We start from the raw sequence: 264,938 nt of genomic DNA, 5'->3' as shown, positions 1-264,938 counted from the left end.
TTGCAAGAGTTCATCAAACAAACTGAATGAAAGGTTATTGTCACCTCAATGGCGACAGCTGCACAGTCTATCAAAAAAAACAACATTCAGTCTGGCTTCCTGGAGTTCAATTTAAAAAACACACAAGGATGGACAAAAAAACACAACCTGAAACAACCTGAAGAAAAGCAACAAAAATAATGTGTTTTTTCCCCCCATAGGAGATCCAAGTAGTTTCTTTGATTTCAGCTCATTGCCACATTCATCATTTTCCAATATCTCCAATTCCTTTTGATTAAGGACGTTTCACATTGCATTTGCCAATTTCCAGCACCACAGAAAGGAGACAAAGAAAAAAAGGCAGAATATCTGTGTCAAAAATCAAACAGAGCCAAATCGACAAAGGAAAAAACAAGGACAGATTTTCCTTTTCTATACTTGAGTGAACGAGGACGAGAAAAAGAAGAAAGAAAATGAACAAAGACTTCTCCCCTGCTCCATGGGGATGACCAAGATCTACAATCAAATAAAGTCAACAGCAGCTCCATGTTGCTGATGGACTCTGAGCTGATAGTGTCCTGTAATTAAACCCCAGTTATTGACCCGAGGGCAACAGTAATAACCCAGAGATTCTCTTTCTATCACAGCTACAATCTATAAAACTACCATTAAACGTTATTTTTGAGGCTCCTTTGCATTTAACAGTGGTTCAAATACAATTTTCTCCCATCGGTACTGTGAGTCATCCTGCCCCACAGGTCTACAGTATACCCAGGTTTGTCTCCTCTCCTGTGAAGATATAACAGCTCAGGCAGTAGCTGATAATAATCTCTCTATATATCCAAGTATGAAGACAGACATTTTTAATATTGCTTAACTGTTTCACCACCTCATTAAAGACGTCCACCTGTTTAAAAAGAACCAAGCGACTCATTTCTCCACATCTCAGATCTTCCATCCGTCATACCCAATAACCTCGAACACCCAGGGGGAGTTATTCTGATCAAACGCAGTATAACTAACTCGTTGACTCATCTTCACGTCTCAGATCCATTCATCCATTGGACGTTCCCTGAAACCACCTCGGCTAAGAAGCCACTCAACACTTAACTGTCTAGCTGTCATTTCAGCTCTTATATCCTCAATCTTTTGGTTCAGTACTTAAATCTCATGACCACAGGTCTGGGTTGTCACATTTTATTCCCCCTCATCAATCATCACACCAGCCTGCCCCGGCCTGTCAGCCCTTTCAAACCTCTCCCTAAAGAGGAAATCTATTCACTTTGTAAATTGAGGCTGCAAATTGCTCATGATGTCAAAAGAAAGGGCAAGACGTCTTGTCTTTTTCTTTTCTTTAAATGAAATTAGGGGACGTAATGACATTTTACAGGATATCTTTGGTCTGCACCGGGGTCTTTCTATGCTCCTGGAAAACCTCCGATGGTGTACAGGAGGTTTAATCAAATCCTGATCAAACCACCTGATCGTGAACACCAAGAACCAAGAACCAAGAACCACGGCCTCGCACTCGGAGGTACAAATCATTCATTGAAAAAGAAAACTGTAAATTTACCTAAGAGACATCTGAAATGTTTTAAAGTCTGATTCCTAAACCCTCTATAGGACTATAATTTTTAGCCAGACGTCAAAAAGGTGTAAAAGCCTTTCTCCGAGATGAAGTCGTTCCTCACAGTGCGAATACTGTATATATCTGTAAGTGGTTTGTGGAAGTCACGTCTGCATAGGAGTTAACTAGATATATGGGGTTTTTTCAGCTCTTAATTTGATAAAACAACCACTTTGAAAACTTTGGCAACTTTGGTCTCTGGGAACTTTTTCACACGTCAAATGACTCATCTATCTATAGAGAAATCAAGATTGATTAATACTGTAGTTATTGCAGCCCTTGTAAAAAGCAGGAAAATTAATATTAATGTCAAAGGGTTAGCAGCCTCTTCTTAAAATAATTTTCCTTTCAATTCCATGTGTGACATTGCTTTTCTTATAACAGTGTCAATTCATCAAGCTCCCTGTCTCCATCGCTCATCTCAAACCCCTTCAAGTCTTTCTAATATCTGCATTGCATTTGTCACATTTCATTCCCTCTCATTAATCATCACACCAGTCAACCCAGGACCGACAGCGCCTTTCAAATGTCTCTGATGGAGAAAATCCATTCAGTTTGTAAATTGAGGTTGCGAACTGCTGCCGGTGTCACACAGCGGGGGAGACTTCCTGGGATCCTTGTCTGTCTTTTTTTTCTTTTCTTTTAATGAAACGACATCTTTCTTCCCAGAACAATCAACTACATAATCTCACATCTGAATCCTTCCAACCAGACAGATCAATGGTGTTGGCTCTGAGTGTAAAAAAAACCTCCCAAAACCAAGCCACCAATACCCACAGGGTAGCTGCAGGTTTCAATTAGTTTCCAAGACCATTAGTAACTAAAATTACACCCGAGCTTTGTTTTAATCTTCTGATGTCTGGGCTGTTTGAGGAACAGATTCATTTGAGGGGCAAGTGGGAATTTTAACTCCATATGTGATGATAACTAATTGTTGATGCACCTGGTGCCACACTAGTTATCAATTTGACCATCTGTTCATCTGAGAGGAAAACTGAAATTATTTTAATAAAAATGTAATAGATTTTTCACAATTTTTTACCTTTTTTAATGGGAGAAAGTGCAGTTTAAACATGCCATGTTAATGAAACCAAACATTCTGTAATTGACGTCTGTTATCGAAAAGCTAACTCAAAGTGTTTGAAGATAGGGTTGGCAGCATGGACACACGTGTAGGTGAGTTGCAGAAGTTCAGTTAGAGCCGTGATGTAGCTACTTGCCGCTTGATCGAACGTACGCATACAACAATGCACCGTGTCTGTGCATACTTGTTGCAGCACTACGCAGCCAAAACGCACAATACTGGCGGTCTCCACTTGGGGCAGACAGAAATATAACCCGGAAATCGTGAAAAGCCCCACCAATGTGTGTTTGTTGCAGTAATAACTAACGACAGTGGACCGGGTTTAACACCCTGTGGTGCACCTTAAGGCTTAGGCTTATTACATTGAGGCTTTGAACTTTCAATTAACTTGATGTGAAATATCTCTAAATCCTGAAGCCAAGTTATTAAGTTTAAATTATCATTGACAACAAAATAATGTCAGAGTAGGAGCTACTTTGGTCATTCAATCATTGTTGGACTAATCAAGCGAACTATAAGCAGCAGCGGCAGCAGCAGCAGGGAATTAACCAGAAGTGCTGTTGTCGAGTGGCTGCAGCTATCAGAGGCACTGAAGGTGAAAGCTGCCTTATCTGCACATGAGCGTGTCACAGTTATTTCTGCTTTCTTGGAAGTGACTTGGAAGAGAGACACAAATTACAACTAAGAACGGGAAGAACTTTTTTTTTCCCACACTGTGTTCTTATCTTACTTAAAATGATTATGCAAACAACGTAATGCTTTTACTATCACACACTAACCATTTACCCCTGCCCTGTTAATAAAGGTCTTTGAATTATTTCTCAATACTGGATTCACATGTGTCGAGAATTGCAAGGAAAAAAGGAACATATCACATAATTGTCATTATACCATATGTGTTGTATTATATGTACCCACACAATTACACCTTAGTCAAATCCCCCCTAAAAGCACAATATATTGAATTAATAATGTGGTGGTTTTGAGGTATTATCTGTTGATTGATGGAATAACATTCAATCCTGCACAATGATGGGCTTTTCACTAGTATCTTGGATCTACTGTTTCTACACTTGGACTAAATGGATTAGCAAATATCAGTCACTAATTATCTAAACTGAAAACATCTGTCCTGATTATTTTCCAATCAATCTCATGGTCCAACACGCCTGTATTTATATTCTGTCGGCATGTGTATTGAACGCTCTCTGCAGTGTCGATCTGAAAAATGTCAACGTCTTTTATCTGAATGAATCCGATCTTATATCCTCACAGTTTCATGAACACGGTTTCTGCAGTGTTTTCATTTGCTGTGATCCAAACCAAGATGAGTGTAAAGTGTAAAGCAATGTGTAAAATTATTTAAAAAATGTGTTACGGGTTGAACAGTACTGGCAAATCTTCTCAGCAGTGTATTCACACACACAGCTGGCTGTGCTGTGGTGTCGGATTGTCCCTGCACCAATTCCCCTTCTCCAGTATTTGCTATTTTTAGAAACAGCTTCAAGATCCAACTAAATCTAATTTATTATCTCTTGTGTGTGTTTTTATGTTAACCACTTTGTAACAATGAGCTCATTGCAACATGAAATGGTAATGGTAATAGGAATGTTAACTCTAACTCTATAATGTGTGACTTTTCTTCATTGTTTACTCTTCAATTTGAAAATAAGAGAAAGAGTTGGTGCTATAAAAACAAATTAAGGTAATGATGAAGGTTATTACTGCTGCCTGAGCTAATGTTAATGCCCATTTAAGCACATGATTAACTGTACTATTACACCTTTTACACCCTATTCTGATCGTGTTGATGGGCTGAAACAAAAAGAGATGAGCAACTGTGTGAATATCACACGGGCTCCACTACAGATCACTGCAGGAGCTGAAATGCCAACATCTCAGCTGTCAAGCGCTGCTGCTGCTGCATCTCTGAGCTGAGCATCCATCACAAAGGTCAGAGTCTGTGACAGGCGCAGAGCTTGAAAGGTTTTTCAGGGAGCTTCATCATCCTGGAACAGGATGCATTCAGGTGCAGAAAGTTTACACAAAGAGGAAAGGTTTAGTGTCAGGAGTGTGTGCATGAAATGTAATGTAAAACGTTTACTCACTGTGCTTAAAAATCATCTTTCCATGCCACTTTACACCTCAGTCGGAGAGAAAGACTGTAATTTCTACAGCACTACAGTATATTTACCTGACAGGTTTAATTACAAGTTATTTTCAGGTCCACAATTCCACTCTTGATTAACTGTCACCGCTCAGACAAAGAGTGTGTCCATGCAGCATTTTTTAATGTGTGCATAACAAGAAATCAAAGTAGAAACGCAGAAAATTCAAGCAATAGGGTTGGTTTGGCTGAGGAGGAAAGGGGTGGTGAGAATCTAACTAAATCATACAGGATGTGTAGAAAATCAGCATCACCCCATGTTTGTCCAATCAACCAACATTTACTTATCCAGATTTACTTGAACTTTAAGCTAAAGTACAAATTTGTAAGATCCAGCTTTTTTTTCCCACAAGAGGTGGTGGAGACCAAAAACTGAACTAAAAGTGAAGAATAACTGTGACAAAAAGGCAATTTTGGCTGGATCTCGTATTTGTACAGACATTAATGTTGCTAATCTAGCTTGGATGAGGACTGACCTTTCCTTGAAAGCAAACCGTTAAGTATTTTCACAACACCTGTCCAAACTGTGAAGCATGTGATCAAGTAAAAACACTATCAAAGCCGCCTAATAGCTTGGCAAGCGCTGCCAAGATGGCAATGGTGCAGCTGCTCAGTCTCAGAAAGCTTCAAAACTGCTCTTTAAATACAGGATATGAGATTTACTTGCTCAGTGGTAATGGGTAATGAAGAGAAAACTGAGTTATGTGATAAAGACAAAAAAATAAAGTGTTGACACTGTGTCTGTGCGATGAAAGATCACAAATGCCCTTCCGCTTTACAAAGCCCGGCCCCGAGGACTGATTAAGTGCTCAGTACTTACAGGACGGAGCAGCGAGAACACAGGTCAGGGTCATGACTAAGGACACATGGCAGAGCTGTTTGAACAGTATATTTGCTTAGTGTTCTTTTGTATTTTCTCCTCTTGAAAGCCGAGAGTGAAATGTGCAGGAGCGGACTAAACAATCGTCCTGAGCAGATGTGAGCGCAGGAGAACAAAAAATTATGATTATGGTTTTACAACTGACTGAGAGTGAAGGTTGTAAGAAAGTGCAGTTAATAAACGAGCTATTTACCACTCGAATAAGAGACATTCTCTATGTTAACCTTGAAGGTAAGACCAGTATGTGCAAAGACATCACTGGATATTTGTTGTACGACCAGTTGAAATTCCTGGAATTACAAGCCTCCTCATTGGCTGGCTGCCGTCCTTCATTTCATTCATTAGCTACACCTCAAACAATACAGGAGCCAACAGGTTAATTAAAGGTGAATTGACCACAGCAGTGACACAGACGCTCTCACTTAAAAATGATAATTAACGCCGCCTTGGTTTTCCTCTTCAGCACGAAAACTGGACTTTAAAAAGGAGACACCACTTTACTTCCACATGGCCCTGTATTTTTTAGACTACAACAACTTGTTTTGTTTTTTTTGGGTGGTGGTCAGTCTTGTTGGGTTGTTTTCTCACCTTCTGGGAGGTTGTTACTTCAGTACACACATACATGTCCTGACCTCTGAATGTATCCAGTATTTTGTTGTTGTGTATCTTAGAGAACACAATGGGATATACAGTATTGGCGTTGAAATAAAACAATATCTCTAGTAATAAAACTTATGAAATCAAGAGTTTTTAATGAAGTTGCTTTGATATCCTGGACTGTAAGCTGCAGGTCCAATAGTCCAATGTGTTGCCATAGTGGAAATCAAAGGTCAATCCTATGAGGTTTGTTTAAATCTGCCTGTAACTTCAGCACCATGGTTTTTTTATCAATACGCAGCCTGAATAATAAAAATACCTGTGATCTAATATAAAAACAGTTGATTTTAGGGAAATCCTCAGAGAAACTAAATCTTGCATGGTTGGATGATCGACATGGGGCATAGCTGATGTTGAAGAACTCCTCGCAGCTCATTTTCAGGCTCAGTTTCTGAATTCAGGCTGTGTGCATTTCTCTGTAGACTGAGGCTTTGATACTTTCACAGTATTAATAATCAAAGAAGATATGGAAATATGCCTTTGTATTATATGGGATCATCTTAAGTGTTACCTCTGACCAACCTCCACAGCAGGAGTGACTTGGTAGCTTCAGATTTAAGATATCAAACTCCACCATTCATACCCCTGTGGTCAGAAAAGAAATACATCATTAAAAGTGAAGCATGTTATGGTTATTTCAAAGCAGACTGCTTGGCATGAGATTGAAATGAAAGGATTAATTAGCTCTCCTTTGTTTTTATATATTACCACCTTAAAGGGATGCTCCTTAACCAATTACTTCCTCTTACAACCTGAAATCATCGATTTGCTTGAAGTTTTATTCAAAGGGATGGAGAGAGGCATCAACAAATCATATGGTCACATTATATCTGGGTGGTGACATGACAATGAACGAACGCACATCGTCATTACATTTTTACTCCTCATTAACTGCACAGCTGCATCATACAGGATCAACATAAAAGCCTCATTTCAAAGAAAAGTCGTGACGGAAGTATTTTTATTTTCCTGAAATGGGATTCTTTTTTTTTTTTACTTTGCTTTCAATAAATGAGCAGAGATAAAAACACTAATTTACCTGAGTGCTGTCAATCTTTTCAGTCTCTTCAAGAAAGCAAATAACAATCCCCCAAACTAAGACTGAGCTCTTCAATGGTATCTTATTTTCTTTGTCTTTTTCCTGTTTAAATTAGTTCTTTTTAAAAACTTTTCGCTGCATATTTATTCATTTAAAGTTGGTACAAAAACCAATACTTGGCAGACCCATCTATATCATGCAGCACGGACAACTTTCTCTGCAGCTGTAGACGCTGTCTCTGCTCCAAATCCCTCCACTGATGTGATAATCAGTTTATCCGGCTGCACCTGTCCCGGTTGATAAAGTCTGCTCCGAGCTGTGCTGCCAACGCGTTTCACACCATGCGTCATCTTTCACACGTCTAAATGAACATAAGCTTAGCAGTGACACACTTTGTCTATCGGTTTGGTACAAAGTTTGGCAACAATGGAGTCACGCAAACAGAAATCAGCCATCAACAACAACTCAGCTTGAGCCACCAGGACACAAAGTCACACTGCCATTGAAACTGTTGACTGTCTACCTGTCACCTATGCAGCCCTGACTCCAACCCTAACCCTATCGGAAAGTGTTCCCTGTGGCTTCATTATGACAGGAAGATATTCATGCAGTTGACTTGTCTACCAATAACAAGATTCAATCAGCCTGTTATTCCGAAATTCACCATCCATCAAAAATGGGAAAAAATTGTGAAATAATGACATCCTAACAGCTGGAAATGTGGCTGCCCCATACTGGTCCCCTGAACTGAATATGACAGGAATCGTGCAAATCTGTCAAAGTCATTATACTGACTTGTCTATATAACAAATTTTGTCCTGTGAATTTAGGATGTATTCACTATTCAGACCTGTGGCTCATTTGCTTTGTTCTGATTCACGGTGCTAGAACAATGCCATGCACGAACCAACTGTTCTCTCATTGGTCAGAAATCTTACCCGATGGAGGAAGAGGTCACTTGGGAAAAACAAAAAAACATGTAATAGAGTTCTTAAAATTAAAACCCAATCCAGCCTGGTCTGAAGTGACCCGATCTGAGTCTTTAGGCCTGAAACCGGCCAAAAAAATGTAATAAAAAGTAAACCTGGGGCCTGACCCAGCCTAAACCAGCATGTCTGGTCAGGCTGGTCTCTGCCCACTTGTTTTATCCCACATCCGAGCGCCAATGCTGTGTTCAGAACTGCTCCAAATGAGCAGGGTCTGAATACACCCTAAGACATAATTCCCCCTGAAGTCTGTTGACAGGAAGATTGGACATGAGTCAAATTCAATCAACTGGTCTGTCCAACTATAACAACTAAACACTGTGAATTTCAGCCTCTTATTTCAAAGTCCATCGTTATAATGGAGAGAACACTTCTTAACAACTCAACCCCTAACCCTACACTACTGTTTCCCCCTGAGTTGGGTATGACAGGAAGATTGGACATCAGTCAAACTCATACTGTTGACTTGTCTCCCTCTACCAAGTGAGCCCCTCTGTATTTCAGCCTGTTATTAAATTCACCATGATGACAGCGGAGGGGACACATCCTGACAGCTGGAAATGTGGCTGTCACACACACACTGTTTCCCTGGAGTTCAGTATGAAAGGGAAGATCACAAATCAGTCAGACTGAAACCCATGACTTGTCTGCCCATGACAACGAAGCCCTGTGAGATAGTTTAAATGCTGATGGCATTCACACTATTGTTATTTCAGACACTTATTCCCCAAATTCGCCATCGCAACAGTAGGGGAAACACATCCTGGCAGGTGGAAATGTGGCACACCGTTACCCCCCGGCTTCAGTCAAATTCAGTCTACTGACTTGTCAGGTATTGGAGCTTGTTTGTGCCAGATTTTAAAAAGTTCCCTGAAGGCATCACTGAGATATTTTGTTATAAGGACAGATGGATGGACAGACAACCCAAAAACATAAGGACAAAATCAGCTGAATACGAAATGATAGCTTCAGCTTTATAGTAGAGGCTTTTGAGGAAGTTTGGGTAGATAATATTAACTTATAAGTCAATAACTCTGGTAATGATCTGGTCCATGAAGTGTCATTGGAGGAAAATGTCTATCACAGTCTGCGCAGATGTTTATTAGATAACAGTTCAAAAAGATTATAAGAAAAGTAAATTCTCACCACAATTCACTAATATACAATATAGTTACAGTTAAATGACTAATTATTACAGCAGTTTCTTCCTCAAACCGTCTCCAGCTGTTCCCATAACAACGTGCACTTCTATGTGTCATACATGTGTGACAACTCGTTCTATATCACTCCGAGAATTTCTTGTCTTAACAAGGGAAAAAAATAAAAAAATAAAAAGTTGTACACACACAGTTTGAGTGATTGTGTGTGTGTTTTGTGTGTGGGCTCGGTGTTGCTGCTGCTGCTGCTGCAGCGGATCACAGGTGCCCCCGACTCTGGTGCTGCCATTATTCAGGATGAATCACCGGGTCCTTGAATAAATTGACCTGTTGATCGATGAATATTTAACATTGACGCCCGTTAATTTCTTTGACCCCCGGACTTAGCAGGAAGCCTGTTGTCCTGAGGGTGCTGCTGATTTAAAATAAATAAATAAATAAATACAAATTTCAGAGGCTGAGGAGGAGCGATGGAGGAAGGCTTCTCCTCGGGGCTCGGTGAGTCACAGCGACTTAATAAACCCAGTGAATTCACACTCAGCCTGCCATCCACCACTTCTGGCTTCAGTTTTAATCTTTGCTGACCTTTTTCTGTCTTGGTGCCAAAGAAAGAACAAAAAAATACACATCAGAGGCTTGAGCGCCCACATCACTGGTCTTGGTCTTTTTCCAGCACCTTCTTCTTTTTTTTTTTTTTTTTAGAAAACAGCTGGAAAACAAAAGCCTCTTTCACAGATGCATCTCTGTGCGTAGATGTGAAGGCAATTTACTGCGTCAATCTCAGGTCTCAGCAAGTGTCTGAGTTACTTTTACTTAAAAGACCATGACTGCAATCTTTTCATCTTGGCACAAGCCTGGATTGAAAGCAATCAGATTAAAGTGAAGGCTGCGACATGAACAGAGTAAGGTCTGCTCATCTAATGAACAGAGACGTAATCAAGAAGATGAATCTGTTAAATAAACTTTGAATGAGTGCGATGAGAAACCAGATGCTTTTAGAGATGTAAATGACGCGAGTTTGATGATTTAAATCTTAAATCTACCAAGTCGTACCTGCTTTGGAGGTATATCATATCTTATAAAGGCAGATTTCCATGTGAAGATTAATTATAAATCAGACCTCCTATAATACTGTGAAAGTGTCAAAGCTTTAATCCACAGAGACAAATACTCAGCCTGTATTTTAGAAAATAAGCCTTAAAACGAGCCATCTGGACTTCTGTATCTTTATGATGTCACAAAAAAGGAGTCATTGCCCTCCCTTAAGCTCCGCCCACCTGTACCCACCATCCAGGATTTTTTATTTCTTTTTTTTTTACCTAAAATCTGCTCTGTTCATTCAAAAAACGTTCAGAAGCCAATCAGAAGAGAGACTCAGACCTCCTTTCCTCTGATTGGCTGATTGATCTGTTCCTTCATATGGACCAACACCTTCAATAACACAGGAAGGGGGGGTAACATGTGTCTTTATAGATCAAGTCCCTTCGCTATTGTCAGCCCACGTCTGTTTGCTGGAAAGTAATTTCTGCTCATTATACATAATTATATACCGTCTCACTTTATCATAATACATGCATGTCCACACACACACATATACACACACACATGATGAGGTTAAGGTGCCAATTAGTTAATTATATTTGACGAAGAGGTGAAATTTGCTCATATGAAAACGTGCATTAGTCCGTCTCATGTTTGTGCAGATACGAGCTCTATTCAAAGAGAAAAGACTCAGATGTGCATTTATTTTTCCTTTTCATGATGCAACGCTCTTTAAAATGCAATAAGGCTACTATATGGGGAATATAAACCCAACTAACACCACTTTAATCTATCTGATCCGGACTTATTTTAAACCCCCTGCTTTCTCTGTTCATTAAAAGGTTTATTATAAGACTAATATGCCTTGTGCTCAAGTAAATAAACAACTAATCTACCACTAACAGACTACGAGTTTTTATTATTGGTTACTGTAATAAATAAGGAATTAGTGTTATGAGATGAAGGATGATCCCATAGAAGCAACAGCACTAAAAACACACAAGACACACAAGATGCATGCTGAATAAAACTGATGCAAAAATAAACACAAAGATGCAAAACAGTTAAATTACCAAGCCAGAGCAAAACCCAGAGAGACAAAAAAAAAAGAGAAAAAAGAAGACAACAATAAAGAGACACAAACACAACCACATGTATGAATAACGTAGAATAACGTAACGTAGAATAACGTAACGTAGAATAATGAAGAAAGATGAAAAACAACGACACAACAACGCACAATACAGTGTGGACAGAACGACAAACAGGTGCAGAAATATCCCCAAATAGAGACACACCATGATCACAAATAGATGTAGACTGTAGAGTATTACTGATGCAAAATGAACACATCAATAGGCAAAGGAACCACACAGAAGCACATAGGAGCTGAAATGAGGCACAAAATAGCAACAATAAGATGCACAAAAACATAAAAATGACACAACTAGAACTTCATAGAACATGTACATGGCTAATGAGACACAAAAAGGAGGAAAAAGTGACACAATGTTCAGGACAAACTGATGTAGGAAAAACCCACAGACACACAAATGGCTAAAACTGGAGCAAGACACAAAGCAACTAAGAGAGAAGCAAAAATGATTGGCATAAATAAACACAAAATGTCCACAAAACAACATTTGTTTAGGTACACTACTGTTTATATAACTGAATATATAGCCTATTGTGTGTTCAGTATCAATTATGCAAATGAGACATTAAACTCCTTTTTACAAACTGTGTCCACCCCCACATCCTAAAGTTTCTCTACACGCCTCTGCTGTAGTTCACACTGAGGGATGTTGTGTTTGCCCTGTTGTTTTCTAAAACGACCTGCACACACACACACACTGCACAGGTGAGCTGAGAGTCACCATCGCTTTGTAGATCACCCTTTGTGGATAGCAAAACACGTGTGCAAACCAAGGAACATTTGTAGATCACCTTCTGTGCGTTTACAGATATTTATGTGACAAAAATAACTCCATAATCGCTCACTTCACTTCACTGTCTCTCAGTCATTTTACCAGTTTAAATTCACAGGGTAAAAAAAAAAAAAATCTCTATATTCACAGATAGAAACGTGCAGCTGTGTCTTCACTCTCTGAACTTACCTTCACTGTCGAGACTCTCACACACCGACTCTCTCTGAGCCACCGCTGACTTTGTAAAAAAAAAAAAAAAAAAAAAATACTAATAATGAACCAAACACGAGAGGAGCTCCTGGTGGTTTATTCCCCCGGTCAGGTAGTGTTTTTAAATCGTCCTCTTCCTCCGCTGCTGCTGTCTCACTCTTCTCGGTGAGTTGGAGCCTCCGTCTGTTCCCGGACCGACTGATGCACCGAGAGTCTCCGGCTGCGCGTTATAACCGAGGCTCCGTCTCTTCCCGGTAACTAGGTAACAGCTCAGCCTGCTGCACCGAGTCAAGTAGGAGGTGTCAGAATCCGATGGTGTGTGTGCGTGTATGTGTGTGCGTCTGTATGTGTGTGTGAGAGCTGAAAGGATCACAATTTCTAGTCATTTAAAGAAAATTAATTATTAAAAAAATCCTTTAAAAAGAAAATTCTATTAGGATTTTATTGAAAGCTGCTTTTGTAATGTTATAATTTCAATGACTTGGTGGAGGTCAGCTCAACTTTTACTTTAGAGAGAGAGACAAAAAACGAGCTGAGACTGTTCAGAAGAGCTAAAGGTTTTAGTAAAGGTTCACAGATTTAGTTTTAATAGGAAGATAAGGAATATATGATACTGAAAGATGAAAATGATAATAACGCTTTAAAAAAAACAAAAATCCCCACCTTTAGGTTATTTGCCTCCGCTAACGAGCCAGTTATCAGGAAACACGGTCACAATCTCGCCTTCCTGAATCACAGTGCTAAATAACAACCAGCAAAGTGGAATAATGTGCTACATTATGATGCCACAGTGAAGTTGACCTTTGACCTTCTGGATATAACATGTCATCACTTTTACTTTTATTATCCTGATAAACGTTTCTGTTGAATTGTGTCGTGATTAGCGTATGAATGTTTAAACATTAAGCATTCTGCGAGGTCACAGCCACGTCTGACCTTTGACCTCAAGTCCAAGTGAACATTAATGTCAAATTGGAAGAGATTCCCTTGAGTAGTTCTTGAAATACACAATTTGAGAGACCATTATCATCTATTGTGACCTCTAATCTGTTCATTCTGGAGTTATGCTCACAAGGCTAAAAAGAAAATGTGTTTTCCAACCTTCACCTTTGACATGTGACCTCTACAGTGTAATCAGTTTGTCCAAAGCTCATCTGGTCAGAAAGTCTTCATGGAACTGTTCTTCTTCTCTGATTTGAAGTTGATTTAAAGGGGAACTACGTAAGTCGCTTTTCCGCTGTTTTGCTATAACCCTCCTCCTGGCCATGTGCATTTGTTTACAACAAAGCCGGCGAGAAAGCAATCAATAGGGCTGCAGATAACATTATACTGTATATTCATATACAAAGTTACGACATGCATATGTGTAGTTCAATCCGTCATAAATAAGAGATCCTGGCTTACGGGGCGCGTTTGTGTGCGCAGAGACGAGAGCGATAGTGGCCCCGATCTTGCAAAGTTGTTTTTCAGCCAAGAGAAGCAATAAGTGACACGTACGAGAGCCTCCATTCTCCCTCGTAACAAGTTAAACCATTTATCAAATCCATCACAATTACTCCAAAGTTGTTTAATTAAGGTAAAAATGGAGCATAGTTAAGCTACAAATCCTGCATAGTTCCTCTTTAACTTAAAAAAAAAACAGAAAAAACATAACTATTACTTATAACTTATGGTTAATATCTGCTTGTTAGGTGTTGGACATTTGGCGGTTTTGACACCAGATGGCTGAAACATCTGAGTGACAGAAGTGAACGATCGTTTTCATCAGAGTTTCGTACGTCCTCGAGCAACATTTCTGCTTCGTAATATCAACAATTCTATAAAAATAACGATAAATCATATTTTTATTGCACCGTTCATAAGTAACTGCAGCTCAAAGTGCTTTACAGATTAAATCAAAAGCAGATATTAGAGGCAATTTAATAAATAAGACCAATAAAACGATACAAACACAAGATTTATCATCAAAAGCAAAGTGTAAAAAAAAGCTTCTTAAAACTGTCAACAGAAGCTGTTTGTCTGACTGTGTAGAAAACCTTGGGTGCATGAAAACAGATGCGTTACCGAACTTCTCAACTCTGCAATGAACAAACCGGATTGTTTCTTTTATCTGTGGTGACAAATCTTCTATCACTGATGTTTTAATGTGTCCATCGGGGCTTTTTTTTTTTTTTTTTTTACAGCCCCTCATAACACACACAGGCTGTGGTTGTGTTGCACTATACAGTAGCTGCTGCTCAGTGGTGTCACGGGTCTCGTCAAGCAGATGTGCTGTCAACACTTCTCTTCTCTCAGATGTATGGCTTGAACAAGAGAGATGAAACGGATCAATAGATTGTAATGTGACACAACATTATCACTTCTTTTTCAGTCCCTTTCACAAACCGACCGGCCTCTCTGCTGTAAAGACCATTATTCTGCCTCTGAGGCGACAAAAGAGGACTTCACTGTCGTTAAAATGGCCATGACAACAGGGATGATCGCTCCATCTGTTGCTGCAACACTTTCTGTGTGTGTGTGGGCTATCAGATGAATATTCAGCTCACTCACATGAAAGAGACACTAGTGCACAGTAATAATAAGAACTTTCCAACAGTTGTCTTGGGCGCTACTGTATCTTTTCTGAAATAAATACAAAGCCAAAAATGCTAATGATTTAATCGAATCATAATGTCACAGCCTGTTGTTGTTGCAGTAAAATCACAGGTTCATTAAGCCGCGACAGTGGGACAGCACAAAACCAAGACCCTGTTTTTTGTTTTGTTTTTTTGACTGTTTTTTAGTGTTATCAGTGTTTTATCTGCTATTTTTTTTTTTTTTTTAAAGTATATTTTTTGGCTTTTTTCATGCCTTTATTAGATAGGACAGTTGAGAGTGTGACAGGAAATGGGAGGCAGAGAGGGGGGAATGACATGCAGGATAGGGCCGTCTGACGCGGGACTCGAACCGGGGCCGCCTGCAGCGAGGACTTCAGCCTCAACACATGGGGCGGATGCTCTACCAACTGAGCTAAACACCATTTCTGCTGTTTTTCCAACCCTCTGATACAACCCATAGCAGTGTCTCCTCTGACAAGCTCGCTGGGCTTTGGTTGTCATGGTTACAATTATAAACGCCATAACAGTGCAGAGCGACCTTTGACACCGGTTATTCTAATAACCATCATGGCTTTGACTTGGAAAAGGATGCTGATTTGGGTTTCGAGGAACAGAGTCTGCCAGTGAACCCACCCGGGACTTCTGGTTCCCTCGTCTAAAAGTCACTACGTTTTTTGAATGGGATTTTGGTAAATACAAACCCTATCGTGGACATTAAACGTCATCACAACAGGCGACAGTGTTCTTATGTATGTTATTTATGGGCCTTCAACAAGTAAAAACAGTCCGATTTCCCCATTATACAATGTTTAGAAAATAAAGGCCGAAATCAGCCAAAAGCTCAGTGGTGACGTCAAAAGTCATGGGACAGTGTAGTAGTCCGTTAAACATTATCTTTTTACTTCTGGCGATCGCATTTAAGCTTCAAATACGGTATAAAATGTGAAGATTATCTCGCTGAATAAAAATTGTAAGTATCATAAATAAAATTTGTGTTAGCCACAGATTTTATTTTCTGACATAATCCAAAACGCAACGCAAAAATCCCATTCACTTGCTTTTCCGGGAACCCGCACGATGCTAAACTTCCCTGGTTTTTAACACTCTGTTGCCCATACTCAACATTAGAGGATGTTTGCCGTCATGGTAACAATGACAACAACCAGATTGTCTTTGCTGAACATCCCTCAGAGAATAGAAACAACATAAACAGTGACTTAAACATGTGTTTTACACACTGTTTTACCTCTTCCTAATCATTACTTTTTTGTGATATATAATATGTTTATTGTATGTGTGTGTGTTTTATCTTTAGTATAGATGTGTTGGTACAGTAAGCACAATTGTCTTTTAATGTAAAATCTTGATCTGAGAAGTCACTGCTTACTCAAGCTGTCAGATAAGTCGATCGGATGAAACTTTATTTTCCACATACCACTTAACAGAACTAAACTCATAAACCTTTTACATTTTGCTTTAATTTAATAGTTTGCGCAAAAGATGAAAAAGAAAACAGAGGCCTTGAAGCATGTCTGCCCAGCTAACAGGGATCTCATTAAGAAGATCCTTTTTCTTTTTTTTTTGTCTTAACGTCCACCACTGACTCATCAAAGTCCAGCAGAGCCAGAACAAATGGTCTCATAGCAGAAAGTCACAGATCCACTCTGATACTTGGTTCTTGTTTTGTCACAGGGATGGTCTCATATGAACTCCCTCAGACAGCTGCTATGAAATTAAACACAACCCAGGATACAAACACCCCGGTTTGCAGACCGCAGACACTTTCAGAGGATGTTTTAATTTGACAGTTTCATTGATTTCTTTTGTTTTTATAGAGCCTCTGTCAACTTTTATTTGAGTCCTACAGGAAACCAGTGTGTGACTCACAGCGATGGTATTTGTAACGGTGAAGACAGGCAGGATGGATGGACGTGGGCGCAGAGCGCGACCTTTCAGACACTGTAGGAGTCTATTCCCTGCAGGCTCTGTACCACACCCACTCCAGACGTGGGTGGTACATGATATGATAAAGACACTGTGATACTGAAGCCACTACTACCGTCTGAAAAAATAAGATCCTGATGGATGGATCATCCCGATTTTATCTGGTAGTGCCGACTGAAAGATGAGGTGGGAGCTCCTCTGATAGATGATGTGAACTGTAAAATCTTCCAATAATATAAGGCAATTTCTGTTTTTATCTTTATGGTATATTTTCTTATCTCTTTTGGTTTCTTGTTTTTGTTTTATTTCTGCAGATTCATTTGTAAATTCATTCAGCATTTACACCAAAAGTAATAATAACATATGAAGAAGAGGATCATTAAGGTCAGCATGTGGTATGACTCTGACGTGACCCATGAGATACCTGATCCACTTAATATGAAGCCGTGGTTTAATTCCCATGACACCAATTTGGCCACATTGGCATCTCCAACAGGCCCCTCCTATTTGTCCAATATTGGATTATATGGGGTTTATTGGCAGAGTCAGGTGCTGCCAAGATGGAGGCATGGAGGCTTTATGTCCACCGTTATCAGCCTCTAGCCTTATCTCAAATATCCAAGCTCAATTATTTTTCTAATTAAAAATCACATCAATCCTTCTGTCGATCTGTTTTAACTTTTTTTTTTTTTTAAATCATTTTTTATCATCTCTCCTGAGTGTGCATGATTGACTGAACTGCAGCACATTACCAACACTATGTTCTTGAAGATAAAATAGAAACACTCAATTGAAATGTGGTGATTCTCAGTGAGTTTATAGTTATGAGGCCCTGAGGACTATATCCTGTCAATCATACACAAATACAAAAACAGAGGCTGCATCTTGTGTGTTTGTGTATTGAGGTGTGGCGGCTGCTTATACGGTGAGAACCTTTCACTTGCTCCTCTAAATAAAATAGTAGCGCAGTTTCCCATGTTCCCTTTATCCGCTCTGACGGGAACCAGCTGCCGCTCCGATTAGATAAGTGCTTTCTTTTCAGACTGTCACCTTCAGATTGCTGCCTCTCAGTTTCATTGAATCCATGATAATTTTTCATGAGGCAGAACTTTTGCTCTTTCTCGTCGGGTTCAAAATGTCAAAAACACAACAAACAGGGTTCAAGAAAGGAAATCAAGATGAGTTTCACTGCAGCAAATCTCTGTCTACTGACTTAATCTCACCATGTGTCGTCATCTATTCAATATCTGTTGATTCAAAGCAGATATGCATACTCCATATCACTTTTCTCTGCATCCATTTACACATTTACATTTCCCCCGGTAATCGGGTGTTTTCATAGTCGCCCATTAATCTGTATTTCCACATGTGTACACCCGTTAAAAGATAACCACTCTAAATGATTGAGACATTCCCTCAACAGTGAGCAGCAGCGCTCCTCTCTTCAGTGTCCTTACAAATTAGCCAGTGTATTGCTTCATAAATGAGATGCTCTGTGTTTGGTTGCATGTTTTGCTCAGATATGGAGACGCTTTCTCATTTGCTGCCAGCAGCGAAGCCGCTTGAAACTCTCCGTGGACCCCGGACCCCTTTTTGTTAAATCTTGTAGAGTGTGTTTACAGCCGAGCTTGTGCATTAATTATGTCCAGTTGTGGCTGAAATGAGTTCTCCCTTTGATGCAGAGATTAGTATGTGTGTTTATTTTCTCATTCACCATGAGGGATTGCATCACCTTCATCTCAACCCAAACTGTCACTTGTACTGAGAAAACAGTCGGGGGACATGTTTTTCTTTTTATGGTCCTGCTGTTGCTCTGCTGGATGCCATGATTGAATTAGCATTGCAAAATATACAGTGATTACCCCTCTCTGACCTGCAAGTAGTACTCCCACCACTTCACTGTACCCTGCTAAACAGTGGGCTCGCTACGAGTGGAGCTAAAACAATTAAATATTAATCAAGAAGTCCACTGATAGAAAATTAATTGGTAGTAGGCTAAGGAGGTTTTCATGTTAAAAAAAACAACTTTTCATTGTTCAAGCTTCTCAAATTCAACAAAATGTTGCTTCTTCTATTCGTTATTTTAATGCATTTTTATTCATTTATTAATAATTTTCAAGCTTAAATTATTACTGGCCCAGTGAAAATGTTAATTTGGCCTCCTGATAAATGTAACAGCATCAACACTTTTTTAAATAATTACAAATGGAATAACAAGAACTGATTAATCCATAATGGATTTAACATCAGCTGGAGCACAAGCAAAAGCAGGCTAAGTAGCATTAGCAGAATCACAGTTACAAGTTCACAAACAACATAAACAAAAAAGATGTTAACTACGCTACTACGTCTGCTGCTAGATTGTGCAAAAGCAGATTCATGATGAGTCTGGGGGTTTAAATATTTGGCTGATGGTGCGTTACATTTATGCTGTGTTCAAGACAAAAGAAAACGAGCTTCAAGTCATGAAAAATGAATTGAACGGCAGAAATTACAGGTCGGAAATTCAGGTAGGACATTATCTTATCATGTTCAGCAATTTTATTACAAACTTCTTTCAGGCATTCATGTTTTTTCTCCTCCGAGTTATTCTGTTGTGTGAATGATATGTTGGAAGTCAAAAATGTCTTCCGTCGAGTTGGAGTTGCAACGTCATGATTTCTTCCGAGTTGTCTGGGAAAAGGTTCGGTTTGAATTCTCTGTCTCAGTTCACTTGTTTGGTCCACACCAGAGCTTGGTGGTTTATATTCACACCTACCCAAAAGGTCAACACCAAGGGAAAAAGTGCGTTTCAAGAGAACTAAACACCCCTGGTGTGAATACGCCCTAAGTTAACTAGTTAGTAACAAGTCAGAGAAGCAACCATTTTGTTGGCTATTGACTGGGAACTCGTAAAATCCGACTTATGAGATGTACTGTCTGCAACACTGCATGAGTCTGTCTGATATTTTCCCCTCTAGCTCTCTTGATACTCTGCTCTTTGACCTGTCCACCTGGCAGAAGCAGGCGGTCTTCAGGGGAAAGGGACTGATCCAGAATTAGGGTTAGAGGTTAGGGAATCAGGGAATAAAAGGTGAATGAGCTCCAAGGCCCAGAGAGGAACTTCAACTAGTAAATCTGAATGCTGCCAGTCGAGTAGCGGAGCCTCCTATGGATCTCTTATATCACCTCTAAAGACAGGTGACATCCACTGAAACCCTCACAGCTTGAGTCATGAGACTGTTATTTTTCTCTATTCACTGCGGACAACATCCTGGACCCTGAACATGTATGTATTTTCAGACTATATATGAAAGGTTGTGTTGTGTTTTCATTCAGAGCTGCAGCACTTTGATAGTGGACCCACACATACTCGAGGGTCCTTCTTTTCTCTCTCATCTTCGAGGCAAAAGCACAATGATGTTTCATACAAACATCCGTATTCATTAATGTAATGATGTTTAAGAGTGTTGTGGCTTTGATGTGTGTACTGTATGAGAGAGTTTGTAAGAGCATGAACTGGCTGGATGTGGGTGGTTGTCCTTGTCCTTCATTTTAGGATTCAGCAGAGCACTCACCAGCTTATTACTGAAATTAATTTGAACTTAGTCGCATTCACAGTCAAGAGTTAAAACCAACAGAGAAAAATACACGTCTCTTTCTCAGGAGTCAACGATGATACCAAGACATGTTAAAGTTTTGCAGAAAACACATTAAAAGATTTATAGGGAGATAATTAACGGCAGTATGTTAAATATGGACAAAACAATGTTGCTATAGCCACAGAGAAAAAAATAAAAGGACTATCCAGTTATATTTATGTTACCTGAAGGTCATAGTGCAGTAAACCTACATGGAGGAACAGCCTGTTGCGAAATTAAAGATGTTTCGCTTCAGACCGACTATCTCTCTTTGTAAGTTACTTTCAGGCTTTTTCCTTTGTGACAATATACTTAGAGAAGAGAGGAAGCCAGACTTGACAGTTTTAAATACAAAGACAAATTAATTAGAAACATACAGTAAGCATGCATTAATTAGATACCTACATTTATTATGCACATGTACAAGTTTCACCATGGGATCTTACATATATCCAGGGTGTGTAGCTACAGTAAGTGATAATGATGTATTCCTTCAAAGGGGTACACATGTACAAAACGTCTCTTTTCAAAAAGCTAAGTATAAAAAACTGGGCAAGTGAAGGACACAGAGCTTAAAGCATTGTCCCTGTTCAAAGACAGAAAGAGTTATTTTTATCATCATGGTCAAGTGATGATTCACATTTTAACTCAAATGAACAGATCACATGTCCCCATTAGTTTGATGAAATTCTAATTGTTACAATAGACATGATTGTTTTAGACCCATCAAACAGCGGCACAGGTGCTCCATCACTTACAAGGACTTTTAAGTTGGACAAGAATTCAACAGGCTTTGAAACATTTATCTCTTGACATAGTTGGCTGCCTATGAAGCTAAAACGCTGCACAAATAGTGTTATGATTCTGCAAACAGTCAGAACTGAGGAGCTGCTTCCAGCATTCAAAACAGCATTTTTAAGAAGAAAACCAGAGATAGTTTATTCTCGAGCGCAGCGAAACCTTGAGTTAATGAATACCTGTGCTAAACAATATTCACTTTGTGGTTTTAGGCCTCGTCTGTCTTTTATGAGCGGGAGAATTAACGGCAGTGAGTCAGCACTTTGCTTTTGTTCACAACTTTCTAAAACATGCATTGTATTGAGCTGTTTGGCACTTTATCGTGAAGGCTCAGTCACCGAAACGACCATTTCTACTACATAAAGTTATACGACGGGTCTGAGAATGAGGAAGGTCAGATTGTTGGTTGAATAAAGTGTGAGTAGCTGCATTGCCATTTCGCCGACTGTCAAGATACAATAAAAATCTAAGAGATGGTAGCGTTCGTCCTTCACAGGAGCCAGTATATGAAGAACTGCAAAGGCCAAACCAAAATAAGACGACATGGCCTGTGAAAGATTTCCATTTTCCATCACCAGCTGCGTCCACCTTTAACAGTATGTCAGAAAGCACGGTTCCTCAAAGGGTTCACCTGCTGGAGCCTTTGTTACCTAAGAAAGAAAGGAACACTTCTTGGCAGAATATGAAGGAGCTCACACAGCCAAGTCTTGCTGCTGTGATTCAGTCAGTTTTAAAATGCAGCTTCTGAAGGATGTGGCCCATGGAATTGGGCTTATACATAGACCACATACTAAGTTGATAAATTCTTCCTCTCGATGTAGATTGTTGAGGTCTGTCGTATCCTAATAAAATTTTCCTGGTTCCTTAACTTTTTAAACTTTTGCTGTTTTGGTCACTTTTTTCCCCCTCTATGGAGCTCCCCCTACAGTTTCACAGTGCTTATTTTCATTGTCGTAAAAACTCACCACACCGATGTCTATGCAGCAACTTTCCGCGTCCAGTCCAGGCACTGACAAAACACATCCAAGTCCGACTGGCAGCACACACATTTAGTTTCAGCGGCCACTGGCAGGCAGTGACCACACTGACCGATTCCCCCAGGTCCAGCACGAGCACATAGACTCCACCGGCAGCTCTCCCTCTTTCAATTTCTCCTTCATTTCCTTCAGCTTGTCTTCAGTAAACTCGGTCTCAGACTGATAGGGGCGCCCATCGAAATGAAACGAGTCGTCGTTGTTCTCAAACTGCATAAACTCAGCCGTGTTGTCCCTTCTGTTAGGCTATGTCTGCTTGTTAGGCTACAGGTAACATTAGTCCGCAGGCGTGGAAGTTATTACCAAGTGAAGTCTAGGAGCTCAAGGATGAAAATGTGTGATTATTACTCCATACAATGCAGTCAAAGTTCCTATGTATCTGGCCTATCAGTTTATAAAAGTTATTATCGAGTGTTCACAAGGAAATGAACGGAATTGGGCATTTCTAACTTTAGATATTTGCGGGAGAAAATCACGTAAACAATCGCGAGATTAGACGCGACGTCCCACGCGAGATGACGTTTGATACCCGGAAGAGACTGCCTGTAACAAGCAGACAGAGGAGGAGAAGCAAAGACGTGAATATCTTTGGCAGAAGGGACAACATGGCTGAGTTTATGCAGTTTGAGAACAATGACAATTGGTTTCATTTCGGTCGGTGGGCGCCCCAAATCAATTTGAGACTGAGTTTACTGAAGACGAGCTGAAGGAAATGGAGGAGAAAAGTGTGGTCACTGCCTGCTAGTGGCCACTGAAACCAGATGTTTGTGCTACCAGTCGGACTCGGTGTGTGTTGTCAGTGCCTGGACTCTGTGCTGGACACGGAAAGTTGCTGCATAACGTACAAGGAGGAGGAGAGTGGGTGAGTTGTTTTCGTCTCTTTTCAATAGAAACCAGGCTAAGCTAACAGATGTTTGATGCCTCGTATTATGTGCTGGGACCCTGTTTGTACTGTTGATGACGTTTGGTGCTGTTCTGAGCATTATTTGTGGCTATGAGTGGCTTTTTGATCGCGGTTTGCGCCTGCAGAAATAGACTGTGCTGTTTGTTATGGTGCGGTCTTTGCTAAAGTTGTTACAACTAACGTTAGAGAAGCTATAGCGGTTAGCAGACTTCATCTCTCCAGGGGGGGTGTAAGGTCTAGTGTCACAGTGCGTTGGACCATGGGCTAAACTTATGCCGAAATATCCCTTTACCGGGCCGTAAAGAAGTCCAAGAGATCTGAGACTTGTGATTGCAGCAAATGGCCTACTTTTTCTCATATATCCAGTATAAGAAAACAAGCTTTCTTCCTCTACAGATCTTGTTGACTCAAGTGACAAGCTAGCCCTGAGTGGGTTTGATTTCCATGTTGACATAGAGCACAACCTGACAGCAACCCCAGTGGCACTCTCAAAATTTCTAGTTACCATAATTGTTTCCCAATTACAGCTCTTTTGTTTGCACAACATGGTGCACTTTTAAAGTGCTTCAATAATGAACATACAACTCCATGCAATTAATCACAACACATGAAGGGGAACATCCACAAGCCTTGGTCCTGATTACACTGAGCATTGGGGAGCAAACACATGTTCTCCACTGGGAATGTGGAAGCTGCTGTTGCTGCTGACTTTCCCATCAGCCGGTAACCAGGCGTCACTTGAGCCAATCAGCAGACTTAACCCAGGTTATCAGCGAACCATTCACCTGCATCCACCTCTTGTGGCTTCTTTTCGCAGGCTGCTGAGAGATGTGGGCAACAAGATAAAAGCGATGAAGACAGATTAAAGTTCTTGAGGTCTCTGATTGCACTTAACACAGATCTCTCCTGTGGTAAATCATGCGTGCTCTCCATGGCTGCTGCTTCTCCGCTGTGAATTTGTGACTTTACAGCAGGTTTTGTAAAGTTTGTCAGACAGGGAACAAGAAACTTCAAACTGAATAACATGTGAACAACTTCTTGGTTCTGTCTGGACTTCAAATGAGACTTTATGCTGGAAAAGTAAAAGCGTTGCATAAAGACCAAAAGTACAGGCAACCTATTTGTAGCTTCGGGCTGAATTAACATCAGAGTCAGAGAATCAAGGCCACGGGCGGATATAAAAAGCTGCATAGAAGTGTGAGCATTTGAAACCTGTATAATAGCCTAACACAAGCCTTGAAGATGAGTATATTTTTTCAATGCAAGAAGGTCAACATAATGAATTATAGAAAAAAGTAGGCTACTTGCTAAAGTTCTACTGAAATCACACTTTGTGTATATTTTTCTATTGATGACTTTTGGTGCTTTTCTGAACAACATCGTTTATTCAGTATTTTACTCCTGACAGGTGTTTCACTCTGTTCTGGATGTATGAATGTATGTGTTGGCTGTAGGGGAGAGTGGGGTAAAGTGAGACACTTTTTACATTTGCTCCCCTCTAAGCAAGCTAAAATGATTTATCAGTAAAATTTACACATTTCCAATTAATTCAGGATGTTTCCTAGCAATGGAAATGATCACAATGTGTTCAGGATGAAGGACAGTGAAAATATGATAGTTTAAAAAAAAGTGGTCTTGTGTCTCACTTTACCCCAGCTCAGGGGTAAACTGAGACAAACCAGAGAAATCAATGGGGTAAACTGATCCACTTACTTTTTCCACTCTGAAACTACCATAACAACACATGTTGTAACAGCTAGAGTCCTGACAGCTAGCTTGACAACCACACTTTCCAGAACTAATGTCAGACTAGTAGCAGAATCATGGGGATTGGTCAATTAAGCACTTTTTTTTCTCAACACAAAGTGACTCATGACCAAAATCAAATACAACACAAAATGTTTTAATTAACATTCAAATGACAGATAGAACCTGTTAGATAGTCTGGGGGTCAGGTTGTAGGCCCCGACAATCGTGACCATTTTGATCAAAAGTCCTCTTTTATGTGGGGGGAGCCGACAAAGTGGAATGTGACTAAAATTGAATGTAACCAATATTAAGCGAGCTGACTGAAGAGCACATCATAACAAAGCAGTGTGGCTACAGATCATGTTTGATCACGCAAGATTTCTGGCTTGGGGGACGAGATTCTAGTGTAAATCTTTGTGTGTGGTGTGCTCACAGTGTCTCACTCATGGATTTATTATAATACATCCATGGTCTCACTTTACCCCGCAGCATTTGTCTCACTTTACCCCAACACCCCCATTTTAGAAAAAACGACCTCTCTTAGAAATTCAGGCTAGTTTTCAGCCAGCATCATCACATGGTTTTATGTGTTGGTAGTTCATCATCATGTATCATAGAAGTTTTTCTACCTGAATCAATTTGCTTTGGCACAACAGTTGATTAAGTTGACAGCAAGAAAATTTACTTTTACATGCAAAAATTACATTTTTGTGAAAAAAACATGCTTTCCACAGCATCATGAGGTCCTCTCCTTCATGACCATGGGGAAATGGAAGGGGCTTGAAAACATAATGGTCAGATGACCAAAAATGTGTTCCGTTTTCTAGATACAAGGGGTGTCTCACATTACCCAGTGTCTCACATTACCCCACTCTCCCCTACTCCCACCATGTGCACGATGTAAGGTCAATAACTGAGAGAAAGTACAAAATGTCATGGCTGTCCATTCAGTTGTCGTATTTGCAGGAGAATTTAGTGTCAGACACAGCGTTACTTTCCATTAATACAAAAGAGGTAAAACGGTTTTGGTCTTTGTTGAGCCCAGACTGAAGTGCATGCTGTGTTCACCGTTAGTTTGGCCAAGCCTGAGGTTGTAGCTCGGTTGGCATGAAAGGAAACGCCAGAGAACTGAGGTTTTATGATGTCGGGGGCCATGACAGTCATAATTTCATGGCAATCTACTTCAGATATTTCAGTCTAGACCCAAATGGAGTGATTGACATCCTTATTGAAGGTCCTCATGGGTTCATTCAGTTCTGAGGAACTGAGAGCTGAGGTCAGATTGAATCCACAGTTTATTGCAGCGGGAGGTTGGTATAGGTTGTTGTTGTTGTTGTTTAATTCTGGGGTCTGTGTGAGAATGAATGAACTCAAATGCACCAGACCAGAAGCAGAATCGTGTCCTTTTGAGAACGATCTTATTTATGTTGCTGTCACAGCTGCTTGTTAGTGGATGAATTCATGAACGGTACATCATGCTGCTTCTGGTGTTTGTGCTCCCCCTCTGTGTTAATGAAATGCCAACTAAATCAATATTAAATAAATGAATAAATATATACACAAGACACACACACACACACACACACACAATTTTATATTTCTATAGACTTTTATTTCCAAATGCCACATTTATTTCCCAGCTTTTATTTATTTATTTCTATCTGTTGGATTCCATTGAGGAGGTGTAGTTAGATTCAGATCCAAACCCCTGAAATAAATGATTAACAGCTGACTTACCTGCTCAGTTATTCATTTATTTCATAGTTTATATAGGATTTATTCATTTATTTATTGACTTGCATATATATTTTTATTTACATTTATTTATATTTCCATCTATTGTCTCTATATTCCAAGGTTTTATCTATTCATTATCAGTTATTATTCAGTATTTATGTATTGAATGCCTTTTGTTCTCAGGTCTGTTTTGAAAAAAGAAGAAGATTTTAATCTCAAAGAAACTGGGTCCTCTGACAAATAACACCTTTGTGCGATGTGCTCTGACTACATTATATATGCACGACAAAACCCACTTACACTTGAATCCTGTCACCTGTGTGATATCTTCACACTGCCTACGTTCTCCTGCTGTAAATAGACCTTCGTTTGGTTTCCTGAAGGTTTCTAATCTGACAAGATGCATTTTTTGCATTATGGCAGACCAGTTACTATGGCAAATGAATAAAGCAGCAGCAGCAGCAGCAGCAGCACCTTGAAAGGTGAGGAATGCTACAAACTGAAGTTTCACAAGAGAGGACATGTCAGGTGCTGCCATGTGCCGCTGAGAAAAGGCGGAGGCAGGTTGCTATTGTTGGAGCCTAATGAGAAATCAAAACACTGAGTGCACGTGTTTGTGCTAGCGGAGAGATTCTAAATGGCGCAAATTGGGATGAATGGTGGCTCAATAATTACCAATATGAAGGACAATCTTCACTCTACTCCATCTCACTTTTGTGCACTTGCGATTTAAGCAGCAAGCCGAGGGGGTTAATTCTTCCTCCATGTGACTTGCTGCCGTCTTGTGGGACTGTCAATGCAGCAGCTGCTTAAGCCCACTTTGGAGGTAATTACATCTGCTTTGATGGATGTGAGGCTTGCAGGGAGTAGAGCAGCAAACTACTGTATTCTGAGTATTTCAAACCTCACCTGTGAGTTCGCCCATGCAGCGTCTCTCCACCAAATATTAGTTTTGTGTGGATGGTGATGAGATGGAGAGATTATGAGACAGCGGGTCAAAGGGCAAAGACATGTTAAAGCCCCCTGCCATCATTGGAGCGAGACACCGAGACAGACATAGGAGGCACAGTGTTGTGTTGCATCTGTTTGCATCAATCTGAGGTTGTGTTTTGTCTCTTTCCTGCCTGTTTGTGTCTCTTTTGATATGTTGAGTCACTTGTATGGTCACTATCTGTCACTTTGGGGTTGATTTGTGTGTCTTTAAGGTCAGTATCTATCTCTTAGCAGTTATTTTAACCATATAGCCCTAACCCAAACTTAAAAGCAGTCAAATGAATAATCCTGACCCTTACCAAATAAAATGGGGCTTCAGGGTTGAGATAAGGGACAGTGGTTAAGATAATCCCAATCCTAGGTCTTTCTGATTATAGCAACAAATTGTAAAAACACTGCTCATGATTAAAAGACTTCACAACGTGGTTTTCATGCCATAGGAAGGCAGTGACCCTAACTCTTGCCCAACCCTTTAACCCTTATCTATACCTCTAATAACTCTCAGCCATCCAATTCTAATGCAACTATATTTGTGTTTAAGGTGTTTTTGAATATATTTATATAGTTTGATTATCTTAATTTGAGCCATTTCTTATACAAGTTCCTGCCTTGAGACCTGTTGAACCTCTGTTGCCTGTATGCAGTAGTCCTATTCATGAACAAAGGGTTAGGGTTAAGATTAAGATTAAGGCCTTTATTGAGTATCACCTCAGTATGTGTGGGAAGTATTTCTTCCCCCAAAAACTAGAGACAGTGTTTCTTATATATTTTAGTTCTTGGTTTGAGTTATTGGAAGAAAATCTTCTTTCGTTTGTGCTTCCGCTGCTGCATAGGCTGGGATCAAATGAGGCGCTAAACTATTTGAGTCCAGACATAATAGAGCAGCCGGCACAAAAAATTCTCCCGGCAGTGCGTTCTCAGTGAGATTGTTCTGAGTTCACTCTTATCAAACCAAGCCCCTTCCTCCTGCTGTCAATCACCAGGAGTATTTATTATTAGATGAGGTAATCTTCAAGCTGCAGCTCCTTTTCAGTCGGGGAAACTTTGATCCTCCTATAATTGAGATGATCATTGTTTTCTTCTGCCCATAATGAGGAGCACACTGATGTTACAGCTCTGTATAGGACGATACTATGATGGTGAGAACATCAAACACAACACGACCTCCGTCCCTTATCCTAATTGCCTCTTCTTATAGGAAAGATGAATGTGTTCACTCATACAGAGGTTATAAATTTGGTTCAGTTTAATTAGCATTAATCTGTATGAAAATGAAGATGCAACTCATTCATTCGATCAATCAATCAGTGATTTATTTTTGAAACCAAGGAACATTCTTTATATTTATAACAGAGCGACTGTTGTTTCACAATAAATTCACATCCTATGCATCTAAAATTAACAATGAGTGAGTCAGAGTTGATAAATGGAACTAAATAAAGGTTAAAGATGAGACGCTGACTAACCGGAGTCTGAAATTACTATATTTGTATAAGTGTATAATCGCTAAAAAATACAATTTGTTTGGTTTTCGTAGCCTTATAATTATTCTTTTATATGTACATATTGCAAGGGTCTTGCTTAGAGAGTGTCACCATCTTGCGCTGCCATGTTCGTACGGCAGAAAGTACTGTATGTATCATTGACAATAGTATTTTGTATTGAAGGACACATAGGACACACAGGATTTGGACATTGACACGTGTAAAATAACAGTAAATACAGAGTATTTTTGTGTGATTCTTTCTCACAGGCATTTTATTGATGCTTCCTATTTCTAACATTTTCATTTCCCCCTTAGAGAGCTATATAAAGATTTATTTACACACATTTTGTATTTTCACACAAACAAACCACTTCTGCTGCTGAAAGCAGCTACTTCACAAATTAATTACTTCTTTATGTGTGTAGTTTCTTAAAGCTGCTGATCCTGCATCTGGAAATCACTGAGGGCTTTTTAAACAAACAAATGATTTTTTACAGTTAGAAAAACACTGACTTTAAGGTAACCATTGCTCATGGTTATGACATCTTACACCTCTTATGTTTTGTTCCTACAATAACAACAATATGATTTATTCTTTGGGCTTAAGTGGTGTTAGGAAATATAAAACCCCACTAGGTGGGGCCTCATATTTAGAAATGAAAGACTCCCTGCTCTGCTCAGGTTTTATTTACTTCCTGCTGAGGTGGAAATGTCTCACAGTGCTTCTCTAAACCCAAATGGCACAGTATTGTTTTGACTGTAATAGTGATACAGTACCAGGAGGCTGTTATAAATACAATTGAGTAAAACTAAGAACTGGTAACAAATACAAGTCCGTCCATTTCAAGCCATGTGCTTTTAATTCTTCATTTACGGTACACAGACATAACATCAGGTTCTTAAATAAAAATGCACTGTAAATTCACTTAATAATGTTCCTCCTTAAACAATTACACAGATAATTATTAATCTGTAATAATCAGTACTTCCAGCCATTGTTCGCCCATGCATGAAAGAGATTTGGTTTCCCGTTTTCCAATAAGACAATTTGATGATGCTTTTATTTCTAATAATATGAATTATCTTGAGGGTTTGGACTACAAAATAACTGTGAGGGTGCATGTCTTTGAGCTAATTAAGATGATTAAGCAGTAGTTGAGTGACTGTGACAGTTTAATCAGTTAATCCTGTAAAATGATCAACAGATTATTTGATGAAAACCAGAATGACACCAAGTGGAACACGTATTTCCACCAATGCAGACAAACTCATGTGAAGATCCCCCAATAAACATTGAATCAAGGCCAAACAGCCTTTGTTGATACTTGAAGATGTATCATCATCAAGAGGCTGCAGAGCAAGATTGACAAAAGTACGAATAAATACGTTTTTGTCCTTCATACAGTAGGAAGCTTCTTCAAACTCTATTATAACAGTTCATACAGCTTGTAGGAACTGTTGAACTGCTATTGTGATTGCTTTTACTTTAATAATATGACGAGTGGAGTCCTTACTTCTCTGAGTAAGTGAATGATCCGAGTTCTTCACTGGTAATTGTTATCATGTTTGTTTCCTTTCCCTTGTGCAGGTTCATGATATCTTCTCATGTAATTGTATTTGTGAAGCACTCTGTCTTGGTGGCATGCCATTAGTGGCTGTTGTGGTTTTTCTGTAGGACTAGTTGTAGCAATAATAGTTGTAATGTTATGTAATGATAGCGGTGCAGGACATGAATGAGATCTCTCTTTCGTAAAGAAATGTCCTCACACACGGTCCACATGTCAACATTTTTGCCGAGCGAGCGCGTCATCTGTGAAATGTTGTAAGAGCGTCTGTTGGGTGAGTTTGGAGTCTCTTCGGTGTCACAGATCTCAGAATGGCAGCGCCGGCCCTTTTTTCACTATGACAGTCTGTTTCCTGTGCAGCCGCTCAGTCGCTCCATCAGCAGCACCAATACGAATTACACACATACAATATGGCTATATGCCGAAAAGACAGCTTCCTATGGGGGAGAGGTAAGCTTTTATTGCTTTTTTTTATTATTATTACCGTTATCATTATTGTTGTTCTACTTTGGACACTGCTTCCCAAGCACATAGCCTATACACCAAGCTTGTTGTGGGAAGATTTTAAGTACTTTCAGCCACATTATCTGTCTGATTAAGTCACATGAAATGCTGCTAATTTTAGATTTTGTGGGTTAAAAATGGTTCTGCGGTTTATTTTGTTGTTCAAAATTTTGTCTAATTTGACCACAAAACCTAAATTTCCACTATTTTCATGCCACAAATATTCACCCTAGAAATAGAACTACTAAAAAGTCAAGATGATCTGTCCTTTTAATGGCAAGACAAATCAATAATCCATTTAAAAGAGTAGGTGACCAGCTATTTCCAGCCTACTTTTCCTCGGTTCATTCATTGCACACTTCTGATCGACCAGTGAAGGATAAAGTTGAGATGCTCTGTGAGAGCGAGTGCACTGCAGGTGTGAGGGAGGTTGTCAAGAGTGTCCACAGGTTTTGAATGTACTGTATGCTTCATCAAATATACAGCATGCCAAAGTGTGACTGTCCCATTGTTGATCCTTTTCTTGTTGCCTCACAGCTCCACCAAAGCTCGTCCCAGCAGAGAGGAGGCCGAGTGAGACCATCAAGACTCACAAGTCTGAGCTGCAGGATGACATCCAGGTACCGTGGTGAATATATATTTCCAAGGTCTTATATTAGAAGCCCATCATTATTTTTTTTTCCATGCACTAACTGTACCCACTCCCGACAGCCTCGGCAAAGTTTTTCATAGCACACAAAGGCATTTCATTTCATTCACCAACCTTCAATAGGATATGAAGGTTACTTTATAAAAAGAAGGGGACAGATGGCCATGGTCACATAACCCTCTGTTGAGTGAATCAGTGTCTGTGATGCAAACCTTGTTCCCAAGCTAACATCGCTGCTTGGATTCTCCACTTAATCTCACAGAAGCTGAGGCTGGAGATAAATCATGTCACGCCAGAAATCCACAGTACCGAACTCAGGGAGCAGAAGTGAGTATGATGAAATCTTTACAGTGGCCCTTCAGTGAGTCAGCATCATCTTCCTCTTTCTCAAGTGACAATGATGCAGCTTAAAGATACCCACATCACAAAATGCTCACTTTGACCAAATCACGCAATTGGCTGTGCTGAAACTTTTCCACAATATTTTCCATTACATGACTGCTTACATTTCATATGTAACCAACAGTATTAAAACTATTTTGCTTGAAAATCCCAGCTGAGAAGCTCCACTGCCATTAGGCTACTTAACACTTTAGGCTACTTCAACCATTGATCCATTGGGCTACTTTTTATGTAAAATGTTATTACTTTTAGCTAATTTAGCTAACCATTCCTCTAATACAGTAAATAGAGTACAACTGTTGCTAGTTACTTCAAGCAAACTGTTGTCGTAAACAGTTACTTTAAGCTTACTGTCACCTTTAATAGCTACATTGCTTTTATCTAACTACTTTTACAGCCACCTGTTTCAACTGTGAAGCTATAACAAGCTAGCTATTAAACTATTACTTTAGCTATCCTAACTTTTATTGCATTCAACTTACTATAAGCTACCGTAAATGATTAGCTGTTAGCTGTGTTGGTATAGGTTTAGCTAAAACGTTCACCAGCAAACTATTTCACATACCTTTAACTCACCTGTTGTTTTTTGACTAAGTCTTTCTTGAAGCTATTACTCTGTTAGCTTTATTAAATTGTTTATCTATTTCCAGGTTTCTTTTACTATTCTACTACTCAACCTGAAGTTCTCTTAAGAAACTGCAAAACATAACTACTGTACTCTCACATCAATAATACCTGTTCATCATTTAGAGATACCTTGGTTACCATTTTACCCCCGACCTCTCCGGGAGGTCAAGTCAGGTCAAGACAATTCTCCGGGCTTCATTATTTTACTTTAAGTACTTATTTTGACTGTTACTAATAATATTATATGTAACTTTATGAAACTTGACAATGTAATAAATACGCCCAATTTGGTTTTAAAAGTAGGTTAATGATCTGTTCATATGTTAAAGCACTGGGTGTAACACAACACATTTACTGTGACAGAGTGAATGTGACAGAGTGGTGGTGTTGTGACATTTAGAGATTGTGTGCATGTGGCTGTCTGCATATTTGGACTTCCTGTTGCTTATGTCACTTCTTTGGTACAGATAGTGGTAACAAATGACACTGGCTTTATTCTGCTCACTGTTTTACTGGCAGTACCACAGTTTCTTAGCTGCACCCCCTCCCCACCAAAACCTAAAACCTCGAACACCCACCACTTGATAGAATACACCCTTCATTATTTAGGGACTGTAGCTACTTCCTTATTTCAGTTGATTTAAATGGTTCATTGACTAGTGGCTGAAACAATGATCGTTAGGTAGTTGATCATGAATCAAGCAATCTAATGACAAAATGTCAAACAATTACAATTGTGAGATTTTTTTTCTTTAAAATACTATCAGTTTGAAACAACTAATCTACATCTAAAATAAACTTAACATGTAAACATGAAAATAAAAAACAAAACTTTGGCTTTAATATGAAAAAATAAAACTGAAACATGTTCAGAAGTTAATGCACGATCAGTTTGATGTGAAGTGTCAGAGGAGGTGCCTGATATATTGTTAAGGAGTATAGTAAATAGATTTGTAAATTTCAATTTCAGTCACTGTATCTCTGTTTCGTATTTGATACGTGTTATTGACTTTTTTTCTTCTTTTTTTCTTTTTTCTTTTCTTTTTTTTTTTTTACTTTTTTGCTTTTTGTAGCAGTAAAAAGGTTGGGAAGAACAGAAGATTCTTACGTGGGAAAAAGAAATTCAACATGGACCCTAAAATGGTGAGTTTTTGTAAACAGAAACATATCTATTTGGTTTTTTGGGTTTTTTTGTTTTTTTTTAACTCTGCAGCCTGATATAATTGTGCAGGGTCTTGAAGCTCAGTTGAACTTAAGTTTTTTAGTTTCTGTCTTTTGACTACGTTTTTACCACGTTTTGTCACTTGATGTTTCACCACAGCTGAATATAACCTGTCTTGCATGTTGAGTGGTGTGGTTTTGTAGCTTCACTTGACCATCAGACAAAATACACCCTATATATTTGTGCATCACACCACCTTTAGCTATGACAGGCCACGTACCATGTAAAACAGTTCATGTGGGAGCACAGTGTTTTTCCAGTTCGCCTGAGTCACAGTGAAGGAACAGGCAGCAATGACACTTTCACTCACTTCGGCGCTACTTTATCTAAAGGTTGAGAGCAAGATGACAGAAAAGATAACTCCACAGCCAGCTGATGTGTGTCGAAATGAGCGCTGTGTGATGTAGAGACGTGCAAACAGTGCACAGTGCACAGGCACAGAGGACGAGCGATAGCGAGAAAAACCACATCCTGTTCCCTGAAGTGGGGCAGAAGCGTCACTTCACCACAGCGACCTCCATCTTTTCAATCCTTCCTGTCTGTGTCCTCTGTAAAAAAAAAAGAAAAGAAAGAAAGAGAGAGCTGAGTCTCTTAGCCTGCAACCGGCCTGTGCTCAGACCCGAGGACTTGTGTGAGTGGGCGGACAAGAAGCTTTAAGTCTTCTTTGGGAGGTCAAGAGGGCCTTTAAGTGGAATTGATTTGAAGAAGCACTTAGCAGGAGTACGCTTTCAGCATAAAGGGTCATGTTTTAACGTTCTGACTTTGAACAACCATTGGAGATTGGGCGATAACAACATGCAATATTCATTCAACCTTTCCTGTCTCTTGGCCTGGTGATTAATGGCAGCAGTGACTCTAAAGGAGAAGAAGAAAACTGATAAGAATTCAAACGCAACTTCCTGCTAAAAAAACAAAATTTTACAACTTAAAATTCAACTTTAAAGATTACTATTCTCTAACAGCCAAACTCAAACTTGACTTATTGTGTAAGCAGCATGCTGATGGTTTCCAAATGGTTCTTCATACAAATCTGACCTCCTGCAGGGCATCAATTACCTGGTTGAAAACGGCCTGCTGGAGTGGCTAGCAGAGTCAGTGGCTGAATTTCTTTACAAAGAGGAGGGGCTGAACAAGACCGCCATTGGAAATTTTCTGGGAGAAAGGTACAACACTCGCCCACTGATCTGGATAATAACATGTAGGCTAGTCAACCAAAGGACGAGTTCATATCCACAGTCCAGTACTCATTCCTTACACTTACATTTACTTTCAATTCTTTGTTGATGACATTATACTGTACATACACTAACATAAACTTATTACGGTAAAGGTGAAGAGTTTTTGAAGATTCAATGACCAAGCAATAAACAAATTCCCAACTACAGTAAATAACTATTTCAACTGCAAATAGCGCTGTCACTTTTAGCTCACTCTTCCACTAGTTTAAGCTATAACTATTAGCCTAGGCTAGATTGCTGCTTGCTAATTTAAACTTTTAGATTACTATTGCTTTTAGCTTACTTTTACTCAATGCATTGTTGTTTCAATTGATAATAGATTTAGCTGCTGTAAAAACATTATCTTATTTCTTGGTAACTACTAGCAGCTTATTAAATGTGAAGGACTTTTTTGGGGGGTCGTATACGTAGCTCAGTGGGTTGTGCAACCGGCCCTGGTTTGAATCCCGAATCATTTCCTGTCTCTTTTAACTATTTTGTCAATTAAAGGCAAAAAAAAAAAAACCTACTTCTTTCAACTACTCTTGCTACATACTGAGTTTACTTCACCTCAAGTATTATTGATAATCCTTTTCTGTTAGATGGCAACTTTGTACACTCCTGTATTGCAAAACATCTGAGTTTTTATGGTTGACTTATGTCCATAACTATATAAACTATACTAATTATGGCTACTGAAATTACGAGAACATTTGATTTAAACAGGAAACTCTGGTACAAGATAGTTTTTATTTAAACCACAGAATGGGAACTTCTTGACTCTGATGTGTGTGTGTGTGTGTGTGTGTGTGTGTGTGTTAATAAGCAGTTAATAAATGTGTTGCGGTCCAAATGGTTTTCATTTCCTATTTTCTTTTCACACAGGGAGGAGATGCACCTGAAGATACTGAAGGCCTTTGTGGACTTGCATGAATTCTCAGACCTTAATCTGGTGCAGGCCCTCAGGTTTGCACCCCTGAATTACTTACTAGCATGTTAGCGAGTGTCAAAGTCTGCATCAGATGTTACAGCAGTTTTGCCTTGAGTTGTGTCTGTCTGATGATGTGTTTTCTTACACCTCTGCTTCTTTTCCTACAGGCAGTTTCTGTGGAGCTTTCGTCTCCCAGGAGAAGCTCAGAAGATTGACAGGATGATGGAGGCGTTTGCAACTCGCTACTGTGACTGTAACCCAGGGGTCTTTCAGTCCACAGGTATGAACACAGTGGGCTTCGTCTCGCCTGGTTGATGATAATAAGAGACAAGTTATCTGCTGTTGAGAAGAATCAATTTAGATTCTTTTCAGTGCAGCATCTCATCTTGTCCAATTGAAGTGTTTTTGCTCATGCAGCATATACAGACACCTATTATTTTTAATGGGTGCAATTTATGCGTCTGAAGCAGTGATAACGATGCACAGCTGAAGGAAACTCTGTCTTTTTCTGTCTTCTCTCTTTCTGTGTGTGTGTGTGTGTGTGTGTGTGTGTGTGTGTGTGTGTGTGTGTGTGCATGGAATAGACACCTGCTACATCCTGTCTTTCGCCATCATTATGCTCAACACGAGTCTTCACAACCCCAACGTGAAGGACAAACCCAATCTACAGAGATTCGTCTATATGAACAGCGGTATCAACAACGGCGAGGATCTGCCCACCGAGCTGCTCACGGTCAGTGGCCTGATGTCTTTCTCATTTTCTTTCTTTGTTTTGTTTTGTTTTCTGTGTCATCACAAACATCTGACCCATTTTACATGGAATCACAAGATGCCAAGAGGTTACAAAACATTTATCTCAAGCATCTCCACCAACCAACCAAGGTGCAAGAGACTTTAACTCTTAACTTGCAAGATACTTTAACTTGAGATTTTAAGATCCAATCAGTTTATTATTGCAAAATATGCTGAAATTCCCCCGAAGTTTTATCTTGAGATATCAGATTTAGGGTGACCATGACCTTTAACTTCTGACCAACCAAATCTAATGAGTTTATCTTTTAGTCCAAATCGATGTTTGTGCCAAATTTGAGGAAGTTCTCTTGAGGCACTATTAAGGTCTTGCATCCCCAAACGACAATGGTAAAACATAACATAACAGTCTATCAAAGGCAAAACAAAATGTCAGATTACATTTTTTGATTAAATATCTTTCCATTGGGGCGCCGTGTGGCTCAGTGGGTTGAGTTGGCACCTCATATGCTGGTGCCACTTTGCTGCATGTCACTCCCCCTTTCTCTGCCTCCCCATTTTCCTGTCTCTCTCAACTATCCTATCAATTAAAGGCAAAAAAGCCCCAAAAATATGTATGAAAGAAAAAAAATCTGTCCATTTACAGTGTATCTCCACTGAAAGTATTTCATTATCTATAATTATCTTGTTTTCATGTTTTTGCTCTGACAGGGACAATTTTGACATTTACTTTTGAGTCTTGACTATGAATGGCAATTAATGTATTTTTTTCCCATCTGAATGTTTTTGTATTTACTGAACCAAATGCTTCCTCCGCCTCAGACTAAATCAGAAACATCTTAGTTTTAAAACAATATTGAAAATTATGTTTTCTTTATTTTTCTTCCAGAAACTGTACCAAAGCATCCGCAGTGAGCCGTTTAAAATCCCAGAGGACGACGGGAACGACCTCACGTTGACATTTTTTAACCCAGACAGAGAGGGCTGGCTTCTTAAAATGGGTGAGACAATTTTTATTATTATTATGTCTGTATCATTGCATTGCACTGTGTCGTGGCTTTCAGGTGAGATTACAACACCTCTGTAAACTGCTGTTTGTCTTTGTGGAAGGTGGTCGTGTCAAAACCTGGAAGAGGAGATGGTTTATTTTGACAGACAGTTGCCTGTACTACTTTGAATACACCACAGTGAGTATCTGTCTCTCCCGCTGCTATGGAAACCGCTCTGAAAACAAAGTATGAAAATGTCAACATCCGTCCTGTGGTTAAAAGGTGGAGTCTGTCTGACTGTCTAATGTCTGTCTCCTCTTCCTGCAGGATAAAGACCCGATCGGGATCATTCCTCTGGAGAATCTGTGTGTCAGGGAGCTGCAGGACACAAGTAAACCGGTACAGTATTATTTACTGTTTGTGAATAAGAGTCATATTTCCTTCTGTCACTGAACTTAATGAATCACACAAGCTGCTGTAAACAGTGAGTCACAGCTAGGGCTATCAGAGGACTGTTAAAGCAAACAGAAAGCATATGCACATACAGTGATGGTGCCACATGTGTGTCTGTGTTTGAACAGTATTGTCTGGAGTTATATAACCCTAAAGGACAAAAGATCAAGGCCTGCAAGACGGAGAACAAAGGCCGGGTTGTGCAGGGTAAACACCAGTCCTATAAGCTGAGCGCTGCCAGTGCAGAAGAACGGGACAACTGGATCGAAGCCATCAGGTGAGAGCTGCTGATGCTGCGGAGGACACGTGGGAGGGACATGTGTCTCTGTGAGTCACACATGAGTTAAAAACCAACAGCGAAGATGCTACAGTCGCATATGAAGCTGCAGCTCGTGTATACAGGATGTTATGAACTGCTGTTTCCTTACTGGGACCAGTTACGTCCTGGAGACACGGCTGGTTTCCTCGCAACAGCTCAGAGTCTCTAGAGGTGATGGTGGCCGGGTTTGTTTACCTTTGGACAGAGGCAGGCTAGGTGTCTGCAGTCTTTATGCTAAGCTAAGCTAAACTAAGCTAAGCTTAAATCCAATGGTTATTCAACAGAATTTTCTATGGAACTGTTTCCAACATCTGTGAATGTTAAAGTCTGTCAGTATAGATAGAAATAATGCTGAAACAATCAGTCAATTCATTAATAAGTTGATCAATAGCAATCTAAATACAAGCTTAATTTATTATAGTTCAATCCAGATGTCACCTTCTGTTTTGGGTGTAAACATCTGGAGAAAAAAAAACAACATCTGAAGGATCCAGTTGAATTCAAACAATTAAAAAAAATTGTGGATATGAAGTTTATAGTTTTATTGACTCAACCATCAGTTGATTACCGGTAGTTTAATATCAATTCTATGCACAATTCACTGCACAAATTGAATGTAAATGGCATGTAACTATTATGGTTTATATGTGGGGTCATTTTTTGATTATATTTGTAAAGGTGAAATTAGGCAGTGAAACAAAACAGCGTCCTGCATGATCTCATTAAGAAAATAAGGAATCAATACTGAAAATAATTATTAGTTGCTGTCATAACTGGAACTATGACTGAGAGTTTCAGTACTATTCTTGATTATGTTTCAGTTTTAAACATTGTCCTAATCTTGTTCCTCAGGACGAGCGTCACCAAGGACCCTTTCTACGACCTGGTGTCTCTACGTAAGAGGAAAGTCATCAGCAACACTTCCTCGTAGGACTGAAACTCCAGACACCAGTGGGACCAACTCATTGGCTCATTTCATGGATTATTTATCAGCCCTCATGTGCTTTTATGACTGACTAAGTCTCTTCAACTTAATCACACTTTGTTTCACATAAATGTTCAAATTAGGAAGTGGCTCTCTTGTGAACTATTTGTGGCCCCACAGTGTGAAGTTTTCACGTTAACTTCTGCAAACCTGCTCGCACTACTGCTCCGGGATCAGGCGCTGACACACATCCACTGCAGAGGCAGAAGCCCGAGGGACGGTCAGGGGCAGGGAGAGCCCCATTGGTGGACTTTTAATGTATAAAAGTGGACTTTCAATGTATAAAAGTCCACCAATGGCTCTAAAAGCGGCAGATATTTATTGGTATTATTTCATACTGTAATATCTAAGGCTGACTGTTTGGTTTTCCTGTCTTATCTGTAGTATGTAGCACTTTGTAAAACCTCCACTGAGTGTTTTTATCTGACACTTCCAGAGAGAACATGAAACTTAAAGAAGCAGCTTCCTGAGGGATTCACGGAGAGTTCCCTCACTGATCAAATCATTCTTGCTTTATTAATTTGATGAAAAGAAAAGCAGTTCTTTAGCAAAAAAACATTGTCAAGCTTTAATTAACTTATGACTAGATGACTGATTGTACAGTGTATTTTGTTTGGATTTACTTTCTGAACACGTATTGTAACTTAATGACTTTATACTGAGGAGGAGGAAGAGGATCCGACTAATAATAAAATAGTTTATTCTGACTCTGTGGCTGTGGATGTTTCTCCAGCAGATGGCGCTGCGTCACCACAACACGTCACCTCTCTAAACCAGGAAGTTTCTGTAGGGTACAAAACATTTACTTTGAATGCGACTCACTCAATCGTGTTGTTCTTCTGTTGTTATCAGATGAAGAGTTGAGTCTTGTCCTAGGAAGTTCCTGTCGTGTGTGTGGCAGTGTGTGATGCTGTGATACACAGACATGTGGTTTCCTGGGAGCTCATAACACACACATGCACACACAAAACAACAAACATATTTGCTTTTCGCACAACATATTTTCTCTGAGTGTATTCCTCAAACAGGCGAAGGAGTGAGTTGTTGACTCACCTGAGAAGAACAAACCTCCTCAGGCGCCTGCAAGGGACAGGACATGGACTCGTGTTGACTCTTCTCTGCCTCTTCGTTGTTTGATGTCCTGCAGACGTCACCTCTGTTCAAGTCAAAGTGATAATCACATATTTTCCTGCCTTTGAAACTGGACCTCTATGTTTCATTGAGGCGACTAAAAGCACAAATTACAAAACCCTGAAAAAGGAAAAAAAATCATGTTGTGCTAAAGATTTGCGCATTTATTTTCAATAACCCCTGAACTAAAACATGTTTTTAGAAACATATCAAAACCAAAAGTAGAGATCTCTCATTAATGAAAGCATTCAGACTTGTAGCTGTGCTCTGGTGTTTCCTGTTTTTCAAAGGTGCACTGGCACTGCACACCTGTGTTTATGAGGATGCATACTGTAATTCACACCTCAGATGAGGACAGTGAACTCCAGTGAACTCTGTGGAGACTTCAGCGATCAGAAGAAAGAGAATGAGAAACCAAGAGTGGTGCCCAGGAGCAGGACTCCACCTGGATCACACTGAGATTTAAACCAAGAGGTAGAAGAGGTCACACTGGTCACAGAGCAGCAGACTGGAACCAAACTGCAGCTCATCAGTTCATCTGCATCCCAAAAAACAATAATCTGTAATCCCCCCTGATTAGCCCACACTGCACTGAGCTCCTGTTTGTTTTCATTCCTTCGTAATCTGAGTGTTGTCGTCAGTGTTTCTGAAGGCAGAGCTCTGGTCTCCAGCTCTGCTCCACCTGCACCAGAGGTCGACACGTTGGTGTAGAGACGGAGGCAAAGTTTGCAGAAGTGAAAACCGTTCAGACAAATTTTTCTCTACTGATATATAACCAGATTTTCAACATATTAATTTTTATGACTTGTGACAATGGGAATATTTCAAGTGGAAAGTCAAACATCTTTTTCATTATGTTTTCATAATTTAATCATCAGACCATGGAAAGTTTCCATCGAGTGTTTTCATACTTACTTACACTTGAACTGGCTGTCATTTAATCACACAAAAACAGTTTTTTAATTATTTTTTCGATATATTTTAATTAAAAATACTTTTTTTAAAATTCAGTTTCTACTACAAAATATGTCATCATTTGTGGATCCACAATAAACAATTCATTTTCTTCCATTTTCTCCTGGATGGGAAACAAAAGGCTGAACACAAAGAACGTCCTCGTCCATGTGAAGCAGTCTGAGTGCGTCGACAGACTCTGCATTATTCACAGCCGGTACGACCCACTCTGAACACTCACTCCGTTACCAAGGGTCCCTGTAAAGTGAAACTCGTGGACGACGGCACGACTGATCACTTTTCCTGTCTCCGTAGCAACCACAGGCTTGACGCAATCCACCCACAACCACCCGGGTGGTGTCATGGCTGCTCGAGCGCACAAATGTAAAAACATGAAAGGTACAATATCAATAATTTAATACAAAGAAAAAAGCAACAACATGATGGCAATGAAATCATCTCTCATTGGATCGTCTTGATCATGATCGTCCTCATGTGCTTCTTTGGTGGAGACTCCCATGATGCACCAGCAAGGGACTTTCACCGGCAACAGGCTGCACTCGCGTCTTGTAAAGGTAACTTGACCTGGTTTCAGTGAGGTCACTGACTTGACTCTTGCATAATGTTTAACTATCAGATCCTCCGGCTGCTCTTTGTCACCGTGACGACGACGACAACGACTCCTGCGTTTGGTCTCACGACTGGATGCAGTTCTTCTTCTGGTGCCCGTGCCGCCGCCGGCTTTTCAGTCCTGTTGAGACAAAGAGACGAGATTCATTGGCAAGGTCCATGATTGACACTTTATCTGTGTTGTAAGTGTTTCATTTGGTTTCTCTGCATTTAATCTTTAATAATATCTCAAGGACAAAATCCCATTTTAATTTATGTCAAGAGCACGGAAACAATAAACAGTTCAAGCAGAGAAACTGTTAATTATAGTTTTAAAACTGGCCCGAAGTGACAATAGTGTTGAGTCTACGTGTCTGTTGAAAATGTTTTAAAAGGTAGAAAATTCAGTGGTAGAGAAATTAAAAGCACATTTTCCACATTCAGTGTTTACAGCTATTAAATAACCACTTGGACAGTACGTGTTGAGTAACTGCTTTGTGACCAGTTTAATGAAGTGCGGGGGTACAACGGCCTTTGAAGGCCGTATACATTTAAAAAAAAAAACTACCAATGCCGATGCAGTGATGGGTGGAGCACATTTCATTAGAAATAAGGCACAGTGATAAAACTGAGTTCAGTGGAAGCAGAAACAAATCTGTAGCTCACCACAACCCAGAACTGATAACTTCTAATCAAGTTCATTATCAGGTTTTTGGAAAATTGAAAATCATTTCCTTCATTTTGTGACATTTACCAGGCAAATTTATAAACAAAAAAATGTAGAGATGAAATGAAATGAAAGAGATGTTTGATGACGTACCGTCCTCGTCTGAGGTGTTGAGGGTCATCATAGACATGCTCCTCTGCATGACCTTGGACGGCTTCTTGGGTTTGAATTTTAGTGGACTTTGTTTTTCATTGATGTCAAACGAGTCCTCCTGCTCACTTTCTGCAATGCCGTTAGACACTGACACATGGGTGGTCAGGACGGGTGTGGGTGTGGATGTGAGTTTGGGTTTGGGAATCGGTGTTGGTGTTGGTGTGGGTGTGGGTGTGGGTGTAGGTGTAGGTGTAGGTGTGGGTTTGGGGGTCGACGTTGGGGTGGGGCTCTGAGGCGTGACCACACCTTCCTCTATAGTCTCATTGCAATGATTGCTTCCTCTGCCCTTGAGGAAGTGCCTGAAGGAACTGCGCTCTTTCTTCGCTCCGAACAGCAAGTTCTTCTTCAAACTTCCCTTCCCGTCCTCATCCGTGTCCTCTGCAGCTGAGCCAGGGCTCCGCAGGGATTCCCGCTCCACCGGCACCCTGCCGTTCTTGCTGGCGTGAACGTTGTTGCTCTGCGGCTCTTTCCGCTCGTTCAGCCCGTTGACCATGGGCGATGACTTGATGCACGACAGGTCCTGCAGAGAACCTGTGAAGCCCGAGCTGTTCCCAAAAACAAGAGAGTACTTGGGATTGTGGTATTTATGAGCCGGCACCTTCATGTCACCCCCCTTGGTTTCCCCGACTGGGACTTGGAAACGAGACTTGGAGACGGGCGGAAGCGAGATTCTCTCCACATTTGGCTTCCTGATTGGCGTATTGATGGGCGGCTTGGTGATGTTGAACTCCCGGTAGAGGTCAACCTCCTCAGAAACGGCGTACATCTCCCTGAAGTCGTTATCGAAGGAGTCCACGACCTGTCCCGACATCACCGTGATCACGTTCCTGTTCATTCGAGAGGAGCTCCATGTGAAGCTGCAAGAGAAGAGACAGGAAACCAACGTAAACCAAACCAAGTTCTTCCTGCATTGCTGAATATTTCAAGTAATGTATTGGTTTCAGTGCACTTTACTGTTTTAATTGTTTAATCTGTATTGTTTTACTTTGAAATCTACAGATTTTATTGATTCTAATGTCGTTGTCTTCATGAAGCAAATTTGACGAACCAGGAAGAGGAGCTTCCGCTACAAACAAGCTTGAAAAATAGACGTATTTAATTTTTTTCGTGACAATTTCGCATTTCGGGGCTTCAATAGAAGACGAACATTACATACGAGCAGCGTGGAGGTATTTGGATGTTTTTTGGTGTGTCTTTTTGTTACGAAGACAGTTGGTATCCATTTGCAACCGTCATATGGACATGCAGTGCTATGCCGAGACCCCCTGTAACTCAGAGAAGCCATGGATAACTCTGAAACTTCTCCCAGCCCTTAGTCGACATGAGGGTGAGTAGTTAATGAGTGAAATTTAAATTTTGGGTGAACTATCCCTTTTTTCAACAAAAGGGTCCTATGTTCCCTGCTGTTGCCGGTCGATGGACTCTTTCTACGTATCTGGACTCTCTCTATCTATCTGGCCTGTCTCGCCTCTACCTGGTCTTTTTTACTAAACTTAACCAACTACTTTCTTCATTACCTAAACCCAACCAATGGGACAATTCCACTTCTTACTCAAAAATAGGCAAAAATCTCCACTTCCAAGGGAACAAAAATTGCATGTTCCCAGGGTCCTTTTGGGGCAACACATACTGTAAGAACCTTTTTCTAAAAAAGGGTCCTACTGTATGTGTGTTGTGCTAACGACTGAATTAGCTCTTTAGCCCGGTAACAGTAAATATGGAAGTAGTGAGGAATAAAGGCCTGGTTCACTCTAACACTAAAGTAAACCAAGGCCACAGGCACTATTTACAGTATAAGGAGTTAATGAGTAATGTTCTGAGGGGGAAGAGAGTTAGAAGTGGATTTAAGGGGCTCATCCCTATGTTCCCCGCTTATTCAAAAAAGGCAGGATAGCTGTAGCATTAATATGTTGGTTAGGGGTTAGGGTTGGTTTAGTTAATTATATGTTTCCTGATCCTGATTTAAGAGCTTGGGACAGAGCTACGCCAGCTGTTTCTCCCAGAAGTTAAGCTTTCTATTTCACTTTAAGAGTGGTATCAATCTTCTCATTTAACCACAGCAAGGAGAAATAAACTGGTTCCCCAACATTCAAAAGTTTAAATGCTTTTCACATCAAGCTCAGGCCTGATAAAAAAAAAAAGTTTATGTTTGTAGAAAATCTACCTTTTGGATGTAAAGATTTAAATGCGAAAATCAAAAACCACACCCAGTAAAACCCCAATAAGCAATGACTGTGTGACCACAGAGCTCTTAATGTACAGTCATTTACAGCATCAGAAAAATTAGTAGGAGAAGGTTTGCACAGAAAACTTGACATTTGAATATAAACTTGACTCATTGCCGCTTCACACCTGTCAAAACACAACTGTGCTTGTTTCGCTCGGCACGAATCAGTCGTTCTGGTTTCGACTGAATCACAACTGAGCTGAAAACTTCCTCGCCCCTGATGTGGTCAGTCGTGTGGTTTACCGCTGGACTCAGACCAGGTAGGACAGATAGGTGAGTCACAGTGAGCTTAACTCTTTATTCTGTATTCAAAACATTTTAAATCTGATTATTATTGCACGCAATGTGGTTCAAGTGAGGATGTGGTCTGATAAATGTCAGATGAAGGATATTTATGATTATGACGTCACCTATTAAGAAATATTTAACATCACTATGACTGTTCTTGTCCGTTTAAACTGCAGCCTGCAGGGTTGTTGACAAAACCACGAGTCAACACTGGTATCTGTTTACAACTCCACATCTCATGTTTATATACCGCTCATAAATTGTGAATACAAGCAACTTTAAGTGATAAAGAGGTTTCCTAAACAATCATTTCTTTGAAACATTTAATGTAATCATTAATAAAATACAGAGACGTAAAACTCAGTAGCAATTTCTTTCATGAATAAGCTCCAAGATGAGAATCAGAGTGAATAAATTGTATTTTGTTTAAGTATCCCTGGTTGATGGATTCACTTAAATATTTATAGGTGTTATCTGAGCTACTTTTGATACTATTTTATTCACTTTTTACTATTATTATTATTATTAAGTTGAGATGAGGTGTAACAACAGTGCTTTTCCATTACTTCCAAAATAACAAAACAAAACTTTATATTGATTACAAGCTTTGTGCATGGTTGACAAATATGTTCCATCAACTTTATTTTTATTTTTTTTACTTATTATTAATTATTTTCTCCACTTCTGAATTAAGCATGTAAATATATGTGAAGCAGCTGTTCCACCCAGCACTTTAAGACACAGGTGACGTTAACTCTGCCACTGTTCATGTTTATAACAACACGCACTGATGTCTGTCTCTCCACACATTCAGGTGTAAGGGTGAAAAGATGAGCTGGAGGTTTTGTAATTATTTCTCTGCACCTGATTTATCACTTCTATAAGCACTTGAAAAGCTTTTTGCCTGGAAGTAATAATCTCACATGGGTTCACACGCCTGTATCTATCAAGAGTTCATAATGACTAGTTGACAAGCGACTTTCTGCTGTGTTGCAGGCGCTGCTGCTTTCAGAGTCGATGTTGCATTTAATTATGAATTATTTGGATCATTATGAGGGAAGCTCTAGAGAAGGAAATGTAAATATCAAAACCAGCCTAAAATTGGTGCAAGATTAGGAATAAATATCTTATATTTTAGGCTCTTAGTCTCTCCTCTGATTGGCTGACTGTTTTCTGAGTAATTTGTTTAGAAATATTGAAGCTTTTCGGCAAAACAATCAGAGAAACTAAATCCTGCCAGGTGAGATGGTGGCTCCAGGTGGGCGGGGCTTGGTGGCTGCTTTGTTGTGACATCACAAAGATACAGAAGAGCTGATGCATTTTAATACTCAGTTTCTGAATACAGGCTGTGTGCATGTCTCTGTGGATTGAAGCTTTGATACCTTTACAGTATTAATATAGAACCTCTTTTTTTTGTCCTTTACATACTTTTTTGTATTATCTTGTGTTGTATGTTGTGATTTGTGACAGTGGAAGGCTGTGATCTTGTGTGTTTCTTAATGAGCTTGTCTTGTTATCACAAAACGAAAATTAAAAAGAAAGTAAAAAAAAAAATACATAGAACCTCGAGCTGCTTTATAATCAAACACATGGACATCTACCTTTATACAATATAGGACCTTTAAAATGTACATTCACTCCTGTCTGTGTGTGTGTGTGTGTGTGTGTGTGTGTGTGTTACCTCACCTGTACGACCCAAACATCACTTTCTCTCCGTCCACCAGCATGTACTTGGAGCACAAAGAGCCAGGCAGCTTTCCAAAGGACAGGGCCAGCCCTGAGCCTTTCACCGTTCGCACTCGGAGATTCTGTAAAGAAACACCCGCTTAATTACACACTTCACCTGGCTTAGCATCACACAGGTGACACAGAGTCAACGCACTCAGGCACAGCTATCGAAACGAGCTCTGATGTAACTAGTTGATTTAAGGCGACGCCAAGGCAAACTGCGCTCAGATACCTTACGACATAAAGTCAACTTTCTCAATAAATACAGGACAAAACCAAAACTCTTTAGCCGCTTCTGTTTACTTAAAAGGAAGGAAAGGTGACGTGAAGCTCAGCTCAGAGTGGACTCACGGGGAGGAGGCTTTCCTCCGCAGCATCAGGTTACAGCCTTTGGATCTGCACTCACCATCTATGAATGTTCATTTGTGAGAAGTAAGAGTAACAGAGCCCGGTGCTCTGAAAAGGTCTTTCACAGCCTTATCAACTGACACCACCGGAGCCAGGTACTCCAGTGCTCCAGTTAAACTAGACTGCAGCTACAAAACTCAGATAAGGCTGGCTATTGTGTCCCAGAGGAGATAGGATGACAGTCTGGGCTCAGTGCGCTGCTGTTCGCTCTTCACCTACACCGCTACAACGCTCGCTGTCGTCCCTCAGGATCTGGAGCTCAGTTTTAAATGTTAATTCATTTTGTAAGACGATGATATGACGAGATACGAACGATGTGAGCTCTTAATGTCACCTGAGTGATGGTGTTCAGGGCTCCAGAGTGCAACTAATAGTTTGTCTAGGTCGCACTGGTGCACCTGACGCTGCCCGGGTGAAAAAACTTATTTCCCAAGCTCTGTGTTCTCCTGTGACTGAACTGGATTTTAATTTTAATTTATTTTAGAGAAGATCCAACCTGCCTTGGTGCTGTTGCTGTCTCATGGGGTCACTACAGACACCGCAAAGCCGTGTGTCTCATGAGTCAAACAGCTGCTTGTCCTCCCGTGTTTTAACCGGGTCGATATAACAGAGCTTTTTTTTTTTTTTTTTTTTTTTAAAAGCTCATTGCGGTGGAGCTGGGAAAAGCCGAGTTCTCCTCTACTACAGCTGAACAACTGACATGTAGTGAAGATGTACGGAGACCTGTTACAGTCTCACAGTACATTTCATTAATATAAACTTCAACCTCAAAACTCTCTGTGTGACAGGTTCTTGAGTTTTATTAATGTTTACATCAGGCTGAGTTCAACAAATCAATACTGTATATACTACTGTGATTTAAGTAGTTAAATATGTAATTCATATCAGAGTTAATATCATCATAATAGTGTAGTGGCAGGAAAGACTAATTCACCTGTATGTATCAAATATTGTGATACCTAGAACAACTTATTGCTTGTGTCTATCTATTGATTTAAAAAGTTGAAATATTTCCATGTATGACCCACTTAAAGTCAGAGGAAAAATGTTTAGGGTGTTTTTACTGTTCAAATGTAAAAATGTGTCACATTGGACCCTCAACAAAACATTTTTTATTGCGCCCCTAAAGTAGGAACTAACAAATGTTAGTGTAGAGCCCTGTATAAGCAATGTTCAGCTTCTTATGTTAGAGACCCCATAACGAAGGAAATTTATGTTCTCAGGAAAATCGCTTATCAAATTAACCGTTAATCGATTGACGGTCAACCAACTAATGAGTAATGAATTAATCCATCATTTGTATCCCTACTCACAACTCAAAGCGATGGTGTAGAGGCGTGCATTTGGTGGGACGCAAACATTTGGGTGCACCTAAATTTTGTGCTAGTTGACCAAAGAAAAAGTTAGGCGCACCAGTGCAACCAATGCAAAAAGTTAGTCTGGAGCCCTGGTGTTGATGGGTGTTAAGCAGTGTTGGGAAAGTCCACTTTCTACATGAACTTTACTACAGTAGTTCAAAGTTCAGTTCACAAATTTTAAAATGAACTAGTTCAGTTCATAGTTCATAATTCAAAATTCTGAACTAAGTTCACGGTTCCAAAACTGAACTAGTTCATAGTTCTTTTTTCTTTTCAATATGGTGCTACAAGCTATTATTTTTCAAAATTATTGACTCAGACCATATCGAACCACAGACAGCAATTATTTTAGCAGTTGTAACCAGTGGTATTAGTTATACTACTTTACTTTCCCCAAAAAGTAACTGAGTTACAACGTGATGAAAGTAATTACCAGGAAAAGTAACTATTGCGTTACTATTTTATAAAATTCTCAAATATGTCAAATTACTTGGATTTCCCTCTCTGACCCCGTTTATCTTTTACTAACCAACTGGGTCAATATTCCTCTACACAGACAGGCTCTGCGACACGCTGTATCACTCCGCCTCTTCCATGCACCGCTGATCCAAACAGCTGATAGGTGTTGCCAGATTGGCTGGTTTTTCCGCTACATATTAACACCTGTTTACAGTGTGTTTTAACTGGGTTTTTGCCCGGAAGGCTCTCTGGAGATCTGGCACACTACTGAGCGAAGTCATACTTTGAGAGAGCGCTGTTCACAAACGCCAGAATGAACGCGGAGGTGGAAATACAGTATACCTTCAGTTCACGTTCATCCAAAATATGGACGAGTTCATGAACGATCGTTCATTGAACGCGTTCAGGCACAACACTGGTGTTAAGTGAGTGTAAGGCCTCGGTTACACTTGTAGGCACCCATGATTGTAGCGGAAAATTATTCTGACATGCACAGTGGTTCATCATCGACATATTGTGCATATTCGAACTACAAATCAAAACAAGTCGAAAACATCCACTGCTCTACTTATCCATGCATGTTGAGTCATAACAGGTTTACTGGATCAAACACGTCTGAGCTCATGCTGCCCCCTCCACCGTTTGCTCAGTCCTCACCCGCACATGCATCGCATTGATCTGCAGCCGAGTGCACATATCCAAGAAGTGGGGCACTCCCTTGGCTTCCAGCACGGCGTAGATGGCCACCCCACGGCGGGCGGCATCCAGCAGGTCCTGGAGGATGAGCAGGTCTGTGAGGTGGTCCATGACGATGGCCAACACCTGGGGAACACAGAGGGGACGGGGGGTTAAAACCAACAGCACCAACACATTGTTAAAAATGAAAAAAAAAAAAACACCAAGGTCTGATTGAGTTGAGCTGCTTCAAGACAAAAAGACCAATGAAACTTTTCACCCTCAAACCCTTTTTCACTACTTCCACTGCCAGGGAAAACAGTGACACCCAACACCAAGGCACGAAGCTGATGAAGCCTCAGTGGAACTCGTTCTACCAGGTGACTAAAACACAAGGTCTCTTCACACAGCTTGAACACAGGCCAGTGAGCAACCGCAATTAACATGCACTGCTTAATTAATTAACCAGCAGTACCAGAAGATATCACAAGACATGAACATGATCTTACCCCTGTCCAACTGTAAAACTGCCCTTGAAACTGAACTGCCCTTCGAACAACGGGCTGGCCACCTCCTACGGGTCTGGTGGCAGCCCAAAGTATGCAAGAATTAACATAATGGAGAGAGGCAAGAGAATTAAAAACTGAAAATGAAATAATAAAATAAAATAATTGCATTAATAATAAACGAGAAAGAATGAAACAAACAAAACAAACCCAATTTTCTTTTAAAGGTGGGGGCAAGCTGGAGGTCTAAAAGTTGGGGATACTGTACTACTACTTATTTTAACTTGTGTATTTTGCTTTTTCCTCTCTCTCATCCATCCCTTGGTCTCTGTTTCTCGCTCATTCTCTCTTTACTTAATACTGACCACTGCACTCTCTCCTGGCCCAAATATCTCACACAAGAAGTCATTCACACACATTCACACACACAAGAAAAAATCTTAACCCCTTTTATTCTATATTTTTGTATTTTATTTTATTTCCTTTTACTTTTTGTCTTGTTTTTGTTTTGTTCTTGTCTCCTCTCTTTTTGCTTATTTGAAGTCTTGTTTGTGCTGTAGCCTACTATTGCACCCCTGCACTACTTAATTGTATGTCTTCACACTATATTGCATTAATAGAAATAGATAAATAAATGAAAAAAATAACCAGCAGTGTCTCAGGGACATCACCATTACAGTACCACTGCAGTAAGCAGCAGCTTTATGACTGTATATCTTTTTAAACACACATGATGACCATGTAGAGTATTTTACAGCCACATGGTTTTATGTATCTAAAGTCACGTGAGGCTTTTTTCCATTTCCTTACTGCAGCTCTGGTTGGACATGTTTGGACCTGATCCACAGGTTTTACAGATACAGACACACGATTCATGTATACATTACATCAAGACAACAGCTATGTTGTGTATTCAGTCGCACGTATAAATGCACAGTGACACATCAGACTTGAGCATTTATGACAAATTTCACACCTCAGATCACGCTGTAATTATATAAGTGGAGTTTTATCAGTTGGGAATGGCTCGCGGTTGAATGATTTCACGTGGTTTTATTTTCCAGATTCCTTCACATTGCTGCCTTCGACATTCACACGTTTATTTTGCTGATTTTCTTCCGATTTTTGACAATTTCACCACATTTGACTAGAAATCTAGCTACTTCCTATGTAATAAGTTGTTTTATTATTTTATCATGACTTCACATTAATGTCATTAATGTTTTTCAGATTGACGTCAATGTTTACAACTAGTTTTAAGGTTCAGTTTTCATCTTTTTGTGTGAATCAATTGGCCTACTGGTAGTAGTAGCAGTATTAGCACTGTACTACATTACACTACATTAACTCTCTTAGTGTTACACCACAGTGGTCACCAGTGCAGAGACTCCTTGTAATGATAGGCGGATTGATAGATATTAATAAAATAAAATAAGATACCATACAGTAAATTAAAATGGAAATTAACCATAGTCTGATTGTCTGGTCGGTTTCTGTTTAAAATCCCCGACACCTCAAAAAGAAAAACAATGTTTTCTCTGTCAGTCAGAACAAACTCCACCTCTTCAGCCTCTGGAGCTAAAAGTCAGGTCAATCACAGGTAGCTAAACGTTCCTCTCACTTTAGCTGTGTTGTTTTTTTTTCTTTCTCTACCCACCTGGCAGCTTTAACCTGTCACTGGGAATCTCAATGAAGACATGAAGAAGAAGCTGTTTGGCTGCAGGACCGTGGGGGAGGATCAATGAGTCTGTATCTTTCTGCTGCTACATGTCCTGATATGCAGTTGACATTTAAAACAGCTTGACTTTCAACATCTGAGCCACGTATGAGTCAGCATGTCAAAACCTGCAGATGGCTCATCGTCACGTTGGGTTCAGATTTTATAACTGATGTCATTGGCCCTTCCCTGGAAAACTCCTCCGCAGGGTTTTATAGGTATTCGGTATCAATAGAAATGATTGCCTGCAGACAGTTCTGTACCTGGACCTGGCTTTACTGCAGAAATCAGTTCATGATCTACATTCAGTTGCCAGTTTATTAGGTACACTTGGTTCATGCTAATTTCTGCCATAAATCCTCCTTCATGTTGAGTTTTACTTGGATTTTTACCAGAGACATGCTGATTCACGTGTTATGAAGAACGTGGTTTATAGCATTGAGTTGTGCTGAGCGTTGCAGAAAGGTGTTTTGAAGTATTTTGTCCATCTAGGTTAAAGAGTTCGGAGCATTGATGATGGAAATTCTTGGTAATAACTCTGTAAACCGTCACTTTTATTTTCACTTCCACATTCATAGTCGATCTGAGTGGATTAGCCCAAACTCGCTGAAACTTGTGTGGGACTCGTGACAGACAGTAAAGACTCTCAGCAAAACTGTGCCCCACTTTTGTTGTACTGCTGCTTTGATAGGTTTTAATCACAGTTGGCGGAGAATCATTGGATCAACAGGATTTTATAAAATGATGACAGGATATATGATCATGAAAAAGCTTTCATTTTTGTTTTTAGTCAAGTTGATTTCCACTGAAGCTGCAACTAACATCACTTCTAATTTCTTTATTTGTTTGTCAGTCACATTTTCATGAAGTAACACTTTAAACTCGATTTGTCTGAAATCCAAAAAAACAAACAAACAGTTCACTAAACTGACTGAAAGTCGGAGGTTCAAAGACGATCACATACCGTCGTAGTTCCGACCATAAACGGCGATTCAGCGGCGTTATTATCATGACCCGCCGGGCAGCGTCCGCGACACCGAAAGTAAGGAAACGCTGGTCGGCTCGCCCAGCGTTTCCACCATTAATTAAAATTAAGATTAAGATTAAGATTAAGATTATACTTTATTATCAGATCACTCTGAAATTTGTCTTGCGTCCCATGACGTCCAAAGTTTCACATAAATAATAACAAAATACAAAAAACATACATTTACAGAAAGCATAAATGTTACCCTCAAAAGTCACATTTAAAGAAAAACACAAACTACCTCCTAACTCCTCACAACATAAATCCAACATTACAAAGTGTCTTTGGTGCAACACCCAGTGCTCAGTCTGTACATGAACCTTAGGGTCTATTTAGAGACCAAACTCTGATTTAGCAGTTTGACAGACTGAGAAAATAACAAAATAACGATAGAGACAAAACGATATATTTATCGAAAATGGAGCCATTAACGTGTGGGTAGCGTAGATTCATCCACATTAATGTGAGACTCTTTTATAACCAAATACAAACTCCTTGTTGTCCCTTTAATAATATAAAGCTATTACTGTATGGTCAAAATAACTTCTCATGAATTTCCTGTTGATCGACTATCAGTCTATTGTTGCTTAATTTGTAGGCTTGTGTTGGTGCTGACATATTTACTACTATCCAATAAGAAAGAACTTAACGAAGTAGAACAAGATGATGCAGAGTGATTATGGTTTGGATGTAAATCAAATCCACAGAATGAATCATAGTGAGCAGAGCTGCTTGGCAACAGAGCCCATCGCCTCCGTATCGATGACAATTACCACAAAGAGACAAAGAGAAACCGTGAAGACACGATCATTGACCACAAAGATACACCAATGACCACAAAGAGACACAAATGACCCAAAAAAAGACAAAGAGAGACCATGAAGAGACAAACAGAGACCACAAAGAGACACTAAAGAGATTAAATGTGACCGGGAAACTCATAGGGACAAAGAGAGACTGGAAAAGAGAGACAAGCAGTGACCACACAGAGACACAAAATGGCCACAAGTAGACATAAAAAGATGTAATTGTGACCGTCAGAAGACACCAAGACACAAGCAATATCCAAAAAAGACACAGTGAAACTATGAAGAGTCCAACAATGTCCACAAAGAGACAAAGAGGGAGCAAAAGAGACATACAGAGAAACAATGTGTCCACAAAGAGACACAAACAGTGGCAAGAAAACGACCATAAAGAGTAAAACGATGTCCACAGAGACCCCAAATGACCACAAGGAGACATACAGAGATGCTATGTGACCAGTAGAAGATAGCCTATAAAGACAAACAATGTCCACAAAGAAGCACAAAATGACCACAAAGAGTCAAACAATGTCCACAAAGTCTTTAAGGAGATGGTGAAGACAAAGAAACACAAAATTACCAGAAAGATGATAAGATAAACGCTGACAACACATGGGGATAAATCTCCTCTGTCTCTTCCTGTCTGCCTCTGTATTGAGGAGCTGTGGGGCCTTGTACGAGTCTCTACCTGGGGACTGTCAATGTTGGACAGGTGTTTTCTCCATTTATTAAATCAGTTTTCATAAATTTAAACTGTTGTTCACTCCAGATTCAGTTTCATGATACCTGACTCACAGGAGTCATGTGGAGTGACAGTAATGACTTTTAGCCTGGGGGGTCTTTGTGTTCTTCTGTGGTAGAGGTGAGCCACAGTCACATGATCACGCGTAGCCAATCATTTTGAATTTGCCACAACTATTACTCACATGCCGGCCAAGTAGGCCAGGGCGGTTTTATTACAAGAGCGGTTATTTTTCAGACAAATGCTTTTGTGTAACACAACCTGGAATCTCCAGGTCGTCACCTCCTTAGAGGAGTTTATACATAAACTCAGACTCTGGGATTAAGACCCAACTTGTTTGACAAACTGGTCATAATCTGCAAATCTACCTGCGTTAATCCCTCAGGTGGATGCCCTTCTGTCTGAGCTTCAGTTCAACAGTGTTAATAGTAAATGATGCTGCGTTTTGACAATGTGTTTGAACTGTCCTGTGGGAAAATCAACAATAAGGAGGGTGGAACCAGGAAATTTGAGCATTTATGTCCTAAATTGGGTTTAAAATCATTCATCAATTATGTGGACGATGCATAAAACTGTTGTTTTTATCAAAGTTCGTATCATTTTGGCTGATGTTTCTATTAAGAATGAACGAATAAAGTGACACTTTAATTTGTTTTTGTCCATTTCTTTCTTTTTTTTATCATTTAGTCATTTAGAAATATAATTAAAAAACATCACGTGTTCACTCTCTGGGTTTTGTAGGCCTAATGATTGCCATGATTGTGCAATACTTAATAACTCTATGGAAAAACTCTACCCACCTAATGTTAACACATAGGGCTATAACTTTCTCTTATAACTTTTTCTTTCTATCAGTTTTCTCTCAAATAATTCAATTATTACTATTATTATCATCTATTAGTCAGAAAATCCAAATATTTTCAGGTTAAAGTTACATCTAATTGTGATTTCAAGATGTTTGATTTTGGATTTGTGTTAGAACTCGTTTATTTTGTTCATTTTTAACTTTGATCATCTATTTTCTAATCAGTGATTAATTGATGATGAGGTGAGTCAGTCCTGCAGTAAAGCTGTAAGTTAGTTACCTTGTGTGATTCCTGTATCAGCCTCCTCACCACCTCCTTGATGTGCGGCCCTGTCTCTTTGGGGGGGTGGGCGTACACGTTGACCCGGGTCACCCCCCGGTACATGCCGCTGCTGCCGGACCAGCCGAGGTCCAGAGACGGCACCGCGACGTCCGACATCTTGGGCCAGTAGGTGGAGTGGACCCCTGAGTCCGCGCTGGGCTGCGACTCCTTGGTCTTCTCCTGCTCCCCGGTCTCCGAGTCGCTGTCCGCGGCCCCGTCCCCCGCCGCGTACTCCTGAAAGTTTTTCCGGATGGACTTCACCTCCCGGGCGGAGAGGAAGTCCTTGACGTTGTCCTCCTTGAGGCGCATCTTGAAGGCTCCGTCGCCGCTCCGCAGCAGCTGCTCCAGCGCCGCGCGCTGCTCCTCGCTGTAGTAAAACTCCGGTTTGGACTCCGGGATCTTGTCGTTGACGTGGTCATCGTCCAGGCACCGCAGCTGGGACTCCGCCATGGCCGACAGACACACACACGGTCCCCCCTCCGGTCGCTCCTGCTGCTTCTCCGCTGCTGGTTGTGGTGGTTGCTGCTGCTGCTGCTGCTGCTGCTCTTCAACCCCCGCTGCTGTAGCTACCTACCTACCTGTGCGGACAGGTACGACAGGTGTTCCGGTGATACCTGCCTACGGCTCGCCTCAGGTGCAAGGAAAGGGGGCGGAGGCACTAACTGCTGCTGCTGCAATTATTATTAGAAAGCTTCCTCTCATAAGTTTCAGAATAAAACTTTTTGAAGTTGGTGGAAACTGCCAGAAACTAATATAAGTGGAAGAGTAGAGTAGAGAATACTTTATTCATTCCTAGGAGGGAGATTCAAATTAGTCCAGTAGCTCACACGACAATGACACACAAAATAAATAAAGATGGAGCAGGGCCGCCGGATGGAAGAAGGTGCAAAACTACTATTAAGCCTACAAATATTGCATTATAAGTAAAGTAAAAGCATCCAGGTTAAATCAGTTGGAGGAAAAATAAAGTTATTCAAAAGAAAAGGTATGGTGGCCCTGAGAGGCCACTCACTGCCATTTAAGAAACCACCTACAAAAACATAATGCACAGCACAAATTCAGGAAACGACTTTTCAGTTTGTCAAAGCACGTGCTGCAAAAACTTGCAACACAACAGAAGTGTTTCTGGGGACACAAAAAAAGTGATAGACCTGACTGGGAAGCGGGTTGTTTCAGTGCTTCTTGACTTTAGAAGTTTTAATGATGGTTACTGGTGAGTGGTGAGTTTTATTCTGTTTATTATACTGTTATTATTGCATGATTCACATATTATTGCAAATGTACTGTTAGCCTTAGTCTTCGGCCAGGTTTGTGTCCCCAGTTTTTGCAGTGTTTGTGTCTTTGCATGAGTTCTCCTCACTCAGTGTGTTGACCTCTCAGGGCCACCACTGTACAAAAAGCTTATTCTTAACTGTTTTATATAATGCAAGTTATTTATCATTAGCCTATTATCTTTTGAGTGCTGTTTAGCACCTGTACAGTATGTGGCGCACGCGAGCCACCTGTTCACCCACAACAGTCAGATCATATGTAAAGTGAACAGAAGTGAAAGTTTATAATTAACCTGCCTGCTGGTAGTGAAGTTGAACTTAGTGACTTCGTAACTGAACTTACTAGATACAAGCAGCAGGTAATATTTAATGAATAAAACTGATTTAATGTCAACTTTAAACCGTGTATTTAAAACTCATATTGTATATGTATAAACACATTGTGGCTGTGGCTCAGGAGGCATTTGAACTCCCAGGAGAAAAACCTCGGACCCCACCTGCTCTACAAAAAGGCAACACCTTGAATGTCAGGGCTGTGGTGTCTGAAGTACTAATTTGCCCTCTAAAGTACATTTTAATTACAGTCCATTTACCATCTGTCACAACCCAGGTATGCAACTATGAGGTTTCCATGGATGACAAACTGGAATGGTAGAGGTGGGACTGACCTTTCAGTCAGGAAATTGCAGTACAGTATATATGTACTAGGCTATGCAATGAGTGTGAGAACCATGACGGAGGTTATAAGAGCTCGTCTCATTTTACAGCTACTTCCAACTAAAACCAACGCTACAGTACGTCTCGTTCCATCCTTCCCACTTTTAGCCACACACTCAGAAATACTCCAGCTCATATACAGTACACCAGGTTGCCATAGAGAACAGGATGCTGCTAACGATGAGACAAAAATTAGGGATTGAAAAAATGACAACTTCTGTAGCTAAGTACTGTTCAGTAAGTGCACATGTTGTCCACTTGACAGCCTTGTGCAATGCAACACAGGTTTTCTGTATTAATACACCATCTATGATGTTTTTGTTGACACTACCATTTGTACTGGGGTTGTGTAAAATGCATACAGTAGGTGTTTATGATATTTTGCCTCCCTCGTGAATGGAAACTCTTTCTAAGAAATTAGACACTCATGAATAATAAAGTATTTATCATTTAACTCCCACTGGATCAACTAGTAGGCCTATATTGGTGTGGCTTTTATTTTGAAGGCCACTGTCTTCATACTTCTTTTATTGTAGGTGCAACTATTGCAGCTGGATGATCCGATTAGTGGTTCCTTCCTTCCCTTCATGAACATATTTAGACTTCCATGGAAAAGTCAGAATAAAAGAATCCACTGAAGCCTGTAGGAAGCAAAAATATTATGGCAAAAAATAAAAACAGGAAGTTCTTCCAAAAGTCCCGGGTGAGACTTCATCCTCCAGAATTAACATAAGATTTTAAACATGAAGTCAGTGATAGAAAGTAATTTTATTTGCATGTCTGTGTGCACATGTCTATGTAAAGCGTTTACATTTTTTGGTAAGTCTACTGATGTTTTTCATACAAAACTTTTTTTTGTGGTATAAAACATAGTATAGTGGGAAAAAAACTGAATAAATCAAAAGTAGAGCAGAAACAGGAGATTAATGAGCAGACTGGCTGAAGACAAGACTTGTAACATCCTAATAAAGACGATAAAACATTCCTCAACTGTTCCCATGTGCCAGTAAAAAAACAAACATGTGGATGTGTCTGATCTGTTGTGAAGAACTGAGACAAAGCGTGTTCAATAAAACCTGAATGAACTCCGTGCTGGCAGCATATATATTTATACATAATATATATATATATATATGGCAAGGCTCAATGACTCACAGTCATTTGGCTCCAGCATGTTGCCAAAGTGCCAACATGCAGAGATTAGATGAGTCACCGACTGCTCAGTGTTTATGTTCAAAAAGACACATCCTGGGCCACTGCACCTGCAGAGCGAGTCTGTGAATGTGTGCAGACATAGTGAGTGCGCCTCCCGCGGTGTTTCCTCACAGCGGTGTTGTGTAGTTGGCAGGAAACAGGCCGTTTTTCCCTCGCAGCTTCCCTCTCCACCACGACGGGTCCGAGCGATCCAGCACCTCGATGACATCTCCCGCGCAGAAACCCAGTTCGTCGTCTTCCTCTGCAATGAAATCGTACATCGCCTTCACCTGCACCATGGACGGCCTCTGTGGAGGAAAACCACAAACACTCATCAATACCTGCCAATATTTACCTTAATCTATCTTAATCTAAAAAAAAACTGCATGATTCATGGTATTCAGGTATTGTCTTTATCAATTTGACTTGTTGATTTATTCATTTTTTCCTCTAATTTCTAATTTGGCCTTTCAAATAACAAAAACATTTATTTTTCCTATACATGCTGTGACAACACGTAAATTCAAAAGTTATTCTGGATTATGTACTGCATGATTCATCATACTGTATAGATTGTATAGGTAATACTTAAGGTATTGTCTATAATTACTCTTATATACAGTATATATTGTCTAAATAATTTACAGTCTTACATATTCAGTATAATATCTACCCGACTAATTTACAGTGTATTATGTATTTCAAATCATCGCCAGTCTGGTTATACGTACAGTAGGTCTACAGTATCTTTCGTCTCTTTTCTTTTCTATACATTATTCTCTGTTATAAATTTCATCAGTGAATCACTGAGGTCGGCCAACAATTTGTATGCTACAGTCTGTGCGTCAACACAATAAAATGTTGGTTTCCAATTTCAAACATGGGAATTTGTTGCCTTTCCCCCATTACATGATGTTACCCTGGTTTTCACTGTCTGACTAATAAACCAAAACTCGAACTAAACACCGATGCCACCTGTGGTTCTGGGAACTTGTGGGAGGTATTTTTCACAGACATCTCGACATTGAGACTTGGCAGACAGTTACAGGCAGTTTGACAACTTCAACCAACACACAGAAGAAGAGACGGTTCAGTTTCCTCCTCAGCGGAGGAGAAGTGGTGGCAGACAGACCTGAGGCAGAGGCATGGTGTCGGATGTGCGACGGGGAGGAAAAGCAGAGCTCACGGGGCTGTTTCTGCCCGTGTGACCGATGGTGTGAGCGCGCTCCTCCAGACCCACTCTCTTACTCTGGAAAAAAACAACAACACAGTTAACAATCTAACTATTACCTCAGTAACAACAGTTGAAATGGGTAGCTAGAAAAACTTGTTTTGAAATTTTAGTTATCAAACAGTTAGGTAAAAGAAATAGTTATTAAAATGTGGACAAAAAGTCATTATAGTTATATGTCAGCTTTAAAGTATTAGTTATTCAATTGTTAAGGTCTTTGCACACCAAGTCCGTTTGTTCATATGTGTTTCTCTAATCCGTCTAAAGTTTTCGTAACACAGAGACACCTTACACACTGAGTCCGCTGTGTTTTAATTTCCTGTTCCAAATTTCGGAAAGGGAGACATAAGTCGTCACGCAGTGTGGATGATTTTGTGGTCCTCTCACTTATCAAACAATAAAAAAAGAAAAAGAAAATATTGTGTCCATCTAATCCTAAGAGGACGTCAAGAGTGAAGGGACCTGCTTGTGAATGAGCTGCAGAATTATCATGATCACTTCCACAGTTTATTTCAAGATGTCATTGGTCCAGTTTGATAAATTATTACCTCTCCTGGCTTTCCGTGATCCAATTTGATCCCGAACAGTGGCTGTATGTCCAGCAGACACACACACACACACACACACACACACTGATCTGAGTGGTCAAAAGCTTTTTACAGATGCGAAAACTGCAGAAAATCGAACCTGCCCTGGAAACTTTGATGAGAAAAGTTTCAGAGTCAGTGTATAAACATGATCAACACAACATTTTTAAATGTGCAGCAATTTCGGGCTTGGTGTGCAAAGGCCTATAGATTTAGCGCCATCTCTTCAGACTGGACAGTGACTCATCGGAAAGTGACAGGACAGACTGGCCAGGCTAGGTGATTAGTGTGCTAACTTTAGTAGAAGAAAAGAAGTTACTGAGAAAGATGTTGGCAAGTAAAGGAAAGATTGGATATGTAATAGCTAACGTTGGATGTAGAAATCGCAAAAACTAATGTATGTGTAGTTACGTTAAATAGCCAGCTAAAAATAATGGATTATAATAGTCAGCTAAAATACTGGATGAATCTTAAGCTCATCCAGTAATGTTAAGTGATAAATAAACAGATGAAAGTATTTAGGCTAGCGGCTGTTTCATGTGTTAGCAGCAGAATACGAACTCAAGTTTCAGGTTTCAAGATCAGTCAAACAAACTACAGGAACATGGGGGTGGTTTCAAAGAGTTTGATCTGACGGGGCAGTGGGGGAACATCGGACAAACCAAAGCTGCACAGCAATGATATGTGTGCAGTACATGTTACATAATGAGAGTTTACCAGTATATTGTTAGGCTGGTCTGAAGCTCTGCGTGGTGTGGCAACAGAGATCGCTGAAGCCGATTGATGTTGTTCAGGCAAACTTCCCCTCTTCACCTTTGGGACGGAAACATACAGGAAGTAGATAACGTTGCAGTGCGACATCAAAACAGGTGCATCAGGAACTACGTAAAATAATTAACAAGACAACTCATTTCTATTTTTATGCCCACGAATCAAAGGATGTGTACAGAGGAAGTGAAAACAAACCCCCAAAGTTCATGTAAATATAATGAGCAAATTATAAATCATTTCAAGAAACGAAATAACTGAAACAATGCAATAAAATAATTTAGATTTATAAGAACTATGTCTGAATGAGAGTTGACTTTGGTTTCCCATTCATTTCAACACCTGTAAGCTCATGTATATGCCGTGCTGCTGAATCCTTGTAGCTTAATACTTTGTACCATTTGAATCAAAGTTGATCTACATGAAAAGGGTTCCTCTGTTTTAATAAAATGTTTCTATACTTGAACAGTAATGCAGTCTCATACCGACTGGGCCACGGAGGTATTCCTGCTGGGTGAGGAGCCGTCGCTGAGGTAGATCTCCCTGGTCTTCGAGATGGAGGTGTTCTTGTAAAACTCCACCAGCTTGTTTAGGGAAGTGAACTTCTCCGACCACAGGAAGTACTGGCCTTTGTTGTCCCGCAACACTTTGAAGTGCTGAACGTCACTCTCATGTCTGGAAGAAAAGATGTTGCAAACGAGGTTAAAAGCAGCTCCGGTAAACGCCAAGAAAACTGAAAGATGACGAGAAACTGACGGAAATGTGGCATTGACGTGTGTTTCATTTATTTGTTTCAAGTTTTGTGTACTTGAACTTTTTGGAGTACTTTAAAAAAAAAAAAAAAAAAAACAAGAACCTTGCTCATACTTGAGTATTTCTTAACTTAACCTTTTTTATTTTTCAAGTTACCGCCCAGTACCTGCTACTTTCTTTCTGTATGTAACTACATCTGGCTTTATTCTGCATTGTTTGATTCATTTAGCCTAATATTGCTACATAAAAAATCTCATGTTTCTATTATTTTGTTACATAATTATCTGTCCATATAATCTGTATACTACTGAACTGCAACACCACCACACACTACTTCCTCAAAATAAATTATCTACCACAATTGATACAAAATGAAATACAAATCAACTGTTGCATAAGACTGTGTTAGTTGTAGCAAAATGTTTCTAATAACCTGATTGCCTAAAGGTGTTCTTTAATTCAGCAGTGTTATCATATGTCATTTTCCCCCCTCTCCTCTTCCCCTTTTTAAAAATGTCCTCTGAACTTTGCACTTGTATTTGAGTACAGAAAGATGGAAGTAAACCTTTTACCTCAACTTCAGTTACATTTATTTTAAGTACCGATAGTCTACTTGAGGAAAATGTTCCAGTTCTCTTTTATATCCACCCCCGGCTGTTCCACAATAGCCAAAGTACAGTACTGCACACATCCGACGGGGTGGTTGGTTGGAGTGGTTCATATTTTATTCCTGAAAAGCACAACTGTGCAGTGTGCACATGCTGCTAGTACAAATTTAAAATATGATGCGACAATAACATGAAACACAATGGAGTTATAACCAACGTACTGTAGCACTGGATTGAACCCAGACCTGGCTGCAGATGTGTGCTGCTGTGTGTGTCCACATCGTGCTGTATTTTCCTTGACAGCCATCTTTTAATTACTCTCTGTCCTTGTGATTAGCTCAGCTGCTTCAGTGGGATGACACCAGTGATCGGACCGACCTTCAGCATATCCATACATCGGACTTACCACTCTGATTTAGGCTTTTAAGTTAAAAAACTATGTCCAAGTGTGAGATGTGAGAGCACAAACTCCTTCACAGCTTGTTTATCAGTTGTGTAACAGAGAACTGGTCGTGACAGCTGGGTGGTTCCTGTTATTTCACATGCACGGTCGATCATCCGATTAAAAGTTTTGATTTGATTGTGATCAGTGAAAGAGCAGAGGAGAAGATGCTCCTTCCTCAAATTCAAGCTCACTGGTTTCCTCAAACTTTATGTTCACAGAACAGGGGGTGGGTGGGGGGTTATCTGTCTCTCTGCACAGCTGCCTGAAGCCCCCCCACCCCCCCCATGCCTGCCCTCCACCAGCTTATTACTGAAGAACCAGTGACTCCCTGTTTCCCTGGACTGTTTCCTCAGCTGGATTGTCCTCTGCTGGTCAGTGCAGAAAACTACAGCATTGGTTTTCAAGAAAGCATTAACTCCTGTCCAGAGGTGGTGATGATTACTGAGGTCAGTTACTGTCAAGACTGGATATAATACATACTGTTGACATTTATGTTATTTCTTTTTTGTCTTGACTACACATTATATACTCTGCAATAACATACAAAATGCCCCAAAAGTGTCAGTAGCAGATGCATTAACATGTTATCAGTATTTAAATACAGTTTTATCATAATCGGTTGGTTGCATAATTTTATTTAACTAAAAATGATCTATTTTGTATGCAAATCTACACTAGTAAACTAAATAAAGCTGCTAGATGAAGGTAGAATTGAACATAAGAGATGTATAAAGTGGCTTAAAATGTAAATATTACAAAACACTTAAAGAAAAAAGTTAAATTAAGACATGATTGTCAATGATAATGCTCTCTGGTGGTCCTCACTGTCACTGAAAGTCCAGTCTGCTGCAGCTGCATAGCTCATTGATATGTGTTTTCCAGCAATAAAGACTGTCCATGTGCGCGCCTTCGTATTTATATGAGAACACCTGAGTGATTGTCTGGTTTTACTGGCTCATGGTGGATCACTTACTTCAGGTCTGGGCTTATTATTAAACCTGAACTCCCTTCGACAGATATCGCAGCTTGCATTTCAAAAATACTTGTTACAAGCAGAGTCGTTTCTGTTCCTGACTGAGGAATTGTCAGCCTCTTCCTGTAGATCATTTCAACCTCTGAGATATTTTTAGATCTAACTACAGCACAGATTTTTTTTTTTTTTTGGCCTGTGTTTTTTCCCCACTGTGACATGTCAAACTGTCCTCTGGGGAAAAAGCCTCTGATTGACCAACCGCAGCTGACAGCGGAGCAAAGAACTCACAAACTCACAGAAACTGCTAAACTTCACGTCATGTTGGACGACACTTCTACAGCCTCTCGTTCACTGCTGCTGCTCTTCCCGCCATCTTTACTCTACCAGTGCAGCTGCAGTTGCCTCTTGGGTGTAAATATGTGAAGTCTTTGCAGAGTTTTGCAGCAGCGCGAACGGAGACCAGAAGACGGCAGCAAGATGATGAGTCACATTTTACATGTATATTGATGTGCGCACAGGGGAAATATTGGTTTACCTTTTCTGGTTAAAACGGATTTCAATCTTACTGAAACTGTCATGTAGATAAGAAATAATACTCGAAATTACATATAAATATGTTTCAATTTCTTGAATTTAGTTACAAAAATTTCCCAGAACCAACCAGAAATCCGTCTGAAAGTCTGTCGCTTTGAGCTGAGATGCTGTCATGCTGAACTGAGATGATAAGCATGGTGGAGATCCGATGAAGTTCTTATACTTTTTTTTGGTTTTGGAGACAGTCTTTTACTCACTTGACAGAGATGGAGAAGTCTCCCGGGGAGCTCTGGGACCCTCGGATCACAAACTCTCCAATGTCTTTGTGCCTCAGCACCTCCTCTGCAACATTGCGAGTGGCGTTCTCCTGAAACCATCTGGAAGCACAAATACTCATGTAAACTTCACATCCATAATAGTCCCATTGTAAATATAAAACTTGTTTTAAATGACCTAAATCTTCTTTATCCTGGACTGTTTTTTATTTTCAACTGCCTGGAGTTTAAGAAAATGAGCCGTTGTTGTCATCTTGACACTGGGATGTTGAAATTGTTTGAACAGTAAGAAACACAAAATCAACTGCATTCAATTTAACAATCTTCTCAAAACAGAAAAAGGTTAACAAACACACTGCCACGCTCACAGTTTATTAATTACCTCGGAGTTTGCATTTCAAGGTAGTTTTGTGGCACGAATCCTTCTTGTCCGTTCATCTCTGCTTTAAACCAATCATCTTGTGGGCTTAAAATCTGTTCAGAAGGAGAAAAACAACAGGATGTTGCACAATGGTAATGAAAATATTCTTGAGGCCAAAGTGAGAAAATAGTCGTTCGATCGACGGAGCCTGACCTTAAGTATATCGCCCTTTTTGAAGGTGAGTTCGTCGTCTGCGGTCGCAGTGAAATCATACTTTCCTCTGGCTTCCATCGGCGCCGGCTGAAGTGTCAGGCAGGTTTACAGAAATGAAGAAAAGGCAAATGTTTCTACACGGAGAGAAAGAGAAACATGGGAATATTTAATTCAGCACAACTTCTGTTTCCGTTTTTTAAACAGCTCAAGCAGCGTGGTGCCTCCGAGTGCACGTCTGTAGGAGCAGAAGTACTTTTTCTCAGTTGGGTGTCAAAATGCTCATGAGATAGCTGCACAGTTTTCAGAATGATATTTACCAGCTGTGGTTTGAGCAGATTATCTCTTTAGGAAGTGATGTCAAAACTCCCCAGAAGGAACATCTATGATTGACATGATCGCATGATAACCTTTCGACACTCGTATTTAAGGTTTAAAAGTTATTTTTGCAGCTTTGTTCTCATAAAAATCACTGACAGTGGCTGTTTACGGAACAGTGAAAGGAATATTTTACCTTCAGAGCCACGAGTCGGCTCCTAATAAAACAAGAATTTATTTCCTAAATTGGAAACTTCAATGAATCAGAACCTAATATAAAGAATGAAAAATCAGCTCAGTGTTTGTAAACGCATTCATTCACAGCTGATGATCAGTTAATCGATTGATTTGTCAGATTTTGATAATCAATTAAGTTATTTTGTTGGGAAATACTACAGAAACTTGTTCTCCGCCTTCTGTGCAAGGGAACTGAACTGTTGGGTTTCAGAGTGACAAAATCTGCACGGCAACTAATGATGATTTAAATGATCAAGTAATGAATCTGCCAATTATTTCTCAATTAACAAATAAATCATTTGAAAATGTATGGTGACCAACCAGACCTAAAAATAAATAAACCAAAAATATATAGCCTAATTTCTTATCATACATGATGAAGATGAGCAGCAAAGTCTCACAGTTAGAAGCTCGAAGCAGCCAAAGTTTCACATAGTGGTCTTGACTGAAATGATTCATTGATTGTCAAAAGTGCTCCCAATTCTCTTTAGTTTGATTTGCATATTGGTTAATTGATCGATCAAAAAAACGAGGCTTGAAAATGTCACCTTGGGCTCTTGAGGCTTGATGATAAAAAGATAGATAGATAGATAGATAGATAGATAGATAGATAGATAGATAGATAGATAGATAGATAGATAGATAGATAGATAGATAGATAGATAGATAGATAGATAGACAGACAGATAGACATTATAATTCCGTTTTTGGATCGACACATGCTGCACATAAACTAATAAATAAAATTTCTTAGCAAGGCATTGTGTGTGGGTATATTACAGGACATAAACAAATGGCTCGCACTTTCCCACCGTGGGTATCAGCAAGATACGAAGAAGAAGATTAGCATTTTATATCATTTTTTTATATCAAAGACTATAAAACATAGAAACAACATAATACACAGACATGAGACCATGGTACGAATATCAACGGTGAAAGTGTGATTGTGAAAGTGAGATTGTACAGACACTGAAATGATTTTAAAACTTTCTGACATGACCGTTTTTACATTTTCAGGCGCCTGTGTGGGACACAATGAAAGGGAACAAGATATAATAGTGTATAAACCTGACACACAAACATCATTAATGTACGTTACACCATTGGACTATTAATACTTCACTTCCTGGTAATTATACAGTACGTAGTCTCGCCTGACTCAGTCAGGTTGCAACCACTGGACATGGATGAAGGACATACAGTAGACATACGGAGGAAAGGAACTGGAAAAAAAATCATTTGTTATCTATTTTTAAATTAGGAAGAGACACATAAGCCACTTCCCCATGTTAGTTTACCCAGAGGTGCACAAACAGGACAGGAATACAGAGGTCAAACCATCCCCGGTGAGTTAATCCTCTAAAACAGGAGTCAAATGTTGAATTATAACCAATGGCAGTACTGTAGGTAGTAACTGTATCTAGGTGTAACTTTTAGTTATTTTCCCACAGATGCGAATAAAACCTTGTGGTTACATAGTGAAGGATGTGGTGAGCTATCTTGAGTACCTTCTGCAGCTGCAAAATTACACCTTTTATCTTTGAACTGAACTGTACCAGGATAAATACCCTGCAGAATCCCTTCCCACCCCCCCATGGGGCAAACAATTATATCAGACTTCAAGTTCTAAGATCAAATCACAAATCATCGTAAAAACAGCTGCTGTCATTCCACATCATGGAGTCATGGAAAACCTTAAATGATGTTAAATTACAGTACTTTAAAGATACAACCCAATCAGTGCCGAAATGAAGTGTTTGGTATCACTGATACTTTGCCACAAAGGTACTTTACAATGCCGACAACTTGGCGAAACCGATCAATTCATCAAACAATAAAGAGTCGACCACACATCACAGGACAATTTATATCATCTCCATGTAGTTGTTCACCAATTACAAGGAAATGAAGCAGCTTCAAAGCGCTGGGCGGTCTGCCTGGTGTGATCGCTGCCATAGATGGAAACGCATGTTGAAATGGTTGAATCATCACAAGACAAGAAGAGGTATTTGAAATCAAGATAAGAAAAAAAAACACCTCATCAAAGCAGGTTGTATTTGATGCTGCCTGTACAGTTGTATGGTCCGGGGTCTATAGACAATTTATACTGTAGGTCTTAATGGAGAGTGTGGTGGTGGAGACAGTGGACATCTTTTCAGACTCAAACCACAGCTACATGACAACAGGACAGACCGGTCTTTCAACAACCAAATTAAAACCCATAAAAATTAACCTCGAAACCTTTGGTGTTACTGAGGAGAAACTCTAAGTGTTATAGGATAAAATACAGGCCCTGATCTTTAATATCTAACTCACACCTCCTGCTTGAGTCAACACCTTATGACTGATGTCATTTGTTGTTATCTACACGGTGAGAACAAGAGGACTCTTTATGAAGTGGGAAAAGCGGCGCTGGATGCCATTGTACATTCATGCATGGACAGCAATTAGCCAGACTGTTTCATATTAAGTCAGAATGAACCCCACTTTCAGTCACAGTGATGGGTTGTAGCAGGTGGTTTGGTTTGGTTTGGTTTGGTTTGGTTTGGTTTGGTTCAGGAAGGAGTTTGACTGACCTTTGAAACAATAGATACTGCTCCAGACATTAGAGACTGTACCGACAGCATCATCCCATGAGTCTATTTCCAGTTGTTCAGACATGTTTCTGGAAGTTTTTTGTACTGAAACAAGAATCAATCATGCGTCTATTTAGCTTTCAATCACAGGTACTAACTTTTGACACGTGCCAAATAAAGCATGGGGACAGTGTGATATTTGATTACGTCTGTAACCTCTTAAAATTTGATGTCAAATGTCTTCAAAGGTTTTCTTTAAGTTTGCACCTTGCTGTAGCACTTCAGGCTTTTGTGACGGTCTAGGTCTCTAGGACAAAACCACAACATTTCCGAAAGCAAGCTGGTCAGCATTTCAGTAGCACAGCGAGTCAGTGGTTTTCCTGCCTTAGTTACCTACAAAACAGCCTCAGCCTTACTGTGTGACAAGTGTTATATTTAATTTACAGAAAAATAGGGCATGTAACATACTGTCAACATACTGTAAAAAAAAAAAGAAAATGTTATTTTTGTCCATCCAAAATGGCCTCAAATGTCACATTTGACCATAAAAACACAATTTTTTTTACTATTTGATCACCGAGAAGGGTGTGAGAAACTGGTTCGCTGTCTTTCTATATATATTTAACTGATTTTGAAGATACTTAATCGGAGGGGAAACAGAAGAAGCTTGTATCAGCTCATATCTTTTTTTCAATAGTGATAACAGCCAACTGCACTCAACAGTTTCAGTTGTAAGAAGTGTTGCTTGCAGGGCTGCATCTGCTCTGTTTTAACTAGAGGGGGGTTTCATCTTTCCGCACCTGCATCATGAACATGACTGTGTGCAGACTTCCATACAGAAGCTGCTCCGACTGTTGATCTAACTCCTTTTTCTGGAACAATTCCCTCCTTTGAAACCATTTTAATTTTTAACCAGCAGTCAAGGAAGTTGTTAGAAATAAAAAATGGAAACACTGCAATGTACACTAACAACTCATTCATAATTTAAACATTTATGATTAGTTTCTTGTTGTAAAATCTGAATTTCCCCCCTGAAATGTGGTAATGTTTGGACAATTAAAGCAGTTTACAATTTCATATCCGTGTAATAGGTAGTTTGTACAGGTGCAACAGAGACTGTCAGTCTGTCAGGTGTGCTATGCAAACAAGATCATCATCTCTGCTGAACGGACAAATTCCTCTTCAAAACATTCACATTTCAGTATTCACACTAACTAAAAACTGAAATACTCCATAACAAGTACACATCCTGCTTTAAGCTCATATAAATACATGTTTTATCAGCTAAATGTACTTTAAGTAGCAGCACTAAAAGTACTAAATGTCCCTGTGACTACTTGTTATCACAAATGACTGTATTAGATCAGTGATCTGTTGTAGATTAAAGTGGAGCAAGTTCCAACCACTTTAATAAAGTAACTTTAACGCTACAGGGTGGATTTAAGGTGATTAATGGGAAAGAGAATTAGCAGAAACAAGTTGTGACACATTAATATGTTTCCGTTCTCTGGGCTATCTGATCTCACACTAAAGTATCTTGTTTTTAACACCAGATATTAGATAATTTGACCTCCTCTGACCTTGAACAGATAAGTTTAGAGGGTGTAAACGTCTCTCCAGTGGACAGCTGACACATGTCCACAACTAATGATGACTTTCTTTGATCAAATTGCAGATTTGTTTCAATTATGTTAATGAAATGTCTGAAAAAAAATCTTTAATTTACTTCCAACCAAAATCTAAAGATATTTGAAAAGCTGGTAACTTCTCTTTATCAGGTCATCTGCATACAGATTAAAAACATGATGTACTAGCTATTTCTGGATCACGCTAATCTGTATTATGAGTACCTTTACTTTTGATATCTACAATAATAATATACATACATTATACATATATTAAACTCATTTCACTAGCAATACTTTCTTTACTTCTTTTACTTGTGCAATATCTTAGCACTCATTCAGCCATTCATAATGTGTCGCAAGCCAAAGATTTTTAATATAGACCTAGACATTCATTTTTAAATTAAATTACGTCTATTTCTGTACATGCTTTTGGTGTAAACTTTGAATCTGAAAAGAAACTGTGAATAAATGCAGAAAAGAAAGTAGAGTTCCCTATGAAGTGTAGTGGAGCAGAAATAGAAACTGTACTTGAATATTTACTTTCCACCACTGGATACGATTCACAGCATTTACATCGATTGTGGCTCCAGCTGCTGTGACCAATCAATTAATCTGAGTTATCAATCATTGATCTTAGGTTCTGTGAGGTAAGGATTTGATATCCTCCAGTAATATTCGACAGTCGACTCATCCCTCAGTGTCTCTTGTCGACATGTTTTCTTCGACCACAGGGTGCAACAGGGCGTGTGACATGTTAGCAGAGGAGGATGTCTCAACACGAGGTCGCTCACTTTCTTGGCATCAGAGACCAAACCATTTGTCATTGACCTCTCAACCTGCAGTCTGGCCAGCCGGTGACAGGCACGCAGAGGGATCTCTAACGCTAAAACTACAGTTATATTATGCAAATACATACTGAACAAATGGAGGTGAAAACACACTTTACAACTTTTGACCTCTGTTAACCTTCTCTCTCCTGCACGAACAACAGTTTTTAAAACCACTTCCCCAAAATTAGGCAGTAAAAAACATGCAACTGAGGAATGAAAGAGACACATTAAGCAGAAAGATACAATGGATAAACATAAAAACAACAAAAAACAGCTTCAGATTCAATTAAGATTTCACCAGTTTTCATTTGTATTTCAGGATAATAGGAGGTATCACTACCCTAACTTATGGAGCAGGCATACTCAATTGGCTTTAACTTATTCAAAAAGATAAATTAATGTAATTTCTAACTTTCTTTATAATGATTTAAATCACTTTTTATAAGTCCCACAAAAAGTGTGTGGCATGAACAAGAAGGATAGAGAAGTGAGAAATAGATGGAAAGAGAAAGAGGAAGAGAAGCCGAGTCAGGCTGAGTAAAATTATTCTTTCTTTCTTTTTTACACCGAAGTTTAGTTAGTGCGTGATTTGGTTTCCTGCAGACAATCTCTCTCTCTCTCTTAGCTTACCTCCTATCCTCCTCCTCCTCCTCTGAGCTCCTGCTGCTGCTGAAGCTGCTGAAGCTGCTGTGTGGACTTCAAGGCTGACCTCTTCTCCCTCCGCGGTGGGAACACAGCGGCATGTTCATCAGTCCACAAAATGACTCCGACAAATAAAAGTCCCGGTTCGAGGAAAATAACTTTTTGTTATTATGCTGTTTTTACTTTGCTGCTCTCTGTAAGACTTGATGAGGGTGTGTGTGAAGACGGAAGATGTGCGCGCCCCGAGTCTCTGCTCCGATGTTGATGCCTGCAGCAGACAGACAGACAAGAGAACCGCCTCTCTTCAAAGTGACAGCTACCGCCGGGTGTGATGAACAGTCACATCCGGTTTTCAAAATAAAACCAAGCAACTAGCTGAAGCACTTCTATCCAATCAAACATCTACTATAGTTTTTTTTTTTTTTTTTGAATGTTTAATGAAATAGTTCTACATTTATGCACTCCATTGCTCTATAATGAAAAGAAAAGATTAATACCATATTCATATTAATTATCAAAAAAAATAAATAATTAAAGGTCTGGAGTTTTTGTTTGTTGCAGTTTGTAAACAAAACATCCTAACTGCGCCCCTCCACTTGGGCAGCCTCCTGCCCCAGACAGCAGCAGTTCAGGACTGCAAAGTAAAGGAAATACAGTCCGAGTGAAGCACTGGAGCCATGGGCTGATAGCCGACCATCACCAACAACAGCAGCCTCCCTGTTATGTTGTTATGCCGCTGTGGTGAGCTGAGAAGACGGTGTTAGCGGCGGATGCTAACCGCTACCGCTAGCCGAAGTTAGTATCGAGCTAGCTCACTACAACAGCCCTAATACTTGTTGCTAGCTCACTACAACGGCCCTGATGCTTGTTGCTAGCTCACTACAACGGCCCTAATACTTGTTGCTAGCTCACTACAACGGCCCTGATACTTGTTGCTAGCTCACTACAGCCCTAATACGTGTTGCTAGCTCACTACAACGGCCCTAATACGTGTTGCTAGCTCACTACAGCGGCCCTGATACTTGTTGTTGACTAGCTCACTACAACGGCCCTGATACTTGTTGCTAGCTCACCACAACGGCCCTGATACTTGTTGTTGACTAGCTCACTACAACGGCCCTGATACTTGTTGCTAGCTCACCACAACGGCCCTGATACTTGTTGTTGACTAGCTCACTACAACGGCCCTAATACTTGTTGCTAGCTCACCACAACGGCCCTGATACTTGTTGCTAGCTCACTACAGCCCTAATACGTGTTGCTAGCTCACTACAACGGCCCTAATACGTGTTGCTAGCTCACTACAGCGGCCCTGATACTTGTTGTTGACTAGCTCACTACAACGGCCCTGATACTTGTTGCTAGCTCACCACAACGGCCCTGATACTTGTTGTTGACTAGCTGGGTCATTCCGCCAAAAGAGTGCCATTTGCTCATTGTAACTCTTAAAAATTAAACTTCATTTTTCATTCCATTTCAGTATAGAATTTTTTAATATACACATTTACTCATTCAAAATGAGTACTGGTCAATCTCAGGCTACTTTATTTAATTTATTGCTGCTTTTATCATTGCATTTTTGAAGAAAAAGTAACAGCAATGAGGGTAACAGCAATGAGTTTTTAGCATAAAATCAGCAATTGTGTGAAATCTAGCCAAATAGCATCTATACTAATAGCTTGAGCACACAGAGCACATTCTTAGGATTTAACTGAATATTTTACTTTTGATATCAACAAACACTGTCTAGAGATAATTTAGGTAACAGGAATGAGTTTTAAGAGTGACGGACCCTGACATAGCTACAATATCATTCAATTTCAGGAAAAATAAATTACAGAATTTAATGTTGGTCTTCCCATGACTTTCAAAAGACCTAAATGATGTCACTTCCAGCAGAACATGTCACTGGTGGAATGTTCCAAAACTTTTAGAGTGTAGAATGTGTTCGGGTAACAGCACTGAGTGAAAACCTGGGGACGGGACTAAAATGTGAATTTTAACCAAAATATAATTAGGTTTTAATTTAAAAAATGTTATATAAGTGTAGATATAATATAAAGTCACACTAATATGCAAAAAAAATGAGATTTTAGAAGGATTTTATTCATAATGCATTGTGGTAAACTATAGCGTTTGGCTCTGGGGACATGCAACAAAGGCTATGTTTCAGTGCTTTGAAAGCCTTTTTATAGTAATTAAAAATTATATATCTTTAATTTCTACAGTGATTCATGTGTATGGTGCTTTGTTTATTAATTAAATGCAATTTATATTATATTATTACATGTTTTTATACATTTAATATGCTGGGGACAGAAATGGCACTCTTTTGGTGGAATCGCCCAGCTCACTACAACGGCCCTGATACTTGTTGCTAGCTCACTACAACGGCCCTAATACTTGTTGCTAGCTCACTACAACGGCCCTAATACTTGTTACCAGCATCGGTGACGGTCTGGAATCGGTCCGCAGCTCCAGCACTTTACTCAGACTGTATTTCTTTTTCTTTGAGCTCCTGACTGCAGCTGCTGAGAAAGAGAGAGAGACTCGGCAGCATCAGAGACAGCTAGTGCGGCTAGCAGCCCTGAACCTCCTACTCTGCTGCACGTAGCTTCACCTGCGCTCCGTCATTGGCTGGAGAAGAAAACACAGATTATCTCGCTCTCCACCCAGAAACAGTTGACCAAAATACAGGCAGGGGGAGGGGGCGCTGAAGACACAGCCTAGATTTCATACCGGTAAGTTTTGGGCACAAAACTCCAAACCCAACCTGCAGAGAAGCTAATGAGAGTTTGTTCTAATGAGTTGACAGCTCACAAAAATGAAAATGAAACCCCATAGAGACATTAAAAAATACTTTAGTTTCTCCAAAAACCATGTCTACCTGATCAGGATCTGATTATGGCAGCATATTAACCAAAACAAGTCACATGGTTGCTGTTGAACAGACATTCACTCACTCCATTGCTAACTTCTTAGACTAACACTAGGCTACTACAACTAGCATAGCTTAGCATAAAAACTTCTAACAGACCTAGGCCTGCAACTTAATTCATGAAAGAAGCAATGTTTGTGCTTCTCATTCCCCAGCTCACAAAAATGTTGATGATAAAACCAAGAGAGACATTTACTGTAAATACTTATCCTAGGCTGCTCCAACATTTACAATTAGCATCTAATTTTGCTAGCAGCTAGTCATACTTTACAACAAACATTAGTGGCTAAATGTGCTTTTAGACACCCTTTTTTGTATGTTTTTGTGGAGTTATTTGAAGATTTATGTTTGTTGTTGGTGGTTGAGAGATTTAAAGGGTTAGAAATATGTGGTTGTACCCAGGATGTTGTGGTGCATTCAGTAGCATACCCATGAGCATACCAGGCAGTTGTATAGTTGTTGACTGGTGTTTGCTTTGCCCCTACAGTATCTGTGGTTGGAGTTGGGCGGTTCAGGCTAGGATGCATTAGACAAAATAGGTAGTTTCCAGTTTCATTTCTCTTTTTAACTTTGTGCAGATTTCTCATCTTTTCCTTCTATTTTTACCAATCCTTCCTCATCTGTGAACTCTTATGAATACTTTTTCAGGCTAATTTTATATTTCGCAGCAGGGGCCACTTGCTACAGCTGAAACTCCTTTAATGGTTCAGCTTTGTACTTGAACTACTTTTATTCTGAAAGGAACAGATGATAAACCAAAGTTTAAAAACCTTTTGAGCTTACATTTCTATCTATCTACTCTTTAAAGAACAAAAATGTGTCATGTTAACTGCAAAATATTATCTCCCCAACATTTAAGTCCAATTCCTCTATCCAGTAGACTACAGCATTAAAGGTGTACAGAAAAGAAAATTGAATTTGAGCCCACTCTGGGTCATAAAATTAGTGTAATAACTCATCTTTTTGAAGATGTAGGCCAAACTTTGTGCAAAATGTTATTTTTGAGTAAATCCGGGATGAAAGTGTGGTATTTTTTTTATCAAATTCAATCAAACGTCTGAGACACACACACACACCACCGAGCTCGGGCTTGCCCCAAGCTTTGAATATCCCGCCCGCTCGATAACGACCAATCAAATTGCAGCTCGTGACAACTCGGCGCGACAAACAGGACAAACGGCTATTTCTGTACACCTTTAAAATCAACCTGCAGAGGTTTGAAACTTATATGAGTGATCTACAGTATGAGAGTACAATTATACTGACAAGCAAAATGAGGTCTGGTATGTTCATTCATTAAATTGTGGTGTAGCAGGTTTGTTCGGGTTGTACTGTAAAGGTGAAAGATGAACATGTTATTACTGCTGCTTGTGGGAAGGATGGTAATAAGATGAAGATACCAGCTGGGTCACAGAAGTAAACGTGTGCTGTTGAAGATCACATTAGGTCACATGTCAAAGACTTTTCATTCATATAATTTATGGCGTTGCTTGCCTTAACATCAACATGGCCGCTGGATAAATTGTAGTTTAAAAAGCAGAACGTCATTATAGTGTTTGCTCAGCACAAGGTGATAATAGTGTTTATTGCTGCATTGTGGTTATGCGTATATTCATGTCAAGCAGTTTGCAGCGTTATTGTAACACATAGCAGCGTTGACATTTTACCACCAGTCAATGAACATTATCTTGATGAAGTGCTATTATATATGATGGAAAACAGATTGCCTTGAGTGCTTGATTGCTTTATGGATACGTTATTAAATCCCAATCAATAGTGTGTTTTGTTGAGACTGTAGCAGTTTACTCTAGTTTCTGGGCTGGTCGCATTTCATAAATGAATCAATAAATTTGAGGAATAGTGTTTAGTCAGGTAGGCTAATGTATAGTTAGCACAAAGCTACAGTTATAATGAACATGCAGCAACTTTTACAGGAAATGAAGGAACCACTTTATCTGTGAGTGATATAACACCTGTTTCTGCATATCTGCGTTTAATGTTTAACAAAATCTACTGGACATCTTCTGTCTGTGAATGAATGAGACTATGTGGACATGTGGGTTGTTTTATGACCATAAAACTGAGCAAAACCAAACCCCATTTAGTTTTTTCTGGTATAAGAAATATAAAGTAATGAAAGTGGGGAAAAAAACAACAACTCTGCTTTATGTTCAGGACAGATAAACTAACTACTGAATGGATACTGAGCACACAGAGTTGGAGTCAGGCAGCAGAAAGAGGCCATTTTTGCAGAAGAGTTTCTGACCTGAATCTTACCATCTCCAAACCACTCGCTGTGCACAGCAGCTGCAGGTGGAGCTCATTCACATCCGCCTCAAACCCTGTAGCTCAATACCACAAGAGACTACGCAACCATATGTGTGTGAGTGTCTGTATGTGTTATAGAGACTATAGTACTGTCTGCAGGTGTTGGTGGTGACCAACAACTCAGTTGTATTCATTGAAGTGTGTAGCATCTTTTGTTTGTTTGTTGGTCTTGCATGGCGGCGATAAATTTACAAGTATTTGGCAGTTCAATCTTTATTAGTTTATCTTCATATGATTTGTATGTTAAATCCTAATCGTAATTCTGTACAAATTTCTCTACAATGTGTCCCTCTGTCGAACCCACAGGGAATAGATATATAAAGTAGCATAACAAAAATTCAAGTAAAGTATTATCACCTCACATTTGCACAGCACTTGTGCCAATACACTTGTTTTTTGTGTTTGTATTTTTGAAATGGAATTAAAATCTGCAACATAATCAGTAACAACAGGAGAAACATCTGTCTTGAATACTCTATATATCCATCAATTAGCTATGTCATTTTATCTTTTAGGATGGTGGTGGCCTGGATCCAAACCCAGGTGACATTATGAAGTCCTCTGTCTTCTTGGGTGCTTTGTAACTTCTTTCGTAAGATTCATATTTCCATATTCCTCATCTGTTATCATAAGCATTAGCACAGTATTGTGTTTCAGCACAATATTAATATAATAGCTTTCAGAAGCATGTCATATCTGTTGCTACATAAATGCTTGTGTGAACCATACACTCAAGACAAAGTTGTAATCTGTTGTTTATATGTTGTAATCCAATGGTGCTGCCACTAGATGGAGCACTTCATACACACATGTAAATGAACTTCATTTGAGGAATCATTATCAGAGCACTAGACGCAGTAAATTCAATAAAGGAAAATAATGTGATAAACCAAAATGAGCCACTTCAAGCGGTTTAACCCTAGAACACTAACGTTACAAAAAGTAACATCATCACTAACGCCGGGTATTTTTTACCCGATATAATATACCCATAAAAAATATTTCTCACCAAAATATATTAAAATACAACAATACATGGCAAATTGAAGTACACTTCCTTAATTTTCCACTATACAATGTTTCACAAAATGAAAAAAAGGTATCATGGTGACCCTATAAAAAAATGTCCAAAATTTGTGATTTTTTTTTGTTTTTTTAACAAAAACTTCCTTAAAAAAAAAACTAATGGAGCTGGGACTTTGTCCTTCAGACCACCCATTTGTGGGACATTTGAGCCTTATTTGGTGGAGTAAAAAGAAAAAAGAAACATTTTCAGCATCACCAGAAATGGTAGCCAGATTTAGATACATAAACACTAACGTCGGGTGAAATCCACCCGTGCCTGCTGAAAAAAGTAGGGATGGCAGCAGGGTAACATGCCGACCTTCATGACGTCAGTGAGCAGTATGAAGCTACCCAGGGACCCATGAAACTCAGACAACAGCAACATAATGAAAATTATGAAACTATAATTTCATGGGTGAAAATCACCCGACGTTAGTGTTCTAGAAATGAGCAACTCATTTTGTGCAACTGTTGAATTAACACTTTTTTCTGTCCCTTGTTCTATAAATATACTTATTATCATATCATCTTTTTTTGGTAATGGGGAACAAGTATAAAACCAAAAGTAACTCAGATCTGCAGTTATACATCTTCTGTTCTGCAACCCTCCTCTTTTGTATGCTGTCCATATTTAGTAATTATAGCTAAACTTCTCTAAACTTGATTCATTCTCAGGCCAAGATGACTGAAGCCGACTTTGTGATGTGCAGCCGCAGGTGTTGTAACTCTAAATGCTGTTTATTATGGCTAAACGTGGGATTTAAAGCAGAGGTGAGGGTGCGCTTGTTGTCGTGCCAATTACGATTACACAATAAAGTCGATTCACTTTTAAGTTTTTGATTCCATCTTTTTGATACAGTTCAGCAGCTGTGGCAAACCTGAAAAAGTGTGTTGAATTCCCCGTCGCTCTGATTCACACCTCTGACTGGTGTCTTCCCCTTAGTAACAGTGGTCAAGACCAAAACAACACAAAGACCATGATTTCTGAGAAACAGTTTCAGTGACTGGGTGATGGGTCTCATGAATAAAAAAGAAGCTGGGCAAAAATGTATTAGTAAAAAAAAGGATTGATGACGTTTTACGTTTTGGTACTATAACATAAACCCATTAGAAATGACAAAAGAGATAAGAAGATTTGAAAGACTTTGATGGTAAATCACTAAATCGCCATCAGTGTAACATAATGTCGAAATACAGACTCTTCAGTTTTGAAAATGTAATTCTGCTTTCAGAAATGTAATTGGTGTTCAAGGTTTCTCATTTTATGGTTTGTAATTTCATAGTCCTACAAGAACAAAATACTGATATGATCACATGTGTTTGCAGATTTACATGTAAATGTCACTTTGATAGGGCCTATGTGGTGTGACTTTTGGTAAATTGTGACATTTACCAAAAGTTCACCTGTTTCACAATGATGAAGGTGAAGCCAAAACTAAAACAAAACGTTATTGCCCCCTGGTGGCAATCTGAAGTTCGGCCCTAAACAAGCCCCCCCCAACAACCCGTTGATTTACAACACAAGTGATCAGCTTAATACTCATTACTTTATCATGAAATTAAGGTTGTTGTTGTTTTTTATCCATTTGAAATAGTAAACTATTTTAGTCTAAATCAGATACAGATCAGATATTTTTGAATTTTACCTGTAAGAAGGGAGCAACACTGCTTAGTTTTTATTTACAAAGCCTTACTCAAAATTTTTATCTGTTTATTTTACCGGATTAATCTCACTTAGAGTTTGTAATTTGCACACTTGCTTACAGGATACCTTGGTTTTACACACTTGTAGTATCAGGACAGAATCAGGGAAGACTGCCTTTCAGTTCTATGTCCCTCAAAATTGGAATAACTTACTAAACTGTCTGAAACTTGATCATCTTATTTATCTTGATAGCTTTAAGAACTTACTAGCCTATCACATGTTCTGTAGTCTGTATGTCATTGTGGATTTTAAATGTATTTGTATATTTGTGTTGTTTTGTAATTCGGGCGTCAGTGAAAAAGAGAGCTAGCTCTCAACTGACCTTCTTCCCTGAATAAACAGGCTAATAGTGAAATGAAAATGAAAATGAAATGAAGAGTAACCTCAGTCTGTGCAGCCAGACAAAAAAAATGGTGTTAGAGCTAATTAGTACTTGTTGTGACTGTCCAAACAAAACTCAGCTTTTTAAACTCATATCTAATGAAATAGCTAGTATCCAAGTTTAGTGAACACTCACACGCGGCCTAACTTTTTCAGCATCTTCATTGGTCATAGACTAATAGCCTACCAGGGCCACAACCAGCTCACATTGGAATCTAAATATTGTAATATTGGCCACATTTTAAAATATTAAGAATAAAAATAAAATATAAAAAGAGAAAAGGAAAAAAAATATGTGATCCAATTATGATCAGACATCACAACATGGTGGTGCTCCTGTCTACAATAATATATAAAACAATAATGCGAAAGAAAAAAAAATCATATCCTGGTTGTGCTTTGAAATTTTAATTTCTAATCGACCCCAGGAAGTCTTGACTCGGCGGCTCTGCGTCTCCTGTGTGTGTGGTGGTAGTGTACAATGTGAGTGAGTGTTGAGGCTGTGTGTGTGTGTGTGTCTGTTGTCCCGCCTCTTCTCTGACCACGCGCGTGCAGCTGCGTGACGTCAGCAGTAGTAGCTCGCGAGCAGCACAGGTTCCCTTTCATTCAGTCCGCTCCGCTCCGCGCTCCGCGACATAACGGGACCACGGATTTCCACCGTGTCTTTTCCAGATTAATTATGGACCGGGCTGTTTCTCCGCTCGATTTTCATGCAGGAATGGACTTAACGTGCGTGAACGTGTCTTCTTTTCTTCCTTTTACGATGCACATTCAATTCAGTTTGGATTTTATCTCCGGGAAAACTAATTTGGGAGTTTAAAATCGACCGACTGACCGGCGTTTACTTGTGTGGGAATGTAAGAGTTATTTAGTTCATCTCAACTCCTCGAAACATTTCGAATAACTCTCAAACTTTTGTTTTAATGGATTTGAAGACACCGCTGGAGTACATCCGCTTCTTTTTGTGATTTTTTTGAAGGGTTTGTTGTTGTTTTGTTGTGTTTTTTTCTGGAAGTGGAGGTGGACTAAAACTGCCCCCCCGAGAAGAAAAGTTTTCATCACCTAACTTTACGCTTGAATAATGCTATTTCCTGCTAATCCCAGCCGTTTTAACAGTTTGGTTGTGTTTATGTGAAGTGGAGAAAAAAACAAAAAACACAATAATGATTTCTGAGGAGAGAAGCAGCCACGTAAATAAACAAGCCCTGAACTTCCCTGTGGGTTTGCTGATCCGCTCTCCGAAGAGGCGACTGGCCAAACTGGGGAGGAAACCCAGCAATGGATCTGTCCAGTAAGTCTTTATTATAACCCTCTATTTACTATTTATATAGCACCATAAAAACACTATAAAAATACAGAAGTGTTTAGCATTGGATTTTACATTCAAACGTGATGATGATGCAGTGACTGCAGAGCTATTACAGTACCAGGAGTCTATTAATCAATTAGTTAATTAGCAGATAACTAATCTGCTACTACTTTTATCAATCAGCTAATCGTTTCAGTCGTTCCCAGGTTCTCCTTTTCAAGTTCAGCTTCTCAGTGTGAGGGTTGGATGCTTTGTTTGGAGCATATGACAATAAACTGGATATATTTTTATTTCACATATCCACCATTTTGAGATGTGGTGCACTACTACATCATGTCTATGTCATGATTTTCTGACATTTCATGAGCAAAACAGGTAATCGATTAGAGGGGAAAATAGTTGAGGGATAGATAAATGACCAAAATAACAGTTGATTGTTACTATAGTTTAGACACCGACATCCACAGTGATTGTTTTTTGTCAATAAAATGGCAGAAACATACTGAATAAATTGTGTTTTAATTGACTTTAACCTTAAACCTAAAGATAGACACTTACGTAACATAGTTTACTGATTATATTTGGGTTTGAACTGTTCCTCAGGCAATGCAAGACAGTTGCTCTGAAGAGTTTTTCACTGGTATTGTCTTTTATGTTTTACAGACCAAACAACTGATTTATTAATCACAATAATAATCAATACTTCGGTTGCAGCCTGAAACTATTGTCTGCTTTGTCAGTTTTCGAAAGATTTTGACTTGTCTGGATGTACAGAAGCAGCACAGTGTGCTATGTGCAGGACTGCTGAGTATTTCTAAAGTTCGCCACTTGACAGTATTCATTATCCTCCAACTCTTTTTCCCTTGCAGGTCCAACAACTCGGACACCACTGTGCGCTCCACAGAGAGCGTGGGTGTTCGGCAGCCAGCCAAGAGCAAAATCCGCCGCCACAACAACAGGCTTTCGACTGTTTTCAACCACAGCCCCAACCTGCGGGACAGTGGACGTCGGGGCCAGGCGCAGGGCAGCAGGACCCTGTCCGGAGACCTCCAAACTGCAGACGACCCGGCCGAGCTGTCCAGCCAAATGTCTGTCCCCGGCATCCTCAAGATCTTCGGCAGCGACATCTGTCAGGGGACCAACTACAAGAGCGTGCTGGCCACCACTCAGTCCAGTGCAAAGGAGCTGGTGAAGGAGGCTTTGGAGAGGTGGGGAAGGGGCTTTCACTATTGAACTCAATGATTTCTTTTTACTTCTATTATCCCATAATCTTCCTGACTTAAATTTCTACTTTTATCATTCAGGTACTGTCTGGAAAAAGAGGACCCCAACGATTATGTGCTCTGCGATGTGATCGGCCAGATGGACAGAGATAACCAGTGGAAGCGGGAGTGTTTTCGGGTGGTGGGAGACAACGAAAAGCCCCTGATGCTGCAGTCGCTGTGGAAACCCAAGGAAGGCTTCTCCAGACGTTTTGAAATCCAGCTCAGGACGAGCGTCGAAGAGCAAAGTTTGAAGGACAGAGACACGGTCACAGCAGGTACACGTCTGAAAACACCTCCTTACTTTTGGTCTGGCACTTATTTAAAAACGTGCATCCGACTATTTTCAGTAACATAGATACAAGTCAGTGAGCCTGACATCCTTACGCTTGGGTAATCAATCACCGAGTCTCTGTTAGGGTGGCATGGGGAGCCTTTATCCTTGTCTCTTATTGCAGGCTATCAGCCCTCATTGTCCAGCTTATCACCAGTTAAAACAGGGGGAGATGGCAGGCATGTGAGAGAGGTCAGGAGGAAACAAAAGCTGCGCTGAGGGATAGAGGAGGTCACCACGGCCCCGCTCTTATCTTTGTTTTATTGCAAGGGCCCATCATGGCCTCGTGAAGCAGCTCTTCCCACCGAGTCCAGCACCGCAGCTGCCAGAAAGTGGACGCTCACTGTTGTGTTATTCTTTCTATCAGAGCTGACTTCCTGCACACTGTGGCCTGAGCAGCCCTGTTGACTTTGGAACAAGTTTGTTGTGGTTCTTCTCTGCATTAGACCAATCTATCGCTGATACCGACTTCGTAAATATTGTTCTTGGTCCTCCTGATGTATAGAAGCTTCCTCCTGATTGCAGCTTTATAGGATGGCCATTATTTGTTCATGTGTTTAAAGAGATGTTTGACAGTCAATCAGCATCTTCAATCGGTTTTTTAAACTTCTCATGTTAAAGTTAATGTCTGGGTATAGACTGGTTAGCATGCCGACTCACTAGAGGAACAGACATGATGGAAATAGCAAATGTAAGAAAAACAAAGTGGTTGCTTTCCACCTCTGCAGATGGCTTTTAGAGAGTTAAAGGGATAGTTCAACATTTTGGCAAATTGGCCCATTGCCATAATCCCTATAGTTTTAAGAGTAGGTTTGTTACCTTTAATTGTCGGTGCAAGCTATTTTTAGAACGGTGGAGCAGAGCCACGAGCTGCTCAGAGCTACGCTACGGAGGCTAATGGGATTTCTTGGTTTCCCTCATCAAACTCACAGAGTTGTTTTCAAGGTAAATTCATGCAAAACCATTGATGCACGTTCCCGTCTGGGGCCGTTTTTCGGCAAGCAGTCTCTGCATTTGCCTTGAAAACAACTCTGTCTCGTAACGTTCTGTTATTATCTCATAGTGTGGTGAATGTGCAGGTCACAACTTGTCCACCAGAGCGTTTTGGAGTTGTTGGATTGTGTATTTGATGAGTTTGATGAGGGAAACCAAGAAATCCCATTAGCCTCCGTAGCGTTGCTCTGAGCAGCTCGCCACTCTGCTCCGCTGTTCTAAAAATAGTTTGCACCAACAATAAAGCTAACGAACCTACTGCCAAAATGTTGACTTATCCCTTTAAGGAATAAAGTTTAATATTAAACTCACAAGGTTTTGTCTAGACTGGTAAGTAAACAGCTGTTAATGCTAATGTTGGCTAACAAAAACTTAGACTCAGCTCCTTTTAGAGTGATATTGATCTTCTCATTTCCCCACCATTAGGGGAACTAAATTGAAAACCAAACACTGACTGTTTAAAACATTAAAACACATAACAATGGAGGAATTAAAGCACATCAGTAATCGTCGGACTGCAGCTGGAAAATATCAGTCTTCAAAAGCGTCGCTCCACCCTCTCTCTCCTGTCACTGACCGGGGGGGCGGGGGGGGCAGAGGGGAGGGGAGGGGGGACTGCCCATTACCTCCACGGGCTTTCTAGGCACCGAGCCCGGTGTGTCACACTGGTGCTGAACAATGTGGAAAACACCCATTTCCACAGCTGATAAGAGCGGCAGAGCTGCGGGTGTGAAGCCGGGCTCTGTGGACATTCCACGGTACTTAGAGGCTCCAAACGAGCTGAATAGTGTTTGTGTTACGTCAGGCCGACAGAGAGGCTGTTGGTATCAGATAGAGGTGGCCACATCTCACTTTCCCCGCACATTTCCTCTCTTTCCCCTGGTTATGTTTCATTTGAGTTGGTGCCAATTGCAAGTGAACTGTTATGTTGTGGAGTTGCTTTAGATTGACCAGAGTGATTTCTGTGGGGATTTTTTTTGTCATTGTTAATGTTTTTTTTTTTTTTTGGTTGGACATTTAGCCAGACATGCTTCACCTATAAAACCACAATCTCACCCTCAATTCAAGTGGTAATCCACAAAAATGTTTATTTTATCTTTATCTTTGGCTTTAAGTGGCTGTCTCTGTGTATGTGTATGTTTGCTTTCTTTTCAGTAGCCAAACATTGTGACCACAGGCGGCCTAAAATAGGTGTTTTCAGCCACCAATTAAAAGGTTTTTGTCTGGATTGTCCGAGGTTTTCATGGCGAAATATCTGTAAAGTCAAAAACATGTTGATTTATAGCATAAAAAAATACAAAGTTTTGTTGGAATAACCATTTTCTACTCTTTGGACCCTGGGAGATGTTAACACATGTGGTTGTTGTGGATTCAGTGTGGTGAGCTGTGGGCCACAGCCTTTTTTTAGCTGATATTTGTTTACATTTCGTGAGACTGGCACCACTAACGATGCTGAATGAGCCATCGGCAGTTCCTGTTTGCAGTTTACTCAAGGATGTGCTGTCACTGGGTACTGATGTAAACTTGAAAACATGATAATAGTCAGGAAAGAGTTTAAAGGACCTTTTTTTGACAGCAGACTGTGTTATTTACCAGGCTGCATCAGTGATAGAAACTACTGTAATCTTTAGATCACCTGCATGCACCTATACTTTTCAACTCTGGTCTCTAATCTTGATTACAGTAATATAAACATGTAATAGATTAGGGCTGAGTATCACTACTGATTTACTGAATTGATTTGATTCTGATTCACAAGATCCCGATTTGATTTAGTATTGATTTATTCAGATATATTTCAGTTTTAATACCAATTTGCTTGGATATGAAAGAGATTTTCACAAAATGAATGTTGCAAATTGTACAAACATGGAACTCTAACCTGGTGTATTATTAGAAATATTAATGTTTACATTAAATTGACTGAAAAGCAGTTACATTAACGTACATTTATTTACAGTAAAATGACCCACTCCAGAAGTAAACAGTGCAACAGTGCAATGGCTACATTAAAAGATCGATCTAAGGATTTTATGAATCGATATCGGATCTTTCAAATGAAGATTGATATGAATCATAAAATCGATTTTTAAAAAAAAGTGGCATGTGTTGTAGATCATGTATATGTAACGAGCACCTCTCAGTTAGGCACATAACACCCTGTCCTCTGGCCAATGCAGGTATCAATGCACAAGCCCGTAAGCTGCAGAAGAGCCGCTCCAGAGTGACCTCTCTGTTCGTGGACGGCAGCGTGGAGGATGTGGACGGACTCGGGATCTGGAGGAGTTTGAGCGAGATGGATCTGTCGGCGATGGGGAAGGAGGCCAGCAGGGCCCAGCAGAGCGCGCTCAGAGAGGATCCGGAGGCCGAGGCCGACAAGGAGGTGCTGCGGCTCGGCATGGAGAAGGAGGAGACGGAGAGCAGCGATGACAACACTACGCAGTACTCCATTCACCCACCCTTTGACTTTCCGTACTTCCTCCTGTTGCAGGGCTACAGCCATAGACAGGTAAGAGACACAGGTGGAATAAGAGCGTAATTACTTATTTAGATATTGAAAATAAAGTCATAAGTAGTTTAAGAATTTAATATATGTATTATTGCATCCATCAGTCACAAGAATAAGAGACAAGACAGGACTTATTATTCCAAACAGATGTTACCACACTACTATACTGAAGACCTCATAAGGCACTTGACAGTCTCCTGGCAGCATGTATCGTAGGCCAGCCGAGGCAAACACAGGCTTATGGGGTCTGAACAGGTGGGTTAAGAACCTCAAGGATAAAATCCCAGAGTCAGAGAGGAGGCTTGTGGCTTTTGAAGTCTGACTACAAGACCTCTAAATCCTACACAGGCCCAGAAGAGAGAGAAAGAGGTGACTCACAGGAGGAAAAAAGTCTGTCATCATGTCCCAATGAAAGGACAAGGAACAGAGTGTTCACCATTCAGTCAGAGGGAAACCTGCTCAGGACGTAAAAAAAAAAAAGAAAAAGAAGAGAGAGAGATAACCCTGATTAAAGACACACTGCAGAGGATAAACTACACAGAAGCTATTCTTAGAGGGTACTGTATACACACAGGCTGATGGGGTTGTGGTGGGGGAGCAGCAGGAGGAGGAGGAGGAGGAGGAGGAGGCATTTAACTGGTTTGCTGTAATCCACATACCAGGATTTTAAACTATGCATCATTTGAAATCTCAAAAAATATCACTCCCAAGTTTTGTAACGCACGTCCCTGTTGATGTGTGCGATGCAGTTTGAATAACTTGCTTGCAATAAAAAACCATAGAGCCAGGCCACAGCTTTTGGTCCGTCCTGTTCCCAGAAACAGGAAGTTTCTCTCTCGCAATGTTGTTCATGGAGATTGCTGACTGTGCAGGATACTGGTAGCTCCACTGCAGGCGTAATCTTGCTCTGCAACAATAGGTCAACGCAGCAAAGGAACGAGGCGCATCTGTGGTGTATCATTGGTCATGTAAGGCAGGAAATGAAAGCTTATTCGTCCGTCCGCATCTTGAACGTTTGAAACCTATCGCAGTTTGACTGATGGAACAAATAAATCTTTTCTTCTCATCGATTTAAGCTGCTTATTTATTTATTTTCCAGGTGGTAGTGATTATGATGAGGATGCAGAATATTAGAGAGCACCTGCGAGTGTAATACAGTCCAGCACAATACCATCACTCGTTACAATCTCAGAGCTAAAGCATTTAATCCTATTAACACCTCTCTGACAGCGTGATCAAAAACTGAACATTACATTACTGGCAACGTAAAAGAAAGAAGAAGTTTATCGCTGCTGGAATGTATTGGAATAGATTAGACTGTGCAAATGAAATAAGAAGTGGACTTACACATAAGTAGCAAACAATGTGGGCAGGCCTACTGTGAGATTTCTCTCGCTCACCGTTGTGTGTTGGGGATTATAACACAGTGTTGCAGCCCTGTGTTCACATTACAGCTGCTGTTATCTGTCTTAGGCTGCTTGGCTCTGGCCAGCACGGTTGATACAGTATCATCATCTGACTAATAGCCTTACCGCGGTGGCCTGGAGGTCACGGACATCACCAGCGTCTCATTCCTAAGCCCTTCCATTCCTGTCTCACCTCCCGTTGCTGCCTGTGCAGGCTGTACTCAACACCAGCTGATCCTGCTGATGTTCACATGCACCCTGCTGGCCCGGCGCCAAAATGTCTCGTCGTCCTACACCGTCATTGTCTAGAAAATGAGTCTGCAGCTGGCTGGCTGCCTTGATCATCGATAAATCTCTAATCCTCATCAAGTGAAATTTGATGTTTTCTAACTTTTCTGCTTTGTTATATAAAAATAAATGTCTCCCACTTTATGACTGTTGGATAAACAACATGAACAGCTGGAGGACATCAGCTGGGCTCTGAGAAATTTGACATTTTTTTTAGACAAAGTGATTGAATTTGAATTTATCGGTCCTATTTTAATAATTGTTCATTCATTTTTTATAATTTTCTCTGAAACATCTCTTAAGTGCTTTTCAATCAAGGCTGAAAAACCTTTTTGTTTGCTGCTGCCTTTCATTGATTTACATTTGATGCTTTGGTATAGTCATACTATAACGGTCTTATTACATTTTTTTTTTTTTTTACTTATTTTTTCATATTTTTAACTTTATTTTCTTGTGTGACTTATCGTGTGATTATGGATTATTTCCTTTACTGTATGCTGATATTTTGCGTGCAGCACTTTGAATGACCCTGGTTCTGAAATATGCCGCTAATTATGTCATAATGTCTAAAAATAGCCTGCAAATAACGGACAATTTCATAGTAATGTCGAGAAATAGAGCCAAGAAATAACTATTGATTGCATAGAAACAGCCCATTTTTTGGCCTTTCCCAAAAAATTCAAAGCATGAAAAGCATGTGTAATCTTTTGCCTTTATGAAAAACATGACATTACTATGAAATTGACCGTTATTTCTAGGCTATTTCTTGACATGACTACGCAATTTATTGTTATTTGTTGGCTATTTCTTGACATTATCACGTAATTAGCGGCCTGTAAATTAAAGAGTTACCAAATGTGCTTTTAAATAAAGTTGCCATTGCCATTGAAAATGAAACACTTACAATGTCTTTGCAGGACTTTGTCATCTACCTGATGAGTGGGACGACCACCATCTTCGGGTGCTGCAGGGAGCACTGTAACGGTGAGGATGAGGAGAGGTTAAAGGTCGACATCCTTCTCTTCGCTCCCGACGTCTTACCTCAACATTGCTGCGTCAGACGCTTGGACCCTCACAACAACCAAAGCTCCACAGGAGGAGGGGGGGAGCACAAAAAGACATTGACAATGCTGAAGCCTCTCCACGGGGCTCCTGTCACCAGAAACGGTTTCCTCCTCAAAGAGGAGGTGGAGCTGAACCCCGGGGACTTGGTGGGTTTGGGGAAACACTACCTGTTCATGTTTAAGGACCCTACCAGCACATCGGGGTCCTCGCAGACGCCTCCTTGGATGACAAGACTCTGCCCAGACTCTGAGACAAAAGCATCGTCCTCTTGTTTATCGTGCGGCTCCTCTGTGAGAAGGATCCAGAGGAAGACTTTACCTCCTCGCTGGAGGGACCTCGAGGGCACCGAGGCGTTGTTAATCTATCGCCTGGAGCAGGAGGAGAGAGTAGTGCAGGAGATTTTGGACACGTTGGACCCCAGCGGAGACGAACCGAAGCTGACGCCAGCTTTCCTGCTGAGCCTCTGCATCCAGCACTCGGCCTCCACCTTCGAGCTGACACACTTCAGACAGCTGCTGCTACGGATAGCCAGCCAGATCCAGCTCGTCATGTGGGTAAGGACGCGTCTCTGCTTCTTTCTTTCTTTCTGCAATCAGATAATTCACCCTTTGTGCAGGTGAATATCAAGTGTTAAACAGTGCGTTTTCAGCTCTGTATTCCCATGAGTGTGAACCAGAATGTAACAGTAATCAAATATGGCATCATGAGTTGAATATATGGTTGATGTTTTGCATGAAATGGATATTTTCTGTATGTGTGTTCTCCTTCTCAGGAGAAGACAAAGGAGCTCGCAGCGATCCAGCCAGAAACGTGAGTAGACAAACATTAAGTGTCCCAGAAATACGTGACAACAAGCACCCACTGCCTGCAATGATATATGACACCTGACACCTGAGGTTGACTCTGTTTGGAATAAAAGAGGAATTAGTCTGATTTACAGTGAGGTTTGGTTTGCTGTTTGTCTTTCTCAGCATGACATGTTTAAATATCCACGGTCATATAACAGGAACTGAAAGCTTTTATTTAGCTATTTAGACCTAAAAAAAATGTTTTTGAGGCAGCATTTCACAGTTTGAAGCAAAACAACATTAAAGTGCCAACTCAGATAATCTTTCTAGCTTTGTCCACAAAATATCAGAAAACTTTAAAGGGATAGTTCAACATTTTGGCAAATTGGCCCATTGTCAAAATCCCTATAGTCATAGCAGTAGGTTCGTTAGAGCCGCGAGCTGCTCAGAGCTACGCTACGGAGGCTCATGTGATTTCTTGGTTTCCCTCATCAAACTCATCAAATACACAATCCAACAACTCCAAAACGCTCTGGTGGACAAGTTGTGACCTGCACATTCACCACACCATGAGATAATAACAGAACGTTACCAGACAGAGTTGTTTTCGAGTTGTTTTTTGCCGAAAAGCTGTCTCTGACGGGAACGCACATCAGCGGTTTTGCATGAATTTACCTCTAAAACAACTCTGTCTCGTAACGTTCTGTTATTATCTCATAGCATGGTGAATGTGCAGGTCACAACTTGTCCACCAGAGCGTTTTGGAGTTGTTGGGTTGTGTATTTGATGAGTTTGATGAGGGAAACCAAGAAACCCCATTAGCCTCTGTAGCGTAGCTCTGAGCAGCTCACGGCTCTGCTCCACCGTTCTAAAAATAGCTTGCACCGACAATTAAAGGTAACAAACCTAAAACTATAGGGATTATGGCAATGGGCCAATTTGACAAAATGTTGAACTATCCCTTTAAGTATACTGTAAGGAGCTGACAACAGGAAATGGAAATGGAAAGACGATTTGTGGATTGTTAATTAGTTTTTTTTTCTTTCTGTATTTTTGCACTATTCAGTTGTACTTTTTTCACATTGCTGTCTTCTCTTCTGGCATCAGGAGCTCTGGTGAGGGGCAGCCGGATCATTTTCAGCTGCTCAGCATGGAGGAGCTGATCCCAGGTCTGCAGCCGCTGGTGCTGTGGATGGCCAACTCCATTGAACTGCTGCACTTCATCCAGCACGAAGTCCCTCAGCTGCTGCCCTGGAGGCAGGACCAGGAGGATGAAGGTGCTTTGTTGTTACGTCCACAAAGCTCTGCAGAGTGTGCGTATCTGTATCTGTTATTTAGACTCGTTTATTTGTTTCGTCAGGTTTGCTGGATTCTGAGATGTCATCCACTCGGACAGCCTGCGAGGAAGCCATGACGGTCCTGGAAGAAGTCATCATGTTCACCTTCCAGCAGTCTGTCTACTACCTAACAAAGGTTAGCTGTCAGAAATGTGTTTTGAAATTGAAAGTAATGAGGATATTTTTTCTGGAAACGAACCAGAGAGAGAATCTGTTAAACACACAAAGACTTACAGCTGCCACAGAGGATGAGCTCAAAAAAGTCAAAAGTGTTCATGTCAGAGTGATTTATTTGGACCGGTCCAGAGCCAAACAGGAGAGTCTGTTTCCTCGGATTAAACCGTATCTCAGTGAAACTTTGCCAACAGGATGAGTGTAAAAGTTTCCCTATCCTTTAGAAAATGTGAGGTTGTGCTCACAGTTGCCTCTCATTCATGCCAATAAGGTACACGTCCAGACATGCTTTCATAAAATGACATCGACATTTTTCACTTCCCTTTGACCTGAGTATTGGTCACATGTGAATCAGGAAACTGGACTGTATAACCAACGCGTTTTTTTTGTTTTCCTGCAGCGGTTTCCAGACAGAAAACACAATAAGAGCATGGAAACACAGACTCTCAATCAGGAAGAGCCTGTGAGATAGTGAGCACGGTGTCTTTTCCACCGGCTGGAATATAAACACAGACAATCTCTTTTCTCTGAAGGCTTTGCTCTGGTTTTCGGAGAATAACAAAAAACCAGAACGCCTGAAATGGTGAGAACCACTGTAATGAACATCTGAAGAGTCTTGCAGTCGCGTCCAGTCGCGTCCAATTTATTTACAGAGCACATGAAGGGGGTCTGGATCCAGAATATGGACCGAGGAGATGAGGGATGTAAACTGATGCCAGTCCTTGAAGAACTTTTTATTAAAACCAAAAGTATGGACATTTTATTTGCTGTTGGCCTGATGTGACAAAAGTTTTTGCTGTTGCCTAAGTTGGATTTTGACAGCATTTTAAACAAGATCAGTTTTCATCATCTGAAAATAATTAAAGTTTGTTTTTGGTTCTTAGTTGTATCTCCTAGATTTATCAACATTAGTGTTCATTTAGCTGTTTACCTATTAGTTAATTCCCACAACCTGTACCTCCAACAAGTAAACAAGCTGGGAAGATGAACACTAAACAACTGGTTATTGATCAGTTGTTGGATACTGTATATGGGTGGATCTTAAAGGGATAGTTCAACATTTTGGCAAATTGGCCCGGAGTTGTTTTCGAGGTAAATTCATGCAAAACCGCTGATGCGCGTTGCCTTCAGTTTTTCAGCAAGTAGTCTCTGTATTTACCTATAAAACAACTCTGTCTGGTAACGTTCTGTTATTATCTCATAGCGTGGTGAATGTGCAGGTCACAACTTGTCCACCAGAGCGTTTTGGAGTTGTTGGATTGTGTATTTGATGAGTTTGATGAGGGAAACCAAGAAATCCCATCAGCCTCTGTAGCGTAGCTCTGAGCAGCTCACGGCTCTGCTCCGCCGTTCTAAAAATAGCTTGCACCGACAATTAAAGGTAACGAACCTACTCCTAAAACTATAGGGATTATGGCAATGGGCCAATTTGCCAAAATGTTGAATTATCCCTTTAAGAATAATCCATCTTTACTTATACTTATCTGTGTTGCAGATGTAATTAATGCTCACTCTTAACATCTGGATGCGCTCATTAGCTCCAGATTTTTGCAAAAGTCTGTCTGGAAATTGAATCTCAGTGTGTCTGGATTCACTTTCTGACACATGCGAACAACAACAGTAAACTCCCCGGGACACTCCCAGGCTCGATTTATGCAGCTCTCCCGTGTTACTAACTTGGCTCATTAAAAAGCTGACGTCAAAGCGCAGCGGCAGAGATTGTGGAAAGACCACCACCCTGCACAGCGAGGGAAGGAAGCAGGAACAGTCTGTGCTGTTGTTTTGAATACTCATATTTCTTTTGCTTGCACCACAGAACAGCTTATATAGAAAGAAAGAAAAAAAAGAGTGGTTTAACTGTACAGTATGTGCTCTTCAGTCTAAGTAAGGGTTTCCCTTTATGTGGCGGTTTGAGATGTAACAGTAAATGTTCATTTGTCCCTTTCAGAGCTTGTTAATTACACAACTCAAGCTCTGTTACATCAGTAACATATGCTGTTATTCCTCCCCTAATTACACATGTGCTGTGTATACATGTGTTTGGTGGCAACTGTCTTTCTGTTGGATAGAAAAACAGGAGAGGGATTTAGGAGCTCTGGGCAGCGGCCTGTTTCCTGCAGAGGAAGACAAACTGTCACCAGAGAAACACCCAACTGGGGGTTAATTTCCTGTGAGCTATGACTGAATGTTGGTAATGCTCATACCATTTTTTTTCTCCACTTCTTCTTTTTTTTTTTCTCTCGCTGAGTCTCTTTAAAATTAGAATATGAATAAAACTGGACCAAAGGACGTTAGTGCAGCTGCAGACGTGTCACTGTGTCCGTAAAGCACCTGTAGATTTGCTGAGTCTCCCTGGAAACTTATCAGCTGATCCGACGCCTCAGGCATGAAGGGTTATTGTCATCTTTATAACCTCTTTCAGTTTGTCTGAGGTCATTATCTTAGTCATGGTGTGTGCGTGGGCATGTGTTTATGTGTTATGTGCACTTATCAGAATGATGTCATGCAAGTGAAACAATGGGTGAACTGTGCCAGAAGGAGAAAAAGGAGAAGAAGAAGTTGAGATAAGAGCCGGATCTGACAAAGAGGTGGTGTTCACAAAGGGGCGTTTCTGCAGCTTTTCAGAGCGCTACTGTTCCTCTTATAGAATATATATAGAACTTACCCTTTCTAAGGTGCTACGCTCAGCAGTTTATTCTTAAAGCTGCATATTTTTCAACACACTCAACAATTTATTTCTGTAAAACACATGATTTAAAGGTACCAGGATGCTGTGTTTTACTTAATTCCCACTTTAAAACTAGACTTTATCATTCTGTAGACTTTCCTGCAGTTGTTAGCATTGATAATGACTCTGACTTTGTAGTGTATAACCTTTTACAGCAAAGTTTCCTTTACAACCCTGAGTCATTACAGTACGTCATGTTTTGTGCATGGCGAGATAAAGTAGGGCAGTGGAGTTGCACACATTCATCAGCCTCATCACTGCTCAGTTTCTATGGTCCATTAACAACTGGTGAAGGTGATGAACATCCAATCCAAATCCAAATCCAATTTATTTATAGAGCACATTTAAAGCAGATATCAGTGGAATGTTTTTGTTAATATAAGTCCTAAATAGTCCTATTTTCCGTCAGCAATCACTTACATGAAGTATTTCAGCCTAAACACGAGTCTCTCCGTCACTCTGCTGTAACCCGAGGAGAAAATTTCCTTGTGGGATACAAGTGTTATCCAATGAGGGGAGAGAACGGCATGAAGGGCTGTGTGTGCAGCCAAGGGATGCGCGTGAATGTGGTGACGTAGCACGAGGACCAATTGATGCCTGACAAGGGCGGGGGCTGCTAACTCATGGTGCGTTCAAGGAAACTCGTACTTTGTGTTTTTCCTTCCTGTGAAGTCGTACCAGTTCGATCTGGTACGAGTTCACGGGTCGGAAGTTACGAGTGGCCGTTATAGGGAACTTTCACAGACAACAGGACGGTAAAAACACGAGCTACGGGTTACCTGGAACGCTACCAAGTCGTAGTTGTGACTTGAAGCTGTAACTTACGGTTTCAAAAGCCTGCCTTGAACACAGCATTAGCCGAAACGGCCGTGCCGCTGTTATCTGCTTTAAAAACAACCAAGTTGACCAAAGTGCTTTATGCAGAAAAAAGTGAACAAAATCAACATTCAGTAAAAAGCACAACAGATAAAAACAGCAAAACAAATAAATAATAAGACCATAGCTGCTAAAATATTTGGATTTCAGACTGTGTTACGTAAAAGCCAGGGAGTAAAAGTGCGTTTTACATTCGGTACATTGTACAAGATGTTAAACTTTTCCCATTTCTGTCCACAGAGTATGTATTCAGCGCTGCCTGGTCTGCTGGATGGGAACCCGTTCTCGGAGAGCGGTCAGCTGCGAGTGCCGGACGGACTCGGTGGGATCCTGGAGGTGCTGAAGGAGGCGCTGAAACTCCTCAAGGCTTTCCAGGTGCATCCGGACATTTCGCTACAGCTCTGTGCCTACCTGTTCTTCTTCATCAACGCATCGCTGTTCAACGCTCTGATGGAGAGAGGTAAAGTCACTGTCCTGATTGAATCAAGAAAGTTTCAGATTTGATGATTTTTTCAGTTCAGACTCAAATATCTCAACAACTATTACATGGATTTAGTAGAAAAGAGTAGAAAAGACATTTTAGTCTGGACCTACTACAAAGCTTAAAAACATCTGTTTTTGTATCCCACGGAGGGATTTTACAAATGAGCATTGTAAACTTGTGTGGAGGACCAAATATTTAAGCATATAAAATGTAACCAAGGATAAAAGCATGACATGCTACATCTGTAACTTGTTATTGTAGCTGTTATTGCTTCTTTTATTATACACTATAACATATGAGTGAATAAAAATAAAAAACTGAATCTTCTCTGATTTCACATTACATTGATAGATAGGTAGATAGATAGATAGATAGATAGATAGATAGATAGATAGATAGATAGATAGATAGATAGATAGATAGATAGATAGATAGATAGATAGATAGATAGATAGATAGATAGATAGATAGATAGATAGATAGATAGATACATAGATACATACATACATACATACATACATACATACATACATACATACATACATACATACATACATACATACATACATACATACATACATATCCTACAATGTCTAAAAGAATAAAATATACACTACAAGTGCAAAGGGAGCAACCTTAGGTAAAATACTGTGCTACATAATTTAATATAATCTAATCTGAGACGTATTTGTTGTTCAGGATCGGTTGCTGGGTTCTACCAGTGGTCCCGAGGCGTCCAGATCCGGGCCAACCTGGACCTGCTGATGGACTGGGTCCAGAGCATCGGACTGGGCGATCTGGCCACCGAGTTTTTCCAGAAGCTTTCGACCGCTGTCAATCTGCTGGCCACACCCAAAGAAACCCTCCTGCAGGTCAGAGGACATCCGCTTCTCTCTTCCCTGTTAGTCAAGTGGTGTTTACACTAGGCTGAATGTTTTCATTGTCTCACAGGTGTCGCTGCGACATTAGTTTCACATGTTTATTTATAAGGTGCAAAACTTTACATCTGTGGGGAATTTGAACTTCGCTTAACCCCTTTCCACGACAGCAACGTCACTGCTCCTGTTTTCATCATCCTCTTCTTTTTGCTACATTACTGTAAAGGCTGACGGATAAAAAGACATAAAATCTTATTACAGTAAGCCGGCGGAAGCATGTTATTAGTTTATGGTTATAACGGCAATGAAAACAGATGAACATAGTGAATATTCATTGATCAAATATGAGGAAATAACCTGCAGGAGTGAGTCAATACGCTGAAATGATCAAATCATAAAGCCATGCTGCTAATGGCCATTACTTATTTAACTTAAACTTATCCAGACCTTAGTATATCCTATTAGTCAGAGTATGTAAGCAAAATATTATCAGCTTAAATCCTATTTATGTTCACAAGTGGAAATATTACCAGCATGTTTATGTTCAGATACATTAGAGTAAAAGTATCTTAAACGGCTTCTGTGTGTTCAGGAGAAACATGAAACAATACTCTACACCAGTAGAACGATGCGTGTCTGTTTGCTTCCACCTGCGTTTAATCTTAACTGTGCCAACATAACACATAATCCTCCTTTCTTAGATACCCATTCAAATCTTGTTTACACTTTGCACCACTGAAGGAAGCTGAGCCCTCACCTGGCTTGTTATCGAACGCTCAGGTATGCAGAGTCATAAAGAGACACTCACACATGAAACTACTGAGCTATGACTCATGAAGAACAAAGGTTGTACAGACCTGCAAAACAATAAACCCATTTCCTCCTCAACAACTTTATGGCACCTGCAAAGGTGACAGTGTTTTTGTGATGAAGTAGCTATTTATAGCCTTCTATAAATAGCAACAGTCTCTTATATAACTTTAACATAACCTTAAATGAATGTACGTATCCTAAATACAGAACAACCTTCAGTGTAATCTTGTCTGATCAAAGCTGGGTTGTAACTCTTGATCCTTTTCACATGGCAACTGCAGTTACTTCTTAGGTTTCACCACTTCTACTGCTCTCACCGCTTGATGTGAGTTACTTATTAAAACAGCGAGGGATCATTGTGAACTGTAAAAAAACAGACAGACGTCAGTTAATGACAGAAAGACAAATTCATTTAATGCAGATGTCGGGGGGGTTCAGGTTTCTGTTGTAGCCTGAGGTCACGAGACTTCTTCAAACACCTTTGGTTTTATTTTTATAGAACAGAGCTTTCCCACCACAGTCTGAGCTCATGTCCCTTCATCTGCACTCAGACATGTTATTCACACACTGTTTTATAAAAGCAACATACGGTTTATTACATTATTTATTTATAACTCTCTATTTGTTATTTGTAGTCAAGTCAAGTAACTGTTGTCCCAATACAGAGAAAATGGGTTTGCAGTCAGAAAGATACGCACAGAGACATTCAATAAGCAGCATAATTCAATAATTATAATTCAATAAGCAGCATTGAGCATAAAGCATACGTGTATCTATTGTAGCCTACATGTACATGTATCTATTTTTTTATTTAAATATTTAGCAATTACAGGTAGTTACTTGTTATTGCTAAGAACTTCTAAACCAATTTAAATAACAACAATAAATTTATGGTAAAAAACAAACGTGTCCATGTAAATAAACAGACAAACAGCAGCTTTGTTAGATTGTAGTCCAATCCAACTGACTAATTTACTCCTTAGGTATCGAAATTTGATCCTCGATATTATCAAACCCAATGTGGTCAGTCTATAAAAGTAAAAAGCTCAGCACCAGCCCGGCTTGTTGTACTATATTTAAACCCGTTCAGCTGCTTATTCATTACTGACTGTTTATTACAGTGTGTCAAAACGTTCCTCTACTTTTAAAAAACGTCACTGCTTTGCCTGTTAACTAAGTTTTAACAGCACGCCAGACTGCAGTTGTTGTTCATGTATCAGATTGAACTATATTTAGAGGAACTGGGTCAAATATGAGGTTTAGTTTTACTCTCTGCGGTCGACACCTGTTCTCACTGCACTCACTGTATGACTCTCAGCCGAGTTACCGGCACGAGACATCTCCGGGGCATTACGCAGCAGCAGCAGCCCACCCATGACACAGCTGTCGACGGCCGTGTCTCATCTGCTTCGTGGGATTGGATGGTTGCTAGGAAGCCGGTGGTTTTTATGTATCCCTGCCTCCCCCCTCTCCCCTGGCATGAGGTCACTTTTGCGGCAGAGCACACACCCTCGACAGATTTTTTTTTTTTTTTTTTTTAAGTTTTCCATCTGGATTTTTCTGGGCTCTTGAGAACTTGAAGTGGCTCGCTCGCTGGCACAGTTGTAAATTACACCAGAGGGATGTGGCGTGGCTTGTTTTGCCAGCAGTTAAGGAGAACACGGCATCTAAAGGGAGTTTATTTTAAGGAGAGCGCAGCCGCCTCCAAACATCAACACTCTCAGACATAACAAACGGAGACATTTAAAGTTTCTAGTTGTTTATAAGCAGCGTTTAAATTTCACCTTCTGCTGAGCCGAGTGTGGCGTGTTTGTGTCTCTGTGTGTGTGTGTTATAAGAGAAGGACAACACTTAACTTATGGTTTCTGTTGTGGCACCAGATTGTCTGGGCAAAAAATCTTGCTTCCACCAATTCAGCTGTAAACAGACCGAATGAACTGCGTAATGTTTGTAATGTTTGTCTTTTAATAATCACATGAATGTGACTCACCTGTTTCCTCGTCCTTGAGCTACTTTCCGCATTCATTAAAAGATCAAATATTGTCTTTCTCAGAGAGGAAATAGGGCATATTTCACGATAAGGACCTTCAGAGCAACCTGAGTGGGGAAGAAAATGCAAAGTGTACATTTCTCACGATGCACAGAACAAGGACAACGGCGTGTGAATTAGCAAACGCTCAATGAAATGCAGCCGTCTCCTTTTATGTGGTGTGCAGAATAAACACAGGATCAGGCTTTAAAGAAAGAAAAAAAAAGCTTCTGCATTCACCAGCTTTAGATTCAAACTGAAATATTTTCCCAAGAGCCTTTGTTACCACATCTGGCCCCAGTGGTGACAGGGACAAAGGCTTTACTAGATCATATAATTGGTATAAAATGCTCTGAATGCAAATGAGAGAGTAGCAAAGACTGTTTTCCTTATATGGAAACAAACATAATGGTTTCTCCCCTGTCATTCTCACGACAACGACAACGACTACAAAAACATCAATGAGATGAGTTTTTACAATCCCGCTGCATTTTATGTTCACGAAGGATGTTGGCGTGAGCTTGTGTTTTTCTTTGCCGTTTCTTTCTGTTGGTTCAGGCGTCCTGGACTTCGCTCAGGACCGAGTTCGCTGCCCTGAACCCGGCCCAGCTTCACCACATGCTGAGGGAATATAACTCCGGTAAACCCTGTCCCAGTGGATGGACGCCATCACCAGATGACGCTCAAGACGCTCTCAGGACAGGTGAGGAACTGACTCTCGGACATAATAATGATAATAACAAAACAAAGTGCGTTGAGAATTGAAGAAAAAGCAACAATAGGAAGCTGGAAAGGCAATAACAGAAGCAGAAAACTGGAAGATATCTATTAAACATCAAGATAAATTACAGCAATTGCAGAGATTAGATGCCAAATATTAAATTGAGCAGTTTATTAACAGAAAAAAAACAGATCCCACTGGGGCTACAGCTAAGGATTGTTTTATTTATCAAATAATGTCCATTAATTTAAGTCTTGTAAGATTGTGTTATTTAGCCAACTGAGAGAAAATCCTTTATTATCGGTGAGTATCTGTTACAGTACATAGTCTAAAAGCTCTACAAGTAACAGAAATAAACCTTGATCCATGCTAATTACAGTGGGATCTTCAATTTGACATAACAGGACTTAAAATGTGGTTGAAAAGTTGATGTACTTGAGGGTGTGAGCCTGATTAAACATTAAAAACAAAGAGCCAAAAGCCATTTAAACTTTGGATTATGACACTGTCTCGTTTTTTCTGTCAGTTACCGGCAGTGTTTACTGAGCTGTTACCTTGTTTACTGTAAACTGAGGTAACCAGACTCCCCTTTCAGCCTGAATCAGAGCAGTCTATTGTGTAGTCTCACATGTTTGAACTTGACTGATGACATGCCTGACTGCACACACGACGTGATGGTAAATAACAGAGAGCACGACAAGTATAATTTGATATGATACTGTAGCACAACATCTGTATAATACAATCTAATACGACATTCCTGGCAGCTGAATGGGCGCTGGGCTCCTGGCTCTCCAACCTTAATATAACATTATTTTATCGTTCTAAGCTTTGAAAGTTTAATATGTTCAAGCCAGTACTACAGTACCTGACTTGTATGGCTTGAAAGACAAACAACAAAAGGCTGTGGATGGTGTTTACAATCCAGGATATCTAATAATCTAGTGTGCTTCTTGTTTCTATACTTTAAATTTGTATTTTACTTTATATTCTACATTATTTCGGGTTTTTGAAATTAGGATTTCTATTGAAATTAAAACCTGAAGCTACTGACGTACTATAACAATGGTAACACAACCTTTCTTTTAAAAAATCGTTTGTTTTCATTGAAATATTGAAATTATTTCTGACTTTATTGCTCCCCTTTAAAAAAAATAGCTCTGCATTTTTCATTTAAATATTGTGTTTTGTTTATACTGAAAGATCTATTTTGCTTCACATTTAGTTTTCTTGGGTTGTCTTTGAAATGTTAACAGTTAAAAAACAGCACAATCTCTCGGCAGATGACAGACAACGGAAGCAGCTGCCAACATCTGGTTAAGGTGGCAGCTTGAATAACAATGTACGGTAATCACAGGGCATAAATTACTACGTGTTTTACCCATCAGTCATTCCCAAGCTGCTTATTTTCTAATCAGGATGTTGTCTGACAAAGTCAACTCAACACATGTTAAAACACAACAGCTGCACTGTGTGTTGTTCGGCCACCATATTCACATTTAAAGCGGCTAATCAGGCGACTAAAGGTTGTCTTAACTTAAATGGAGCCCCCCGACTTCACCGCGACGGCTTAAATTATCAAAACTAGACAGTGTTTTAAGTTTAAACTCACTTTTGAAGTGAGAAAAATATTGTTATAGTCTGGAGGGAGACAAAGATAAGTTTGCAAGTTTAACCAGCTCAGTTTGGACATGCTGTGACTTTCCCTCCGTAGTGAGCTCGTCCTTCACCTCATCACTTTAGGTTGACTGCACCCTGCTGCGAAAAAATACCAGCAACCGATCCAGAAACAGTCCTGTACTTTATATTTCCGGCTCTTAATTAGGTGTTAACCCGGATACAGCAGCTTTAACTTACTCAGGGATTGAATTTCACTAGAAAGCTGAAGTGAAGGTCGGGTCATTTGTGGTGGATGATGATAACGAGCAAAGGCCCCGAATCTCTCTCTCTCTCGTCCTTGCAGGCGACATCCTGGAGAGCTTCGACAGCCACCCGCCGCTCATCCTGCCCAACAGCATGTTTCACCTGGAGCTGGGTAAACCCATCGTGGAGCCGGCTCTGTTCGAGCAGCTCAGCCATCTGCAGGAGTTCATTCGCCAGCTCCCCTGCAGCGAAACCCAAGCTGCACCGGATGTGGAGGAACAGGTAACAAGCTCTCTGACCCCAGACCTCAGCGATATGAGGAGAAACCGGCAGCAGCAGTGAAAGAGAAGAAAGAAAGAAAGAAAACGAGACACTTTGATGTTTCTACATCTGTTATTGATTCAGGGCCTATGTCACCCCCCTATATACAGCTCATCTCTGGTCTTCCTACAGAGTGAAAAGTATGCAGAGGCTAAAAGTGGCTTATAATGACGCCATGAGGTTGTTGCTACGTGTTCCTAGGTGGCACAGGGCCAGCCAGTTATTTGTATCTTCTAATGTACCAACATGTCCGGCATTGTTGCGCAAGCTGATGTTCAACTTCATGTGTCGTTTTGGACCTATCTGATAACTGCATTATCAAGACCTCAACCTGCCCCATGATGGGATATCGGTTCACATCCAGGCTTCGTAAGCACTGGCACAATAGTTTGCACCGTTTCCTTTAAACTAACAGTGACAAATTACTGTATTTTATATTATTTGTTTGGTTGTTTGTCTGCTTGGTTTTGTCTTGTATGTTAAAGGGACAACGAGGAGTTTCTAATTGGTTATAAAAAAAAGTCTCACATTAATGTGGATGAATCTACGCTACCCACACTTGTTAATGGGCCCGTTTTCGATAAATATATTGTTTTGTCTCTATCGTTATTTTGTTATTATTAGTGATGGCGGAAATGCTGGTCGAGCCGACCAGCGTTTTTTACTCTCGGTTTCGCAGCGAGTTATGAGAATAACGCCGCAGAATCGCCGTTTATGGTCAGAACTGCGACGGTATGTGATCGTCTTTGAACCTCTGACTTTAATTCTTGATGAATGAAAACATGAGTCCGTCTTGCGCCGGTCAAAGAATTTCACGGAATGTAAATGTAGTGTGAAAAAGCTTTTCCAAAACTCCTCGTTGTCCCTTTTGTGTATGTGTATGAGAGTGGACCACTTTTTCGAGTCCATAATAAATATTATTATTATTATTATTATTGATGTTATATTCTCTAACTCAGGCTCTCAATGGAACGACCACAGACAGCCAGTCTGCGACCTCGCCCTCTGTCAGAGTCTTCCAGGATCCTGCCCATCAGGGGGTCTCTGACCTGGTTACCTGCCCCTCCCCTGAGGCCGACCTGGACCGCATTGCCCCCGCAGCGCCCGCTCAGGTCAGAGGGTCTCACGGCGACCTGAGCAGCTGCGAGGCGGTCCTGACCCAGAAGCTGAAGAGCCTGGAGCTGCAGAACGCGCTCCCTGGACAAGCCGACATGGGCTACCACAAGAGCATGGCGCTGGACCCGTCCTGCCTGCTCACGCCACCCAACACCCCCCAGGGTATGGAGCTGGCCGAGCTGGAGGCCGATCTGCAGGAGGGCGCCCGTCAGCAAAAGAAAGGTAGCTAAAGGCAAAAGTCAGACTCAAGCAGGAGATCCACACAGACCTGAGAGTACATTTAAAATGAAAGTCTCAGAGCTTTGGACCAGAGTATATTTACATGTACTTGTATGTATGTATAGTAGGGGTCTGAAAGTCTGAGACTGTGTATATTTAGAACTCATATGAGAGAAGATTATCCTGCAATTTTGATAAAGTGATTAAAGTGATAGTTAAACATTTTGGCAAATTGGCCCATTGCCATAATCCCTATAGTTTTAGCAGTAGGTTTGTTACCTCGAAAACAACTCATAACGTTCTGTTATTATCTCATAGTGTGGTGAATGTGCAGGTCACAACTTGTCAGTTGTTGGATTGTGTATTTGATGAGTTTCATGAAGGAAACCAAGAAATCCCATGAGCACTTTGCGGCTCTGCTCCGCCAGCTTGCACCGACAAATAAAGGTAACAAACCTATTCCTAAAACTATAGGGATTATGGTAATGGGCCAATTTGCCAAAATGTTGAACTATCCCTTTAAGACAAATGTGTTATACTGTATAAAGCATCTCAAATATGAGGATTTACTGCTTTTCTGTGACCCACCAAAGAACAGACACGCAAATACGTTCACGAGACAAAAACACAAATGAAAAAAACATCCTCACACATTTTTCAACTCATGTGCAGCGACATGAAAAAAAAAAAAAAACTAATAAAACACAGACCAACTGATGAGCACATTCATCACTTTGACACTGGCAATGCAGACACAACACAACCAAATATGGACTCACAAGCAACAGCACCAAATAATAAAACCTCATTGAAGTTGACTGTTCATAATTGGATTGGACCACACACACGCGTGTTTTCATTTGAGAGAACCACAGTCAACAGATTAATCAATAATGCAATTATAATTGACCCAAACACATACTAATTAAAACATTTTTAATTAAAAGTCATTTTCAACCACATATGGCTTAAAAACCTCTTTAAAGAGACTCCACTAACAGCTGACAGACATGAACTGAAACCTTGACAACAGCAGATGATAATTGGAAAGTACGAGTGTGAAACAAAGAGCAAACCACTCAGGCACCACACATGATGACAAACCGACAGCGTCTGAAAAAAAAAAAACCCATTCATGGCTTCAAATACGCACAGCAGGTTTTGATTCAAATAACACACAGCTCCGTCACTTCAGCTCAAACCTCTAACGTCTTGGAATGAGGTCACCGCCGGCGCTCATTCCTCCCAAAACCTCATTTCCCACCTCCTCCTCCTCCTCCTCTGACTGACTGGATCTATTAAGGAAAGTATTTAGTGACTTGACCTCGTGGACCCTGCTGCATATTTGTCGCCGTGTGGCTGGCTGGCGGGTCGGTCCACATAAAGGTGCCCCCCGACTTGAAAGAGGTGGAGCACTTCATCTTTTTACTGACTGCGGAGGTCAGGAATTTCAAGTGGAAGGCCGTGCAGGGTGGGTTTGCCGTGCAGAGGAAGGAGTGTTTCCTCTCCCACCCCTATTGTTTTTGGACGCCTTCGTCATTAGGTCATCTGTAGGAGTCAGAGGGAGTCAGTGTTTGAGTCAACTGACTTCAATTTTAAAGCAATATACACACTAAAAATGAAACTGCAGCGTTTGAGCACGATTTTTTTTCTTTCTTTTTTTTTTAACACCATTTCTGGACGATCTTGTGGTCGGAGAGTCTAAGCCTCAGGCCTCTGGATGGGTGTTTCCTCTGGCAATACTGTAAGTGCGTGTCTGTGCGACATTTTAAAAAAAACTGACTGTAAACATAAGAAAAATCTGAAAAAACACTTATATAATCCTTAAGTTTGACATTTGAGGGACTCCATTGCTGAGAGATGTTCTGCCAGTTTCTGTGGTTTTACTGACTGCAGCATTTCATGGCCATGTTCATTGGTTTGTTTGCTGTTTTTGCGCTTTTTTCCGGGTTTGTTTCTTAACGTCTGGTTGTTAGTGTTGGCCTCAGCAAATGCAAATTAAACACCACGGTTCTGCTTTTCTGCATTCTGGGAGACGGACCGATCCTAAATGAACATTTCTCAGAAGGATCGTCACCGTCAACAACACGACCAAGTTCACGCTCAGCAAATTCAAATATTTGTTTGAATGTGGGGAAAATTAGATATTTGAACTTAAATGACCTGTTCAAGCTCAAAATTTACAGCTTATAAGTCTTTTAAAAATTCACCACCAGTTTGTCACTTTTATTCATTAGCTTAGTTTACTGAGGGGTCAACAGGTCAGAGGGCATTGGCATCCGCAGGACTTTTTACTAGAGGTTAATAAGGAAGCCGTTCACTGGTCTATAATAAAGATTTATATGCAAAGACATGCGGCGCAGTTTGAGTTTGGACGATTTACGCGCCACTTCAAATTTGTTTAAACTTGAGCTTTTGCACAACAGCAAAAACTGGTCAGTACTGGATGTGAGGCTGCATGATAGACATACGTAAAATACACAGAGTTCAGTTTCATTCATAAAAATAATCCTAATTATTAACTATAAATCTGGAGTTTTCAGCTAACTGCCCTTAATGATGGATTTTAATGACTTAATTAAGAAAAAATAAACATTGCTGAAGATCAAAGATATCTTAAACTTTAAAGTAGCCTACGTAAGTCTAATCAGACATTAATCGGTTCAACAGGTGTGTGGTGGATTCGGGAGGGAGGAGCCTCGAGTCCCGTCGGTCCGGCAGCAGCTGAGCTCAGATCTAAACTTTCAAAACCACTTTTCGTCACATGTGATTATATTTGTATGTTAAGAGGTTCAGCTCGTGTTAATGTGCTCCCTGACAGACCCCCCTCCGGTGTGGCTGCTGCATGCGTTTAAGCTGAAGGCTTTTGTTGATCTTAATCAGATATCTTTACTCTCATTGGTCACTTGTTGCTTTGTGTTTTCTCTGTTAATGCTTTTATCAAAAGTAATTTGCTGAGAGGGTTTTGAGGATTACACTGAAACAAAGCCATCTGGCCTCTATCTACTGTAGGTATGTGCATCAGTCCTAATGGGCTGGATATTATTAGCGAGGGAAGGAGGAGTTTGTGTGTGTGTGTGTGTGTGTGTGTGTGTGTGTGTGTGTGTGTGTGTGTGTGTGTGTGTGTGTGTGTGTGTGTGTGTGTGTGTGTGTGTGTGTGTGTGTATGATGCAACTGTGATTATACGCTATTGTCACCTTGACTTCTGCAAGAGTACAGCTGATTGTCAATCACAGATATCATGATCCATATCAATGTGCACAAATTCTGTAGAAGCACAGCTATAATGGTTTCACTTATTTAGTTTTCAGTATCATTGCCTGCATTAAATGGTCATGTTTAAGATAGTGTAGTTGAAACTAGAGTAAAAAATGTAAATTAATAAATGTATATGTATAGGTTTAATGTTGTTATTTTGAAAATAGCTTCATGTGGTTTAAAACTATAAAGAATTCATGTTTATATTATGGAACCGGCTCAGAGGAGCTTCACCTCCTGATGGGAACTCTGTTATATCACACAGGCCGTACCTTGGCCTGCACTGCGTCTACCTCTGTGGCTTTTGGCAAACGGCTAATGTTATTTTCAAAGTTTGGTAATCCTTTAATCTGGCCCCAAGAGTTACAGAGAGGTGGTGATGTCAGGAGAGAAAAGAGCAGTGGCCGATCCGTCATGGGAATTTACAGTTGGGTTGGTGCGTGGAATCTTAATCGGGGGCGGCATTGTTCGGGTCAGGTCCTGCGTGGGGGGCAGACAGGCTGCATGTTGGGAAAAGGCGGAGGGAAGTGGGGGGTGGGGAGGGGGAGGCGGAGGGGCGGGGGAGGAGGGGAGCAGGAGCTGCATGGGTGGGAACAGGTTGTTTGGGAATGTCACTGTCACTGGAAGTCCGCGCTCCGACTCGAGAGTCCCAGGACGTCCAGGTGCGAGAAGTCAGCTTAGACTCTGTGAAGCTACACCGGTCATTCATTCACATTTTTTATAGAGTAAATGACTATTAATGGGTTAATTATTAAGAATAATGTGCAAATACGGATTAATTGATCTGATTTATTGATAGGCGCCGTCTTTACTCGCTGCTGATTACGTTCAGGAATCTGTTTCAGTTGGATTGTGGTTGGAAAACAGATAAAACAGTGGTTCTTTTTTACACTTTTCAAGGACTCCTAAATTGATACAAATTAGACCACGGACCCCCCATTGGACAAACACCAGAAATGCACAACTATTTGTTCTGAGACTGAATAATGTTACTTTTTTTAGTCAAAGTAAGTTCAAATTACTGCCAGTGGCATGAATTTTTGGAAACATTTCAAGAAATTTCAAAACTTTGATTTATGGGTCCACAGATATATTCATGAAATATAATTAATATAAATATATACATTATATAATATAATATAAAATAAGAGTTTGATTCATTCTCTCCCACATGTTCATCCCTCAAACACAGTCTCTGAGATTGGATGAAGAATATGAGAATATGAAGATGAAACCAGTTCAAGTGAAAACCATGTGTGAAGGTTTCATAAAATGTTTATAGGCCAATGAAAATAAATGGTTAATTGAACTCCAGGGTCAAAAAAAGAGTTTTAATAAAAGCAACGACTGTATTCAGTCTGCAAGGATCTGTATCACTGTCACTTTTGCCTTTAGTTAAATCTTTCTTTACAGCATGTTCGACCAAAAAACAAGTCGTTTCTCTTTGTCATTTCTATGAACATCTGATTGTGTTTATGGTGGAAAGTTGGCGTGTTGATGTTTTTAACTGACCTAGGAGTTTATGTATGACACTTAACATGCTGTTTATCTACTGTAACGCCACTTTGTTTTGACCTGGTCGTGTGTGTCTGTGTTTTTTTCTGTAGCCAGTGGATGTGCAGAAAAGAAGACAGGAAGCGTTGAAGGAGAAGAAGAAGTGGAAGAGAGAGAGGAGGTGTTCACGGTGGAGCTCCACAGAGGACCGCACGGTCTGGGGCTGGCGCTCGTAGATGGAACGGTACGACAACGTCTTCGTCACAGACTTTCGGTGACCGGTCGTTTAACTGTTTAATTACCAACATGCAGCTCCTATGAGGGTCATGCTTCAGATCAGCAGCTACAGGAGTCTTATGTTTTCATTCAACTTAATCCGAACATGTCGCAGACTAGAGAAATCCTTTGGTAGCGGCTCAGATCTCAACGCAACAGACTAATCAGACCCGACTTCAAACTGCAGGGATTTGAACTCCACACACTGAAACTACTTCACACCCAACGACACCACACTGGACGTTCCTACAGTCTCATGAACGGGCGCCAGTGTGATGCAGATACAGAGGGAAGGCAGCTCTTTAACTTTGATTAGCAGAATCTTACAGAAATAATTTCTGTATATTATGTTCTGACTTGATCTAACATACTGTACATATTTCCTGCTTTTCTTAGATCTCTTTGTTAGCAAGGTTTTTTAATATATGGGTTTAGATTAGGGTCAAAAAGCTTTTGACATTGTAAGATATTCTTAAATATTTCCAGAGTTTGTAATTGTATATTGACTTTTGTGCACCTGCAAAATAAATGTAATTAAAGATCAATACACACAAATCCATTAGCAAATAGTATAATATTACATTACCTACAAATTCTTACAGTTTTATTTCTTCTCTCGACTTTAGTCACCACTTTTGTTAGTTTTTTTTCTCATCATCAACGTGAGAAAAAGCCACTGACGAATATATTTTGCCACTGTTTTCATAAACAAAATGAACACTACCCACTGGTCACTGTGAAGCCTCCACAGTTGAAGATAAATTGATTAATCTCTGCTTTTTTTTATCCTCACACAGAAAACCCCGCTGAGAATGAGCGGCATTTTCGTGAAGTCGGTGGTTCCCGACTCTCCTGCTGCTCAGTGTCAGAAACTGAGAACAGGCGATCGCATCCTGGCCGTCAACGGCGTCAGCTTGGTCGGCATGGAGTATAATGTGTAAGTATTATAATAAACAACATTATATCACTTATCATCTCTCTGATGCCGTGTGTTTACAGCTTTTTTTGTGTCTCTGTGTCTGTTCCAGTGGTAGAGAACTGATTCGATCGTCAGGAGACTCGCTCAGACTGCTCGTCGCCAAAATCGACTCAAAAACAAGCAGCAAGTGTTCGACTAAATGCTGAAGGAAACGACACTGAAGACCGACCGGGCACAACTGGGAAAAAAAAACAAAAACTGGAGGACGTGAGCTTCGTCCTTCCTGCTGCATCCAAAGTCAGTATTTCTCACAGGATGGATTCCCCGAACCAAAGGAAAACACACTCCCTACGTTTATTTATCTCACCCTCTCTGTGAGATAGAGCCGTGTGTGTGTGTGTGTAGTAACAAAAAAGAAAAGAAAAGAAAAAGCATCAAGACAATCAACCAAAGCAGCAGGACTGACTCGTTTCTCTCACACCAAACACAGACTGTGGGCAGTTTGGTGGTGAAGACAAGTTTTTTAAAAGCTCATTTTGCTGTCCCAGCTTCTTTCTGGCCTATAAACAAACTGTGTCGGGCTGCGCTCCGCACTCATAAACCAGTGAAAGGTTTGGTGGTGAAGAAAATAGCAGCTGTCTGTGGCTGTTTGCCGTCGTGAAACATCTATTTCACTCTAAGAACAAAGTATTCTGTCTGAAGAGCTGCTGCAGCATCATTTACGTCTGGGTCCGACTGGAATCATCTTTAAATTATAGCTTTAAGGGGCTATTTTAAAAAAAACTGTGAAATAGTGCTAAAGAAATAAAAATCCATCTTTACTCAGTCATCTAGTCCGTGAGCCCCATTCAGACAGGATTAACATCACAGAGGCAGGGAATGAAATTCTCCTTTTTTTATTTCATTGATTGTTCAATATGGGTGTCAGGAAGAAAAAAAAGAATATCTGTAATAGCAGGATGATAAACAACTAAACTCTAAAACACCTCACAAGAGGACAGGACAGAGTTGAAGTTACCTGTCTAGATAAATAAATCCATTCTGAATGGGACTCAAAATCAGATTTCTTTGCAGAAGTAGAGAAAAAACTGTTGTTGTTTTTTTCAGGGTGACATCTTTCCCTCCGTTTTCATTAGAAACAAACCACATTGATAAGAACATTAATATTATTTAAACACATAGAGAAACTGCACAGAGGGGAAAACTGGATTATTACAACTGTGAGATTTTGTTCTTGTTTTCAGAGAAAGAAAATGATGCTGGATGTTAAGTCTGTGTTTTAGTAGCTGGAAGTTTTTGTTGTGGCCTTTAGAGCATCGTTGTGAAAACGAAGCCACTTTTCTGTCACTGTAAGTGACGAGAATCGATCTGCAGGAAACTTTAGATTCGGTTTAACGTCTCTGTGATTTTTTCATGCTTTTAATCTAAGAGCTGAACGATTACATCCTTCAATTAAAAAAAAAGGCTTTAGTTTATATTCGTATCATATCAGTGATAAAATGACTCTAATGTTAAAGAGAGTGAGAATCATCGGATGAATCCTTTGGCTTTGTGAAGCTTCATAGTGAGTTTCAGCTCTTTGTTTATGTCCAGTCAGCGACTTTCAGTGTTGGGTTCACTCTCTCCTCTCGGACAGTGTCGCTTCCTGCAAATAATAATAAAAAGAAAAACAAACAGCTGTAAAAAGACACTGCTCAGCAGCAGCAAACAGACAGATGGATGATACTGTATGTCCCTCAAGAGCCGGTGGAGACCAAACACAGAGCAAAAACCAGAGGGAAAACTGGACTGGACTTTAAAATGGACGATGACGTCGCTCTGTCTTGTGGAAATAAGCGACTGAAAAGTTGATGACACTCGACAACAAAGCCAAAAACGATTCTTCCACAGAACTGAAGCGACACTGTCGTGAGTTTGTCTCTTAGTTCCTGAAAAGTTGAGGTTCGACAGAAGGACAGAGACGCACACTCGTCTACACACACACACCTATGTACATTAGTTATATAGATACTATTCCTTTATATTTCCTTTTTATCCCAAATGTAAACAGTGTTAAAGTTCAAGTATATGGAGACACACAAAAGTATTCAATTTTTTTAATATTTATATTGTGCAGTATTTTTGAACCTAATGAATAAAAGCTATTTTCACTTTGATTGTGTGGTTGTGTCCTGATGCATAGCTCCTCTCCTCCTCCTTCTCCTCCTCCTCCTCCTCCTCCTCCTCCTCCTGCTGTGTGCTGCCTAACAAACGGAGCAGCAGCTGTTGCAGTGAATTATATCTGCAGCTGGGATCTAAAAGCTGTTCTGGGTGGAGCAGCAGCAGCAGCAGAGAAGCTGCTGGGTGTGTCGGCTGCATGGCACGCTTTAGCGGCCGCCACCAGCCACTGTTTATAGCTGCTCTGTGGTTTCCACCAGCCAAGCACTTTCCACTGACTCCGACACAGCACAGCTCAGCCTCTGTGGCCCCCTGAGGCCACAGCTAAAAACACTGCTTTATGTTGGAATAAAGATTTGAACACACTCTGCCTGAAATTACATCCCTGTGAGGACACATCAGAGTGTGTAATTAAAGTGGAAACAGGCCACAGGGTGCTGAGTGTGAAGCTCCCTGCAGCTCTCACACATAAATCCAAACTTTCCTCATTGTTCGCTTCAAGTTTTATGTTTACACGGCAGCTTTTAACGCTCCGATCTGCACAGCTTCTCACGTTGGAATGATTTTACATAATTTATTCACCCATAAAGACGACAGCATGCTGTTTTTGTGATGATTTATATTTAGAGAGAGATATATATAGTATATATTTATAAGATCCTCATGGAGATGAAGCTGAGAGAAGTAACAGAATTGATGCATTTGACATTATGTTATTATGCTACCTTGAAGCATACTCTTAAGTATTTTTCCATGATATAATCATATGGTAACACTTTATAATACCTTTTTAAGCACCTTCTACATTGATACTAATTACTATAAACACAATTACAAATGTTTAACCAACGATTTACAGTATAAGCTCATCTATTAACACACTGATTTTACTACATGGCTAAATCATTACGTGTTGAAATTAATCTAATCTAAATCTAAATTGTATATGTATAATCGGGTCTATGACATCATGCAACCCAATGTCAAGTGATGTCAACGATATATTTTCATAAAAATCTGATTATATACAGGGAAAATAAATCTGGACTCAAATGTTGAATAAACTTAATTCACTTCTTTTCAATGCAACACTATGTTTTTTTTTTTGACGAATTCTACATAATTTGTCACACTTTACTTAGAAAAAAAGTGGTGTTATTTGGATAAGTCCTGCCTGGTGTTGCTAAAATGCATTAAAATTCGAATATAGAAACACAGTATTTCAATGTAATGTTTTGAGAAGAAAGTATACTTATATCCATTGTAGGTGGATAAGATATTTAATATCCATTATTCTTTTGTGGTTACACCCTTTTGACATTTGGCCTCAGTCTTACAATTGTTATTAAAAAAAAAGGTCAAATGTCATTTGGAATTACATAAAACCATGAATACAAAATGAAAATGTACATTTAAACAAATCCAATGCTTTTAAAACAATTATTTATTCTTTTATTTTCATTTTTCTAAATATTTTTTTATTTGTCACTGACCCAATCAATACACATTATAGATACCTTGGTACCTTATGTAGGATATTTGCATAATAAACCACCAAGCAAATCAGAATATTACATTAAATTTGTCAGGAAAAGTTTACAACAAAAACTAAACAGACAAATATCCTGAGGTCGTCTGTGGTGTCTACTATGCATTGTGGGTAATTAAAACACTCGAGGTTCCTGTGGACGTCCTCACTCAGGGACTTCCTCTGCATTTGTCCATTAAGTGTGCGGCTGCTTCGAGTGGACGTTTCCTAAACATCTGAGCAGACAGAGGGAGAGAGGGCGACGGGGATAGAGCTGCTGGCAGACTGAATGAACCCCCCCACCCACCTCCACTGAGAGCCCACTCCTCCACACATTTCTCTGCAGGGAGCTCCACTGCCAAGGAGCAGAGCGCCCACAAGACTGAACCCTGCTCTGGGAGGAATTTCAGCTCCTCCAGCCCCCTCGACTCCACCTCCACCTCCACCTCCACCTCCGCCCATTCGAACATAAAGTAACCTTTTGTTTGAGCTCCATTCCTGCCTCTGAGTCCTCCTACCTCACCTGGCTCAAAGCCCCGCCCCCCAAACATCACAAGGTCATTATCATTGATTCACATATGAAATGAGGTCGACCAACATGAAGCACGAGTACAGAGCAATAAACATGTTAAAAATTGGATTAAAACTAAGAAATTGTCAATTATTAACATCAGGAACGTGGATGTAAACAATGTCTGGTGGCACACAGTCTGATCTAATAATAACAATCAGTTATTTATATGTACAGTTATTTCTTTGTCATATAAACTCCCTGTGTGATTGTTACTGTCTTTCTCATTATAACATTACATGGGTTATTTTTGCATGATGATGTTTCTTCATGTCATTGTTGTATGTCTTGCTCCGGCTATATGTTGAACTGAACTGAACTGAATTGAATTAAACTTAATTTCAGCCTTAAAGGGATAGTTCAACATTTTGGCAAACTGGCCCATTGCCATAACTCCTATAGTCATAGCAGTTGGTTCGTTACCTTTAATTGACGGTGCAAGCTATTTTTTAGAACGGCGGAGCAGAGCCGTGAGCTGCTCAGAGCTACGCTACGGAGGCTAATGGGATTTCTTGGTTTCTCCCATCATACTCATCAAATACACAATCCAACAACTCCAAAATGCTCTGGTGGACAAGTTGTGACCTGCACATTCACCACGCTATGAGATAATAACAGAACGTTACGAGACAGAGTTGTTTTCAAGGTAAGTTCATGCAAAACTGCTGATGCGCGTTCCTGTTGAAGGCAGTTTTTCAGCAAGCAGTCTCTGCATTTGCCTCGAAAACAACTCTGTCTGGTAACGTTCTGTTATTATCTCATAGCGTGGTGAATGTGCAGGTCACAACTTGTCCACGAGAGCGTTTTGAAGTTGTTGGATTGTGTATTTGATGAGTTTGATGAGGGAAACCAAGAAATCCCATTAGCCTCCGTAGCGTAGCTCTGAGCAGCTCGCGGCTCTGCTCCACCGTTCTAAAAGTAGCTTGCACCGACAATTAAATGGACCAATTTGCCAAAACGTTGAACTATCCCGTCAACAGCAATGGCTGAATTCAGCTAGAAATAAGCTAAATGTAGTGGAATGAAGACATGAATGTCTGAGGCACATGTCGTGACCCTCATGGTGGCGTCACATTTAGATTTATCCAGTTGTGTAATTCATTGACAGTGTCCCGTCCCCCAGTCTGGTTTGGACCGGAGGTAGTGGTCACAGTTGAGGACGGGACAGTCTGTGAACACCAGCCTGTAGTCGTAGTACACGGTGTCCTCTGGAGGACTCTCCTCTGGTCCTCCGCCGAGGCCACACTCCTCCAGGGAGCGCTCCGGGGGCAGCCGACTGTCCTCTGTGGGCGCTCGGCCGCGGAAAACCTCCAGTCTGGAGGTCTGGATCCCGACCCGGTCCTGGATGATCCTGATCAGCCTGAACACTCTGGTGCTGCTCGACAAAACCACCTCGAAGTTCCCTGGATGGTTTGGGAAGCAGTCGAAGGGGATCAGTCTGACACCCAGACGGATGAACCTGTTTGTTGGGGACATTCAAAATCTAATTTTAGATCAGGGAGCTCCGGCTTCACGAGGCTGAGGTTTCAAGGTGGTATTTATATTTGTGAAATAAGAGTCCTCTGAGTGTATCTGTAATTATGGGTTATAGAAATCCACCAGACCTGACATGTTTTATAGACCCTGACATATTTTTCATGTCTGTACAGTGAACTCACTTCACTTTGTGCACATTAATGGTGATTTAGGGAAGTCAAGTTTGAACTGCAGAGGCCCTGAACGACGAAACAAAACAGCCCTTAAAGAAATAAATCAATACTTTTGCATACCGCTGAGCAAATGCCACAATGTATTGGAGTGTTTTTTGTCCAAAACAATGAATGAAACATACTGTACAGGTTACAACAACAAATATGAGAAATATATAGTAGCCTATAGCTTTTTTGGCCAGAAAAATGATCCAGATAATTTTTTTTTTACAGAATATAAAAAAAACAAAACAAACAAAACAAAACAAAGCAGATTTCTGTCTCCAGATTTTTTATGAGCATCCTGCAGTGATTATAAAATACAGGCTGATGGAAACATTAAATTGTCATCAATGCTTTGATGTGTTGCATCTTGTTTCCTCGTCTCCGGCTGCAGGTTCAGGTAATTAGTGGGTGGGGCCATCCACTCAAACTGACTGGGAGCACCTGGGCCCACAGTTATTATAAGAGCTGCCTACTTTATGTCTCTGTTGCTTTTCTTTTCTTTTCCTGTCTCAGATTTCCTCACAAAATGTTTTACTTTTCAGCAATTTGACTTACTTTTTGTCAACAAATTGGTTAATTAAAGCACTTTTTGCCATAATCAACAGTAGCAGTACACAGCACTGTGTGGGGCAACTACTGGAGAAACACAGTGTCTCTGCCACACACACACACACACACACACACACACACACACACACACACACACACACAGAGACAGACAGACACACACAAACAAAACAATTATGGCAGCCGGGTCAAAAGAGGCATCAGCACCTGTCTGTAGGTCTGAGTGTGGCCGCGTTTGTTTGCAGAGCTGTTGAGTTTACATGCGTCCTGGAGCTGCAGGTCTGGTGGGTGGGAGTGGGAGTGGGGGTGGGGGGGTCTGAGTGCTGGAGGGGGAGTCACAGTGATTTACTGCTGATCGCTGGGGGTCAGAAATAACTGAGTGGTTGACCTCAGACCTCCATGAGGTTCAGTCGCTGCAGTTTGTGGCCGAACGCCAACGCAGAAGCTGCTGAAACTGTTTTTCTTTGGGGACACATTTGATGCCTTGTCCGGCCCCTGTGGCTTTATCTTATTTTACATGATGTTAAAACAAGCTACTGCTGCTGCTGCTTCTTCCATTTCCTCTAAATACAAGTGACTTTACGTCTGTTTTTTCCAGTGGTGGATGCACCACATTGTTGACATCTCAATCATTGCAGTTTAAAACACGTCTGGAGAAGAACTTTAAAATGAAAACATTCAAAAACAAGTGATTTAAACTTGTGTGTAGGTTTGGTACTTGACTGAATGCAAATGTAGCTGCTAGGAAATCTTGTTTTTACTCTTATGAGTGTTAATGAACAGTGATACCTGTCTTTGTCAGGCTTGAACAGCCGATCATCAGCAGATCTTTGCAAACCACAGTCGTCCTGATATCCCTTCACCTCTGTGCTGCTCCAAGAAAAATACAGAAAACCCCCATGTTATTTAATAAATGGAGGAGAAACCAGCCAAACAAAAACAAAAAAAGGATACATTTTTACCTTAACCTCTGTATTTGTCTGTTCAAGTCTTGATAACTGATGGTATTGTTGTTGGTTTTCAGCAGCTCAGACAGTGTGTGGAGCTGAAGCTGCTGAGCAGGGACACCCAGATTCATCAGACCTGCAACAACAGACACATGAAGTTTTAGACCACAACACACAACTTCACAACTACACATCTGTCTAAATCTGACGAGACCTCCCTGATCTTGAAGCAGGATCTTGCATCTTGCACCTTTTTGTTTTGGCAGTGTGAAAGATGATGCAAAAATGTTGTGAACAAATTATGATTTCTTTTTTTTTGTAAAGACTATTTTTGAAGATCCAGATAGATAAAAGATAAATGAATAGCAGAACTGTGGCCCTTTCTTTTAACCTTTCATCCATAACTGCCTATAGTTGTATATAAATGTAAATACAGATAATGTAACAGAATAGCATTAAAACGTAACTCTTTATTTGGAAGGGTTATTGCATTCCAGCTAATGTTGAGAAAAAACATATTCCCTCGTTTTTAATTATGAGGCGGTACTGATTAAGCGAGAGCTAGACAGGACATTTCCCTGTTCTTTCCCTCCATGTTTTTCTTATTATTGTTTGGTTATCACTTGTTCTCTATATTTGAAAAGGAACTCATTAGCTCTGTGGAAAAGTGGGCCACCAGATGTCTCTCAGCGTCTCCAGTGTCATGATCTGTTTTGATTTTGTGTCTCTGCAGAAAGAAATATGACTAATTCATGGATAAAATGGTGTTGCGGAGAAAACAGATATTCTAGGGATCTGGTGTGGGTGGTGTCTGCAGCATAGATACATCTACATACATGTTTGTCTTCACCCTTTCCTGGTATTTGACCCTGAAGTTCTTGATAAAATATTCCTGTGGCTAAGTAGTAACTGGATACAACCTTTTATATATCTGTCACTGTGTTGCTCACTCTGTGGTTTTTGAAAATGCAACACGAGGACTTTTGTCTCTCTCACAGTTTCTTGTCTTTCTTGCTCTTTGAAAAGAAAAAGAAGTGAATCACACTCTGCACCTCCAGAGCTGCTGCAGTATTATTCTGCAGGTCTCAGCTCCTTGGAGCTCCTCAAACGTCCTTCACTACACATGTATAGTTTTACTCTGTGTGTCTGAAGTTTGACAGACAAAAGAAACATTGTCCTGGATTGGTTTTCCCAGAGCCAGCTGCTCTTATCTGTGCAGGGATGAAAGGAGTCACTGCTCCCATTATCAAAAGTCTGATTCACAGTACCCTCCATAAATACTTCAGCACAACTACACTGTGGCATTCAGCTAATACTGACTCACTTCACTCTTTCTAATCTGTTTTTATCTGACATTCAAAGGACCAGAAATGACGAAGCAGCTCACGAGCTCCCACAGATCTTTGGTGTATAATGCTAGAAAATAACATAATTGTTCATAAAAGAGAGCAGGGAGAAGGACAAAGGGGGGGACAACGTTTCCCACAGATTTGGGGATGATGGTGCAGAGAGAAGGTGGATTACCAAGCTCAAAATCCTTAAGGTTGACTGATCCACTTTGGTCTGTGTCCCTGAGGCTGAAATACTGATCGACCTGCTGCTGATGATCAGAAAACCACTGAATCGTCTCCTTCAGGAAAACTTCAAACTCCGGCCTGTTGGACCTGGAGGCCTCACGGGATTTGTCTACGGAAACCTGAAATAGGGTTCATAGAGATTATAAATACATAGGCTATTATAGATAAAAAATATAATTGGAGAGTCTACAAGTCATAACACACTTTTATTGGATTTCCCTTTGTCTTTGATGCTTTTTTCCCATCTTTTCTCTTGGGTTTTCGGGACTGTCGCCTTTTCTTTTTCATGTTCGCCGGCATGTCGTCTCATCAGGAAGTTCTTTGTTTACAGGAAAGATGAGGTGGATCGCTTTGTATTCACTGGAGGAATAAATGAAATATTATTAGTCATGCTGAAAGTAGACGTCACGTCACAGTAAAATCACCAGAAGATGGATTTTTCCATCCACCTGCAGTTTAAAGTAGCAGTTTTCCAATGAGATGTAATGGTTATAGATCAGAATTTAACATTAATCGAGTTTGTTTTTCTATAGGCCTATCTATTTCAGCCATTAGGCTTTAATGGCTTAGTGACATTTAGCTCACATCGTCAACACTTCATTCATTAGCTAGCCTACTTTAAATTAACTAGGCCTACTTCTGTTTAGCAATCTATTTTAACTCTAAACAGAAGTAGGCCTATAGCTAAATGTAGGATTGTTGAGTCAAACATTAACTACTTAACCAAATGTCCATTATCCTACTGTACCTTAAGCATTAGCTATAGGTAGCATTGTGATGTTAATCATTTGTCCATCTGTTTAACACAAGGGGTGTCAAACTCATACAGCGCAATTTCATCTCTAAATTTTGCTTTGTTGGTTGCATCTAGTGCCAAGAAGTGAGCTATCCTTTTACAAACCTTATGAACATCCTGAAATTTCATAAAAAACACTGTGTGCAATTTTAACAATATTATGCCTCTTCTGTCTTCTATGTTATTTTCACACTTGGCAAATATTATCAATAAGTATTTGGTTAGCCCATCTATTAGCTAAACTGCTTGCTTTTGGCTAACTGTTTATTTGTCCATTTATAGTAGCCTTTTATCCATTAGTTAATTTGGTTTCTTTAAGCTAACTATTTCAGCTGTTTATTCATCAAGATTGATCAAGTCATGTTTCTTTACAGTGAATATTTCATCTATTTTTAGGCCTACTTATTGCTAACTAATAGGTATGACCCTTTGCTGTTGTCAATTTGTTCATTGCTTTATGCTTGATTGATTTATGTTTCACTTCTTCAGCTTTTTTCAAATATTTTGGTTACCAATTATGTCATTTGTAAATCTATGACTGGACATACATGACACATACTGTAACATAACTTGTTTTAAAGAGTTGTCTGCAGACATCCTGATTTACGATTCAGTTGAATGATGAATCCTGCTAAACCCCAGCAGCGTCAACATTAACAGAAACAGAGACAAATAGCCATGATGCTTTCGCGATGGCTCATCCTTCCTGTTCATCTTAAACAATGAGGACAGGAAACAAAGCCAGTGACCAGTTAAACACCACGTCGAGGGGCCGGTGAGCTCACTGCTGTCCCCCGGCTTCCTCTGTCCCAGTCAACGTTCCCGTTTATCCCACCAGTCACATGCAGGACTGGGACCTCCTGGGCTGGGTTCCTGAGATCCAGCCCCTCCCTCAGACTCAGACAGGAAATCCCATCTGGAGACGAAGGTGTGCGAGGAAAGACTGATTTGGACGAGAGCCAGTCAGGATGCCTCTTAGTCTGAGGAGAGTTTGATTATACTGATAGTGGTGAAACGTGAATATCCTTAAGTGAAAGTAGTAACACCAGATAAAATCATAGTTAAAAGTTCATAAATGTAGAAAAAAAGTGGCTAAATGGAAAAGAAAGTAACTAGTAAGTACATTGACATTTCTGACAAATCACCTGTGGATGAAAATTAAACTCTTGAGGCGTTGAACTTTGTGAATAAAAGGTCATAAATGAAATAAAATGAAATAAAATAAAGGTGACACAGTCTTTGATCTTTGCTGTTATCATGTTCCTGTGGGGTCTCATGCATATTCACTCCTCTACAACAGGAAGATCACTTCAAAGTAGGTTTCAGGTTTTAAACAACCACTCCTCCTCATCAAATGGAGAACCACAGGTGTGCTGCTGGTATGTGGTGAGCCAGGTGGGGGGTCGGGGACTGGGATGACATTTTAGGCTAATTCTTTTTCTTTTTTTGCATGAGTGTGTGCGTTGGCACTCCCAAAATTCAAGATGTTTCCTTTAGGACTTTTTTCTTTTTTTCAGGGGGTTTGTGCCATCAGTCAGTGAAGTAGGTATAGTTTCAGATTCATACAACAATACAGACAATGTTGAAAGAAGATATAAAATATGCAAAAGCAAGTGTTCCAGTACATTAACTCAAAGTTTATATGTTCAGTCAAATTTCTACATGTGTAAAGTAGCACAGTTAGTGGGTGTGAAGCAAAGACTGTAAGAGGCTGTGACCTCTGACAGGCTCAGTGTGGAGTGACGTCGCCCTCTAGTGGTCCAGTGGTTCACTACTAGTGTATGTGTCATAAAACAAACCAACTACTGTAATTAAAATTAATTAAAATAACAAGTCTACCCTTTAATATCTGAAAAATAATAAACGGTTTCAGCTCACAGTTCTTCTGTGTGTGTTTTGAGTGTTGATTACGTGACAGAATCTTAGATACATTTTTATGTTTTCAGTGTTTTTTGCTGCTTGTTTGGAGGAGTGTGTGTGTGTGTATGTGTGTGTGTGTGTTCTTGTACTTATACGTTGTGAGGACCGGCAAGAGTTTTTAAACAACAGAGTGGGGACATTTTTGAGAAGTGAGGACGTTTTGGCCGGTCCTCACTTTTTCCAAGGGCTGTTTGAGGGTTAAGACTTAAGGTCATAATTAGGTTTATATTAGGTTAAGAGTAATGGTTAAGGTTAGGCATTTGTTTTGGATGGTTAAGGTTAGAGTAAGGAGCTAGGGAATACATTATGTCAATGAGTGTCCTCACAAAGATAGCAAGATAGTGTGTGTTGAGCTTTGGCATTTAATCTAGATAGATGATGATAATGATTTGAATGTTGTTCATGCATGAACCTGATCATCCATCACATCATAATCAGCCTCAGTTAGTTTGTTTTTTTGTTTTTTTTTCATTCATCAACATGTTTGACATTTGATCGTTGCTCTAACATCAGTAATTGAGACATCAGTCTTACCATGAGTGACGGTCAGAGACTTCATCAGTATTCACACTCACTGAACTTCTCTCCTCTTCCTCCTCTTCTTTTTCTTTTTAAAATCAAATCTTTCTATTAAACGTCCTCGTGTCTTTTCCTTTCCTGGCTCAGTCTGTTGTCCAGCCACTGTGTTGAGCCGGTTGCCCTGGTAACGAGACCTTCAAAACAAGCAGTAGCATAGTGTGTAGGCCTATAATAGTGTCATAGTGGGCTGAAGGTCTGACAGAGAGGAGTGGATGGACGAGGAGCGGAAGTGAGTAGTCGATGATTTCACAGAGGAAGGTTTTTAATCCATTCTCTTTCTTTAGCAGCATTTTTTTTTAAAGTGGTTTTCATAGTTCGTGAACAGCAGAGAAACTAAAGGACGTGTCTGTCCACCAGGTGGCAGCATTCACAGGCTGACCTATCAGACTAAAACTGCTGCTGTTTCCATATCATCTCCTATAGGAACAACATTTTTCTCACTTTTTATCACATTTGAACATTCAAAACCTATAGTTTTTATATCCATATTAACTAATTTGTCCACAGGCAAACCTGCAGGAACTATTTTACTTGATAATGAATTTGTCAGTGTGAGTTAAGATTATGATTGACGGCATATTTGTTATATTTATCTGAGAACCCATTGGAAACTCCCTGATACCATCATATATCCTACAGTAAATATCTGTAAAACCTCGATCCACATGATGCAACATGCTGATGTATCAGTTACAGGGACATTTTACTGCAGAACCAGTAAATCAGCTGATTTCAGTTCTGTATTGCAACATTTGCAACATGCACAACTTTCTTTAGCGTATTTTCACAGTTGTATTGGTATTTGTTGCTGATAATTAAACATTTATTGTCAATTTGCCTAAATTTGATCTAAAAGACTTTTAGACATTTAGAACAACTACAATACGTGAAAAAATCTAACTAAACAACTAACCCGGTAGAGACAAGTAGCCTAAATGAATCAGCTTTTTAAATATCTGGACCACTTTCCTAACACAATCTGTGTCGTTATAACGTTTGCGAGATTTGTGCTCCAGTTTCCTCTAGAAAACATTTTCCATCTGCGATCGGCGATGTGATCTCTGCCAGGATGTGACACAAGAGGACGAGGTGACAGACTCATCCCTGATGCCACAGCATATGAAACAACCAGGGATGATGCAGAGTTAAATCTGAGCCAAGCCATACTAATGTAAAAAAAGAAAAAAGAAATCTGTTTCTCTGCTCAGAGCTGCAGAGAAATGTTTTTACATAAAGGACGTGACACTTTGATCTACGGAGGTTCGTTACTGTCAATAAAACAGATGAAAAGATACAGAAACAGGATGAACACTAAAAAATCTGAATTGAGGGAAATGAAAACATGAGATTAAAGGACAAAATGTGAAAATATATATTATACAATATTTGATTTGACACAGTTCCCATCATGATGTCTTAATCCCAAGAGAAAAGAGCTGTGGCTTTGTAGGTATAGAGTTTATTCTTTTTCATAGCTAATAGAGGTCAACACCGTGGAGCAGAGAGGTCACCATGGCAACCTCTGAGGTTACAGGTGTTATAACTGAGATTATTATGAAATGATGAATAACAACAACGTGGTAAATGATGTTTAGTATCTTATCGACAGTGACAGACACAGGATTGTACATGATATATCCAATAGTAATTACAGTAGTGTGTACAATGTTTTGTTTCCGTTTTAAAGGGGGACATAATAAATCCTGTGCTTGTATATGAAGGTGGATTTCTTTTCTTTTTTTTATTAACAATTTGCTCTACAAGTTTGTGTATAAAGCTATTTGTTATCCAACACGTTGCATTAATGCAGTTCTGTCTCTGTGGTTTCTGGGGCATGTTGTGTCAGAGCAGAAACAACAACAACAAAGGGCTTTTGTTGTGCTTTTGTGAAACTCGTTTATTTTGTGGTATTTTTGGAGATTAAAACCTGCTTCAAATCAAATAAATGTCATCATCTCTATGTGTTACGTAATGTAATCTATAGGTGGATGGTATATCACACATCATGGTATAATCATATGCATGCCCTATTTACTCATCAGTGTGTTGTGTGAAATGGTTCTACACTGTTGTTTACTCGTGTGTTTTATCTTATTTCTAGGTCATGTACTGTTGTTTTTTTTTTTTATTATTCCAGTAAGTTTACAGTACTGTTCATAATATTACGAAACAGTTTCTTCTTCGCCCATTAGCCTACTTTTTTTATTTTCACATAACTGCAACGGATTCATTTTGATTTAACACATGCTGAAATTGATATTTGCATATTTTTGCATAAAACTCACTTTGCTAGTTTTGTTGTTGTGGCATTTTTCTTGTGTATTAATGACTTCATGCTGCAGTGACACAGTTTCCTTTTTCTTTTTAATTAATTACAGGTTAAACTTACTTGTATGGAATCAAATAGAAACCAGCAGCTTTGTTTGTTTGTGGCGGGAGAACATGCTTTAGAAAATATAAAACCTGAAGTACATGACTTGATTTGTGGTGCAAAAAATAAACTAAACTAGCTTTTGAGTTAGACAATCCTACATCTTCAAAGTTAATGCCTCTGTCTGCAGCTCGTTTGTATTCACCACCCTCCTTCAGTTTTTTTTGCTTCCTGTTGTTCTCTGCCGTTGTCCAGCCTCTCGCTGGGTGGTTCCCGTCCGTCCCTGCGTGGCCGGACTCGTGAGCAGGTTGGTCACGGCCTTTGTTATTCCCCCCGGCTTCCCAGAACCAGACTCCTTATCTCCAGTCAGTCGACAGCACAATCCCTCACCACCTCACGGAGCTACGAGGCAATATAAGCCTGAAAGTGACAATATCAAAAGAATGTAGAATAATGTGGAGGAAGAGAACATACAGAGGATTATCACCTGAGTCTGGGGCTCTCCTCAGCTATAGGAAGCGGCACAGTTTGTTTATCTTTTAGGTTTCACTCCCAGTAATCTCCTAGTGTCACTGTGCACTGTGTGCTCAGCACTAATACTAATAACAGAGAGCAGCACGTGAAGCATTCAGCAGCTAAAGAGCCAGATGTTTCCCCACATGTGCAGTTGGAGACCAAACATGGAGCTAAAATAGAGGAAATGTTAAAGCCCATGTGCATTTGCTTTCAATGAAGCCGGCGAGAGGGCAATCCATGAAGCGGTGGATAACGTCATATACGTCATACAATGTGTATGTTTGTGTAGTCTTATCTGTCATTAGAGATTTTGGATTATGGGGTGTGTTTGTGTTGCGGTGCCACAGAGATGAGAGCTGGGACACCAGGGACAGAAGAGACACTAGGTGGAAGACAGACCGCCTCTATAACAAGTTGTTTAACCATCACAATTACTCTGAAGCTGTTTAATTACTGTAAGGTACAAAATCTTGCATAGTTCCTCTTTAACTTAGGCTCATCAGGTCAACGCCAACACAACAAACCTCTCTGATAATAGGTTTGTCACTGAAAGGTAATGATATGGCTGCTTGTGACCGATGTCTGCACAGTCACGATAAGTCTTTCGGATTATAATCAAGAAGCCAAATGGGGAAAACTTAATTAAGATCTAATTCTTAATCAATTAGATATCAATAATCTCTATTGGCTGACAACTACTGTATAATAACCCTAACCCTAACTACTTTGAAAAAAATCCAAAAGTTTTGACAAAATGACTAAAAAACAAACAAAAAATGAAATACATTCCACTAAGCATTGTTTTCCTTCATTAACATAACAAAATAAGTTCATTCAGAGTCTATAAACTGCGCATGGCTACAACACTAGTAAGTGACTCCCAAGTTTCTGCTCTCGTTGCGTGAACACTTAAAGTACAGTGGCACTTCCAGAAAGAAAGGACATAATGTCTCAGGTTTGTCCTGAGGAAGCTGCACTCTGCACACTTTGTAGCCTTTCTTGTCCTTTTGGTAAATCAGAGCGTGCCAAAGACGATTTTCTGGCGTCGGACGAGAGGATTTCTGGGCAGTGAAAGGTGACACTTTCCACATCGCGGCCTCTCGTTGCCATTTGAGGCTGCCAGCGTTCACAGCTGCCAGAGAAGCTCTGACATTTTTCCTCCAGTGAAGTTCAGAAGCAGCAGCAGTTTAAAAGTCTATATATTATGGAGATGATCAGAGGACTGAGCATCGCTCTGCAGGAACTGCTGCTGCTGCTGCTGCTGCAGTCCAAGCCTGGGTAAATAAACTGATGATCCATCTCTGTAAGTGAAATTTAGTTATACTGGATTCACAGGGCAAGAAAAATACTGTCATTAGTCTCCCTGTCAAGAATAATTCAGCCTTTTGTCTCGGTCCTGCTGCTCTACAGCTGCAGGCAGTAATTTATGCAGAAACATAATGGCCTCATGAAATACACCTAAACAACACAGGGCGCAAATTTACATCAATTTACATCACTGGCAAAAAGGACGAATTTTATTATATTCGGCGGTGTGTTGTTTTTGCTTTCTCTTTATTTCATAGTTCATTATTCTGCATAGCAACTGATGAAGTCGCTGATTCAACAGGCTGCATCAGTGTTTCAACTAAACACAGATGAGATAAATGCTTCATATATGTTCCTCTTAATTACTATTATTGCATGGACTAAGGCACTAGGCCTCTCTGTTTTCTGTCCTCGAGATTCTGACCGAGTTTCAGCAGCCTTTGTGGGCTATAAAGTCCAGACTGAAGTGACACAGTCTGTTGTTTTGCTTCCTGACACCACGTCATTCCCAACCTCACTGTTGTGTCCCACTCCTCTCACAATCTTGACAGCTCGGCTTGTGGTTGTGCCAAATCTTACCAAGAAGTTACAGAGAAATGACCCAGTTGACGTCGAACTGGGACAGAACTTGATGTCTGATTGTTGACGTCCACAAGAGCACAAATATCAAGATTGCACCAGCTCTCATGGAGCAAATGTAAGTTTTAATGCAAATAAGAATCTCATATATTTACAAAAATTGGTTAATCAATATTCACTGTGATGCTGAGCAGGAGCAGCATACAGGAGTTTGTTCTGTGCAAGGCATTAGTGACATTTTTCCAATTCATCTGCAACTGAGAAATACGATTGTGTGAATAACCTCAGTGAGAAAATGATAACAAAATCAGCCAGTGACAGTCGTAAAATCAATGGTCACCAGCCAGAAGATTTTTAATTTCTACTTTTTTTAAATAAATAATTGAACAGGGGATGAACCTGAATGAACCCTCTGAGACCCTTTTTTAAGGATGTATGTAAATATACAATATCAAGAACAATATACAGACAAATAAGTTAAAAGCAACAATAAGGGTGAATGTTGAGCATAAAGATTTGAAACAAGATTAGATAAGAACCTTTTACTTGTGTAAAGACTGACTGCTTTAACAATAATTATGGTTTTTCATGCGAATCTCATCGTTATCCACAACAGGTTAGCACCTAGCAGACGCAGTCGCTTATTTTTTATTTACTTATACTTATTCAACTTTGTGCAGCTTGTTCAGCTGAGAGACGAACAGAAAAGTATGAACTGAAAATTATCTGTGGTCTTGTGACAGCTGCCTGATAAAGGTGTCAGCCTGTGAAAACATCCCTCAGAAGTTAGTTCAAAGCTAAATCTCCAGTGAACTGCCTTCCTCTCTGTGCGGATATAAATATATAAGTGAGAATTTGAAGAAAGGGCAGAAGGCGGCTTTTAATCTTTGGGCTTTGATTCTTGCAGATGGAAGAGATCTTCAGTGTTGGAGTCTGAGCTGTGAAGCTCCGCTAACGGTAATGGAGTATCCTGACCTCGGGGGGCAGCCACCTGCAAGATGTAAAAGAGCACAGAGCAGGTGGCGAACATGGATGAAGCGTGAGGAATGGGCCCCAGAGCACAGACACGTAAACCAAACAACTACAGGCAGGCAAGTCATCCTGTGGTCATTGTGTGTGTGTGTGTGTTTTGTGTTTTAATGATAATCATATTGTGTCTCCTCCTCCTCTTTTTTGTCTTATAATAATAATAATAACTTTATTTTTCTTATGTCACTTGGTGTGGTCCTTATAGAGTATGTGTCTTTGTTGTCATTTTGTGTCATTTCATAGTTATTTTGCAATCTTTCATCATTTTCATTTTCCCCTTTTGGCCTTTTTATGTCTATTTGTGAATGTTTTATGTCTCTATGTCACAGTTTTGTCTCTTAGTGACTGTTTTGCATCTCTTGTGGCAATTTTATGCAGCTTTTTTGTCATTTTGTGTCTCCGTATCGTTGCTGTTATATATTTAAAGTAAAAGTTTTTTGTTTTTTGTTTAAAAAGAAAAGAAAAGAATAAACATAAAGATTGCAGGTTTCATCCTTTAAATGTAGGACTGCGATACAAAGTAGAAATTTTCCTTACATGGCTTGGGCCCTCACCTCCACCATACTGACGGTCTGTCACTTTACCTCCACGAAACCAATATGCAGATTTGCAGGAATATTTGCCACTGTTATTTACGTTCAACATTCATAATTGCTCTTAGCAGGTGCACAGTTCACTCATGCTTAGGGCCAGCCAGTTACTCTTCATTCATTTTCATCTCTTTTTTTGTCTTGTTGTGGCCACATGTGTCTTTGTTGTCATGTTATGGCTCTTCATAGTTGTTTTGCATTTGTAATCAATTTATGTCTCTGTGTCTTGTTATTTTGAAAAACGTTCTTGTCTTGTAAATATTTTTGCAACATCAGATTTTGACGACTTTATGTCCTTATGTCTTGTCTCTACAGCTTGAGTTGCGTCTGTATAATTGTTCTGTATTTCTTCGTTGTCATCTTGTGCTTCATCTTTCTAATCATTTTGTCCTTAAATTGCCACCGTCAAGAAAGAAATAAACAGTCATTTTCATTTGGTACAGACGCTCTGTCCCAGGATCCGTACTGTATGTAACATAATAGACCAGAACACAGTCCAGGCAGTAATTACATTTATTTCCACACTGTAGATAGAAAAACAAGTCTACTACAATATAAATGTAATTTTAAGGAGACTGGGTTTCAGTCGCCTTTGTTTAGTTTGTTTCATGGGGGATGATTAAATCTTATGCAGGTACAAGTTGTTGATTTATTTAATTAGATGAACATCAGTGGGTTTTCTCTGCCGTATCCTTCTCATCACATCGTCCATGTGAGCAGCGTTTGTCAGTATAAAGGTTTGTATAGAGATGACTCACGTCTCCATAACACCACCAGACACACGGGTTTTAAGGCTCATGTACTTTCTTATTTTTTTTACATAATGCGACAGGCCGTTGACTCATCGTGTGGTTTTATAGAAGCTGTTTTCTCCTCTTTAATATTCACACCGGGCTCAAACCGGTGACCATCGTCTGTCCTCGGCTTTGTGTTGGTGTGTATCGGCTGTACATCGTCGTTTTGTCTGCACAAAGAAACTCTGAATCCTTGAGGCTCTGAGCTGAGTTTGACAGACGTGACGAGCCTGTGAAGGAGTTCCCAAAAAAACTGCTGTGTGTGTGTATATGTATATAAACATCTCATTTTTCAGGTTTTGTGAAGAGGAAGGTCGTCACTGAGGGGGATGACGAGTGGAGCCTCCTTTACTTTTACAATGTATATGTTTTTACCATTCATTGAAAAATGTTCAGGGAGGCTTTTGTATGTTGGTGTGTATTTTTCTCTCAACAAAAGCGCTCAGCCATCGCTGTGTCACGAGACAAGAGGTTATGTCCTTACGGTTCCTGAACTCAGGGACCGTGCAGATAATATATCCTTCGCCATTGGAGGCTAGATTTTTTAAAATAACTGGTTGCATCACAATGGCACGACTAGACTCTCAATTCAGAGGCACCTTCAAATACACCTGACAAATGCGTCCTTCTTTTCCTAGTTCAATGTGCTTCAATATTCACTGCACGTTGGTAGTGGAAGCAAACAACACGGGCAGGCAGACACTTTTAAAATGTTAAATATATATAACGTTTCAGCTCAGTTCAACAGACACAGCAGGCTACAACATTCAAAACTATACAGACATTAAAACCAAAGAAACTCTACTATGACAAGATGGCTCATTACAAGCTGTGCCAATGATATTAAATGGTAGCTATACACTTCCTGTCTCCTACATGGATGTGGTCGCCCATACCCCAACTCATGTTGATGCAGTGGCGTATCCAGGATATTTTTACTGGGGCGGCCAAGATGGGACACAAAGCTAGTGTGGGGTGGCCATGGCATAACAAAACTATTGTGATATACGCAGCCGACCGCGGTTCAAATCTTGGCTGGAGGTTCTTTACTGCATGTCACATTACCTCTCTCTCGCCCATGATTTCCTGTCTCATAAATGTCAAGAAGAAAGGTTTACTGGTAAAAAAAAAAAACCTTTTAAAAAACAGTATTTTTTTCACAGTTCTTGGTACTCTCTGGTTGTTTTAACATGTCGGTTTTTAATCAGTAATTGTTCAGGATAGGGTACAGCTTTTCTAAGAGCCTTGTAGTGGATAAAAGTCCTCACCTCTTCACAATTTGTATCAGGGCAGCAAAATTCACCTGCTCTTAACTCATCCTATAGAATAACATTCATCAGTCATTAGCTCATTATCTGTATTACCTGTATTGTTACCTGTGTGTTCTTTACTAATTGAAGCCCTATCTAGTGATTAAATAAACACAGCAATCTAGGCAACAGAAGAAACCCAAAAACTCAAATTAAAGCTTAATATTTAAAGATAGGCCTCATTAAAAAGTGTAGGCCTATCTGTAAGCAAAAGATAAACTATGCTTGTAAGAAAAAACTGAAATTGCTCTTAACATGCTTGGTTTATGTTATTATTTATCTTACATCTAAATTTGTTGGAGATACTGGAATTTGATTTTTTGGTTTGTTTTTTGCCAGCACACGTGTGTTTTTGTTTAATCACAAGATGCTGCCTAAATTAGTAAAGCAAACGTAGGTAACAATACAGGTGACACAGATGGTGGCCAGATGGCTAGGGATGAGCAAGTAGCTACACCATTGTCTCTTCAACCATATAAAAATTATCTGTATGCAGCCTATGGAGTGGGTGGGACTTTAACCTGTAATTGTAAGCCTAAAACTGGAAGAAGTTGCTATTATTATTATTATTAGAAAACTATAGTATTTACAGAAAAGCATCAGCACTGAGCTTCAGATTTTTGATCACAAGTAAACAATTGACAGAACAAGTTTCTTAGAAACACAGAACATGGATATTCTTAAGTGCATCTAGGGCTGAACGATTTTGGGAAAAGATCTAATTGCAATTGTTCGGGCAGATATTACAATTCTGATTTGATTCACGATTTTCTTAAAATCAAGCTTCAGTGCAATATTCATTATGTATAGCTAGTAAATGTACAAACATGACAGAAAATTACAGCATGACATTAAAACATTAAATGCCATGCTCTAATGCAAGAATGAAAACTAAAGTTAAGTAGTGGGGGCCAGAGATGTTCACAAGTCTTTTTTTTTTTTCTTTTTACCAAATCCAAGTCAAGTCTCAATTCTCTAAAAAATAAAAATCTCCTGTCTCCTCTGGTTGTAATGACGCTTCTATCATCTGCTGCTTTCCAGTCTACTAAGAATAGGTACTGCACAGCTATATAGTCTAGTCCTATTTCACAGCAAACATATTAGCAGGAGGACTTAGCCTAGGCTACAGTAGCCTGATGTGTGTCAGTTATGCAGCAGCTCGTCCCCGACCCCGTGACGGAAGGTCTGACCACAAACGGACGTTAACTTGTGCCTCACTGGTGTCGCTGGTTCACAGTCACCTGTCTGTCACTCACCTGCAGCTGACTGCGCAGTCAGAGGATCTGCTGTTCCTCTCTCTTTAGCCTGGTGTTTGACTGCACTCTGTATAAAGTGTGTTAATTTCAACACTGTACAATTAGCGTGATATAGCGCATTTACCGTTTATTAGCGGTCAAGCGCGACCTATGCGCCCGTATGTGTGTGTGTGTGTGTGTGTGTGACAGAGAGAGAGAGAGGGAGAGAGAGAGAGCGGAGCGAGGCACAGCTACAGTGACTGTGTGTAGAGGAGTGTGTGACAGCGTTCCTCTTGTTTCTTGTGTTGACGAACTTAACCAACAACTACCTATCAAATTTGGGGTGGCCAATGAGTTTTCAGGGGTGGCCAGTGCCACCCCAGGCCACCCCCCAGAATCGCCCTTGTGTTGATGGATAAAAGTCAGTCAGTCAGAAAACTGACTATTTATCCTAATGGGCAATTCAGTTGACAGCACCTAGCCACAAATAAATAAATAAATAAATAAATAAATAGACAAATGTACAAATACAATGAGGAAAGTCACAGTAACACAGCATCACACGTTCAAATTCAACACTCAACACTCAACAGCCAGCAGAAGACAAGGACATGGTGCACACAAGAAAAAGTAAGAACCCATCCACGTGCATTAATACCTTCATAGGTATGTGCGGGGTCCATGGAACGAAATTCTTCACAAAAAATCTTCAAAAAACAAACAAACTACCTACTCATAACTATTTTGTTGAGAAGCCCGATAGAGGAGGGGATGAAAGAGTTAGAGTAGCAGTTAGTCTTTGTCCTGGCTGCGCTGTAGCGCTGCCTGAGGTGCATTCACTCCTCAGGGCGTGGCCAGGCTGGCTGACTGATTATACATTTGGCTTTCTGAACTACCTGCTTCTTCCATATTGAACTTGTCTACTCGCCGTCATGCCATTGCCATGGAAGGGTTTAGATCAAAACACTTTTGGAGTTCCAGGGGGGGTCTGGCTGGCAACAGATTTTCATATAATGGCGGCGGATAGAGTTCACTTTTGACTCGTCCAAAACACACACTATGAAACATCCAGATACCTCCATACTGCTCGTCTGTACTGACCCAAGTGTCCTGAAGCCACCACATGAAAAAGTTGTTCGGAAAGAAATAATTTGATCTTTGTTTTTAGCCTTGTTGTAGCAGTAGCTCCCAGTGTTTACATCATAGGGGAGACCGGGGATGATAGTAACACTTTTTGTTTGAGCAAGTGTAACTCAGTGGTTGTTGGTGCTAGAGATCTCAAATTTTGACATGTGGTACCCATATTTGTCTGCTGTAAATGACATACACTTGAACTTCTACTACACCATCACAGATTATGTAAATTAATGTCAAACACAAAGAGGTATCTTGTTACAACCTACCCCAATACCGGGGTGAATTGTAACACTACTTGAGGATGGATGTAACAATTAAATTATTATACTTAAAAAAAGATCCACACTTAAAATGTATGCAGGCACTTTAATGAATAATAAAGAAGGAACCATAAACTTGTCAGAATACAACAATAATGATAAAAAAATACATAGAAAGTATAAGTTAAATACAATAAAAATACATACAATTAAATAAATAAATATATATTAAATAAAATAAAGAATAATAAAGTATAAACTGTTGTGTGTGTGTGTGTGTTTTGTAGCCTTGGCGACTTGTCTCACAGATGTTCCTAGATGACTTCAGCTGCTCCCTTCTGGAGAACTTCTGCAGGGACACCCCTGTACATACAAAATGTCAATATAAGGGGAACAGTTACAACCTTCCCCATGCCAGGCAGCCATTAAAAAGATAACCATTTTTAGCATTTAGCTTCAAAGCTAGCACTAATGCAGCATATCAAATTAAACTAGAGAAACTACTACTTGAGCTTATGTAAGTGAAACACCTGTATCTACAACACAATGGACACTATGCAAAAAATAGTTGTGATGGAAATATTTACTTTCTTACCTGAAAAATCGTTTTTTGGCTCCAGAACAGACAGTTTTCAACTCAGAGACATGAGGCTTCACCTGTGAGCTCCATTTGTAAGTGGGCATGGACTGTATTGATGACATCACCACAGCTCGTTTCTGAGTGGTCAAACTGAGAGTGTTACAACTATCCCTTTGTTACAACCATCCCCGGTCTCCCCTACATCCAATGGTTTACATCGACTAACGAACATCTCGCAGAAAATCTCGCGCATGCTCACAAACATCAACAGAGCCACTGGGAGCTACTGCTATTGTACAACAAGGCTAAACACAGAGATCGACGAGCAGTATGTTTCATAGTGTGTGTCTTGGACGATTTTGAAGTGAGCACAATCCACTGCCATTATATGAAAATCCGTTGCCAGCCGGACCCCCCTTGAGCTCCAAAAGCGTTTTGAAAACTCTGCAAGTTCTCCAAACCCTTCCTTGGCATGACGGTGAGTAGATGATTGGTGACACAGCCTGCAAGTTGCTAATGGTTTCCATTTGAAGAAAACAACTAATTCTGGTGTTGATTTCCACTGGCTGAGAGTAAAGTGATAAAATTTGATCTTATCCTTTCTTAGCGTTAGCTATCGTGCCTGGCTAATGAGCTTACACAGCTCAGTGGAGTCATCACTGAATGGTAATTTCACATCCAAATATATTGTGAGAAAATGTAATTTGATTTCAACAAAAATAGCAGAAGGAAATTTTTATGATTATTATAAAAACTCTGCAGGATAATGTTTTTGTGTGTGTGTGTGTGTGTGTGTTTGATTGTTGAATCCATCCTGACTCTGGGTGTTGTATGAGGTTTCAACAGCTCAGTGAGCAGCACTGTGACACGGGCTGAATCAGGAAGCGTCTATGACAGCGTGATGAGAGTCAGCCCTCCTACTTGTCTGCAGTCGACTGATAATCAGACGCTCTTAATATTCTGAGCAGTCGCTGTCGGGTCAGGAGGAGCTGCTGTGAAAAACCCTGAATATCCCACTCTGCACGTGTGGCTAAAACTTCTGAGGTTCTGCCTGTTTTCACGTGAGCGCGTTTGTGCACACGCATCCATTAATTACACACTGTGCCACTTAAAGATGGCGGTTTGGAGATGGCAAATTACAGGCTAATCTATCAGCCATGTGCATCAGGCTCAGATGAACTGCAGCTATGAGACACATCCATGTGATATACGTCGGCACATGTCGCTCACAAATTTCAAATATGAAACACACATTATACACACATATTTTAAATTGTGTTTAGCATAGGAGACAAACATAATGCATAAACAATAAGAAAATCCTAGACTATCCATAAAGACAGGTTGATAGAAACACATACACAAATACATATACTTTACCACATTTTATAAACCAATACTCCTTTGAATATTGAATGAAAGCTGCAGTTCCTCTACTGACCACTAGAGTTCTCCAACAGTGAGTCAATCCCCATAGACTCCCATGTTAGGACAACCAATTTTAAAGCACAAATCAACGTGTTGACAGCTTTGAATCAACAAATTGATGATTTTTTAGCAGCTTGCGGCTCTGCTCCCAGATCTCGTCTTTGTGCACCGCACAGCTGTAACCCGCAATATCTTGTTTAGGACAGATAAGACTACACAAATATACACATCATAACATCGTATATGATATGTAACGTTGTAGATGTACCACTCTATTGATTGCTTTCTCGCCGGCTTCATTGTAAACAAATGCACATGGCCAAGAGGAGGGTTAGTAAAACAGCACAATAGCGACCTGACTTGCATAGTTCCTCTTTAACAGTCAGTCTGCATAATTGAGGGCTTGATGTTTAAGATGAACATATCTGTGGGCGAGTCAAGCGCCGCCAAGACGGCAAAGACGGAGCAGCTCGCTCTGAGCTTCAAAACCGCTCATAAACTCCTTTCAGGTCAGGAGGGAGTACATGCAGCTACGGCAAGCCCCAAAGGGCAAAACACATCAGTCAGTCAGTCAGTCACCACCTGCTGAAACATGAACTTCCTCACAACACACAGGTGAGACGCAAGTATATGAACATTCATATATACTGCATCTCAGACTGGTGACAGATAAAAGACGAGTATGTAGGAGTCGATAAAAGCTGCTGTCAGTGTTTGACTTGAGAGAGCGAGGATGTGATTATTTCCTGGAGACATATAGCCTAGTTAAGCAAAAATAGAAATAGAAAAGCACTATCCTGGTCATTTTTGAGCCAGGTCATGTCTGGCGTCTACTTTTTGACATTTTTGGGTCATTTCCTGGGATTAAATGACTGATTTCCAGTTTATTATAACTAATTACAATAATCTGATTATTTTCAGGATATTTATAAATCCTCTAAAAAAGAGGTGCCCTTCTGCTACAGAGAGCAAATGGAGCAGTGTCCCTGCTTTGATGCAGATTTACCTCAATTAATCACACCCCCCTACAGCTGCAAGCTCATCGTGTGATATGGTTTAATTTACTGTTTATAGCCAGAGGACGCTGGGTAATCTGCTGTCTGTTGTCCTTGCGAGTTCGGCTGCAGCCAAGAGTGGGATTTAATCATTAGGGCCACGGGCAATCGCCCCGGGCACTGGTCCCAACAGCTATGAAATAGCTGCAGGGACCAGTGCCCGGGCGAAGCCCGGGCACTACTGTTATTGTGTGGATTTTTTCTTATTATTAGTGTGAATGCTGGAAGCATTCACACTATTGTTATTCAAATCTTTATACTTATTAGGGCCACGGGCAATCGCACCGGGCACTGGTCCCAACAGCTATGAAATAGCTGCAGGGACCAGTGCCCGGGCGAAGCCCGGGCACTACTGTTATTGTGTGGATTTTTTCTTATTATTTTTCCACTTCCGGCCAACTTTCGGTTCGCTACTAGTCCTGCAACTCTTCGAGTTGCAGGACAAATTATATATCAAAATGTGCGTCCTGATCGGGATCGGTGTGCTATTACTTTTCTCAACAGTGTACGAATTATTCGCGACGTAAGTCGCGATTTACTGCGCAAAATTTTTGCATGTAAGTCAATGGGACGGGCGGGAAAAAAAGAGCGAAAAAGACCAATCATTGGAGTTTAACAAAAGTCTACTGCTCAGGCATACTTTCACCTAGAGACTCCATTTAAACTTTAAACAGTAGACACAAGTCTTGTGTATTGTCGTATTACTCCACGTTTTGATAGGTCATATAGTTTTTGATCAATCCCTGATCAATGACCATGATCATTTTTGGAGAAATTATGAGTTTATAATGGGTGTGTATTGCATGGAATGTTCGTGTCAGAGTGCGTGACATCATCGGTTAGAGTGGGAGAGAGTGAAGAAACATTCTGTATTTTTTCTGGATAAATTGCCACCACGGCCACAATTTACACTCTACAGACATAATTTTTTCAGAATTTGTAAGACAAACTTGTTATCTCTCATGTCATGTGCTCAAAATATCAGAGAGACTTACAGAACTTACAGAATCAGCCTCTGAGTGCGGCCACGTCTGTCCCTGCTCCTCATTGAGTCCAATACAAATATTTTCTGAGAGGAGCAGAACGGCCTGATGTTTTAAAACTGCCAGCGTCGCCAAAATATTTACTGTAGAAACACCAAATCGTACCGAAATTTTCAGTAAGTCCTTAGAGCAACGTTGATCTGTGTTTTGTTCTGATAGGAGTTACCGTTTTGTCATGCTAAGCCTAATTGTGAGGCCGGTTTAGAGGCAGAAAATGGCTGTTTTTCCTCACGTTTCTGTCTGTCTCAGCCTGCGGGGGCCCCTATCGCCGTGGTAACCTCTTTGATCCTCAGGCCAGGGCTCGTTAACTTCATAAACAATCCACCTGGCGCTCGTTTAAATGTTTATAAACACAGACACAGCTAAATCAGACTGACACAGGATGCAGCTACTAACTAACTATGTGTCAAGTCAGTCACACACACACACACACACAGACTCTAGAGCCAGCTTCATGTGATTACAGTCACACACACACACACACACACACACACACACACACACAGGTAACCTAATGTGGTTACAGCTCCTCCATATCAGTGCTTATAGAAAGATGATCATGTGTCTGTCTGATCAGCTCTGTCTTGACCTTAAGATCGTGGGTTTGATTCCCATGTTGACAGAGATGGCACAACCCGCAGTAGCTCCCGTGGCCCATTCAAAATTTCCCGAGAGGAAATTTTCTAGTTATTATTATTAGTGTGAATGCTGGAAGCATTCACACTATTGTTATTCAAATCTTTATACTTATTATTATTATTCTTACTTCTTTCACCCTTTTTCTGCGTTTAACTCCTTCTTCATACTTTGTGCTATTTCAACAATTCATATATCAAAACGTGCAACTTTTTCAGGACATTTATGCTATTATTTTTCTCTTTCATACTATTTATACTTTTTAAAATATTTAACTTTTTGTGCAATTTTTCTCTCATAGGAAATACATTGAAACAGTCTTCAAACTCTTCAAATCTTCTGCTTCATTCAGCCTCTAATAGCTTCAGCATACTTTCAGCTACAGACTTCATTCAACTTTTAAACTGTTCACAAACCTTTCAACTATTCAGCTATATCTCAGCTTATTGATATCTTCAACAGTTTCAGATATATGTGTAGTTTTAAAATCATTAAAATTTCTGACAAAATTCAGATTTAACATGAAAGTCAATGGGACGGAATGTTCGGACGTTGGCAGTTGGTAGAGTGACAGAGGGTCTAAAAATCCTCTCACATTTTTCTCTCTATCCTGCCAGTACGGCCACAGATTACACTCTACACACATAATTTCGGCCACGTTTGTAGACAAGCTCATCCTTGATCTCTTCATGTGCTCAAGAAACCAGAGAGACGAACACAATTTAAACTCGGGGCCTCTGAGTGCGGCCAGTTTCCTCTCTCCTCCCATTGACTCCCATTCAAAAGTAGGCGCTGATTTTCTAAACGTCCCAAAGTTTCCAACCTGCGACACAATCAACAATTTTTACTCTAGAAACACCAAAGTGACACGGACGCGTTCAGCAAGGTCTTATGGTTCGGAAAATGTAAACCTTTTGCTTGTACTAAGTACAGATTTGTCGTACATTAGATCTGTTTGAGGGTGTCACAGAGCAGTTAAAGCCTATGGTTAAAGCTGCCACCATGCCTTAAAGCCACCAGCCAACAGTTACATGGTAACCTCAACATGGCAACCTCACCATGGTAACCTCACCATGGTAACCTCACCATGGCAACGTCACCATGGCAACGCACACATTCTCTCTGTCTGACTGTCTGTCGGTCATACACACACACACACAAATGGACACACACTAACTACCACACACACACACACACACACAAATGGACACACACTCACCATACACACACATCCAACACACACACACACACACACACACAAATGGACACACACTCACCATGCATACACATCCAACACACACACACAAATGGACACACACTAACTACTACACACACACACACACACACCATACACACCATCCAACACACACGCACACAAATGGACACACACTCACCATACACACACATCCAACACACACACACACAAATGGACACACACTAACTACCACACACACACACACAAACACACACACACACACACACACACACACACACTCACCATACACACACATCCAACACACACACACAAATGGACACACACTAACTACCACACACACACACACAAACACACACACACACACGCACACACCCAACAAACATACAACCACTTACCAAACACATACACAATTTACACAATTACACACAAACAGACACACATGCACACACAACAAACACACACACAAATGGACACACACTAACCATACACAAACAGACACACACGTCCAACACACACACATTTCATACAGTTGTCAGGTCAGAACTTTTTGTATATCTTCCTCACTCACACACACACACACACACACACACACACACACACACACACACACACACACACACTTTTGTATATCTTCCTCACTCTCTCTCTCACACACACACACACACACACACACACACACTTTTCCTACAGTTGTCTGACTGTTTTGTATGTACCTCTCTATCTTCCTGTTGTAGTTAATGGACTCGTTGCTGTTAATTTTGTTCTTTAGCTATTTAAACTGAAAATACACATTTCCCCATTTTGGTCATGTTGAACACATTGTTTTACACGTATCCTAAACTACTGAGGCTCTTCTCAACCATTTCACACCATTAAACCCGCTGTTTACATGTTCTACTCCTCAGCTAATGCTCGATCTATATTCTTCAACAATGTTCTTCTGCTGTCAGTTTACAATGTATTTCAGTAGGCATTAACTTTTTTCCTAATTCAGGAATTTTTCAAACTCTTCTTTGACAATTCAAGTAATTTCCAGCCATTTCATACAAAGTCTCACATCTTCTACTTTTAAATATATTCTCAGCCATTGCTTCGGCTATGTTAGTGCTGGTTCATCAGTTGTCCTTCCTGTCAGGTTAGCTGCAGATTTCAACTATTTAACCATTACATTTAAACATGCAGAATTTCAATGTTTTCTTCTCCCTTTAGCATTTCTACTGCTTTTTACCTTTAAAAAGGCATTCATCTCACACTACAAGTTATATGTTTCAGCTTTTTCCCTCCTAGGGATGAATAAAGTATTCCTCTACTCTCTACTCTACTCTAGCATTAGTCTTTTCAACATTGCTTTAGCAGTTTCGTCAACTAATTTAGCATTAATTCAACAATTTCTTCAGCTCATTCAGCATTGCTTCAGCAACAGCGTTCAGCTGCTTTCAGCATTCACACGCATTTTCTGCAGGAAATGCTATCTTTTTCTAGTTATTCTTACTTCTTTCACCCTTTTTCTGCGTTTAACTCCTTCTTCATACTTTGTTCTATTTCAACAATTCATATATCAAAACGTGCAGCTTTTTCAGGACAATATTGCTATTATTTTTCTCTTTCATACTATTTATACTTTTTAAAATATTTAACTTTTTCTGCAATTTTTCTCTCATAGGAAATACATTGAAACAGTCTTCAAACTCTTCAAATCTTCTGCTTCATTCAGCCTCTAATAGCTTCAGCATACTTTCAGCTACAGACTTCATTCAACTTTTAAACTGTTCACAAACCTTTCAACTATTCAGCTATATCTCAGCTTATTGATATCTTCAACAGTTTCAGATATATGTATAGTTTTAAAATCATTAAAATTTCTGACAAAATTCAGATTTAACATGAAAGTCAATGGGACGGAATGTTCGGACGTTGGCAGTTGGTAGAGTGACAGAGGGTCTAAAAATCCTCTCACATTTTTCTCTCTATCCTGCCAGCACGGCCACAGATTACACTCTACACACATAATTTCGGGCATGCTTGTAGACAAGCTCATCCTTGATCTCTTCATGTGCTCAAAAAACCAGAGAGACGAACACAATTTAAACTGGGAGCCTCCGAGTGCAGCCAGTTCCCTCCCTTCCTCTCATTGACTCCCATTCAAAAGTAGGCGCTGATTTTCTAAACGTCCCAAAGTTTCCAACCTGCGACCCAATCAACAATTTTTACTCTAGAAACACCAAAGTGACATGGACGCGTTCAGCAAGGTCTTATGGTTCGGAAAATGTAAACCTTTTGCTCGTACTAAGTACAGATTTGTCGTACATTAGATCTGTTTGAGGGTGTCACAGAGCAGTTAAAGCCTATGGTTAAAGCTGCCACCATACCTTAAAGCCACCAGCCAACAGTTACATGGTAACCTCAACATGGCAACCTCACCATGGTAACCTCACCATGGCAACGTCACCATGGCAACGCACACACATTCTCTCTATTTGACTGTCTGTCGGTCACACACACAAATGGACACACACTGACCATACACACATATCCAACACACACACACACACACACACACACACACACACGGACACACACACACACACACACACACACACACACACACACGGACACACACTGACCATACACACATATCCAACACACATATAATTTTTATTAGAGTAATTTGAGTGTACTTAAAATGTTAATTTTTCTTTCACCACAATCTTCAACAATTCAAATAATTTCCAACCACCTAGATATTGTTTAATCTATATTAGTAATAGTCCAACAATGTATTCATGCTGTCATGTTTTAATATATTTGAGTAGACTTCAGCTTTTCAATTTCTTTATGCTAATCTTCAACAATTTAAATAATTTCCAATCATTTCATACAAAATAAACCTCCTTCTTACAGGTTCCATTTGTTAATCTATTTTCACTTATTACTTTAGCCATGTTAGCACTTGTTTATCTGTTTTCTGTAGCAGTGCTTTTTGCAGCTGACTGCAGACTCCTCAACTGTTAGACTTAATAATGCAGGATTTTCCAACACATTCCTCTGCCTTTTCAACATTTCTACTGCTTTTAGACTAAACACACATTTATTACACTTAAACCTAAACAATTCAGGATTTTTTCCATCACGTCATGTCAATCAGCTTCCTGCTTACATGTTCCTTCTTTTTAATCTATTCTCACTTGTTGCTTCAGCTATGTTACTGCTGGTTCATCAGTTTTCCTTGCTGTGGCTAGCTGCAGATTTCAACTCTTCAACTGTTAAACATCTTCAACATGCAGGATTTTAACATTTTCTTCTCCTTTTTTTTTTTTTTTTTACATTTCTACTGCTTTTTGTCCTTAAAAAGGCATTAATCTTCAAGTTATATGTTTCAGCTTCAACGTTAGACTTTTTCAACAGTTCTTCAGCTAATTCAACTTTGTTTCAATGATTTCTTCAGCTTATTCAGCATTGCTTCAGCAATAGCGTTCAGCTGCTTACAGCATTCACACGCATTTTCTGCAGGAAATGCTTTCTTTTTCTAGTTCTCCTTCATCTTCCGGACGCTTTTTCGGTTCGCTACTAGTCCTGCAACTCGAAGAGTTGCAGGCCAAATTATATATCAAAACGTGCGTCTTGATCGGGATCGGTGTGCTATTACTTTTCTCAACAGTGTACGAATTTTTCGCGACGTAAGTCGCGAAAAACTGCGCAAAATTTTGCATTGAAGTCTATGGGACGGATGGGAAAAAAAGACCGAAAAAGACCAATCATTGGAGTTTAACAAAAGTCTACTGCTCAGGCATACTTTCACCTAGAGACTCCATTTAAACTTTAAACAGTAGACACAAGTCTTGTGTATTGTCGTATTACTCCACGTTTTGATAGGTCATATAGTTTTTGATCAATCCCTGATCAATGACCATGATCATTTTTGGAGAAATTATGAGTTTATAATGGGTGTGTATTGCATGGAATGTTCGTGTCAGAGTGCGTGACATCATCGGTTAGAGTGGGAGAGAGTGAAGAAACATTCTGTATTTTTTCTGGATAAATTGCCACCACGGCCACAATTTACACTCTACAGACATAATTTTTTCAGAATTTGTAAGACAAACTTGTTATCTCTCATGTCATGTGCTCAAAATATCAGAGAGACTTACAGAACTTACAGAATCAGCCTCTGAGTGCGGCCACGTCTGTCCCTGCTCCTCATTGAGTCCAATACAAATATTTTCTGAGAGGAGCAGAACGGCCTGATGTTTTAAAACTGCCAGCGTCGCCAAAATATTTACTGTAGAAACACCAAATCGTACCGAAATTTTCAGTAAGTCCTTAGAGCAACGTTGATCTGTGTTTTGTTCTGATAGGAGTTACCGTTTTGTCATGCTAAGCCTAATTGTGAGGCCGGTTTAGAGGCAGAAAATGGCTGTTTTTCTCCACGTTTCTGTCTGTCTCAGCCTGCGGGGGCCCCTATCGCCGTGGTAACCTCTTTGATCCTCAGGCCAGGGCTCGTTAACTTCATAAACAATCCACCTGGCGCTCGTTTAAATGTTTATAAACACAGACACAGCTAAATCAGACTGACACAGGATGCAGCTACTAACTAACTATGTGACAAGTCAGTCACACACACACACACAGACTCTAGAGTCAGCTTCATGTGATTACAGTCACACACACACACACACACACACACACACACACACACACACACACACACACACACACACACACACACACACACACACACACAGGTAACCTAATGTGGTTACAGCTCCTCCATATCAGTGCTTATAGAAAGATGATCATGTGTCTGTCTGATCAGCTCTGTCTTGACCTTAAGATCGTGGGTTTGATTCCCATGTTGACAGAGATGGCACAACCCGCAGTAGCTCCCGTGGCCCATTCAAAATTTCCCGAGAGGAAATTTTCTAGTTTTAACTGTGCTCATCTTGAAACTGTAACACAAGAACAAGCCGATATATTTATGCTATTGTACTCTGAGAATTTAATGATTATTATAAACCAACCCGCTTCAATTAACGGGAATGGGTTTCTTTTTCTTTTTTCGGTCAGAGACAGATGAGATGAGCGGCTCTGTCTGTGGAAATAAATATGCCCTCCACAAGCGCTCGTTGTCAAGGAAGTGCCGAGAGGAAAAAAATAAATAAATAAAAAATAAAATAAGAACGAGGCGAGAGAGGAGCCATGTCAGAGAGCAATTTATTTTCCTCCGTGTGCACGTGTCCACACAGACCGTTGTGTCGGCTACACGTGGAGCTGTGGTCTCTGCTGTGAGGGGGCGGGCGGATGGTTTCTATGCCACACAGTCTATGTATGCCACACAAACATGCCACACGGCAGCGGTTCAGGGTGGCACATCTTCACCTGTCACCTGGTTTTGTTCCTGTCACTCCCACATGTGCGTTTTGAATAAGCTACATAATACTTTTTATTGTTGAAAGATGACCCATGAATAATTTGATGATAAGAACAACAACACCACTTTGTGTGTGTGTGTGTGTGTTTGTGTGTGTAGCTACACAATAAATCATAAGCTGTAACCAGCAGGTCGTTAGTGTAGTTGAGCATTATCAAGAGCAAACACGTGTCCTGAGGGGACTTCCTTTTTAACCTTTTTAAAGACAAAATGATGCATGAAAACCAATTTAAAAATTCTCAAAATAAAAGACATCACCTGGAGGCATAGGCTACATATACAGATCTAAATAGACACAAACATGTACACACATACACATAGGCATACACATTACATATACCTATACAAATACTGTATAGGTATATATCTATATATACAGGCTATAGTACAAATTAGTGCAGTAAAAGCCTCTGGGTGAATTCTGGTTCATGGAGGACAGATCAACCCACAACCTGCAATATAACTATAATAATCAGAGTTATATTGATCGTTAACAGTTTCCTCTGCTGTTTTGTTTTCTGTGTCCTTTCTAAGAGGTTTTACTCCTATCTGACCTTTCTCAGTAATAGGTGCAATTATGACAAATAGAAAATACATCTATGTGTTAATTTATATTCTGAGTAGCAGCAAACACACAGTGCAGCCGAGGCTGATTTTAAAATTCAACTAGAAAAAGCATTTCCAAGAATGGAAATGGTGTGACTGCTGATAGCAACTGAATGCTGTTGCAGAATTAGCAAATAGTGCAAGCAGTGATGACCATACAAATGTTTGACCAAGGTCGGAATCGAACCCACAACCTCATGGTCATTGGACTTTCACTCTGCCTCTAGGCCACGGTACACACACAGTTGCAGAGACTGTTGTCTGTTAATGATCTGCACACTGTCAACATCAAGAAAGCTTGAGAGTCAAGCTTGAATGACTTAGAATGAAAATTTCTGTGAATTTCAGGCTGAGAGCAGCAGTTTCAACATGAAGCAAGTTATCAGAAGTCAACAGAGGACAACTGGGAAAATAATTCACTATAATTGTTGTTGAGGCAAGAATTGAACCAGCAACCTTCAGGTCTCCAGACCAGCAAGCTAACCACTAGGCTACAGACAGAGACAGTATGTGAGGGTAAAGAAAACCTTTGATAAGAGGATCACTGGCTTCTGCTTGAAAAAAAAAGTAAGGAATCGAACCCATGACCTCATGATCAATAAACCTTTACTCTGCCACTTCGCCACAGAGAGCACAGACATAAGCATGTTGCCATTGTAATGTGATGATGTGCTGCAAACGGTGGCAGAAGCAATTAATGCGTCTCTTAACAAACACCTGTAACCAACTGGACTACAGACAGAGTTGTGGAGAACTCTCAGCATTGGGCTGAATGAGAGCAGAGAGCTCCCTGGCTGCATTTAAAAAATATTTTAAATTATTATCTAAGTCTCTTTGCATTTTTGACCAGAATTTTAGCCAGAAGACAAGTGTGGCTACAAAACTGGAGAAAATAATTTGTCTAGAGTTTAATTTGCAGAAAAAGTTAAATATTTGAAAAAGTATAAATAGTTAAAAAGAGAAAAGTAATGCCGATAAAGTTCAAAAAAAGCTGCACGTTTTGATATATGAATTGTTGAAATAGCACAACACCTAACACATTAACCATATGGCCACAGAGAACCTGAGTTACAATGAGCTTTATACTATGAGGAATCAAAGACTGTCCAATGACAGCTGAATAATTGGAATCAAAAGTCAAGCAATGAAGTGAAAAGACTGAGGCAGGAATCGAACCCATGACCATATGATCACTAAACCTTTACTCTGCCACTCGGCTACAGAGAGCACACTGCTTTCAAAACTGTTGTCATTCATTGTAATGTGATGATGTGCTGCAAACTGGTATGAGTAATCAAGGAGATAACAAACACCTGTAACCAATTGAAGGCGGGGGAGGAGAGCAGAATTCAACATAACATAACAAGAGTTCTTCCCTTGGATTCGAACCAGTGACCTTAGGGTTGGCAAGCAGTTACCCTACCCACTACACTACAGTGGAGTTATCAAGAAGACAGGTTGAGACTTTGATGAATGTGAGATTTTTTGTGAAAAAGTTAAATATTTGAAAAAGTATAAGTAGTTAAAAAGAGAAAAGTAATGCCGATAAAGTTCAAAAAAAGCTGCACGTTTTGATATATGAATTGTTGAAATAGCACAAAGTATGAAGGACTAGAAGAAGACCGTAAAAAGGCGGAAGAAAATGGCCAAACAGAAGAACAATAGTGTGACTGCTTCAGCAGTCACACTAATTACTGTACATCTGTATTTCAATTATAATTTTCATGTTGCTGTAGTTACTCTGAGAGGATCTGTCTCAGAGGAGCAGGTCAGTTATCATTAAGATAGCAGGAGCTGTAATGAGTTCGACCTGGAGGCAGCTTCACATGTTCAATCCACCGTGTTTCCTGTTTCCAGTATAGACGACGATACGGGAAACCACTGCTGCTGCCTGCTGCTGAGCTGGGACCGATTCTCCTCGCTATGCAAATGTCACATTTTTATCCTGGTTACATAAGAGAGGGAATCTTTCACCTGATCTCTTTTTGCTTCATTCACAGGGTCGTCGTCAGGCCGGGAAATAGAGTCTCTTAATCTGAGGAGATGCTCCAACAGTCGGGGCAGTAACCGTCTCCCCCGGGCCTGACTCCTGGCGAGATTAAAAACACTGGATGTCAGCCCGGGGGGGATTCATTGCGCTGCAGCGTGGCATTCTGGGACATTGCTGCTGTAACCTTGATTGAAGGAGTCCCAGCTGTTCAGTTTTTTTGTGTGTTGTTGTTGTTGGTGGTAAACAAAGTGGGTAAGAGTGAGGACAAACGGGAGGCACAAATCCCTCCTGGGTCACTAATGCTGCACTTTAACATGAAAAACAGGATGCAGCAGGTCTGTTGTGTTTCACCTGCTGACTGAGTGTGTGTGTGTGTGTGTGTGTCTCTCTCTAGTCAATTACTATGACCTGGACAGGCCTACAGGTCCTCGGTTTTTAGAGGAACTTTGGCTCTGTATGAAAGTGACAGCTTACATTTCTTATTTTAAAGCCACAAAAGACACAATACAACCACAAAGAGACACAAAACAACCACAGACAGACACTGAACCATCACAGAGACACAAAACAACACCAAACATACATGAAACATCTGCAAAAAGACACAAGATGTCCACAAAGAGACACACAATGTCCATAAAGAGACACAAAATGTCCACAAAAAGACATAAAATGTCCACAAAGAGACACAAAACAACCACGAGCAGTCACTAAACCATCACAGAGACACAAAACTACACCAAACAGATACAAAATGTCCACAAAGAGACACGACATGTCCAGACATGAAAATAAATAACAGAAAAAAAGAAAAGAAATATAAAACCATCACACAGATGATTCATTCTGTGTTGCTCTCAGTCTCAGGTCCTGTGCAGGAGGGGCTGGGGGCCTTTTACTTGTAATTTTTGGCTGGGGGGCCATTGTTTCACAATCAGTCCAAATCTGAACACAGATGTGAAAGAAAAATTGATTGATGAAAATATAAATAAAATTCTTCTTGCTAAAATCAATACTCGTCCATTATGAAGGATTCAGTCCCTCATCAGTGTCCCCTCAGACATCTGTCCACAGTGGATGAGAAGAATATTCCTCTGTAAACGATATTCAAGGTTTTCAACGTCTGTGAGGCTGAACACTTGTTACAGAAACTGTGAGTCTCTGAGAAGAAGAAGAAGAAGAAGTATAGTCTCATGTTATGTAAGCCCATGCAGCCCTGGGGTCTCATTATTCCTGCCCGAGGAGAACGGATCACACAGTGTCGCTTCGCTATGGTCGCTATGATAATGTGCCAGCATCCATCTACAGTAATCACCGCCTATAGGAAAGAAAATCACCATTGACTTCCCTTGGGCCTGGTCCTGAGTCTGTGTTTCAGCTTCAGCCAGGAGCGAAAGCTTTAAATCGACTTGTTTTACTGTCCGGGAGACGAGGACGGAGCCTCATCAATAACCTTCAAGATGAGGAGGACAGGACACGGTGATGTTTATGTGGTCAGTAAAAACAACACAAACAGAGTTACACTGCTGGACCAGTGTCACTGAAATACTGGCACACTTCACACAGTTAGTTGATGACATTGCAGCCGGACTGTAGAGGCTCAGCTACAACCTTTTAAATGTCACCTCTTTCTTTTTTTCAGATTTTGTTTAATATTCAAACATTAATAATAATCAACAATACTAATAACCTCCATGCTGCCGCAAATTGTCTTCTTTTCACAGCTTTTTTTTCTTTTTAATGAGATCATATTTTTGTAAGCGGTGAAATTTTGATCCAACATTGCATGTGGAATAGAAAGTGGATTTAAAGCTGAAATTAAAGACTTACAGTATATGTAAATATTGAAATATCTATAATCATGAGATACAAAATTAGCCTACTTTGCAGCGACTCAGTATCAGAAAGTGTTGAGACAGTGGCCAGCTAGTAGCTGAATTCAATACAAGTGGTAGCAAATAGACAAAAAACAAAAGGAGAGTGTAACATTTCTGTTTATTCGACTGCTAGTGTTAATGTTGGCTGTGTTATCAATAGCAGTGGCTTTAATGGCCTATAGCTGATCTATAAATGAAGTAACTTATTGACCAAAACTTACCTACATCAATTATAGTTTAAACAGCCTTTTTAAACTGAGTTTTTATTTGGATGTAATAGCAAATGTTGCTGTCTGTAGGCAGAGCGAGGCGGCTGGTTCTTTCTCTCTGTTAATGCGACGCTAAGATAACCACACAGACATGAGTGGTTATTAATCCATCATTATTTAATCAGCTGAAACACCACTGATGATTGTTTCTTTAGTTTTGATGTCCAGATGGACTCTGAAGGTCCAGGTCTCCTCTCCGTCTCCCTCTGTGTCCTCACACATACAATCACATAATTACTAACTGTGAGGACACGTCTCCCTGGAGAAATACACAAATGCCAGAGTCACCTCCTCCTCCTCCTCTCTCCTTGTCCTCTCTTTCCTCCTCCTCCTCTTTGGGGATTTTTTACTCCCAGTCTGATTTAAGGTGTTGTCAGCTGGTCAATTTCTAAAGGAGCTCTCATCCCGGGCAGCCAAAGGACACGACTGCAAGACCAGCAAAAAAAAAAAAACCCACAGAGATGTGTATTAAGACGAAACGAGAAGAAGATGTTTGAGGTGAAAGCTGGATGGATTGTGAGATCACTGCAAAGTAAAAAAATAAAATAACTAAATGTCTCCTTTCCCTCCTCACTGCTGCTAGTTTTCCTGCTCTAGTCGTCTCCCCTGAGGCCGATTCCTCCGCCTGCAGAATGGCAATCTGCTGTGGCCGATGATGACTCAGGACGTGATGAATTCAAACGATCCTCTGACTTCATGTATCAGAGCGAAGCAGGTGAGGACGAGTTTACAGATGTCTGCTGCTCTGTTACCACCAGTCTCAGAGGTTTGTGATGCTCCGACGACCTCTCTGACATCTGATAATCTTGATTTCTCTCATTCCACACGGCCCTGACCTTTTAGCCTATGCTTTTTTTCTTTTTTTTTTCTTTACAAAGTCATCTTTTAAAAAGTGCTTTTAACAAACTGAACAAATCTCATCTACATGAACACAAACAAAGAGGATCAAGCAGGGCCGGTTCTAGGCGGCATATATGAGGGGGCAGTCAGAAATGTGAAGGGGGCATCATGTGAACACATCATGCTCCAGCACTTTTTTTTTCTCTGTGCTTGTAACTTCAATGAATTGGGTTGTTGACTATGTGTCCAACCCCAACCTGGAGAAGCGGATTGCACTTTGTCAGGCTTCTACCTTCAGACCTGTCCAACTTTGTTACTGTCGTAATGCAAAGAGCCACATTATAAGCGGGGTTAGGGGTGCATATACCTGAAGATGCATTGCAAACCCAGAGGGGGTGAAAAAGGTGAGTAGCTAAACCCCTGTAGGGGGGTCTGGGGGCATCCCCTCCAGAAAATTTTTGTGATTTTCAAATGTAAGTGAAGCATTCTGGTGTAGTCTGAGAAGAGGGGAGGGGGGGGGGGTCTACTATGGTCAAGATTTACAAAACTGAAAGGTAGTCTTAAGAATACTAAAAAAAAGAAAAAAGAACAGAACATTTTAGAACAGAACAGTGTCCCTTTTTGGCAGATTGTGCTACTGCAGATAATTTTGTCAACTTGTAATATACACATTTTTTGAGTATATTAAAATGTGCTTACTCAACTTCTAAAATTTGGATTTGAGGGGGCAAGACATTTATTTGAGGGGGCGCTGCCCCCTCTTGCCCCTGCGTAGAGCCGGCCCTGGGATCAAGACTCCTACATGATGGTCGAGGTAGTGATTTATTGTCATATCCTGCTGCAGATGTGCACAGAAACAGCCAACATCTGCAACACAACCCTACCTAACAACTCCAGCCCACAGCCGCCAGGAAACATCTGTAGCCAGCAGAGTTTTCTTTCTTTCTCTCCGCAGGGCCTGTCAGTACATTAACAGCTTTATTTGGGTTACGATCAATCAGAAGTATAGGTGTTGAATAAAATGTCACACACAGGAAGAGGAGATATTGTTTTAAATATGCTGCATGTTTTCAGACTCGGCCTCCCCTGGGAGACTGCATGAGAGACGTTCAAACCAAACAAGCATCACAAACACCGTTTTCTTTGGGATTTATTAAATTGTGTTGTTATTTTCCGAGCTGTAATTGTCACAGCGAAGGTAAAAGCATTTGTATTGCACTTTGCATGTGTTGTAAAGCTGCACTACAAAAGTCCAATATACTATTAATATAGATTTCTATGTGGTTTTTATGATAAGAATGGTTATTGTTTTATTATTATTATGCATTAATGCTGTGAAGGTATCAAAACCTCAGCACTAACGGCCTGAAAATGAGCTGTCAGGATTCCTGTAACTTTGTGATGTCACAAAGATACAATACAGTCACCACTTTCAAGCCCCGCCCACTTGGACTCATCATCCAATCTTTGCAGGATTTGGTTTCTCTGAGTGTTTCAGCTAAAAAATATGCAAAGTTTTCACTCAGGAAACAGTCAGCCAATCAGAAGACAGACTCAGAGCCTCCTCTCTTCTGATTGGCTGGCACCCACCTCTTGTTACCAGAGCACCAGAGAGAAGCTGGGAGAGTTTTGTAGTTTTTAGGTCTTACGACTACAAATATCGTATCGGTACAGTAGATGAATTAACCTTTTTAACTTGTATCCACCTCTAAATTAATCAATATTCTGCAGGTCATCTGTGTATAGGTGACAGTAGGAGAATATGAGGTTATCAGAGTCTATAATTAGAGCAGTAATAATTAACAGTAATGATCATGTCATGACCCACACTCCAGAGTTCAACCGCTGCAAACTGACACAGCAGCCTGAGGCCTGTCACCACATAAATTACACTCCAATCCCGGTGATCATTAGGCCTCTCATCACATGCAGACACGGGTCAATACACTGAACTGCAGTGTCATGAAGAAAAAACATCACTTCAAGTCTCTCAGTCTGAACTAATAAACCCTCACACTCAGTTTGCATTCAGCTACGGTAGAAACATCCTGCAGCTTTCAGAGAGCTGGTCCACCTGATGTCGCTCACACCTTCTCATCCACTGCTGCTGCTGCTGCTGCTGCTGCTGCAAACACACGCTCTCTGTAAACCATCGATTTAGATATCAGCCACTCACTGCTGCACGTTTCACCGGGTACATGCTGTGCTTGGCCTGTCTACATCCTCCCCCCCCTCGTGTTGCATTCAGAGACACGGGAATCGTGGGAAAAGAAGAGGTCATCCAGTTTCACGTGAGGCTAAAGTGCAACTACTGTACAACAAGGAAGTCAGGTTTACAGGGTGAATATGGTTGGGGGAAATAAGGGGGATTTGAAGTTGATGGGTTTTGCAGACAATGCCTTGGAGTCCAAGCAGATCTTTTTAATATCTTCTTATTCTACATAGATGGTAGTCTGCCCTTTTTTTCTACACAAATCTTTCAATTATAGCTACCCATAATTTTATCATGAAATATAAATAAAACCTGGTGGAATTAGTGTTTAATGTTCACGGAAAACAAAATTAGCAGTCAATGGAAGAAATCCGGCTATTGGTGCAGTCATTTTACACATTATATTATATTTCCATATTTTACTCATTAACTTGCTTTATAATAAATGATGGTCTTAAGAGCCTACAGGCATTTTAAAGCACCTCATCAACTTTTCCAACTGGTTTTCTCGGCTTGTCTCTACATGAATTAACAATGATGATTTTTCCAGAAATGAAAATAATTGAAAAAAAAAAAAAGAGGTGAATGAGGGAATATCAATGTTACTTTAAAAGATTTGTCATTTCAACTATAACACACAGTTGAGTCTGAGTTTAAGGAATGCAGAATTTGTTTTCATATATATTTTGTCTTTAGCTGAAACGCGCCTTGGGAGTCGTAGTTTACTGTATCCCTGAACCAGTTTATTTTCTAATTCAGTTGATTGTCAGTAATTTGGGCTGATGATTGAGTTTAATAATATTGTCTGTGTTGGTAACTTTATTTGGCTCAAATCTGAACCTAATTACCATCCAATATGACTCCAATAATCATCTCAACGTTGGACCATGATCAATATAATCTCATTACTGAGGCCAACCTCGACCAGTCTGATGTGCCAAGTATTGCTCCTGCTGCCCTTTTTATTTACGGTAGCAAGTTAAGACAGTGTGAATCCCTACAGAACCTGAAGGCATCATCGTCGCAGAGGAGCGCACCGCCGCTCTGCGCTCTGATTGGTCGTGGGGGGCGGTGGGCGTGGCCACTGGCGGAGTGCGGAGACAATAGAGAAAAAGAGAGAGGGGAGAGCGGGTCTGGAGCAGACTGAGCGGCGGACAGAGAGCAGCGGACAGCGGCTGTGTTGCTGGTGCAGGTCCCCGGCCGAGAGGGTGCTTCAACGTCGGGCTGCGGCGTCTTTCTCTCTCTCTGCACCGCTGAGGATTTAACCCCCAAATAAATACCGACACACACAAAAAAAACACACAAGTCAAGGATCTGCGACATCTCCTTTCGCTTGCCTCAGGACTCAGGTGTTGTCTGGATGGACTGACATTGCATGCAGCTCATTTTCAAAGGTAAGCTCAGCTGTATGTGTTGTTAAAATCCCTCACACAACACAACAATTAGCTGCCAATTAAAAGCTCTGTCTGTCTGTGTGCCCAGATGTGTTTCTGCACATTTTTACACTCAGATTGCGTTTTAATGAATTGTGTCTTTTCCCTCTGCTGCTGCTGTGTTGCAAAGCGTCACACCACCAGGCTACTGTTGTGTTTACAGCCATGAGGCTTTTACACTATTAATTATCCTCATCCAAAGCCTGTTTGTGTTTTTTTTTTCTTTCCTCCATCACAGCTGTAAATCATCTTCAATTGTCTCACGAGATAAAAACAAAGTTGCCCCGTTTGAGTTGACAGACAGCAGAACAATGGAGCCTCTTTGAAGCTTTTGTGTCCCAGCTACACAAGTGTAATCAGTCATCTACTTATTTCTGGAGATTGGCATTTTTGTAAATGTATCGATCCCACTGTTGTTTCTGTTATTTGTACACATTTTTTGCACGCACATGCTCACGTGCACACCTCCCCACACACATATTGTAGCTGACTTCACATGTGCTGCAGTTATAATGGATGTAAAGCAGGCTTTGTGTCTGCAGAGCTGATTCACTCTTCATGTCTTTGTGTTGGCAGTTTGTGGCTGTAAACAGTGTGTTACACTGACACTGACCTTAGCTCGGATACAAGGTGATCCACCAGCTTAGTGTTTATTATTAGTATTCATTTTATTATCATTGTGAATTCCCCAACAAATGGCACAAAAAACAAAACCTCTGGAGTCTCACATTGATCCACAGAGATCCTTCTATCACAGCTCTCTGCTGTTTAGAGCTGCAACGATTAGCTGATCAATGGATTTGTCCATCAGCAGAGAAGTGATCGGTGCAATAATCTTCTACAAAAGTACAGTAGAAGAAAATGGTTCTAGCTTCTCAAATGAGAGAATCTGCTCCTTTTTGTCCTGTCAGCTGAATATGTTTCAGTTTTCAACCAAATGGTGTTGTTTTCTGAGGAAAAATCGTGGAGAAAATGCCAAAAAAATGAAAGAAAGAAAAAAAACCGTTGATTGTCATAGAAAAGCAGTGAAGTGCCAGTTTCAGAGAATATTGTGTGTATCTTGGATGAAAAATAATTAAAACGATTGATCAGTTTCCAAAAAAGTTGTTGTCAATCGATAAATCAGCGTTTCAATCACGCTGCTAGAGCTTGTCACTGTTTAGAGCTGAAAAAATAAGTTGATAATTGAAGAATCTCTGATTTCAGCTTCTAAAATGAAACAATCTTCTCGTTTTAATTGAGAAAATTCACTTTAAACTTTGTATTTTTACATTTGTAATTCTTTTGTTTGAACAAAACTACGTGGTAATTTGTTGGCGCCTTTGGCTCTGGGAAGTTTTGCTGGGGAAAACGCAGCTTTGTGCTGTCACACGTTGTCAGTAGCCAGGAGTCGGTGCAGAGACCAAGTTTTTAGGTTATGCTACACTTGTTTAGTATCATCTGATAAATGTGTCAGCAAGAGTTTCATCTTTCATACTTTATTTATTTATTCTGGATTCATTGCTTCAAAATTAGCTATAGACTTTTGGAGGCTCATCAGCACCATCGTCTTTTAGCTTTTCGATTTTTGTTTCGGAAAACAACATTTTTTGGTTCAAAGAATTTTTTTTTAGTGTCACATTAATTGATTTGTTAGTGGACTAATGGATGATGAAAGTGATTGAGTTGCAGCCCCACAGCTGATGCAGCCAGACCCAGAGCTCCAGAGGAAGAAAGCGGGGCAGAGATTAAAGCCAACCAGAGGGGGGTAACGTTACCTACTGTAGTGTGGGGTTCACAGCAGCAGAAACGCGCTGCCATTAAAGCAGCGGCCCAGTGATGTGCCGCACAAAGCCCCAGTGTTTGAAGACGCTGCAGGCCGAGCTGGTTCCAGCCAGCCCACTTTGATCTGCTCCACAGCTCCATGATCTCTGTGGGAGCCGACCACCAGGCCTCGCTGGAGGGACCGAGCCTCGGGCCACCGCACAGGGACACACACACATCCACAACATCCACACTCACACACATCCTCACACATGGTGGGAGTGTTAAAGCCGGAGCTTTTACTTCTCCAAACATTTCATGAGGAAAGAGCTGCTCGTGGGGCAGAAATAATGTCAGTGTATCTGAGTCAGAATAACATTTCACAGCTCGCGTTAGCGACGTGAATAGGTAGGGATGACAAAGGATGGAGCTGAGAGGCCCACAGAGACAGTGGTGGAGCAGAGGAGGCCTGTTCACTGTCTGTATGTCTGCTAAATAAGAAGGAAGAAGGGGAAAAAAAACATTTAATAAGGCCAACAGATTGGGCTGGTTTGTATTTGATTGGACCGGTAAAGATTGTTTTGTTCGGCTTGTGATCGTTTGGTGCTGCGGATAGATTACAGTGAATCATCCCCTCTGCCCCTCGCTGATAGAGGCTGAGGTTCATCGAGTTCAGTCGGCTCGGCTGACACACAACGAACTGATGACCGACAAAACCAAAACGTCATTTCAGTTCATTGCAACTGAACCATTTCACAGCAGCAGCTGGTTTCGTTCATGTGAATGTTACTCGGCTGCATTTGGTTTGTGTTTAAGAAGAACAGAGGTGAAGCCTCAAGATTATTTATTAATCATTATGTATAAAAAAGAAGAAGAAGATTAAAACCTGCAAGCTCCAGAGACCAAGGTCACATCTTAAAGGTCACGCATTTTACATTTCTCCTATGTTTTATTTAAAGTGTTTGTGGCTTTTAAGGAGCCAAAAACCATCCATTTCTCTCTGGATCTCTTATAACAATAGGTTGGTTTATGAGTGATCCAATGGAAAATAGTGGAGATTACATGTAAACATTAGGTGGGTGGGGCTTGTTGTGACATCACAAAGTTACAGAAGTCCTGACGGCTCATTTTAAGGCTCAGTTTATGCCTATTACAGACTGTATGAGTTTGGCTTTGCACTGAGGTTTTGATACCTTCATTATATTAATATAGGACTTGGACCTGATCTACAATCAAATATTATGGAAATGTGAGAATATAGGCCCTTTAAAAATGTTTGGTTTTTCCTTTTTTCCAACCAACCATTGCTCCTAATTTCTCACTTTTTCTGCCAATCAGATAATTGTTTCAGCTCCAGCGACGCCTCAAACATTCAACTGTGTTTACAAGGCTGTTTCGTTCAATTCAAGCACAAAACAAACTCCACTGGCCTGGCAAATCAACAGTCCAGGTAATTAAACAACCTGCCAGACTGGCACAACTCAGAAACCAGTTCTGTTGAACCAGCGACTTTCACCTTCCTCTAATTTTACACTGGAGCAAGATAAACTAAACAGTTAAACGTCGTAAGCTATATCACAGAATATCTTTGATTTTCTGTTGAGAAAACGATGCAGTGCGGTGTTTGGATTTCTCCTGCAGCTCAGAATCTGACGGGATGAGAGCGGAGGAGATGACAGGTCTTCATTTTAATACCGAGCCGTCGATTCTCCACCTAATAACTGTGCAAGAGAGAGTTTCTGAGTCAAACAGCTCTGATTTCACTTCCTCCGTCCGTCCCACTCTGTTAGGTTCAGACAGCGTTGTGGTGGCGGAGGAGGAGGAGGGTGCAGATGTTGCAGGATGGCGTGAGCTACATTCATACTCATCCAGTCACACTTACCAATGCATGAATGGCCTCACAGGCTTTAGCCTGTTCTACCAGCGGCTTGTCAGCTCTGCACCTTTTATGTTTGTATAACCACAAAGATTTTCTATGTCACGACCGAGGTAGTACAACAAATGATTTAGTCAAATGATCACTGAGGAAATTATGTTGCCACTGCTCAGTTTGTGCTTGTTTGTGCATTAGCAGAATATCTCAAAAACATGTTTACATATTTAATGACAGTTGTCAGGCTATTTGCCAAAGCTAAGTGATTAGTCAGTGCTGCGAGAGATTTTTCTACTGCACTTACTTGAAAAGAAAAAATGTCCCACATGTATCCCATCCTTCTCTGAGGGTACTGTACGTCCACACAAATATGTTTTAGTGTTTCGTTCTCTTTTTACTACATTAACTCCTGCTGTCCTCATGACTGGGAGTTTTTCTGCTGCTTAAAACGGAGACTTTGGGAAACGTTATAGCTTCAAAACTAGTCTGGACAGACAGAAAGAAACAAAGACCTTTTGGAAACACTGACATAGAGAAGCCCATCTGCCACTCCCTGAGTCTTATTAGCCCCAACCACCAGTTTTAAAAGCAGCACAAACAACAGCTTACAGCTACAGATGCCTTTGCTGTTCCTTGTTTGTAGTATTTTATGCAACTAACCAAATGCAAAGGCGACAATCTGTGTCCTGTTTCCATTGGCTCTGTCTGGAGAGAGATGGATTTAGTCTTATAAGGCAGCCTATGCAGTATTGTGATGCAAACATTGATTCAGAGTCTACAGGTACATTTGCTCATTAATCTACAGTATTTAACCACTGGATTTTACCTTATAATCTCCAAGATCTGCAAAATTGTATGTGAATCTGTGTATAAAGTCTTATGGAGGTCTGACCTGTATGTTTCTGATTTAAAGTCATCGTGACACTGAAGGAGTCGTTGTTGAGATATTTAAGTCGGTGGAACCATGACGTTATCATGCGTAAAAACTGCTAATATTGCACCAGGAGTAAACAAAAGCTATCTAGTTAAGAATTAGGGATTTGGCTTTAGTCTTTCCTCTTCTTTTATCTCCTAATGCACAAATTGTCCCTGAAATTCAATTAAAGAGTTAAGATCAGAGTTCACAGAGTGTTTCTTTTCTCCTCTTTCTGGAACATTCAAATCTCTTAAAGACTTTTGCTTGGAGCCAGAAATGGTTTAAGATGGGAGCACTTGTTTGTTAAGTATTTTTCAGTTGGGTGACATATTGATTTAACATTACAAATGATTAATTGGGTGTCGATGTTTTACAAGTCGATGTTGGCCTGAGTACAAATGAGGTGGCAGAGGCTGTTTTTTTCCCCCCCTGCAGTGTTTAATTTGTGTTTGTACTTTTGTCACGTTTGTCCGACACATGTAAGTGTTGATATTAGAGGGTAAACGTTCAGGTGTCCACCAGTGTTTTGGCAGCTTCTCTGTTGTTTTGTCTGAGTGTTTGGTCCAATGAGCAGCAGAGACAGTGTGTATCCGAGGGAACAGGAGCATCTATTGGCACCATATCAGCGACGATCTGGCTCCATGAATAGATTGATAAACATTGTACCATGGTCTTAAAATCTGTCCTAAAACAAACTGGAGGCTACTGCGGGGGCTTCAGAGCAGGAACAGTGTGATCTGTGGTCTTTGTTCCAGTTAAAACTCTGGCAGCGTTATTCTGCACAAGCTGCAATTGATTTGCTGCCTTTTCTGTGATACCTGAGAGCATTGCATTGCAGTAGTTTGAATAAAAGCTTGCAAAGGCTGAATGGCAGGGAGAAATACTAGCACTGACCTTTAAGCTTTGTTCATTTTCTGCAACTTGAAAGTCATGCCAGTCAGTCACAAATATATTTCCTGCCAATGGTGCACAGTTCATTTTCTTTTATTTGCACTACATTGATTTTTATTTTCAGAAAACGTTTGGTTACTTATAAATGACATCACTTGAGCTGTGAGGTGTTTTTAGGACATTTTATGTTGGAGATGTGCCTGTCATGCTTGGATGTTCATTCATTATGGATAACTCTGATAATGATATTTTGTGTAAATCACACTGAATCTAAAAATCTGTGTATCATATTTGGGTGTCCAAATTTGACTGAGTAATGACTCAAAGGAGAATGAGTTATTCCTGACGCATCTGGAGGAAGTACAAGCCTTTATAAGGTCAGTGAAGAGGCTCAGATCCCCCGGATGCACTGCGACATAGAGTAAGGAGTCATCGGCATAGTGGCGAAATTTAGGAACGTGCTTGAAGATTATGACAAGTAGTAGGCTAAATCTAGAGTTGTGTGTTGTTGTTCTCCATATTGAAAGGCAGACAGAACAGCTCTACTTGAGGATTGTTTATGAGATTATTCTTGTTAAGGGAAGCTAATGTACCTTAAACTGAAGATCAGGGGACCAAGCAATGAACCTTGTGGTACTCCACATGGGAAGTTACTTTTCCAGCCACAATTTAAAACAAAAACTGTTGTACCTACCTGCTCCAGTCCAACTAATACTGGACAAAAAAAATCCAGATAGTTAGTTTGCATCAGCAAACATATCACCTAAATAAACTTAATTCTCATCTCATGGCTTTTGTTTTTAAATCATGTTGAGAATTAATACTAAGGGGGACATTTTTCAGCATAATGATCAAGATGAAGTACAACAGGTGTTCAGACGAGCCATGGGAGTAAGCAGCTTATCAGGAGCAGTTGAAGGGATAAAAGTATATTATCCATGGTGCTGTTGCTGCATGAGGGTGGATAAAAAGATCATTAACACTTTGTCAGCTATGTGCTAGCACTGCTTTCCATCAGCAGGTGTTCCCAAAGTCGGACCGTACCACTCACCTCACCGCTCCTGTGTGGTGCAATAGGCAGGTAACACTAGATGGGAGGTACAAGAATGACGCAAGTCCAAGATTGGCAGAGCTCCAGCTGCACTGTGATTACACATGAGTGTTTCACCGAGAAGAAAGACAGCAGGGCGGTCTCATCCCACTTCGTCCGGGAGGCAAACGGCGCTCCTTGAGAGTCCTCTGGGGAGCAGCCGTGGCACCGCAACCCTGAGAAGGAGCGCTGGGAGCTGCAGCAAACATAAGATGCTGCTAATTAGTGCTGGATGTGACTTCTCTCATCTCCAGGCTCTTTGATGACAGTAGCATGAGAGCACATACGAGCATGTACTTATGCTCAGGAGGTTTCACGGTTCAGAGACACTGTTCGTACTACATGCATATATGTCAAGGTTTTCATGGTTAAACGAAGCCAAGAATAAAACAAGGCAGCAGTGAATGAGCCGTCTTGAGTCAGTCAGTCAATATAATTGTATCTTTTTAGGCCCTTTGCCGTAGCACCTCCTGCAGCAGTGTAAATCTGAGCGTATGTGCAATGAAACTGGGTACAAATTTCAATTGAATTTCAAGAAAATGTACATAAGAAAACATGAATAAATAGATGCATATTTTTGTAATTTTTCAGGAACACATTGTTGGTTGATTTCTGACACTCTGACACTCTACCTAGTTCATGAGAAGTTTGTGATATTTCTTATATCTGGCTGGACTGCAACAACCTCATGAAGCTGGATCTCGCTGAGTGACTGAGTGATGAAGTTGCAGAGCTGTTGAGCCAACTGTTAGTGTCCCCAATCGGTCGCTGCCCTTTTTAAAAATGACTTTGCATGAACAAGTTGTGCTAAATGTCACTAGATTTAGTGACTTTTCAGATCCTTCCAGTGACTTAACGAAATAACTTCGCAGTACAGTCTTTGTCTTTGACAAATGTGTCTGGGGTTTTTGTCAGACAGTGTTGTGGTTATAAAACCAGGATTTTAAAGCAGCAGCTTGGAAATATCTTGGTAGTTAACATGTCAGTTTCTATTTAATACTTGTTCTGTTGTCTGACTCCAGACTCAGAGAAATGAGTGAACAAGAACAGCTCTGTTGTGAATTAAAACACTGTGAGTACAGAGAGAAGGAGACGAGCAAAGAGACAGAGGGCTGAAAGCAGCTGACAGTGGGCTTAATGCAACAACATGGTGCAGTCATACACTTTGCTTTTTCTCTAATTCCCAGTGTTGCCACAAAGCACAAGAACAGGTGGATGGACTCACACTCCCTGTTGATAACCAGACGATGATTTCCGCTTTGACTGTTGGGACGTAAAGAGAACAGAGAGTTTGAAAACAGTGAACTTCACATGAACACAGAAATAAGCCAAAAAGTGGAGCTCTTCTTCTTCTTCTTCGACCCGTCAGTTTAATTTGAAGATGCCGAACGCGGAGCTGAGATAACTCGCTCTGGTTTTCATTTTTCCAAACCCATTTTCATTTACTGTGAGGGTAATGTGGACGCTGTGAGGCAAGGCTGCGCAGAGCACTTTATTAAAAATCTAATCACAAAACTAAAATATGAAGCGAAGAGCCGGCGAGTGCTCATCTGTGAGCAGCAGGTACTTTTTTTTTCTCACCGGTCGTCTCATCCACTGTGTTTTATTGACCTTGTCAGGGGGATGCTGAGTGGACCGCTGATGGACAGCCACTTGGCTCCACCGGCTTCAGCTGACTCCTCATTTTTATCTGAGTTCGTACTTTTCCGCTCGGCACACACTGTTTTTGTCCTGAGCCATTTTCATCCACCACGATCGCTGCACGACAACACAGTTTCCTTTTAGTCTCAGCTCTTTGTAAACAACTGACGATGATGTATCGATCTGAAAGTTTTGAACCTGAGGTTTCAGTCTTTGGTTGATTGATCGTTTGAAACACGTGTCGAGCAGCTGTTATGCAAGAAGCTGCGACTAATGTACCTGTCAGATTCATGATGAATGATTTCATCCACTTCTCACCTCAGTTACAGTGTTTAAACTATGAGTAGCACTTTTAATGGTTATAATTCAGTCTTGTTTGTAGCCAATACACTCAAAACTACTGACAGCTCAACTGCAATTTCAGAAAACACATGCAAATACACAGATGTGCTGCAAACAATATTAATGATAACAATTGTGATATAAAGAAAATGCATATAAAAAAATGTACAAAGTGCTTTTACAAGAAAAATAAAATCATTTAGCAACACATTTGCTGCAAATAAATCACAACAAATAAACAAATATGCTGCAATTTTAGTTCAATAACACAACTCAAGAGTTTCAAAGTGGTAATGCTATAATCACACCTTAAAATAAGGCTGAACAATTCACCGAAATATCAGAAATCCCATTGGGACCAAGGGCAAGTGCAATATCCAATATAATACAATAACACCAACAATCACATTGTGTTTACACCAATAAATCCACCGGAGTGATGCATCAGCCAGAATTTTTGCATATTGGAAATAAAATCAATAAATATCAAGAAGCAGCTAAATGAAATGTGAAAACACACCGAGTTTCCATAACAAGTCTGATTTCATTGAGGTCTGAAGTGTGTTTTTTTTTTCTTCTTAGATCAACATGGCTTCAGCACTTGTGAAACATACTGTATGTTTTTGTTTTTGTTTAGTGTCGCTGCCTTCACACGTCCCTCCTAAGTTATGTGCACATGTTTCTCCCGTCGTGCGCGGCGCTCTCAGTGCAGACAGGAGCCGTCTCCAAGGCGGCGCAGATGGAGCCGCTGCACAGGATGTGGCTAGCATCCTGTCTGATTCCACACTTTCTCATCACCCGATAATGAGAGATGGTAAAATTCTGCTGCGCCATCAGGGCCGCGAAGCCTCTCCAGACACTCGGGGACGTCGGCTGCCGAGGTGATGAGTGATGGAGGACGCAGCAGACAAGTGTTGTTTTGGCATCTTTTGGTGGCAGGAGGAGGAGGAGGACAAGGAGGACGAGGAGAAAGAGGAGGAGGAGGAAGGTGAGACAGATTTGCTGAGAACGGGAACCAGCAGGCGCGACAGGGTAGAAACACATCAGGTCAGAAGGAGGATCATTAATCAGGAGGATCGTTAAATCAGATCCACAAATAGAAAAACTTTCCTCCACTTCCTCAGCCTCAGTTCACACTTCATCTTTTCCATCGTCAGTTTTGGAGACGTGTCACTGAGGGGCGGGACAGAGTCCCCTGGGTCTGCAGCTGATTGGTTCTCACTGTTGATGAGTTTTTAGATGAATCAATCAGCTGTTTATTCGTCAGCAAAACATAAAGAATGGTGGGAAAATATTCCACTTGACTACGGGGTCGCCTTACAAATGTTTTCTCTTTGTCCAACCAAAAGTACAAGTCATCAGTTCACTGGACTCGTACGATGTCGATCGGTCAACAGACAACAGATCGTTCTGTTTGATAAACACAGTCCAGGCCGTTGCTGATGTGTGTTGAACAAAACAAGAATAACAACAATAATAAATCACTTCACTTTGCAGCTGTTTGTGCATGACGTTATCTCAGTCTAACAGTTCAAACTAGAGATTCAGTAACAACATCTTACTTCTGGCGGTGTCTGGCGGTCAAACATTCATGGTCTTCAGAGGATGAATCCTCCTAGCGTTTACAATAAGATTTTGATTTGGTTTTTGTGTGTTTGAGTAAAATGCAGGTCAAGATGACACTTTGTTTTCTGACCAAACCTTTTCAACGTTTGCAGAAGCTCTGATGTGGGTTGTTCCAAAAATCTGTTTGTAACTTATCTTTGTAGATGTTTCACTATAATGTTGTTATTTTTATAATTTGAGGGTTACCTTCATACTTCAACCTCACAGAGCCATTTTGGATATGTTGTTGTTGGGAAGACTGTTTTCCTGAAGCCACACCTCGTCTCTTTGTCCTGGAGCTCTGCGCTCACAAATCAAAAGATTACATAACGGCTCGTTTGGCCTGGACTCAACTCATTCTTATTCACCGTCTCTATATGTGTATGCACAGTAACAATAGGTGTGCTGTGTATGGAGTGGGGGTGGTGGGGGTCGTGTGGGAAGAGGGGGATGTGGGTGGATGCCGCCTGCACATCGTGAACCTTTCTTTTCCTTTTCCTGCTCCTCCTGCTCTACAGGAACAACCATCTCCAGACCAGACCTCGCCGTCCCGCCGCGAGAATGAACTCCTCGACCCATGGCTCCCGCGCCTCCATCGACATCCTGGAGGAGCTCCAGCTCATCGCCGCCCAGAACCTGGAGAAGCTGGACATCAACAAGTACTATGAGATCGTCCGCGAACTGGGCAAGGGCACCTACGGGAAAGTGGACCTGGTCATCCACAAAATCAGAGGTAATGACCAAATGCTGCAACTAACATTACAGTATTTATTACAATTTAAATATGAGGAACCCAAGTTAACATGTTCTTTTTTATCAACCAACCCAAAAAACCTAATTAAAAACCCCAAAATGTTGAGTTTACATCACAGAAAACTAGGAAAATAGCAGATATTCAAATTTAGAAGCTGGAAATTGACATTTTTTGTCAATCAATTAATCAACTGATCATTTCAGCCCCACATACTGGTTGGTTTCTGGACTATTAATGACCCTGCATTTATGGTGGGTGTCAGCAGCAGCAGGGGCCCAACCACAGAGCTTTGCTCCTGGCTCTAGAGGAGTTTCATCCGGCCCTGCTTCTTCTTTCTGAAATCAAGGACAAAAAAAAACTCCTTGACTATAAAAGCACAGGGTCTTTTTATGGAGAAGGACACTGTTCATTTTGCTTCTCCAGTTTCAGTTCATCACCTCTTGTAGGTGGAAAACGACTCCCTCAGATTCACCTGCAGAAATGAATCTGGCCTCAGAGCGAGCAGGAAAAAAGCCGCCAGCTTGCTCTCAGAGAAACTGGGATGTTGTTCACTTTTGTGGGTCTTTGCTTATGAAACGAGGTGGAGTCGTTTTTTACGTAACAAGCAGTTCAGCTTTAAAAAAAACCGAAAAAAAAAAAACCTTTGCATTTCACAGCAGCAACGCGAGCGAGAGAATCGGGAATAATGGTGTTTTGTTTTCCCCTTCCTGGTGCTCAGACGTACAAAGGCGCAGGTGAAGCGCTCGGATTCAGCTCTGAAGTGTTTTCTTTTAGACATGAACCCACCGAGGTAACGTGCAAAGCTTTTTTTCACGAGCTCAGGATCCAGACGATCTAAATTCACTATTTAACTAACAGAACAATGGGTCGAAGCTTTTCACATTAAAAAAGCCAAAATGTTGACCATCTGCTCAGAGCCTCTTAATAATCTCTTTTATGGAGCACAAATCCTTTTTTCAAGTGGCTGCGGTCTGGCACTCAGATGAATCCTGTCCTTTTGTGGCCACTCAAATGTGCAGCTGAAGGACGAGAGACAGCACGTGTACAGTAGCTGCCGGTTCACGATCGGCCGCTGCGGCTTCAGTCGTCTGCTCTTGGGTTTCTTAACGCTGCTCGGTGTAAATGTCAAGTTAAACGAGGGAAATAAATGGTCTGAAGGCATTTATCATAATTGTCTGCAAATGCATTTTACCGAAGCAGGGAACTCGGAGCTAAATCAGAATAATTGTGACTGTTAAGTAACGGCCAGAGGTTCATCACTGACAGGTTTAATGTGTCTCTCTAGACACATTAACGTTACAGCTGCACAGCACGAAGAGGCGACACGGAACAGCTGAAAAGTGATTTCTGAAAGCTTTAAGAAAATTGATTTTGTGTAATTTTCCCGAAACTATTTTTCTTTAAAACAACCTGATGTGATTGTACAGCACATCATGCTTTAAAACAGAATGATGTGATTACGAAAATAGCTGTAGCTACGAAACCTTGTCTCCAGCTCCGGCTCGACTGATATAAAGTCCAAAGTCTTAACATGTTCAGTTGTTGCTGTGGCTCTTTGTGCTCCAGCCCAGCTGCACTGAGGTCATCAGGCCTGTTTACACATGTTTTGGCACTTCACACATATTAATGTTGCTGTGCAGAGAATCAAAGGCAGATCCTTCAGGTTTCATTACTTTCTCTCATGAAATCAAGTTGCTAGGAGCCTGAGGAGTAATTTCTTCCAGTAATGTTGTAACCATCCAATGTAGAGCCATGCATATAGTACATAATGGTGCATATTTTGGGTATAGCCATAATGGGTTTGATTGTCAGTCATGAATAAATGTGCATAAATCTGCATGGGAAACATAAAGACAGATGCTCATTGTGGCTGCAGAACGTCCTTGAGAAACATCATGTTGTTAATTATTCTGAAACTCAAGGAAAACTTGAGTGAAAACTGTTTGTGCATCCATGAGTGCACTGCAAACAGAAGCTGCTAATGGTTCGTTCAGTGTATTTTCATTAGTGCCAGTTTGCATAGATGTAGATAAACACTGGCTTTAAAACAAGGGACCCAAACTGGATCCATAATACCTGGCTGACAGTATACAGAGGACTGTCATATTGTGATTTATTTTTTCGACATCCCGTCATTGTGGGGTAAACTGCATCTGTAGGCTGTAAAAACAAACCGTGACCCCGCCCTCTTGACCTTTTCTGAAGAGGCTTGCTTGCCGTATAAAATGCACACAGCACTTTACAGAGCTGATCCGGTGCTATTGGAGAAGTGTCGCCTCTCGTCTCCGCTGACACACACCGACTGCTGGTGCAGGAAGAGGCAGAAGTGGCGGCGCTCCAGGTTTTATTGTCTGGGGTATTTCTCACAGCTTTCAGATTAGCCCTGGTAATTTCTCTTCTCTCTTGTTCTGGGCAGCGAGTGGCCTCTGAGCGGGGAGATGCGGCGAAGCACACAGCCTCCGAACCATGTCCTCGCAAATTGCCTTTCTGTGTTTCCTCCAGATGACTAAGAGTGTTGTTGTGCGCATCCCCTTCATTATTATATGAAGTGAAATGATTTACTTCAGGGTAGAACGAGGCTCGTGTCTCGTCTTTGGTCTTTCTAATCTTATTACCGGCCTCTCCATGAGGACATGTTTGCAGCTGTAAACATCACTTTACTGCAAAATCCCAGACATGAAAGCTGATCAGCAGCATCCTGGTCACTCGCAGTGGGAACACGGCTCGTCTGGCAGATTTTAAATACTTACAATATAAATCTGCCGGAGAGAGGGAGGAAAAAAAAAAAGCCATCAGGATTTAATTCAGTGACGTTAGAGAGTTTAATTATTCATGAAATTTGAAATGATTTTAATTAAGTTTCTTGCATGCAGTTAGGCAGCTGTGAAATAAATCCCCAAACACTTAAAAAAAAAGGGTAGAAAAAGAACAAGAAGTGAGGAATGAGATTGGAGGTTACGTAACCGTCCCCTGTCCTCCTTTTTTTTTTTTTTCTTCCCAGGCACAAAAATGGCCTTGAAGTTTTTGAGGAAGAAGACCACCAAGCTGAAGAGCTTCCTGCGCGAGTACAGCATCTCCCTCTACCTCTCGCCCTGCCCCTTCATCATCAACATGTACGGCATCGCCTTCGAAACGGACGAGTACTACATCTTCGCCCAGGAGTACGCCCTGGCTGGAGACCTGTTCGACATCATCCCTCCACAGGTGAGACATGCTGAGACAGGAACGTGTGGAGGAGTCGGGTTATAGGTGGAAATTAACAATCCACTCCTAAAAAAAAAAAAGGAAAGTGGTTTGTTCTCAAATCACTAGTGTTATGAGCTGATTTTAACAGAGAAGGCTTCTCCCTCCACTTGCCTTTGTGCATCTTTAATAGGCAGAATGAAAACATTGCATCTTTTTGGGGCAATGAGACGATGACAACCTCAACTGGCCACAGGAAACAACCAGAAGTGTCACATTTTCTTTCATGTTTTCACAGTTTGATGCTCCTCTAATTTATTATCCAATTACTTTTCTTATACAACAGTTCAGTTGTCATCTGACCAACTGTGAATCTATCCAAACAGTTCACTTTTAAACTGTGAATAACACTGTGAAAGTGGTACTGTATGTGTAAAGCATTTTACTTTTTACATGCTTTTATAAAGGCTTTGGATAAAGAGATCACCACAGCATGGATGTCAATGTTATTTAAAAGGCAAACAATAATTTAGTTTGATAAACATCTGGGTCTGTATTACAGAAACTTCTTTTTTTATTTTTGATATTTTATATAATACAACTTTATTGGAGTTAATTGTTACAAAATCCAAATGTTCCTCAAAATATTGGGAAGTATTTTCTACTCATTTTCCAGATGTTTTCCACATATTGATATATGTTGTGTCTCTGTTGGTTATACATTGGCATCTAGTGCTGTTTACTGTGGCTGTATTTTTTTCCCATGACATTTAGTTGTCAGCTCTGTAGAGTCACCACTTCTGGTGCCAAAACACAAAAGTCTGCTGGATTTTGCGCTGAAGGATTACCAACATGAAAGAGCAGCGAAAGGCTGAGAGAGCTTTTTGATATTTTATGTCATGACTGATCAGGTGTTTTTGGGGATGAGAAAATCTGGCAACTTACTGTAATTACTTGACAGTGGATTCACAACCGGAGGATTAAGTCACAGAAGCACAAACTTTCAGGTCTGAAAAATGAAACCAACAATAAACTGCAGTTCCTCAAACGGCCACTTGAGGGTGGCTCCATCAGTGAGTCAATCAACATAGACTCCGATGTTAAAATATCCAACTTAAAAGCAGGAATAAACAAGTTTACAGCCTGATATGAAAATGGGTTTGGTCTCTATAGCTGATAATTCACCTGTCAACAACATTTCATTAAGACCTTAAGTTCTGCAGAAGTTTGAGCTCCACACTTGCTCCACCTCTTTGACCTTTTTTTTGGATTAGCTAGGAGTTAGAAGTGGAGTCAGTCACTGCCAAGCTGGTGATCAGCTCCTCAGAAACCTAAGGGTTCTCATAAAATAACAATACTGACAATAACAGTAGCACATTTGAGTGATGACCTGTGCCTGTTGTGCTCTGTGTTCAGGTGGGACTCCCAGAGACGGTCGCCAAGCGCTGCGTCCACCAGGTGGCCATCGCCCTGGACTACCTGCACTGCAAGAAGCTGGTGCACAGGGACATCAAGCCCGAGAACATCCTCATCTTCGACAAAGAGTGCAGAAAGGTCAAGCTGTCAGACTTTGGCATGACGCGGCGTGCCGGCTCTCCAGTGAAGCGCGTGAGCGGCACGATCCCCTACACGGCGCCCGAGCTGTGCGACACCTCGCGGCACGAGGGTTTCTGCGTGGACTACAGCACGGACGTGTGGGCGTTCGGCGTGTTGCTCTTCTGCATGCTGACGGGGAACTTCCCCTGGGAGAAGGCCATGCCGAACGACGCCTTCTACGAGGAGTTTGTCCGCTGGCAGCGCCGCCGGACAGGCACGGTGCCCTCGCAGTGGCGCCGCTTCACGGACGAAGCTCTGCGGATGTTTCGCCGGCTCCTCTCCATCGAGCAGGAGCGCCGCTGCTCCGTCAAGGAAATCTTCAGCTACTTCCACCAGTGCTGGATGTTGGACACGGAGAACGGGAACAGCGGCGGCGGCGGCAGCAGCAACGGCGGTTTGGCGAGCGGCGCTCCTCCACCTCTGGACATCAGCTCGTCCTCGTCCGAAGAAGACGTGCTAGTGGACAGACTGAAGCAGCAGAGCCTGTCGCCGGCCTGCGTGGTGGCGAAGGGAAGCATCATGATGGAAACCAACTACTCCTCCATGTCCGCCAACAGCTCGCCGTCCTCCACCGGCAGCTACGACCGCGTCAACAGAGAAAACAACGAGAGAGGGCGCATCCTGGTGACCACGCCCATCGAGATCTGTGTGTAGAGGCCGCTAGCCGACGCTGGTTTTACAGGAAAACCTGCTCTCAACGCGAGGCTGGAGTGAGCTGAGAAAGGAGGAAGATTTCTCCGAGAATGAGAAACGCTAGGAAGGTGGAGGAGGAGGAGGAGGGCGCTTGTCGTCGGGGGAAACTACCAACAGTCTTGACAAACGTTGTAGCTTCACTGCGGATTTAATCATTTCCGATGACGAACGAACTCTGAGGAAATGACCAGTGAGACAATCACACGCCGTAGCCTCCTGTATGTGGTCTAATACTTCAGTTACTGAACCAGAGCACGAGCTCCTGTAAAGACATCTGTAAAGAAAGAAAGAAAGAAAAAAAACTGAACGGAGAGCAACAAAAACAAACAAAAAACATAATCCACAAGCAATACTGTATGTTCAAATGTTCTGGAATAACCCAATCACTGCAAAAATAATCTGAGGAAGAAGAGAGAGGTGTTACTGGCTTTCAGTCAGATGATTTGTGCATAAAAGACTGATGGTACTATTGTGTGTTTATTGTAGTGTACCATTTTCATGTTTGATAGATACAGTATGTGTCTGTGAAGTGTGTGTGTGTGCGTGTGTGTGTTTTTCTTATTTTTATTTCGGTTTAAATTATTTATTTATGTCAGATACATATATTTATGATTTGTTTTATGGAGTGGCAGAAATCTGAACCTTGCTTCTTTTCTTTTTTCTTTTAATTTTCTCTGAAAAATTAAATTAAAATGAATGAAAATTTGAATTATTCACACACAAAAATGAACAAAAAACAGTAGAAGCAGGTCATTTTTGGCTTTAACACAGCCACCTTTTTTTTCTTTAAATTCTTCGCCATCATGTTGTTGTTATTGTTGTTGTTGTGGTCACCCATAAGTAGATTAATGTAGGCTGTCTTTCTCACCCACAATGTCCCTGTCAAGTTTGAACCCACTGTACAGTAGCAATCGACAATACAAGTGGCTGAAAGTGTTCATTCTTATTTTTCTAACCAGTCCCCCCATAAAACTGGGACAATCACTGGATACCGCAGCACAGTCAAACACTTTTTGAACCATTTGTAAAGGTGATGAATGAAACAAAAACTACATTTCCTCTGTGATCACATACAATCATCTACTGGGTAAAGAAAAGTGTACAAACATGCCACGAATAACCCTGATTTCTCTACTTGCATGGCTAATAAAGAAAATTGAAACTGCACCTTTCAGTGAGCATTTAATAATGTAACAAGTGATATATTTGGACTTATCTTCTTTAAAAAAAAAAAAATAGGCAAGATCCTGGAGTTCCTTAGCATAATTGAACAGCTAGAATAAAATTGAAATTCAGTATTGGATATTGGATATTCAACGTTTTTACTACCCTCTCAAACTTTTATTCCAGTTTTTTGCTGTACAATTCATTAGGAGGCTAAAGTGAGACGGGACAGACGAATGTAGAAAACACAAAAACGTTTGGATTTTGGGGATAAAAATGTTTCAGAAATTTAAGTCTCCTTTCTTTTGTGTTTTTCAGAAATATTGCATGAATATTAATGTGGTGAAAATTTGTTGAAATAAAAACCGGAGACAAAAATAAGAGGCTCTGTTCTTTTTTTATGAAATGAATAGTTAAATATTATGGGAATATGTTTACGTTTGTCTTGTGGATACATAGGCCTAAGACAGAAAGGTGATAACTCGCTAGCTTGTGTATGTGGAAAATGGATAAAAAGCCATTTGCACTGTCTTATAGTGACAAAGGATCAAAAATCAAATTTATAAATGGTGTTATAAGATATAGGTTTTATCTCACTGAATGAATGCTGTTGCTTTCTGGGAACAGGTTATGATGCTTGGAGGCAGTTTGTTTAAACCTTAGTAGGCCTATGCTAACATCAATAGAAGAAAGTGACCAAAGAAGAATTAACATGTTGCTTTCCACCTCTTTTGGTGGTTAAAGGAACAAAGTTTAATGTGAAACACTTCCTCTAAACTGGTAGGCTAAAGAGCAAAAATAAAATTTACAAAAAGTGAGAAGAAAGGTGATGCTGGCCATAAATGAACCCGTTTTCATTGCTTATACAGGATACAAGATATAGGCCTAACATGTTATTTTTGAAGAGCTAAGAGGCTAATTTTAAGATAGGCTAGCTGTTTCCAGTCTCTGATAAGCTAATCTTGAGCTAACTGTCTGCTAGCTGCAGCTTAAAGCTTGGAAGTAGATCAGAGTGTGGTATCAATCCTCTGGCTGGAAATTAAGTCAGTCCAATTGTTTAAAGACTCTTTTGAAAGTGAAAATTATATGCCTGAACCATGGCTCGATTACTGAGTGAGCTCACCTGGTGCAGGGCCAAGGGACAGCGGGCGGCGGGCCCCTGATCTTCACCTGCAAAATATCCCTTTGAAACCCGAACGGCCACATCAAGTGTATCCGACAGCAGTCTCAACACAAAGAGATTAAAAACACAAACACATAAAAATGGCTAGAGATGCAAAACAGCCACAGAGACACATAATGATGCAAAACCACGGCACAGAGATGCAACATGTCCTCAAAGAGACACAAGACAAACACTATGCAGGAGGGCGACAGATGCAGAACGACAACAAAGCGACACAAAATGACCGAAAAGAGATGCAAACAGTCATCAAAGACAAATACAAAACGGCAAGAGACAGAAGATGATTGCAAAGAGACTGAATGTGGCGATGAAGAGACACTTATGAAACAGACAGATGCAAACCACAAAACGACAATAACAAAGATGCATTTGCTGCAGTTGCATCATAATCCAACCTTGCCATCTATAGGGCATGTAGCCTATATGTTGTGACAGGATAGTGTACATCCTACTGTAATAGATAAATAACTTTGCATTGAAAACCAAACCAAACAATGACTTTACAAACATTTTAAAATTCAGTATGAGCCACTTATGCACCATGCAGCTAAATTATAGTACAAATGAAATTATTATTGCGCACCTGTCAAAATTGTATCTAACCTCAGCAAGATAGCAAATGCTCCAATTTTCCAAAATGCTTAACTTCTCCTTTCAGAGCGTCTCTCATATTGTTAGCATCATTACCGGAGAAGGCTGGAAATCTCTCCTCGTGTTTTATTTAATGTGCTGTGTGTGTGCTGCGCTGTTTCAGATGAGACTCTACAGGAAATAATGTGTATTTATTCCACCAGGACGACGGCCCCCCTCCCCTCAAACCTTTCTCTCAGTTCATTAAAAATGAAATAAGACAATTAGAAATGGAGCTGGACTCTGTTCTCTGGAACGACTCGGTGCCAGCTTCTCATTTCAGTTGATCGAGCTGCAGATTTGAAGTCGAGAGATCGTCTAAAACACAATAAACATAGATGAAAATCCAAACCGTTTTATGCATTAAATCAAGCTTCACTGTATGTCGGTCACATAATTATGCCCCAATAAACTCACAATGCCCCACGAAGCTGTAAAACCACTGAGGCATGTTTCTGGTTCGGCTGTAATGAGCAGCGTCTGCCTCCAAAACCTTGCTGGAAGCTGAATTACATAACACTCCCACCCAGGTATAGGACTGACTCTGATTTAATGTTACATTAAATAAAATCCATACATCAAGAGTAGATGAGCCAAAGCCTCCTTTTTTTAATGCAGCAGAACAAAAAATTGAAATATACTGCAGATGTGTGCATTACAAAGCGTTTTTGCAGACTGATAAGGAGGAGAAGGGTGAAATTAATCTCCACAATGTCAGAGCAACAAAAAAAGAAGAAGCAGAAGACGAAGAAGAAGAAGAAGAAGAAACTCTGTCTGTCTGGATGAAAAGGAGCCAAAGAAAGAAAAAAAAATCAGCCAAGTGCAGCTGAGCTGGAGAGAAAATCATTGAGTAACCCTGCATGTTCAGCATAGCAATTACAGCTGAGCGCTGCACTGACTGATCTCAGTGTCTCTCCACCGACGTGTTTACATATTCACCAGCAGCAGAAAAGCAGAGCAGAGAATTCGGTGCTTAGATGAGTTTTACTCTGCGTGTTGTGTACGAAATTGCGACACCGATGCTGCAGATCACCTCCAGTTTTGTTTTTATTTTATTCTTAGTGAAGCACGTTGAAGGTGTGAAAGTCAGAGCTGGAAAACACTTCATGGATCACACATTATGGATTCGCCATGCTAACAGATAGCAGGTCTATTAAAGGAGAATTCTGGTCATTTTTGACCCCTAAATCGTTTTCCTGATGGTCACCCAGTGTTGGGGGGGGGGAACAAAAAACGAGACTAAAATTGATGCAGGCAAACCGGAGTTACACCATGGCTACCCGGCGCTAGCGATAGCCACAACGCTAAAGTATGGGGGCAATTTTTTCAACCACAACAAACACTCAAAAAACAATCAAATATCTATGGTACATGACTCGAATCCTTATGACACACCACTGAACTCATAAACTGTACAGTATAAACTGGTATTTATAGTACGGTCAGAGATATTTTGGACATTACCACTGCACTGCTCGACTGTTTATTTTTGTAAAGAAATCATCACAACAAGGAAAAAGTGTTTGTTTCTGTATGAAGCTCTGGAGCTGGAAACCAAAGCCAACAATGAAGTGATAGAAACTGCAGTTCCTCAAATGGCCACTTGAGGGTGGAACCAAAAGTGATTCGGTCCCCACAGACTAAACTTCACCACTGAAGTAAACATGTTTGTAGCCTGGTACTGAAAACAGTGAGGAACTGACAAGATGGTGATAGCGGAGCAGCTAGAAAAACTGCCCCTCAGAGACTTGTGGGTGAAATCATGGAGGCTTTCTCCATCCTTATTTACTCTTTCCCTGAGTTTTCCTGTGCCACCATATGGTCGGTCGGATAATAATAACAACTTGGTTGTGCATTTTCATTATGTTGTTGAACTGTAGCTTCACATTCATTACTGTGACTAGTATGTGCAGAACTGACAACATTCCCATCAGCCTTTACTGCAGCCAATTTGACCTCAAGTCTCAAATAGGCTACTAAATTAAAACCTTTAAAATGCAATTAAATTGATAACATTTAGTTAATGGTACCACAATGAGGCTGAATCAGATAAATCCCTTTGTGCAGCTAGTGGATGAGTTTGTTTTAGTTGCTTCTGAATCAATTTTTTGTGAACTACATAAAGTTTAAACACGTTTTTTGAACCTGATGTTTGCATCAAGGTCAACATGATGCAAATGGCAGCTCAAGCTTTCACCAAACAACATTAATTCAATATCAAAAAGTCCTTCCCCCGGATAACACGTCCAGTCACACAGAATAAATCTGACAAGAATAGCTCTAGACGAAGAATCTGCAGCTCCTGCTCCTCCTGACTGGAGAACATACAGTAAAGACGGAAAAAGAACCACGTTCCCTAGAGAAACACTGGGTCAGAGGAGAGTTTGGGTGTTAAATTATCTGCTACTGCTCCAACAACAGCAGACAGTGAGCTGTAATAATAGGGCATCAAACAGACTCTGATTTTGTGGTTAAGATGATTTGCACTGATGCAGCATGAGCCACTAAATCAAGATGATCAACACAGGCTTACAAACATCACACACAATTTGATCAACAGCGTGGACTTAATGTTCCCCACTCGCTGCTTGTTCTCTCTGCAGCTTCTGATCTGCTGATGTTTTATATATATATATTATGCAACAAGACGCACAACAGCTCAGAGAGGAAAACTGCAACTTATCTACATTTTTGACTTTTGTCAGTTTCAGCAGCAGTTGTGGCATCGGTGGCGTTTTGCGTCGAAGCCCCCCTGCAGAAGCGGCAGAGCTGTGCTGCAGAGATAGTTACGAGGATTGTGATCGGAAAGAGTCTGTCAGTCCTAAACACAGAGATAAGCCTGCAGCCTGAGCCAGGAATGGGGGAGGAGGAGGGAGGAGGAGGAGGGGGGGGGGGGTAAAGAACTGAACATAAGGAAGATAAGGAAAATGGTGAGAGAGGAACAAGGAGGAGGAAAGAGAGCAATAAAAGAGGATAGGGGAAAAACAGTGAACTGCAGAAAGATGCAGGTGCAGCTGCAGGAGTGAGACGAGTCGACGTAACAGGAGCATGTGGCCATTTTTACTGCAAAATAAACCCAGACGGTCATTGAAGCGTCAGTAGAAACCAGAATAGAGTCGCAGGCTTCATATCAGTGAGACAGACAACATGCAGGCAGCAGCAAAGTCCCATATTGTATAAAGATGGATTTACATGTGTTGTTTGATTATAAAGCAGCTAATAATGTTAAAGTGCATAGAGAAATACACGCAGCCTGCCGTGAAAAAACTGAGCCTTAAAATGATTCATCAGGACTTTTGTAACTTTGTGATGTCACAATTATGCAGCCACGCCCCCTCTCAAAGCCCCGCCCACCTCAACCATCCTATCGCCTTGCAAGATTTGGTTTCTCTGGCTTTTTCCTCTAACGCCACAATGAGGTTCACTAGTTTCCATAAGCATTAGGTTAGCTAGAGTCATGTTGCCATGGAGATGAACTGTTATCGCTTTGGTGATCCTCATAACAACTCATCCAGTCACACAGTGAGGCCAAAATGTACATTTTGTCCAATACTTTAAGTTAACAACCAAATACCTGCAAAAAATAATGACATTCTCTAAACTTAGTGCCAATTAGAAAATGTCAGCATGTGGAGGTAGCGAACAAATAATGAGCTCATTAAAATAACACTTCACCTCCCAGAATTCATCATTTAAATTCAGTATATAAACAAAAATGGCGTGTAACAGACTATAATGCAGTGAGACGGATCGAAGTGTTGATTCATGGTTTTGAGTCATTTGTAGTAGGAGACGTATTAATTGTCGATGATTACTGCACCAAGTTAAACATTAATAATTCCCTTCTTACTGCTTAAACTAATGTGTTATAGGTTATAATGCATTTTAGTACACTGCTTATACATATTAATATTATAAAGTGTTATACTAAGAGGATGAATAAAGCAAAATACATTAAGTCAATTATATTAAACCCATTTTATACAAAGGTTGGAAATCACCAGAGGCCCCACGATACATATGTTATTATCACAATGTTTAAATCATGATATTATTGCAAATTCATACGTTTTGCAATATCCTGAGCATTGCTATAACCTATTGTGATACATAGCGATACATTATTTCTTTGCAACTGCAAATAATGTCCAGTTTTATCTACTAAGATGAAGTTCTCAACCTTTTCATCACAATCAAAATCCTTTTTATGACCAACACTAGTAGTAACATCAATTTGTATTTGCAAATTAATAAGTAATCATGCATTGATACTATATTGCCATGCAAAAATATACTATGCAACACAATGCTGTATCACCTCTCTTATATGCAGGACAACACTTGGAGCCACATACTGTTGTGTCTGCGTCTGGCCTCAGAGCTGTCGGCTCTCACCCACTGTTTGGAAATGCTTCATCTTGAAAATGCCACAACTCCTCAGAAGATGACTCAGCAAAAAAATACATGAATATTAAGTGACGGTTTGATGCTGGTTTCCATCTTCCTCCTGATCAACACGATTCCTCCACAGAGACAAATCATTAAATATATATATATGTTTGGTTCCAGTATCATCAAATAAATACAAACTGTTCCTGCCTTTTTAATTTAGGAGTTTTATTTAAGACTCTCTCAACTCAGCTTCTGTGTGAACGCTGCATTAAAAACATACTCTGAGCAGCATCGCAACGCTTCAGGCTGCCAGGATATTTCAGCAGGTGAGAGCTGCAGGTCTATTCTGGGTTCAACAAGGTGGTGCAGGGAGGTGAGAAACACCTTCGTCACAGCAGGTCAATGTGTCGGCCCGACACTGGTGCTGAGGAGCTGTGAAATACTTCCACAGATAGATATTATCACTACGACGCGTTGTGAGAGGTTGTGACTCAAAAGCAAAAGCGTTCGGTGTGAAAGTCGGTGTTGACTGTGTATTAAGCGCTGAGTGTGTGTGTGTGTGTGTGTGTGTGTGTGTGTTGGTGATGCAGCAGCAGCCCACATGTTCAGATGTTTGGTTTCTGTGACTGAAAGAAAAAAACAAAAACAGGATAAATTTGGACCCAGCAACTGTGTAGACACTGTTCACACAACAGATTAATAACTTTGAGCAAATTGAGCCATTTGGTTGTGTCACATTTGACTTAAAGCTGCTTTAAGCAACATTTTATAGTCAGTTTTAGTAAATATAGCACATTTCATACAACAGGTGTCGACGCAGCATGTGGAAGATAAACACGAGTGAGCTGAAGTCATCACTAAACAATAAAAATAAAACTAAGTTTGTGAACGGATTTAAAGTGAGTTCATTAATTATCCGGCAGGTTCACAACTTCACATTACTGGTTCACTCTCATCAACTTTGTTTACAGCAGCAACAGGAAGAGAAAGCTGTTAAAGCCACCGACCACTAACACAATCATCATCAACCCCTGGTTAAAACTGTTAACAAATTAATTTTGAGTAAATTAGGAATTCAAACCAAATAACTTGAGTTAAAACATTATCTTGTGAAAATTTGTATTGGACAGTTTTTGATGGGATCAATCAGAGATGGACAGGTCTGGAGGGAAGTTGGGAGGTCATGAGTCAATAAAAGTACTGCGAGCCACCAGGGGGCGCCACCTTAAGTTACAAATAACCAAGACAAAACACCTTTAAAGGGATAGTTCAACATTTTGGCAAATTGGCCCATTGCCATAATCGCTATAGTCATCTCACTCCAAAACGCTCTGGTGGACAAGTTGTGACCTGCACATTCACCACGCTATGAGATAATAACAGAACGTTACGAGACAGAGTTGTTTTCGAGGCAAATGCAGAGACTGCTTGCTGAAAAACTGTCCCTGAACGCAACGCGCATCAGCGGTTTTGCATGAATTTACCTCGAAAACAACTCCGTCTCGTAACATTCTGTTATTATCTCATAGCGTGGTGAATGTGCAGGTCACAACTTATCCATGACAGCGTTTTGGAGTTGTTGGATTGTGTATTTGATGAGTTTGATGAGGGAAACCAAGAAATCCCATGAGCCTCCGTAGCTCTGAGCAGCTTGTGGCTCTGCTCCGCCGTTCTAAAAATAGCTTGCACCAACAATTAAAGGTAACGAACCTACTCCTAAAAATATAGGGACTATGGCAATGGGCCAATTTGCCAACATGTTGAACTATCCCTTTAACTGTTTCTTAAGACTGGAGCTTTATCTCACGTCTGTCGCCACAAAACAACTGGTTAGACAATATCCAGAATCCATCAACATCACAACCATCCTTCATACGTTAGATCGGACAAAACATGTTCAACAATTAAACCCTTTCTCCTTCATTTAACCGGAAGAAACGTTCAACGTGTAATTTAGTGCTTTTTGCCACAGTATTTATTAATATGACATCAGTGTAATTTGTAATAATACCGTAGGCTACAACAATACCATACAATAGCTAACAAAAGCGTAAGAGGCGCCTTCTAGTGGTTTATGTGAGCACTACAGCAGCTGGAGTACTTTGTCTATTACCTCATTCCCTGCATTCAGTTCATTTATTTTAGATTGAGTAATTATTAATGGCAACTGGCATCCCTAACTCACAGTTTAGTACTAGTATTTGGTTCTATCTGCCTCTCAAAACTTCCAAGTAAATTTAGTGTGAATGACTGACGTTTACATTTCAGAGTGCAGATTTGTCTCAAAACATATAAATAAATCCTCAGAAGAAATAATGTGAATCAGTGAGTGTTTCTATGCTCTGATTGGTTCAAACAGCTGCTGGAGCTCTTGTCTCCAAACGGAGCCGTTCAAACTGCCACAGAAGAAGAGACGAGCTAATTAAAAGTCAGTTAAACAAAAAAAAAAAATCTCCCAGATTAATTAAAAGGATTAATGCCGTGTAATCAGTTGTTATGTGTGACACCTTCAGAGCTATAATAAAATTCATCAAATACATCAAATATTAACAGCCAATAAGAGACACACAGATACAAAAACTCTTTGAAAAGAAAAGAAAAGAAAAAACAGCTGAAGTTGTCAGATTTAATATTGATTGAAATATAAAGTTCTTGAAAATAACAAATTATCACACAGCCCCTGGTACTGTTGATATTCCCACTGGTTTCAGAAGAGAGAAGTTTGAGAATAAATCCCCCTTCGGACATTTGGCTTTTTGCCCAAACTCACACTCACTACCTTTCCCTGCAGCGAAAAACATTTTGTTCCTGTGCTGTGTAGGAGCAGCAGCGAATCTCTGCAAAAACCAACATTCATGAATCTGTTTGAATCTGAGATTTGCAGAGCAAGCACCAACAAAAGAGAAGTTTATCAAGAAAAGACAGTTCAGGTTTATTTCACTTTTTTATTATTAAATAACAATTATCTTTTTTAATTCCTCAAATAATAGAAAGTGCAGACATGAAACCAAACTCTGACAATTTACTTTAAATCTTTCTTTTTTAAACATTTAAGTGTCCGTCTCTCGTCTGTCGTGTCAGTCCAGTAGTGATTCATGAAAACTGAAACACAAGACGTCATACAGAAGTCGGTACAGTTAAAGCCACACTAGGCGACTTCAGCTCCACATGGCTACGAGACGTAACTAATATATTAAAAGGCCAATTCACACAAATCACAAAAACACATTTTCCAACATGTTCCAGTTTTATGCAAAGGACTTTATTTCATGAATCTGAGTGTTATTTGAGCATCAGACTCCAATTTCTGCAGATTTTGCCAAAAAATACTGTCTTTTTGAACCCATTTATTAAATTAAACACAGATATGAAACATATATTTCTACATTCAGCTTGACTTAAGCTTTCTAAGGATTTCATTATCTCCAAAGTCGATTACACTGACACTTCGAAACAGAGACGATAAAGATGATCCTACAACTGCAGAATTGCCTGAGATTCGTCAATTTTACATTTTATTTGTCACCATAGTGACTCAGTGACAGGCGTCTGTACATCCATGGCCACAGGAGGCGTTCATGGCTAATTGGTCGTATTTTTAATACCGTAAATTCTCAAATAAAAGCCGAGTCTCAAATAGATGCTGGTCTCCTGTACTAGGCTACAGGTTTGAGCAAATAAAAACCGGTCTCATTAGAAGCCGGGTCTACTGTATTTCTATTTTCTGCAAATTCTTGTGAATGTTCAAAACCTCTCAAAGCCCACAAATGAAAACGGTCCAATCTGCAGGTGTTGAAGCTCAGACTCGATGCAGCTGGATTCACAAGCATTAATTCTCGGTCCGAACGCAACCAAAAAAAAAAGGAAGCTCGTGGTCCGACTTCACTCGAGTTATTATTTGAGCCAGAGCCATTATACAGTCTATGGCTGGAGCACGTGATTATTTAGAAGAAGTTTAATTGGTGCCAATTAAACTTGTAAATGAATGCTGCTCTGGATCTGACTCTTTCCTTCCACTCTTATTCTTTTAAACTTTAAGAATTGACAGTATTAACCATGATTGCTGAGCATAAGATATGTTAAAAATTAAATAAAAGCCTGTCCCATATGTCTCAAATATCAGTTCGGCAGGTGAAGTAAAAAAAAAAAAGCCCGGGCTTCTATTGGAGAGTTTACAATATATAACAAATTGTAAAGAACAATGTAAACAATCACAGGCTAAAAACAAATGGGCCTCGAGTCATCACCGAAACTAAAGCAACATTCAACTTTCTGAACCAAGGAGCAAATCTGGAAACCTCTGCATATAAAACCAACTGGGAGTTATTTCAGTTATTGATCACCATGTGGGATATTTATCACAATTAACTGATTGTTTTCTCTCCAAAGTTTCAGTGAAATGGAAAAAAAAAAAATACCATTTCAACTTCATCAGAGCCCAAAATGACAAATTGAGATTCTGTTTATCCAACAAACCACAACCAATAATATATTAAATTTACAATGTTATAATATATATATATATATATATTCTTTTTTAATCAAAAATATTTGAATAAATATACATTTCATTGACTTTTACTTCCAACTGTAAAAGCCCAGACTGATTTTCTTTTTGTGATTTGGTTGAAGTGACCTTTTAACTTTTACTGGAATTTCTCTGAAACGTTACGTGACACAGTAGAAAACTTTACCAACTCTGACACAAACACTGAACACTGACACTTGCTGCTGTTCGTCTCCTTTTAAAAAAAACAAAAACATTTTTCCACATCCTCCGAGCAGAAGCAGCGTCTACACACCTGACCTGAATGAGCTCGACGGTGGTGAACGTACAGTTTGTGTGGTCTCACTGTGAGGATGGGATCATAATCCAATGTTCTCATCTATAAATCTTGCTTAGTGCAGCTTTATATTAAATTCATATGTAACTAACTGTACTGTATTTGAAAAAGGAAGAACGAACGTCAAAAACAAACAGACATAAATAAAACGGCAGAAACTCAGAGGGTAAAGTGCGTCATAGCAAACGCCGTCGACTGTGCATGCATCTCCATGAAAATAAATTATGTTATGACTGAAGCACGGACAGCAGGATAGAAAAAGTTGTAGAAAAACAGTAGAAAGAAAAAAAAGTGTCCTTATATAAAGATATTATCCGTACAATGTATTTTTATTAAAGCTAATTTAAACTCTAATATATTTATTATGGACAAATAATAAACTGTATTTGTGACATGGCTAGTCCAAGTGTGGATCTTCAAGAAGAGGAATGAATACACACTTCCATACACGCTCTCACACACACACGCCCACACACACACACACGCCCACACACACCCCATCTTGGCTCAGTCCAATTGGTGTAACTGCCTGTGTTAAAGACCTACAAAGGAACAGAAATAGAACAAAGCACAGAGACGTCTTATAAAAGTCCTACAGTGGCCCCTGGTTTGATCTTGACTGTCATGACGAGTGGAGTCTTACCAGAAGGTTTGTCCTTCTGCTCGAGCACACACACATTAATTAGTGTTAGAAAAACAGCAGAGGCGAAGTCAGGCAGCGCACGTCGCACCCTGAGGAGATGTGTGGATCCTTCTGCAACAACACAACACACAATATTAAACACAAATCTGTGTTTTTCTGTGCAGAAACATGATTTTTATTTCTTACACTCAATGAATAAATGTGAAAAAATGTCAAACTAAAGTCACAAATTAAAGTTGGAAATAATCACATTAACAATTGTCAGACTAGTTCAGTGTTTTTCAACCTTGGGGTCGCCTGAAATGTCTCGTAATTGAAAAAAAAAAAAAAATACTGATAAAAACATTTTTTCAACTAATTATTATTATTTTAAAAATATCATTAATTATTCTATAGTTTCACTTTCTCGAATATAAATCGAGTTCAATTAAAATGCAGCATTTAAAAATATGTGAGCTGGCGCATCTTGATTGATTACAGATTCAGATACAGATAAATTACAGATGGAAATTAGCCCTAGGGCTAAATCTGGTACAACCATCTTTTCATAGTTTTTTCAATTGACTAATGGTATTGTACACTGTCCTGTTTCAATAAACTAAACTAAACTAAGATGGCTGCGACTGCATGTGGTCACGGGGTCGCCAGAAATTTCAAATTTGTTTTGTCAAAATGGGGTCACGAGCCAAAAAAGGTTGTGAACCACTGGACTAGTTCCTGATCGATCAGTCGACTACCTACCTCCAGTGTCGCCACGTCTTCTGGATCATCTCTTGTGTTGTCTGGTGACACATGTGAACGGTTTGTTCTGTTGACGACAAACACAAAAACAACAGATAAGAAATAAATAAACTCAAACAGAAGAATAAAGTTGATCTAATCTTCTGCTTAAAATCAAACCAAACTTAGAATATAATCTTATGAAAGCACTGAGCTTCTGTAGTTACTATGAATCTGAACGTCTGTTTTTACATAACTGACACATTTCTGTGGCGTCGCACCATCTTCTGTAAAATGCATGATGTGATGTCAGATTCAGGCTTTACAATTCTAGGTCAGAGTCTATTCAGCTTGAATTTTCTTTTGCTTTTATGTTTGCAAATGTTATGGCAGTTTATTTAAATCTATTTTATCAAAAATATGTTGCTTTCTTACTCAACGTCAGTCTGTGAAGCATTAACCTGCACATACTAATAAACTTTGATTGATATAAGGGTTAAATCCTTACACCATGGCCCCACTTTAGGCATTATTTTTACCCATTTTTCATTTGATTCTTTTCAGAAAATCAACATCCATCATCATTCCCCTCGTCATCTCTTTTTGTGTCTCTACCGCATATCACACTCTCACCCAGTTAGTCAGTATGTAGGACGACAACAACCTGGAAGCTGCACTAGTGCCCCCCAGAGGCCGAGCAGCTCCTCACACTCTGAATACATCTTTTAAAAACCACCAGACAGCTTTGACAATAAATAAATAAATAAATAAATCTCAGCATTTCCCTGTTTACCTTGTGCTCTGTACATCTCATTGAGAAGTTCTCTTCATTGAGGACGCAGCCTGAAAAAAAAACAAAAAACACACACACACACAGAATGAGTTTTGAAGAAGCCTTCATCATTCACAGCCTCAAAGATCCGCCGTTTCAGGCTGAGTGAGAATGACTGAGACCGACAGCCTTCCCCCACACACACACACACACACACACTTAAGAAAAGCACAAGTGACTCAAGCTCTCACCCTTTAAAGATGTGCCACATTAGACACATCAGTCAGAGTTGACGAGACATGCGGAGCACAAAGCCGAGACATTAATGAATCACAGTGACTCTTTAACGGCTTTAATCTGCAGGAGGAGCGAGAAAACGCTGGAAATCAATTAGTTCCCGTGACGTGACGCGACGTGACGTCGTACCTGACGCGATGGCACATCTGTAGTGGTAGTTTCTGGGGCAACCTTTCTGGAAACAGCCCATTATTGCACCTGGTTGTTGGCATGTTGAACACACCTGAGGAAGAGGAGAACACAGGTGAGAGGAGAGACAAACACATGACCACATCTCTTCTTTATGGTTTAATTTATGGTTTTTATCCTCACTGTTAAAAAACAAGATGTTAGATGTGTTTTTTTTAAAAGACTTTTAATGTGAAGGAGCAGCTGGAGGAAACGCTGGGTCATCAGCAACTTAACCGAACAAACAGTGACGCTTGAAATAAACAGATAATTATAGTTATAGTTAGGTATAAATATAATAGCTGCCGATGATTCATATGCAGATTGTTTCATTAATTAATTCATTAAAGGTTATTCAATTATCAAAACAGTCACTGATTTATATTCTGTCAATCGATCGATCATTTAATCGACTCATCACTGCAGCACTGACTGATTATTGTTAAAAATTCAACGACCAAATACATGAAACTAAAAATGGGGTTTGATTTCCTGGATAATTAACCCAGATTTAAAAACTATAAGTGAAGAAATTGTTTGATTAACTAATTACTTCTCTGACAGGAAACAACTGCTTTAGTCTGTTTAAGCAGAAACGTTAAGTATTTTCCATCAATGTTATGACTTACTGGCTTTTTTAGTTTTAGTTTTCAACAGCTGGTTGAAAAAAACAAAACACTTGTAACTGATGTCACATGTATTAAAGGGATAGTTCAACATTTTGGCAAATTGGCCCATTGCCATAATCCCTATAGTTGGAGGAGCACAGCTTACATCGTAGGTTCGGTGCAAGCTGTTTTTAGAACGGCGGAGCAGAGCCATGAGCTGCTCAGAGCTACGCTACGGAGGCTCATGGGATTTCTTGGTTTCCCTCATCAAATACACAATCTAACAACTCCAAAATGCTCTGGTGGACAAGTTGTGACCTGAACATTCACCACGCTATGAGATAATAACAGAACGTTAGGAGACGGAGTTGTTTTTGAGGCAAATTCATGCAAAACCTGTCTCGTAATGTTCCGTTATTATCTCATAACGTGGTGAATGTGCAGGTCACAACTCGTCCACCAGAGTGTTTTGGAGTTGTTGGATTATGTATTTGATGAGTTTGATGAGGAAAACCAAGATATCCCATTAGCCTCCGTAGCGTAGCTCTGAGCAGCTCGCGGCTCTGCTCCGCCGTTCTAAAAATAGCTTGCAGCGACAATTAAAGGGAACGGACCTACTCCTAAAACTATAGGGATGGCAATGGGCTAATTTGCTAAAATGTTGAACTATCCCTTTAAGTTGGTTGGACAAAACAAAACACTTGTATTGTTGTCACATGTGTTGACAGAAGACCAATCTAATCTAATCTTCCGATTAATCAGTCGTGGTTTGAGTCACTCACTGTTTCCTGTGCGAGCCGGGCCGCCTCCTTCAGCCCGTACAGCTTCCCCCGGACCAGGAAGACACCGTTGGACCAGATGCCGCAGTCCTCGTGGATCCAGCACTCGTCCAGATGAAGAGGCACCTGTGGGAGAGAGTTTGTGTCGCCATTGTCGTGCAAACTTTCGACCGCGTTGCAGTCGCGGCCGACGTCTGAGGAGTTCGAGGAATGGCTGTTAGTGAGTCGTCCGCGCGCGTCGTCGTTGTGCTCCTCTCTCTGCTCAGTCCTGCAGCTGTGGCAGTCCACAGCCGGGCTGCTGGGGCTGCCGGGGCAGTAGGGGCCGTGAAGGTCCCCGAGGCCCGTGACGTTGGCCGTCTCCCCGCACAGGCAGCACCGCAGCGCCGCCTGACACCTGCTCTCCGAGCCGAGCCGACCCAGCTGGAAGCAGGACGTGCTGGGAACGAATCCAGACAGAGTCCTGGCGGCGGCCGTGTGCTGCTGCTGCTGCTGCTGCTGCTGCTGCTGTCCTCCTCCTCCTCCTCCTCCTCCTCCTCTGCTGCTGCTCCGCACCGTCGCCTCCTCCTCCCGGTAGTTGACGACAGTGCACATCCTCCGCTCCACGTGAACAAACGGGCAGAAACCGTCAGACTTCTTGTCCTTTTTCTCCGCTTTGATCTTAAAATATTTGAGCTTGATTTCCGGCTCCGTGGGAGGAAACAGAGCAGAAGGTCCAGTCTGGCTTCGCCTCTTCCTCATCCGTCTCTTTTTGTTCCTGCAGGACGAGGCCTTCTGCTGCTGCTGCTGCTGCTGCTGTGGTGGCGGTTTGTGTTTTTGTTTCTGCTTGGTCCGTCTTAACTTTTTGGTTTTTTGGTTGGCGAGCGGTTTCTTCCGTTTGATGCTTCTTGTGAATGAAGCTTTGCGAGCGGGCGGCTCCGTCTCCGTCTGCGCCGATTTCTCCTCGGCGTGAGCGTCTTCTTCAGATTCCTCCTCAGAGTTGCTGCTCGCTCTCCGCGGCGATACGTCCGGCTGCGAGACCGGCTCGTCCGGTTCGTCCCACTTGTCCGGCTCCGGGGTGGACAACCTGACCGCGTACTCCATCATGTCGTCAGAGTCACAACTCTCATTGTAGATCCCCACCGCGTCGTTTTTGACCTGTCTCCTCAAATTGTGCCGAGACACGCTGCAGGGGAACGGCGGCGTCTCGGAGACGGGCTTTCTGATTCTGGGGCTGCGTCGTACTTCCGCGGGCGGAGACTTGTCCGCGTCGCTCTGAGGCGGAGTCTCTCTCTCCATGCTCTTCTTAGGAGGCGCGTTCTTCTTGTACGGACAGGTATGGCTTTTCTTCTTCTCGTTGGTGACGGAAACCTCGATGACGTCGCTGTCGTCGCTGGAGATGTCGACCGGCGACTCGGCCGCGTTGCCGTACACGGCGGCGCTGAGGTCCGACAGGAGCACGACGGGCCTGGTGTGGTGCACGGGGATGTCCACGGAGCTGTCGGAGGAGTCGTCGGAGTACGAGCTGTCGGGGCTGGGCGAGCTGAGCGGCTGAGGTAGGTGGTAGCAACCTCGGCCCTCGTCCAGCGAGGACACGGCCGGCGACAGAGGCTCCACGATGTGGCGCCCGCTGTCCTGGATGAACGAGCTGCAGATGAGCGGCTCCTTCGCCGAGGACACGAGGAAAATAACATCGGAGCCGCTGTCGCTCTCCTCCTCCCCGCCGCTGCTTTCGGGAACCGGGCCGCCGCTCTGGTCGGGCCCGTAGAAACCCGGGTGCCACAGGTTGCCGTGGACTCTGTCGTGGTAGAGGTCGAGCCCCGGAGCGAGCGCCGAACTCATGTAGTCGCCCAGAGCCTCGGCGGCCGGCTCCATGTCTCTGCAGTGGACGGGCGGTCCGGGCTGCGCGGAGAGAGCGTTGTAGGAGGACGAGGCTCGGGATCGGTACGAGGAGGCGATGTCCGTGCCGCAGCTCTGCGGGCGGCGGTGGTACCACTCCGGCTTCTTGGCGAGGTCCATGGCCTCGGGGTGGCCGCGGGTCAGGGGGTTGTAGCTCTTCGACAGGTCCATGGCCATGAGGGACGGATCCTGGGAGGACACGTCCATCCCTGCAAAACACACAAACATTATCGAACATTATCCCTATGTTTCTGACATGCTCACCCAGTAGACACCCGACAGATACCTCAGATCTTCACGTATACATTCAGCTCAAGGTGCTTTTAGTTATTATGGTCCAACACTATGGAACTCTTTACACATTGAACTCCGCTCATCTCCAACAACATCTTCTTTTAAGTGTAATCTTAAAACATACTTGTTCTCGCAAGCTTTTAATTAGTTTTTGTTTGTTTGTTTGTTTGTTTGTTTGTCTTAACACATTGGCTTCTGTTTTAATATGCACTACCTTTTGTTTTAATATGTACTCACATGTATTGCATCTTGCTTTTATTCTGAAGCACATTGAGTTTATGCTTGCCATATGAAATGTGCTACATAAATAAACTGACATTGACCAACTGACATAATTACTGTGATGCATCGTTTCATCGTTTCATGCGGCGTCCAAACAGCCCTGTTTATTATTTTAAGACTAAACAGCCGACACATAATCTTTACTAGAGCTGGAAATATTACGTAGCTGATCAATACAATTTATAACCAGCGATTTTGATTGTGTGTTTGAGTCATTTCCATTGTTCCGACTGTGATGTTCAAATGTCTGAGGCTCCTCCTGATCAGTTGAAAAATGTTGAAAAAAAGTTTAGTTATTTTTAAATAGCTCTGCGTCAGTCTGCTGTGTATAAAAAGACAAAATAAACAGGCTCAAATACTCAATTGAGCCCTGTGATTCATTTCAAACGACAAAATTAATTAATATTTCTACAGTCTGCATCTTAATTATTTTCTTTCACTGTAGATTAAGTGTCTGAAATGTCTGAAAACAGTGAAAACCCTCGAGTTGGCACATCTTGTATCAATCCAAACATCATAAACAATCCGTTTAGCATCTCAAATAACAAATAAAACGCATGAAACACTCATTATGCAATAAGCTGGAAAGATTTTGGGCATTTTTTGAAAAAATATTTTGTTATTATTAAAGTTATTAACAGATAATCCAAATAAATTTTCTTGTCAATTTACTGTCAATAAACATAAGGTCAATTTGCCAATTGTTACACAACCTGTAGACTCTTAAGTAATACTAATGTAAATGTAGGTCATATTAAGGATTACAAACTGTAAATATTTTTTTATTATTTGTGAATATGTAAATATAAAAAATGTTCTGTGTTCACATGTCTTCACCAAAAAAAAGTTATCACTACAATATTGAATATATATCTAGATGTAGCCTAAACAAAAAAGACAAGATCTCACTGATATTGATCATCTATCTATTATTTTGGGCAGGCATGTCTAACATGTTCCTATAAACTGTCAATCTGTGTAAAAATCTATGTAATAAAATACATCTAATTAATCTAAATACAGAAATATATTTTAAATAACAAAACACACAACAACACTGAAAACCCGACAGATTCTCTGAAACAAACTGTGATTTTTTTTTTTTTTGGCATAAAAAAACAAAACAAAAAACCTTTAGATCGATTTACAATCAGAATACACTAATGTCAGATAATTTTCTGTCGATCAACTAATCGATTTGGTCTTCTTCAAACAGGTAGGCCCGTTCAGATTACCATGCGTGACCATCAGGTGATATCAAATAAATAAATAAATAACAACACGTTTTTTTATTATTATTATTATTATTATAAATGTAACTTACAGTAAAGTGTGTGTAAAAGTTGCACCTGCCCAGGTGGCAGCGGTGCGGGTGTCGGAGCCCCGGGCTGGAGGATGTCCCCTTCCCCCCTGGAACAGCGCTGGTAACGGGGTTAGCTAACACACCTCTCCGGGCCCATCATCATCATCAGGGCTGCTGGATGTAAACAAAAGCAGCGACGCAGCCCGAGTTCATGTTAGCCGCGGCCAGCTAGCCTCGCTCCGGCTCGGCCGCTTCCACACGGACACGACGCTCGACGCGACGACGACGACGAGCGAGAAACATTTTGGCTACGAGCTCGCAGGTAAATTGCAGCCCCCCTGGCTACTGTTGGTATTTCAAAGTTGTCATCATGGACACCTTCTTCCTCCAGAGTCAAGTCACACTGAAAAAACATGGATGACACCGGAAGAGAACACTGCGCCTTCAGAGTAAAAGCTCATGTTGCCATTAATAATAATAATATGATTTATGATTTCTTTTAATTATCATTACTATTTTCTTAATTAATTTTCTATTTTCTTTCTTTCTTTCTTTCTTTCTTTCTTTCTTTCTTTCTTTCTTTCTTTCTTTCTTTTTGGGGTCTTTTTTCTCATATGTATTTACTTGGATCTTATATGTCCGTAAGGGGCACTTGTGTAAAATTGAAACGACATGTAAAGTAAATCAGTAAATGAAAGTGAAGTAAAAACTGATGATAATAATAATAATTATAACTAGATATTTTCTGTTTCATTATTGATGCTTTGTGTAACTTGTGTAAAATTGAAACGACATATAAAGTAAATCACTAAATGAAAGTGAAATAAAAACTAATAATAGTAATAATTCCAAGATATTTTCTGTTTCATTATTGATGCTTTGTGTATGTAAATTCCCCCCATGCTTTCATTCCTGCCTTCATAAATCAAGTCAAATGTTAATATTCTTTGTACTTTCTGGGAGCTAGATCATAGGCTGGGGGGAGAAATCCACTTGTGTACTATTTAAACTACATGTAAAGTAAATCAGTAAATCAAAGTGGAATAAGAACAATATATACCATGATAATAATAATAAAGTGTAAAGATATTATCTGTTTCATTATCAGTGCTTTATGTATGTAAATGTTCCCCATGCTTTCATTCTTGCCTTCATAAATCAAGTAAAGTGTTGGACTAGTGTCTGTTTTTCCATCCATTTTTTGTTACTTTTTTGGAAAATAGACCAGATGTTCCTCCTGCCAGAACAAGTTCCCATGTGTCTTTTTATGTGGTTATTTGTTTATAGCCTGCTTTTAACCTTCTGGCTTCCAACAGTGTGCTCATATGATATTGTTATAATTCATCACTTGTCAAATCTCTACTCTCTCTCAGTATCCTTGGTGTTATCGCTTCTGTCCCCATCTCTGTTCCAAACTTGTGTCCTTTAAACAGCGAAACGCCAAGTCAGCAAACAATTTCAAAATAGCCTTCATGACGAAAATAGTAGAAAACTCAGAATGACTGCTTCAGAAATATGAAGTGTTGATATTTAGGGTCTCTCTATCTCACTGTCAAATTGCCAGAGACTTGATTTGTTAGACACAGGTATTATAAATCAATCCTTCAGCTAGGGAGCGTTCATGAGGGTAGAAATTGATTCATTCAAAGCATAATGTGAAAACACTGGTACATTCCCACATATGCAACATGTCAACGTGGTATTTTATTTTGAAATATCACCTTGGACGTCACCTTTATTTTTCAGGACACCTTGACAGTCTTCGTGCTCTAGGCAGAGAGCTGAACACTGTCCAACCATGAATATTTTTACTGCACCTTTCAGGGAGTCCAGATACTGTGACTGTAGCAGCTGTGAGTTTTATATCTTCTGCTGCTGAACAGATCAAACAACAAACCAACAGACAGGATAAAGTTTAAGTTTAATCTGCCAATTCCATTTAATTAAAAAAAGAATCTATTTATATTAATAACACTTCAGTGTACAAATATAAATTACAGTTTGTGTGTGTGACAGATTTATCTGCCAGAAATGTTTATAAATGTGCTTCATTTAAAATATTTAATGACTTAAAAAACACAGGACATACAGCAGTAACAGGAGGCTGGAAAACAACTGTGCAAATCAGATTAAAAGAAGAACAACAAGGCTGTACACATAAAATACTGTATATACAACACACAGAGTAACCATGGTGATGTGTTTATCATATACTTTAAAAATGTATTAAAAGCAAACAACAGAAAAAAGACAAAAAACAATTTTACAATATCATCACAATCAGAAATAAATCTAAAATACTTGAGACTGAACATCTTTATCTCCAAAGCTGAGATCAAAACAAAAGGTGTGATGTGAAAGTGTGGATAAGATTCATTAAATACATAATTTCTTTAGTTTTTTAAATACATTTGCGGGGGATAATACTGAGGGTGAAGTACTTTATGTGGCAGTGAGAACAGGTGTAATGCTGCTATCAGGTATATTCACGGCGAGTTCTGGTCCAGGGCCTGATGAGCCAGCCTCAGGTTTTCTCTCAGCTCGTCCATCTCTCTCTCCGCTCGCGCTCTCACGATGCTCAGCTCCGTGTACATGTCCTTGTACTTCTTTGTCGCGTTCCTCTTGTCCTGAAACACACAGATCTGGGCCTTTAGTTTTATGTTTTGTCATGTATCCAACTGCTGCAACTTATTTCACCTCACAAGGCTTTTAAAAAGTCAAAGAGCTGCAGAGAGGTCTGTTCATGTGGTGGATAATTATAATAAAAACCACACGCCAGCTAGTTTTAGAGTGTTTTAATTTGAACATTTGACTGGATATGTTACATCACTCTTTCTGTTTTCTATCAGGCTGCAAACAAACAGCAACAATAAATCTGACATTGGTTTCCTTTACAATTAGTGTCTCAGTGTCTTGTACTTGTTAGTGTGAAACTGTTGTTATGATTCACTCCAGCTGCTATGTGTGTGTGTGTTTGTGTGTAAGATCCTCACCCTTTGTGCCGACTGCAGCTCCTCCTTCAGAGACGTGATTTCCTGCTTCAGACACTGAACCTCAGACTCCTTCACACGCAGAGTGATCTGAAAACAACACAAAAAACAAAACTTCAAATCGTCAGCATCAAACATGTGGAGACATCTTCATATCAAATGGAGCCTTGGAGGGTTTTTTTCAGGTTTTTACAGGGACAACAGTTACAGTGTTTGTGTCATGGTGACATCTAGTGGTCCAGTCGACATCTGGTGGAGTACAGGGGAAGTAGTCTAGTAGGAAGGGGGAGGTGTGGTCATTTAAATCCCAGAACTGTGTCCTGTGGTTTAGTCTCAACTTGCTGCATGTGGCCTTTAGAAACCATCGAAACGATTCATACAACTCGGATTATTGTATTGTTTTCTAACATGAAGAATCTTTTACCATAGATAGATGTCTTTATTGTCATTTGGACATTACATCTCTTTTAGGGTGACTACTTACTGTAACATCAGTCCAGGGACAGCAGATACATTTGTTAAAATGTTTTATTAATGTGCATTGTCGCTGATTATTAAACTTTTAAATAAAATAATTAAATAAATCTATCTATCTAAAACAAATAGAAATATCTATCTAACCGTCTATCTAATAACCAGGTTAGAAAAAAACAGTAGGAAAATACATAAATATAACATAAATACAGTACACAGGTAGATGTGTGTAATAGCTAAAATAAATAAGAAAATAAAAAAATGTTGTTGTATATTGCACTGCATGGGAGGAGACAATGTTGGACAGTCTGGCTGGGATCTGTGAGTGTGATGTGTGTGTTTATTTTTGTGTGTTCAGCAGTCTGGTGGCAGTTATCTGTGTTATTTCAGAGGGGTTAGTGTTAAATAAGGTGTCACTTTCTCTTCAGTTAATTTTTAATGACAGAAACGGGACAATCTGACAAATGTATAATTGATGAAACGCTCCGACAGTACATGTCCTCTCCAGTGGCATCAGTAACCATCACCTTCCTCTCACTCAGACTCACCTCCATCTCGTAGACGTCCATCCCCTGACTGAGCGGCAGCTCGTCCTGTTTGGCCAGTGAACACAGTCGGGTGATCTCTGCTGCCAGGTGACCACTCAGCTCCTGAATAATAAAAATGTAAAAAACACAAATGGAAACTGAATGAGCTGAAAAGTACTGTACACATGGAGTTCACAGATTTTTTTTACTGGATTTGTCACAAAATCTTGACAGTAATTTGAAAAAACACTATACTGGGGGCGGGACTAGATAAGCTTTTGCTTCTCCCGCTTTCCCTTTCGGCCATGTGTATTGTATTATTTGAACGAAGATGATGAAGTGTGATGATGATGATTTAAATTGACATGCCCGAAATAAACAAATTGATTGATTGATTGATTGACTAATATGAAAATTCAACATTGAAAAGGCTTTGTGATTTTCTACAGAGGCATTTTGGGGCCAAACATTAATCAACCCAGTTGTTTTGTACCCTGGGCATAGTGAGTTCAACAGTCTGTCATGATGTATCACCTGGTTCCTGGTCCTCAGGTCCTGGTTTTCCTGCTGGCACTGACACAGGGCCTTCCTCTCTGCATCCAGAGCCTGGACCAGGTGTCCGTTCTCCAGACACTTGAGGGAGAACTGCTGGGACAGGACCTCGAGCTCCCGCTGGTAGGAGGCCAGCTCCTCACTACACATAAGACATAAGACATGAGACTGTTTATTAATCCCACACATGGGAAATTTGATTTGTTACAGTAGCATTTGTAACATACAAGGTAAAAAAAAGCAGAAGAATATGCAAATATAGAGATATTAAAAGGATGCAAGACAAACATAGAGTTATGTACCAAAATGTTTCAGGAATATATACAGTTATTTACAAGAATAAAATAAAATTATATGCAGTGTTGGTAGTTGCGAGACACACACATTGAACAAAAACACTTCTGGGTCTGACCAGTAAAACTAAACCATCAAACACACAGCAGCTCAGCCATGAGTTGACACTGACTGTTGGGAATTCGTTACCTGTGTTGTCTGTGTATGTCCTCCAGGACTGTGTTTCCGTTGTTGTTTTCCGAGCGACACCTCCTCTGCACCTCCCTCTCCAGCTCCAGGCGGTGGGCGTTCTTGATGGCTTCGATTGCTGAGGAACAAGGAACACGAGGTGATTCAGGCCCTCGAGATTAATGAGGGGAAATTTACCGAAAATCAGCATCAGCTTGAAAATTACAGAGACACAAGGAGAGGCAGGCCCCTTGAGATGAATTAAGATGAGATAACGATGAGGAATTCAACTGAAAGAAATCGTCAACTTTAGCTCAAGGACATTTTTATTTTTATCACTGAAACTTTTCACTTTAAATACATTGTTGTAACCTTTTCACTACATGTTTTTATCATGACCTTTTATTTATTACATATTTTCTATTTGGCCTTATGTCCTTTGTGTACAGGTGCATCTCAATAAATTAGAATATCATGGAAAAGTTTATTTATGTCAGTAATTCAATTCAAAAAGCAAAACTAATACATTATATAGATCCATTACACACAGAATGAAACATTTAATGGCTTCATTTATTGAATTTCTTTTAATTATAATGATAGTGGCTTCACATTTAATGAAGACCTAAAATTCAATATCTCAAAAAATTTGAATATTACAAAAGACCAATTAAAAGAAAGCATTTGTAATATGGAAATGTTGGCCTTCTGTTCAAAGGAGCTCCAGCAACACTTGTAATGGAAAAACAACTTTAATGTTGGCCTTCTGAAAAGTATGTCCATTTATATGCAGTCAATACTTGGTCGGGGCTTTTACCTGTTGCCGTGGCTGCGCTCTCCTCCTCCAGCAGCTGGTCTCTCTCCACCAGGAGGCGCTCCACCTCCTGCTGGTGTCTGCGCTGCAGCTCCTCCACCACCTTCAGATGAGACTCCTCCATGGAGGTGAACCCACACTGACATGTGACCTGAGGGGGAAGGTGACATACCAAACTTATAACCTCTTTTAAGTTTCAAATAGAGGCAGCGTCGATGGTAAAATAAAGGCTTTAAAACAATCGCTCATCAGCAGCACCAACCTTCAGCTTCTCCATCTCCTTCTTATGCTGCATTTGAACTACACTCATTTTCCCGTCAAACTCTTCCTTCACCTCCTCCATGGTGACGGAGAGCAGCTCCTCCAGCTCCTCCACTCGTCCTCTCAGCACTAAAACTTGCTCTGTCTCCACGTTTGGATCTGTTTCCTGGTGAGATTGTTCACTTCCCTCTGTGTTTTCATCCAACACTTCCAAAAGCACGGCATCTGTGCAGCCGATCGACTCCTCTGCCGGTTTTTCCGGTTTCTGTTCAACATTTTCTTCCCCTGTTTCATCTACAATACTTTCCTTTGTCACCTGTAGCTCTGTTTCTGCCTCCTGTGGGAGAATCTCATCTGTCTGACAACACACGTCCACCTTGTCCCTCCACAATGAAGCGTGTTGCTCCTCTAGGTTCGACAGTCTCGTGTTTACCTCATTGTTTTCTTCAATCAGTTTGACACAATTGCTGCAGTTGAGAGAAGAAGCGAGCAGCGTCTGTTTGGTTTCTTCAAGCTCCCGCTCACATTTGGCCTGAAGCTGTTTGAGGTGGCAGCAGTACAGAGCTTCAGTGGCTGCAGAGTGAATGAAACCAAACCAGGGATGCTCTGAAATGAGAGATCTATTAAGTCTGTCTGTGATCAGCTGGAGCTTTTCGGAGGTGGCAGAGGTGCAGACGGAGGAGGCGACGTTGTGTAGCAGAGAGATTTTCATCCGTGTGATCGCTCTGAAGTGATCACCGCCACTCAGCTCGTCATTAAAATCAAACGTCTCGCCTCCGTTGATCTTTTCGCTTTCTCTTTCTGTCACACCTGCAGTTTCACTGATAATATCCAGATCTTTCAAACCTTCCCTTCCCTCGTCTGCGCGTGAATCCGTCTCTGGTAGTAGACTTTGGCCTAAAAGCATCACTTCTCTCTCTAAAATCATGTGCTCCGTCACCTCACTGAGAAGCTCCTCCAAAGATTTCTCCTCATCTGACTGTGAAGGGCTGGTTTTCAGTTTGTCGAGTAGCAAACCCCAGAACTTCTCCTCCCACTTCAGCTGGCTCACCACAGCACACGTCTTCTCCTCAACCTCACTTTCTTTTCCTAAATCCAACTTGTCAATTGCCTCCAATAGTTTCCCCAAAGCTTCAAACCTTACGACCATCCCCTCCATCACTTGCTGGATCCTCTCTTCTCCAGAAACACATCTCTTTTCTTCCTTCGTCCTCTCTTTCTCTAAATCCTGACTCAGCCTCTCGATGTCAGCCTCGACCTCCGCTGCTCTCTGTAGGTGAAGCTTCTCGGCCTCCTTCAGCTCTGTGTTCTGCACCTGCAGCTCCTTACAGGTCATTTCCGACTGGTCGAGCTGCCTCTCCAGCTCCGCCAGCTTCGCTTCGGTGGCCTCGAAACGTTGCAGCAGATATTCCTCTGCGTTCTTCTCTTCTTCCGTTTCCTCCTTCTCCGCCGGGACGTTCAGCTGCAGCAGCGCCTCCGCCTCCCTCAGACTTCCCTCCAGAGATGCGACCAGCGCCTGGGCCTCCAGCAGCTCCCGGTTCCTCGCGTTCAGCTCCCTCTCCAGATCTTCCGCCCTCATCTTCTCCTGCTGCTCCACCTCTGGAAGGTGATGGGGCTCGGTGTACCTGCTGCTGAGCTCCGCTTTGAGCCTCTCGATCTCGCGGTCCGCCTCCGTCAGCTGGTTCAGCATCTCCTGGTTGCGCTGGTTGAGGGCCTCGTTCTGGTGGGTGAGCAGCTCCACCTCCTGGGAGAGCTTCCTCACCATCGCCTGGTCTGGAGGAATGTGCTGCTCTATCAGACAGCTGAGGGGGCTTTCGTCTCCGTCTGCAGGCTTCTCTAAAATCAACAGATCTGAGCCATATTCAGTGTCATGTATCTGTGTTTCTGAGGTGGGAAACAGCTGACTGTCTCCTGCGTCCAGCTGCTCCTGCTGGTCGGTTGTTGCATCATCAGAGTCTAGTCCATCGCTGTCAGACAGAAGGTGTTCGCTGTCTGATGCAGGTGAGAGCAAAGGTGTGTAATCTCCCAGCTCCTGGAGGTTGCCCTCTGTGTCATGCAGCCAGATGCTCGGCATCTGAGCTGCTGATGAAGGTGGTTCGAGGCCGAGCTGCTCCTGGATGTCCTGTCTGATGATGCTGTGCTGCTGTAAGAGCTCTCTGGTCTCTTCATATACGTCCTTTGGGCTCCGTATTTCACTGTTTGACTGGTTTTCATTTGTGTCCGATGGGTAAAAGTCAGATTCAGAGCCTGGTGGAGGATCCAGCTTCAGAAAACAGAGGAAACGGAGAAAAGAAGGAAGGAATTAGCTACACACAGCAATAAGTTATCATCAAGCAGACTCCATAGGACAATAATGTGTTTAGCTTTACCGATGTGACCTGCTGCTGCTGCTCTTTATGATGGTGATAAGGAGGATGAGGATGATAATATCCATCTGGACTCAGTTGAGATTCCACCTCCAGCCTGCGTCGCTCTGACTCTGCCAGCTCCGTCCTCAGATCGTCAACCTTCAGCAACACAAAGAAAACCAGTTAGTGGCCTTACGTTAATAAACTCTCAAGTTGTTATACTGGGACAGAAAGCTTACAAAGCTTTACAGACTGGGGGCATGGAATTTGAAAAACTGTGACTTCAAGATGCATCGTGGGAATTGTAGGATCCAGGACTTGGAAATGGACTCTTAATTTGAGACACTAAAAAAACCCTTTTCTTCATCAACAGCCCTGACAGTAGAGATACTACCACATCACATCTTCCATACTAGGGACTAGACTCTGACGACTCTGAAAAGGTCTATATACTTAATAATAATAACTTTTATTTATATAGCGCCTTTCATACAAAAAATGCATCTCAAGGCACTTGAACGAAACACCATCAAACAATTAAAAACAATATTAATCAAAAACGACCAAAGGCAGTAAGACAAGTGATAAACAAATAGCAATCATACAAATAAAGGTTAGCCAGAGTTAGGTTTAATTGTGTTTAAAAACATTAAGAAAAGTTGCCATTCTCAGATCCCTAACCATATACTTTATTAAAAAGGAAGGTTTTAAGTTTATTCTTGAAAATAATAAAATGTGTCTGCTCTGGATTTGGATTGGAAGTTGACATACATTAGTGTGAGCACGTACCTTCTCCCTGTAGCTGTCCAGCAGCCTCTCCATCACCACAGTGTCTTTGGCCTCAGTGAACAGTGGGACTGTCCGATCCAGTCTGAAGACAGTCTTCTCCACCTGCTTCCAGCAGTCCTCTATCTCCTCTTCCATTTTCTGCTGTGATTTGGGACTCAGCGCTCGGACGTCCTCTCTCCTGTCTCCAGTCTCCTCCCAGCTCAGAGAGAAGCCCAGCATGCTCTCATACCTCTTCCTCCTCTCCTCCCGTCTCTTCCTCCTCTCCAGGTCGCCCAGCTCCAGGGAGCATGGGGATTTAGTCCTCTGAGAGTCTGTCTCCAGCGCCGGCTTGTTCTGCGGTCTGAACTCAGCCCAGTCATAGGTTCGGTACCGTCCTTCCCGCCGTCTCTCCATCACACTCCTGGGTTTTGAATGAGGGTCTCTCTCTGTGGGGATGTCGCTGGTGAGAGAGTCCTGAGTCACATCCGGTTTGGGGAAGGCCTCAGGCGGGCTGCAGGGGACATGGTGGCCTGGTAAACTGTACACAACATGTACATATGTTTAGATGGAGGATATAGCCTGCTAAATTAACGGTTTATAAAACATTTTTAAAGGAAACTCTTTTTGAAGTACTTTACCTGGCCACATCTGGAGCATAAGATGGATGAACATTTTTCATCAGAGACTGGATCCAGTTCTTGCGTATCCCTGCAGTCATGGCTGACAGCGTGTAGACGGCCTTCGGCGTCTGCGATACATCCAAAGTTAATTAACAAGTGATACAATTGTGTCTCTTTGGTGAAGGAACTGATGATGTGAAGACTTACGTGGATCTGAAAGCCGTAGTTCCTCTGCACCTGGTACTCAGACACGTTATAACACTTTGTCAGGTCGATTTCTCCCTCAAGATCTGAAGCCTGAGAGGAGGAAGCAGAAATGATCTCTGAACTGAATGAACTGCAAACACTACATTTTTTTCCACTATAAAACAGAAAATATCAAAGTACCTCCTCCGTCACCGAGTCCTTGTAATACCTCAGACTGTCAGTCGACAGCACAAACCAGTATTTCTTCCACTAGAGGGAAGCAGAAGACAAATGAAAGGTATAAAGGGCGAGAGGTCATTAACATCATTTAGCTCAGAGCTGTGGGGCTGTAAAAATAGTTTACCTGGTCATTTTCATCTAGCTTCACCAGCCAGCCTTTCTTGAAGTTCAGTAAATCTGGCTGTAAAAGAGATTAAATATGAACATTTTTGTTCTTATTACAAAAGCAGTAGAAATGTGAACACCGAAAGAAGTTCAGCCACACTTTATTTCGACGACCTAAGTGTGTTGAGTATAAATAAGCTTTACTCGAATTCTTAGATATATTAAACCCCAGATTTCTGTTTGAGGGAATCAGAGACCTGTGGTCCTCTTTAAAAACACATCACATAGTTATGTTACCAGTCTGAGGCCTGTGTGTGTTACTTGGCATTTTCTTTCACAGATTTTTCTCTCTACATTTGGATGGAAACAGTAACATTTGGATGGATAAAGTAAAACCAACCCCCGTGAACTAAATCTGTACCTTGCATAATTACTCTGTATTTTCTCAACAGTGCACCAGAACAATGCATCATAAGATTAACCCAATTATGATGTAATCAGGATATATCTGATCAAAGAATAGGTCAAGGTCACATGGGCTGCAAGGAGCTGTTCGGCCTCTAGGGGGGGCTGTCTGGGGCCGCCACACTTTAGGTCAAAGGACTAATCTCACTGCCAGCTCAAACCAAATGCACAATGACGCCCGATTTTCGAACACAGTGATCGTTATTGTGTTTTCTCATTCGTTGACTCACCGTTATGACGGTGTCCGACGTCCTGCGGTCCAGGGACTTGGCTCGTCTCTGAGGTGGGGGCGCGGCGAGCTGGGCTGTGTCTGTACATGACTGCGGTTTCTGTGGGAGGGTAGAAGGTCAAAAAGCAAAACAAATGTGAAAACACTGAAATTATGGGAAATCCTTTCATCATCACCAGTATTCATGTTTTTTTTTTTATTATCAGATGCTGGTTTTCACTGAAGCGGAGACGTGACGTGTTTTCTCAATCGGGATGGTGGCAGCTTTTGCAGCCTGCATTCCTTCAACCGGAGTAACCGATAGTCTGGGTCCTTGGCAGGGACGTCAGCTGTAAGGATTAGGCCCGCTGTAGAGCACCGCGGGGAGCCCAGCAGGCTTTTCTCCACTGCCTGTTAAACTCTTACTCACATCACCAGTGAACTGCACATGGATGACTGGATTTGGACGTGGAATGCATGAAAAAGGTTTTTCGGGAGGCAAACATAATCCCTGATACTCCAAAGCTCTTTTTTGTCTTACGTTTCAAAATGATGCTACACAAGTCCAAAGAGCAGAGCAGAGCAGTGAGATTCCTGCATGCTTCTTATGATCAGGTTTCATGCTGGCTAATAGAGACGCCTTAACAGCACGTATCAGGGGTCTCTTTCAAGTCTGGATTACACAGCATTAAATGGAACAAGGTTTTTTGTTTACTTGAGCCTCCGCTATTCAAAAGATTCATTCTTCCGTCTTATATAACCACTTTAATGGGAAAAAATGACCACTTTAACGGTTACAGAACATTCTTTGTGTTTTCCTCTTTTCTGGCATTTACATTGAAAACTATCCAAGGACACAACACACGCAGGAACACAGTGCTCCGGCTGCAGCGTGGACTGATCTTTTTTTTTTTTTTTTTTCCTCCCAAACAATCACCGACGGACAGAGACCGTCCTCTGTTCGGTGAGGAAGACTCCCAAAGCTGGAGGGAGGGGAGAGTGGGAGGGAGGGGAGCCTGTCTTGGGCATCTCAGCTCTTGAGGCCTGAATGAGCTCCGGCTTCTCTCTGCTACCAAAACAAACGCACCCAAAGATATACGTAAATCATCACATGGGATAAAAAAATAAATAAAAAAATAAAAAGTGCTGCTTGGTGTATTTAAAAAAGGCAAATCCTCTGGAATGAGCCTGTGTGTTTAATCAAAGATTAACAGCGCTGATGCCACACTGATGACCATCTGTGTTACTTGCGCCACTGTGACACTGGGTTTTCCATGTCGGCCTCAGCTGCTGTTGTTTCTGTCTCATGAGTGTGGTTCAGAAAACTTTATTCTGAAAACTGTGACTGAGCCTCACACAAACTAAATTAGGGTTAATCTGCTTCATTAACACAGCCGATGTGAACACACTAAATCAAGCCTCTAACGCCGCAAACACAGACCGATTTAAAAGGTGGACTCAGTCTTCAGTGTGCTGCAGGGCCACTCTAAAAATACACGACAAAAATGAATTGTCTATTCATCCTTAAATACTCGGATAGGCCTATCTCTACAAGCAACAAACAGGACACTGGCAAAGTAATTCTACAGCAAGATCAGTTGCAGAGCTTCAGAGGTGCTTTGGACATATATTGAAATTAAAATAAACACATACAAAAACACGGTTTTCGCTGGAGAATGAATTAATGCTCTAGATTTAGCCTCATGCCATTGGCTTGTTTTTGGCCACTTGGGGTCAGCAGATTTGACACGTCGTTTGAAAGCATTAAATCAGCTATATTTAAGTTTCTCTGGTGTCTTAGGGTTAGTGGGCGGTTGTTGCTCAACAGGAGCTTCGGCCATTGTTGTGTTACCAAGATAAGAAGTTTTAACTATTTTAACTTATGTACTCTGAGCAACCAAACGCTATTTGTTCAGGACAGAATGGAGGCTACAGTGAGCTGCTACAGTATTAGAAGTGACGAAACTCATCACAGTTGGACTTAGTATCACCCCTAAAGAGAGCTGTGTGGATTTTTTCTATTGTTTATTTGTTGAACTAATTTGTTAAAGCTGAAGTAAGCCCTTGGCTGCACACACAGCCCTTCATGCCGTTCTCTCTCCTCATTGGATAAAGGTTGTAGGATACAAGGAAGTATACAAGACGTTTTCTCCTCGGCTTACAGCAGAGCAGAGTGACTGACAGACCCGTGATTCAGACCAAACACTCTATGTAAGTGATTGCTGTCGGAAGATATAACTATTTAAGACTTATATTAACACAAATATTCCGCTTACTTCTGCTTTAAGTTAACAACATTTGCTAAGTAAACAGTTATGGATGCTAAAACTGTTTATGTAGCAATAACAAACCGAAAGTAGCTCCTTTAAGTTGAAATGTTGACCTGATGATGTTGATGAAGTTCAGTGTTCTTTCTCTTTTAGCTCTGATTTTGGTCTCTACCAACTCTAAAAGGATAGGTGTGCCTCTTTACCTGCAAAATGCTAAATTTAAAACAGTTTCAGGAAGGTTTGTTGTGAATAGAATAATGAACAATAATTAGTTTGTATCATAACTCTTGTTTATCTGCTGATATCAAAATTTTCTAACTTTCAAATTACCATCAGCATGTTTCAGGCTGCAGCTACTTACTAATACTGTATGTTTAATATCTAGTAAAACCAGGAAAAGCTCCAAGATAAAGGTGTATTTTAAGAAGATTTAAAAGAGGTCACTGGCTCAGCTGACCTGATTTCCTCAGGCAGCTCGTTCCACAGCTCCAGGGCTCTAACGGAAAACACTGTCACCTGCACTTTTCAGCTGCACTTCAGGAACAGATAAAATACCTAAGACCCTCTGCCCACTCATCTCAGGCTACGCACCGGTTTCTATGCAACAGACAGACCAGACAGCAAGATGAGAGAAGCCTTCAGCGTTTCTTTTGGATGTTGAGGAAGCAGTTCCCTTTAATATGGCTTCAGTGTCTTTCAGAGATGAAGCATATCTTATTATGAAAATCTTTCTGGTCAAGTTTTGACAATAAACTGTACTGTACTTTCACAGCCACATTTACAAAACACGCATCAAGACCAGGCTAGTCTGGGGTAATGGTTGCCATGGTAAGTCACGTGAGGTTTATTGAAAAAAAAGAGAAAAAGAAAAAGAAAACCTGACTTGCAGGTCTAAGCTTGGATTAACTTGTAATCTACATTTATGTAACTCCCTGTTTATGTCTCATGTTTGTAGACAGACTCTTGTTGAGGTTTGTTCACCTCTTTAATCACCGGTGCCTGACAACACACGGTGTCATTCACAAACAGATGTGCCCTTGACTTGGACAGGAGCTACGATTGGAGGCGCTACTTTTCTGAGCCTCCCTGGAGTCGATCATGTTCGGTAAACACATGCTGTCATGATTAGGCAGACGTTCTCGTAAACAGTGCCGGAGACTCACAGCTCCCACCGTGACACTGTTTCTTTCTTCAGTCCATAGGAATCCCTGGAAAAAGTCTGTGGAGAGGAATGCCGTCTCCCGCATCACAAACACACAACAGCAGGCGGACTTGCACGCCTTCGGGGCTCAAAACCAGTTCTGTTCACAAACAAAATACAGCTCAGAGTGAATCACCGGTTCTCTTCCCACCTGCTGACACATGTTACCTACTCACACACACGCTGTGGGGAAACGCATGCCTCGACATGGCAGGATCGACTCGTCCACGCGTCTCTTGCCAAGCTCTCATCACACGCTTTTTAGCGCTCGACGCGAATTGAATGTTGACTGCGGAGAGACTGGAAAGACTTTGAATGAAACCTGATCATTCAAAAGTTTACGCACCAGCTGAGTGAGTGGAGCGAGAACAGTGTCAGTGGGGAATTTAAGAGGAGCCGACCCTCTTGAGCATTACATCAGGTCAGAGCGCCGTCGTTAAAGTGACGTCTTTTCTCTGTGTAACACCTGGTTGTGTGAGTCATGTTCAAACCAGTCCGGCCCCCGTCCCACGGCCCAGCCCAGCGGCATCAAACCCGGTTCAGTCACGACAAACCCACATCACCTATTCATGCTTATCACTATCACATGTCAGCAAAAGCAGCCACAGTCAGGAAATGGGTTTTTAATTGTTTAATGTTGCTGAAATCCTATTTTCTTAATCATGTCCCGGCTGTGAACTTCAAATAAAATCATTTAAAAAAAAAAATCTGATTCATATTTATGTGTCTGTGTGAAATATGGAAATGGGGGGAAAAAAAGCAGAAACGGCTGGAAGTCAAACTGAAGGCATGGACTTCCCTTAGGCAGCTACAACTGCACTGATCAATCAATAATGATGTACGTGCATGGTTTGAAAGATTTGGGAATGAAACAAGACGCCGCTTCAAATACAACATGCAGTACATGATGTATCTTTAACCACAGCAAGTACAGGGCTGCAAACATGGCACCAGTGTCTTCTGGGACTTCCAGAGGGTGTCCTGTCCTCCTCCCAGTTGGACGTGTCCAGAGTTAGTCATACTGGAGGCGTGTTTGGTATAATTACTGCATTGATCAAGCAACATGTTCCTGCATGCTGCATAATTTCTGTTGCCATAGTTAAAAAACATAATTTATATCACCTATCCAGTGTTGATGTATTATCAGCCGTGTTACAGTAATAGTTGGAGATCTGGGGAAATGTCCTGTTTGCTCGCCAGCTAAGAGATGATTTGTATCAGTTTCATTTCTGTACATGTAGAAACCACAGTCGGCAGCTGATTAGCTTGATGAAAATCTTAACATATCAGCTGAATTTGAATTATCATTAGGATATTATCTGTGGGTAGATTTGGAGCCGTTTCCCCATTTCCACGCCACACTAACCGGCTGCTAACTACAGCTGCATATTTACCTCATAGACATGAGAATCTTATTATGTAACTCTGGTTTCTGAAGATCTGATCAGTCATCATCGGTATCTTTAAACGCTTTTATTCTCTACATTTTATGGTAGTTGTTGCCTATCCTTGTTATATTTGCTAGTTTGTATCATTGTGCCTGTTTTACTGGTCCATTTTAGTTCAGTTCAGTTCACTGTAAAAATGTACAATACTGCTTGTCTGACTGTGAGGTGTTTTATGACCATGAGTCTATGGCGATTCTACACTTTAGATAAATTGAAACTGAAGATATCTGACCATCTGACAACCGGGTCTGATGAAGCAGCTTCAGTGTCACGAAACAGAGTAGACCAAAACTGTTTGGTTACCTCTCGCTTGCTGTTGCGAGCCTCACTCCTGCCCTTCCTCGAAACGGCTGCACCACCTCCTCCCGTCTCCCTCTTGGTGGCCTCCGATCCCAGAATCCTCTCTGCTGTGCTGTGATGACTGGAAAACATGAACAACAAATTAGAGAGAGAGAGAAAAAAAAAGAAGATTTGCCCACACTTTCTGTTTGTGTGGCTGCGCTGACACACAGGTGGGTTCTGACATCATTTCCAGCAGGATGACAGCTCTGTAATGACTGCACCTGTGCAGCAGAGATCTTTCCAGAGTGTCACAACTGCTGTTGTTGCTGCCGAGGGACTAAATGAGAGCTGACAACTGGGCTGATATAATGTATAAAGGAGAGATGAGATGATGACAAGCAGCCCCGCTTGGGATCAGTCTGTCTCATTCTGGACATGAGGAGGGTGACATGTTTTGTTGGGAAGCTGTTAGCGATGCATCCGGCCCCATAGTGTGTGACGCCGACAATACATTTAGTTTGATGTATTTAGTTAAAGACGGGCCTTGTTTTAAGCAGCACATGATTACTCTGGGAAAAGAAACAGGCCAAGACCAAAAGTATCAGATTTACTGTACTTGAAGGTATCACAGGTTTCCACATACAGCAGTACTTTCTGTTAATTCTTCTCGAGCAGGATGTTCCAGTTCCCTCCGAGACAGCTCCCGTGCCCTCGATCTGAGCTCTGAGCCGAGGTCTACTTTCTCTGACAGGCAGGCAGACAGTCAGCATTAAGGTCCTGAGAAACAAGGCTGCAGATATCTAATTACAGCAGCGTTTTGGAATTTCTGGCCTTATTTGGAAGGGGGGGGGATAAGTATTTTGTGTTTTTGTTTCCCAATAAGGCAATGAGTGAAGAACAGAGATGTATTCTCTTCACGTGACCAGTTTACATGTTGCTGGGGCACAAACTGGGAGGGTTTTCTTTAAGCTAAATATAAAAATGCGGCAGTCAGATCTCTAATGGAGGGGTAGAGCGTGAGCCTTTGATCTGGTGTTTAGCGGTGTGTGATGGCTGTTCGGCTTTATACTGGGGGGAAGCTGAGAGGCATTGGATGTCCTTTGTGCTAATTGCTTGCACATTTACCCCCCTTTCCTTTGCCAAGGCACTTTAAATGGTTAGCATTACCCACAGATTACATGCAAACATACATACAGAAAATAAACTCCAGATTGCAGCCAAACACAATCTACAGAGTTGTTACACGTACTTTTCCTCAAATTTGTCTTCTATTTTATGCCCTGTGCTTGCATTTGATCTTTTACTGTGTGTTACAATGTGTCCTTGAGATGACAATAAACTGTATTGCTATTGTTATTATTATTTTTTATCATTGTTATTATTGAAATTGGCTGGAAATTGCTAATCATCCGCTGCTTCGTTTCTAACCTTCTGCTCTGGTTCTTGTTGTTTGCTGTTGTTTGGATGTTGTTTGACTCAGCCAGCTGGTCGTTAATCCCTGGCTCGACGTTTCCATTGACCGAGTCCAAAGCCAGGCTCCCGAAACTGCCGGCGCCATCCAAGGTCTGAGAGCCCCTGGAGACCGGGCACAGGTAGGCACACGTGTTGCCTGGATATGGAGAGAGCAACACAAGAAAATGTTTCAGGGCCGGAGTTAGACATAACAAAGTTTGGTTTAAAGTCCATTAAAAAAGCTGTATTCAAGGCGTCAGTCATCCAGTCATTTCTTTCTAACAAAAGGAGAGGATATGATCTTTACCCTTCGAACACAGCTGAATCGGTCCATTCTTGTTGTAATCCCCTCATATCCTCAACCATAATACAGATGTTTTTGTGAGCAAAAATCTTTCTGAAGTAAGTGTTACACGGTTACATGCACATTTTTAACATGCCTTTATGCAATACCTTTCAGGTTTTTGTGATATGTTTTCAACGTGTTACCCTCGTCCTTGAATGGTTAATTGCTTTGACAGGTTGTCACCCTGAGTGGGTTGGATGGTTAACCACGCCTGTCATCACAGAGCCTGTGAACATTGTGTGTGCAGGCGTTCACATAACCTCCAGCCTCTCTTAACACCCAAGAACCAAAGAGCTGGATGAAATCATTATTCTTTTTAATCCCACAGGACTACGTCACGGTTCATATTCACATTTTACACCATGATAGATTATTCCGAGTTTAGGAAATTACCTAAGAATTCACTGAAGCGTCTCAATCAGCCCTTTTAACTGAAAAACCAAAAAACACTACGTGGTTTGGAACCGAGGCGTCGTTCGGGCCGATCATTCTGGGCTTCAGGCCCACATATTTTTTGGTCTTCAAAAACTGGGATTTGGGAACTTCACTTGGAGCATCAGAGTGAGGGGGAGTAATGAAACAAGTGTCGTGTTTCTGGCTTTTTTTTTTCTGGAAAGTCAAATTGGAGTTAAGTTGAGTAATGTAAAAGTTGCTATGGTAGCACTGACAGAACCGCAGTCCATTTTCTGTTCCATATGACAGCTAATTAATCATTTCGTTTGGGTTGCATTCACACACCAACACACAGAAAAAAAGACCGACTGCACCAAGAACCCACAGAACAGATGGATGAAATGGACTGAGAGAGAAAAGATGGTTTATCATAACAAATAAAGGAAAGAAAAGGGAAACACATGAATCTCATTTGTACATTACGTCAACTTTAGATTTTCTTTGTATTGAGGATTTTCTGTGTTATTGGTCAAAATGAGCTCTGTCATCAAAACCTTGAGTCCATGGTCTAATATCTAAGTGAAAACTGAAATGAAATGTTGATTGGTCGATTGAAAAAACTGTCTAACTACACCTATTTTCATAATCAATAAGTCATTTAAGATATTTTAGAATTAAAAGTAGTGGAAACTATCATTTCAAACTGAATATTTTGGGACTCTTGGGGTATTTGGACAAACCGTCCATCCATAAAATACATGTATCATGATTCATGTCTCAGATACAGCCTGATTTCCCAGGAGAACTGATCACAATGATCGTCCCTGTCTGAAAAAATACCTTAAAGAATCCAATGACTGTCCAGGAATTCAGGGAGAAGAGGAAAAGTCTGCTCCAGACAAGAGTCCTGACAGAGGATCATTCATTAGAGGGCCTCAGAGGGACCCTCTAATGAAGCAGCCTATAGGCACAGTCAGCAGGAGTTAATCCAGGCCTTTATTACAGCACCACTCCAGACCCTGCAATAAGACTGACGCCAGCTGGGGGACTGGTGTCCACTCTGTCCCAGCACAAAGCTCCAGTGAGGACGAATACCTGTCCCGAGGACCTGTTTAAGAGGTCTTTTATAGATCGTGTGTGGTGTTTATGATGCCTGAAGGTTAGAGACAACACTTTTCTCCGCACTTCATAGTGTGTGTGTGTGTATTTCTGTCAGTCTGTGACACTTCCTGTCAAAACAAAAAACTCGTCCAGCCTGTTCCCACAGACACAAACCGGGACTCAGTGACTGTTCCTGGCTAAGCAAGGGTTAAACAGACTGTTCAAAAGAAAAAAAAAAAGCTGTAAGTGTGTGAACATCTGCACGGCGTTAGGACAGAGCAATAGGACAGGAAGTGGCTGTGATTGGCTGATGGACACGAAAAAGCCAGGGTACATGTGTGTGTATGTGTGTTTTGCCTCTGCTGCACCTGCGGGGGTCTGCTGCTCCGAGCCCGGGGGATCTGAGTCTGTGACAGTCCAGATGGGGGCCACATCCGGTCCCCTGCCCTGCTGGTCTTCCTGCCACCGACCACAGCCGGACTCTGCCGGATCAGTTGCAGCCATCTTTGCTGGACTGGGCTCCTAAAGTTTTGATAGATAGAAAAAAACAAAACAAAAAGATAATTCAAGAGCTGCTGTGTGTTTTCTACTCGTTTTTTACTGACATCTCGAGTTACTCCATTAATTTAGTTCATGCAATATCAGAACTTAGTGAGCTTTGTTCAACCAATCGTCATAATCACCAGATATTCAATTGGGAGAGTTATAACATGGTTTTAAGTCATTTTTTAATCAAATGCTGCATAAATCTCTTGTTATAGCTTCTCTTTTGCAAAGATTTGCTTCATTTCTTGGTCAAAGTCAATTGTAAAGTGAATTTTTTTATTTATTTCTGGGACAGTTGACTGGGGAAAACACTCAATTTTTATAAATTAACTCAAACTTTATCTTACATTTGATGTTAAATCACTAAAACAGATTCCACTGAGATAAACTTTTCAACAAATATTCACAGTCTCCAGAGGATGAATCCTAATGACCCTGGTGATACCCTCACTTTTTCTCTGCTGCCACCCTGAGGATTCATGATTTTGTCTCCAACAGAACCAACCAAGGATGAAAGACGATGGGGGAACCAGAACTACAGGAAATGAAGTTGTTTGCCCTCTGGGGACCATGAATATCTAAATTATAATTTATGTCATTCACCCTGGGGGCTGTTAATCTGTTAATCTTGTTCTGAATCAAACTGTCCCAGCATCATTTGTCCCCACAGCTGTCGGCTGACGAACACAGTGTGTGTGTAGTGAATCGCTGATCGGACATTTGCTTTGCTACCTGCGTGGCGATGGGATCCACTTTGCGTTTTTTCTTCTGATTTTGCTTATTAGTCTGCAGATACACCGCCAGCTGTTCACTCCACCTGGTAAAGATGAATAGAAAAAGCAACAGTGAGAACCATTACAGCAAAATGCTCCCCGTAGTTTTTTTTTCTACAGTTTTATACCGACCCGTTAATGATCTCTTTGTTGTCGCCACGGATGAATATTTCCTGCTCCGATGTGATGATGCACAGAGCGTTCCTCTGGCTCGTCCTGGGCTCAGCGTCTGTGATGTCCGTGCACAGATTCATGTTCACCGTCCCCTGTGGCAACGTGCTGGGCTGGAGGAGAATCAGAGCATCTGAGTTACTTTCATAGGGTGTGGGGGTGGGGGGGAGTTTGTTGCTGAAATCGCGTTGGTTAGGACTGATTACCAGAACGCACACGAGTGACAGTTGCACAGAAAGTCGTTTGCGGTGTTGAGTGTGGAATGAAAGAGATGAGAGAATGAGATTTGAGGGGATCACAGAGAGAGGGGGGATGTGTGCATTAGAGAAAAGACTAAGCCCAAATCATCTGCTGCGGTTCTGTGCACAACATCTGGCTTAAAGATGCCGGCTTGATCCCGACATGCTGTATATGCAGATGTATACTGTATACAGGGCAGGGGGGCTTTATTGTACGCCGCTATCTTACTGTATGCATGTTTTTGTTGTGATTCATTGTTCTCGGAGTACTTCCTCACCAGCTCGTCCAGGGCGAAGCTCAGGCTGCCGTGTTCGTAGAGAATGAAGAAGCGTCGCTGCCATTTCTGTCAGACAGAAACAGAGAGAGGAATCAAAAACCGTGACGTTTCATGTTTCTTAAGGGGTTTAGTCAATCACAATGCAGAAGTGGGAAGTGTCTGTGTATTTCTTTTCACTTCCATTATGTCTTACCCGCGACCTCTGCATCGGGTTGTCAAAGTCGGTCCCCACAGGAGCCAAGCACAGCCAGCCTCCGTAGATGGGTTTCGCCTGGACATGGTGGGAAATAGATAGTATTCATCAGCTCAAGTTCATTGGAAAGTCAAGTGACATAATGTGCTCATATGATATATCGATAGTTCATCCTTATCGGTGCTGTACAATCCCTAATTTCTGCTTCTCAAATGTGAGGATTTTCTGCTTTTCTTTGTGTCATTTTAACAATTATGTTCACAAACAATGAATCTGTCAAATTAATCTATAAATTGCTTTAAAAGACGACAGAAAAAGGTCACACAAAAGGTCCATCACGGTTTCCCGCAGTCCGAGGTGACACGCTCTGACATCTTTTCTGCGAAACTGGGAGATCTTCAATTCTTAATGAGATAAAACTGTGTAAAGCAGATATTTCTCCGACTAGGAGAAGCTGTAATCTGATAATATATGATGGAAACAACAGCTAGCGATCTGAATAGTTGGACATTGTTCTTCTACCAACTGACCAGCAGCTCCTCTGTGTAAACAGCTGGTAAGACAAAACATTTACAGCTGGGTAAATGGTGAGTCATTTTTATTTTTTACACAAGTAAGAGATATAATCTATAAAGTGTCACCTTCACCTCATTTGTCGACTGACTTACAGGTTGATTTTTAATGTAAAATGTTCTGTTTTATAACGTTAAACTGAACTTGAGTTTAGTCAATAATGAAAACGACAAACAGCCAGTAAAAACCCAACTGATATAAACCATCCCTCTCATTACACGCTGTATCATATTACACACTAAAACTCAATTACACAAGCTTGTTATACAACAGTGAAATTTTGTTGCAGCGGTCAGCTGAGCTCCCACATTCAACACTTAACACTACATATAAAAACAGCTCTATTTTTAAGCACTAAATTGTGATTATGGAGGCCATTTTTCCAAATTTATGTCACTGCACATGAAAGCACCATGTGGCGTCGTGCTTTTCAGTCAATCCAGACTTAAAAGGCCAAACGAACACATTTTGCACAGAACAAATAATAATCAGAGTTAATATGGTGTGAGCCCGATTAGTGCTGCAACTAAACAATTATTTTCTCTATTCATCTATGAATCTGCTGATTATCTTTGTTTGTTTTATTCACTATTTCTCATGACGAAAAACTTCCTTCAGCCCAACATGACGTGACCGTGTTCAAATCCCTTGTTTTGTCCACCCAACAGTCTAAACACCAACTTTACTGCCAGACAGGAAAGCTGCTCATTCTCACATTTGAGAAGAAAAACAGTATTTACCAATAAAAAAGGGCTACTTCTTAAAAATCAAATGAGTTGCCTTTTGATTTTAGTTGATCAAATGATCAGATCAGTTCAGATGTACTGAGGTGCTGTCTTTCGGTTTTCTTTTATGAATATGCCTCCAAGATCCTGCGGCTCAAACTAACAAAATAAACATGACTTTATCCCGTTTGTCGTTCCCAAATGGAGCTGATTGTTTTGATCCTCTCTGCTTTTTTAGATTGGACTTAGCTTTGAAGCCGAGGGGGGAAAAAGAGATACACATTTCTCTATCATTTGTGTAAAACCTTGGACGGATGGAGGAAAAATTCAGACACAGTATGCAACATTTTACACCATGTGAAAAACAATGAAAATATGAACCACAAAACAGCTTTACTGTTTGAGCTCAGTCGACTGTGTCAGAGTAATGCCATGTGCGGTGTTTGCAGGTTGAGCAACACTGCTGAAATTACAGGGCACAGTGAAACCAGGCAAGGGGGGACAGAGACCAATAACATATTTGAACAATGTGAGGCATGTAGGAAGCCGTCATGATCATCTCCTGACATCACCTGGATATGACAGACCTGCACCAACAGTATACAGAGGAGGAAAACCAGTGCACACACACCAAATAGAGTACATGCAAAAACAAATGAATAAATGTAACATCTACTGTATAGCCTACCACTGATGTTTGGTAGAAATATTGACTGTTAATCATCTATCCTCTACGTATATATATGAAAAAAAAAACTCAAACATTTTCTTGTTCCAGCGTCTCAAATACTTTGTCTTGTTGCTGCTTGTCTTTGGTTCAAATGAATCTGTCGGTTCAATCAAAATGAGGATTTATAGACAGAGTGTGGGAGGAAGTTTAAGGAAGATCTGCTTCTGTTTGGGAAATTAGTCTTTGACATTTTAACATTTAAAAAGAGCTATTAATGGATTGATTGATTAATCATGTGAGAAATATTATGCTTATCATTCAAAACAATCAACATGTTGTTTTAAATCAAGACATAAATTAGGTCTAGATGTTCAGTAAAGAAAGCTATGTTCAGCCCCAGGAATGCTAACGTTACAGTAACAATTAATTGAGCTGATGGAAATGGATTAGCATCGTTTTTCAAATGTTTGTTATAGTTGCTTCTCAGATTATGGGAGTCTGAGGTTTTTCTTGGTCACAGTTTAGGCTACAGTAAAAACCAAATAGGCTATCGTCGGTTCTTGAACAGCTTGTTAAAGGATAAAAAAAGGCATTTAAAAACGTCAACTTGATCTGTCGTCTGCATGTTTGCAAACTTAAATTAAAGCTTGAACTTTGTGTCACATGTACGAGCTGTAAAAATGTTAGAAGAGGTAATCTTTCATGGCGTAACTAGCTGTTTAACATGCGTAACCGTTAGCAACAGCGACTTTAACTGAACTGACCCAAACTAGTGAGGCGTGACGTAAGTTAACGTTACCTGCTCGTTGTCATGGTCGTTCAACAGATGCAGCTCGCGGGACTTGAAGCAGTTCTGGCACTTACTTTTATTAAAGATATTGGCTTGAAATTTGTTACAGGGACTCGTGGTCTTCTCCCCGGACATGATTCACAACATGAAGCTCTTTCTCCGCGGCGAATAATCCCCACACTCACTCACTCACAGACAGACAGACAGACCGCTCCCCTCCGCATTGAATGAAGCGCTTCGTCCGTCCGCACGAACATCTGTCAAACACTGATCTGTTGTCTGCTGCTGTTGTCATGGTCATGTGTTCTGACCATAGGTTCTGACGTAGGACCGCGACACAGCATCCGGTTACAACCTACAAAATAAAACCAAAACCACACTATTTACTTTTTCTTTCTCTTTTCTTAAAGACACTAACAACAATAATAAGAACAAAAACATTTATATAAAATGAGTAAATAACAAAGAAAGAAAGTATTGTAAGAGCTGTTAACTGATGTTGCCCCCGCCATATTTTTTATTTTTTAAGTTTTATTTATTAAACAATGCAAAACAGGAAAACAGGGAGTGTGAAAACAGGCCAAAGTGTAAAAAAAAAAAAAAAGTGTTTTTTTTAATAGATTAAATAAACTAAAATTGATTGATTGAAATGTTTATTTCGAATATGAAAATAAAGTAATAAAAAAAGAAAATAAGACAAAAACATTTAAACATGAAAAAAATAGAATACATATTCGAAAAGGAGTGAGAAGAAGTAAAACTTATAAACTCCCACCCCCTCTCCTTATATATGTCTAGCTAAGATCCTTGTCTAAACATATCTTATGTTACAAAATCATGAATATAATTTATTTATAATTTACTTTACGTTTTAATTTAATTTACGTTTACTAATAATTTACTTATACACACTAATTATGCATACATACTAATTATACAAACATACATACATACATACATACACGTATCATAGGGGTACATAACTAAATAGTGTACACAAAATATTATTCACTTTTCAATAGCTTATTGCTCTTTTTGTAATGGCCATTTTACATTTGCATTCAATTGAGTTTTGATGAAACAATAAAAGAGATTATAACTAGAGTACTAATTTTGGTCTTAACACTATACATTGTCATCCTAACAATCATCAATAAACCAGATATGTTTTAAGAAATGAAAAATAAAAAAACAGACAAGCTTTAAATTTGAGTTTATACATGTATGTTACAGAGGGTATTTCTTTATGGACACAGCAAAGGTACAGGAATATTTTATCATTGTTAATACGACTTTGTCTGCTTTGGCACTTGTATTGATGCTCATGCAGGTTCATCTTCACATCTGAAAGCAGCACCATGTTAATGTATTTATCACAAATAGAAATAGCACTGCTTTTATTTGCAACAATTAGGCCTATGCTAAGTCCTTCACAATTGAATGATTACAATAAATTTAACACTTTTTGTGAATGTTATGAAGTGGTGCAGTTCTTCCCTCTGACCACTGGAGGGCTGCTTTTCTTAATTCTGTAAAAGATAACCCAAGACTACCACAACAAATGCCCATTAAATTCCCCTGGAATAAATTTGTCACTGATGCAATGTTTATGTCACTGGTATTAGAGAGAAAAAGAAGAATCCCACACAGACAGACTGATAGTGGTTGCAAGCATTTATTCAAGTCAATGGCAGTGGAAGGGATTGTACAAACTAAATATGATTAAAATTTCTGGCCATCCAAAATGTATAAAATACAACAGTTTATCATTGTTTGGTATGTTCCGCTGATTACATTAAAATACAATTAGTTAACATTTTCTGTATGTGCAAACCAAGTCATCATCCCAATTTCTCATATAGTTGTTTGGGTACTCTATTTGTGCCTGCACTTTATGATGCAGATAAATTATATTTCATAATAAATTAATGCTCTACTTTTAGTACATTTTCTTCAACAGATGCAAAATGGCACACAAAGAATAAAGCTTAAAAAACTCATTCATTATGCTATCTACAAAACGTAAAGGTGCATTTCTTAACATGTGCATATCTGCTTTATTTTTTTTCACATGAGACCATGTAGACAAGTTTTAATTTGATTTTGTTATTCTGACTTAAACAGTTAGTTGTAAGCTATTGCTGGTTTGGAGGAATACAAATGACTGTTTATTAATCCCTGCCCATCCTTAGTTTCTGTTGCTGTGTAGGTTAAGCTCCACCCTCAATTGTTATTGTTGCTATGCTGATTAAACTTTACTTTCTCACACAGCACATTTAAAAACAATGTCAAGGCAGAATTGCTATATGAATTCCATGTTAGTTATTTGATTTCAGATTTTTCTTTTTATAAGGGAAGACTCCATTAGCATAAATTGTTACAACTTTTGGGTTTGTAAACAGGCCTACATTACCTTTACTAAGTTTCCACTGGATAGTCACTGTTCGGTAGGGTTTAAAAACAGTCAACAGTATTTGATCAAATCTTTTCAGTTGTGATGATTAATCTTTTGCTCAAATTATTGTTCTAATTCAAGTAGCTTCCAGTGTGCATGGCCGATTTTATACGTTGAGACGTCAATGTTTCTTATTTACAAAATGACCTTTGAGGCCACGGCGACAAAAAGCACTTAACAAAACAAGTCGACATTTGGTCTTCATAAGCAGTACAGTTAATAGCATCGTATATGTTTAAGGAACATTAATATATGACATATAGAGGAAAAATATTACTCTGCAAAAATAAATAAATAAATTAAAAACTTTTTTTGTTCTTCTCATAGCCACACAATTAACATTATAATGGCTTGTCAAGTCTGGGTCTAAAACAGAAAGAAATATTTGTGCTCAGGAGGGAAATCTAAACATTAGACCGTTGTTTTTTCTCACGTAGTGCATACTTGATAGACAGCTACTCTGGCATTGTCAGGCAGTATTAGTTTAGGTTTAAGTAAGATACATGTCACATTCATTCTACTGCAAATGTAATGGATACTACAGTATTTTTTTTCTTCTTTTTTTTCATTCAGAATGAGTTCAGCTCACTGTGGAGGGTATTAGGCTAAAGCTGGGAGTTAGATATTCAGTACTGAAGAAAACACACACCGCAGTTCGGTTTGAAGAGTAGAAGATGTAATAAAATACCTTTTTCCAGTCCAGTCTCTAAGGACACGTTCACGACATTCAGAGGAGTAAAGGAAGTGACTGAACCCAAGCTTACAAACAGAAAAAAAGAGGAGGGGGGGTTCTCCGTCGGACTCATCTGTGCTTTAAAACTCGTGTCTGTGATACATGTCTGGATCGTAGTATTTGGTGACCACCACTCTGTTGGCAAACTTGCGGCCGGTGAGGGCTTGCATGGCTTTCTGACAGTCTGCCGCGGAGACGTACTCCACGAAGATCTGAAATCATACACAACAAATAAAACAAAATGCACAGGAGATGAGCAGTCTGGTGCAAACTAGGGATGGATGACAGGAGAGCATGGGTGGCATTGATGTGTTTTACAATCATAGTTGTTTACTGAGGGTAATTGTCTGTGGTTTTTACAGAAATGCCAGTCTTTCCTCTGCAGCTGTCACCCAGCGGCAGGATCGATCCCTCCAAACTGAGAGAGGTGAAAGTCGTACTGTCATTAATTATTTAACTCTTGGTTGGTACCTCATGGTAATTAATGTTCAGGGCTTTTCTGAGCACCAGACAGGTTTAAGCTGTTGCATACAGATTCTATGTTTATACTGTGAAATTGTTATAGAGTACCGGTACATCCTCCTGACGAGTCCTGAGCTCCATCAAATATGTTGAGAGATGTTTATTTTCAGCAGATGAGAAAATTTGTCGAGTGTTTCCTTCCCAAGATAAACTGTTATTCTACTGTCAGCATGATGCAGTACATTCACTCAGGAAGTAATTATTTTAAAATGTTTTAATCCCAGGGAAGAGTGCAGATAAAAGAGTTGTGATGAAGACTTCCTGTTTAGAGAAAATTGGTCCCATACAGTATAAATTATATTAATTTCATAATTTATTCCACAGCAGAAATAACAGCATGTTTCTAATGTGTGCGAATTAGAAGCAAAGACATAACATTTCTTCTAAACTAACACAAACCAAGCTGATAAGCCTTTATTATTAATGGTTAGAATAAAACAAGTTAATACAGTCTAAAGTTAATTCATAAAGTATAAATAAAAAGGTGCTCACCTTTCCACAGCCGGGGACTTCCACGCCGTCGACGGGCCGGGGGATCTCGATGGAGCGGACGCTGCCGTACTTGCAGCACTCCTCGCGGATGTCCTCCAGGATCTCCTCGTAGTCCTCGTCGTCCACCAGCTCCTCGGGCATCACCATGTTGAGAAGGCACAGCACCTCCGTGGGCATGCCAGAGTTCTGCAGCCGCTGGAGCCCGGGGACCTGCAGCGTCACCGGGGTCTCTATGATGGAGGTCTGTGGGTTGGAGAAAAGAGTTATCTCATAGTAATCTCATAGTCAATTTATTTCCCATAAAACCCGCTGCTTCCTGCCATCCCATCCCCTCCCTCTGCCTTTAGAGTCAATTAACATGTTGGAGTGATCTTTCTGTTGACCCTTCAGTCCAACAGTGAGAAAATTGAGCTCCTTTTGGTCACATGATATAAAAAATCCAATTATAAATACAGTTACAGCTCAGAGTGTGTGTGTCCAGTTTTATACCAACAGGCATTTTTAAAGGGATAGTTCAACATTTTGGCAACTCCAAAACGCTCTGGTGGACAAGTTGTGACGCTATGAGATAATAACAGAACGTTATGAGACAGAGTTGTTTTAGAGGTAAATGCGGAGACTGCTTGCTGAAAAACTCCCCTCAACGGGAACGCGCATCAGCGGTTTTGCATGAATTTACCTCGAAAACAACTATGTCTCGTAATGTTCTGTTATTATCTCATAGCGTGGTGAATGTGCAGGTCACAACTTGTCCACCAGAGCGTTTTGGAGTTGTTGGATTGTGTATTTGAGGAGTTTGCACTGACAAATAAAGGTAGCAAACCTACTGCCTTGACTATACTGTAGGGATTATGGCAGTGGACAATTTGCCAAAATGTTGAACTATCCCTTTAACAGAGGAACATTTTGATATGTCACAAGAGGGAAAACAGAAGTGTCCCTGGAAAGATTTTTCTCAGGAGACTGAGGATTTCTCACCACAAACAAAGTCTGATGTTAAACAGCAACAGATTGTCACCAACAGATCAGAGAAATTGTGTTTATACTCTTTTTTGTTTTTGTTTTGTTTTTCAGAGTACAAAGCTCGAACAAGTTCAAACCCATTGAATCATGAAGGTGCGTGAACAGAAAAGTGCTCCAGCTAATTGATTAAGAAGAGGCTTCTTCAGGAAATCATGTTGTTGTGGACAGGGGTCGACAATATAAATGGCCCGGTGGCCCGGACATACTTTTCAAACCGTCAGGGCCACCAGAACGCTCCAAACACTGGCCCGGTGGGGCCAGTGAAAATAATGCCTTGAAAAAAATATAACAAGTAAATAAATAAATCTAATTTCACATTAAATCCCTGTGGTTTGAAATGATAACTGTCAAATCGTCTCGGTAATTAGTGCTAAGAGATCCCGACCCGATCAACGACAGAGACATCTACTTTCTGTGCGCAGCCAGCGCTGTGCCCTGGCACGGCAGCACCACCTGCAAGCAGCTGCAGCTGCAGCTCCAGCTCACTCACTGCTGCTGATAGAAGGTCGTCACAAGAACCGATAAAAACCTTTTTCTTAACCATGAAACTTCCCTCCTCCTCAGCGCGTCGGGTCGAGTCCTGAACGTTACACACGGGCCAGAGCTCGCGCTGGGGCGCCAGCTGTTCGGTGTGCGCCACAGCGGTGGCACGTCACGTGACATTTAGACCATAATAACAACAACAAAAAAACGTGTGTAAACGCAAAACTGAGCTGAAAATGAAACAATGAGTCAGTTTTGCACCAATCTGTGGAAACAGCCTAAACGTGAATGAATGAGAACAACAGTTATATCACTGAACTACTTGGAGGATAAAAGTAATGACTACATAACTTCATGTTTGTGTTGAGGCATATTTACCATTTTAACTCTGTTTTTACTTCATTGTTAAACCACAGTGGAGGCTAAATATGTGAAACAGTTATTTATTTATTAAATAAAGTAGCCTGATGAATTTAAAAGCACTTTTTTTGACCTTCTTTAATGAAATTGAATGAAAAATATCTGATACAGGATATAAATCCTCAGACTCAAATAAATAACAACATACAAAAATTAAACACAAATATACCAACTCATACATAATCACTAAAATACATATAACAAAATAATCCCCCAAAATCTCAAGAAACTACAAGATCGTGGTATTGAATAAGTATCAAGAATGTTGGAAATTGACTAGTAATGGTATCAGAAAGTATCAGAATCAGCCTCGATGGCGAGACCGCAGGAATTGGCTGGGATATGTTGTTTTTCGTTAATATGGGGATCGATACCTATTGTCTTGGGCCAGTGGTTAGAATGGTGGGGCCAGTGATCTTCAAAAGCCACTGGCCCGGAGGGCCAGTGGCAAATTTCCCTTATTGTCTACCCCTGGTGGATGTGGATGAGCTGAATCTGAGCTTGACACCACCATACTTATAAAATCATGATAGAAATAAATTGAAAAAAAAAAAAAAAACGTCCATGAAGCTGTTTATATAACCACATCATTCTGATGCTATTTGTCATGACGGTAAATGTCACATAGCAGATTTTGCGCTGTTGTTCGTTTAAAGAATAAAACATGAGCATTGTGGAAAGGGAGGTTTAAAAGGAGGTGATGACTCACAGGATTTGTGAGCTGCCGTGATCCAACGTCTTCTGAACAAACAACAGTTTACTCAGTTATAACCAAACCCTTCTGATCTGATTAGACATGTGGTCAAAAATAAAGATAGAGTAGCTCTGTTATGAAAAAAAAAAAAAAAGGCTCTTCATCATATTCCCCACTTGTCTCTGTGGTTGGCGTTAATGTCATTTTAAGCAGACAGACTGCTGCAACAGTGTGGTTTGAAAGGAACAGAGTGGATGTCTGTGCTTGTGCTGCTTCAGAAGGCTAAAGGGTAAACGATTCCTACTCACAGGATTGGCGTTTTTGGCTCCCACGCTCGCCCTCTGGACGATCAGCTTTTTGTCTCCCAGCTGCATGCCATTGAGTCCAGCGACTGCCTGATGACGGGGCACACACACAGCTGTGAGCAACCCATCAAACACACACACACACACAGAAGAAAAAGAAGAAGCCGTGCACCATCGTTCGTTACCTGATCAGTGGCGCTGATGTCGACGTATTCGCAAAAGGCGTAACCTTTTGACAGTGACGTGGCACTGTCCTTCACTAGGTTGAACGCTTTGAGCGGCCCGAACGAGGTCAAGAGCTCCTTCACCTGCACAACAGAGTCAGACAGCCGCATGTGAGGCCGGCAGCTCACAGCGAACACCACGTGTTAATTGCACAGAGTGAATTCTAAATGTCCATTTGATACTCAAAATCAGATCACAGGTTACGGACTGAGAATATTTTACTCTGCTGAATTCAACAACAAAATGTGCTACGGTAGTCTGTATAGTACGTCTAACAACCTCCTGAGGAAATTCACTGGAATATACTGTAGCTGCAAATAATGATTATCTTGGTTATCAGTTATCAGAGACACCTCAATGCTGCCTACAGTATAATATAGTGTGGGTTTTGGGGAGTATATAAGACTATGCACTGTTCGTATCATTCATAAACTTTACTTTTCACACCCAGATAAGACGGCAATCAGTTCTTCTCTGCTCTAAAACAGGAGCCTACACAGGAAGTTATGCTGAGCAGCTACTGGTGGCTCCAGTTAAAGAGCAGCCAAGAAGATTACTGTAACGTTAATGTTAAGCCGACAAGAAAAATGTCGACATGTCATGTCCCATCAGTAAAAAGGCAGCGTGGGTAGACAACAGTGCATGGACCATCTTAAAATCTGTATGTAAATCATGTATCTGTTTATGTTTAGTATACATATCAGTTCTCAATATCAGCTGAAAGTTTACTGTAGGTGTTGAGAAAAACATTATGAAAGATCTCTAAACTAATCAATCAATCAGATACATCAGTTACAGCTCTAAGCTGTAACATTGAGAGTTGTTGAGACAAAGAAATGAAATGAGTCAGAAAAAGTCTCATACTGAGATTCAAACTCAGCTGTAAAATATAAATAAAAATTAATATAATTAAAAGGAGTTTAAGTGACTCTCCGGTGGTGACTGCACCAGAACAGTCAGACAGTCTGTTAACACAGTCTTACCTTTACATTAAAACATTACCACACCCCCACCCACAACCACAACCACCAACAACAACAACAACAAAAACTACATCTCCAAATCTTAATGATCAGTCCTTAACCCATAATAATCCCCGGGTCCTAAACGCGCTCCAAAAGCATGATGGGAGAAAGAAAGCAGCCAGTAAGGGAGCCTGCTGGCTCCGAGTGTATCCGTGTGAGGACCAGAATGTCTTACTTGCCTTGTGTTACATGTTGGCATGGCAGCAGTAGATGAGTACTACTGAACAAATTATGAGCGCAGACTTAACGATCTTACAGGCCCCTAGCTGGGGACAAAGTGGGGGAACAAAAATGAAAGAGCTGTGAGTATCAACGCAGTGATAGTGACTGCAAGTATAAATAATATATATAAATATATATATATAAGTCAGTGAATAATATACATCAGGCTACATGTGCTCTGTTAAACTAATTAAATGTTAGTGAGACAGAATGGACAGTTAGAATTTAATTCACATCCTCTGCTCACCTGGGAGCACAGATGGAGATCTACTGTCACACTGCTTCTCTACACAACTATTAAAATCAATTATTGTATGTTGGCCTATTTACTGTTAATGTTGATATTCTCAAAGAAAAAGTCCACCTTCAACTTCCTGACACATCTAATTATCAACGTAAAAGAGATTTATGATTGTTAAATACTTTTTGTTGTTGTTATTTTGTCATTGTAAAAGGTACATATTTCAAAATAAAAGCCCAGAAGTTGGGACATTATAGCACAGATAGAAAGATAAACTTTTTCTTTGCCTTAGGACTTGATAGTATTGCATCAAAAGTGTGAGATGTATTATTATTAAGATCAATGATTATAAAAGTTTTCTTATAGACGGAAGCTGGAGTTTGTTATTGCATAAGAAATTAATTAAGAACGATAAAACCATTAAGCATAATTTTTTTATGAGAGCAACTAATTATTCAATCATCTAAACCTACAGCTAATTAACTGTATATTTAGTGAAAGGTCCTCATCTCCTAAGTTTCCTGCTCTGATTAATTTAACCTTTAGAGACAGAGCAGCAGGGGGTCTATGAAATATTTCACCATGACAACATGGTTTCTTAAGGTGGACTTTTTCTTCGACAATCCAGACGTAAATACGTGAGGAGCAAGAGTCAGGCCTAAAAACCACAAAGAACAAGTCTCTAATGTAAATATACTGGACATTGCTTACCTTTCCTAAAGCAGTACGCTTAACATGAGAAAGGTATAAGCAGTTTACTTCGATAGCCAAGTCACAAAATCCCTCCTTTGTTATTATTCTTTGATAATTAATGACAGAATTAAAACTGTGTGTTTAATATCAGATAGATTTAGCAAAATAAAAGCTTCAGACATATATATTGAGAAAAAAAAACGGATGTGTAGAAGTTGTTCGATCTGAATGTTTTAAAATATAAGATACACATCCACACAGTAATTAAATATGAACTTGTTTCATTTCCCCTACACTGTATTTGATCAACTTTAATTATGTTTTATCTTATTTTGCATTTACACTGTGGGGTCATTCACTGCAGCTATTTTGACATTTGTGTCACCTCAGAAACTGAGAGAAAACTGAGGAAACATGAGTGCACCTGTTCAGTCTGCTTTCAGTTAAATACCTGGTCGTCATTAAGGTAGTTGGGCAGGCCTCCTATGAACAGTTTGTGGGGCGAATCTGGAACGACGGTGGAGACGACGCCTGCACAGAAAAGAAAGAAGAAAAAAAAGAAGTTAATTCAATCCACCCTCGTTATATCACATATAGAAAACGTCAAAGCGTACTTTTACCTGGGACGTGAAAAGCTGGCTGCTCCGAGATACCGGGCAGAGGTCGGTAGTCGTGAGGTCTTCTAATCTTCAGCGACTGACCCTGGAAAATGATTCCATCGAAGGCCATGGCCTGTGTCGTCTCGTCCACAGACCGAAACTGAACAAGAAAAAAAAACATGCAGTAAGAGTTGCTGCTGAAAACATAACGATGGAGGAGGAAAACAACTTTGCAGCATCGACAGATCGGCAGTAAAACTGATACTGACCCATTACTGTCACAAAAGAGTGTTGTTGGTTGGTTTGTGTATGCAAACAATTATCTGACATGTGTAATTTACGCTACGTGTAATCTCTAGTTTTGATAAAAGCAACTTTATTGTTGGGAAAATACAATGAAAAGCATTAATTAGGTTTTGTTCTGCTCTCTTCTGTTATGGCAGGTAAATCATTGTCTAAGCCGCTTTGAACGGTTTGAGATGAATTGTAACCTAGAAACGAACACAGGAGTGTGAGAGTCTGTGTTGGCCAGCAGCTATTTTAATTTGAACTTTATTGAATTGTTTGCGTAGTTAATTAACATCTCAAGAAGGAAGAAAAGATTAAATAAGATTATTCTTCTTCAAGATTTGAGATTTTGTTCTGCTTTTTTTGATTGGCTTTGTCAATGGATTAAATAAATTACTGTACATTCATTAGATTGATTACAGATGCAAAGGCACACCTGGTTGTTGTGTTTTCAGCTGTTTACTGCTCATTGGAATATTTAGTTGCTGTGTTGTTGGTGAAATGGGATCAGAAACACACACACCTCTAGGAAAGCAAAGTTTTTATCCTGATTGATCTGCACAGCGAGCACGGGGTTACTCGGAGCTTGTGAGAGGCCGGCGAGTCGCATCTGAGCGTTGAAGAACTCGGCCATGGACTCCTGCGGTGCGAGAAAAACACAAAAGTGTGACTGGAAAAACACAGCATCATGAAAAAATCTGTTGTCGAAGTAGAAACAGAAGAAAACAGTAACTAGGGACGCTACCTCTGTGACCCCAAAGGGAATATTTCCAACATACAGGCGTCTGGCTTGTCTCGTCATCTGACTGCCAACTATGGGCACTTGTGTCGGCGCTGCAGCCACTCCAGTGGTGGTGGATGTTGCCAGCAGAGCTATTGTTGGTATCTGCCCGGCAGCTGAGGGAAAAACATAAAGGACAGAGCTTCACCTTCAGCTGCAGCGCTTTTTAGCTCCGGCAACCTTTTACCCCTTCATCTCATTACAGACAGTTACAATGACTCATTGCAAGTGAGAGCAGGAGAAGTACCTTGCATAGCTTTATATTGCATTGGTGTGATGTGTTCGAAGCCTGGAGGAGGCACATCCCAGTACTTGCAGGTCCTTTTCTTCCTCGTTCGCCTCGGAGAGTGGCTGGATACAGAGGGCAGACGAAATAAGATGCATTAAAGACCCTCCAGTTAAGTTATTCAAAGACACCTGACATAAATTATCTAACCAGGGAGCAATTTCTCAAGAAAACAAGATAATCTTCTCTGGCTTCAGCTTCTACAGGGGAAGATTTGCTGCTTTTCTTTGCTTTATGTTCAACCTGAACAAAAAAATCCTCCAGTTTTAGGCATCAACCTGACAGAACTAGATTTGAAGACATCGCGTTAGGCTGCAGGAAACTGACGGACATGTTATGGATCAAATGATGTATAAATCGATACAGAAAATACCAAGAGGATGAATGAAACAATGAAAAAGACAATAAAACATCCATTGTTTCTGTGATTCTGCTGGCCTGCTTTGTCTCCTTTTAATTTCACAAACTGCAGCTGTTACCACATTACCCCAAATCGCTTTCGACAGCCTCCTCTGAACTTGAACCAAGCTTCAGGCCGACATGGTTCAACAACTGAAAGAAAAACACCATCTAACTGTTGTCACAGAAACGTGAAGGTGCAAATAAAAGATGATCAACGAAAGCCAAGTTCTGTTCAGCTGCTTCAGTTTCAGGCCTCTGACAGCTGAATACAGCAGCAGCGCCATCATTAAAGCAGTTTTCACTTTTCTGTACTGTTTTGTTTCGTTCAATCATAAAGTTGTTGCAGTCATAAAATCCACTCGTATTGCTCTGTCACTGCAGGTTGTGTAGATAAAGTTTGGAAGTTTATGTGAATTCAAAAGTTGATAATAGCTGGATGCTGCATTTCTGCTGCCACCAGGTGACCAGAAACTACTTATTACAGGTGTAAAGGGATAGTTCAGAAGTTTGGCAAATTGGCCCATTGCAATAATCCCTATAGTTTTAGCAGTAGGTTCGTTACCTTTAATTGTCGGTGCAAGCTATTTTTAGAACGGCGGAGCAGAGCCGAGAGCTGCTCAGAGCTACGCTACGGAGGCTAATGGGATTTCTTGGTTTCCCTCATCAAACTCAAGTTGTGACCTGCACATTCACCACGCTATGAGATAATAACAGAACGTTACCAGACAGAGTTGTTTTAGAGGTAAATTCATGCAAATGTCCGTTCCCATCGAGGGCAGTTTTTCAGCAAGCAGTCTCTGCATTTACCTCTAAAACAACTCCTTGTCGTAACGTTCTGTTATTATCTCATAGCGTGGTGAAGGTCACAACTTGTCCACCAGAGCGTTTTGGAGTTGTTGGATTGTGTATTTGATGAGTTTGATGAGGGAAACCAAGAAATCCCATCAGCCTCCGTAGCGTAGCTCTGAGCAGCTCGCGGCTCTGTTCCACTGTTCTAAAAAATTGCTTGCACCGACAATTAAAGGTAACGAACCTACTGCTATGACTAAAGGGATTATGGCAATGGGCCAATTTGCCAAAATGTTGAACTATCCCTTTATGCTACTAGTAGCAGCAACTATGTGGTTCTACTACCTGTACGATGAGTCTGCAGCCTCCGACCACTGACCTGTGCTTCTTGTGGTCCCGGGAGGAGCTCCGGCGGTCCCGGCTCTTCCTGTCTCTGCTCCGGCTCCGTTTCTCTCGACTGCGGCTCCCTCGGTCTTTGCTCCAGCTGCGATGTTTGTCGCCTCGGCCCGCAGATCCACTCCGACTCCTCTTTTTGTGTCTCTCCCGCTCTCGCTCTGGAAAAAACAGCACCAACAAGTATTTTTATATAAGAAAAATAACTACTAGTGTATGTTAGGGCTGGGTAAATCGATTCAATTCATTTGAAAGATCCGATATCGATTCACAAAATCCTTGGATTGATCTTTTGATATACCATTGCGCTGTTTATTTCTGGAGTAATGTGCATTAATATAACTGCGTTTCGGTCAATTTAATGTCAACATGAGTATTTTTAATAAAACACCAGGTTAGAGAGTTCCACGTTTGTACAATTGGTTTTGTTTTATTATTCCAAAGCCCACATCCCACCCACCCGCACCCCCTTGGGGATCAAAACAAACACACACACTCACAGCCCTTTAAAACACAAAGCAAGAACAAAACAAACACACACTCAAAAATGTAATTAAATGGGTAAAAAAAACAAAACATGGCAACAGTGATTCTTTAGTGTTGTCATGTTAGTTGTGGTTCTTCCCATTATTATTATTATCATCATTACAGAAGTCCAGGAATGGTTTTGAGACTTCCCAGAATTTATCACCTGAGCCTCGAGTGGTCTCACTGAGCTTTTACAACTTGAGATGAACCACGGCCACAACAACCCAGCAGTGTGTGTGTGTGTCCAACAGAAATCAATGAGCCACAGTGAAAATGTGCGGTGGTTTTCTGGGAACTCAGAAACCCTTCAGGTTTTAGAGCTGCACTTCTCTTTCGGAATAAAACTAAATCAGTCCCCGACTCCCCCCGCAATCTGGGACCTGAGGAAAAACCTCAAGGTGGGTGAACTGAATTCATTATGAAGAGAATTTCAGTCAGTGCAAGTTGACTTGAAATAAGACAGGTGCATGAATAAATCCACCCAGGTGCCTCAGGTCACACAAACCAAACACAACACCCTCCATGATTCCCTGATAATGACACACTTTGATTCCCTCCAGTCTCCTCTGTGTTGTGTTGAAGCCACTGCATCACATCTCCTGCAGATTTCTGACAGTTTAACGTGTTTAACCTTGTGTCATGGAAATGTCAGGCTGAATGAGGCTCGTGACCTTATATCAGATCAATAAGAGACGTCCTTTACTTCTGTTATAGATCTGATCCACCTGGCAGCTCTGCTGTAATTGAATGTCAAGTTTCAGATGTGTAATGTTTTTCTCTTGTGTAATACATTAGCTACTAGTACAAACCTCACTGTTCTACCTCACTGTACCTGAATGCAGCCTGTAAGTTGATCAGTATTGTTTGGTAGGCCTACTTTTTTTTTTGAATAATGTATAGATATTTTGGACTTATCGGAAATGAAAACACAATTCTCCCAAAAGTCTAGTGTGACATCTGCAAATAAATGAAGTTATTCTGTATCAAATAAAAGAAACAAACAAAAAAACAGGATATCATCACAATGGGGAAGATGAAACTAGGCATCTTTTTCTTCTTTGACATTTACTATCAATCACCACCATACTATTTTTTTCCTGTGTGTTCATTTAGGCTACTCTACTCAGTGATGCATAGCCTACATTGTTTGTAATGATCTGTGCAGGTGACAGATCAATAAGAGACACCTGAACCACCAGTGTTGAGAAATTGGTCACCTATCCGTAAATGATATCGAATTTAAAAAAAAAAAGTGGAACATGGCGATTGAGAAAATGTCACAGTCGGTCATTTCTACCTCTGTGTTTCCTTATTGGAGACGAAGAAAGAAAAAAAAAGAAAAGCTCGTGAATTAAATGGAATTTTGCAATTGCTGTCTCGTGCAGTAACGTTAGAAGCTCGCGCCGGTGGCCAGACTCCATTGAGAATTGTGTTTAAAAAAATAAAAAATAAAAAATAAATAAAAACAACGGTTGAACAGGAGGCTCAAGGATGAGGTGGATGAAACACTACTGTGACATTTATGCTGACATGTAAAAAAAAAAAAAGCGCACGAGCTGAGTCATGGCGGAGAAAAACTGCCCGTTAAAGTTGCTGACGGGTCCGTTATCCATTCATAAAAATAATATGGGGAGCTGACGTTACGCACAAACGTTGCATTGCATTTGCTAGCTTGCAGACCGAACCGAACTGGGACACAGAGACACAGAGACACAGACACAGACACACACAGACCGATATTAACACTCACCTTGTCGATTCTCGCTCAGCTGCTTCTCAAATTCCTCGAAATCCGACATTGCACCGGTTGTGTTGTGTTGCTGTGTTGTATTTAATATATTATGATATAATATCGCAGGTCTGGCTCGTCTGAGAAGCCAACGGGGAAACCTAGAAGAAGAAGAAGAAGAAGCAGAAGAACCGCTGTCAGTGCAGCAGCAGAGGACCGGAGAAAGCTCCCGGAGTTAAGACACACACAATTAACGATCAATATCCGGTTACAACCTTCAAAATAAACGCACTTGCCTGATATGAATATTATATTTAGCTTGATTAGATTTTTATCTTTCTTTCTACTTTCTCTCGCGTTAATAACAAAATATATTGTCAGATTCACTGGTTATGACAGTAATTGTTGGTTGTAGCCTAAAACCTCTCCTCTAATTCAATCATATTTATTTGCAATGTGCTAATTACTTGATACACACAGAGAATAAAGTTATGGTTTTTTGTACAAATGATGATTATTGTTAAAGTTGGAATTTGTTTTGTACTCAACCAAAAAACACACAATTTTCAGCAGTGTAGTTTCTGGTGTTAACAGGAAAAAATAGGCTTTTGTTTGTTGCATAAAGTTGCACAATAAGTGCTCGACTTTAAACTTTATGCTTTTATTGTGATGATGTCAACATCCGGTTACCATTTCTAACTTTATTGACGGAATTTTCGAGCCATTAATTTCTCTCTCTCTCTCACTCACACACACACACACACACACACACACACACACACACACACACACACACACACACACACACACACACACACACACACACACACACCCCTTTGCATCTTCATCATTCTTTACCATTTTCAAAAGTAACTTAACAAAATACTTAAAATATTTTCGAGAACATCCACAACACAATCCAATATATGCACACAAAAAATAAAATCAATTGTAACATTTTTTTAGTTATTTAAAATTAATTAATTAATTGAAGTAGCAGTCAAAATTGCATTTCTTCTCTTGGGTTTGTCTCTGAAACTTTCTAAGAGGTCAGTGAACCAATCAGATAGAAGGGAGCTCTGAGCTTCTCTTCTGATTGGCTGTGATTGTAAACAATACAAACATCTTCAGGGAAAAACACTTGGAGAAACCAAATCCTGAACGGCCAGAATAGATGATGGTTTAAGGTGCTTGGGGCGGGGCTTGGTCGAGTGTGCTTGTGACATCACAAAGTTACAGGTGTCCCTATGGCTGGTTTGAAGGTTCAGTTTCTGAAGCTGTGTGTATTTCTCTGAAGCTTTGATAATATGCAATCAAACTATGCATGGGCGTTACCTTATATTGTAAGAAGCTTGTGTCTATGTGTGAAGTGAATTTATTCTAAAAGGACATTTTGGTCACACACATCCTACACCCCAAAACCCAAACTCCTGCTCCATTAGATCTTTTGCCATTGTATATCCCCAGTAAAGCTCGTTTCTATTATTAATGATAATTTCTTTCATCCAAAGGAGGCTGTATGGCAGCAAATAGAAACACCTCCTTAAGCCCCCACCTGCCATTCTAAACGTAACATGTTGACAACATACATGGAAAATAACTGACTCAGCTGTGGGGCTATTAAAAGACCTCAAATCCCAGAGTATTGCTGTGGCAGGCAGGCAGGCAGGCAGGCTGGCTAATGTCTGAAGAGCTCTGTGAATGAGCTGCTGAGGCGAGCAGCTACAGCTCCTCAAGAGAGGAATTAAACCCCGGTCCAGGATACCTGCAGAGGCCCGAGGAGCAGTAAGTGCTGGCTTCAACTTCATTTCTCTTAATATTGAGGTCAGATGACTCAGTCATGCTCTTCTTGTGTGAAGTGCAGAGACGCTGCGTAACATACTAGAGGAGTTTTTTTTCTTTTTGGAGTGACACTTAGCTTTAATCTTTAAATTCATGCAAGACAGTTAGTTAGTTCGTTAGTTACTATCTTTGTGTTTATGCATCTCTTGACTTTGTTGTGGAATAATGTGACTAGTACTCTGTGACATTCAGCCTTTGTGAGAGATACAGTATCTATTTCTAGGGCAGTTTATATTTAGAAGACTCCTCTTGGACAAACAGCTGGTACTTGGCATGGTGAACCTAAACCAAAAGTTCATCTTCAGATATCCCCCGTTGGACACAGCGTGAACATGTGACTCTTGGTCTTTATTATCAGATGACAAAAACTGGAAACTTTGACTCTGTCAGACAATTGTGAAACAGCCAAACAGTGAGTTCATTCACAGATTTAGAGGAAATGAACTCCTCCCCACTATAACTCCATAGATAGAAAGATACTTAAAACAACTACAAACAAATGTGGCAGCTTTTTATGTCTCTCTATGGTTGTTCTACATATCTTTACTGTCATTTTTACATCTTTTTAAAGTTGCTTTGCATGTCTTTTTCGTTTTGTTTCATCTTTTTAAGCTGTGCTTTGTAATTATTTTTTATCTGGTTGAAGTCATTTTGTGTTATTTTGTGTCTTTTAAAAATTATATTGCTTCTGTTTTGAATCATCTTGTTTCTGCAATAGTTGTGTATCCCTCTGATTGATTTTTCAACAAGATATGTGGGCAATAGTCAATAAATAATCCTTGCACAAGCATACGTGATAATAGTTTGTTGGCACAAATCCAATCCATAGATATTACAGTAATAATACTGTATTTATTACCCTTTACTCTTCATTTTGCTTTCGTCTGTAAGAACATGGTTAAAAATGTATCTTGTCTTGTTTTTGTTTCAGAGTTGTAAGAATAAAACTAAAATTTAAACATGGTTGTAGAAGGTGAGATGGATTCCAATATTACCGAGCCGGAGAGCTTCTGGGTATGAAACGTTCCTCTTGTGAATCACATTGTCCATTCGATCCTTAAACGGATTGTGACATCCCCATCCCATCTCATCTGCACCTCCAGAGAAAACACAAAAAAAAATCATCTTCCATCTAAAAAAGTATGTTTACGTCCTTAAACATACTTTAAAAACAGACACCTGTAGCTCCCCACAGCATTCATGGTGTAACGTCATCAACACTGACTGGTGGGTTTTTTTTTTATACATTCCTGTCATAGCTTATTTGTTTTCTTGACAAAAATTAGACAAGCAGATCGATACCAGTGGTTCGCTTAGTAGAAACTGTGGAAAAAGCTTGCCTGCCTCTCCTAGCACCACTATGACTGATTATTTAGTTTGTTTAACTACAATGACCAAGAAATTGACCAACACATTATGCAACCTACATTTTAAAAATGGTATTTCAACATTTTTCTACAAATTTTTGTACATCATCTTATATTTAGTCTATAACCTTTGCTAGCTGTTTCTCTCTGCTATGAATCTTATTCTAAGCTAAGCCATATGAATGCTGGCTGTAGCTTTGTAGTGATTCATAGACACGAGACTGATATCGGAAAGCAAATAAGCCTATTTTACATACAGTAATACTGAAATTCCCCACCAGTGTTTTGAGTAAAAATACAAAACATTTCTTTTTGCGTATTTCATTAATTATTATCTTTTTTTTTTAAGCAAACCTTCCCAGAGATGGACTCAACGTGGACCACCACCGTCCTCCTGGTGCCCTGTGTTGTCGTGCTGACAGCTGGATTTTTCTACCTCTATGAATTCATCATGGGTCTGTTGTCCAAAACATCTGTACGCAACAAGGTGGTGGTTGTAACGGACGCTCTGTCAGGGCTTGGAAAAGGTACGTGTGTTTGAGGCTGCATGGCTACATCTTATATCTTTAAACATGATTTGAATTCACAGTTGTTCTGTCTTGTTTTTGTTTTGTTTTTTTGATTTGCTGATGAAGAGTGTGCAGGCGTGTTTCACAAAGGAGGAGCGAGGTTGATCCTCTGTGGGAAAAACTGGGAGAAACTTGAAGAGCTTGCTGATGATTTGGCGAACGCCTCCGACCCCACTGTGGTAAAGTATATTAGAAGAGCAGAAGAGATGAAATGGAAACACATACTGTAAGTAGTTTCCACCACCTTCTGACCAGTAATTATTCTCCCTCTCAGACGTTTCCTCCCAAGCTGGTGCTGCTGGATTTCGGGGATATGGAAAGTATGCCTGAGGTGATAGCAGAGATCATGGACTGTTACGGCTGCCTGGACGTTCTCATCCTCAACAGCAGCATGAAGGTCAAAGCACCTGCACAGAGTCTGTCTCTGGAGATGGACAAGCTATTGATGGACAACAACTACTTTGGACCCGTCACACTGGCGAAAGGTAGAAGATTAAATGGGATGAGATTTTTCCGGCCTTTGAATGAAGCGTAATAGTGCCGTAAACATTTCTTTTGTTGCCTCTCTCTGTCTCAGGTGTGCTGCCCTCCATGATCTCCAGGAGAACTGGTCACCTGCTCCTGGTCAACAGCATCCAGGGGAAACTAGCTGTGCCTTTCCGCACCACATGTGAGTTTAAAGGCTTATGAAGGGAAACACAGAAGTAGTTGATGTTGGCATGGAACTCGAGGAACAAACACAGAGGAGACACTGGGGACATTGAGGTTAAATACACAAGGGAAGACACAGGTGGTGCAGTCAGCACAGGCGAAACACATTGGGGTAATCACAAGCAGGGCGCACACAGGAAGACAGGACACCAAACCTCAAAGTAAAACAGGAAACAGGAACACAACAGGGAACGAAAGACACAGACCATGATAAAAATGGTTACATGCTGTCATTACGACATCCCACCATTCCAACAAGGCTTTCAATATAAGGAAATGTGCGTTACTCAACAGGTGACTCCCTGCTGATAGAGGAATACCCACATGGTTGTGCGTAATTACGCAGCAGAGCGCAGACAGGGACTAGTCTGCCTGTTTAGCCTCTACCTGGTCTTTTTACTAAACTTAACCAACTCCTTTCTTCATTGCCTAAACCCAACCAGTGCAAAATCTTTTGGGGAAAAAATACGCTATTAAAGGAATTGTCGGAAAGGCAGGATGTTTAAAAAAAGAAAAAAATACCGTCATTCCGACCATAGGAGGCAAAAATTGTCGGAATGACGGGACATTTGATAGAAAATTAAGTGTTGCTATTTAGACAATTAGAGGCCTATGTCGGACTGGTGGGATGTTGGAATGGCGGTTGCCCCCCAACAAAAATATCCCAAGGATCACACATCACAGCTCTCTTTCCATACTCTCAAAACAGCCCTGTTCAGAACGGCTGGTTTCAGTGCCTGTCCCTTTAAATGCAAATGAACCCCTTCTACGAGTACCAGGTAGGGGTGGTATTATGCAAATTTGAAAACTAATGACATCATTAAACCACATGGATTTCAACCTAGGGAGCCTGCACATTACAGATCTTTTTGTAAATTCTCACATTTTGGAGGTCAGAAGGCAAGACAAACACCCAAATATATGTTAAAGAAGTGATATTTCCATAATATGTCCCCTTTAAACATTCAGCTCCAAGCAGATTGTGGCAATCTTTGTATCGTTTGTGGTCATTGTGTTAAGCTAGGACACTGAGGTGCGTTACCTTTTTCAGATGCTGCCTCCAAACATGCAGTTCAGGCCTTCTTCGACTGTCTGAGAGCTGAGGTGGAGGAGTACGGCATCACAGTCAGCACCATCAACCACACCTTCATCAGTCGTGCTGCCTCTGAAAACACACAGGCTGCCTCCTCCAAATCCATCTGGTCATGTGAGTAAAAAAAAACAGGCAGAGGCCACAAACACATATTATTTAGGGACATAATAAAAGTGTCTCTACAGTCAGTCAGTCAGGCAGGCGTGAAAGTGGGTACTGCATACTCATAATGCCTGGAGGATTATTTGAACTGATTTTGCCCTCTGGTTGGGGGACATCGTTATCATAAGCAGGAAATTTACCCCCAAATTGCTTTGGTTCAGCATAAACTAAGACACTAATGGTTAGATTTGAATGTGGCGTTCTGCCGGAGGGGAGTGACTCATGGATGTTGTGTCTGGGGTGGGACAGGGGATGGCGGTGCCAAATTCAGATGATCAGTCATCTTCCTTACTGGGCATAATTAAAGCTCCCGTATTGTATAAAAAGTACATGTCATTGTATTTCTTTTTGATTATGAAGCAGGTCTAGGTGCTATATTAACATTGTGGATGTATCAAAGCATTAGTTCCTATAGGGAATACACAGTTTCCATTCAAAAAGTTAACCTTAATACACGCCGTCAGGACTTCTGTAACTTTGTGATGTAACAACAAAGGCACAGAAGTCCCCCTGGATCCACCATATAACCTTGTAGGAATTGGTTTGTGTGAATGTTTACCTGAAACCTGCTGTATTTTCTAAAACATTGGACTTCACAATACACTATATACACTATTAAATATGATATAAATACTGTATAAACATGTAATCTCTGTATAACAGGCGTATCATTTGACATTTTGTCTCTCCTCTCTTGCTCTGTAGTGCTGTACACTAAGAAGCCACTTGGTGTTTCTCCAGATGAGGCGACCACTGAGATCGTGAAAACTTTAAACAACAAGAGGAAGGAGGTAGTAATTGCCCCCTCGCTCCCCAAGGTGGCCATCTACGCCAGATCATTCCTCCCAAACCTGTTCTTCGCCGTGATGGCTGCAGGAGTGAATAACGCCGCTGCTGCCTCGGAGAAGATGTAGAGCTGCAGTGCATCCTGAACATTGCTGTAGGACACGGACACTGTTTTTTTATAGTGAGGGTGAAACAAATTAGTAAAAAAGAAAAAGAAATTGCTGAAGATTTTTCCATTGAATCTCTTAAAATGTGAACCCTCAGATGATGTGTTCCAGAAAACATGTTGAGCGTGGGCCTTAAGTGTGTTGAATTGTTACATGTAGACTTGCATGTACTGTACAATTAGGATTTTTAAAAATGAGTACCCTGTATTAAACAGGTCTGGGAGTTGTAATGACATATGTACTGTATTATATCATATCATATCATTATCCATTATTTCATACAGACTTGTTGAATAAAAATAGTCAATTATAAAGAAAAGTTGCACCTGTTTGTTGATGTAAATAGCCAGGACACGAGGAGTTCAACATCCTTCCCTTTGTAGTCCCTGATGCTCCTTATGCCCTTCCATGTTTAACCCGGAGGTCGCTGGTGGAAAAACCTGTATCCTAAAGGGCATAGGAAGGTAGCCTTTAGGTCTGCCCCACACTCACCAGTTACTGCTTCCCTTAAACACCTACCAGTTGGTGCACTCAAAACAGTCCTGGAGCGTAGAGACAGCTGCACTGAGCCACACAGTGGTGGTCCTCTGTCTCTGAGCACAGGATGCTGAGCAGGAACCAGCAGGATGGAAACCTGGTCAGAGAAGCCAAGGTGGGGGGGGCGGAGCACCGCACTGTACACCCACCGTCTGTTGGTGTACACAACATGGTCCAACGTGCTGGTGAAAGTGTGGAAAGATGTCCGTCAGTTTAGCCTGGTTGAAGTCCCCTGATAAACCAAGAAAAATGCCTCAGGGTGCCTGGTCTGGAGCTCACAGATGTGGTCATAAGTTGCTTGTTAAGACATATTGCACAGTGTGGATGGGTATGATGACTACAAGTAAATGGACAGCTTGTATGCACTGAGCAAGGTAAAAAATATACAAAAAGAAATTATGAAGTAGAAAAAACCCTTATACATACAACTGGGTGAGGTAATGGAGTGAAATGGGGAAAACAAATGTGCAAAGGAGGCAGATCAGTAGTGCAGTTAGTTTGGTTAAGTCGACCAGCAACCCACAGTCCGGCAATTTGTGAACAATAATCAATGTTCAGAGCAAAATTTTGCCATTTGAAAAAGTGTTCATTGTTCAAAATGATCAGTTCATCTGTTTTTACTATTTAAAGGTGAGTAAAATGAACACTCTTGTTTTATTCTATAAACTAGGCTACTGACAACATTTCTCCCAAATTTGAAATAAAACTATTGTCTTTTAGGGCATTTCTTTGCAGAAAATGAGAATAACACACAAACAAAAGCTGTGTTTTCAGAACTCAAATAATAATGTAAAGAAAACAGTTCATAGGCTACTCATTTTTTTTAACAACAAAAAAACTATTTATGTATTTTTAACTTAAGAAGAGTTCAAAAATCAACACTGGTGGAATAAGTTTAACCCCAGTTTTTCTGTTCAGTTCAGGTGATTAACTAATCAGTGCCTCATTAAGTAGAATGAGATGTGTTTCTGTTGAAATTCAATGGACACCAGCTGCCATACAGATTTATATGAAAGGTCTATGCTGGGTTATGAAATATATATTTATTAATTTGTGATAGTTTGCAAAATTATTAGAAACCATAAAAATGAGTATTAATACATGTAAATCAGAGTAAGTATTACAGTAAAGAAAACAAAACAAAAAACATGAGTGAGTGAGTGTCCAAGGTCAAGCCCCTAACATCATCACCATGTTAATCATTGACTTTTGTGCACGTGGCGCCTCTTAGTGGACAATAACCTGTACAACTACTACTATTACATTTGTACAACTACTGCTACATGTTGACATGTCCACACGTCTTTTAAAATGTTGTCCAGACTCACTGCTTTAAGTCTCCGCCGGGTGAAGTGGTATCCAGCCGCCTTCAGCAGCAGCACCGTGAGCTCCGTGAGCCGCAGCCTGACGGTGGTTCATGACCGACACAACCAGCGTTTCACCGTCACTCCGGAGAGCGGCACCGGTAAGGAGACGTAGCCGGAGATCGCGCTTGCTGGGCCGGCTGGGCTTGTACGAGAGGCCGGCGTCCAGAGCCAGGCCTGCTGATACATACTGTCTTAGTGAATATCAATAACTTGTGATTTATATCATTTCATTCTAGTCTGTAAACAGTTGGGCATAGATATTATGAGCGAAAATAACATGTTATTAAGTTTTATCTCTACTTATCTCTTTTAAATTTAAAGGGAGTTGGATTGTTTGTTTACAATCTTTATTTATCCAATTACGTTTTCCTACATGGTAATATGGCCTGCCAAAGACTTAACCACACAGATGCACACAGGTAGAGGTAGATTTTTACTCCTTTTAAAGTTTAAGTGGTTTAGACCAAGGGGTCAGGCCCCTCCACCAGGTCACCAGTTCAATTCTGCAATAACTTATTGTATGCAATGTAATCTTTACTGTCACCAGTAAAATATTCATTCATTGGTCCTCTTTTGGCCTCAAAGATATGTAAAAATGATTTAAATGGGTTGTGATTTCAACAGGAGCCGATGAATGTGCAGTGCTGACCTACAAATTCACCGGGGAGAAGGAGGTGGACCTCATGCGAACCTATGTACCTGAGACGTTCAGGGGCCAAGGCGTTGCTGCAGTGCTGTCACAGGTAAGAAGAGCAGTGGGACTGGGCAGCAGCCTGGTAGTTCATGTATATCATTGCAAGTGTATGAGGAATACCCACATGTTTTATTTGATGCATTTCTACAGGCCGCTGTGGACTTCCTGGTTGAAGAAAACCTGAAGGCTCATATTTCTTGTTGGTACATAAAGAAATACATTGATGACCACCCTCAGCAACACTTTAAAGACCGAATCATCCCTTGACTGCATCTTGTTTCACTACACTTCACTACAGTCGAACTGCTACCTCAGTCACGAGCTCATAGTACACTTCACTGTTATCACACCAGAGGCCAAAGAGAGCATGTAGAACAACTGTAGCTACGAAGGTTTGGTTGTTAATGACTGTTTTACTCTGACATGTCATATGATAGAAATCTCCTCAAAGTGAGGTAAATTATTGTTAAAGAATCATTAATTTAATGATTAAGGTTTTTCAATTTTCTGAAAGAAATGCAAATTGTTGTTTGTCTTTTTCGATTGCTCTTAATCTTGTAGCCTATCTACCGTATTATATTTTCTAATCACTAAATTTTAGGACCAGACATTGAAATATTTATTGGGAAAACATAATATCTGACATAATGTCTGCATATTTTAACAAGAGTAGCACTTTGTGTGTGTGTGTTGATTATTGAGATGTGATTTTTTGATCTATGTATGTGAATGATGAAGTTCAGAATGAAAGTTAATTATGATTGGGTCAGACTGCATTAAAACAACGCCATGAAACCTCAGTCCTCTGACCAAAGGTTTATTTCAAATGAGAAAACAAATGTGGGCTGAGGAATCTGAAAGGAAACAGAGAATTAATATTAAACTCAACACAATGAATGACATTTGTCTCACATTTCCTTAGAAATTGAACTAAGATAAGGACTTAAGAAACTTCTCTTACCAGAGCTGCTGCCTGATGTAAGATGGAAAAAGAAGTGTGAGGGAGCGACGTCCTTCAATAACTTTTGAACTACTCAATCAGGGAATTTAGTGAGGGTAGCGGGGGTCAAAACAAAAAGCCACTAAGTGATGAGGGAAGTGGAAAATACAAAGAAGAACAGGGATCTTTCGTGCAGAGTCTGAAAAGACTTTCTGCTGAGGAAGGTTGCAGCCCTGATAAGAGCTGATCCACTTCTCCTTATTGCATCCTATTACGACTCAAACCTTCCTGTAAGAAAGTAAAATGACAAAATATCATCCTACAATTCCTTACTGCAACATTTCAAGCAAGAACAACTGGAAAAATGACAATACAGCTAGAGGTTTGATACCAACCTGCTGTTTGATCCTCCTTGATCTCCAACACGCTGCTTTTTTTTTAGTGATGAACGAACTGTCACTTTGTTATCGCTGCCATCACCTGTTACCATTCCCCTGCAAGCTTCTCCCACAGCAGGAGTTAAGTCTCATCAGTGCTGAAAAGTCTCGTGGCATCAAAGAGAACAGCTGTGTCTCTGACCTCTGACCCCTCCGACTGGCTCTGCACCTCGCCGGGCAGGTATGTAATTGACGGCTTTAACCGTGTCCCCGTTTGCCCTCATATGCATAATGATGGGTTTCTAGAGAGTCCTTAACCGAGGGCCTGAAGTAGCTGCCGCCTCCTGAAGGGTCTCTCTATTACATCTGAATTAAGTGGTTGTTGTCTCTCAGGGTGGTGGAGGACTGCAGGGTTCAAGTTGGAGATCTAACCTGAGTGGAGAACATTTGGTTAAGGTAGACAAACCCCATTACGACTTATTGCTGATGCTCCTTTTATGCTCTTTAAAGATGTCAATATACTATAAGACCACGTGTTGTGGATTCTCTCAAGCGCCAAAACAGCAGCCTCTGGTGGACAAAGTATTCACTACAACTGAACCCCAGTCATTCTCCACACTCCTGGCTGATAATGTTTATTACATCATCAAAAGTCTTCTTTCACATGACCAGAGGTGAAATGTAAAGTTCGGTGTACTGTGAGAGATATTTGAGATGAGATATTTAACTCAACAGTATAAATGTCGACTTCATTATGTTCTGCTAGTGGCAAAAAGGCATGTGTGACAGATTAAGCTGAAGCCAAGAGGTGCTGTAGCTCTGCAGGTGGCGATAACCTCAATGTCGACTTTAATCATTACTCGGTACTCTGACTATTAAACAGAGAAAGACCACAACTGTAAAGTCAGACTGTACAGTAAACGTGAATCTGTAGTTGTGGCATCACAAGATTACATCATAACTGGAAGGCACGAGGAGGAGTGGGGGGAGAAAAAAGCTGCAAAGAAATGACGGCTGCTTCTTAAGACACTGTAATTTTCTTTAGCTACGATCTCACCATGAGCCCAGAGAGTCTCAGATGAAATCAGCACATGTCAGCCGAGCACAGTATATCTTGGATCCTCGCCACCTGACGAGATTACTTCTGCCACCGCCGCAGCTGAAACAACTGCAAGAAACCAGCGTCTGCAGGTTGGCATGCAGAGCAGAGCAATGTGGTGAATTAACATTTATACATGTTTTAAATTAATTCCATCCAAGATATCTTCCTCCGTGTTACCAGGAGTAAACCATTCACTTAAACAAACTCATTTTTATTTCGCATTTCTTCAGTGACATGTAAACCACAGGATTACATGATACACAAATCCAGTCCTGTGTTAGAAACACAAAGATGTTTCATTTACCTCTGTTCCAATAGATGTCAGTCTTTCTCCATGTAAGACGTCTCCCCTCGGTCTGTGGAGCCGTCAACGTGTGATTTATATCTCATATCAGAAAATGTCCAACGTCCATTAAGAGATCTGATAAGTCGAACGAGTTGTGATCCTGACCTGAATAATCAGTGACAGGCTTGTTTATAATTTGCACATACAGTAAATTTTCATGAACACACCAACGAGCATTGACTGAGCTTCTATACACTCACACACATACAATCTGTCCCTGAATAACAGTGTAATACTGACATACAATGTCTTTAAGGTGACTTTACAACTGTCCGCAGCGGGTTTGAGTCTCTTTTCTGTTCCGGTCTGATGTTATGGCATCTTTTCATAGTCGGTTTGTACGGTGGCCCTGAGAGCTCAACATAGTGCTACTGAAGAAAACACATGCGATAGATAGATAGATAGATAGATAGATAGATAGATAGATAGATAGATAGATAGATAGATAGATAGATAGATAGATAGATAGATAGATAGATAGATAGATAGATAGATAGATAGATAGATAGATAGATAGATAGATAGATAGATAGATAGATAGATAGATGTTCGTATAATTCAGAAAACATCGTCATTTTGATAACACAATCAAAGTGGACACAAGCAAAGTGGGTGGGGTGTAATCCTGACAGCAGTGGCCACAGGTTCAAGTCCAACCAGTGGCCCTTTGCTCCATTTCATCCCCTCTCTCTTTCCCTCTGTTCCTGACTTTCCTTCCTCTTTCTCACTCTCATTATCAGAATTAAGGCAAATTACATTTTCTGAATTTGCAGTGCATGTGTTTTCCAAAGCTGCAGGTTGTTGATCTCTCTGGGCAACAGTAGTTTTGTCTCAGTGAAGTTTGTCTGTTTGTCTCTTTTCTTTGTGGTTGTGTTATTGCTTTGTGGTCAGTTACGTACTTTATACCTTTGCCATTGTCATTTTCCATCAATTCAGAGCCTCTAATCCAGCGAGCCCCTGATTCTGTGGGCTCCTAAACCTGTGATTCATCCTCATTAGTTCACCACAGCCTTGGTTTCACTGAGATCATTTCCTGGTCTTGTTGTTCCTCCCACTGAACAGACGAGTAACAGTTTTTTTTGCTGTGACTTGCGTTAAAAAGGCCAAAGATCTCCCGAGCTGAGACAGAGACAGAGGATCTGAGCCGGCGCTGCACGTGGCCACGGCTTAGTGCGAAGACGATGGGATCCCTCCTCCCTTCCTCCCACAGACAATATCACATTGAAAGATTTGATGAAATGCATGTTTGGTTGAAGCAGACCATGTTACATTATTTCCAAAAAAAGATTCTAGCCCCAGGCGTCCTGTCCCAGACACACATTTGATGTGTGGCACAAAACGAACAAACACTGTCCTGAATTAGAAATGTAAATCCTAGAACAAGACCAATCTCGGTCCAGGAAATCTGTTCCAGTGGGGCGCCAGGACCGGGTCACGGCTGCCATGTTCAGCAGTACGCCTCTCCCTGTTGTTCTGGTGCATCGTCCATCTCCACCGTGTACGTGGTTCCCGTGGAGGGCTTGTGGCCGTTGACCGGCAGCTCCGGCGGCGCCTCGGTGTCGGCGGGCACGGCCGTCACGTACATGTCCCACATCTGCTCGGGGAGGTCCAGCTCGATCATCTTCTGCTTGATCATCAGGCTCTTTTCGATGTTCCGTCGCTTGTATTTGAACTCTATGATGGTCTTCGTGTACCTGTTCAGCGCCGTCACTGCCGAGCCCATGCAGGTGCCGAAAGAGCCCCACGCTAATCTGAGAAGAAAACAAGAGGTGGACTGGAGTCAGTCTTTCTGCTTTTAACACATAAACTGCAGCTCCTGTGGCGCTGACAGGTTCAGATCGTCTGTATCTGACAACATGGACGGGGTTCATACAGTTTGTTTGTGTTGCTGTGTGGTGTCTACTTCTACCATCAGTGACATAAACAGGTTGCAGGGGTCCAGACTAACTTTTTATTTTATTGGGAGTAAAGTGGCCACAATTTAAAAATCTAGGAGTGCAAGCAAAAAATTTGAGGCTGCACATTGTAATTTGACATTTCCTCTCATTTTCTCTGTGTTACTGATAAATACTTGCCTCTGGTTCACTAAGGTTACCAGGGAGTGAAGGTTTGCATCGATTGTTTGCTTAGCCGGTGGCAAATTTACTGGTGGTCACACATGCGCAAGTAGATAAAAAATTTACTTGCGTTGTCTCAGACTTTAAGGGCAAAATGCAGCCATTCAGGGGCGGTCTGGAGCCCTGGGTTGCCAGGTTGTGTTGTAGACGGGTGGTGTGTGATTTTTTTAGAGGATGTAGTTTGTTTCTATTATTCAGTCCATTAGGTTTGACTAATTAACAGAAACGTCTTTTTGTATGAGCACAAACAGCACACACCAAATGCTCCTATGAAACCTATAAACCTGTGAGTGTCTCCTGTCTCCAGGCCACACAGCTCTGGCAGCTTCGTCCTGTTAATGATTTCTGTTCCTTTAGATCTTTTACAGACTGGAGAGGACCTGTCCTGCTGTTAGGTTTGTGTGGAGCTACAGTAGTAAGCCTGGCTTACTAATGTTAACATGAAGATGTTTAATCTTAGTTCATGTTATTTCAGCACCTGCTGAGTCACTGGCAGCTCTCACACACCGAGGCTGAGCCCACTCCCTGTTTACCACACGGTGCCGACTGTCTGCTGTCTGACTGGGATGTGAGTGCCCTAAAAATATCACATAACATTCACAACACGTACGCTGAGAACAATCTCACAATGCGAACAATCCCACAATGCAAAGCGGTGCATTTTATAGATGAGAATATAAGCACTGAGCCGCTCTTTACCGCTGTGGGCGATGACGCACTTTGTGTTCGCCCTGCATTAGAAAAAACAGCAGATCTGAGATAAGTCATTGTTAACTGTTTTTTGTTATAAGCCCAGATGTCGTTGTTTTTGTTGATGTGTAGCAGGCAGCAGGTAGAGCTGTAACATCAGCTCTTATTTATACCACAGAGAGCTTGAATAACAAACTCAACTTAAGTCAATGGTTCCTGTGGGTCCCCAGCAAAAAGTTGAGTAATTGATTCTTAACACAATAACAATGTCTCAACACTTTCTGTAACAAGCAAGCAAAATATTTTCTCAAGCCGAGGTCTGTGGTCGCACTCGACTGATTTAATGATCTGATCTTGTTTTGTGCCTTCAAACTCTCTGGGTTAGTAGTCAGTGTTGTATTAATTCAGTGTAGTCCTCATTTCTATAGAGGCTTGTGAAAAGAAAGTGTGTAATATAAATATATATTTATTTATATTTTCAGAGAGTTTACTGCAGTGCAGCACTGAGTCCGTTCCAAAAATTAAAAGTTGATTATTGTAAAACAGCAAAACGTTGAGTCTCTGATACATGTCACAAGTGTATGGACCGTATCTGGTGCTAAAAATACATAAAAAATAAAAAATCACACTCATATGTGATGTAAAAACAACAATCAACAATATGCTTACACATAAGACCAGCTGTAGTCCCATGTCTTGGGCCTCCAGTCTTCTGGTCCCATGGCGACAGCCAGCTGGAATATGGTGGTAAACATCATGTGGGCCACCATCCCACAAAGGCCTGAGGAGAAGAGTAAAACCAGTCTGAGTCTCTCTTATCCCCCTTTTTCTATTACATTTAAAGGGATGGTTCAACATTTTGACAAATTGGTCCATTGCCATAATCCCTATAGTTTTAGGAGTAGGTTCGGTGCAGAGCTGCTCAGAGCTACGCTACGGAGGCTAATGGGATTTCTTGGTTTCCCTCATCAAACTCATCAAATACACAGTTGTTTTCGAGGTAAATGCAGAGACTGCTTGTCGAAAAACTGCCCCTGACGGGAACGCGCATCAGCTGTTTAGCATGAATTTAACTCTAAAACAACTCTGTCTCGTATTGTTCTGTTATCTCATAGCATGGTGAATGTGCAGGTCACAACTTGTCCACCAGAGCGTTTTGGAGTTGTTGGATTGTGTATTTGATGAGTTTGATGAGGGAAACCAAGAAATCCCATTAGCCTCCGTAGCGTAGCTCTGAGCAGCTCGCGGCTCTGCTCCGCCGTTCTAAAAATAGCTTGCACCAACAATTAAAGGTAATGAACCTACTGTTATGACTATAGGGATTATGGCAATGGGCCAATTTAATTATTTATTGATTGACAGCTGTTTGTTTTTCATTTAAAGAAAATACATCATCCAGTTTGATTATTAACGTCACAATAGCAAATTTCAACCGACCTCCTCACGTCAGCAGCAGCAGCCATCTTGGTTGTTTATGAAAATGCTTCAGCAGTGTCCCGCGTTTAATCACCACATCAAACCCGCCCCCCCTTTTAGATTAATGGTTGTAATTAGCCTGACCTGTCTCAGGCCAGATGGAAATCTGTCTGAGTATGACGGGTCCATGTTTCCAGTAGCGCGTCATTCATTTCACTGATTGATTATCGAGGAGCTTCTAATGATGATAAAGCATCGGTTGATTTCGCCCCAATGAATCATGGGATTTCACGGTGATGGATCTGCAGACACCGTGTTGGAGCCTGAAGTATCAAGTGTTTTGTGATGTGTGATATTCAGGTTAACTGCCTGTGTGTCTCTGTTATCTTCCTGCCCGCTCTCATCCAGCTGTCTGTCTCTCCACAGCTGCTTTTCTTGGGATTAACTCCTAACAACACAGGAGGGGGGGATGGGAGCAGAGGGGAGGGGGCTGCAGGGAGGGAGGGGGAAGCTCCTCTGGTCAGGTCTTGGCACAGCCCAAAACCGCTGCCCCGGCTCCAATCCGATTAGTCCACAAACCAGCAAATCCTCCGAGGCAGCGAGTGGACACAGTACAGTTAACTGCTGTGTGTGCTCAGTGGTGCTGCCTGACCTGCTGCCCTGCTCCTCTGCTCTCTCACAGCAATGTCCTCCTCACACACAATGGGTCCACTGTTTTTAAAAAATATATATTTTGTAAGGGAATTAATTTTCTTTTTGTTTCATTTTTATTTTATATAATTTGTTTTTTTTACACACACTGCAGCTGATTTATTTAAGAATAACTGAGCTCTAGGCACATAGATGTTAATGAAAAAAAAAATGCTGATTCCATATTGTGTTTGTGCAGAAATCAGTTTTACCTGGGTACCAGCCAAGTTACCAGCTGGACTTGTTACATTATCCTCATGCTTCAGTGTGAAACTCAATGAATAAAGCTACTGTAGAATATATTTCTACAAAAACCAGTCTAATTAATCACATATTTCCTCTTCAAAGTGTTGTGTATTTTGTTAAAATGTAAGATAATTTCAGCTGTTATGTAGACTAGAGTATATAAACATTTTTTGATGGAAAACTACAATTAATGACATTTAATTTAAACAGTCAGGTGGTTTCATGAGTGATAAACATCAGCAGGATACTTCACTTCATTTAGACACCTGTGAATTGATGCTTGGTCTTTTCTATTGGCCACGCCCACTGGGGTTACCCTCAACCAATCAGATTATAAGCAGTGTTTGTGTAACTCTGTAACTCTACTCAAACCTGCCAAGGGATTTCTATGTTCAGATTCAGACATCAGATTTATCACAGCAGGAAGAGGTCGACATCAGCAAGTGTCATTCACAAACATTAGATATACACACACACACACACACTATCACTCAGTAAACCTCAACTTTGACTTTAAACGACACACTGACGGTCAGAAAACACCAGCGGCTCTGTAGTGTTACCTGACAGGGCAGTGCACAAGGCGGCGAAGGCACTGAGCTTCAGTTTGTTCATGATGCTGAAGCACGGACACTGCTCCAGGGTCATCAGAGCCCCGCCTGCAAAGAGCAGGGTGAGGTACAGGCTCTCTGCCACGATACACAACCACAGGACGCCTGCAAACACACACATACACACACACACACAAAAAACAGTCTGAAATGACCTGTAATATCCTCATAAAACCCAGTCCCTGATGAATAATCCCACTTGTCTGAAGGCAGACATGGTTGTGGCTACAATGAGGTCTGTTCGTTTCAGGTCTGGAGATCTGAATCTGATCGTCTGGACTGGGTGCATTTATAAAACCAGGACAGCACCCAAAGCTGAGTCACCAACCCAACCTATACTGTGACCTGAGACGCCTTTGACAGGTTATGTTGTTCAAGAGTCTCACTCATCTCTTCATCACCCTCATCGACTTTATTGTTATTTTGTTTGTGGTGTATTTGACACAAAAACCTGGGACAAAGTTACTATCCATTATCATTTCATTGGCTACCCATTGGTTTCAAAAGTATATCTATAATGAATTAACAAATTCAGCCATAATATCTTTAAATATAGTCAGTATAACTCGTCAGTGATGCCAATGGGTTATCACAGATGTGTAGAGCTTTATTAAATGATCAACAGCAATTCAAAATTGCCGATCAATCTTCTGGCAGCCAACAACTCAATAAATGATCTTATGTTTCAGCTCTGAAGTACAGATTGCTTTGTATACTGGAAGTCCACAATAACAACCTTACAGCAGCTATTAACGTGAATTGTTCAGTGTAAGATCTGTGTTGTAGTGAGTTTCATTATGATACTGACTTCTAAATCTCAAAGTCACTGATATTTCAAGTTGATTGATAAACACAGTGGAATGAGGGATGATATACTATACTCACTGACCTGGAGTTGAAGCCAAAGTCAATGTGTAAAATGTGCTCTAACATGTTCAATACACTTTCAGTCATTTTACCACCAACCTCTTTCATGTTCTGGTGCGATCTCTGAGAAGTCTCGACAATCGAACCCTGTGATCAGAATACAAAATTTCAGTTATTGGAGAACAAACATATTTATTGAAACTATAATGTCCTAATCATTTCTTGTAGTACTTTTGCTGTGATTGATTGCCTTTATTGTCATTGAAAGAATTCAACGAAATTTACGACAAAATTATATTATCTTATATCCAGTGAGGTCAGTTTGTACAAACATTGACAGTCATAAACTGCAGCTAGAGATGAATTAGGTCAGATTTCATCTCTCCCGCCTCCCCGTCTGCATGTAAAAATGTCAATGGGCAAAACGCTGAACCCTAAATTACACACGATTGCAGTTTCAGACTCTTGACGCTCACCTTTAAAACTGTCCTCACTCCACAACCATAGTAACCTCCTCAACAGCACAATGTCAGCTACAAAGCCTGAATTCTCATTTTGTCATTTCAACAAAGTGTAAAGCTGCCGGGAGCCCAAATTATATCAAAAACAATACATTGTAAGGAACACGTCTCCAATCATAATCACTAATCAGTGTGATTATATATCAGTTCTCCACTGTTAAAAATGTTGCTTTTCATTCATTTATACGCCTCATTTCAGGAGGAATAAAGTACAAGAAATAAAACTAACACTGATTATTCACATTAGTTTCTTTATCCCAATTCATTCGTCACTGAAAGTTGATGTTTTCTTAACTGAAGATATTCATTACTCATAGTGCAGCAACTGGCATCTGCAATTTCTCCCGGTTTTTCCCTCCTTGTCTCAACATGACACATCAATAAAGTTATGTAATTTACTCACTAAAGATATTAAGTGTCTGTCTGGAAGACAGATCCCTTCTCTGCTCATGAGGTTTCTTTCATTTCTCCCACATTGAAGTTCATGTCTGGGAAGTTTTTGGTTAGGGTGAGGATGACTTGACTTGACTTGAATATAAAGTAAAATATTTGAATACATCTATTGACCAATGAGTAGACTCCATAGGTTGACATTTATAGCCAGATTTTAACAGGAGGAGCCTCCTCCATCATCATTTCCTGTCTCTGAACACCTAGCTGAAGCTGAAAGGCTAAAGGTAAAGAGTCTTACCGTTCATGTCGGCCGCCTGCTCACAGGAGAAAAATATTCCAGTGTGAAACTTCCTCAACAGAAACTTCTCCTCTCCGGTCTCGAAGATGTACTGCACCAGCCGGGTGTCGTTGATGTTGGAGCTGTTGAAGCGGATGCAGAACCACTGCTTCACTTTCATCGGCGGTCCTGTGCAGAAGGGTTTGGGCACCTTCCTGGTCCCCTCGCACCAGTAGCTGGTGGTCACCGCTGATAAGGCAAAGGCAAACGCCACAAAGTTGAGGGTGAGCGCCAGAGAAGCCCGTCGCCCGTGCTCTAGCCTCATGGTCGAGGCCAGGCCAAAAGGGAGATGAAATGAAAAGGCAACTAATCCTGGCTTTCGATATGTAGCCACCGTGTTTCGCCTCCCAGCAGATATATCAAATCTTCATAATCTTGTTGCCCTTGGGGCTGCTTGGGTGAGACTTGAGTATATCCCGCCGCTGGCTCTAACGAGGCGCTGCCACCTTGATTAACAGATTCATTCTCTCCACGTCCACAGGAACAATAGAAACCCATGGCAGCCCAATGACTCTTTGTTTTCCTCTGTTTCACTTGAACTCTTTCACTCTCCGCTGCTCATCCAAGCCTGTCGCTCCTCCCCTTCTACAAATCTTTGCCTGAAATATTATCCATTACAAATGGCAAATTATATTCCAGACTTCCTTTAAGCACATTAATAAGAAAAAAGATTACTATGGTCTTACATTATAATCCCGGACAGGGCTCTTCCTGTTCATATTCTCTCTGAATTTTCTGCATTTCATGTCAAAGCACATCTCTGAGTAATTGCTGCCACAGGCATAAGATCAAATGCCTGTCTTACAGTCGCTGACCCGTGACATAATGTGCACAGTCTCATATGAAAATCCATCCATAATGTGTGTGTACATGTAGTGCAAATCTCCTCTCATCTAATAGCCTGCTGATCGTGAAAATGAAGACAAATTACTTACAGAAGTGTGTGAAGGACATGACAGATGTAGGGAAAAAATATCTGCTTCTTTTGCTCTATAATTTTCCATCACTCCATTAAACTTGCCATAAAATCCTGCAGCTCAGACTCTCTGTAACAAACGTGTCACCTTTGGTTTGAGCTATAATTTACCACAGGGGAGGTTGCTGTCATTTTTAAAGCTGAAATGTGGAGATGAGATACACAATTTATACCAAGTCTGGCAAATATCAAACAATGATGTGTGAGATTTGGATAAATGGGAACGCAGAAAAATGATCTTTTGGGTAAGAGATTGGAAGACAAATTGGATAAAACTCAACATTGCTAATTAGCACCAAACAACAACTCAGGCACAAGTTGATGACGATTATCTATGTCATCTATCCTTGAAGGGATGCAGCCAATCACATCTAACACTGGGCAGGGATGGGGTGCATCCTGGATAGATTGCCCATCTTATAATACAGGGCTGTCAGATTTTGATTTCTAGTCAAAAAGTTGCAGCATCTCCACAGTTACCACAATTCATCTTCTGGAGGCCATGGATGTGTGCAGCAGATTCATCGCACTTCCACGGTTGTTGATCTATGGCACTTAAAACCATTATATCAACTAAATTGTGTTGTTGGCAGAACAGTCAGGGGATCTCCAATGTCAGTAGGGTTCATCCTTTCGGAACCACAAATATCTTTTTAAAACGTTGTGGCTTTAAATGCATATTTTCAAAGAGTTGTTGATCAAAGATCTCATTTGAGTTGAAATACCTAAGTAACTGTTGGATGGATCAACATGAGACTTGTTCTGTCACTCGGGTCTCCAGAAGATGAACCCCACAGGCTGGTGATTTTAATTTGTCCAACATGTATACTAAATACCCTCAAAACACACTGTAGCATTCCCATTGGCTCTGGGAATGCTGGTTTACCTCCAGTCACTGATAGAAAAGCTGCAGATTTACGACTGAGATCTGTTTTACAACAGAAACAGAACCTGGACATGAAACATCCATCAATAACATCAACCCTGTCTTGTTTTCTGCCAAATCCCGAATGCGCTAAATAAAAATGCTGGAGTCACGCAAACTGAAACATCAAAGCTTGAAGAGATACAGTACTAGGTAAGTCCGACTGTAATACACTGGTCAATGTAGTAGTTTCAGAGCCACTACAATGATCATGTTAAACTTGAATCGTTTTTTGTGTTTGTGACATCAGTACAATGATCCTCAAGTTAGATGATTACCCAACACAAACCTTTCATATGAGTTGTCCTTTTTGCAATTTTCTTGCTCATAATCAATCCCTGTGTGACACAGACTTTCTAAAAATTATTTATACCCAAGTGTATGATGAATATATTAATTGTTGGAGTCCAGGTAGTCGATTAAAAGACAAAAAATGTTTTTTCCTCCTTATTGAATGCACAAATGTTGGTTAACTAATAAGGTTGATAGTAGATTCGTCTTTACATGTGACAGCAGCATAATTCCCCTGAAAACAAAGAGATTACTCTGAACATTAGCCTCTGTGTAATAAAATAGACAAAGGTCAAATAAGTCCAGCGTTGCACTTGATTAAGTCGTAAGCCTATTGTACAGTGAATATTTCCTACACTCATCCCTTTTTACATAAGAAATACCTGCTAGTAAAATCCCCAATATCAAGAACGACTGGCAGATGTGAAGCTTCGATGTCTGCATTTCCCCCTAAGACACGGGCGGTACGCAATTTTCCAACGTGATTATGTAAAGGGCATACAATGATATTTAAAGACTAAAAAGTCAATTGAGGTTTCCCTACAGTAATCTGTTTTTGAAAAAAGGTAGATATCTGGTGCTCCCAGATTACATTTCGTGGTTGAGGAGTTCAATTTAAATAAATGTGTAATAACTGTACTTTAAAGTCACCAAATGTTGGCAGTAGACTCTGCAGCATGCTGTAGGATTATAATGTGCCATGCATCACTGTTTACCATCATGTCAGATTTAAGCAGCGGCCTCTTGGTCCCTGACGCATGAGAATCACTGATAGATTACTGCAGATTAATGTGGAGGCTAGTCACAATGTCTGTCTTAGAGACGTCTGACAATACAACGAGTTCTCTTGTCCTCTCACCCTTATCACCTGTAAGTATGATCAGGTAGGGTCAGGTCTATTACATTAACTTCACCTGATGATCTGGTGACCTTTACAAGCACTTGGTTTCATTTTATTATTGTACTGTCACGCATTGCGATTAACTACCACTACTTTATAATATCAGAAACCTCCTATAATCAAAGGCATCATCATTTTCTGATGTCAGCATTGTGTGTGGCCTTAACAGCATCCGTTCTCGCTGTCCTTTGTACACACATTGATAACATTAAGTATTAACTGTGGAAGTGATTATCAAAGCGGCATATTCATAAAGTTAATTACCCAGAGCTTGTCCAGCTGATTAGTTTGCTTGTGAAAGTGAAGCATCATTTTATCAGTAAAGTCCCGTCAGCAGCCTAAATCACACAGAATACATTTACTCATAAGTCTGAGTAGGGCTGCACAATTAATCGAATTTTAATCACGATCACGATTTTGGCTGCCACGATTAAATTAAGATGATCGTCACGATTATTAACATGTAAAAAAACGGGCTGTGCTGCATATCAAATCAAGCGCTTTCTCAACTAATAGTCCGCCAACCACCAGGGGGCGAACGAGAGGTCAGGGCTCCATGAAGCTGCCTAACTAACAAGCGAGCGCATCCTCCCTTTACATGTTGTTTACAGTCCAGAGTGTGTGTCCCGGCCGGTCAGTCTGCAGCTTCAGATGCTGCTGTACTGTGTCACCGTCTGCGCCCGGTGTTACGTCTCACTCCTAGACTGTATGGATCTCACTCTGCAGTGAGAGTGAGACGATGTCGGCAGCAGACGGTGACAGTAGACATGACGTGTGTCTGTGTCTGGTCAGTCAGCACCTCCAAAGGCTGTCTACTGTCGCCGTCTCTCTCTGGATGGGATCGAGGTCGGGCTGCGGGGTGATGTCGAAGCTGGACCGAGACCCCGTCACCCCACGCGGCCGTTTTGGTGTTAATTACATACGTCGTGTAAATAAAACGTTCCGACCGTGATCATAACGGCCAGTAACGGCGATCTATGGCCGTTTTGGTGGCAGCACAGTTGAGCTAGGCCGACCTGCTGGACGCTGCCTGTGTGAAAACACTTGTTCTGTTCATTAAATGTTTTTAATTCGTTCCAAATTGCTGCTGAAGTGTCCACTCAGTGCTTTGGTCCATGCTAGACAGACTCTTGCCCAAGAGCTCCGTGGAGACACCTGCCTGACACAGCAACATAGAGCCTGTACTTTCTTACTTTTATTTGAGTAAAGGAGTTGAATCAGCAGCTACGGTGCTACACACAAGTATCTGTACGCTACTGTACAGAATGACACCTCTGCACTCTGCAATGGCATTTATTTTCGCTAGCCCTTTGTCGCGCGTAAATTTTATTAAGGCTATTATTTATTTTTATTTTACGTTTTATTTTGAACTGAAAGCCTGTTCGCCTCAGTTTCACGTGATTGTGCACTGTCAGCCTGTTAGAAAAACATTTTATAATCGTGATTAATAATCGTGATTTCAATATCGAGAAAAATAATCGTGATTATCATTTTGGCCATAATCGTGCAGCCCTAAGTCTGAGGCACTTGCACATTACTTAAATGTTTCCACCTTTTAATTGGTCACTGGAAAAATATTGTTCTTTTATTCCGCTTATTTATCGGCGCGCTGTTTGCATCCCTGATTATTATGAAGAACCAGGATACGTCTAAATTTCAGATTATATGGACGGAAAAGGATACACTGAAATAAATGATGGGCCAACATAGAAAATAATAAATAATACTATCCAATCAGACTAAAGCAGCTTTAGCTAAATCAGGAAATGTGTCCCATTTCCTGTGCAACAAGACTCAACCCCCACTGATGCTCAGCTCTGCAAACCAGTCACACACTGGGAACACTGGTGTCCTCTGATCTTCAGCATCAATACATTTATGCCGACTACAGTTTCTTTTAACAACGCTACAGTGCAGCTCTGTTCCAAACAACTCCAGCACTCTGCTAATTCACAGCACATATGTTCATAATGGTCCTTTTAATTACCTTCACTCACTGTGGTTTTGGCACCACTGCAGCAGATGGTCTGGTAATCTGGTCTGAGACTTTCACACTGGAGACCGGGATAATCTCATCATCATGTAGAGGAGCAGCCCACACCACGCATGCAGAGCTGCACGACGACCCCCAGCGACAACACTAAACACAAACAAAACACAAAAGCATGTTAATATCATCATGACGATTGAAAAGAAAAAAAAAGAAAAAGAATGAATGAATCTAGTACTTGTATGCACTGATCTTTAACCTCATCATGGTACACTGTATGAATCACAGGTTAATATAACTATCTATTAATCATGTTTTGTGTAGTACGAGGTAACAAAATGCCAGAGTGAGCTTTTAAACTCAGATTTGCTAGATGTGATGATCATTTGAGCGAAAATGCAGCGAAAAGGCATAAAGGTCACCCAGATGTTGACCTTTACAGTGTTATCCACCTGTTGTGTTTAATCTTCTGCTTATACCTCCAGTATTTAACTGTGTCATAGTGGGGTGACGTGGTTATCCCCTTAATCTTCCTGACAGCTGTCTGGATTTAGGTAGTGATGACCATAATCCCATTTGGCACCTTGAGGGACTGCCGGGGTGAACGCAAGGCAGAGTAAAGTGAACAAAGGGCCGCGGAGGTCTTACCCCCAAAAAAACACAGGAGAGAGAAAATAAGTTGCTGTTGTCTCACCTCTCTGGGCAGGATGGGGAATTCAAAGAGCAGCGCTTTGTCGAAGGAGCTCCTGGACGACTTGAAATCCAACACAAAATACTCAGAGACCGAGCTCAGCACTTGGTACCAGTCGTTCTTGAAGGAGTGCCCCAGCGGCAAGATCAGCAAGGAGCAGTTTGAGGGCATCTACGCCAGCTTCTTCCCCAACGCGGACCCCACGGCGTACGCGCGGCACGTGTTCAGGAGTTTTGACACCAACTCTGACGGCACTTTGGACTTTAAGGAATATATTGTCGCTCTGCATCTCACCTCCGGAGGAAAGACTCTGCAGAAGCTGGAGTGGGCCTTTGCACTGTACGACGTGGACGGGAACGGGACCATCAGCAAAAATGAAATCGAGGAGATCGTTAAGGTACTTTACATCTTCTTATTTCATCATGGCGGTGCAGAAAATCATGTGCTGTTTAACTGCTACACACAACATGAAGTATATTTGAGGAAAATTAGCTTTACCGATGCATAACTAATAACTTTTTTCATCCAAAAACACAACTTTTTTACGACTTTTGCATGAAAACATCAGACATATTGTGTACATATTGTAGATTTAAGTAAAACCTGTGTGTTGCAGAGTGGTTGTTGTTGATTGTTTCACTAACTACAGCTCTTGTAAATGGATAAAGTATGCATTCACCATTAAATACATGTTTGAAAATTGCTCTCATGCAGTCAATATTCTACATGATTCCTGCTGATGACCAGAAGCACCTCCCAGAGGACGAAAACACACCAGAGAAGAGGGCTGCAAAAATCTGGGAATTCTTTGGGAAGAAGGATAACGGTAAATGACAATTAATTAAATCCCCTTCACCTGTACCTGTAACAGTAGCCTGTTTCAAGCCTTTTTCATTTGTTTTCTCCTGTACCTATTCTGCTTTTGTTGTTTCACAGATAAAATCTCAGAGGGAGAATTCATTCAGGGTGTGATGGACAACAAGGACATCTTACGATTGATACAATATGATGAACCTCAGAAAATTAAAGACAAGCTGAAGGAGAAGAAGCAATAATATATGGGCAGGAAAAGCCCATATGTTTTTAAGACTGTGAAAGTAATTTTTCTGTTTACATTTTCTCATGATCGAGCTGCTTGTACATTTCTCTCTTTTTTGTTCTTTTTTTTCTGTCTTAGCAGCCAAACAGTGTTGTGGTTTCTTTTTTTGTTGTCTTTGTACCCCTTAAACAATTAGACAATTGCATTTCATACAAACAGAGGTTGAGGAACTATGAAAAATCTGTATTATTATGCTGCCTTACAAAGCCAAAATGCAGAATTTCAAAACTGTCTTCCGGAAACATCTTACAAACTCATTTTGCTTTACCACAAGAATAAGACAAAAGCTAAACTGGCTAACTAAGCTAGCAAGCAAAGTAGCAATAACAGCCACTTTCATGTGGCTAGCTGCATCCACATCACATACTTATACATTTAAATATGTTTTTATCTATTATCTGATATCTTTCTGATCTTAAATGACATATAAAAGAACTGCAGTGACTTCTACCACTAGCTGGGGTTAGCTAGTAAGAGCTAATGCTAAAACATTTTCCTGTTTATATTGTAATTGAAACATCTTAATATATTGTGTTTTTATTCAGTTATTAGAAGAAAAGCTCATTCTTGAATGGTTGCAGAGAGAAAAGAACGAGCTAACACAATCTCTATAGCCTCTGACTTTAGGAGATTTCATGATGTGCTGCCTTTAAAATCAGATGTACTATAAAACAATGTTTTTGTCTAAAGTATAAGGATTAATTACTGTCACAACAGTGTCTACTGTGTGAACCTCTTTTGACTTTGTAAGGCAGTGTACAGCTTAACATCCACCAGCTCGATGATGTCCATCCACATTTAATAAAGCTTAATTAATGACCCCGCTCTCACCCGCCACTCTCAAGAGTTTACCTACAGTCAATTTACTCTCTCACATCTGGCAGCGCACTCACTGACATGTTTTCTCACACTTGGATTCATTCATTAGGTTGATAGCAAGAAAGAGAGCTCCTTATGAGAGGAATTAGGCTCAGGTTAACAATCCGCATGTACTCTATCAGCCAATCCTATTAGGAGCTGAAGGTCAGTTGAAACAAACTCCTTGTTCCAATGTCCAGTTATGAAGACAGGGGCTTGTTATGGCGAAGAATACATGGCAAATAGACAGCTCCAGTCCAACTCTTACTTTATAGCTATTGTCATTTCCAGGTTCTTCTTCGTTTTACAATTTTTAGGCAAGCTAATGGACATATCAGTGTTAAAGCATTGAATATAGTGTATATTATTCACTGAAACATTTGCCTTCTTCCACATACAGTAGATGGATGGCTACTCAATGACAAGGACGGCTGAAAATGAACTCCTACGTCTTCTTGTGTAATTTTTTACCCTGTCCAGTTTTGTAAAGGATTGTGTGAAGCCTATGTACAGTACGTGTCTAATGCCTCTTTTACAAAACTGTCTTATAAGGTTCTTTGTTTACAACCTGTCTATTGAAGAAATGTTGTCAATGATTAGGTTGTCTAATTGCACCAAAAACTGACTTTCACTTCTGCAATGATTCATAAAGATGCATCAGTTCTGTCTCTGTAATAGGGTTTCAATAACGTGAACACCAAACTGGGGTATCCAATTAAACAAGTCCATCCAACTCAACACCATTACTGTACATATTAATTTGCTGTGGTTTAAATTAGCCCTGTCACTTCCACTCTGAATAAGGCCTACATCATCGTTTGCCATAAAAGGTCTTGTTTATGTTAAACAGCAAAGGGACACATTGCTAATCCTACAAAAACTGAGTTATCAATACGTGAAAATGCGTTATGAGATGTTACTTTAGGGTTTAAGCAAAATTAGCAATAGAAAAGGACAATTTCACCAACCAAGTGAGTAACAATACGCTTGATACATGAAAATAAAGTAGCACAGAGGAGCTGTTACCTGTTAGTGTGTATGTCACTTCCGTGGTTTGAAGAGTTTGACCAGGTCCATGACAAAAACCAGTTTGAAAATTTGCAATTACGTAATTTCGGCCAAACAGGTCTGAGTTTCCTGTGGCAGGTAACAGCTCTGGAAGGTGGTCTAGTGGCTAACTCAGCTGCTAACACCGTAGTCAAATCCACACAACTGTCCTTGCTTGACTTACCTCGTGGCGACGATCTCACTGTTGAAAAGACTCACGGCCATCGTTGTGAAAAGACGGCGGCAAAGGACTGATTCCCCGCGGCCTCTGCGCACCGCTGGACGGAGCCACAAGCTGCAGCTGAAGCTCCAGTGCTGGCTTAACTGTTAGCTGACTGCTCATGGATGTAGTAGTATCGTCCATCTTACTGCTCCACCTGAGATCGGCTCCTCGTCACACAGGATGAATTTTCTTCCCCTCCTGTGATGTTTTCTGTTAGCTTTCCATGAAACTAGAGGAGCGAAACACGGTGTATAAACTCACTTGAAGATAACAAAACAAAACAACTGGGAATAATGACGAGCTAACTCACTACTGTGCTTCAAGCTAAGCTCCGCTGGCGGTTAGCGCGGCTAACGTTAGCATGTAGCCTCACAATAACGTTCTAAAAACACCGTTCTATCTCCCAGCATGCCACGGACGTCCGTTTTTCCGAAACTTTACAGACATTTAAAGTGCACAGATCGAAAAATTAGAAATGTTAAGACGCCTACACTATTGTATTTTCTGCCCTCTATCTCACTGTCATCGTATGAAGCACAGCGTACAGATCCCACCACTACAGACACAGCTGGCGCGCCGGAGCACTTTAAATAGTGAGCGTCGACCAGTTCATTTTCGGTGGAGCACTACCCGGCCGCCTGACTGCACTGTGTTCAACTGGCTCATCTTGTATATATTAGAGATCGGGGTGAGTCAGAGCAATGATAGATGTTGCTCTGGAAGATGTCTCTCAAGGTCCCAATTAGTATCCTGGCTTCATGTCAGGACCTTGGTAGCAGATGTCCACCATTAGCTTCCCCCAGTCCCCATTTGCGCCCCAGATCCGAGGTGCTGCTAGGAGGACACGGTGCATAAGGCGGGGAGCCTCGCAGCTCCAGGTCCACGGCATAACTCCCCAACATTTTTTTTTTAAGTGTACACAGTCAAACTCAATCTATATCAGAGCTGGGTATTTCCCAAGACAGTCAAAACGGGTGAAATTTACTGGCTTTCCTGTTTGTGGAGCAGTATGTCTCTGCTGCTCTGCTCATGTCGCAGTCGCTCTCACGCCCGCTCTCTCTCTCTGCTGCAGATATTCCCTGCCTGCCACTTCTTTCTGTAATTTTGATACACGTTTGTTTTTACCACTTTCCATCCTGTTTGCATCACAATCCTAAGCGAATGTTTATTATAGCAGAAAAAGGAAATGCGCAATAGTAACCACAGTTATGCATTATTAGGCCCACTAATTCTCAAGTCCGATGCCACTCTGCCACTCTCATAAACGGGAGGACTAAATTGTACACAAACAGGAAAGCCGGTGGCAAAAAGAAAATAAAGAGGCAAACATAAACCTTGAGTCAGCGATCTTTTTTTTGGACCGCAACATAGGGTTCACACGTCTGTATTTCAACCATTAAAACCATTTAGAGTTCTGTTTGTTTATTATGTGAAGCCCCCCGAGAAAGAAAGAAGGAGCGAGAGACGTGCCTGGATATATCGCAACTCAAAAAAAAAAAAAAAAAGTTGACGTGTCGGAATAGCAGCACTAAAAGTGTTGGAATAAATGTTACTGAGGAACTACTGTGTTATTCTGTCACAGAAAAAGCACACACGGTTTACATCGAGTACACTCATTTAAACAGGGAAGTAAGCATTTCAATTTTCTATACAATTTCAACTAAACTATCAAATCACACATAGGATGTAGTATGTAAATGTAGTACTTTACTACGGCAATAAACCAGCCATGTGTCTTCCTCCTTTTTCTGTAGGCTAAAGACAATTTTTATTTATTAATCATAATCAGAAATATTTCATTTTGTTTGGGGGGGGGCTTCACATAATAAACAAACAGAACTAAATGGAGGTTTTAATGGTTGAAATACAGACATGTGACCCCTATGTTGCGGGTCAAGGTTTATGTTTGCCTCTTTATTTTCTTTTTGCCACCGGCTTTCCTGTTTGTGTACAATTTAGTCCTCCCGTTTATGAGAGTGGCAGAGTGGCATCGGACTTGAGAATTAGTGGGCCTAATAATGCTACTATTGCGCATTTCCTTTTTCTGCTATAATAAACATTTGCTTAGGATTGTGATGCAAACAGGATGGAAAGTGGTAAAAATAAACGTGTATCAAAATTACAGAAAGAAGTGTCAGGCAGGGAATATCTGCAGAGAAAGAGAGCGAGTGTGAGAGCGACTGCGACATGAGCAGAGCAGCAGAGACATTTACTGCTCCACAAACAGGAAAGCCAGTCAGTTTCACCAGTTTTGACGGTCTTGGGAAATACCCAGCTCTGATATAGATGAGTTTGACTGTGTACACTTAAAAAAAATGTTGGGGAGTTATGCCGGGGACCTGGAGCTGCGAGGCTCCCCGCCTTATGCACCGTGTCCTCCTAGCAGCACCTCGGATCTGGGGCGCATATGGGGACTGGGGGAAGCTAATGGTGGACATCTGCTACCAAGGTCCTGACATGAAGCCAGGATACTAATTGGGACCTTGGGAGACATCTTCCAGAGCAACATCTATCATTGCTCTGACTCACCCCGATCTCTAATATATACAAGATGAGCCAGTTGAACACAGTGCAGTCAGGCGGCCGGGTAGTGCTCCACCGAAAATGAACTGGTCGACGCTCACTATTTAAAGTGCTCCGGCGCGCCAGCTGTGTCTGTAGTGGTGGGATCTGTACGCTATGCTTCCTACGATGACAGTGAGATAGAGGGCAGAAAATACAATAGTGTAGGCGTCTTAACATTTCTAATTTTTCGATCTGTGCACTTTAAATGTCTGTAAAGTTTCGGAAAAACAGACGTCCGTGGCATGCTGGGAGATAGAACGGTGTTTTTGGAATGTTATTGTGAGGCTACATGCTAACGTTAGCCGCGCTAACCGCCAGCGGAGCTTAGCTTGAAGCACAGTAGTGAGTTAGCTCGTCATTATTCCCAGTTGTTTTGTTTTGTTATCTTCAAGTGAGTTTATACACCGTGTTTCGCTCCTCTAGTTTCATGGAAAGCTACAGAAAACATCACGGGAGGGGAAGAAAATTCATCCTGTGTGACGAGGAGCCGATCTCAGGTGGAGCAGTAACATGGACGATACTACTACATCCATGAGCAGTCAGCTAACAGTTAAGCCAGCACTGGAGCTTCAGCTGCTGCTTGTGGCTCCGTCCAGCAGGGAGGCCGCGGGGAATCAGTCCTTTGCCGCCGTCTTTTCACAACGATGGCCGTGAGTCTTTTCAACAGTGAGATCGTCGCCATGAGGTAAGTGAAGCAAGGACAGTTGTGTGGATTTGACTACGGTGTTAGCAGCTGAGTTAGCCACTAGACCACCTTCCAGAGCTGTAGCACACTTCTGTTTTTGTACTCATTGTACACACCCTGTTATGTTGCAAATTAACTTAAGAGCTGCTGGTTGGAGGACTTTTGCGGTGTTTGGTTTTTCCTGAGCTGAGCTAACTGTTTACACTGCTTTTCAGTCTGCTAAGCTAAACTAGGCTAGATAAACAACTTCCGGTAACGCCACATTCCCGCCTTAAAATTAATTAATTAATCATGAACATAAATTTTTGCAAGAGGGTCTGGCTGCAGACCTCCACTGTCAGGGCGTTTCCTTGCAGACCTCCACTGTGGGGACGGAAGTTGATTGAACACATAAATCATATTTACATTATTAAGCCTCAAGAAATAACGTATGGTCATATGGGAAACTAGAAAATATATAGGTTCCTCCTGGTATACTCGCTTTTAAATTATATTTACCTACATTATATAAAATAAAGCCCCAAAAAATAAAGTATATATATCAATTGTGTGCCCTGCCCTGAACGGGTTTCGAACCGCAACAATGCTAACCATTTCGCCAAAAGCTCAACGGGCACTCTGCACATTGGTTACCACGTCTTTTAACACACACACGGTATAGCCAATGTAGTTTTAATTTTATTCATATATTAAGCCCAGCGTTTGTTCATTCAGTGTTTCCTCCAGGATTTTTTAATCGCGCGCGACACACGAGAGAATCCGGTCAATTTTCAAAATAAAACACTGGGAATGACAAACACGTGAGTCCAATGTACGTTTGTAGCCTATTTGTGTTTATTAATCGAAACAGAGCGCGAGAGATGAACACACACACACACAGAGCTGAGGGGGCGAAGCGCGTGTCCCCCGAGTCGTTAATTAATAGTATAACGCTGGATGCGCTCGTTGATACGTTTCGTTTTTAATGAGGAGGAGATAAAGAACTCAGCTGTGATTGAAAAGCATGAGTCGAAAGTTGTAACTGTGTAGTGGAAAGGGGTGCAAAATAGGAAATGGTAACTGGTTGTGGAAACACTGCTTTACATTGTTTTAACATAAAAAAAAATAAAAAAAATCATCATTCTGAAGGTGTGGCGGCTTTTATTTTGCCGTGGCGGTAGGCCACGATCAATTACATGTAGAGGAAACCCTGCCATTATTGACCACTTTTTCCTATTCTTCATGTTTAAATTAAAAAAAAAAACTTCACAAATACATGCTTCCGGTTTATTCGCTTTTATTTTGAAAAGCTTCCAATCAACTTCCGTCCCCACAGTGGAGGTGGCCTCACAGTCGAGGTCTGCAGCCAGACCCCATTTTGTAGCAGAAATCATAGACTGTACTAAAAAAGAAACCCCAGAACATTAGCAGGCATTATATAATTGGACCAATTTTATTTTTTATAAAATTCTGCTGAATATTATTTGAACACCACCATTACAAAACATTACAACTCTAATGTCAAAATTGTTATGGCAGATTGATGATTGCCTGAAATGCACCTGAGGTCATGTAAAGGCCAGAGTATTTTATATTACACAATAACACTGGCTGTCATAATGTGCTTACTCAGCTTTGAGGCTTTGAGTAGTAGATGTTCAAAATCATCAGCATCTGGCCACCTGCCTT

At 40.7% G+C, this 264,938-nt stretch overlaps 13 protein-coding genes across 20 annotated transcripts; 6 read left to right on the top strand and 7 right to left on the bottom strand.

Moving 5' to 3' along the window:
• The first annotated feature begins 31,548 nt into the window (after positions 1-31,548).
• On the top strand, positions 31,549-40,766 carry cyth4a (cytohesin 4a). 2 transcript variants are annotated; one of them, XM_085783689.1, is made up of 13 exons: positions 31,549-31,632; positions 32,224-32,306; positions 32,598-32,662; positions 34,441-34,507; positions 35,631-35,749; positions 36,689-36,769; positions 36,902-37,014; positions 37,319-37,467; positions 38,374-38,485; positions 38,595-38,671; positions 38,801-38,872; positions 39,055-39,203; positions 40,098-40,766. In XM_085783689.1, exons 1-13 carry the CDS (start codon positions 31,593-31,595, stop codon positions 40,174-40,176), a joined length of 1,206 nt encoding a protein of 401 aa, XP_085639815.1. In that variant the 5' UTR covers positions 31,549-31,592; the 3' UTR covers positions 40,177-40,766. The 2 variants fall into 2 exon arrangements, with proteins under 2 accessions (XP_085639815.1, XP_085639814.1); XM_085783688.1 differs by having other exon boundaries at positions 34,438-34,507.
• Positions 39,117-257,966, top strand: rcvrna (recoverin a). The gene is made up of 4 exons (XM_085783693.1): positions 39,117-39,126; positions 256,744-257,190; positions 257,508-257,619; positions 257,730-257,966. The coding sequence occupies exons 2-4, from the start codon at positions 256,810-256,812 to the stop codon at positions 257,846-257,848; spliced, it is 612 nt and encodes a 203-aa protein (XP_085639819.1). The 5' UTR covers positions 39,117-39,126; positions 256,744-256,809; the 3' UTR covers positions 257,849-257,966.
• On the bottom strand, positions 42,494-57,352 carry sack1fa (scaffolding CK1 anchoring protein Fa). Its single transcript, XM_085783687.1, has 5 exons — positions 56,831-57,352; positions 50,930-51,094; positions 48,006-48,127; positions 43,745-44,661; positions 42,494-43,066 (listed from the first exon to the last, which is right to left on the bottom strand). The coding sequence occupies exons 1-5, from the start codon at positions 57,320-57,322 to the stop codon at positions 43,011-43,013; spliced, it is 1,752 nt and encodes a 583-aa protein (XP_085639813.1). The 5' UTR covers positions 57,323-57,352; the 3' UTR covers positions 42,494-43,010.
• Positions 59,351-73,344, bottom strand: grap2a (GRB2 related adaptor protein 2a). Of its 2 annotated transcripts, XM_085783686.1 has the most exons (8): positions 73,022-73,344; positions 66,803-66,936; positions 66,611-66,702; positions 66,211-66,330; positions 63,126-63,315; positions 62,590-62,685; positions 61,187-61,303; positions 59,351-60,362 (listed from the first exon to the last, which is right to left on the bottom strand). In XM_085783686.1, exons 2-8 carry the CDS (start codon positions 66,878-66,880, stop codon positions 60,183-60,185), a joined length of 873 nt encoding a protein of 290 aa, XP_085639812.1. In that variant the 5' UTR covers positions 66,881-66,936; positions 73,022-73,344; the 3' UTR covers positions 59,351-60,182. The 2 variants fall into 2 exon arrangements, with proteins under 2 accessions (XP_085639812.1, XP_085639811.1); XM_085783685.1 differs by lacking the exon at positions 73,022-73,344 and having other exon boundaries at positions 59,626-60,362; positions 66,803-66,995.
• Positions 82,018-111,168, top strand: radil2a (Ras association and DIL domains 2a). Its single transcript, XM_085783684.1, has 16 exons — positions 82,018-82,741; positions 83,629-83,967; positions 84,064-84,299; positions 87,529-87,857; positions 90,469-91,170; positions 91,389-91,426; positions 92,512-92,681; positions 92,765-92,877; positions 96,760-96,979; positions 97,703-97,875; positions 101,282-101,426; positions 103,408-103,589; positions 104,588-104,966; positions 109,829-109,959; positions 110,789-110,928; positions 111,020-111,168. The coding sequence occupies exons 1-16, from the start codon at positions 82,614-82,616 to the stop codon at positions 111,114-111,116; spliced, it is 3,522 nt and encodes a 1,173-aa protein (XP_085639810.1). The 5' UTR covers positions 82,018-82,613; the 3' UTR covers positions 111,117-111,168.
• LOC146982628 (uncharacterized) lies at positions 116,259-123,276 on the bottom strand. Its single transcript, XM_085785590.1, has 6 exons — positions 123,202-123,276; positions 120,156-120,311; positions 119,899-120,070; positions 118,390-118,510; positions 118,217-118,297; positions 116,259-116,625 (listed from the first exon to the last, which is right to left on the bottom strand). The coding sequence occupies exons 2-6, from the start codon at positions 120,249-120,251 to the stop codon at positions 116,265-116,267; spliced, it is 831 nt and encodes a 276-aa protein (XP_085641716.1). The 5' UTR covers positions 120,252-120,311; positions 123,202-123,276; the 3' UTR covers positions 116,259-116,264.
• On the top strand, positions 154,711-171,593 carry LOC146982627 (serine/threonine-protein kinase SBK1-like). Its single transcript, XM_085783682.1, has 4 exons — positions 154,711-154,949; positions 165,608-165,822; positions 168,845-169,047; positions 170,443-171,593. Exons 2-4 carry the CDS (start codon positions 165,651-165,653, stop codon positions 171,274-171,276), a joined length of 1,209 nt encoding a protein of 402 aa, XP_085639808.1. The 5' UTR covers positions 154,711-154,949; positions 165,608-165,650; the 3' UTR covers positions 171,277-171,593.
• On the bottom strand, positions 183,305-191,685 carry LOC146982626 (uncharacterized). Of its 2 annotated transcripts, XR_015036270.1 has the most exons (7): positions 191,294-191,685; positions 187,522-189,602; positions 186,093-186,186; positions 185,688-185,737; positions 184,916-184,982; positions 184,175-184,285; positions 183,305-184,073 (listed from the first exon to the last, which is right to left on the bottom strand). XR_015036270.1 is itself a non-coding variant. In XM_085783681.1 (6 exons), the coding sequence occupies exons 2-5, from the start codon at positions 189,598-189,600 to the stop codon at positions 184,941-184,943; spliced, it is 2,265 nt and encodes a 754-aa protein (XP_085639807.1). In that variant the 5' UTR covers positions 189,601-189,602; positions 191,294-191,685; the 3' UTR covers positions 183,312-184,285; positions 184,916-184,940. The 2 variants fall into 2 exon arrangements, 1 of the variants encoding a protein (XP_085639807.1); XM_085783681.1 differs by having other exon boundaries at positions 183,312-184,285.
• On the bottom strand, positions 193,196-216,044 carry LOC146982625 (uncharacterized). Its single transcript, XM_085783680.1, has 22 exons — positions 215,753-216,044; positions 212,986-213,063; positions 212,793-212,858; positions 212,237-212,388; positions 212,064-212,148; positions 211,154-211,307; positions 208,922-209,102; positions 207,515-207,632; positions 202,315-202,413; positions 201,639-201,695; positions 201,476-201,544; positions 201,296-201,385; positions 201,107-201,216; positions 200,490-201,006; positions 199,722-199,859; positions 197,354-199,615; positions 197,095-197,242; positions 196,299-196,416; positions 195,798-195,957; positions 195,285-195,386; positions 194,266-194,352; positions 193,196-193,899 (listed from the first exon to the last, which is right to left on the bottom strand). Exons 1-22 carry the CDS (start codon positions 215,876-215,878, stop codon positions 193,759-193,761), a joined length of 5,058 nt encoding a protein of 1,685 aa, XP_085639806.1. The 5' UTR covers positions 215,879-216,044; the 3' UTR covers positions 193,196-193,758.
• On the bottom strand, positions 218,144-231,327 carry LOC146982624 (splicing factor U2AF 65 kDa subunit-like). Its single transcript, XM_085783679.1, has 11 exons — positions 231,093-231,327; positions 228,801-228,975; positions 227,192-227,295; positions 226,909-227,060; positions 226,687-226,803; positions 225,897-226,035; positions 225,728-225,807; positions 223,056-223,178; positions 222,874-222,960; positions 219,946-220,188; positions 218,144-219,143 (listed from the first exon to the last, which is right to left on the bottom strand). The coding sequence occupies exons 1-11, from the start codon at positions 231,139-231,141 to the stop codon at positions 219,012-219,014; spliced, it is 1,401 nt and encodes a 466-aa protein (XP_085639805.1). The 5' UTR covers positions 231,142-231,327; the 3' UTR covers positions 218,144-219,011.
• Positions 232,695-238,070, top strand: LOC146982623 (dehydrogenase/reductase SDR family member 7C-B-like). 3 transcript variants are annotated; one of them, XM_085783676.1, is made up of 8 exons: positions 232,704-232,856; positions 233,845-233,927; positions 234,630-234,807; positions 234,916-235,028; positions 235,124-235,334; positions 235,427-235,519; positions 236,612-236,767; positions 237,521-238,070. In XM_085783676.1, the coding sequence occupies exons 2-8, from the start codon at positions 233,874-233,876 to the stop codon at positions 237,727-237,729; spliced, it is 1,014 nt and encodes a 337-aa protein (XP_085639802.1). In that variant the 5' UTR covers positions 232,704-232,856; positions 233,845-233,873; the 3' UTR covers positions 237,730-238,070. The 3 variants fall into 3 exon arrangements, with proteins under 3 accessions (XP_085639803.1, XP_085639802.1, XP_085639804.1); XM_085783678.1 differs by having other exon boundaries at positions 232,753-232,856; positions 233,845-234,053; XM_085783677.1 differs by lacking the exon at positions 233,845-233,927 and having other exon boundaries at positions 232,695-232,856.
• On the top strand, positions 239,553-241,263 carry LOC146982622 (protein NATD1-like). Its single transcript, XM_085785384.1, has 3 exons — positions 239,553-239,770; positions 240,297-240,415; positions 240,517-241,263. Exons 1-3 carry the CDS (start codon positions 239,617-239,619, stop codon positions 240,631-240,633), a joined length of 390 nt encoding a protein of 129 aa, XP_085641510.1. The 5' UTR covers positions 239,553-239,616; the 3' UTR covers positions 240,634-241,263.
• Positions 244,094-256,737, bottom strand: LOC146982621 (germ cell-specific gene 1-like protein). Of its 3 annotated transcripts, none has more exons than XM_085783691.1 (6): positions 256,100-256,737; positions 250,981-251,618; positions 249,868-249,915; positions 248,854-249,006; positions 246,608-246,719; positions 244,094-244,882 (listed from the first exon to the last, which is right to left on the bottom strand). In XM_085783691.1, exons 2-6 carry the CDS (start codon positions 251,282-251,284, stop codon positions 244,579-244,581), a joined length of 921 nt encoding a protein of 306 aa, XP_085639817.1. In that variant the 5' UTR covers positions 251,285-251,618; positions 256,100-256,737; the 3' UTR covers positions 244,094-244,578. The 3 variants fall into 3 exon arrangements, with proteins under 3 accessions (XP_085639817.1, XP_085639818.1, XP_085639816.1); XM_085783692.1 differs by having other exon boundaries at positions 250,981-251,208; XM_085783690.1 differs by lacking the exon at positions 256,100-256,737 and having other exon boundaries at positions 250,981-252,248.
• Positions 257,967-264,938: the final 6,972 nt, after the last annotated feature.

The sequence above is a fragment of the Trachurus japonicus genome, chromosome 8 (genome assembly GCF_045865225.1).
Source record: "Trachurus japonicus isolate A0001 chromosome 8, Traja_1.0".
NCBI classification, from domain to species: Eukaryota; Metazoa; Chordata; class Actinopteri; order Carangiformes; family Carangidae; genus Trachurus; species Trachurus japonicus.
Note: the sequence above shows the minus strand (reverse complement) of the source record. Positions and strands in the feature narration are given on the sequence as shown.

Excerpts from the sequence above, each read along its gene's own strand:
- LOC146982625 (XM_085783680.1), bottom strand. The coding sequence starts at position 215,878 with ATGTCCGGGGAGAAGACCACGAGTCCCTGTAACAAATTTCAAGCCAAT. Across the intron at positions 199,860-200,489 it reads TGGACAGCTACAGGGAGAAG|GTTGACGATCTGAGGACGGA; the intron begins GTACGTGCTCAC and ends GTGTTGCTGAAG. Across the intron at positions 195,958-196,298 it reads GACATACACAGACAACACAG|TGAGGAGCTGGCCTCCTACC; the intron begins GTAACGAATTCC and ends TCTTATGTGTAG.
- cyth4a (XM_085783688.1), top strand. The coding sequence starts at position 31,593 with ATGGCTATATGCCGAAAAGACAGCTTCCTATGGGGGAGAG. Across the intron at positions 35,750-36,688 it reads GGAAATTTTCTGGGAGAAAG|GGAGGAGATGCACCTGAAGA; the intron begins GTACAACACTCG and ends CTTTTCACACAG. Across the intron at positions 37,468-38,373 it reads TGCCCACCGAGCTGCTCACG|AAACTGTACCAAAGCATCCG; the intron begins GTCAGTGGCCTG and ends TTTTTCTTCCAG.
- LOC146982624 (XM_085783679.1), bottom strand. The coding sequence starts at position 231,141 with ATGTCGGATTTCGAGGAATTTGAGAAGCAGCTGAGCGAGAATCGACAA. Across the intron at positions 227,296-228,800 it reads CGGGACCACAAGAAGCACAG|CCACTCTCCGAGGCGAACGA; the intron begins GTCAGTGGTCGG and ends CTCTGTATCCAG. Across the intron at positions 226,804-226,908 it reads TTCCCTTTGGGGTCACAGAG|GAGTCCATGGCCGAGTTCTT; the intron begins GTAGCGTCCCTA and ends CTCGCACCGCAG.
- LOC146982623 (XM_085783676.1), top strand. The coding sequence starts at position 233,874 with ATGGTTGTAGAAGGTGAGATGGATTCCAATATTACCGAGCCGGAGAGC. Across the intron at positions 235,029-235,123 it reads ACGCCTCCGACCCCACTGTG|ACGTTTCCTCCCAAGCTGGT; the intron begins GTAAAGTATATT and ends TCTCCCTCTCAG. Across the intron at positions 235,520-236,611 it reads TGTGCCTTTCCGCACCACAT|ATGCTGCCTCCAAACATGCA; the intron begins GTGAGTTTAAAG and ends TACCTTTTTCAG.
- radil2a (XM_085783684.1), top strand. The coding sequence starts at position 82,614 with ATGATTTCTGAGGAGAGAAGCAGCCACGTAAATAAACAAGCCCTGAAC. Across the intron at positions 92,682-92,764 it reads GCAGGACCAGGAGGATGAAG|GTTTGCTGGATTCTGAGATG; the intron begins GTGCTTTGTTGT and ends TTGTTTCGTCAG. Across the intron at positions 104,967-109,828 it reads CGCCCGTCAGCAAAAGAAAG|CCAGTGGATGTGCAGAAAAG; the intron begins GTAGCTAAAGGC and ends TTTTTTCTGTAG.
- grap2a (XM_085783686.1), bottom strand. The coding sequence starts at position 66,880 with ATGGAAGCCAGAGGAAAGTATGATTTCACTGCGACCGCAGACGACGAA. Across the intron at positions 63,316-66,210 it reads GACTTCTCCATCTCTGTCAA|ACATGAGAGTGACGTTCAGC; the intron begins GTGAGTAAAAGA and ends CTTTTCTTCCAG. Across the intron at positions 61,304-62,589 it reads ACCAGCCTAACAATATACTG|AGTAAGAGAGTGGGTCTGGA; the intron begins GTAAACTCTCAT and ends GTTTTTTTCCAG.
- LOC146982626 (XM_085783681.1), bottom strand. The coding sequence starts at position 189,600 with ATGGACGTGTCCTCCCAGGATCCGTCCCTCATGGCCATGGACCTGTCG. Across the intron at positions 186,187-187,521 it reads CCCGGCTCGCACAGGAAACA|GTGTGTTCAACATGCCAACA; the intron begins GTGAGTGACTCA and ends CCTCTTCCTCAG. Across the intron at positions 185,738-186,092 it reads CAGATGTGCCATCGCGTCAG|GCTGCGTCCTCAATGAAGAG; the intron begins GTACGACGTCAC and ends TTTTTTTTTCAG.
- sack1fa (XM_085783687.1), bottom strand. The coding sequence starts at position 57,322 with ATGGCGGAGTCCCAGCTGCGGTGCCTGGACGATGACCACGTCAACGAC. Across the intron at positions 51,095-56,830 it reads TGATACAGGAATCACACAAG|GTGTTGGCCATCGTCATGGA; the intron begins GTAACTAACTTA and ends TGTGTTCCCCAG. Across the intron at positions 44,662-48,005 it reads GTGATGTTTGGGTCGTACAG|CTTCACATGGAGCTCCTCTC; the intron begins GTGAGGTAACAC and ends CTTCTCTTGCAG.
- LOC146982628 (XM_085785590.1), bottom strand. The coding sequence starts at position 120,251 with ATGCCGGCGAACATGAAAAAGAAAAGGCGACAGTCCCGAAAACCCAAG. Across the intron at positions 120,071-120,155 it reads CAAAGGGAAATCCAATAAAA|GTTTCCGTAGACAAATCCCG; the intron begins GTGTGTTATGAC and ends ACCCTATTTCAG. Across the intron at positions 118,298-118,389 it reads AGACAAATACAGAGGTTAAG|CACAGAGGTGAAGGGATATC; the intron begins GTAAAAATGTAT and ends TTCTTGGAGCAG.
- LOC146982621 (XM_085783691.1), bottom strand. The coding sequence starts at position 251,284 with ATGAGGCTAGAGCACGGGCGACGGGCTTCTCTGGCGCTCACCCTCAAC. Across the intron at positions 246,720-248,853 it reads CTTGTGCACTGCCCTGTCAG|GCCTTTGTGGGATGGTGGCC; the intron begins GTAACACTACAG and ends TCTTCTCCTCAG. Across the intron at positions 244,883-246,607 it reads GACTACAGCTGGTCTTATGT|ATTAGCGTGGGGCTCTTTCG; the intron begins GTAAGCATATTG and ends TTTTCTTCTCAG.
- rcvrna (XM_085783693.1), top strand. The coding sequence starts at position 256,810 with ATGGGGAATTCAAAGAGCAGCGCTTTGTCGAAGGAGCTCCTGGACGAC. Across the intron at positions 257,191-257,507 it reads AAATCGAGGAGATCGTTAAG|TCAATATTCTACATGATTCC; the intron begins GTACTTTACATC and ends GCTCTCATGCAG. Across the intron at positions 257,620-257,729 it reads CTTTGGGAAGAAGGATAACG|ATAAAATCTCAGAGGGAGAA; the intron begins GTAAATGACAAT and ends GTTGTTTCACAG.
- LOC146982622 (XM_085785384.1), top strand. The coding sequence starts at position 239,617 with ATGTTGTCCAGACTCACTGCTTTAAGTCTCCGCCGGGTGAAGTGGTAT. Across the intron at positions 239,771-240,296 it reads CACTCCGGAGAGCGGCACCG|GAGCCGATGAATGTGCAGTG; the intron begins GTAAGGAGACGT and ends TGATTTCAACAG. Across the intron at positions 240,416-240,516 it reads TTGCTGCAGTGCTGTCACAG|GCCGCTGTGGACTTCCTGGT; the intron begins GTAAGAAGAGCA and ends GCATTTCTACAG.
- LOC146982627 (XM_085783682.1), top strand. The coding sequence starts at position 165,651 with ATGAACTCCTCGACCCATGGCTCCCGCGCCTCCATCGACATCCTGGAG. Across the intron at positions 165,823-168,844 it reads GGTCATCCACAAAATCAGAG|GCACAAAAATGGCCTTGAAG; the intron begins GTAATGACCAAA and ends TTTTCTTCCCAG. Across the intron at positions 169,048-170,442 it reads TCGACATCATCCCTCCACAG|GTGGGACTCCCAGAGACGGT; the intron begins GTGAGACATGCT and ends CTCTGTGTTCAG.